Source organism: Prinia subflava, chromosome Z (assembly GCF_021018805.1).
Source record: "Prinia subflava isolate CZ2003 ecotype Zambia chromosome Z, Cam_Psub_1.2, whole genome shotgun sequence".
NCBI classification, from domain to species: Eukaryota; Metazoa; Chordata; class Aves; order Passeriformes; family Cisticolidae; genus Prinia; species Prinia subflava.
The window spans coordinates 50226149-50491148 of NC_086283.1; the positions used below are offsets into that span (position 1 = coordinate 50226149).

The 265000-nt window shown below is 39.0% G+C and overlaps 6 protein-coding genes across 21 annotated transcripts; 2 read left to right on the plus strand and 4 right to left on the minus strand.

Annotated features, from left to right (window-relative positions):
• Positions 1–14077: 14077 nt before the first annotated feature.
• On the minus strand, positions 14078–80743 carry AGTPBP1 (ATP/GTP binding carboxypeptidase 1). 9 transcript variants are annotated; one of them, XM_063422215.1, is made up of 28 exons: positions 80603–80713; positions 77963–78292; positions 71753–71870; positions 70666–70736; positions 62905–63035; positions 62327–62394; positions 61854–61917; positions 61351–61497; positions 60972–61103; positions 59037–59130; positions 57366–57403; positions 55670–55878; positions 55086–55263; positions 53580–53677; positions 52462–52578; positions 51155–51864; positions 47654–47737; positions 47320–47406; positions 47090–47238; positions 45564–45651; positions 44720–44864; positions 41884–42037; positions 40969–41149; positions 39518–39647; positions 39039–39170; positions 37120–37296; positions 31739–31899; positions 14078–17624 (listed from the first exon to the last, which is right to left on the minus strand). In XM_063422215.1, the coding sequence occupies exons 4-28, from the start codon at positions 70695–70697 to the stop codon at positions 17447–17449; spliced, it is 3684 nt and encodes a 1227-aa protein (XP_063278285.1). In that variant the 5' UTR covers positions 70698–70736; positions 71753–71870; positions 77963–78292; positions 80603–80713; the 3' UTR covers positions 14078–17446. The 9 variants fall into 9 exon arrangements, 8 of the variants coding, with proteins under 8 accessions (XP_063278285.1, XP_063278287.1, XP_063278286.1 ...); XM_063422217.1 differs by having other exon boundaries at positions 80633–80703; XM_063422216.1 differs by lacking the exon at positions 80603–80713 and adding an exon at positions 80354–80499.
• Positions 80744–89162: 8419 nt separating this feature from the next.
• Positions 89163–114119, plus strand: NAA35 (N-alpha-acetyltransferase 35, NatC auxiliary subunit). Of its 3 annotated transcripts, none has more exons than XM_063423688.1 (23): positions 89163–89291; positions 90602–90745; positions 93590–93623; positions 95059–95173; positions 96265–96339; positions 97424–97591; positions 98392–98458; positions 99149–99192; positions 99773–99823; positions 100576–100659; positions 101474–101588; positions 101973–102151; positions 103218–103277; positions 104579–104685; positions 104914–104980; positions 105569–105667; positions 106851–107029; positions 108665–108801; positions 109744–109811; positions 110043–110183; positions 111794–111916; positions 113027–113107; positions 113583–114119. In XM_063423688.1, exons 2-23 carry the CDS (start codon positions 90622–90624, stop codon positions 113640–113642), a joined length of 2178 nt encoding a protein of 725 aa, XP_063279758.1. In that variant the 5' UTR covers positions 89163–89291; positions 90602–90621; the 3' UTR covers positions 113643–114119. The 3 variants fall into 3 exon arrangements, with proteins under 3 accessions (XP_063279758.1, XP_063279759.1, XP_063279760.1); XM_063423689.1 differs by having other exon boundaries at positions 89239–89322; XM_063423690.1 differs by having other exon boundaries at positions 89290–89377.
• Positions 114120–115489: 1370 nt separating this feature from the next.
• On the minus strand, positions 115490–152642 carry GOLM1 (golgi membrane protein 1). 4 transcript variants are annotated; one of them, XM_063423691.1, is made up of 11 exons: positions 152486–152621; positions 150501–150604; positions 146167–146340; positions 143985–144164; positions 134023–134077; positions 132902–133004; positions 126803–126929; positions 121682–121811; positions 120196–120462; positions 118097–118210; positions 115490–117775 (listed from the first exon to the last, which is right to left on the minus strand). In XM_063423691.1, the coding sequence occupies exons 3-11, from the start codon at positions 146263–146265 to the stop codon at positions 117711–117713; spliced, it is 1140 nt and encodes a 379-aa protein (XP_063279761.1). In that variant the 5' UTR covers positions 146266–146340; positions 150501–150604; positions 152486–152621; the 3' UTR covers positions 115490–117710. The 4 variants fall into 4 exon arrangements, with proteins under 4 accessions (XP_063279761.1, XP_063279763.1, XP_063279764.1 ...); XM_063423693.1 differs by lacking the exon at positions 150501–150604 and having other exon boundaries at positions 152486–152642; XM_063423694.1 differs by lacking the exons at positions 150501–150604; positions 152486–152621 and adding an exon at positions 152216–152349.
• Positions 152643–178646: 26004 nt separating this feature from the next.
• On the minus strand, positions 178647–185679 carry ISCA1 (iron-sulfur cluster assembly 1). Its single transcript, XM_063422855.1, has 4 exons — positions 185522–185679; positions 183379–183432; positions 181562–181667; positions 178647–181093 (listed from the first exon to the last, which is right to left on the minus strand). The coding sequence occupies exons 1-4, from the start codon at positions 185600–185602 to the stop codon at positions 180945–180947; spliced, it is 390 nt and encodes a 129-aa protein (XP_063278925.1). The 5' UTR covers positions 185603–185679; the 3' UTR covers positions 178647–180944.
• Positions 185680–189300: 3621 nt separating this feature from the next.
• Positions 189301–221616, minus strand: TUT7 (terminal uridylyl transferase 7). Of its 3 annotated transcripts, XM_063422358.1 has the most exons (30): positions 221515–221604; positions 220252–220346; positions 219093–219619; positions 214831–215006; positions 214188–214304; positions 213293–213470; positions 212707–212795; positions 211711–211762; positions 209935–210004; positions 208954–209080; positions 208089–208208; positions 206127–206258; positions 205230–205410; positions 203735–204879; positions 203459–203609; positions 202678–202764; positions 201785–201885; positions 201244–201301; positions 200435–200538; positions 199356–199445; positions 199154–199267; positions 198968–199045; positions 198323–198500; positions 197750–197797; positions 197540–197631; positions 196941–197056; positions 193995–194314; positions 192174–192250; positions 191942–192005; positions 189301–190323 (listed from the first exon to the last, which is right to left on the minus strand). In XM_063422358.1, exons 3-30 carry the CDS (start codon positions 219586–219588, stop codon positions 190256–190258), a joined length of 4629 nt encoding a protein of 1542 aa, XP_063278428.1. In that variant the 5' UTR covers positions 219589–219619; positions 220252–220346; positions 221515–221604; the 3' UTR covers positions 189301–190255. The 3 variants fall into 3 exon arrangements, with proteins under 3 accessions (XP_063278428.1, XP_063278429.1, XP_063278430.1); XM_063422359.1 differs by lacking the exon at positions 220252–220346 and having other exon boundaries at positions 221515–221616; XM_063422360.1 differs by lacking the exons at positions 220252–220346; positions 221515–221604 and having other exon boundaries at positions 214831–215042; positions 219093–219225.
• Positions 219996–227148, plus strand: LOC134564521 (uncharacterized). The gene is made up of 5 exons (XM_063423416.1): positions 219996–220076; positions 220849–221155; positions 221271–221750; positions 222659–222771; positions 225893–227148. The coding sequence occupies exons 1-5, from the start codon at positions 219996–219998 to the stop codon at positions 225971–225973; spliced, it is 1062 nt and encodes a 353-aa protein (XP_063279486.1). The 3' UTR covers positions 225974–227148.
• Positions 227149–265000: the final 37852 nt, after the last annotated feature.

Below are 265000 nucleotides of genomic sequence, written 5' to 3' on the forward strand. Positions count from 1 at the left end.
GGGAAGGGAAGGGAAGGGAAGGGGAAGGGAAGGGAAGGGAAGGGAAGGGAAGGGAAGGGAAGGGAAGGGAAGGGAAGGGAAGGGAAGGGAAGGGAAGGGAAGGGAAGGGAAGGGAAGGGAAGGGAAGGGGAAGGGAAGGGAAGGGAAGGGAAGGGAAGGGAAGGGAAGGGAAGGGAAGGGAAGGGAAGGGAAGGGAAGGGAAGGGGAAGGGAAGGGGAAGGGAAGGGGAAGGGAAGGGGAAGGGAGGGGAAGGGGAGGGGAAGGGGAGGGGAAGGGGAGGGGAAGGGGAGGGGAAGGGGAGGGGGAAGGGGAAGGGAAGGGGAGGGGAAGGGGAGGGGAAGGGGAGGGGAAGGGGAGGGGAAGGGGAGGGGAAGGGGAGGCGAAGGGGAGGGGAAGGGGAAGAGGAAAGGAAGAGGAAAAAGGAAAAGGAAAAGGAAAAGGAAAAGGAAAAGGAAAAGGAAAAGGAAAAGGAAAAGGAAAGGAAAAGGAAAAGGAAAAGAAAAGGAAAAGGAAAAGGAAAAGGAAAGAAGAAAAATAGTTTGAAAGGGCAAAAGTCAACATTTAGCAGGGAGAAGTTAAATAAATGATGCCATGTCTGGGTGAACTTTAGTTTGGTTTTATGGAAAAAACAAACCCTCAAACTTGCCCTGGAGCCCCATATTTCAAGCATGGGGTGTTTCTCTGCTTCTCCTATCAATTTTTGTGAGACCAAGGCAGAGCAGGTCGCTACCCTTTCAGCTTCCTAGACCACCCCAGCTGACCCCAAGGGTACTTCACCTGGCTCTCCCTCAGTCTCCCAGGGAACAGCTGCCACAGCACCTTCCTGGAGGACTCTTGGGCTTTGCTTTCCTTTCCTGCAGACAGCCCTGTTATGGCAGTGTCATGCAGCAAGTGCACCTCCCAAAACAGATTCATTAACAGCAGCTCATTCAAGAGGTGGGTCCTCTGGCCTGCTTGCAACTCTCCTAGCTGCAGGTGCCAGGGTATTGCTGTTTGTCTGGTGGATTTTGTTACTGCAGCCCTTCAAACTGACCTTTGACTTGAGACCACTGATTGCTTCCCACAAAGGGATTACAAACAAGCCAAGTGTCATACCAAATTATTATGTATAATTCCAGAAAAGAGCCAGCTGTCCAAACCAATGAACTACATGAGAAGAGGTTTAGTCCATTAACAAATCCTTGAACTACCAGTACAGGTTTTTTTTGGTTTGTTGGATCTTGTGGAAAGGTGACAAGTGTGACATTGTTGATTTGGGATGAAGGATGTTGTAATGCTTCCTAGCACAGACATAATTCACTTGTATAGGAAAAACAGGAGCTGGTTTACTGGCAAACAAAACTTCCCTTGGCCTAAAAAGCTACTAAGTATTAGTCGAAGAGAAGACTGAGTAGAAAATCAATGTGAATTAACTAGCAATTCAGTAAAATAATTTGTAAAATAAAAGCTGGATCACATCCTCTCTTCAAAGCACACCTGAACCAGAATTCTTCTTTTAGCTGATATAGACTTATGTGGCATCCCACAAGCTGTTACTTCTCATATGTAGATCCAACTGTTCAGAAATTTACCAACTGTGTTTCCCCTCCCTGAAGCTATCAATTGTTTAAAACAACATGTTACAGAAATATTCAGCACTAATACCAGTTCTCATGAAGAAAAGAAAGTGGAAGAAATTCCATTCACTTCTTGAACAAGTCAAGGATGGGGTCATTTAGTTTTAGTCTTACTTTAAAACTTTTTTCCAGATTGCTGGCATTTCATTTCGATTACCAAAAAAATTTTTTCATGAGAGCTATTTTCAACATTTGCTGTTAAATTTGTAACATTTCCTGCCAAATAGAAAGTCTGGCTCCTGAACACTGTCACCAAGTCCTTTTTCTGCTGTTCAAGGTATCTGTCCTATGAAGGAGTGAACTGGGTTCAGTCCATGGCTGGAAACACATAGATAAAGGAACATAAATATTCTACAAACATTGTGTTAATGTGATAACACAATTACTTTTATGTTAGATGCAAACACCTGTGATTTTAATTTTTTCTGCTTTATTTATAAAATTCTGCAAAGATGTTATTTGTGGCTGAATCTCATCAAATCAAATTAGTATGTCAGTCTATGCCTGTGAGCCATCCCAGTGAGTTTAAATGCTGCTTCTGTGAATGTTCTTGAAGAGCAGAGCAATAGAAGCCTGCAGAGAAACTTGATATCCATAAAAATTGTGAAGTCAAAGAAATGTACTGCTTGGCATATCTTCAGATACTTCTCAGCAACATTTTCAAACAGAAGGATGCACAGAAGGAGGTTTTTTATTCATTGATTTGGTAAAAAAGACTAAATAATCTCTGAAGAACATGGTGAAGAAAGTCACACAGCTGCAGTGTGGGGTGTCAGCTTCTCTTTGCAGTTACGACTTAATTTTCTTTCTACTTTCTCTTGTATATACAGTTGTAAGTCTTAAAACTAGATGTATTTGCTTTCCTAAGTAAATGCATGCTCCTCTACTTGCTTTTATTTATTTAAAATAGGCAATGATTAATGCATGGTATTAACTAAAAAGAGAGAAAAATGGAGGGACATCTGACAGAAAAGGTTATATGACAAGACCTCGTGGGTTTGTGCTGGTGAATGTGTCAGGTAGATTTACAGCCAGATGCACCTGGGACCTCAAACCTCCAAATCTGTTTTATTGGCCAGACACTCTTCTTACTGTCTCTCCTCACACCTGTGCATGTCCAAATTCACTCACACAAAAAAAGAGGCTGCAGACATTTTTTAAGTTTTCCTCGTTGCCAAGATCAACAGTCTTGAGGCAGAGTAAGGTTAATACTGGCATTTGAACTCAACAATAACCAACACTAATGATACTTTGGTTTGGGGAACAGTGTCAGAATCATAACCACAGCAAAAGATCAAGGAGCATTTGACTACTGCTGTTCATTCCATGGTTTTCATAAAAGTTGAAGAGAAAGAAAGCCACTCAGATATTGTTTGGTCTCAGGTGGACAAGCATATGCCATAGACAGACCAAGGCACCGCTTTTAGGAAAATTTAAAGGCTGCAGACTCGTGACTTGCCTTAGTGAACACGGGGAAAGGGAACAGCTCCTGTTGGTCTCTGAAGAGGTAGTTAATCATCACACATATGCAAACCATAAGCATTTTTCCCAAGCATTTGAGAGAATGATTTGCTTTCATTTGCTGTAAAATAAACAAAATAGTTCAAGGGATAAATTTTAACTTACCGGCTATAGCTATCATCACACAAATTTCAACCTGCCCCTCAGCCTTGCAGTTTCTCAATTGGATTTGCATAGCTAAGAAGAGTGAATCATCGGGTTCAGTTAGTGAACTGACAGGGAAACATTGAAAAGAGATAGTGATTTGCCTAAATGTCAGATGGTAATCAACACTGCAGTTGCACAGCCAGGAATGATCACTTTATTGATATGTAGTGCACCTAAGTATATATCCTGCAAGTGGTTTGGTGCAAAAGCCAGTCTCTGCTTCAAAACTACTTTATGAGCCTCTCCTTTCTGGCATCAGATGTAGTTTGTTCTGGAACCCCCATCCCAAGGCCATATTTAAATATTTGCTAAATGAGGGCCAGAGCCTTTTCATCCACTCACATTATACCACAGACAATTACAATGTTGTCTGTAAATGAGTAAGATTTTTCTCTTTTTTGTTTTTCATCTAAATGCATTACAGCTGCAATGTCTCAACCTGCATCTGTGACTTTCCTATATTTAGGCATCAGTCAGTCAGAAGGAGAAACATTATTAAAGAGGCTATTAAACAAACACATCCAGAATTTTAAGAAAACAAAGATAGAGAAGTTAATGGAAAGATGCATGTCTTCAATGTTTCAAACTATATATGTACTGTTTATGAAAGTGAGTGAAGTAGAGGAAATAAGATTCCATGGACCTACAAAAGCTGTGGGAACCTTGATAATCTTTTTCAAAATAAAAATACTTCCATCTAGTTGTGAAAAAAAAAAATTCTTAGTGACTGGAGCAAAATGAAGCAATTCTCTATTTGCAGTACATTGCAAATAACTGATGCTGTTTTCCTTGCTGTGTGGAGTTGTTTCATGAATTGTTACTGAGGTGGTACAATGCCTGTTAACGTTTATTAAAATAAGTTTTTTTCCCCATGAAAAAGCTTAATGGAACAGAGCATGGTTACAGGATATTGCTAAGGCCAAGGGCATCTTCCTTATGCAATAATCACCTTGGAACCCCTGAATTTTCTTCATATGCTCTATTATCAAGCATTTGAAATAGGGCTTATTTCTCAGTTAGTAGATCTGTCAGTTTACTACATTAACCAAAATCTTTCAGCAGTGTCCTTTCTGGTCAATTAGAGGCACTGAAATTTTTATCCTCTGCTTTTGTTGCTGGTCATGGTATTGTTCAGCATTCTCTATGCACAGGTTTCACTGTGCTTTTCTTCCCATTACAATGCTAAGTCCAGCAGCGCTGTTGTCCTGAATCAAGTACTCAAGGAACCTACCTGAAAAAAGCACTTAAGTAATATTTAACACACAGGGTTTTAGCTGCTACATATCCTTGTACTTCATCTCTAGTGTAGTATGACAGAATTTATCATTGCTTCCCTTCTGCAACTGTAATAGAACCTGCAGTTAAAAATTTGGAAGAAATTGTATAAACTCAGATTATAACATTTCAAAATTAAAGACTTCAGCAATGATAAAAAACAGAATCAATAACTGATAAAAATTGCTTCTTTAAGTGTTTATGCCATAATTTATAAATTTCAAAGAAAGAGGCATATCTCATGTCACAGGACAGAATGGATTACACAGCCTAATTTTCAGCAAAGTCTAGGCTGAATTGTTAACTCTCACAAAACAGAATCACATAGTGATACTGTTTCTTACAAAGTTGTTATAATAGAAATAATTTGTAAGAACCGTTCAAAGCAAAGAGAAAATATTTTTCACATTCTTTAACTAATTTCAAGATAAAACTGTTTCAGCTCTGTAAACTATACTCTCCCCAACAGATTAAAATTTAGGGTCTTAGCAAAGAGATCACATCTATTTTCCTGCCAGTTCCTCAGCACCAAGAGCTAAGCACAACAGACCCTGAAGCAAGTAGACATGCAGTCTCTTAGCTCAGCTCATGGTTTTGAAATATAAACACAAAACTGATTTAGAGGATTGTTCTGTTTTGAGAACAGCAATGTCTGCTAGACTACTACAGAAACAAATTTAGAAGTTCAGATCTTGTCCCTTCTAGGAGAAGCTTCTTGTGGCAAATCAGAATCATCACTGGGGTTATGCTCCCAAACCACGGCATTGTTCTGGACTTCTCTCAGATGAAAATTAGTTAATTTGTGTAATGAGAATCCTCCAATCTCAAAGAAACAGAAAAAGAAACATAGATCTAAACATCATGTGAACTTTAAATCTTACCCGTCCTCCCCCATGGTAGTAAGCCAAATGAGAGCGCAAACAAAGAGAGAACAAATATTAAAAATAGTTGTTCCAGGCCTAGAATATGTCTCAATCTGCTTCTCTCTTCTCCCCATACTTCTCTATCCAGCCTGGCCTTGAACAATTCAAAGGATGGGGAATCCACAACCTCTCGGAGCATCCTGTTCCAGTGCCTCACCACCCTCACAATAAAGAACTTCCTCCTAACATCTATTCTAAGTCTTCCTCTCTTTTAGTTTAAACCCCATATTAAGATCCATTAGGTCTTGGAAGACAGCGTAAGTAAAGCAAGAGCTATTTTCTAAAACAGAACTTTTAATGTTCTGGACAGTACCTAAACTTAGGGCAAAGAGTTTATTCTGTTTCCCCTCAGAACACGTTTAACAGGATGCTGCACCCCTGGCAAAACTGAGGAAAGTTGAAGACAGCAATTATTGTGGCTTTTTGTTATAAAGCTACTAATAATCCCAGTCTTTGTTTTTAGCCATGCTGAAACACCAAAATGCTGTGTTTCATATTCTTATATCTTCTGTATTTCTCTGGTATTTTTAGCAATGGCTGTAGGAAAAAAATAAATGGCAGACAGGAATTTTGTTTTGCATGTTTACATTACAAACATCTCAAAATTAATTATTTCTGTGGTCCATTTCTAGGCTAATGGGGACATGACATCTTTTTTAAATCTCTTTGTGACATTAAAGAGAGTTACTTTCATCGTTTCAATTATGATCCCAAACATCAAACACAGACTTCAAATTTGCAATCCTCCTTCTGCTTTTAGAAACTTTGTTTCTCCCAAGGTCTGTGGAATGGAACAATTATCTCTTTTTGCCTTGACATAAAGAGCAAGCAAAAGCATGAATAACAACTCTTTTAAAAAACTTTAAAATAAAAGCAACTTATACCCCAAAGAAGTGGGGGATCTAACACTGGAGATGGGGATTTTTTTAAGCATGAGTATTTTGCACTCTCTCCTTTCAAAATAAGCACAAGATAAAAAAAGGATTTTGAATCCTCCTATGGGGATATTTTAGGGAATGCTGAGCTTTCTTATTGTGTAAATAAATTAACAGTATTTTACAGTTACCCTGTCAAAATGTCTGTGTGCTCTACATATGTTAGTGTTATAAACACCAGGACAATTTATTTCCAAATTCAATAATTTGGTTTATTAAAAATTCAAATCACAAAATTTGGATCGGAATCAAATCACAGTCTCAGGGTTGTTGTTTCCCTGAGATTCTCCTTGGGGTTGCTGGCCTCCAAGGTAATAAGGGTTCCCCCAAGGTTGCTGTCCCCTGGGAGTTTCCCCTGGATTGCTGTTCCCAGGGGTAATAAGGTTTTCAGTCTTCTCTTTGCCCTGGGTGTTTCACACCGAAGCCAGAGACGACAAGTTGAGTCCAGCAGTTTGTGTTATCAAGCTGTTTATTCTTAATTATCTATCAGTTCTTGTCCAGCTTTGCAAGGCGTCCCCAGCAGAGCAGGACATGCAGCAGGACTGGGTGGATCAGAGAGCCCCGCACCTTATGTACAGTACCCCTGACCCAACCACTGTCCGAGACGTATTTTTTATTTACAAAATTTTACCAATACTTATTACCTATACTAACATGTCAGTTCTACTCTAAGCCAATCTCTAAAACCCAACTCAGCACAAGATGGGGGACGAGAGCAAGAACAAGGAGGACAAGGGCCACTCCCCAATTCCTCCATCTTGCCTCTTCAGCCCCATATACTAAGAATCCTAATTTCTATATTTATATTCTATTATAAACCATCCACTACTTATTCTAAATTCTTAGGATTTGTGATTCTTCCTGCATGTGAGTGTTCACTCCCATGGACAGGAATCAGAGTCAGTGTCCTCCTGGGATCTGTGTGGGTCTAACTGACCCCCCTGTTCAGATCCCAGACCCTCCTGTACAATCTCCAAACCCTCCAGGGCGGCCAGAGGAATATCCTGGACTCCAACACACAGAATTTTAGGCAACAAAAGCCCCACAAACAGTGATACCTACTTGACAGAGTTTTTGCCGGGAAAATAGCCAAGGGTGACCTCTGAGAAACACAGAGCCTGGCAGTCTGCTGTCTCTAGCTGGGTACACGAATTTGCCCGCTTAGGGACTCAGTTTAAATACTTTATTTCCCCTTTGGCAGCACTCTCCCCATAGTTTCTGTTAAGCACCGGCAATTAAAAGTGTTTACATTAGGCCCTGAAAGAGTCTCAAGTGCTAATGTCCAGAGTCAGTCCTTGCTTTGAGGTGATTGAACGGCCGTAGCAGCGTGGATGGCTTGCTGCATGTAGTCAGGGTGTAGGTTGGTCAATGTTCATTGTCTTCTTCTGACAGCATTTGCGCCTTGTCTTTTTCACCTGCTATTTCTGGACCAGGAAAATCAGGAGAGGTGCTCAGCGGGAATCTGTGAGGCACGCGGGTGGAGCACGTACACATCTATCATACATTTATACAGTATATTACAGTTTCCAGTTTATAATTATCCATAAAACATGAATTAAATAACCCTATTTTTCACATTAGCGGAGAGATGAAAAAGTTCTTGTCAGATTTTTTCTTCTTTTTTCAACACTATAACTTGATGAAATCATTTGAAGCTAGTGATATTGAAACAGCTTTTACTGGTTCCTGGAATGCAACGGTGTGCTCCATAAAAAGTTGCATTAGTGTAGTAATAAAGCTGCATCCAACAACTTGAAAGACTTGCCTGTGCAGACTCTCTTCAGGCCTCATACACTTATGAAGTATGATGCAATCTTCAGCTATAAACTCCTTTTCCCTTACATATGTGCCTTGTTCAAGGCATGAAAGACACTCTTTTTACTTAATAAGTGTATTCAGTATGCTGGTTTATACCTAGGGTTCAGTGCAGGAACTCCTGCCTTATTAACTTCACACTATTCAAGTTATTCTGAAACCAAAATCTGACAGCTCCTTGCAGGATTCTTAGAAACTTTTTTTTTTAATACAATGATGCTCACCGCTGTGTTTTTATTTAACAAAGTCAAAGTAATAGAGGGCTTCAGTCCTGCCCTTCCTTTGTTTAGATTGCTGCCTGTTAATGTTAAACTCACAATAATAGTTTAATGCATCATTAGCACATCGATAAACGTCTTAACAGGCATCGTGGTTTTCACTGGCTCGTGTGTGTAACCCTTTCCACTTAAAAATACAGGAGGATTGTGGTCATCTATAATGTCAGACACAGCAAACAGAATATTTAACAAGACAGAAAACCTGTAGCACGAGACTTTCACAGGGATAAAACCGCCACAGCACATCATTTAAGTGAAGATATTAAACAGTACTGAAAACAGCAACATCTGCATACACTGAGTAAATATGGTCAGTTAACGAAGGGAAACAAAACAAGCTTCTTCTGGTGCAGGTTTTTAAATAAGCTGTTTCTGCTACGGGCAACTATGTCATGGCTAGGTTAAATAGCTCCTCATATCTCTCTCTCCTAGATCTGTCAACACTTGCTAATGGCAGAGCAAGATTACAAACCCTTTCCCTGGTTCAGTAGCACAGGTCCCACACCTTTTCCAGGTTATGAGAAACAAGATGTATTAATATGAAAATTGTGTCAGTATAAAGAAACACAGTGGATATTTTTGCTATCATAGAGATGCCTCTGGTATTGCCTCATTTATGGGCTAATTGCTGACTATTCAATACAACAGAGTAAACTAAAACAAACCAGAGGAAGAAGTTAAGTATTATTTAATGATTCCTGCTAGCATTTCACAGTCAATCTTTGTTGAAAGACACCTCCTTCACCACTCCATTAGGCCAAGGCCTGCCTCATCATTAAAGACACCCATTCAAAAGAAAAGTTGCCAAGGAAATACAATATAACTATGACCTTTAGTTGATACTCATGTCTGCTTGGAAAGTGTCCTGTTCACAAAAATGGCTTTCTCCTCCAGCACTTCCACTGGTGTGCAACTGTCTGCTGTTTATTTTGTTATAACATATGTACTGGCAGCCAGGTATATGGTGAAAATAATGAAATTTCAGCTGCATAAACAGGAGCCCTGTATAAAAATAAGACACAGATTCTCCTCAGAACAGTCTTGCAGCTTTGAAACATGCTACACTCCACAGAATGCCACGTGGGCTGCTTTTTCACAGTTTTATAATTCCTCAGGAGATTAATAATTGGCATCATGTGGTCATGTGAATATTTTACATATGTAATACTATAAGGCAATGCATTCTAAGTGTACTACCAGTCATCATAGCTTTTATTATAACAATCAGTATTTTCTATCCTTAAATGATAAATGCCCATCCCATCTTACAAACCTTGATCTGGGAAGTGCATTGACCTACATTATGAAAGAAGCTTTCAAGGCTGCCACTAAAAAGAAGAAGAGAAAACAGGCTAGGGTTCATGCTGTACATGGCTGTAGCCTTGAAGTGGTGAGTGGTCTTTTGCAGGAAACAGTACAGTACTGCTTCTTCTCCCTGTATACCAGGAAATTTATTTTTTCCAATCATGACAATACCAAAATTTAATTAGCCTCTGATTCACCGAGTAACTAAATTTTAGAAACTCAGAGTTTTAGTGATCGTAGAAATTATACTGAATTTGTTTTACCTGAACTGTGACGTGTCTCTCTATCCTTCTTGTTTTTATGCATTAAAAATAAGTACATTTAAGCTTCCAAAATCCCTTTTCCATATCCTTACTTTGACATATCATGACCTCTTCTCTTCCTCTTTTGGAATAATTTAAATCCTTAGTGCTTAGAAACATATCAAACCTTTCAGCTGGGAATGAGAAAATGTCTTTTCAAATTTTCTGAGAGTTAATCAGACTCCAGCAGACACATTTGGCTTAAATGTCTCTTCCTGCAAACCCCAGAGTTCAATCAACACAGAAGTCATCCCACACATAAAGCTGGGATCTCAGACACATCCTTTCCACCCTCAAATTGGAAAATACGTCTAATGTTTTGTTGTTGGACTCCAATTAAGTTATTCCATTTGCATGAGCACCTGCTAAGGGTGAACATAAATTCTTGTGATGTAAATCACTAAATTTAACAGGGATGATGTTGTAGTTAGATCCTGGTTTCAAATACCTGGAAGGAGGTTGCAGCCAAGTGGGAGTCAGTCTCCTTTCATAAGTAACAAGTGACAGGACAAGATGAAATGACCTCAAGTTGAACCAGGGGAGTTTTTAGACAAGGATACTAGGAAAGATTTCTTCACTGAGAGGATTATCAAGTATCGGAACAGTCTGCCCAGGAACTAGGAACAAGTCTTGAGTTACTATCCTTGGAGCTATTTAAAAGGTGTTCGGATGTGGTGCTTAGAGACAAGGTCTAGTGGTGGACTTGGCACTGTTTGGTTAATGGCTGGACTCAAAGGTCATAAATGTCTTTTACCAGTGAAACAATCCTACAATTCTGTGCTTTCACTCACTGCTTATCAAAGAAAAAGGCAGCTGGGATTTAGTGATCTGCTATTCAAAGTCCAAGTCTGACGAACGCTCCAAGAAAGCTCTGGAGTTCAGGTAGGTGTTGGTCCTACATGCAGGGTGGGTTTCCATGCAGTGTTCAGCCCCACAGAGTTACCTGCCACCCACTGCCGCCCATTGGCACCAATGGCTCAGCCAGTGCCTCCCCACTAGCTGCTCCCTGGTCTCTGCTAAGATTTCTGTGCTAGGGTTTTCTTTCTTGAATCCTTGACTGGTCAATGATCCCATCTCAACAACCCTGCTCACACCTCCAGCATTACCTGTCAATAACACTGTGGAGATGTTCCCACAGCTGTGCCAGTAGCCAGGCCCCAGGTCAGCAAGCAGTGTCCCTTCAGGGCCTTCAGCTATGGCATGGTGGGAAGCTCATGGAAGGATTGTGGAAAGGGAGTTTTCAGAGGGAGATTGTGGAAAGTCATTGATCAGGATCCATTTGCCTCCACTGTTCACATCTACAAACCAAATGGTATTGTGTTTATCTTAAATTTTCTTTCATTGACAGGGGGACTTTGCCCTTAGCCACCTTCCCCTGGTGGAGAAGTCATGGAGGAGCATGGATCTTCTTAAGCACTAGTCTATGGGACCCTTAATAATCACAAGTTGTAATTTATTTTTCTGTCCCTCTAACTGCACCATAGAGCACAGCTGAGAAGCAAAGGAAAACATGCCCTCCAATGTCTAGTTTTTGAGGCAGACACAGCAAGATGAACAATGTCAAGATGAACACTTCATCCTCTGCTGTGACTGACAGCATTTTCTCCTCAACACAGGAAGCTGTGTGAGAAGGAACACCAAATGACTTGGCTTCCTTATAGAATTAGCTGTCCAGGAGGCTCCCTGCATCAGTTTTAATCCATCTCCCTATTAGATTTTGGGGTCAGGTGCTTAGCATAAAGGGATTTTTAGACTAAATATGTCTCTGAATTCACTCATAGATCTGAAAAATTATTCTTCTAAAATATTGCCTATTGATGTTCCAAACATTTTGTCTTTGGACAAAAGGAACAAGCACCTGACACTAATGACAAATGACCTACTGTACTTAGATGATTTGGGGAGTCTCCTTTCATTCTGGAACACAGTCAGGTGTACATTTGATAACAGCAGCATTTTCAAGCAATACTGACTGATGAGATTCACAAGAGAAAGCTTTTGTCAACACACCCAAGAGGACAACGTGGCTGGCTCATCACTTAAGCTAAAGGACTGACTTGTCTAGACTGGATGCTTTAGAAGAGCAAAGTAATCTAGAACAGACATGGATTAAACTGAACGGGTGTAAAAATGTACACAAGCACAATGTCCTTTTAAATTGGACTTGTGTCTTTTGTGATTACACAAAAGCCAGAACTGAAGGATGATCTGAAAATTTTGCAACAATCTTCATGGGACAAAAACCTAAGGCATTTATTATTTTTTGGAATACGGTCTGACGCAGTTTAGGACTTTTCATTTGGCAGTATAAAGTACTAAATTGTGTGAGACGATGATCAAGGCCAAGTATTAAGACAGCCTGTTGGCTGAAGGTTTGTGCAGGACATCTAATTTCAGTTTGAATTCATAAAATGTCCAGCTGAACCATTTTAGTCTGAGGGACCAGCTGGACTATCGTTAAGGTTTATGTAAATACAGTACCATTAAGCAAATACTATCAAAGTATTAAAGATCATCAGCCTCACTCTGTGTTTCATGTCTTGTTCATACTGAAATTTTTTCAAGCCTATTTTCTTTCTGGGAACAAAATGAGCATGAATGCAATGCTATCAGCTAAGAGCATTTTAAACTACTATAGTAATTTATTATCTTTATATGTCCAGAGGGACAGTTAAAGAAAAGTTCTGTTTCAGGTAATTTAAAGTCAACATCCCCTCTCTGTGTTAACAGCAGCATTTCATGTATGGAAATATGGAATTCCACTATTGTAGAATTTTGTTAGTCAGATTATTTTATTAGTTAACATTCAGCCCATTGAAAATTGACAGTAGTTATGTAATAACGAGGTGCTGGTAGTATATATTCTTCTGATCTAACATGAAAAAAGCTGCATGACAAATAACCCATGCCAGAAAGAAGGGCACATGCTAAGCACAAACATCTTGTGGTAAGAAATTTGCAAGGGCAATGAGAGGCAGCATCTGGTTGACATTTCATAACCACATAATTTGTATCAGCAAATCCTATGGTCCCTCATTTCCTTTGATGATAAACCTATATTTTGCACCAATTACTCTTTCCAACCTGTGCAAGAGCTCTAATAAGAGCTATACTGAGTGTACTAACACTACTGTATTTTGGTGAGGGTTTTTTGTTGTTGTTGTTTCTTTCTTTGGGTGGGGTTTCTTTGGGGTTTCTTGTTTGTTTGTTTGTTTGTCTGTTTTTAAAAATGAAAAAAAAAAAACCCAGCACCTAACTTTTTCTAGTGACAAGAAATAAGGGGGTGTCTTTCATAGTTATGAAATATTGTTTAGGGACTAAATTCATTCTTTATATAATACTATTAAAAGTAGCCAAGACAATGTATTCTTTACTAGGTGTTACTGCTGTTTGACATTTTGTATTTAAAGCCCATCTCTCAAAGCAACTTAGAGTTAGTTTACTTAAGCAAACAGGACATGAGCTCACATCTCAAATGACTTGCATCCTGATGACCTTAGAAACACTGATAAAAGAAAGATATCTTAAGATTAATTTGACACTGTGACTACTGTAGATCCTTAAAATAATTTCAACAAAGTTTGTGGAGTTGAAGCAACATGAGAGGTGTAGTTAAATAAACTGCAAATGTATTTACAAAAGTTATATTGATGTTTCCTAGTAATCACTTGCTCTTTTCAGACAGCTGCATGAAACTAGATCATCTCTTTTTATCTTGAACTTTCCCTCAAAAAATTCCTATTAACTGTGTGGCAAGGGAAGACTCTTCTGTGTGCTCTGCAGACCTTCACTGTGGTTCCCCCAGTCTTCGTAAGTTTTACAAATATTACTGAATCTCAAAAATTTTTTGATAGTTATAATTCAGTCAATTAATATGAAAATGCTACTCTCGGCCTGTAGCACACTGAGTTTAATTTCACAGAAAATAAGTGTTTTTTTAAATGCTATGCACACTGCTGTCCTTACAGTAAGAACATTGCTGCAAATGCCAGGATGAGGAATCCTTAATCATCACTAACCAATAATAGGGAAGCAAAAGATTGTAATTAATTCTTTATTATGCATTCTTATTAATAAGTACTGGTATTTGGGACATGCATAATAACACTGCAACAATTATATCTATCACAGCATTACAACAGAAATTATCTGAAACCTTGTATTTTTGCATTTTGTGAACAGTGTTTAGTGCTTCTGCAGTCTTGAGATTCAAACCAAACTTCCTGGTAAGCCAGGCTGATAAAGATATCCACCTTGAAAAATGACCAGGCAAGATTTTGGCACAAACTGCTTTAAGTTACATTACACCAGGGGATGTCATCAGTGAAGACACAGTACTAAAATTTTGATGGAAATTGAATTATTTCTGGAAAGTGAATAGAGTAATTCATTGTCCAGCAATTACTTAGAAGCAAGACAGTAAATAACACAGATGAAATTATTATTTATAGTCTTATTTGTTGTTATTTCTGGAGGAAGATCTTGGGATCTTCCTTCTTTGCCTATACAGAACCAGTCATGCTTACAACAAACACCATCATTTAAAACCAAAGCCACACTGAAATGCCAATGCACAGAATAAAGACAGTCAATTGTCTGGGACAGACCATGCTCGATGACTGATTTGTGACAGTCCAAGACACTGCTGTTCTTTGCTATCATTCTGCCCATTTCTTCAAGATGAATGCCACAGAACAAAATGGAATGTGTGCTCAAGTGTTAGCTGTTCCTTTTCCAGCTAAACACCAGATTTCTCACCAAAACACATAAATGGGGGCACTGGCATCTGTCCATCAACACCACTGCAACAATGGCAACAGGTACTGGAGAAGGGATAAGCAGTATGAAACAGTTCTCCCTGTGAGCACAAGTGGAGACTTCACCTTTCAGAAGGCAAGTACTGCAAAATGTTTGAAGTAACAACTTTTGCATTTTCAACAATGTGTAAGATAGGGACAAAGTTTCACCTCTTGCATTAGAATTACACTGGTAGAAGCTCAGACCAACAGCTGCCAGAATGACATCTAACACCTAAGTGATATCTAATGCATAACTGCATTACAATGTAATGTAAAAACATGTTATCCTGAGACATTATATAGCTGATAACTGTTTTTGCACAGATTAAAAGCTGTAGGAGTCATGAGAAGGACAAATATACATACATACTAAGGAGGAAAAGACAGTTTTGTACTACAAAGCCACAATTCTTTCTAAATGGATGAAGTGTATTTCTAGTCTCGCCAGTAGTATAAAAACAGCGTTCCAAGATTAATACAAATTCAAATGAAACCTAAGAAGACATGCACAATTACAAACATGTGGCATCCTGCATTCTCTGGAATTTAAATGAAATTGTTTATGAATACTACTCCCACTGAAGTAGGAGGCATTAAGGATGAAAATCTATTTATGCAGAGAAGTAGTATAAGACTGACAGGGCAATAAGAGCATTCTGAACTGCAGCCATTGGACTAAAAAGTAATTCAAAGCCTGTGGCAAGGTTAATTCTTCCATTTCACAGATTCCCAAATTCCTCTACTTTCAAGGCAGAGGGCTCCTCTTCAACTGGGTAATAAATAAATTTTCTTATTTACAGCATGTAGTTCACAGAACACAACAAAAAATAATTTTCACTACAGAGAAAAACTTACAAAGGAACCAGACTATACATGTTTCCAGGTTTTCCAACCCTGCATCTCTTTGCATGTTTATTAATGTATATTTAAGCCTTTAAACAAAAATACAGTTGCATATAACAAGGGATCAAAACTACATCCCCAGTTTCAGAATAAAGGTCATATGGACAGGCATTACCAAACAATGCTGAATTTGAAAGAACAGATCCTGGTACAAATCCATCTCCTGGCTGAAAAATATGGATACATGAGAAAATGAGAAACAGAAATATGAGAACTCAATTCTCATCATTTTTATTCCTTTTTAATCCCTCTACTGAAGACACCCTTCCCCTCCAAAATACAGTTTTATTTTGAACAACAAACATACAGAAAACGCATCAGTTAAAAACTTGCTATAACTTAGAAATGTTATTCTTCACGTTCTTAAAGCCCTTGCACATGCAAACGGAAATGAATGCCACAACTGGGTCACATAAAATAAAAATAGTTTTTGAAAAGTATTTTTCATTGCAAAACATGTCAATTCTGTAAACCACAGAGTACAACTCCCCTCATTTCTTTATTAGATCTTATTTTAAGAGGCAATAAGAATTAGAAGGTGATAGGAGAAGACAAAGAATACTAAATCCAATACCTGACAGCTTGACTTTAAACATGAAGAATACAGAACCACAGAATAGTTATTCAGCCTGAAAGAGACTTCAGCAAGTTACAGTCCAATCTCCTTATCAGAGCAGAGTTAGCACTAGGTCGCAATCAGACAAAAAAGGTTTAAACCGAAAAGCACTATCCCCCTTGAAGCAGTTGAATTGGGTTTATAGTTAATGTGCCTCCGGTAAAGTGAACATTTTTTAACTACGTGCATATTCAAGAAGAAAAACGGAGCAGCTGTGTAGCTGAATATACATAGAGTGCATATATGCCTGACCTCTTCCTGTAGACATGTACATTTAACAAGAAAACTTCTTCAAATTAAATCATGCCTATTTTATGGGTGAATTTTATACAAGAGTGTAGTTCTTCTAAGCACAGGCTGCATTGGTCACTGTGCAAAATTCCTGAACTCTGAAAAGACATTAGTAAGAATTTTCACTTAATACTGTGGCAAAACCACATACTCATAAGACGCAAGAAACAAGTGCAAAAATTCATACATCATGTTTTCATTTTTAATTTAGTAATTACTGAATGGTTTCAAAGCAGGCACTACATTGCTTCAAACACAATCAAGTATCATTGAAATAATGTCGAAAAATAACCTCTTCACCTCAGTATACACACGCGCATACAGACATACACAAATTAATTTAGAAAATCTGTACATATGTATTTTTCAGGAAGCAACTCAAAGAACCGTACCACAAAAAATTAGTTTCTGTACTCTGACACACTAAAAATTATAATCCATTTTTCTGAAGATAGGGTTTAAGGACACAAAATGCCATGCAGTACTATTTAGTAGAAAATGAACTGGTAAATAAATGTATCTATTTAGGGCTTAAAGAATACACAGAACTCCTTAAATAAAACAAATGCAAATTTATCAGAAATATTTACTTTCCTTGAGCTATGCAGGCTCCAGTTATTTGTATTAACTGAAGCTTATCCCCTTTGTAGAAAACAGCAAGAAAGTATATTACTGGAAATCCAGGATATTTCATTTTCTGTTACTGGCAGCAACGCTGGTTCAAGAAAGGAGTATCCTTGTTGAATCTGAGTCTGAAAGTCCATCATCTTGATTAGTTGCCTCATAATCAGCCACATTATCAGCTAATTCAACATCTTGATCATCATTACTCTCTGCGCTGTAATCAACTTCTTCAAGGAAGCGAGGCTCATCTTCATCCAAAACGTATGTAGTGGGGCTATAACAAACGAGAAGCTCCATGAATCATGTTAAAAGTATTATTTCGATAAACACATTCAGACCATGTGCCCTGTCCCTTTCCTGGACATACAGTAGCCCAAAAATTTCCTCATGAAAGGAGCAGATTACCAGAAATGGGACTGGCTTTTTAGTTGCATGTAAAACAACAAGAGACAAAACCTGTGTTCGTAATGCCTCAAACTAATTAGTTAGTCACATACAACTCACTATCCAAATGTGCCACGACAAATCCACTGCACTGATGGCCCATAAGTACTTAATGCAAATACAGCAGTATCAGAAGTTGCTGAAGAAGAATCCAAGTACCTAAGGACACAGCCATTGCTGTAGGGTATAAACAAACCGCTGTATTTTATTGAAACACATACTTTACTGAAAAGCACTGTAAGCAATTACTTCATACGTATCAGAGATGACAGAGCAAGAGGTCATGGTTACACCCACAATTAAGTTCCCACACGAAATCACTTAACTCCTATCAGATTCTCACACATTTGCATCCTGGTAAAATTTAAAATCTGTCAAGAACTGCAGCTCTGAGGCAATGCATTTAGTGAACTGCCCGCAGAATGGTCTACACCCTTAACAAACGGCCTCGAAGAACAAGAGGATTAACACCTTTAGTGTTAACAGGAAAAAGGTTAAAATGCAACTTTCTGATCCTCCCACCTCCCTAGAACAGAGGAAGGGGTGAGGGAGGAGGCAGAAAAGTGTCTTCCAGACCCGGATTTACTCACTCAGGACATAAAAAGCTATCTGTTTAAAAGCACTCCTAAATAAATAAGTATTTTTACATTCATTTTAAGCCCTAAGAAGTTTTTGTAATGCATTTTACCTAATAATCAAACCATACAGAACTCATACAAAACAGTGAGAATCTTCTTTTTGAGAAACCTCATACAGAACTTGTAGAAATATTTGCACATTAATTTTAGTTAATTTTCTCTCAAGATACACAAAACCTATCTTGCCTGTGGCTTTATAATTAAAAGGACTAATCACTGCTTCTTTCTTAAGACCTTTTAGGAGCTCAGCTGCAGCACTTGAAATCTGAAAGGCTATCTCTATCCAACATAAATAAATTTCACAATATTCCTCTTCTACCTGTAGCATCAATGATATGCAGCGCTGTAACATTTTGTACTGTTGATAGTTAATTCAAATACTGGGAGAAAAATTGTTTCCTAGCTTAGGAGGAAAAAAATATTTGCATTCAAAACTATCTGTATCATGGTTCACTAAACAAGCCCATACTCAATCAGCTATGTGAAATAGAAAGCTCCACAAAACAAAATACTTTATCGGTTATTTAAGTTGTGATTAGGGAAATAACCCACTGTTGGTTAATTAACTGGGTGTTTAAAACAAAATGGTTTCCATTTAGAAGAGACAAAGAGTGAAGAAAATAACCAGAATCTTTGCTAAAAGTCTCTTTCATTTCACATATTAGGAATCCAACATACAATAAGGATACATGCTCTGCATGAAGCACCTGTAGGTGTACTAGCAAAGGAATTCTTTGTGCTTTCATTCTGTGATGCTTTCTGCCCTTGGAAGTCACCACCTACCAACAATTCCTCTAAGCAAAAAAAAAGTCAGGGAAATAAAAAGTTTAAAAGTTTCAGTTATTTAAAGAAACAAATGTAAGGGACTTCACCAGGTGTATCACATTCTGACAAGTCCACAGATTTTTTTCAATTTGTGCTTCTAACCACTTAACACAGGTACTGATTAATTAATTTTCGTATGCAAGGAATCCACACTTCAGCTGAAGAACAGACTGTGCAATTCACAGGAAATGGAGCCATTAAACCTGAATGTTGACCCAATACTATGTAATAATTCTGAACATTGACAGAAAACTATAATGAGCTATGGCATGAGAAATATTCAGCCAATGACGATGGAATATTTAAGTAATCACTTATAAAAATCCATCTTAGTGAGGTATAATATAGAATAGCAAAGCTCTCAAAAATTTTATCCACTTTTTTTAGTAAATGTCATTATTTGGGTACTAAACTAACATTGTTGATCTTGTTAAGAGAAAGCAACCTACGAAGCCTACTTTACAGAAAAAAACCCCACAGAACTGGACACACATGGAAACCATAGTTATAGTTCACCTCTTTAAAGTGTCTTGTGACTTAATATAATATGCCCTATGTTATATTGTCTTGAAAAACACACAAGTATGTTGTATGTATATTCAGTATACATTTTTTTAATAAAAAAAATACAACTATAAAAAAGTTGTATAAATTTATTTTACCTACTGATGTATGTGTAAATATGTAGGCATGCCCCTAACTTCTGAAAATTCAGGTACTATGAACACTCACAAAAAGCCAATCTGTTTTTAGACATTTGCTCTGGCACATGTACATCCAGAATACAGGGATACATTTCTCATTTAATAACATTATATGTTATCTTCTCTATTCAAGAGAAGTACCATTACAATAGATCAAAGATCAGAACATATCTTAGAAAGCTACATAAGCCTTTAAAATAAAAACTGTCTCTGAAATCTGCTTCATAATAGTCTTAGCTTTCTACTACCATCCAGAGCGACACACCACAACTTCTCAAGTTTATTGCTCAAAATAAATATTACTATAATACTTCCTAAGGCTATTTTTTCTACTTTCCCTTAAGTTTTCGTTCAACTCATAAAATTGTATCCAAACTGTGTCACATACCACTATTTGCTTTCCCATGACATGTTGTCTTTTGATGTAGCAAATTTTAGCCTTGAACTTTTCAGTAATCTCTGTTTTGAAGGTTTGTATGAATCTGAGAAATGTAATTATTACTCTGCTGTTTTACTGAGGCTGGATCACAAGAAACATAGAAACCAAATACCTGAAAAAATGTCTTATTGTTTAATCAAATTCTTTATTTGCTTCCCTGCTGCTCCCCACCCTCAGTGTATCTTGTAACGATATATTTTTAGCTGCTGTCATGCTGATTCTACGGATTTTAATTTCCTAACTTTTCCCTTGGGCTCTTTCTAATTAACCTGCTCAATAATCCTTCTTCCTCTACTGCTATACCTCCTGGTTTTTCTTTCAAAAGTAAACTATTATTTTCTCAGGTTAGCAGAGGCTGTTTATCCCACACCTACAGTCTTGTAATGCAAGGGATGCTATGATCTGTGCATTTTCTTTGAAGTCATAGCTGTTAAATGAGAATACTGTATGAAATTCTGAAGTTCTGTGTATCTTACCTAAAAAATATTTTATGGGTAAAAGGATTAATTCCTAAATGCTTGATTGATACACCTGAATAATACTATGGTCTTCAAGTTTACGAAGAACTTTAAGACCATCTCTTTCATTCAAAAGAATATTTTCTTTATCATCTGCCACTGAATACACTGAATTTAGGAATTAATACAATAATTTTCTAACATATATTTTAATTATTAATTAAAACATACTTTAATTTTTAAGGTCAGCCAGGCAAACACAGCAGTGATATCAGCAACACCTGCAGCAGCCACAGCAAGTTCTGGGGGCTGAGCCCTAGAAAAAGCTGGGCAGGGCCTCCACAGTCAGAGACACATGAGCAAGAGCTGAGAGACCCACCAGGAACCATCAGCTCTCATGAGTGAGGCTGACACGGTGTGAGTGTTGCTGGCAGATTTAAATGCTCCCGGAGAGTGCGAGTGGTCAGGACACCAAGCAACAGTTCCCTAGGAAGGGCACACAGAAAAGGCCACTTAATTCCACTTGGGGAGGACGAGTAATCAGTCCTCTTCTATAACAAAAATGGCATCTACACATTACAGCTGTCAGGCTAAAACCACGAAAAACCACAGCCACCTTACATACACATCTAGACCCAAACAGACTGGCTGAGGACTGAGAGAACTACCTGGACCCTCAGCTGCAAGAAACTCCATAATCTGAAAGTCCCCCTGGCCCTGAAGGCAGAGGTAGGTGTCATGAGTGGATGTGTGCCCAGACAGAAAACCTGCCTTTTGTGCAGATTGTCATGTTGTGTGGGGAGCTCATCAGGCAGCATACTATCTGGGAATCCAAGCAGGAGACTGATGCAGGGGATAATGCACTGACGCAGGCAGACAGACACGCTGCTTTAAGTCCTTGGAAACAGAAGGCACATAAGCATCCAACCCTGAGATAGGCTCGGTTGATTTGTAAGGCAAGGGAGACTGGACTCTCGTCTCTGCTTGGAGCAAAAGGAAGAGTCTCCCCTTGCTACTGAAAAATATGACACTATGAGGCTGGGAGGAGAAAACTCCACAATAAGTAGTAAAGAACAAGAAAGGGACAGTGCTATAAAACTGGTACAATCATTTGAGAGTGACTGCCACCAAAAGTGCATGAAGCATGGTAATTACTGGAGAATCCTCACTGAGACACAAGGAAGCAGCCATTTACCATTCTTCTCTAGCAAGATTTGCTGCCTATCAGGGCCACATCCATCACATTATAAAGAGTTTACCAAGAATGGTAAAACCAGAGGATTATCAACCAGTTCTACTCTTTCATGTAGAGCTGAATGAGGCTGCAGCAATGAGACTGTGAAATATCAAAAGGGATTTCATGTCTCTTGGAAAGACATTGAAAGGATCGGGAACACAGACAATGTTCTCTCCACACCTGGAGGCCAAGAGCAAACCATGCCTTACCCATCTGATGGCCTTCTATGATGGAATGACTACAACCATCAACATGGGATGATGAGCCTGTCATCAACCTAGACTTCAAGGTGGTCCCACATGACATGCTTATCTCCATATTGGAGAGGCGTGGATTTGACAGGTGGACTCTTTGATAGGCACCTGGATGCAGCAGGTGCCTATCAAACCATTTCCTGGATGGATGCAGCCATAGAGTTTTGGTCAAAGGCTCCATGTCCACATGGAGGTCTCTGACTAGGGGGGGCTCCTCAGGGCTCTGTCTTGGGACCAGTGCCCTTTAAGATCTTCCTCAATGACATGGACAGTGAGGTGAAGTGCTCCTGCAGCAAGTTTGCAGATGTCACAAAGGTGAGCAGTGCAGTTGACACAATAGAAGGATGAGATGCCATCCAAAGGGACAAGCTTAAGAACTGGGCCCAAGAGAACCTCATGAAGTTCAAATGCAAGGTCAATCCCAAACATAAGCACAGACTGGGAGAAGAAGTCATTGAGAGCAACCCTGCAAAGCCCTGTGGATGAAAAGTGGGACATGAATCAATAATGTGAGCTTGCAGCCCAGAAAGCCAACAGTCTCCTGAGTTGCATCCAAAGCAGCATGGCCAGCAAAGTGAGCGAGGGGATTCTGCCCCTCTCCTCTGCTCTTGTGAATCCCAACTGGAGTGCTGCAGCCAGCTCTGGGTCCCCAGCACAAGAAAGACACGGCTCCGTTGCGGTGAGTTTTGAGGAGGCCACTAAGCTGCTCAGAAGGCTGCAGCATCTTTCCTAAGAAGACAGGCTCAAAGAGCTAGTATTCTTCGGACTGAAGAACAGAAGGCTCCAGAGATACCTCACTGTGGTTTTCCAGTACCTAAACAGGACTTACAAGAGAGAGGGAAGATGACATTTTACACAGTCAGAAACAAATATGACAAGAAGGAATATTATTAAACTAAAATAGATTTAGATTAGATACTAGGAAGAAACTGTTTACAGTGAGAGTGGTGAGGCACTGAAACAGATTGACCAAAGAACTTGTGGATGCCCCATCCCTGGAAGCGTTCAATTATTGGATGGGGTTGTGAGAAACCTCATCACATGGGCTGCATCCTTGTCCATGCCAGGGAGTTGGAACTAGATGATTTTTAATGTCCCTTCCCATCCAAGCCAGGCTATGACTCTATAATTTTTTTAAATGATAATACCTTACTATGTGTTTTTCATTTACATTAATGCTCCAAACATATTAAAATTTAATAAACATTTCCACTAACACAGTATATTTTTTCAAAATAACATTTTAATTGTCCCATAAAATACATACTAGGATTTTTCATTATCCACAAGACTCAGTTACAGAAAAATTAATCCACAAGGCAGACATAACCATTACTAATTTCAAACCCATGGAGACCGGAAGTTTTTTGATGCTACAGGGGATATGTATACCTTTTACAACTTTGGAACAAAAATTAAGAAATATTCCCTGTCAAAGTATGGACAGTTGCAACTACCTGGTGAGTTGGGAAAGGAAGGAGAGAGAATTCTAAAGTACTAATGATTTCTTTTAAAACTGAATTGTCATGGGAGGAAAAAAAATCTTAGATGAGATAGACAAAGTATCACAAAGGAATTGTGTCTCCATATTTTCCCTTCTAATTTTTCTTCAGTGTCTTTACTCTATTCCGGAGATTAGCAGTCCTGCTGCAGGAGGAAACATCACACATGCAACTAAAGTGCTGTCCAGTTCAGCTGCTTTTAACCTAAGTATTTTTTGTAAGTAATAAGGATATTTTCACAAGGGAATTTCTAAGGCTAAAGGGGAGAATGTATCCAACTCTTTTTTAGGCCATAAGAACCTGGACATCCAAATCCTCTTTAATAATTATTTTTTAATATCTTCACATTTAGAGTTACGAAATTTTACTCCACAGCTTAATCACAAGCAACATCAACACTTTCTATGTCTTCCCACCCTGAAATGCATTTTATAGAATTCAAAACTGAATCAAATCAGTTGGGATTCATATCATCAACTGTAGCCCATAGTAGTATTTGGATCATACCAATAGGAGTAGAAGAAAAATTAAAGAATGTTATGAAGAATATGTAAGCTGTTCATCATGCTTTTTTTGGTTTGTTTGGGGCTTTTTTTCTTGGTTACTAGTTTCCTTATTTTGCCCTAGAGAAGACAAACAGTAGTCTGATGCTACAGTCTATGCAGAATTAAAAGCAATCACTTTCACTGAGGCCAGGGCAGGGGCCTGGTGCATGGGCTCTGCTACCAGGCCCACAAGTGGAAATCTGAACCTGATGTTTAATAGTTTTTTTCTTCCAACATTCAGAATGGGACAGACTGGACAAAAGCTGCAGTATAAGATGCCTTCTTTTTAACAAAGCTGCACTCCTAAGGTACTGGAAGAAAGGCCAAGAAAAGCTCCAACCCTGCAGTAGAGTAAGAAGGAAAACACCTTTATTCCCAGGTGAAGAAGATTAGGATTATACAAATGTCTGGGCAAAGTTAAGGAGTTATTGAGAGGGAGGGAAATAAAATAGGACAAAATCAGTTTCTATCTGACAGCCTAGACAGAAATCCCTTGCAAGATGTCGTACACACTCCCACTGCATATACCCCTCACTCCTTGCCTCACCAGTCTGATGTTTTTTCTCAAGTGTAAGACTTAAGTGCAGGAAATGGATTTTTCATCAAATATTTCTCTTCCCACAGCTCCTTTTGGCTGTCTGCTTTTTCTACCATTTTCTAGACATGTTGTGTCCCAAAGCTCAGTCTGCTTCTCTGCTATAATTAAATCAAATTAACAAACACAACCACACCATGTTCTAGAACACAACAGTGAGCCTCAAAAGAATCACTGAAATGAACAAGAATTTCCAAAAAGTGGTCAGGTTTTTGAGCAGAGCATAAGTCTAGTAAATTGTAACAGTTATGACTTTGGTCATGTTTTTCTTTCATTGCACATAGACCCTATCAAACCTGTCAGCGCAATAACTATAATTCTCAATACAAGACCAGTATTACATTTAGTCTAATCTTTTCCATTTGGAACAGAGATGAAAACACTATCAAATGGGTTGGAAATAATTAAAGAAAAGTTAATTGTTTAATACATCACATAAAATGTTAAAAGTTCACTGCCAGGAGGAAATAAATTTACTTATTGCTTTATTTTTCTTGTTTTGGACATGGTTCAAAATGAACTCATGCAAATTCAGCCTATGCATAATAAAATACTGGCAATACATTCTGAAATATTGACAAGTACTTGGTCATTATAATTACAACCTGGAAATCCAAAAAGAATTTGAGAAACCCTCAAAATCATTTGCAAAAACTAAAACCAGTGCTTCTGTGTTTAAACTTGCCCACTGAGTCTCTAAAGCATTAAAACTGTGCTTTGGTAAAAAGTAATACCAGTAATATCCAAAAATAAAGCAAATAACCACAATCTTAGTAATTGCTCTATTCTGACCTTACAGGAATGCTACAGCTGTGAAAAAAATATTCTGTTTTATACTTCCTACACTTCCTATTGATGAATTTTTTACCTGCTTTTTCTGTAGGCAGCTTCTCATTTGTCTCTAATGGCAAGTAAAAAGCAGCAAATCACGTGAGTATAAAGAAAGTATAAGCAGTTCTTTCATTGTAATGGAACAGTGAGAACTGAAGTTTGGGCATATGAAACAAGAAATTGTGTGACTACATTCTGACCCATGACTGTCTCTGAAGAGGAATAGAAATCAGCTTTATAAACTTCGCTCAACAGAGGCTCTTTGTATATTTCCACCAGTCAAGTGAATAATAAATGCACACTTCGGCTGAGAAGATATTTTTAATATGGCCTAAGATATACAGCAAAATTCTGCTTCTGAGCCTCTGGCAAGAAAAGAATAAGACCACCTCTCAGTTCCAGTTATGGTCGTATTGAACCCTTTGGCAAAGAAGATAATGTGGAAATTTAAATATTATATGACACTTCTATTGCTAATAGTGAAGGTTCTATAAAGAAAATTGTAGTTTCTTTTTTATTACAGAATCATAGAATTGCTTGGGTTGGAAGAGACCTTAATCATCTAGTTCCAACCCCCTGCTGTGGGCAGGGGCACCAGATTGCGTAGAAACCCAGGTACAAATACACAACACATTTTAATCTTAATGCCATATTTTAAATTAAGTCGCTGGAATTCACACATTCAGTTTTTCCATCACAGATTCTCACATAATTATGCAGTATTGCTAGGTGAATACTGAGAGCAATGTACCTATTTTCTCACTTTATGCTGCATATTTTTCTGGTTTATGTTTTAGTGTTTTTAGATTTATATTTAATGACTTTAAGAAATAAAGCCATCAGGACTTAAAAGAACTTTAAAAGATGTTAATAGACTTCTCCAATAAATTTCAACATTTCTTATGTCAATTCTCCATACTGATTAAAAATATTAACTCTTACATCAACAGAATCTGATTTTTTTTCCCCACTCTCCTAATTTCTTTAGTGCAGAAGCATTTGGTTATCACCTTTTACCATCTGTAGCTGTGTAACACCCAAATGTCATGTTAGGGGAAACCATTAAAAAAAATCTAGGTATAAATTCACTTTTAATACACTGAATTAAGTTATTTAATAATCCAATTTAAAATTTTATCTTCCAGTGTAATTATTTTTGTGATTTTCATGGCCTACTGTTTTGGATGGAACTGAACCTGCTGGGGTTTTTTAAGTTCTAGAGTACTTAAAAAACCAGTTACTTTCTTCACAAATCAGTATTATAATTATTCTCACATAGACTCTAATAATTTCCACACAGAGTCTAATAGTAGTAAGCTTATTATGAGCCTAATGTTGTGTTTTACCTGGGCTCATATGTAGCCAACAACCCTATGCTTATACAGGCCTAAATCTTTTATCAGTGCTTTCTGAAAATCCAGACTAAAACAGTCCCTGTGCCACTCACTCCCAACAATGAAATATAAATCAAGTCAGAGGCAGTTTTCCCCTGCCCCCAGCATGGTTGTACTTCACATGCAATTAATTTTAATACATAATAATTTTCTAGAGATAGCTGGATCAATGAAGTATTTTAGCTGGTAAAGGAAGTTCAAACTATATTAATACATTCATATACCAGGATTTGCTTTATTTCATAACATTAAAACAACCTATGTGTTTCCATTTGTTCCTTTTCTCATCTAGCATTACTCAAATTTGCTATCAAACAGAAAGCAAACATGAAGTCTCACCTTTTTTATCCTATTCTGATACTAAAGTGGTTTTGATATGACTTTAGCTTTCTAGCAGATACTAAGGGGAGTAACTTGTGTATGTGTATATGTAGGATGTTAACTTTCTCCCAAGACACAATGCAAGATTGAGATCAAATGCCTGAGGCAGCCAGAAATACAAAGTTACATGGAAATCTGGGGCTGTTTTTCAGTGCCACCCTCATGGATTAATTGGTCACAGCCACATTTTGATTCAAAATGCTGTAACTGAAGTTTAAAATTTCAGAGAGACATATTTACACCAAAGCTTTAGTTCTAATAAAATTGACAGTGATACTAGCACTCAAGAATGGGAAAAATATTATAGTCTTATTTACATATAATTGTAGCTGCAAATGAAAAAAAAAAGAAACACGATAAATAAGTGTAACATGTAGACACAATTTCCAAGTTAAACGCTCTGCACATGAGGAACTCAAGAAACACATGCTGGCTGAAAGGCTCTCATTTAGAGGCCACCCACAATAGCTCTCTAGTGAAACTGCTTAACAGCCAGCCTATATTTATGGAAGAATTATTACTATTTACAAAATTATTAAAGCGTCTGTCACGGTCTAGGAACAGTATTCTCCAACTCAGTACTCCCGCAAAACCATGTGCCACTTCTCCTCCCTGCCAGCTGGAGGGACAAAAGGTAGAGATCACAAAGGGTTGAGATCAGAACAATTTGCTTGAAACAGCAATAGGATAAGAAAGTGAAGAGTAACAGCAACAATATTAATAACAAAAGGTATAAGAAAAGAAATTATCCAGAGAGAAAGCCCCCCCCCCCCCCAAATAAACAACAGCAGATTGCACTGTCTGCCATGTTTTCTCAACTATGAGGATCCCCTTAATCCCTGAATAGAGTCCCTTCCCCCTGCACCTGACAATGATGTAAGTGGTATAGAATAACATCCCTCCCAGCTACTGCAAAAATTAATCTTGTCCTGGATGGAACCAGGATGGTATATATGACAGAACTGCCAAAGAAACAGGATCTTGGCTGCTTAAGTTCTGAGAGAGACAAATGAAATTAATCTGTGATTTTTAGAACCCTGTATTTAATTACCTACACGAATAGCCAAATTTGAAGTGCCCAAACACCAGCATTCAGTACCTTTTGAGAAAAGACTTGAAGACTTTTCCCCCGTTTCACAGAATAGCTGAGCATGGAAGAAACCTCATTTTGTCCAACACCCCCGCTCTAGTGGGCCACCTACAACAGTTTGCTGAGAACTGCATCGAGACAGCTTTCAAATATCCCCTGGGGCAAGAATTTATATCCTCCACGGGAAGCTTGTTCCACTGTTTGATCATCCTCACAACAAATATATATATACATATATATATATATATATATATATATATATATATGTATATATATATATATATAACAATTTGTTGTGGCTCAGTGCCCCCACCAAGACTCTCCTGAACCAGATGCTGCTCACTTACTCCACCCACTTCCCTTTCTCCTTCCCCCTCTGAGAATGGAGTCGAGAATTGGAGGAACAAAGGTAAAAATTACAAGTTGAGATAACAACAATTTACTTGCAGCAATGAGAGAAGAAGGGAAGCATAACAGCAACAACAACAACATTAATAACAAAACGTAAAGCACAACGGAATGATTTACATAGGAAGTCGAACAATACCAGACTCTTCATCTGCCACAGATTTTCTCCCCACAGCCTGACAAGAAATGAGGTAGTCTCTTACTCTGGTCCCTGACAAGTGACGTGAGATGGTATCAAACAATAGTAAGTTCTGGCCAGGGCCCTTTCTGTTTACAGTAAAAAATGAACCCTGTCCTGGCCAAAACCAGGGCACCCTTCTATCTATATAATGGTTAATGCCCTTCCTCTACAGTTTGTGCTCTCACCTGTCAGCCGACTCCACTGAAAAGTGCCTGGCTCCACCTTCTTTACAACCTTCCTTCAGGTATTTGTATACATTGATAATATGCCTCTCGAGCCTTCTCTACTCCAGACTAACAGTCCCTGCTCTTCCTGCGGGAGGTACCTCAGTCCCTTCACCATCCTCGGAGCTCCTCCCTGGAGTAGGTCCATGACACTCTTGTACTGAACAACACAATCCTCCAGTCATGCAAGCCTCCCCAGTGCTGAAGAGAGCGGAAGGATCACAGGCTGACTACTCGTGAATACCTCCTCTTCAAGCAGCTGGAAATACTTTCCAGGATTAGTTTTTTGATCACTTTATCAGGGATCACAGTGAGACTGACCAGCCTGTAATTCCCTGGATCCTCCTCCCTGTTCTTCCTGAAGAGAGGCAGGACATCTGATTTCCTTCAGTCTTCAAAAGCACCTGTCCCAATCACTATGATCCTTCAAAAATTATTGAGTGGCCTCACAGTGACATCAGTAAGCTCCCTTAGTACTCACGGGTGCATCTTATCAGGACCTTAGGTAAGACTAGCTTGTTTAAGTGTTCTCCAACGTGTTCCTCTCCCACCATGGGTAAGCCTTCCTTGCTCCAATCCTCCCCCAGTGTCTGGGTCCTTAGCACACCAAGAGCCGATCTTTTAGTAAACACTAAGATGAAGGAGGCAGTCAGTACCTCAGCCTTTTGCTTGTTCTGAGTCATCTGGGCTCCTGCCCCACTCACCTGTGGGCCCATATTTCCCCTAAAATTTCTTTTACTATTATACACTTACAGAATTTCTTCTTTGGTTACCCTAAACCCACTTTCTGACACTATGTTTTCCAGGAACCACTAACTCAACTTTAACCAAGCATGAAACTTGTTCTGACAGTAAAAATTCAGTCATCACAAATATCCTGACATTCAACTAGAGCACAAATGATACTGGGCGGATCCAACTATCACTGGAGCCTAATCACAGCTACTATTCATACACTTTTAAACACTTTCCTAAGACATCCTGTTGTTACTTCTGTTCTTTTTATCCCCTTTTAGCTTGGGCTTTGCTTTTCATTATTATCTGTATATGGTAAGCATGAACAAGCTCCAGTTTCTCTCAGTACATTCAACTGAATGTATTGAGAGAACAGTAACACTGTAACAGTGTTACACTACAGTAACACCAGCGGGTCTGAATAGGGGAAATAAACACTATTTCTCCATCACAGGGTGTCACAGCTGCCCTCCCATAGTTCTTCTAGGTTTTCATGGCCTACAGACAAATTGCTTATTAATCTTTCATCCAATTAATTCTTACTGTCAAATACTTCCTTGTTTCAGCTGTCCAAAAGCAGCAACAATTTCATTTTTTCCCCAAATTTCCACTCTACTGCTTTAGCTAAATTGGAGCTACAGCCAACATTAGAAGAAATATTACACAATGTAAATCTTACTCCTTTCCAATGAATTTTTTTTTCAAATCTGGAACTCAGCTTTAGTAGTGTGTCAGCCACATTTTCAGAAAAATATGCTTGTATGTTTGAAATCACTTATTTGCTGTCAATCCTTAGCTACCATGTACATGTGGATACTTCAGTGATGGATTACATGAATGGAAAGATGCAATGTATGCATACATTTGCAAGCCTATCTACATCTTTAAGAACTGGCAACTTAGTCACCCGGCTACTGAGCATACAAATTTCTTTTGTGACCCAAACTATTTCATATGTTTTAAATTCTTCAAGTCTTGTTACATATCTCCACCAGACGAGAAACAAGGAGAAGAAAGTTTGGAAGAAATACTTACATTTCTTAGACTTTAACTCACATACTTTAAGTCTGTTTAAACACATTTTTAATATTACAGCAAGTAAAAAAACCGAAAAAACCAAAAACCAAAAAAACCGAAAAAACCAGGAAATAAAAAGCACTTTGAAAGAGACAATTGAGACCTAAGACCTACTACTACCAACTATGAATTTTATGGCCTGTAACATAATTCCCAAATGACATTAAAATTGCTAGTGTTTATCCTAGCAACAAATGTGACATATAGACTAAACTCTGTCTGTATTGTTTTCTTTCAAAGTTCAAAGCAACTGAATTAACACATTAGGTCTCCAACATATTCAGATTATTGTTACAGTAACAGATCACAACACATCACTGTTATTTTTGATGAGCAGAAAAATATTTTAAAAATAATCTTTACACCACCTGAGAAACTGCATTTTTCTTCCTGAAAGAAAAAGTGAATATAATAAAAGTGTACTACCTTGTCACCTTACAGCTTGACTCAATCAGCTCATTTTCAATATCCAACAGACTAGAAGGCAGATTGTATTCCAAAGGTGAGGACATTCTTTTTAAACGCAGCAAGCCAACACAGAACTTTGCTCCCATCTCCTCCAGTTCTCTTGTACCTATCTGCAATCCCTAATTTGAAAATAAGATTTAAAAATACAAAATAGGTACATGCAGATGGACTCACACATACTGCAGAATAACTCTTTAGGTTAATATTTGCTTACTTTATTTAATACGTATCTTACTTTAAAGACAGAAAAAGTCAGAACTATAGCATAAACACTTCGAGTATCAGAGACAACTCAGGAATACCTACATGTTTCCTCCAAGGCTAAACAGACACATCCACATTTTTTGGAACTTTCTAGTCTACACTTCTAGCACCCCAATATTAACAAATCTTTTCCCAGCAGCATTGGAAGTGAGATAATGTCTACATTCATAAGTATAAATGATTTTTAAAAACTTCAGACAAGATTTATAAAAATAATTTAAAATACAAGATTTCTCAACATAAATTCCACCAAAGGAGAGAACTTATAGCTGTGATCAAGTTCATTGCTGTTTTGACACATATCTAAGGCAGCAGTTTCTGCATGAGATAGATGTCTCTTCCCTGCCAATAAGTTACAGGCTATATGTGTTAATTCTGAAAGCATTTATTCACATATTTAGTAATTAAAATTAACAAACAAGTTCTCAAAGGCCATAGCTCTTTTCTAACTTGAATTATGTAGCCAGGCATTTTCCTCTGCAAAGACTGTTTAGAAGGTAGACCTTATGTAATGCTCTCCAAGTTTATGTATCTGAAAAACCCTCCCACCAGGTAATTCTAGACTTTTAATTTAGCCAGGAATGCAGTATAGAGGGACATAACCTCTGACCTCAAGTACTTTCTGAAAAGAGAGTAATCTAGACTGAGCCTCTGCAGTTATGTAATTGGCTAGTACGAACTGTATGTACACTAGCAAATTCAGTGGCACAACTCAACTCAATTTCTCCCTTCGCAATTTCTTTATCTCTGTAGAATTTACAAGGATTTTAGCTTGGATATTCTAAACCATTAGCACACAGATTAGTTAAAAAGAAGCTTTGACAAAACAAACAGGGAAAGAGAAGAGCCAAGAATTGGAGACAAGCTAAGTTCTCAAGTATGAAAGAAGCAAAAAAGAATGAAGCAGGAATTTTTTTACAAAAGGTAGGGAAAAACCACACAAGCTTTTTATGTGTTGCCAACACTGACACTGTGTTTTAAAATGCAAGGTTTAAAAGAAATTATGTTGCTCCAGAAATGGTACAGCCCACACATTCTCCATGTGCTGTTTTGAACATATTTAATAGAAGAAAAGTTTAATTTTCTTGTGAGTCTTTTGCCTTGGTAGTACTCATAAACAAGGTGCTTTTTAGTAACAATAAAGTTATATCCATGATTCTGAACAGTGCCATCCACCAGCCAAATGGTACTGAAACTTGTTAGTAGTGAACAAGAGTTGAATATTTGAGTATTATTCTTAATAGTAATACTACTTACCTCTTTTATAATGCTTTTGTGCTGTAGGTTTCAAAGCACTTATTAATAAAGGAAGAATTATCCTCACTGTACTGATGGAGAAATGGAGGCAGAGAGGGTTGAAGCGATTTGCACAGTGTCTCACAGCATGTCACTGACCCCGCTGGGAACAGAAATCAGTTCTCCTCACTCAGTGCAGTACCTTATCCACAGAGGCCAATTTTTTTGCTTTGTTTTGTATTTGCTTGCACATCATTAACTTTCGAAGACCCCAGTCATAGCTGGGGCTCCACTATGCTAATGACAGGAAGACACAGTCTTCCTGTCCCAAAGAGATTAAAACAACATTAAGGTCAAGAGGCAACAGGTATGTGGAAGAGGAAGGAGAAAGGCAACAGTAACCTCACTGTTACACATATTACTAATGTGTACAACCTGATGGTTGAGAAACTTTTCCAGTTATCGTCTGCATTTGCTGCTGAAGAATTCATCGTTAGTTGCTAGGTTCCTTATAGACCGGCTATATCTAACAGGAGTGTCTCTAACTTGAAGAAGGACAAGAGTACAGCATAAAGGAAAGTGCAGAGACAGTTGTTATAAAGATAAATAGCGTGCGCATGTTCCGTGGCTGCTACTTTTAGCACAGCAGAAAGAGGATGTCACTAAAGAGAAACCTAAATGGATCAGACTGGAAGTGTCCAGCTGGGAAACTCCTGATAAATTTTGAACTTACTGCACTGAAGGGTCTACACAACTGCGGTAAAAGCCTCATGCCAAATCTTTATTTGCTTCTTTCATTTCTTTTAATCCTAAGGGACAATGTAATAATATCACACAAAAGTGCCAAATACCAAATTTCTTCACTGATTCTTCCATCAGCCAAACCTCTTTACTTCCATGAAAAAAGATCCAAAGTCTGGTTCAGGAAATCATCACCATCATCAGTTGCCCTTACTAAGAGACCTGAGGTCAAGTTCATTTTCACTGAAGCCTTGATTTCTTTATCTTCTTTTCTTTATCTTCTAATGATCTTCAACTGTTGTTCTAGTACCTTTAACTGAGGCCTATTAAAGCTACTTACAAGCTACAGGCATGGCTTTTAAGCTCAAGCCATCTCAATGTAGCTTCTTTTTTTAAAACTAAATTTAATTTCTTTTTCTCTACATCTTCTAGAACTTTCTTCTAGACAGTAAAATTTTAGATGGAGGGTTGAAGTCTTCCTTACTAAGAATGTTGTGAAGGTACCCTCACATCAATAGAATATCTCAGTGATTAAATTTGCTACTTGAAAGCAAAGATACAAAACAAAGGCACAGCAGACTGTGACCTCAAGTTGCGAAGAATATTTCTGTAATATACTTAATATGTACTCAGTAAAAGGAAAACAGCCATATAAAGATTTGGGGAAGTCATTTGGACAGTAAAATATCATGTAGATATTTTGATTTCTTATTCAGCAGAAGTTGTAAAGGCATTTTTGAGAACTCAAATTCTAGAGACTGAAAAATCATGATTACTGAGAAATTTGTTAACTAAATCTTTATTTCCTGAAGTCTTCTCTTTATGTATGTCTTAAGACTGCCAGATAACAAAATCTTTGTGATTAACTTAAAAGTCAAGCAATACTTCCAAATGTATTAATCTCCATTCAGGAAAGACATTGATTTCTGTTTTCAGATGGCATGAATCATTGAGGACATTGCTATTTTGTCTGGCATCTTAATTATGCTCCACAGTAGATCCTGGAAAATCCTTTCACCTGCAAATTTTTTTTTTTTTCCACATCTTGAATCACAGATGACTGACCTATATTTGCAGCACTTATTGTCAACAGACTATAAAGACTCCATGGGACCAGCTCAAAAAAAATTGCTTCCAGAGACATCTCTGTCACCAGAGATCCTAAACTGAGGTAAGAATAGCTAACTTCAGCTCAACAGCTTCCTGGCTAGAAATAGTCTAGATTCATCATTGTGCAAGTAAAATCAATTAGAATAAAAGGAGAAAATGCTGTTCAGCTTTGGCAAAGGCTCAGTACTCTTTCCAGAAAGAACCACATTGTTGAGTAATCCTCTTCATGCTTTGAACAAAATCCAGCAAAGATGCCAAACCACAATAAGGCTAGCGAAGTGTTTCAGACCTTTTTCTTTCCATTCCTCGGATCTGAACTCTCATGTCCTTTAGGATGGGAAGTAGGAAGTAAGGGAATTTCTATAGTTCAACTTCTCTCTGTTTTGAAATAATTTACGACATATGTAATCTAATTTATACAACAAGTTTATTGACAGAGTTACTATTTTACTAAGTTACTAAGGCCCTATTTTGTGTCCTTCTACAAAATAAAACCCATAAATAAACAAAACAACACAAAAAAGGCCCCCAAAACCCCTGAGCTTAAGCTTTTTCATCCCTCTCATCTTCTCACTGGAGACATGAAGCTCTTGGCTTAAGTCCAGTAACCTGTACTTTTTAGATGTATATTCTTAATAAATCTGAGCATTAGCCTAGTGAAGAAAAAATTAAGAATCTTCCTGTATGTTCAGAGGATGACTAAGAGCTCACAAACTGCTTTACTCCATAAAATGAATGGCCGAACAATAATTTAGTCTCATCAGCTAGTTTATATGACATAAAAGAATGCTCTTCCCTTGAGTAAATGATTCTTCACAAAATTCAGTCACTTTTTTCTTTCATTACTGCAGAATACTTTGGAGGTTTAAGCATCTTCAAAGTTTGTCCACAAAGCATCTTCCATTCACTTTTCTTAAGTACTTCCTGTAGCAACACTGCTAAAGTCATGAGAGTCCATGTTTAAGAATACTTTCATAATTTCAAAATAAGCAAATTGAATGAGGGTTTTCTTTTAAAGCTCTATAATGATGTCTTCTGAGAATATTCTGACAACAGCAAGAATGCATCTGTTGTTAACTGACAAAATGTAGTACTTACAGGCCTACTGAAATTCTGGACAAAATACCTGTCTTCCTACTGTCTAGGGATATAAGCACAGATGCTGGAGCACACCTTAATATATTAAATACATCTTGTTTCAACTCTTTCTTCTGTTTCTGTCCCAACCAGCCTTCTGATTCTCTTTCTGTCAAGCACCTTATTTGAGGCTTGTGATAATTTTCTTTATTAACATTCCTAAACTCAACTTTCAAGCAGAGGAAATCCACTTCTTCCATGCATACTATCTAGTAGTGAGACACTACCAACAGGCTCATCTTTTGTTTTCAGATATGCAGCCTTGTTAACACTTTTCAAGAAGAGAAAATGAAAACAAATTTTAAGTCAAGAAGCTGCACAACTATGTGAGTTCAGAGATGATGGGTAATTTGTATTGCTGGTAACCTGATATGAAAGTGTTTTGATTTGTAAGGCTGTTTCCCCAGCCATATGGGAAAATTCTCTAAGGGACACTGCTAGATATCTGCTGAAGAACTGTGATATGCCATGGTGAAGTCTGAAACTGCCATGTGTAAAGGAAATTTTTATTATAGTATTGGCATTTACTATTACCAATTCTGATAATCTGTTGGGAAGAACTGTTCTGCCCTACTACTGTGCATACGTTCTTTTTAACTATATGCATACATATGTGTTACAAGCAATGATTGATATTAATCTTGTTAAAACAGCCCATAAGCATAACTGCTATGCAACCATCAAAATTGAAAACTGTATTATTTCATCCTAACATTAGCATATCCAGACCTTAAAATGTTTCAGAAGCTTAAAGCAAGCAAGAATTGAGCAAGCAGGGTTACAGAATAAGACACCAGTGCAAAGAGAAGAAATTGAAAAGTAAGAAATATTTAACTGATGTATACTCTTACTTTATACTTCCCCTGGTCACATCCACATAATGTGCTTTCCATTGTGTAGCTCCTTTGTACTCCTATCTCTCTCCAGACAACAACTCGTGCTGTAGATTCCTTGGACTTTTCCACTACAAAGCTGCAGCTGCCCATGCAGAATGCGGGGGCAGTCTGACTCAGGATCTTGGGGAGTGCCTGCAGGACAGCAATTTGAAAAATATAGCTATTCTTTTACTTCCCATATGGAAGGAGGTGAAAAAGGACCAAGTAATCACAAACTGTTACCAGAAAATGTGGTGCATTTTGAATTAAAAAAACAAGAAAGAAGCAAGTCTCTGTCTTGTGTTTTCAAAACTCAGTGAGTTCAAGTGAGTGTCTTCAGGCATTTTCCTAGTTTTTAAAATCCTTTTATTCAGGTTCAGTCATTAAAATTGTTAGTCATATGAATCAGGATCAGGATACAAGAGAATTCTTCAGCTGATCACTATCTCTCCTAACTCATCAAGCTAATTTTGCTGAAATTAAGTGTACTACATATTCCACGTAAGTATTTAATTCAACTGCAGACTGTTTCAGAAATCCCATCTACCAGACCTAACAAAGGCAGTATGTTATTAACACACAAAATTAACTTGTATTCAGCAAGCACTAGGTGTATATTTCATTTCAAGCATACGAATCAAAGTTCAGTATAATTGTTTACATAACAGCTTCAGTGAAAAGGTCATACAAATATACATTTGACTAATGCTAAATGACTGTTCTTTCCAGTTTTTGTGTCAGTTAAGACGAAACATATGACTGCTGTCATATGACAGCATATGACATATATGACATATATGTCAACATATGTATTATTTCAGTAGTAATACATAACCCATTAGTGTAAGCTTGCCCAAACATTTCAGTCCAACTTTTTGAAAATGGAAGGCTTTTTCCAACAGCCTTTACTGACTATTTTATTGTAGTATATTACTATACTACTTTATTGTCTTTTGTACACTACAGCAGTGCAGCTTGAAGTGGCAAAACTACACATAAACGTGTTAGAGCAGCAGATGTGCTTGGCATCAGGCTCAACATCCAGGAACTCACACAAGAAAATCAAGAAGGCAACGATTTTTTCTGTTGTTGTTTTTTGTGAGGGAGGTTTAAAAAGGAAAAGCAATCAGAAAGCATCTGTACTCATTTACACTCAAGGATGGATAGCAAGTGTTTTAACACTCATTCACGTGCTTTTGAAGTTTAACTCCAAATCTTTTCAAAAAAGGAAAGATTGGGGGCCTATGGGGCTTGGATGCCTAGAGGTCAGATAGGTTTGCAGTTCCCATGAGGCAGCAGTGGAGGGAGACACAGAAGAAATAGATAACATTTGATGAAGCAAGTAATTCTCTAAATTTTTAACATATTTGAAAGCTTATACAATGCAGAGAATGTGTTTGTGCAGATTTATTATATATATACCTGATTAGGGGTACATGTCTTAACTACACATCTTTATATAAAGGAAGAAATAAAAAGGAATTGTGCCTATTTCCATATACAAAAGTAAGTATTTCTCAGAACAATTCAGTTTCTTTTTTGCCTTGTCACTAGAATATTATTTGCTATGTTTCGAAGATTTGTTTTTTAATCTGGTAATTATAAATGCACAGAAGCATATTTTCCATCTACTTTCTAGAAAAGTAATATTAAATACAAAAAAGTGAATACTGGTGTAAACAAACAAAAAAAATGAAGCATTCTATGTACAATGTTTAAAGCTCAAAATACACTTCATGAAGTGTACTTAGAAGTATACTCACAAACTAATGAGATAATTTTCAGTTAGTCTGCTTATGCTATAGAGTCATTATTTGCATAGGATAGGATCAGGATACTGTTTGAAATCATATTCCAAACCCATGCCAAATAGAAGGTACAAATGTCAAACTTACCCTGTAACCAGGGTCTTCCATCAGATCACAAGAGGCAGCATTAACACTTGTGTGCCACATTGTCTCTTTGACGCTGCAGCCATACATAAATACATTCTTTTTACGAGAATGACCATGATAATCACAGTAGACCTATAATAAATTATTTGTCAAAATAAACCCAAGGCATATGTACAAAAGTAATAGAGAGACAATCTTTTTTATTTGTACTGTTGAATGTTCCAAAGGATTAGGCAGCATCGTCCCTTATATAATTAACTCATGCGTTAAGACAAAAAGTGTGTGGTTCATCTAAGGAAGGTTTAACCTTCTAGCCTAGCCAGTGTAACAGATTTACATCTACAGATTTGCAGACCAGTTCTCCAAGTCAAATTTAAGCGTGACATGGTTTACAAGACCATATCAAAATGTTTAATTTATAGACTAGCTACATAGACAAAGTTAAAAAGATTCAGAATTGTTTACACACATATACTTACCAAAGGCAAACGTTTTATAGCAGCCAGATATTGCAGTAACCCTTTAGCATGGTAAATAGTGGGATGCAGATCTGGATTTGGATTTTGCCACTGTCTGTTTAAATCTTCTCCACTTAAAGAGCAACGGTGGCTATTGTGGGGGGGTGGAAAAACGCATGATGTAGTCTGTATTATCATACTTTTAAATAAGCCTCCCCCCCACCTCAAGTTTTCCTCATCACCACTGCTTCTTTGGAAGGAGTATGGCAAGAAACAAACGTCAATTTTCTAACATGCCAAATAATAGAAATGTTTGGGGTGTTTTAAGCTATGTTACAGAAAATCTAAAAGTAAATTAGAAGTAGCTTCTTATGTGAAGTCAACTGTAATAGTATTTATTGTTGAAACTGAGGGCTTGCAATTCTATCCAAATTCTAGTTCAAAATCAGTAATTTCATATATACTGTATTTTTACAATTTTTGTGTCTTCTGTAATTTAAAGACTAACGTCAACTAGAAATCTAATACTTGAAATGTCAAATTGTTAGGAGACATGGAGCTGTGAGAAAAACAAGGACAAAAAAACCCCCAAACCACCCAGCAAACAAAAAGATCATCTCTGTGTTCAGTCAGCTATCAGCAAGAAATTTTAAACTTGCAGGATTTCCTGATCATGTAGTCATCTTTACTATATTTGCCTTTAGACTGTGTCTGCTGGGACAGCTTTCTTAATTGTCCCTGTATCCTGAATTATTTAATTACACGTGTTCTAGTATAACATTATTTTACATATATAAAGACAAGGTTCTACTGAAATCTGTAGTTAATTTTATCTTTAAAAATAGTACCTATAATAGATTAATTGAAACTGTGGATTTACCATCACAAAATTTCCATTTCATATGAATTCTCTGCAACCAAGTAAATGTAGACTGCTCAGTGTTTACTCATCACACTTTCAAAAGGTTTTGAAATATCCTTTGAATTTATTAAGAAAAGTGTAGCAATTGAAATAGCTATTAATAACTTCAATCAAACCAGGATACTCTCTTGCACACCTTTTAATTTCCCACCTTTAAAAAAATATGTAAAAGGCTTCCTCAAATATATGGCACTTTCTTTTTTCCATGTAGACAATAAATTTGTTTAGCTATTCCTAAATTCAGGTGTGGTCTCATATAACATTCTTACACAAATTCAAGATAGAGAGACAATTAAAATGTCATGTCAAATCACATAGGAATGATAATCATCCACGAAAAACTGAAAATATTCTTGTACAACTGAATTTTGTGAAGGAATGTAATGCCCTGCCTTTTAAGAAGCCAAAAACACTGCAAGTGTCTGTTGCTTTTTATAATATTAAGTATTGCAATTTTTCTTTGCAGGATTAGTTTAGATTATTCATTTTTAAATATTGATGAAAAGAATTCAAGTACAGGTTAAATGTTTATGTGCAAATATATGCTTACTTTCCATTGATGACACCATCTGGATTGAGCATGGGAATAATTTTGAAAATGTAAGATTCCCGTAAACACTGCGCATTTGGATTATTGCTCATAAGGTATTCCAGTGTTCCCTTCATAACCCAGCTTGCATTTGTCTCTCCAGGATGTACACGAGCAGACAGAAATATATAGGGACGATTCCCTAAAAGAGATATCCATAGAAATTGCAAAATACAGGTTTAAGCTAAGTAAACAGTTTGTTGATTGGAAAAAGAGCAAATAGCCCGCTGCATTTATTACAATGCAAAAAACATTCACAAATTGAGTATTACTGACTATGAGTATTATTGACAGAGCTTGCCACAATATTTTTGAAAGGACTGCTAATTACAGAAATATCACAATGGAGCTTTAAATTTGATCAGACAATTACACAAATAATTTGAGTATGAAGTTATGGTATGACTTTCATGATTTTTTCTCCCAATAGCCAAGAAAAATACTGAGGTGGACAAACAAATCAGGAAATGGAAAAGCTCACTTCAAGTCACAGGAGCTAGATGTTAGCTTTATGTAAGATTTTTTTGACAAGCACATAACCCCAGCGTTTTAAGAAAAAAGTTACTTGTCCAATATTCTTTTCCAAGAAGTGTTGTCTGCAAAATGTAACATAGAAACCTAGCAGCAAAAATCTAAAATACATGAATATATACTTGTACATTTTAAGATACAAGTATCTTTGTTTGACTACCACAAGTGAGTATTATTAAATACAAAGCAAATCCTGAATACTGATGCATCTCAGTTTCACAAAATTCATTAACCTTATTTTACATTGCTATTTTTGCCCTGCATAGTGGTTTAAGACTATTTTTTTTCTACAAATACCTAGTTTTACATTATTTTCAGTTGATGAGAAAGAAGAGTTATACTTACTGAACTGACAGATATGTTCATAGTAATTGGACTCTGGCATGGCTGTAATCGTGAGTAATGGACAGCTGTTGCCAGCCAGGGTCTCACAGAGAACATCTTGCCGAAAATATATTTGTTGAGGGTTGTGCATAGACTCCAGCTTCCTAAGATGCATCTTCATCCCAAAAATAATGAAAAAAATATTTCAAATCCTTTGCAGTCACATATGACAGCATATTTCAAAGGTAGTACTTAACAGATTTTTTTTCAGATGTTCTAAACAATGTTCATATTTCCAGGATACTTTTGACCTTGAAATACTGTTTTTTACATCTCTGACTGATTGAACGCTTCTCTTTACAGAGTCTGGTTTTCCAACTGCTTTCAGAAAGAGGAAGGAAAAGAGGGTAAATAATTGTACATGGATGGTACTTGAAGGGCATATGGAAGGTAAGAACCTCTGCTTCATTAAGGTTATCTGATCAGGGACTTTTTCACTGCAAAAAGTAGTAATAAGCAAAAGAAGAATCACTACACAAGAACAGAGAGCTGAGATGTAACAGAACCCATAGGTAAGACCAAAGCCACCAGTCTCTCACTAAACATTAAGAGTCTACAGACAAAGATTTGGAGAGAGTCACCTTAATAAACAAGAGGAACCGGATTAATTCAGAACATTCAACAGGGGGGTGTGGTACCATACAAAACTCAAGCATCTGATTCCTACAGTATGCCCTTAGCCATCTCTCTGAGAAGCTTTACTCTCTACCCTGTGCATCCAAGTGCAACTAAAAGGACAGGTGTAAGCCAATTTGGGGTCAACAACTGGAATGCACAAGGGTCTCAGCATCAGTAGTTGGAGAAGCCAGCCTCTTGCAAGTATCTCTGTGGGTACCACAGGCTATGTCCCAGCTACTGGTAGAATCAAAGCAGACTCCAGCAGTTGGAGCTGTAGGCATTGTAGGCACTCTTCAATCAGTGGTGTCAGCAAAGAAGCAAGGGGATGTCTCACTGCCAGTGACTGCAATGGGCAAAGGTGTTGGTGTCCAGCCACTGAGGCAAGGACAGTGTGTCCATCAAAACACATCTGGTGGGACAGTAAGAGTTGAGTTTCTCAGTGAAAACACCTGAAGCAGGAACATGGGTTACCACGTGCCTGGTAACAGTGGCTAGGGATGAGGGGGCAAGCATATGCATCTTCCCTGCAGCTGGAGCATGTGGGGGCATACGTGGAACTTGCTAGTAAACAGCAAGGTGAACTACACAAGAGAGTATGGGCCCTAGGTCAAGAGAGGGGTATCTAGCAGGCAGACAGTCCACGCTGGTATCTGGGCAGAGCCGCAGGTGCAGAGTGCCTTTGAGATGAGTGTACAAGTGCACACATCTGTTTGCATCAGGCTGTGAGCATCTGTGCATGTGTTTGCATCTGTGAGCATCAGGCTGGACTAGACTGCAGACTGGAGGCCTGCACAGCAGGTAGGAGAGACCTGAGATCCAGGCAGGGCTATGGGATGGATGAGCCATGCCAGTGTTCCACAAACATGCTTGTGACTCTAGAGAGTAGGGTGGCTTGTACTTTCACAAGGGAAGAGCAATCCACACCAGCTGCAGAGGAGGATGGGGGGCCTGTTACGCAAGTCACGGTAGTGTCACACAGGGGTGCGCCATGTCTGTGGCAGTCCACGTGGCCAGCTCTGCCCGGGGGGAGCGGGTATGCACAAGTGTGTGTCCCTGCAACACATACTGAGACTTGCTAGTGAATATATAAGCAAACAGGAAAGCAGCAGCCATGTCCATCAGCCTGGGACAGAGACCCCCAGATCCCTTGGCTGGCCTCCAGCAGCTGGGCAGCTGGAACTTCTAGGACCAGGAGCTGCTGGAAGCAGCAGCTGCTTATAACATCTCTTAACAGGTACATTGAAAAGCTGGCATAGTTTAACGAAAAGCTGCATTTAAAACTGCTATACTCTGGCCACTGAATCCTTTACTTTGCATTTATTGCTGTGACAGAGGCAAACAAGAGACATTCTAGCAAAATGAATCTTGCATAGATTAAAAGCTTCAAAAGAATTCTCTAGACAATTCATAAACCTAAAAAGATCTCTAATTATCTTAGTTACAGCAGCTTTAATTATCAAAAAGTATAACAGCAGGATACAAGTGATTTAACTCAAACATAAGCTCCATTAAATTAGCTCTGCTTCCAGTCAATTGTCACAGAATTACAGAATGCATAAAGTTGAAAGAGACGAGAGTGGGCCATCTGGTCCAACCTCACTGTTTCAACCAAGGCCATCTTATAGCACATTGCACGGGATTGTGTCCAGACAATGCTTGAACTCCCCCAGAGATAGAGATTCCCCAGCCTCTCCATGTAATCTGTTCCAGGGCTTGATCACCTGCACAGTAAAGAAGTTCCTCCTCATGTTCAGGTGGAACTTCCTGTGCATCCATTTGTGCCAGTTCCCTCTTGTCCCAGTTCCTGGCACCACCAAGGAGAGCCTGGATCCATCCTCTCAACAACCCCCCTTCAGATACTTCCAGACATTGATGAAGTACCCTCTCAGCCATCTCTTCTTGAGGTCTTTCCCCATAAGAGACATGCTCCAGCCACATAATCCTTTTTTTGATACCCAGGAAACCCATTTAGCCTGTAAGCATCAATTTTATTTTTCCCAGGACTGTTCATTAGAACAATCTACACATTTTGTCAATCTAAACACTATTATTATGAAAATTGTTCCTTGTAAAGAGCATTTTGAACTTCATAAAAAGAAAAATTAATTCAGTCATGAATGCTATATATTATACTAATATTGTAAATATTCATTTATGTAACAGATTATAAGCTTCTCACCTTTAAAGTTGAATACGTATATGGATAATGGTAAGCAAAGTAGCACACATCATCTTTATGTTGGAAAGTCACTGTGAATGTAATTGTGTAATAGGATTTTCCTTTCTGGCCCCCAGCAGCAATTGAACTTCTTGAAAAGTGATTCCTAAATGAAAAAATTAATGTAATACACACGCTGCAGTAATTTTTTTCATACTATTGATTATTTCTGAACACATATTCTAAGAGTCAGAAGGATTTTTAGTGACTGTACTTCTCTTCTATGTACATAACAGGTTCCCACCAGCTTTAAAGATACTTTATTATAACAGATGAACACATTCATTCACACTGATAAAAGGTGAGCAAATAAAAACAAGCAGCAAAATCAAACAAACAAAAACAAACAAAAACAAGTAAGCAAACAGCTATCAACCAAGGATTACATATCAATATGCTGCACATTCTCATCCTTTGTTTCAGAACTCCTCTACAATAATTCCACCACAGATTACAGAAGGCTCTTCACAAGGACCATGAGATCAGTATTACTGGAAGTCACTACTAAGATTTCAAGTAAGCATGCATATGTAAGTTCCCTTAAAAGCTTCCCAGAAACAGTGTCCAATTTCTAAGAAAAGCATAAAATATGTACAGCCTAAATATTAGTAGTGTGCTTACAAATTGAGACCCTGTATATTTCTATCACACATGTTACTCTCTGTAGTAACCCAGGAAAAAACCCTCTTCACAACAGATTAACGTAGAACCATCAAATGCAGAAACAAGTACTTCTCAGAAATTGTACTTCATGTTAATCTTCAGTGTAAGATCAGCTGTATGTTTGGTTTGTGTGTGTACTTACTTGTAGTAACAAATATCTGTCCCAACACGAGTCCAATATGGTCGAGAGCGCAGTGCTTCCTGAACAGAATACATGAGGGGCTGCATACCTGAAAGAAGAAATGCATCTCATTTTAATGCTTACCTTTAAACAGAAACATATTAGCAGTAATGGACCATATCAACACTTACACACAAGTCTACAAATTACCTCTATTATTTACTTACTATCAGAGTGCATTTGTATGTTCATGAATGTCTGAGTATTGTACTGTGTGCTTTTTAAATCAGGTGACAAAAGATGACTAACTTTCAGAAAATAACAACTAAAGAAAAAAGTAAGACCTATGGAAGACCAAAATGGAATGTTTAAATGAAAGCTGAGGTTTGCATGAATGGTAGACTACAGTCTTCAGCTCCATCCCATCCAACCCACACTACAAAAAGGCTTCACAGAGAACACAAAAAATTGATACTATCATCCATTCATGTAGGTAACTGAAAAATAACTGATGTTTCTGGACAATTTTTTTAACAAGTAACTCTTTAAAGTCTATTTGTTTGATAGTACACTTAAGTTGAATACTTAATATGAAGTTAGTTATACTAATTAAGTATAATTTATTAATTAGATAATTAGCCAACCACACTGACTAATTCAGTCAGCATATTAAAAAAATCAAAAGACACTATTAATTAAATATGCACCACATTAAAAAAAAAATCTAAGCTGACTGATGAAGATTAGTAAGTAACCTAAAAACATCTTATTACTGGTCTAAAACTGCTCTAAATTACCTGGTATTCTGTGACTTTATCAATGTGGATGAAAGTGTATGACAAAGAAGAATACAATATTACTCGGTAACAAGAGTTTGAAGCTGGAGGTGGGAGGAGAGATTTCTTCCTTCTTAAATGACAAATTTCAGAATATACAGCAGGAAAAAAATGAACAGTTTTAAGCTGAGTGATACACATGCACACTCCCAGACAAGAGGAAGAAAGGTATTTTCAGTCAGCCATTTGTAAACCTTTGAATGAGGAACACATTGCAAACATTACTTACTAGAGACAGCAAGTCACTTATGAACCCCAGCATTTCAAAGTAGACTTATTTTTCCTTACCATCAATAAGACAAAACTGTTTTGTAATGCCTCCACTTACATGCACATCTAGCCCTACGCAGAAATGGATTAATGATGACAACTGTGATTCTTCTTGATCTGTGGGAATCAACAGGTTTTGTTGTTGTCCTCCCTTGCCCAATGGTCCTAAGACAACTGTAGTTGCAGTTACCAGTAAATATCTTTTGCTTTGGCCTCACAACAAAACTTCATTTTAAAAACTGACAGTCCTTGGTTTAAGATGCATTTCTTCTTTTTAGCTATAGCTGTCAAAACATTTTCTAGCGGTACTATTAAAATAAAGAATTTAAACTGATAACCTGAATACTGCTAACCCTGTGGAGGAGGGAAGGAAACAGCTAAATTGACTAGTACAGGTATTTTTTACATATTTCTTCTCAAAGTATGAGAAGCATATCTTACCATAGTTGAACTGACTGTTTGACTTTTCACAGTTGATAATGTTAAACCGGTAACCAATGCCAGTCTTCATTCCACTGACTTCAAAGTAAAACCACTGATGATAATGATTGCTATTTATATCTGAGTTCAGAATTAGATCATACTCATTTCTGAAAATTAACAAAAGCATATCAGTGATAGTAAGAAGCAGAACTAAAAGGCCCAAACCATGAAAAGCAGAAATATCTTACTTTCTGATCTGAATAACTTTGCGCAGGTTTCCAGATTCAAATTTGGAATTGAACTTCAGAACATCTGCCTCCTCTGGTACAGAACAACTATGAGTAGAAAAAGGGACCAAAATGAATTTAAAAAAAACCAAATCACTTTCTTTTACTCCTCACTGGGCAATTCAGAATCTATTTTGATCCTTCCTCCAAATACAGTCAGGATAGCAAAAACACTGTTATTTCAGATGAAACTTTGTATGAAATTTGCTGTAAATATTGTGCATCACATCACAGATAAAGTAGAACTGGCTTAGAGTATTACCTGAATATTGTTTACAGAAAGGTAAAAACTTACCTCACATCATCAAGGTCATATACAACTCTATCTATAATGTCATTTTGATAAATCAGCCTTTCAATATCTTGAGAGATTTTTGTCCTAAAAAGGAAAAGCAGAGTTCTCATTTAAATTGTCACTTACTGTTTCCAATCCCAAAAGAGGAATTCCCTCATACAGGAAAACTAACAAAGTTGACATGAAGACAGTGTTACAGTTCAGACAACCTCAGCTTCACCCCCACCGATGTGTGCAAACTTAAGGTGTACTCAAGTTTAAACACCTGCATTCACAGCTGACTGAATACAGTATCTCTGTGTGAGGGAACTGAGTTTTCATGCACACAACTCACTGGGTTTTATCTGAAGGGAAAAAACACAGTTTCATACTTTATAACAGAAGCAGAAATTACTCAAACATTAATTATGTTAATACTTTAATCCATGACAAGACTTGGTAACATTAGTAACTTACACAAATCCTACCATAATCAAAATTAAAGAGTTTTAGGGAGTAGGTTGTACAGTGAGTGTGTTAGTGAACTAGCTTTTCACCTCTGGAGATCTAGGTTCATTTATCGACTATGTAACAAATAAGAAAGAATTTGGTGATGTCAGCCAAATGTCAGGTGTGTGCTTATCCAGATCATAAAACCATTGCACAACTGGAAGTATCTAGGTCCTGTCTTGGAAAAGTAAGAATGTGTTGTGGTTCAAGAATGAAATATAGTGGCAGAGCTGTGTGGAAAAGCTTGCACAGCACCTGCAATAAGAAGAAAAGGAGGCAGATTAACAATGAAGAATACAGAAACAGAATGCTAAAGTACATTCAGGCTGGAAATTCTCAATTTAACTAAAATAAATACTGTTAATAAATGACAAACAGAAGGTAAATGCACAACTCAAGCAATTTTATTATATTGAAATTAGCGGAACAACAAATGAAGTCACAAGTTCAAGGTACTGACAACATTGTGACAAGGCTGACTCACCACAATCCATCTGAATAGGTTCACCTCAGGACAGAATTACAGATTTTTGACCTTACACTTGATCTTAGAAAACTCATTTGATTTTGGTATGCCTCAGCTCTAAAATGCCACACTTCCTAATATCACAGAAGTTTTGCCAAGACAAAATCCACCAATGAAAATCCATAATCAGTATTTTATAAATAATAATGGCATTTAAATACCATTATAACAACCACTGTAGATGAAAGACTAAATAGTATTCAAGATGTTCATGAGAAGGAAAATAGTAGCAGACATTTTCACATTCCAAAAAATGAAGATAAGCTATTTAAAGAAAATTAAAGGGAAAAAAAATCTAGAACCAACACTGTTGATGTGAGCCCTGTGTTTAGGATTAGTCCTTCATGGATCCTGATGATTAGAAAACACTGAAGTGTACAGAAAAACACCTCAACCCAACTAAATTTTTAATGAATAGAAAAAAGTAGAAATTGAATTCCAAATTTATCGGGTATTTTACTATATAATAATTTTCTTCCTAAAAATATAGAATAATATAAAACACTTCAGATATTATCAACTTCATTTATCCAAACAATAATACATCGGTGATAATATGGTGATGATTACATGCTACTAAATTTAAAAGAGAAAGAAAAAGCACTCCAAAGCAGAAATTCAAAACCATTTAATCTCCTGGCACATTGGGAGACTGAAACCACCCCCTAAACTCTACATTGTTCTAATAAAAGTATGAAGAAAATCCATGAAGTCACACCTTAGACCCCACACAATATTTTCTCAAATTACATGGATGGATTAAAGCAACCACTTATTTTCTAAATAAGACTTACCCAATGAGCAGTAGCTAAGTGGTTACTTATAGAGAACATAAATCACACTGAATGCCAAGAATTTGGACACAGCTTTGTAAAAAACTTTAAAGCTTTTCCATATCCCCTACCAAACTAATTTTCACAACCTGCTATAAACTATGAAACCATAAAACGATTACGCCCTTTTAAAACACGCTCCCTTCTCAGAAGCTAGTTATGTTGCAGTAACAAGACTAGTTGTTTGTAGAAAACTGAATTCTTAAGACTGTGTTTCTTAAAAATGTGATGCTGGATTTTTGATTGAGTTTAGCCATATTTCATTCTTGTTCACACAAGACCACAAAAAGTTACTTTCCACATAAAAAAACAGAACAAAAATAAAATATTTTAAAGTTGAAATATACCCTAAAATTATCATCATGGCTTAGAAATCAGCCTTACATATAATCGTACAAGGTTTATTTTTCCAGTGCTTTATATCTCACAACAAACACTGGATACATATTGTGTCTGACTTCACTTACTTTTATTCAGGAAAATTCAGAATTATTAATTACTATAAAAACATACATAAGGATTTGCAAGATTTGCTTAAATGCAGTTCTTAGGTGATTTCTGACTCAAGACTATCTCCCTTCTAAATCAGCTGAATCTATCTGATAAATAACCTGATAGGGAAGATTCTCCTCCTTCAACACTTAACAATATATTGATTATGTCGTTAGTGTCTTGACATTTCAATACAAAGATCACTTTTTCATTACTTGTGCAAAACAGATGAAGGATTTTCATTCAACCACCAAAAGACACTTAGTCTCTTAATCATTTTACTGTCTAAATATAAATACAAACTCAAGTTGGTTATAGTTATGGGTATAAAGGCAAAGGCATTCAATATAAAAATTAGGCAAGTGACAAGGTCTCATAGCTACTACTGTATGTTCTTCTAGTGTACTCACTTGTCTTTACAGTAGTTCACTATGTATATCAGCCAGCCCTTGATACCACTTCTGCAGATTATTAAGAATTTGCTCATTCTTTATCATCTTATGTCTCAGTGAAGAAATAAAAGGGTGTGTTGATGTGCTTTTGTTGTATTTTATTCTGCAGGACCTAACACAACCTGCACCCTCTGCAGTTGTTGCCTCTAAATTCCCTTATACTGTGCATACTAAAGCCAAACACTTCAGTGTTTTTAACTTTTACCACTATGTTTCCCTGAAAGACAGATTTTTAGTTCAGTGGAGAAAAGAGGTGAAGAATCTTTTGTTTATTAACTGTCCTATCTTGGCTAAGACCTGAAAGGAGCATCCAGGTGAGGATTTTTTTGTTTGGTTGGTGGTGGGGTCTTGTAGGTAGGTTTGTTATTTTGCAAACTACAGAATTCACATGGGAAATGGTGGGAAGGCAGAAAGGGAGAATATAAATTGAATTTCATATTTAGAAAATGAATTCCAGAATTAGCAATTACAGAATCAGATTGTGCTCTTCTTTAAGGCTCTACGCTGATCAATGCCTACTCACTTACCTTCAAACTGCTTTTCACTGGAAACAGTTTTAGATGTCAGAGTAAACAGTGTAACAATGCTTGTTAATCACAGCATGGTTAGGGTTAGGTGGGACCTCTAGAGATCATCAGGTTAATCTGATATTAAATGTCGTTTCTCAAAGGAATGAAAACAACAGCAAAAACAGAGTACAGTAACTCACCTCTGCACCCCATATGGCCTTTCCAGTATTGGTTCCTTAAATGGGGGTGGAATATGACCAAAATAATCTGGATAAGCCACTTCTGAGTATTCTGGAATAGACTTTGTGTTCTTCACCATTTCAAGATAAAGATCACAGTCATGAACTGGTGATACATCAGAAACTTGAAGCATGACATGTTCTCCTGATGAATTAGACCCAGAATCCTCCTCCTCTGAATCCACTCCAGTGCAGCAGAGTTTTCCCAGCTGGACAGTTGATCCTTCCAAGAGACTACCTCCACAGGGTGAAACATGCTCACAGGATTTACTACAAGCAAGAGTGGTAAGGCTGGCTTGGCCTTCCTTCTTTACTGCACACCCTGTATCACAATGTTCTTCATTTTTTGCACTGTTCTGGAGACTGATTCTGTCCAAGCCTTTCACAATTTCTTGGGTTAGACACTGGCATGATGGAAGCACGTTTCTTTGATCATTTTGCTGATGTAAACTACTGTCTTTCATATTATCTTTCTTTGGTAGTTCCAGAAACACTGGCCTTCTATTGTATTCCTCTGTCAATAAAGGGTTGCACTCCTTTAAAGAAACTCCTTTTGTTGATGGGTTTGCTTCAGCAGAGTGCTCCACATTGGCTGTAGGAACAACAATAGGTCCACTCAAATTTGCATCAGGTGCAAAAGGCTTTGGTTCCTTGGAAACTAAGTTCCATTCCTTAAAAAACAAAGGCAAAAATAAAATTAAAAATTATTAACAAAAAAAAAGGTAAACATTTCCCAAGTTTCATATATATTAGAAACATTTCTTTTTCCTTGTTTTATATGTAATTTGAAAGGTGACAGCTGTTATAAAGCATCAGAGCAATGAAGTTTTATCTTTTACAAGGAGGTCTTAAAGCAGTAACAAGCAGTTCATTAATAACAAAGTATAAAGTCAATGCAATTGCCTAGATATTTTAACTACCTGTTTTAGGTAGGTGCACAGCACTTAAGGAGATGCCTAATAGAATGAAGCACTCTCAGAAATCTCACATCCTTCTTCACTATTTTGCTTTCTGCTGTATGCAAAAATCAGACATCAAAAAACGGTTTTCCTTCACACCTACCCACAGTACCCACTTCTCAATAAGACTGAAGCAACTGTAACATCTAACTAAATAACGTAGGATAAAGTACTCCCATAGGTAGGCCCAGAACTGCAGATCCATGATTCTTGGCTAGAGGAAATATCCACCAAAAAAAGAACATCAAAGTATATCCCAGAGTCAACCTGACATGGCCAGAAAAGTCATGGGAATCATATATACTTTACCTGAAAGTTTTCTGAAAGTTCTGGGAAAAATTGCTCATACATTTTCAGTTCCTCTATGGGTCTTCCCAATTCCTGTCTAGGTTTCAGTTTATTAATATCAGTCTCAATATCGTCATTCTGAAAGATCACCAGAATAAATCAATCTTGCATCCAAAATTAATGAACTTCTATAACATTAATCTGAAACATTCACCTTTGTTCCTGACACAGCCATGCTTTAAAAGGTAAAATACCAATATTTCAAAATTAACTGAACTGCAGCTTTCACCATGAAGATTTAGACTGCTCAGTATTATTAGTATGCCTAAGCCTCCATTTCAACAGCAATATTACACACATCTCAATTTTCTTGCTTTCATCCAAACTTATTATACAAAGATCAGATTTTACATGAAACCCGTGCATATTCCCACTACTGGAACTTGGAATGTGAAAACTTCACCTGACAGCAGTGACAACACAATGCTGCTTCTATGGAAGATACTCCCTCTAGCAGGGCTCATTAGATCCTTGAATAAAATATGTCTTTCAAGTTCATGGACAGACAATTCCATTAACTCCTAAATACACGTAACATAAAAATACAGAATAAGGCAGTTCTGACCAAATATCTGTGTCCTGACTGGCAGCTGAAGAATAGAATATCTTTCCTAAGTGGTACAACAGTGAGAGTTATTATGTCTACCTCTATACCCGGCTGAACTTCAGCCACCTTGCTGAAACACTGATCTAGTCATCCCCAGTCCAGGATGCGAGAAAAGGTTAGAGCACTCCTGCATATGGACAAGCTTATGGGACAAAAGCAGGCTTAGAGAAGTTGGGAAAAGAACACTGCTAAAGGAGTCTGTGGTTGTGCTCCACTGCACTCCAGATACATCAAGTGTGAAGCAAACAAATTTGGATAAAAATCCTGAAGCAATCTGAACAAGAATGGTTGACATTTTCAAGCAGCACCCACCTTCTTTAGGTTTCTGAAGCTTTTTCAATTTTAGAAATTGCCCTGAAAACCTCCTCAAACTGCTTTGAACACTTAAAATGCATTTATATACCAGATTCAAGCAACTTAAATAAAAAATTGCTATACCTGACTTTCACCTATTAATTTTGTTTCTACCAACCTTAAAATGTTGGTCCTTGTCATCATCAATTTCAGTTTCAATTTCTGATTCTGTTTCAGCATCATCGTTATCATCACTTTCATCTACTACATCATCCACTAAAATACAAAAAGGTTTTGTAAGGCAGATTGTACATTTAACCCAATTACACAGGCTCAAAGAAGATTTTCTATGTTCTAGGTTTATTTTCTTTTTCACTTACTCCTTGAAAAAAAAATGAAAACCAACTAGTGAACTAGTGCTGGGGGTGTTTTGTTAAGTTTTCTCATAGTGTTTTTCATGCAGGAAATTCGCTGATTGTCATTAAAAGGCTCATTCAGAGGTTTACAAATTATGCTGATTTTCTAGTGTACTCAGAATGACTACATGTACTGCTTTTACAATACTGACTATACAAGATTATACTTTTAATAAAGCCAGACCTCCACCCACCCCTCAACATTCCATGTCTTTTAATACAGAACTTTTTCCTGTTAAAGCACTATGTATCCTATTTCCTTAGTTTTTTCACTTCTTTTTATAACCTGTTAAAAGAACATATCATTAGTGCACTTTAGTAAACTAGGATGTTTCTAAACAGCTATTATACAGTACCAATCTACTGTATTAAGCAGAGATTTATTTTCTGTGGGTTTTGAAACACAGTTCTAAAGCTATTTTCTACTTTGAGGACAAAACATAAACATCTTTGAACTACTGGAGTCTGACCCACATGAACCCCAACAGGACAGCTTACTTCTTTTAGACTGTGATCACATTTTGTTTCAGAAGATATCATGAATAAAAGGTATTAATAAGCTGACTTTGACCCTTCATTTTAGAGTAACTTTCTGACAGCAACTTCATTAGTTGCTTACCAGGTCGGAAGCTGTTTCACCTTATTGGAACATGTATTAATTATCTGAAAATAATGAAAGGTGTTCACAACGGGATGAATTGATCTCCTACAAAGAACCATATAAATGGTCTGCAGTACAGTGTTTTCTAAGAGACTGCAACAGTCCAAGAATGCAACTCTACTTTCTCATCATGCAAATGAAGGAATAACCACGACAACATAAAAAAGCCAGTGCTTCAAATGGCACACGTTAATCTAAACTCATCACATTCTAACTTATTAGAGTAACAGAAAAAAAGGATGGGATACATGCTCCTGTAAGACAGGATGTACAATACAACACGTTTCACATACAATGTGTATGCTCCATGAGTTGAGAGACCATTTAAGTTTGAACACAGCCTATTCTTTACATTTCAGAGTTTCGTGAACATCACCTTTTAGTCCTTGTTTCTTCTTTCATTTGTGTCAACATTTCTACCACTTCAAACTTAGCATTAGAAGTTGGTGCTCCACACCAACAGTCACAGACCCTTTGTTTGTTGAGAAGTATCTCAGAGTCCTTTTAGCACAGAACAATCAATTGCACAAAAAAGTGCAATTGATTCCACCTTCCACAAAGCAACATTAGACATGCTCAAAGACAAAGTATTACAAAATCACCATACCATCAGGAGGCAAATTGTACAGCTGAGCCACAGGACCACTGGCAGGAATAACTGGGAGTTGGAAATGGAAAGCACTTTTAATAGTTGGTAAAGGAAGACGATTTTTGGGAAAACATTTTCTCATTATTAGGCTGGATGTATTGACAAGAGGATCAAGAGTTCTTACTGCAAGGCACTCCTGTTAACAGGAAAATAAAGAAAAGTATTTCTCAAATTGAAAGTCAAACTATATCTATGTACTATTTACAAAAAATTGTTTTGTGTATTCTTTGTAGGACAGAAAAACTTCCACCAATTCAAATTCACCTTTTTTAAAAATCCAAACTTCAAAACAGAAAGGCATTTTCACCCCCTCTTTCTCAAACTAAGTCCAACCACCCCTCCCAGAGATAGCCACAGCAAAATAACAGCAAACACAAATTTAATTCTGTACTCTTTCATTGTTTCAGTGTGGTACAGAATATAATCCTTACTCCCATAACCAGTAATGACCATAAAGCTCTTAAAAGAAATATGACAAATCTGAGGTCCTGGTCAAAAAGGCAAAACCAACAACATAAAAAATCCTATCGGGATAAACTTACCTGTGAAGTATTGTAAAGAATTTTCATCCCATTGGCATCAGTAAACGCTTTTCTTCCCAGTTTGATGTTTGTGACACTTTTAATGCACTGTAACACTCCTTTTCGAATCAGCATGTATCTGTGTCGACTATCATGACGGTGCCAATCAACATAAATCGTTAAAAGCACCTGCACATATCCTCTGTCTACTGCTTTCCTGGCATTTGTTTCTTTGCAAAAAAAAAAAGTTAGGAAAGAAAATTAAAATTGCCCAGTGACTTCAATATTACTTTTAAATTTTACTTTCAATGTTTAAATTCTTTTTATCCAAGTAACTGAATTGTTTCAGTTTGAGTAGTATTTTAGCCACCCTTAGCAGAGTTTTACATCAACCTAAACAGAAATGACTGGATAACTGACACCAGTAGCCTAAACTTCATTCTTAGAACACTTCACATAATTCTCATGGCTTACTACAAGAACAGCATGCATTATACTTAAAAGGCAATTGTAAGATGTTGTCACCCAGTAAATTAAAAACAAAAATGTTTCTAAAAGGTGTATGTATCACTATCCACACACACTGTCTGGATACAAGATTTGAAACAGACTTCACTTACAATCCATGCAGTTTTATAATTATCATTCAAATTTCATAAACTGAAAATACTCCCACCCCAGCTGGAATACACAATAGACTCATGTCATCATGAAAAGACTTACTTATATAAAGTTTATGAAGTTACAAATTAAAATAATTAATGAGAAGACATCTCTAAATGAACAAGATCTCCTGTTTTAAAGGCACACTTTTTGAACACTTCATTTTCCTCTCCAATATTAATGTTTACCTGCCAATTTACAGAATAGAATACTGTCAACAATTTGGAAATATTTCTTTCCCTAAACTTCCCAAAGAGAAATTGCAAAATCCATAAATACACAAACCTGTAAACCCTGTAAAACACTGAATAAATTCAGCACCCTGGGATAGTTGGTAGAGAAATTTCCCACCACTTGTGTGAAATGGTTTTCTGCAAATCTTATCACATCTCAATTCTTATTCAACTCCACTAAAACTACTATGAATGCTGTTGCTTTAACAAAATCTCTGGAGAAAATGAGTTTTTAATTCCTTGCTAGTTACAATGCTGGTTCAAAATCTGCAGAGATTATATTTGTGAAGATCAATTGCAGCTGGCTGAGATAGTCCATGTCTGGAAACACCCCACTGGTTTTCGTACCTTTAATTTCACTTCATGAGCATCACTGACGGATTTGTTATTGGGACCCAAGTCCTAATTACCCAGGAAGGAATTGAAGAATACCTGTGTTTTCCCTAGCCATCCAACAGATATTTTCAGATATATGTGTAAAAAAAAAGGCACAGGAGTTAAGCTATAGACATCTATTACTGAATGGTTCAGGTGAGTGAATGTAGAAAGGTATTTGTCCACCTTGAATCCAAGATCAGTTCTGCAGAAGCAGTGCAGCCTTTCTGCTGCTGTGTAACTGACGAAACAGTAACCAAGTATTAAACATACACGTATATACAATATAAATAAAGCACCAGAAACTGCAGATGAAACTTATTTCTAGGTTTCCTAGCCTTATTTTTGTTGTTGCCACTGACTTAATGTTTAGTTTTGCTGTGTTGATATACACACACACCCCCATTATAGCTCAAGTAAACATTTTCTTGTAGTCAAACACTTACTTGATTTTAGCAATGCAGCAAGTGTGTCTAAAGCAACCCTGTCAACATAACAAGAAAAGTCAAAACAGCAACCAACCAGTAAGCTTAATCTACAACACTGTAAAACTATACCAAATATTTACTGCTTACAGGCTTACAAAGAGTCTAACTTCATGTTTTCCTGGTTGCACTGTAGCAAAAACTTCACTTATTTTACTTTACTAGAAGATCATATATCTCTGCTGTATCTGAAGTCTGATGACAAAATTTAAAAATATCAATGCAATATCTATACAAACTTCCAGCTTTTGCAAAAACACCATGACAATGTAATGTTTATGACTGACACTCACTGGTTGTGGTGTTCTGATATTTGTGTCTTTGTCAGCAGGAGAACAAGTACTTCGACAAAGTAAAGGACATTATTTTAGAAAACTGTAGGTCAGTACCAGCAGCATATGTGAATATACTGAGAAGCAATGTCCATCAATCTGTACTACAAGACAAGATGGTCAGCATAACATTTTTCTTGTACCCAAACATCTTCTCTCAATTCAACTGTGTAACTACAAAACTTATATACTAATTTTTTCCCTCTCTGTGAAGATTTTTTCTCCTCTTTGATGCATCTGATCTTAGACCATGAACAAGTATATCATGATTAGTCACATCATAGAATAGTATGTTCATATGTGGAATTTTAGCTGAGCCTTAAAGGAATAGGACATGTTTTTTAACACTACTCCTGTGACCACAAATACCAGATTTTGATCACATAATACTATTTCTTTTGTAACAAAGTTAGAATATGCAGAGTATAAGATTAATACTTTGCTAATCAGATGAAAAATCTAGTTTTCCACTGCCATGTACTTCAAAAATGTGTGGGTTTTAAAAGAAAGGATTATCTTCAGTTACATCCACTTGTTAAGGTGTTTTTAAGCAACTATTTAACCTTACATTAACCCAAAATCCAACACCAAATGAAAAAACCCAGCCAAACAAAAACCACCCAAATCTACAACCACCAACAGAGTGGGAATCTACTTTCACCTACACAGTGAATTTAATTTTTTTAACCAATGGCCCACTAGACAGATATTGCTGGGTCTTCCTATTCTATGTTTTATGCTCTTGCTCCAGACATCTATTTACTTTTCAGAAAAACAGAAAGAAAATTCTATTACCAAATAAAAAGGGACAATGTCACACTAAAAGCACAAAGCAGGTCATGGAATAAGCTGAATTGGAAGAGGCACACAAGAATCATCAAGTCCAACTCCTGGCCCTGCACAGCACCACTCCCAAGGCACTCTCCCTGTGCCTGAGAGCCTTGTCCAAATGCTCTTGAACTCTGACAGGTGCTGTAGAAACAAACAAACTGAAAAATGATGGGATTGTCTTGATCTGCTTGTTATGATTTGGGGTTAACCACTATATAGGAATATTAGAGAAAAAAATAATGTATATTATTTTACTAATACTGCAATTAGACACTCAAGTATTTTGTGTTACTCTACTAGGGAAAATTAAAATGTCTCATATTTGTGGTACTCCTTCCCATCTCCCTTCACTTTAATCTTCAAATATTAATTGCATTTGATTTCACCAATATTGCTTCTCATTTACAAGTAAGTTTTGAAAAAACATACAAGTTTTTACCATATAGTATATTAAAGAAATCTTACTTACTTCATAAGGCTAGTGTTCCTTTTACTAAAAGGACCAATGATCCTAAACATCAGTTCTACTACTCCATTCTTTCCCAGAGATACTGCATTTACAGCTGGAAGTTAAAAGCAATCCATTTTAATATAATGTAGAGAGAAAAGCAAAAGAAAATGATCGATATACTCAAAACTAAAACTCACACAAGTTAATTTTGAAGTACAAAAAATGCTAATATTTTTGTCCTTTAAGACATACAGTGACAAGCAGACACTAGTCTGCTTATAATTAGCATGACGATCCAATCCTGATAAAACTTGGAAAAGAAAAAAACTTAATTATTACTTCGCAAATAAAATCACATACTACTTCCAATGCAGGCTTCTGCTTTCTTTATTACTAAGATACAACACAAAAAGAATTTTCTTTATTGAAATTCACAGTTTATTGAAACAGTAGGTTTTCTAAAATTTCAGCTACTATGATTTGTTACTACACTTCAGTATTTGGACAAACAGGTATATTCACCACAATTTGAAATCCAAGAGTCTGCTATAAAATTTAAAAATGCCAATTGATAAGCTCTCCTGAAAGACATGTCAAGCATACATGTTCTCAGAAAAAATAATTATAGAAGTAATCTATTTTAAAGGGAGCGAATTAAAAGAAATTATGCTAAGACCTAAGCTGGAGAAATATGTGCTTAAAGTATATGTTTGAAGTCCAACAATCAAATGCAAATACAAACTGCTGACACGGGCGCAGAAATTCCATTCCTGAGTGAGTACAGCAAAATGTTCTCCTAATAAACTAGGAAGAGAGCAGCTAAGGATTGACTTCAATATAATAAATGCTGTTATCGCTGCAGAATTTAGCACATGAACCCAACTAGAAATTTCATCATCACTAGAAGCAACATCATACCAGAATCTAAGTAAAGTTAGGACTTACTCTAATAGTAACTGTACACAAACCTGAGGAAGAACTACTCATCAGAATATTACAAACTACTAATTTTTGTTTTCATGAAGGGTGAGGAATACAGAAAAATAGAACTGATTTAAGATGTCAAATTAGAGACTAGTTTCAATTTCAGAATGAAGCAAGTTTTCAGATAAGCAATGTAACAAATGTAACTATTTGTATTAGACTTTTCATTTTAGGAGTATTTTACCTCATTGTCAGAGAGCTCAACAGAAATAAAGCTTTCACTTTTGAAAATATCAGAGGTTTTATGAATTATAGCTCCTCATGTGAATGACCTGAAAACATCATCTTACAGATTATCAAATGAGTTCTCTGGGGGGGAACATGGCCATGTTTTCAATTTCTTGCACTTAAATAAGAAGATTAATAAGCATTACAAGCTCAAATGAAAAACATTAAGAGCATCTAACTGCCAGTAGAGACACAGAAAGAACCACACTATTTTCATCAACTTCCTACTGCCTGCTCAAACAACTAGGCTCTCGTGGAAGAATATTAGTACAATAGTGGAGAGTGGAGCTCTTGAACAAAAGCAGTAAGGAAAGGCTAAATTAAGAAATAATTAGGTTAAATTGAAATATTTTCTGTGTTAACCAAGTTTTAAATTGATAATAAAGAAACAAATAAAACATCAAAAAAAAAAAAAAGAGAATGAATAATAAAGAGAATAATTATTTAACTCAGTGCTTCCGCAAGCAATATGTTTGCTTAGAGCTTTAAACATCTTTCTTGTTTAGAGCTTTAAACATCAGCATATATGCAAATCAGATGGCTCAAAATTCCATACATCCATTAGCACTGATCAAAAAAAATTTTTCTAGAATTTAAGCATTTTGACGACTAAAGAAAAAATTCTCTGAAAAAAAATAGTTTAAATAACTAACATCAAACAAGCACTCAGAGTTGATATTTTAACCTTATCTAGATAAAAAGCTTTATTCACACAGGAAAGAAAATATCTGCAATACTTACAATTGGTTGAATAAACTCTTAATACCTGAAGACATGGCAATAGTAGCTTGTGGTTCTGCAAATTATGCTTCACCAAATTCAATGATATGTTTAGGGCACCATTTATTCTTGCTTTCACACCAATCTTCTTGTCTGACATCAAAGAAATACAAGACCAATCACATTCGTTTTGAAATTGTTAAAAAATAGAAGTTAAATGACTGAATTCTTTCTACTGATTAACTCTGCTTATCTACTTTCCACCATTCTTTCCTCCCCTCTAATCTACTCCTCTTTTTTCCTTTTCTATCAATTCTAAGTTTGTGGATGCTTACACAGGAACAGAAAAAAATTATTATGTTTCAATTATAAAACTATAATTACTAAGCCATAATATCACCTTTTGGACCAATTTTTGCAAGAAGAGTATGAAGAAGCACCATTAGTTCTTCATTTGGTGGAGAATCCTTGCTGACAGTCAAAAGCAGCTGTAACAAGATATGTGTCCCTCCTTTGGTGACTAACACACTTGCTCTCCGACCACCACCTAGAAATTAAAATTGAACTGATACATCTAAAGCCAAAGAACAATTAAATATCTAAGATACAGTTATCATGAAGTTGTCTTTAGAACAGCAAGATTTTCTTTATATGCGACTGCACTATGCAAGAACATGCTAGACTTACAGCAACATAAACTATTGTGTAGGATTATTAGAAAGGTAACTTGAGTCTTCATATTCTTTTAATTCTGCATATGCTTCAGCAAACAAAAACAAATGAAAACCAAAGTGATGATAATTTACAGAACACCCAACAATAAAAAGTACCTAGCAAAACCAAAAATATCTGAAAAAAGAAAGCACAAATATAATCATATATTACTCCTTAATAAAAACTTACCAACTGAGACTACCTCAATGAGAATATTCAATATATTTAGGATGGTTTGAGGATCTCTTGTATTCTGCAATAAAAAAGAGAAATTTGTGTTTAATATAGCAGCCTAATACAATGGCTTGGCTACTTAAAGCTAGGAGAAACTGCCACCACAAAATCAAGTAGAAGTTCGGATGTACCCAAGCAGCAACCGTCCCACTATGCAGCCCAAATTAACCACAAAGCCAATTAAAACACATTCTGTAGTATGGCACATTGATTAGAACTGCTAGGTGACAAGCAGTTTCTTAGAATATCTAAATATAAAGGAGAGAAATTCAAAAGTAGGACACTTAAAGACAGTATCTATTCATTACAGACCAACACAAGTTTTGAAGACCCCATAGGATAACAACATATTTCATAATATAAATATATATATTTCATAATGATAAAATGCAAAACTGCTATGAACCCATAAAATTTAAAAAGTTTACCTCTAGGGTTGACAGGATAACTTCTATTCCAGTGGAGCCCTTAGATGTCATCTCCTTCCTGGTTTTTTCTGTGAGAGAAAAAGACCAACACTGGCTTGCAGAAAAAAGCATGTTATCATCTACAAATTGACAAGAAAATTTACACTGCAAATAATAAAACTTACTAAAAATGCATATATGTATATAGAACTAAGCAAAAGACTTCAGCAATTTTAAAATTAATTCTTGTTTTCAATTGTTCAATAATCTTGTGATGGCCTAAAAAAAGTAAAGAACAATATCAGTAAGAAAGCTGCCTTCCAGATACTTCTGCTTTTCATATATATATACACACAGACATATATACATATGAAGTGAATTATTACTTAAATTACAGCTATTTGACAACACAAAACAGACTCAGCACCACCAACTCTATACTAGATACATTAAACATGGTCTTAAACAGATGCTTTCAATGAGTGACAAAAACCAAAGAATAACCAAGTTCACTAAACAAAACCTTAAGTCTTGCAAGGGAGACACAAGAAGCAAGGTCAAAAGGGAAACAACTAAAACCACAAAGCTTAGATAATTACCTTGACTCTGGACCAGATGAAGGATCTTTGAGGTAACATATCTGGCATTGTCTGACTCTGCTGCTACAGAGTCCAAATTGATCTTCTCCAGCTGTGAGAGCAGGGATATAGTCCGAGAATTGGAAGAAACACTACAAGAAAGATAGGATTTTTCTATATAAATCAGAGGGAAAAAAAAAGCTCCTAACAACAAAAACTCAATGCTACAGTAATGGGTGTGGCTAATTCCACATTTTATCTGGATTGGAAAACAGTCTTAATTCTCAGTTCTGCCAATTTTACAGATTTTGCAAAGCCTGCACTGCAGCAGACTAATTGTGTCTAATAGCATCTCCAAGAGGAACTGTGAACAGGGAAATCAGTTGCAGCAATTAAAATGCAGCTATAGGTACAAATGTTGTTCATCTATGTCATCTGGAGTGACTTACATTTAATAATTTCTGTTAAGTGACAGGATACCCTATGAAATCTGCCATTCAAGAAAAAACTGGCTACAGACAGTCTGAAAGACTGCTTGTCTCACAGAATGGCCTTTCAGAGAAGGAAGAAAATAATGTCACTCATGAAGTCAGCAAACTAATACACACCAGGTGAAGAAAGAAACTTGGGAAAGTTTCCAAAATTGTCATCCAAGTTTAGATTAATTTTGAATACAATGGCCTGCTGTTGTGGGTTTATGCTGGCCGCAGGCCAGGCACTCAGAAAAGTCACTCACTCACTCACTCACTTACTCACTCCTCCCTCCCCTCTGCAGTTGGACAGAAGAAAGAAATTTTAACAAAAGGTTCCTGGATTGAGATAAGGAGTGGGAGACATCACTCACCAAATACTGTTATGGGAAATCAGGCTCAGCTTAGAGATATGAAGTGAATTACTGACAAAATCAGAGCAGGATAGCGAGAAATAAAACAACCCCTTAAAAACAGCTTCCTGCCACCTCCTTCCAGCTCTGCTTCCTACCCCAGCAGCACAGGGAGACAGGGAATGGGGGTTTTGGTCAGTTCATCACCCAAGGCTTCTCCCACTGCTCAGGGAGGGGAGGTGTTTCCCTCCTGCACCGTGGGGTCCCTCCCATGGGAGAAAGTTCCCCATGAATTTCTCCAATGTGAGCCCATCTCAAAAGCAACAGCTCTCAGTGACCTGCTGCAGTGTGAGTCCATCCCACTGGCAACAGTCCTCCCAAAACTGCTGCAGCCTGGGTCACTCTTCCATGGGGTGCAGTCCTCCAAGGGCAGGCTGCTGCAGCATGGGGCCTCCCTTGGGTTCACAGAGTCCTTTGTGCCTCCACCTGCTCCAGTGGGGGTCTCCCCCACAGGCTGCAGGTGGATCTCTGTATCCCCATGGGCCTCCATGGGCTGCAGGGGCACAGCTGCCTCACCATGGGCTGTCTGCCCCATGGGCTGCAGGGGAATCCCAGCTCTGGTGCCTGGAGCTCCTCCTGCCCCCTCTTTCTGCACTGCCCTTGGTGCCTGCAGAGTTGGTCCTCTCGATGTTCTCACCCTGTTGCTCTCTGGCCACGATTACATCAGTGCAACAACCTTTTTATTCTTTCTTCTTAAATCTGTTATCACAGGAGCATTACCACCATTATGCCAGTACTACCATCCCAATTTTGGCCAGCCGCATGTTCATCTTGGAACCACCAGGGACTGGCTGTGCTGGACACGGAGGAAGCTCCCAGCAGCCTCTTACAGAAACCACTCCTGCAGCCACCCCTCTGCTACCAAAACCAGCAAACCCAAAACTCTTGCCTTGAACAAAAAATTGCCTTGAAATAGTATTTAAGTGTAAGATACCACTTCAGTCCAGGCATTTACACAGATATGTAGATTACCAAGAAAGAATTGCTATAAGTTTATTCTCAACAGAGTCAGTATAGAAACCGTTTTATTTGTTCCATACTTTCAGATCATAACAATTATTCAGAATAGTTTTGAGATTCGCATTCCTACGTGACAGTATTTTTTAACCAGATGTTTAACATTTTAATTTTAGTCATGCAGTTAACTACAAGAAACTATGACTTCCATGCATTAACTACCTTGGCTTTTCATTCATAACATTAGAGTCCTACCATAATCAGCAATAATTAATTTTACACACACATTGCTCTATCTACAATAGAACTATATTCTACAATACTAGCTTTATTAATAAAGTCAGTTTTGTTTACAATGATGAGGAATTATTACTCCTTGATTTATATCTTACATCTGTTTAGAGGCTTCACACTTAGATTAACTCTACTAAAATGTTAAAATCAAGGGGAAAAGTTAGCTGAGGGCAAAATTTATACAGCCAAGAAAGCAAACTGACTTAAGAGCTGCACAGGAAACTGCTTCCACCACTCTCACTTTTCCACACTGACATCTAAATGAGAAACACAGCCAAAAATCAATTTCAGATTACAGATGATACTTACATGCTGATAACAGGAATAAGAAATGGTTATATTAATTATAGCTCTTAAATAAAATTAATCTTATATTGTGAAGTAAGCCTATCACCTTCTCAGGTATTTGCTAGACTTTGATTAATTTTTAAAAAATTTTAATTATTAATTGTTATTAAAATTTTAATTATTAAAATTTAATTTTTAAAATTATTATTTTTTAAAATCTAAAATCTGTCTTGGGTGCTGAAACATTAATTTCCTCCTGTAAGTAAAGCATAATCACTCCAATCCTTTCTCATCCTCTAACACCATGTTGAATAGCATAAAGCCATTACTATTTGCATAAGCTTTGTTTTGCTTATTTCTGTTTCTCTGTTTATCCACTGAAATGGAAATGCTCCAAAATTGACCCAAGAATGTAATGAACTCCACAAGCTCTGTTCATCTGATACACAACCTGACCAACTTATGTAGGACGTTATCATCAGCTTCACAACCAAAACAAATAAGAGTCCAGCCAGCCCACATATATGCCAATGTGTAAGGGAACTGCTGCTTCAACTCGTGTGTGTGTGTATCACTTCCATTGTGGAATATCCCACATTGATCCCACAATGAAATTAATCTCCTTTGAAAGCTGAAAACAATCCAGGAAAGCAAAGCTCATGCTCAGGAGGAATAACAATAGTAGTAGTAGTAATAATAATAATATCAATAACAATAATAACACTAACAACAACAACATTTTTTAAACAAGTTTTTTCCAAGATAAAATTCAGTTATAGGTGTTGTTATGATTTTCGGATGGCAGGAAGTAACAACATGACTCTCGATATGATGGTGAAGATGAAAGCACCTTTATTCTTCTAAATTCTACTTTTATAGAGTAATTCAGTACAAAGAACGCAATTCATCATTCAGAAACTACACTCTTTTTGTAAACACCTTTTGCCAGTAAACATGGAAAAACACCACCTGCGGATGGTTTCTCACTTCCCAAGGTTTGTTTGAATTCCTCCTTAAGATTTTCCCAGGCCAGAATGAGAAAGTTGCTCGCATGCCATTCACACAGACACTGTCAGAGCCTGAAGCCTAAATTCAGACCAATTGTCAGCATCCCTGTATAGGCACTACAATGTCAGAGCAAACCTGATTTTTGACTGCTTAAGCTTGGAAAATTCAAGCAACACTGACACATAGAAGCAGTTTACCATGTACAGGAAGCTGGCATCTAACATAATTCCTCCATAGTTAATAAAAGCTTTAAAATGTTTAGGTAGGGTAAGTAATTCTCAGTACCAAGTTATATAACAACTTAAGTTCTAAGATTTAGAGTAATAATCTCCTCCAGGGCACAGAGTTTCTATCAACATCTGTAAGTGCATATTACAGCAGAGATAGCTTTAAAATTATTTTAGGCTATTCATCTTGTATAAAGTCTTCCTATATAAATACAGCTAACTATGTTTCATGTCTTCAGCATACTCAATAGAGCACCCTTAAAAATTAATACCAGCTAATGCTGAAATACAAATAAAGTCCTGATTTCCTCTTAGTTATGCCTGAGTTTTCTTCTTAAAACAAGAATTATACTCTTATTTACCAATATTCTACACTAATCTACCTAGTGGTTATAAAACTATTTGACAGTTTTCAATGCCTGCACAGTATGTCAAAAAGACCATAGGAAAAGAACTACAGCAGCCAGACAGATATACAGCAGCAGAGTTGGTAATATTACTGTGACCACTCATTTGACCTCAGAACAAAATGAAAATACAATACTTGCAATCAGACTCTCTCATATTTGTAATATAAGCACATATGTTTTGACCAATGAACTATTCAGCATCCAAATCTAAAAGACAGTTCTCCAAAATGGAGAGGCACCATGAAATTTAGTATTTTCAAGAAACAGTCAGAATGAACTCTGTCCTGCCAGAGGTATGTTTTCTCTCAAGCTGCCAACATTGCAGAACCTCAAATGAATACCCTGGAAAGCTGTGGACAGACTTTCATGGTGACCAGACACAGACACAGCAGGAGCCAGAGACTCAGGAGGAAGAACTGAGACTTTGTCATGCTTGGACTGTGAAGGCATAAAAGCCCAGGGGCTCCTTTGTTGGCGCTCGCTCCCAGCAGGCACCAGGTCAAGATGTTTCTGTGTTACTGCACTGTGAATAAGTTGGTTTGTAAAATGAGACATCACTAAGGGAAACCTGAGCTCAAACTCGTACAAACACAATGCAAACCAGTCTCAAGAATTCTGACTGGAGTATCCAACACAGATTTGAGTCATCACCCTTCAAACTAGAAGAAGACTATGGTTTCTACTCAGTCAAAAGCCATTGTCAGAAGGGATGGGATCACTCAGACTGACCTCACACACCAATATGTCCAGGTCTCCAGCTACAGTGAGCTTGTCACTGATGCTGGAGGGCAGCAGAAACAATATGAGACTAGTTTTCCCACAAGGTAAAGAACCTTCTTGTTCTTAGGAGTGACATTTTTCACCCCATCCATTCTAAGGCCTTCTCATAAGAGCAGTCTGTCACTGAGGGTTACATAATGTCTACTATCTGTAGTTACTAAAAAACATGATTGAAGAGCACCCAAAGAAACATTGTAACACCATAAAAACTATTCTCTTCAGATCTGGATTAACACCAGAGCTGCTCTTCATGACATATATATGCCAAACCAGTCCCTGATGTTCTGCAAAAATAATTCAGTAACCAAAGGCAATCTCATTCTTTGTATCCCATCACTTGAAAGATATTCTCCGTGAAGTTTAATACTGTCATTTCAGGCAATTCTTACGATAAATGTGACTGTCCTTTATCTGTTTCAGTGACATACCTCTCTAAGCACAGTATCTTGCACATATTTCCATCAAATATTCTAAACCATTTTCTGCATTTCACAAGAATATTTTGAAATAATTTGTGCTCCAGTAGTTTTGCAGATCTTTCGAGCTTCAAGTTGTCTGTAATTTCAACAACTTTCTTCTCTTACAGATCATTAGCAAAAAACCAGAATATTTCCCACCATTAGCTGTAATCAGAAAGAGAGAGAGCACATCCAGCAGTAAATTGTGCACCATTTCCTTCTGACAGCCATCAATTACCACTGATCTTGTATCCAGTCAGTGCTCCACTCTGTCCAGAGATAACCAATAATTATTATTCTCTGATAGATTTACACTTTCTTTAATCATCCTGAGGTCAAGTTTACCAGGCTTAGTTGATCTGGTACAGTTCATGTCTCCACAGGCAGGAAACTCTTCAGCCCACATTCAAATGCAATAGTTCAAAATGCTCCTCACACCACCACTTTGCCTGTATAAAGGAAACACCTCTGTCCTTAAGTCAACTGTTACCAAAACTTAGAACATGACTCTAGCTAACCAGGGGGCTTTGTGGATCTCCTCCTTCTCTGGTCAGGAAAGCCACAAGTAGATAATCAGGCAGCATGCCCAGACAGTGAGGAACAGAGGACTTCAGGGCTTCACACTTGAAAGAGAACTACCTCAACAAGGGGTTCACATTTGAAAGGGAACTTCCTCAACAAGAAAACTTTCTCTCTTCTCAAAGAGAGCTTTCTCACTACAGGGACACTTTCAATCCCAAAAGATTTAAGCACTTGAACTCTGATCATGAAGAAGTGCTAGATTCACAATCCCTCCATTAATCACTGTATGCCCCTTTCAACTAAGCAAATGCTAAAACACATCATTATAGCTTTCTGTGTGTCTACCCACAATGAGAAAGGTAACTCTAAGCCACGGCTGCTCATAAAAACTCAATTATCTTAGAATGGTTTTTGCCTATTCACCTTGCAAGAAGCCTTACAAAATAGTCAAATGAAGGATATCATCAGTTTCTCAATTGTACCTATTTCCTCTGAAACTGCCATTTGCAGTCAGCCAGTACACAGAAGTATAAGGGAGTTCCTTCTTCTCCCACAGTAAACAGATCTGTATTTTGGCACATTACCATGAGCCTTTAAACCCTATTTTAAATCAGGCAGGCTTCTCATGAGTTTGTTCAGATTTTATTCCAACACAAATAATTTCAGACTATGTTTTTTTCTCAACCACAGTTACCAAGTAGTTGATAGAGAACTGATCAGTTCGTAGCTATCCCTGTACACAGAGTCACCACAACTTATTCACGACTCAGGGAACAACTGTTTTGAATTACAGAGATGAAAACTTTGATTTTGACACTAAGAAGAACAATGGCTCTTAAGCAGCAACTCTGCAAACACCTGATATTCTTTGTGATATTATATTTTAAGCATTATAATTTGTAGTATTTTCAAGAATACTCATTGCTGACAGAGAGCTTTGCTTTTCATAATGCCTAAGGGGCTAGTCTACCATAAGAACAAAACATAAAAGTTTTTTTACCATTTCTTTGATCTACCCCTCACAAAAACAGGAAAAACCAGTCTGGTATCAACTCTAACTCTCTTCCACCCAAAGCCAGTAAAAGTATGGATGATTCTACATGCAAGAATTTAAAGTCAAATTTTAAATAGATCCCAACATACAAACGTAATTCACAGTAGAGCATGTTCTCCATGAAAATTCATCTCCTCACACAGAAAATAACTGGTACTTTAGAAAACTAAGACTGAAGCCAAAATGCCCAGTTCTGCTGAGTTTAACTTTTTTTTATCTGATGAGATGGTTTGATTTAATGTCTTAATCTAAATGTGGTTTAATCTGTGCTACCTTAAGAAAAAAGTAAGATTGAAAGCCTCTGAATAGTTTCCTGATGCTTAATAGCCTTCCAGAGATAATTTCACAAATTTACGAAATTCTAGCTAAGACAAGTTCACATGGAAATAACAAACACAGCTTTTCAACATGATATCTTCTGCATCCCACTCTGGTTTGTCCTAGCTATGTGTTGGATTGCAAGATTGTTGCAGGATGATACCCATGACAAATTCATGGCTTCTTACACAGTATTATAAACTTCTTTAATTCCTTCAGTAGAAATAACTCTGTGTTTTGCCAACATGTGCATAAAAATATGAAATTAATTAACTTTTCAATGAAAATGAATATGTATTTTATATTCAAACATGTCTAACACTAACTGAAAATTTAGACTTAAGAATATATTTATTATATGTGGAGATAATTTGTGTTAATCAATATTGACTCCCTCAGTGTTCCAGGACACCAACTTGTGCATCCCTACTAGAGACCCACAATGTGTATTTTATTTATCTTCTTACTGAGGTAAAGATGTTCCTACTAAAAAGATAAAGATAGTCTTACTAATATAAAGACTGTTTTTTTCACAAATCTCAAATAATCTGATGTCAAGAGGTGGCTATAGTTTTAAATTTACCCTTTTTCAGATGATGTTTTTGCTTTGTTCATATCGGAAATATGATTCTTCAAATCACCATCTCTGAAAACCTGTAAGATATTAAACAAGTAAATATTATTGCTAACTTTTGTTCTTTAGAGAAGAAATGCTGCCACCTTCACTAGAAATGCTAATTTAAGTTAATTCACACTGATTGCATTTTTTCCACACTATCACAAGCTCTTCTCTCTTCACATTATTTGATCCAGCTTTTAAAATAAACTATTGCATTTTAAGTATGGAGTATGATTCTGCACTATAATTTAGGCCTACCAAAGTTCAGAAAGTCTAATTACAATAAACAGAAACTTGTACCAGTCATTTACTAGACATTATTTTCCTGTCAATGACAGAATTTTATCAATTAAAGTTTTGATGAAACCAGTAAATACACTTTTTAAACTTACTTGACAATACTATGAGATGCCACAACATACTGGTTTCTGACTTCCCTTTTATGTATCTATAGAATAACTAAGGCTAGAGGCACAGTGAGAAACATGGAGTATTTGGTGTTCTTATTTAAGCAAGACTTCAATACATTCCTTGGACAGAAACCATATCATGCCGAGGACTCAATTTTCCTATCCATCTAAGGACATAGTGTCCTCAGGGCACACTGCTTCCTCAAATGGTGCCTCCAAGCAATTAAGGTTGCCGTCTACAGGACCATTAACTGAGCACCAGTACTTCCATCTGAGATCTACTATTAATGAGAGACTAATACTCTCATTATGAAAAAAACCCTGTTCTCCAAGAGCACAGTGGTTAATTTAAAGGCAGAAGACAGAGAAAAGGGGAAAATGGATGTTCAAAGGTATGGGTACTGAGAATGAATAAGATAAAGCACTCTTTTCTTGGGGAATACAAGCTAGAAATTCAGCCAACTACACATACATACAGCTGCCCCCCATCCCCATCTTCCCAAAGAAATGTGTAAAACCTCTCAAAAATCCTTATTGTTCAGCCTGTAAAAATAATCAGGCTTCAATTACAAGTAAATTCCACTCCACTGCTAAAAGCCTAAAGCAGACGAAGTATGAGACAGGCTTATTTCCAGACTTACCTGACAGCAGAATCTTTTCCCAGCAGCCAGACTCTTCACAAGAATTCCAGCTTGACTCAAGTTAACAGGTATTGTAGCTTTGTCCAAGTACCCTTCAGGTGTAAACTATCTTGAAATCCTTCAAACAAAAAAAAGTAGTTACAAGAGAAGAGCTGTGTCTACCACATTACTGACAATTTCATGAATTATAAAGTCTGGATTGTTCCAACCAGGTTGCAGGTCTTACTGGGTGGAAATCAGACCCTTGGATTCAAGTAACCAAGAGCTGTTTTGCTTGCAGCAAAAGTAGGACCTGCTGTCATGCAGATGATGAACAGTCTGCCAGTGCCAATAGTGTCTATATATTATTGTGGACTGAACTGCTGTACAAGTGGAGCCAGCTAGTGAGGTGAACCATCTTGAACTGCAAGGTCTTAGTCTGTTTGCCTAAATTAATCACAAAGTATTTCAGCAAGCACTGAAGTGCCTACTGATGCCCCAGGTCAAGGGCAAAAGTCAAGTAAAAAAGAAAAAGCACAAGAACAAAACCAAAAAAAACCTCAACAAAACTAACAACAGATGAGAAGGAGCACAGAAAAAATGAAAAGAGAAATGCACACAGAGCAATCTAGAAAGTTGTGGTGTGTCATTTATAGACACTAAAGTAAAAAAAAAATTCTTTAACATCTGACAAGGTCATGCAAAAAAAACCTTCCAAATTAATTTAAAACTTTTAATAGTATCCTTATTTTGAATAAACACTTGACAGAAAGCTAAAGGCAGAAGGTGAATGAGTTTACACATATTTTACGCAATGCCACTTGCCTTTCAGTGGTAGCAGAGCAAATGAAAAATGAGCATCAGTTCTGCTTGTAAAGGACCAACAACAGCTGAATGAAAGCACTTCAAGTTGGAGGGAAGCAGAGGAGAGCAAGGAATTGCTGACTAAGTAAGACTCCAAGTCAAAAAATGCTGGATTCTCTGCAATCTCCCTTTGCCTTTTCACCTTGCCTGTGAAATGTTATCTCATTCATCCTCCCATCCAGACAGGGGAAATAGGCAGTCTTCACAAGATCAGAAAGCTGCACTGTAATAAATGCTGTAATAATGCTGTCAACAGTACAATAAAATAAATGGCCTGCATGAAGTTACATATAATTTTCACATTTTCCTTTCTCCTCAGAAAAGCACATATTTACCTCACTCCTAGGTGAATTCTTTATCACTGAACCACTGAGTCACCCTCTCTGCTGATCCACCTTTTCAATACCCTGAAAATTTGACACTCATGCAAAAGTGAAGAGCATACCCCCTCCAAGTATTTACCTTTCATATGAAATTTTGGCATTTGCCAAAATCTAAGAATAACATGGAATCCATGGAACTTCTAGCTCTTGGATAAATACTCTAACCACAAAAATACTCTACCAAATGGCAAGGACAATCACGAGCCAATTTTCTTTTGCTCAAAACAATGGCTAAAGAAATAAACTTGCACTGTTTCGTTCAGATCTCATATTCAGATGTGTCTATTAGGCCTTACTGGGAGTGCCTACAGAGGACTTGTACAGACTCCATCCTCCTGAATACTAAGTTGATATATATATATGTACTATTGCTCAGCCTCTCCAAGACAGCAATAGTTCTGGTCAGATGTCGTAACAGGATTCAGAGGAGATTTTACTGACACAAGAGGCAACACAATTGCTTTAAACTGAAAGGAGGAAGGTTTAGGTTAGACACTAGGAAGAAAAAACACATAGCCACCATTAAAACAGCTTAGTGCTGAGCATTTCTGCTGTCATTTTAATAACATCATAGTTGAAAAAAATTCTCATAAATTAAACACAAAATAATGTCACATCTGAGGCTCAAAACTTTTATTTTAACCAACAGCACCTCTACTTTTGTGTTAGGTTTTTCTTCCTCACAGAAACTGGCAGAAATTCCACCTCTGAAAACCACTGAGAGTTTTCATGCTAAAATCCTGCTATAAAATTTTTCTCTTGTGAAATCAAGGATAATCTCTCTGTTACTGAAGCTGAAGGACATTCTCAATTTACATAAACAGAATTCATATGTTCAATAGACCAAGATACTTTAACACAGAACATGCCTGCCTTGGAAGAATAAATGTAATTAAAAAAAAAAAATACTGAAGTACTTTTGCATTTTCTTTACTTAAAAACCTCTCGCCCCTCAAGAAACTAGCAAGATCAAACAACCACACACAAGAAAACCAACCAAATAATTTTTTAAAACCCCACAAAATCCCAACAACAACAACAGCAAAAAACACAACCAGAGAATAGATTACTCCAAAGAGCCAGAGATGTCTGAAATTTTCCATGGCTAATACTAGGATTTTCCTGTAAAGTACTTTGTAATTACATTCCAAAAAACCCCACAGTTCTTATCAAGTAAAACCAGAAAAATCAAAATCAAGTATGGATACAGAAAGCTTACCAATACTACTGAATCTGTTCTACTTGCACCATATTCTCTTAAGTTTTTATTTTCCAGAAACTTATTTTCTTAATAAATATTATATAGAAAGGCATATTTTTGCATCAGTTCAGTATACAGTAAAACATGGTATCTTATTATCACAAACAGAGGAGTTGCTAGAACCACATATCACATTATACTTACCAAGAGAAAAAACAAAATTTAAGTTTTTTATGTCTATCTACCACAATAGCTCTGCAAAATCTGTAAGATTGTTCATCTATACATACATATCTCTGTGTTTTGCTTTGTATCCAAAGCTTGGTGCAACCCAAAACATTTTCAAAGCAAAAGCTCAGACTTCACTTTTGATTATCACAAAGCTACTGATTTGAAAGGTGAAAAAAAGTAACCACGAACAAGTCTGCAGCAACTAAGTCATTATTTTGATGTGTACTTACTTATCAGATAGAGCAAGCAAGTAGCTGAATAAAATCTTTGGTAAATGCTACAGTACAAAAAAAGGGCAAATTAGTATGCAAAAAATGGAAGAAGTACAAAATCTCAGGTGACAGAATAGTGTCAAAATGCAACACATTAAAAATTAAACAGAAAACCCATAAATATGAACTGAGAAAACATGTAATTATTTAGATGTTCACAAATGATAGGTAGAAGAAAACCTATATTGAAACCCCGAAGGTGTTTGCTTTCTGAGGTATGCTTCCAAAAGCACTTCTACCTCTCATAGAAGTACATGTGAGTTCCCCCAGTTCGGTGCAGATTAAATCACAAACAAATGCACCTTTCATACTACCTCATTTCATGCATCCCGAAGTCTCAGCAGCTATTCATGGGTCAAAATATTCTTTTTCGATGTACTTATAAATCTGTTTAAACAAAACCATATAAAAAGACTTCTGCATTCTTTGTGCTCTAGGCAATCTGAATTCCAAAATACCACTTGTGGTTTACATTTTTAAACCTTGAAGTAAATTGTTTGCAAGAACAGACTGTTTACCTAAGTGAATTTACACTTGTAGGAATATACTCTGTGTAAAAAATTCAGGACAACCAGCAAGAGTCATGGTCTCTGTCCCAACAGCAACCTACCCAAAAAGCTTGTAGAGAGCAGGTAAACACCATGATAACTAGCATTCTATATATGGCAAAACCACACTAACAACATACTACACAGAAATGAGCAGTATGTTACCTACATTACACAAAATAATTATTCACCAGGACAGCAGAATATTCTTTCTTTGAAAGCAGTAAGAAATGGCCACTGCTATTAATACAGTGGTGCAGTCTCTCCCATTTCATCCTCTTGCACCATAAGGAGGACTGCCCATTTGCAGAAGTTTCAGCAATTACACCTTAAATAGCTCCTTTGTCTATTTAATCCTTTAGTCTTTCATACGTAACATATTGTTTTCCAGTTCAGTGTCTCAAATGACAACTTATACAACTATCTTTTTGAAAAAATGGTTGGTTGTGGGTTGTTTTTTCAAGAATGCAGTTCTATTTTAAAACCATGTAAACTAGCAAAGTTATTGCATGTGAACAATTTCCTTAATAAAAACACGACGCCTGATGTTAGGTAAAAAAATCTCACAAGTTATTTGGGGATGCCAGAGTAACTAGCAGTTACAAACTGCTTTATATCCTAAAAGCTCAATCCACAGAACAATCCATAAAAGCTTTGGTTACCTGTAAACAATCCTAAAAATCTGGAGAAATCCTTCAAGCTCCACAGTTAAGTTTCAAGTTGGCAGACACTACATTTTACTCAATCACAATTCAGTACAGAACCATATACATAAAGGACGATAAGTAACGTGGTAGTGAGAATCTGTTTCCTGAAGTCGACTATTCCTAGCCCAGTTCCTGACTCTTTACAAGCACTGGAAAACAAAAACAGAGACGTCCCCCTCCATGTCGAATCTTACGCTGTGTTTCACAGCAATTAAAGCCCTAGTCAATAGCCCAGAAAGAGTCAATTATCAGGACCAGCTGTTTGTTTTTTTAAATAGGATGGAATGGCCTTGAGCACACACTGAACAGCTACCTCTTCCAAAGACTTTAATATATAACAGTACAAAACATTTTAGCGCCATCAATGTATTATAACATACCTAAACTACCTTAAAAGTATTTCTTCCATGAGAAAAGGTTTGTTCAATATAGTAGAAAAACTACAGATATTTTTCTTCCAGATGTAATTTTAAGACTTTATGTGGAAATGCAGAAAATAATCCCTTATATAATGACTATCCAGCTCCTCTAAGCAGAAAAAAATAAGTTTTTGGTGGAAAAGAGTCTAATTTGTAAATCTAAAACAAAATGAAAAGGCTAACAACCTTCACTAGTCAAAGAAAAAATACTTTTGAAAATCAGTTAATGCCTTTCCCTTATGACATTTGCTATAAATATTCATAGTAGGGAACAAAAAAGTCAGCTGATTAGCTTACCCATTGCTGCATTATAGCAAAATGACGACTTTTTGACGTGACTAGATAAACTGCAGCATAAATTCAGACGTTCAAAATGATATACATAAAACTTCACAGATGACTAAAGCACCAAAGTCCTTTACAGCAGGCTGCCAACTATGCCATGCAGCCATTACTACCAGTCCACTTGACTGTAAAAACAAAGTCTGACAAAAGTAGCCAAAAAAGCTAAGCAAGCAAACAAGAAAAGCATTTGTTGGGAAAGGAGCAGAATAAATCACCAGTACTTTCTTTCTTGCCTGGAAAGAAGCTCCTAGAAAGTTACTGGCATTGCAAGCATAGGGTTACTTCAAGATATGACAAGCTCGCTGTCATCAGGGTCACATAGTATCACGTTCAAAGCTTATGTGATTTAAGCTGACAGGAATACTGCAAAAGTCAGCTACTTCTTGCCCAGCCGGCATAACCTTTTTATCAGGTAGAAGGTGAATGGCACAGAGAGGGAGAAGGAAGCAATAAAAATAGCCAGAAGGAAAAGGATGGCCACAGCAGAATATAAGTATTTCCCTGCACCAAGGGCTGAACAAGAACTGGAAACCTAGCAACTTTTGCCAGCTCTTGGAAAAGCCTAATAGAGTGGCAAATGTCAATGTTAGCTTCGTGATAATCAAAGTGAAGTCTGAGCTTTAGCTTTGAAAATATTTTGGATTGCACCAAGCTTTGGATACAAAGCAAAACACAGAGTTACATGTATGTATAGATTAACAATGTCAGAGGTGCTTTCTAGCACCTAACCCAGTGATTGCTGCTTTGGGTTACACTGTCTTGATAGGTAAGGTCAGTCTGTAAAAACATCAGCTCAAAGATCTACTTCCTAGTTCACAAACTGAGTAAAGCAATCTCTCAATCCTGGTTTTAATCCAGATGAAAAAAAAAGAAAAAAGAAAAAAGAAAAAAGAAAAAAGAAAAAAGAAAAAAGAAAAAAGAAAAAAGAAAAAAGAAAAAAGAAAAAAGAAAAAAGAAAAAAGAAAAAAGAAAAAAGAAAAAAGAAAAAAGAAAAAAGAAAAAAGAAAAAAGAAAAAAGAAAAAAGAAAAAAAACCCAAACAAAACCAACCCAAAACAAAACAAAAAATCCAGGGCTCCATGTTGCAGATTTATCTATTCAAATATACTTGAAACCCTTCAAACCCTTCAACCTCACTGGTGTGCAGAAACACAAACAACAACCCATAATACTCCCAGTAACCATTCTCACTTTCAAAATCTTGATTTGTACCATTTAGCTTATGAACTACATTTGGAACAATTAAAAACAGTATTACCTACCTCTAGTATGCAAAGCCCTGGATACCTTGTTTCTCAGAAATTTTTAATTTTATAAAGGATGTAGTAGAAGTTTTTATGTGCCTTCTAATATACTAGATATTTTAGAGTGACATTTTCAGGACTGTTGCCTCTGCAGTTGTTGCAAAAGAAAGGAAGGATGTTTGGGTGCTCCCTCCTCTTTGCTACTTCCAGTCTTTCTATGGTTACTGCATTTCCAAATGGAAACCATGCTGAGTCATCCGTGTGTCCAGTACACACACTGGATAGTTCATAATCTTCTTGATGCTTAGCACAGGATATTGGACAGTTAAGCTGTGGATAGTGCAGGGCCTGAAAACATACCCAGAGATACACTGCTGTTACAAATCTCTCCTAAGCACTCACACAAGCAGCTGCCTTGTTCAGCACTCTCACGCTCACTCCCAGAAACCTGACTTCCCCTCTAAGTTCTTCAGGAGGAGTTTCAACACCTCAATTACTACAGTTATACTCCAGAGCCAGGCCAGCTTGATTAGCACTCAGTGCTTTGGGACATTAGCAATTTGTATCCCGGGAGCAATCTCCTAAGAGCAAGAGGCTCACAGATACTGGAATTCAAGGAGACGTTTCAAATAACACATCAAGAGCCAAAAAACAGGTGATCCCCAACTATGTCTAGCAGAGTATCACCATGAATTTTAAAGACTGCAAAGCTTCTAATCATGAGACACACTGCTGACAAGCTGCTGAGTGAAAAGCTGAATGTCTTTCCTAAACTAAAACCTAAACACAAGATGAAATAGCAGACTCCTTCTGTAAGCTAAAAGGACTTCAGCAAGCCCTTCTCCTTTTTCTCTTTACATGTAGCTTCTCACTACATGTAATTTCAGGGAAGTTGCTCCCAGCAGCAGTAAGATAACTAATATAAATCTTCTGCCAATACAACTGTATATTTTTTAAGCTCAAAAATTTCAGTTTGGAAAATAATCTGTGAACTCCTTGAACATGTAAACTAAAATATGAGCACACCAATACCTCCAACACCTGAACTGAAAATTAAGCCTGAGTATCAGGTATTGCTTCACACAAACATGTATCAGGTGTCACTTAACACACCAGGACTATTCTTCATTTGAGGTCATTTCCACTCTTTTTGAAAAAAGTAGAAGTTTTTTTTTTTTTTAATGAAACTTTTTTAAAAAAGGGGGTTTTTTTAAAAAAGTATTTTGCTTAATTTATACTAGCATAAAACACCCAATCACAGTAGTGAATTGAAACATCAGAAACCACGAGTTAAAATTATCTTGATGTTCAGTAGGAAAGAAGATCCTCTTGTTTGATACTCCTGAGCCCAAGACATAAAGATATTCCAAAACAGACTTGCACTGACAACACACAGTATGAGGTATAATTTTCAGAAAAACTCTTTGGTCATAAGTATAATTTCAGTGAAGGATTAACCATAAGGTGGGGCTATCCCACCAGCAATATCCAGCCACTCAGTGTTACACAAAATAAACACTGAAAGCTACCTGCAAAACAGAGAAGCCTTTTCATGACGTATAACCTATAAAAGTAGTGCAGACATGCATTTTTTAAAGGAACATCATTCACAAGAATACACTCATTGGAGAGCTAAGTTTCTAATGCTGGAAAAACTAATACACAAAAATCAACATTAACACCACAAGGCTATACTAAAGTTTCCTGGTGTTTTTACACCATATAGGTACAAATGAATTCACTTTTTGCCTATACATCCTATAGAAAGCTTACTGCTCTAAGTAACCATAACGGTTCGTCCAGCTGAGGATTTCTAAACATCTCACACAAAGCTCGGTACATTAAAGCAGTTTACACTGAAGAGAAACACTACCCTACCCTGATATGCGACCTACTTCTCAAACCTTCTTCGTCGAGCATTTTGAACCAGTACCTACAAAGAAATACTTGCTGTGCTAGATTTCCACCACTGCAAGAAAAGGCATGAAAAGGAAAAAAAGAAAAAGAAAGAGAAAGAAAAACCAAACCCCAAATGTTAACAAACTCCTACCCACAGAGCGTTAAGGGCAACAGACGCCGGGCAGGCCAAGTCGCACGGCACAAAAGGCAAATGTCACCCCAGCCGCCGCATTTTCCGCCCCATGCCCACGCTGGGTCGCCCCTCCGGCGGGGCAGCGGGGGCAGAGCCGCGGCGCTCGGGGCCGGCAGGGCCAGGGCTCCCCGCAGCCCCGGCTGCTGCAGGGCCGCCGGCAGAGCGGGAAGCGCGCACGGGCCGGCTGCGCGCCGCACCCAGCGCAGGGACAAGACCGTCCCGCGCCGGCCGCGGGGCTCCGTGCCACCGGCGGCTCCAGCCCGCGCCGCGGGCAGACCCGACCGCCGCCAGGCCCGGAAACCAGGCACCGCTCCTACCGTACGGCCTGCCACCATCTCCGCGGCGAGAGAGCGCAGGGCGCGGCTCCCGAGAGACCCGCCGTGCCCGAGCGGCCCCGCACACATCCACCGGTGCCCGCAGGGACGCGCCCGGCAGCCCCGGAGAGCCCGGCACAGAGGAACCCCGCCCCGCCCCAGTCCCAGTCCCAGTCCCGATCCCGGCCGCGGCCCTGCCCCGCTGCGGCCCGCTCCGCCCTGCCCAAGGCGATGCCCGCCCGCGGGGTTCACCTTGGCGGCAGGCGGGGAGCCCCCACTCACCCCGCGGCGCTCAGGCGGGGGCGGCGGCTCCGCGCTGCGCCCCCGCCGTGCCCGTGCGGCGGCGGCAGGACCTGCCCGCACCGCAGCGCGTCACCGGCCCCGCCGCGCCCCGCCCGCGCGCAAGCGCCGCCGCCGCCGCCGCCGTGCCCGGCCCGTCCGGCCGTGAGAAGCGCACGGATGCAGCGGCAGCCGCACCAGTATCTCCCCGGCTGGCCGCGCCCCGCGCCCGCCGCTCACGCCTGAGCAGTCCATGCTTCTGTGAGATGCACAAGTATCTAGTGGGGAGGCGGGGGAGAGGAAGAGGATGGAAGCTGGCTTTTCTCGGTAGTTCGGGAGCAGTAGGACAAGAGGCAATGGGCACAAACGGATGCACAGGAAGTTCCTCGTGAACACGAGGAATAACTTATTTGCTGTGCAGGTGACCAAGCACCGGCACAGACTGTCTAGAGAGGTTGTGGAGTCTCCCTCACTGGAGATACTCAAGAATCCTCTGGATACAATCCTGTGCCCTGTGCTCTAGGATAACCTTGCCCAAGCAGGGAGGTTGGTCCAGATAACCCACTGTCGTCCCTTTCAACCTGACGGATTCCATGATTCTGCAATACCTTCGTGGGGTGCTTCCCCCCAGTCCAACATTTACACACCGTTTCTTGTGGCAGGTAAGCACCTGAACCCAAAGAATTCTACTGCCCAGGGCACTGAGGTGCCACAGAAGCAAGTAAGAAAATTCATAGTGATTCATTAGTCAAAGGCTTTTTATGCCTCCTCACATGCCGGCCACCCATTTCCCCTGAGGATCTTTGCAAAAGAAAAGTAGTACTTCATATGCTTAACAAAACATTTTATGGCAAATTAACCTCCATGTGCCTAGCACCTGGTTTTGAACCATGCATCAGTATCGCTGATGACTTGTAGAAGTGTAGAAGTATTTAATCTCCCTCTCTGACACTTGTTAAACTGGAACAACCAGGTATTTCCTTTTTCATGAAGTTCCTCAAATGAAGAAAATAGCAAGAATCTGTGGCCAAATCTTTATACCAAGTTTACAAATCCGACATGGGAAAAGCAGCCCTTTAGTAAAAAGCCGTCAAACTGAAATCAAGTTTAAATCCCACTTACACCAGTAATAAAGGCACACTCGCTACTAGAACTATGCAAAGCTGATTTCCCAATAACATTGTATCCATGGACTTACCCATTCTAATTCTTGTTCAGCACAAAGGAGATTTCAGATCCTTCAAATTTACACTTTTATTTATGTTATCCTTCAAAGTACAGATACCTGGCTACTTGCAGACCCTGCCCTACACACATCATTCAATCTGCTCACAAAGGCAAGAACAAAGATAGTCAACACTTTTCTATTGTCTAAGCGATAGCTGTGCATTTTGTGTGACAGTTTGCAACTCTTCCACAGGGCTGATTCACCTGAAGGATGATTTACAGTTATTGTTTGTTAGTCCTTTAGCTGGGGTTACAGCGTTAGAAAGTTCTGCTTATCATCCACGCAATGGTACACAGATGATCTGCACAGTGAGCATACACATCCATACCTTATGGACACAGAACAAAGCTGCTGTACTGGCAAGTCAGCAGAAACCATTAAAGTGAGGAGCAGTGAACTAATTTTGTTGAGGTATGACAGATGGGAGATCCTCATCCTCCTATCTCCTATTTATGCATAACTGCTTATACACATTTTAAGTCTTCACCCACCATATTAACAAAAATGGATAGTCAGTTGTCCATTTATTCAGTTACTCACATGGTCTTTCTCCAGAAAATAATTCAACATTAATTACAGTTCCTAGAACTTGTAAACCCATGGGCTATGATCACAACACACACATGTATTGGGAAGGAACTTCCTCCCTCTCTTACAAGTTTCTCCAGGTATCTAGCATGAATGAGAAGAGCATGTTAAGAGAATGCAGAACTTTGCCAGTGCATTGGCAACAGGTAGGAACAGTCTCACTTGTTCCGTAACACTGGTCACACTGGGAAATGGGTACAAGAATACTTAAAACAGAATTCAGTACAGCTACAAGTTGTCTGTGAATTCTATTAGTGGAATTATTTTAAATGCATAGCTCTGTCTAAAGCAAAGGAGAAGATATTGAATAAACTGAAGTATGACGCAGGCAAAGACAAAAATAGTATCAGGCAGGCTCTGGCAAGTAAAGGACAAATAAAGGGGGTGTAGATAAAAATCTCTCAAGTATTTTGAAGTCAGAGTCAGTTTATTTAAGTTAGTTATGAAAATAGTGTTTTAAAACAGCTCTGTATGTGTCCTGGCACATGACAAAAATAAATCAATTAAAAATACGAGAATTTTCTATGGAAAAAAGAGGACCTAACAGTAGCTCAAATTAATTTGAGACTGGCAAAAAGTGTGATTTCATTAAAAAAAAAAAAGAATGATTGAAATGGGCCTAATTAAAATACTCATATCAGTTACTGAAATCTATTAATATTTTTCACTCAGTGTAAACAAAAAATTCAGAACATAACTGAATATTCATCTTGATTATTTAACCCAAAAGACTGTTCTATGCAGAACTCATATTTTTACTAGCTAAACGTTTGTTTAGGGAAAGTTAAAAGGTTACTGAACAATTGAACCTAGAATTGGTTGTTTTGGCAGGTTCCAAGTTTAGGATTTGCTTCTATGAAGAACAAATTTGCCTTTAAAAAACCTAACTCTGGTGTACAAATGGAGTAGCAGGCCATTGGTGATCACATTTATATAACAATTCTCACCAATTCAGATGCATTTTACTTATATGAGACAGCAAGAATATGCCCTAGCTTTGTTTTCAAACACAATGCTGTGTGCAAAAGTGAATTGTTTATCCATTGAATTTGTTATGAAGAGTTAATATAATGATTCATTATTCTTTTGATTTCACAAAATTTTGAACACTCCATGCAAAATCTTTTAGCAAGCATACAAAATTATTCCAAACAATTTACATTTAATTTAACCAGAGCAAATAATAAATTGGAAAATAAGATGATGGCGTATTATAGATCCATCAAGTAAAAGCTTGATGGGGAGCCAGGCATGCATCAAGTGACCCACATAGCAAAAAGGCTATGGATGTTGTCTACCTGGACTTTAGTAAAGCCTTTGATACCCTCCCCCCCACAGCTTCTTCCTGGAGAAACTGGCTGCTCATGACTTAGACAGGTTCAGTTTGCTGGGTTAAAAACTAGATGGATGGCTGGGCTGGGGGTGTTGGTGGAGTTATCTGGCTGACAATCACTACTGCAGTTTGCTAGGGGTCACTGCTGGGGCTGGCCCCCAGTGTTTAATGTGTTTAATGTCTTTATCACTTATTTGGATGAGGGGATCGAATAGCACCTCGATTTGCAGATGACACCAAGTCGTGTGGGAGAGTTGGTCTGCTGGAGGATAGGAAGGCTCTGCATAGGGATCTGGACAGGCTGGATCAATGAGCTCAGGCTGGATCAATGATACTCAGCTGAGTATGAGGTTCAATAAGGTGCTGAGACCAACCCTTGGGTCACAACAACCTCGCTGACCTACAAGCTTGGGGGAAAAGAGACTGGAAAGCTGCCCAGCTGAAAAAGACCTAGAGGTCAACAGCAGATCCTGACCTGGGACCTTGACATATGTGGACTGTGTCCAGAGAAGGGCAATGGAGCTGATGAAAGGGCTGGAACACAAGTCTTATGAGAAGCAGTGGAGAGAGCTGGAGGTGTTTAGCCTGGAGAAAAAGGAGAAAAGGACATTCAGAAGCGACCTTATCCCTCTCTTACAACTACCTGAGAGTGTAGCAGGCAAGCGTCGGCCTCTTTTCCCAGGCAATTAGCAACTGGAGAAGAACAGATAGCCTCAAGATATGCTAGAGCAGGTGCACGTTGGACATGAGAAAGAATTTTGTCACTGGAAGAGCTGCTAAGCATTGGAACAAGCTAACCAGAGAGGTGGTGGCATCACCATCCCAGGAAGTGCTCAATAAATGACTAGACATGCAACTTAGGGCTACGGTTTAGTTGACATGGTGGTGTTTAGTCAAAGGTTGGACTTAGAGGTCTTTTCCCATTTTAATAACTTTATGATTTGTAGGAAATTCAGTCTTAGGAATATACCTTTTAATGGTACAATCCATGGATTTAGAGAACGTAACAAATATTTACCAATCTACACATTGTGTGGAAAGGTAAGGACATCAGAGATGTAATAAGTTAAATAAAGAAGCTTACAAGTTTACATAAATCATATTGTGTTCATTTAGTATTGTTGACAAGGCAATACAAGCAATGAATTGAGTCACAAATTACTGACATTTATGCAGAGACACAAGTCTTCAGACAAAGATAGGCTCTTCAGTTCCTGCATTTTTGCAGGCTACTAAAGAAGTATTTACTGCTAAGTAAGCTGTACAGCATGATTTCCAGGATCAGACAATACAGCTAAAATAAACAGAAAATTTTATAAGATAATGGTTAGCCCCCCTAGAGGCAGGTAAGAGTTGTAAAACATTAAAACAAACTGCCCAAGAAAGTTGTGGAGTCACCCTCTCTGGAAGTGTTCATAAAAGTGTGTGTTATGGCACTTGAGGAGGTGGTGTAATGGTGAACGTGATGGTGTTGCTGAGTTGATGGCTGGACTTGAAGGATTTTTCCAACCTTAAAAATTCACTGATTCGATGATAAAAGCAAGGAGAATAAGAAAAAGCTCTTCAAAATAACTTAGTAGGTGGCAATGTGTAAGAATCTCTAGATCCTATCCTGTTCCCTGTAATCAACTAGATGATCATTGTTTCCTATTAAAACTTAACCTCTACTAGTTGAATCTGCCTTGCTATATTCTATTACTGAACAGATCCAGTCAGTTCCAGATAATGAACAGGTCCAGATAACAAAGCTTACAGCTCTCCATCACTCTTAAAAACAATCACTCCCTTCATTTGGAAGCCAACGCTTGCCTACATGCACATTGGAGAATTTGTTTTTGACTCTTTATCTCTAATTTATCTTATCAGTTAGAGCACTTGGTACTTCACCAATGTTGCCTCACCTCTTTTTCACCTTTGAGATGATCTTTTGTGCTCTGTGTTATGCATGTATTTCAGTACATTAAAAAGCACTTTAGTTCAACTTCACATCTGTGCTTCATTAAGCTACTTTAGCCTTTGTAATACTACAAATGCAGTAACACATCAATATTCTTCAGAGAATTCAGAATTCAGAATGCATAGATTTGGTGGATATTTTCATCTAAGTTTCTGGTGACTGGGGGTGGGAAGGAGTGGGCACTGTTTTTCAAAGCAGGAAGAGGACAAGTTTCTAAAGTGATGCACTGTTTCACAGGTTCATACCAAGTCAGCCACTTTTTTCCATATGCCTACTGACAATCACATTTAATTTATATATACAGAATATTAACAAAATCCCACCTCCATGCCCCAATCAAAACCAATAATGAATCTAATCTGTTTCACTCTAACAAGAACCTCCATACCCAGAGTGTAAAAAAAAAAAAATTAAAAATCTACCTGAAGGTCACCTTCTTTCTATTTATGAAGGTATTTGCATACTTTGAGATCTCTCACTTTCCCTTTTCTCCCTGCACCAATTACTTCCCTTAGGACATCCAAAGCAATGGTTAAGTTCCTGAAAAATCAGCAGTACTTTAAGCAAGGCAAAGGTAAAAAATAATCTTCAGAAACAAATATGACATACCTCCTTCTTGGGGCTATGAAGCTATCCTGCAACAGATGACCATTTCCACAATGGACTTAGGATACCTTTTGAGCGAGAGGACAGATCTCTGTTCTTTAGAAAATGATAAACAATTGTAATTTTGTACAAACAGGTCAATAACTAATTCTACACATTTCAAAATCTTTAGAGCAAACATAACAGACATCTTTTAAACCTGAGTTTTGTTTCACACAGTACTTGAAAGACTAGAGATGCATTTTTGCTTATGCCGGTCAAAATTTTCAAAATTTCTTTTACAGGATACCTTTTCAAGCCAAATAGTAGATGACAAGTTTGCTTACTTCTCCTCTAAAGTATCCCTAAAAAATTCATAATGGTTTAGTATGAGTTTCTGCAGTGTAAAAATAGACATCCTGTATTACAAACTCATACAAAATACATCAGTACTTTCAAAATTAATGTAACATCATTTTGGAAAGACAAAAATAACAGTCAGTCAAATGACTAAACCCTAAACTGTCACATGGTTAGCTGAAGTTTTCTTAAACAAAGCAGCCTATTTAAGTCAAGTATATGATGATATGTTCTAACTGTATTACAGGAACAAAGGTACTCCATAATGAATACTGAAGCAAGTTCCTCAGAAGCCCTCCCACTACTTAGTGGGACCTACTCGCACTTCACCAAGACAGAAGCACAAAACGTGCATTGGACATAATCAGCAAGTGTTATATGAATGTTGCTTTTTTCTTCTGTCTTGCTTAACATTGAGAACTACTTTGTGGTGTACTAGACCAAGGAAACAAGGTATACTTGTTTAAAATTCCAAGGCATTTTAAATACTAGTGATTTTTGTAAACTATCCCCACAAAAAATAATAATTGTATGCACAACCTAAAAATAAATAAAAGCCAATTTTATTTCTCTGGATTTTTCCATGTGCATGTCACATGTACCAGAAGTTAGACCAGTCCTTCACAGAATTTTGTCAAGGCACTCCATTTTATCATTTCAGGCTGAAGTGCTTTGATGCTCAAAGCAAAGCATCTCACCTTAGAGGTTATTGCAGTGAACATGTATTACCTTTTTTAAATACTATGGTCATTTCACACACACATAACTTTCATTTTTGATGCTTGGTATTTTTGTCAAGGGAAGTGATAATTACTTATATTTATTTCGGATGAATCCATTGCCATGATTACTTCACAAAAGTCAGCTTATCATTGCAACCATAAAGTCTGCATAGAACCACAAACAGGTATTTGCTAATGGAATACTCTGAAAAACTTCAAACCTTTCAGAAAGTAATTTTTGTTAAATATTGTGGCTTTAAAAAAATAATTTTTAGTGAAATTATTATTATATGGTCTACAGCCCTTCTGTCCTGAAACTAAAAACAGAATTCCCCCTTCTGAAAACAGAAAATCAACAACAGAAGAGAATGCTAGTCAAGCTATCGCTGTCTTCTGTACTAAAGACGGCTAGGTTTCACATACAGATGCTTTAACCACCATCAGGTTCAATAATAAGTATCTGCTCGTTCTACCATGACACCGGGATCATTAGAAGAGGTCTGCTGTATTGTTGTATGTCACTCTTGGAATCCCGTGTAAGTACAGTGCAGCTGTGAGCCATCAGACGCTCCAACAGCCATTAAACTAAAGATAACTTATTCTTTCCGATAAAGTTGGTTGCTGTCGTGGTTCTAACTGGAGCTCTCACTGAAATTTCTTCTCCTGCTTACCACCAAGCACAAATGCTCTGTACTTTGCATGTTGAATAGAAAGGATAAAGTTAGTGCTTTTATTTTAATCTCTAACCTGTTTCCCAAAATCTTGGAGACGAAATCTATTTAAGATAGCCTCTACCAGGTCAGTAAAGCACATTAGCCTCTGTCTTTTACCTTGGTGATCTTGGCCTGAAACTGAAAGTATTCAGTCCGTGCTCTAAAACCGTAGCTCCCTAAGATATCATCTCACGTCACCTGGCTTCCCCCTCATCAGACATAATCAACACATCTCCGTAGACGCTGTACAGAACACCGAGTTACGTAACCTCAAGCTCATGACGTTCATTAAAACGGAGTGGAAAAGGAAGGGGAGGAAACGTCTAACAGAGAAAAAAAAAAAAAAAAAAAAAAAAAAAAAAAAGCCTGATTCGAGTTGCTTTCAGTTCAGCCGCCACCCGCTCAGCCCACGGCGCCAGCGCCGCACGTGCACCGCGCCGCGGGCGGGCAGCGGCAGTACCGGCCTGCGGGCCGGGCCGGACCGGGCCAGGCACCGGGACCCTGCTGGCAGCGATTCGGAGCCACAGAACGGGTCAGGCTAGAAGACACGAGGTCATTTGGTCCAAACTGTCTGCTCAAGCAGAATCATCCAGGAGCACGTGGCACAGGCTTGTGGCTAGACAGTTCTTCAGTATCCCCCGTGAGGGAGACTCTCTGGGCAATCTGTTCCAGTGCTCGGCCACCTGCACGGTAAAGCAGCTCTTCCTCGTGTCCAGGTGGAACTTCCTGTGCGTCAGTTTGTGCCGCTGCCTTTTGTGCTATTGCTCGGCACCACTGAGAACAACCTGGCTCCGTCCTGTTGACAGACGCCTTTTAGATATTTACACAGCCGTCGCGACAGCCCTGGAGCCAGACTCTGTGCCCGCTGTGGGGCAGCACCTCGCGGCACCGGCATTGTCCCCCTACCCCCACCACGCCCGGGGCCCTCATGGCGGCCGAACCTGCACCGCGCTGGGCAGAGCCGCCGCAGCCCCGTCCCCGCCCCGCTTTCCTCGCGGGCGCAGCGGGTGCCGAGTGCCGCTGCCCCGGCCGCTCTCGCCCCGCCTCGCCGCTCACGGTAAGCGGCGGCCGCGCAGGGGCGGCCGGGGACGGGGAGGGGCGACGGAGCGTCCCGTGTGCGGCTGCGCCGGGGCGCTGGGCCGGGTCCGTGGGCTGGTGGCGGCGGCGGCAGCAGCGGTGGGTCTGCGCGTGTGCGGCGGCGGCCCAGGCAGGAGCGGCGGGCAGGCGGCGGCGTGGGGCGTAGCGGATGAGGGCCGCGGAGGGTGCGGGGCGAGGGGCGCAGGCAGAGCCCGCAGGGGCGCCGAGGGAGGGATGGAGGAAGGGGGGCCCGCGGCGGTGCCGCTGCCCCGCAGCGAGGCGGGCGGCGCGCTGGCCCCTCCTCTGCGGTGGGGAGGAGGAGCCGTGCGGGCGGGCGGCGGCGCCCGGGGGCTGCGGGAGGCCCGCTGAGCTGCGCGGCGGCCGCAGCTCCCGCAGCCGGAGTTGTGGTGACCTGTGGGAAGAGGAGAGCCCGAGGGGCCTGATTGTCCCGAAGTGCAAGGGGGAAATTAATTTATTTTAATGGTTTTCCCACATATTTCCTCATCCCAGCCCGCTGAGCCTGGCGATCCCTGCGGTCTCTTGAGAGCTAGTGACACCCTGAGGGCCCCGACGGGGACAGAGCCGGGCTGGGACGAGGGGACCCCGGGGCTGCTGTTCAAAAGCCTTTTGATCCTCCCCTTTGTTTCTGATAATTCCCGATGCCCGGGAGGTCTTCTGCCACCGGGGCCTTTGACGCGTCCGTGGCGGCGGTGGTCAAGCTGCTCAGAGCTTGCCGAGCTCGCAGCTCTCTCTTGCTGAGCTCCGTCAGCACAAGGGGAGTTCAGCATTGCTCATGCCTCACAGGCAGGCTGACCGGGAAAGCGTGGAAGTCCTCAGGGCTGCCCGCTTGTCGGGAGGTTGCTAAAGAACAAAACCAGTTCGAAATAACTGGTCGGTGGAGTTTAAAACTTACATTCCAGTCTGAACTTGCTCAGCTTTGGTGCCACAATCTTGATACTGCTTTCTGCTAAAGAAATCGGAGGAAACAAGCCTTTTTTCAGTTTTGCAGTGCCCTCTTTTTATGTTGGAGAGCAATAGGAGGATGTATAGTCTAATAGTATTAAAGAACAAAAAGAAAATTTTAATGTCTACATCTGTTGTTATGCTTCTGATTTTATTTCTAATTTGACAGTAGACACTTTAGTATGGGTCTGTACAGCTGATGTTTTGCTGTCCTTAGTTTTTGATGTTTCACAACCTACAAGCTACTTGTAAAAAATTATGTGTAAGACATGCTTTGTCTTAGAGTTTTTTTATTAATAAAGGTTTTTCTGTTGGCCCTATATAACAGCAGATGTTTAAATAAAATGTCAGTTCATTTCCCACTCTCACCTAGTTCTTGAAAAGAAAAAAAAATATTCCCACGAACCACTTTCTCTAATTTGTGCAAATATATGGTGTCTCTGCAGGAATTTAAAGGTGCAGCATCATGGTTATGAAAGCTACAGTAGAAGATGATGATTCAGGATGGGAACTTGGTATGCCTGACAAGATGGAAAAGAGTAATACCAGCTGGATAGATATAACCCAGGATTTTGAAGAAGCTTGTAGAGGTGAGTTGTGGTCTTTTCATTCTAGGAGAACTTGGAATCCTTTGAAAGGTCTAAGCATAGATCTTTGAGCTCTTTTGAGCAATAGTTTGACCGAGGTTCAAGCTTCAGATGAATGAGCTACATTGATTTTGTGTTAGCTCTGAGGTTGGAATAATCATGAACTACCTCACTTTGCTTTCTCTTCCAGATTACATTAATACCTCTTTAGTTAAAGTTTTTTCATCTTATGCATTTTTGCATCTGTGTTTTTTCCTTTGCAAAGATTTCTTCCTGTCTCTTCTGCCAAGTGGAAATGTCATTCTTGCATGCAGAGTCAACACTCTGTTTCTTTCTTGTATATTTTTGGATCTCCACGATCCAGCAATTAATTTAATTCATCAGTGCATCATTTTTTGTCTTTGAAACAAGTCTGTGTTTTTGAACTGTTTCAACGTGTCTCAGTAACAGGGAAGCAGTTGCTTCTATTTAAAAACAGCGCCTTTATTACTGTTAGGTACTACTGCTAGTTTACAGTTTTTTCAATTGATTTTGTGATGGCTCTAGGAAAAAATAAATATAAAAACTGCATCTTACCACACAGAATATTACATAATGATAAACACAATTTCTGTATATTATTTCTTTATGTTTTTCTAAATTACTTATACATAATTATTTTTCTGTATTACTTATATCTGTGTACCCATCAAATATATCTAAAGACTTCTTTAAAAGTTACTAGGAAAAGCAATCCTTTCAGTAGTCTCCTGGAAAAAACTAAGGACCCTCAATAAGGGAGCAGAAGGAACAGCTGTATTCCAGGCTATTCAGATGCTACTGTTTCACAGAATAATCATCACAAAATGATTTGGTTGGAAGGGACACTAAAGACCATCTCATTCCAACTCCCCTGCTGTGGACAGGGACCCCTTTCATCCAGCTGTGTTGCTCAAAGCCCTATCCAGCCTGGCCTTGAACAGTGCCAGGAATGGAGCATCCAAAACTTTTCTGGACAGCCTGTTTCAGTGACTCACCACCTTCACAGTAATATCTAATTATATCTAATATCTATATCAAATCAATATTATATATATATTATATATATCAATATTATATTATTATTGATATATTATATATATATCAATATCAATATATATCTAATCTATATCAATATCTAGTCTAAATCTCTTTTAGTTTAACAGCATTTCCCCTTGTACTGAGCTTGTCCGTGTAAGAAGTCCGTCTCCAGCTCTTTTCTAGCCTTCTTTTATGAACTGGAAGGATGCTAGATGGTCTCCATAGACCCTTTTCTTCTCCAGGCTGAACAGCCCCCACTCTTTCAGCCTGTCTTCATAGGAAAGGCGCTTTAGAATTTTTCCATTCATTTTTGTTAGCCTCTTTTGAACTTGCACCACCAGATCCATGTCCTTCATGTGCTGGGACCCAGAGCTGTATGCAGGGTTCCAGGTGGGGTCTCACCAGATCAGAGAGACAGAATTCCCTCCCTCCCCTGCTGCCCACAATGTTTCAGGTGCAGCCCAGGGTATCACCTTTTTGGGCTGTGAGTGCACTGTGTGCTTAGTAATTCTAAAAATTCTTTAACTGCTAGAATATCAGAGAGAAGAGGCCACACTGCACTGGGTTTTTTTAGTCTTTAAGTCTTGAAAGTGCTTTGTAAGTAAAAGCAGGAGTGTCATGGGTTGACCTGGGCCAGATTCCAGGCACCCACCAAAGCTACTCACTCCCCTCCTGGAGGTGGACAGAGGAAAGAAAGTTTAATGAAGTTTCATGGATTGCAAAAAGGAGTGGGAGACATCACTCACCAAATACTGTTATGGGAAATCAGGCTCAGCTTAGAGATATGAAGTGAATTACTGACAAAATCAGAGCAGGATAGCGAGAAATAAAACAACCCCTTAAAAACAGCTTCCTGCCACCTCCTTCCAGCTCTGCTTCCTACCCCAGCAGCACAGGGAGACAGGGAATGGGGGTTTTGGTCAGTTCATCACCCAAGGCTTCTCCCACTGCTCAGGGAGGGGAGGTGTTTCCCTCCTGCACCGTGGGGTCCCTCCCATGGGAGAAAGTTCTCCATGAATTTCTCCAATGTGAGCCCATCTCACAAGCAACAGCTCTCAGTGACCTGCTGCAGTGTGAGTCCATCCCACTGGCAACAGTCCTCCCAAAACTGCTGCAGCCTGGGTCACTCTTCCATGGGGTGCAGTCCTCCAAGGGCAGGCTGCTGCAGCATGGGAGCAGGGCTCCTCTCTCCCCAGGTCTCCCATAGGTTCCCAATCCTTCCACAGGCATCCAGCTGCTCCAGTGTGGGTCTCCTCCATGGGCTGCAGGTGGATCTCTGCATCCTTGTGGTCTTCCAGGGTCTGCAGGGGCACAACTGCCTCACCATGGTTTGCACCTGGGGCTGCAGGGAAATCTCAGCTCTGGCACCTGGAGCATCTCCTTTTGCCTCGTTCTGCACTGACCTTGATATACACTGGGCTCTTCTTCATCTGCAATTAACATTGTGCAACTTTTTGTTTTTCTTTCTTCTTAAATCTGTTACCACAGAGGTATTACTGTTTCTAATTGCCCAGCAGCATGTCCATCTTTGGAGCCACCAGGGATTGGCTCAGTTGGACATGGAAGAAGCTTCTGGCAGCTTCTCACAAAAGCCATCCCTGGTAGCCACCCCCCAATAAGCTACCAAACCCCGGACATACAAACACAGTGAGAGTAGAAATGCCTGATTTAATTCCCACAGCTTGTTCTCTCTTGGCATAAGGCAGTTCGGTGTGTGACAAGACTGCTCTGGAAAAGTTGTGTTAGTAGGATGATTGTAATTGTTTGTTTTGTCATGTTCCTTTGTAGAACTGAAGTTAGGAGAACTGCTTCATGACAAGCTGTAAGTATGTGTGGGATGATTCTGGTTTTTAGATAAGATTACTGCAGACATGTTAATGTTGCCTAATAACTAAGCTTTTTTAGACTTTTACTTTAAAGTATTTGAAGTACATAGAATAGCATACATTCTTAGCACTGTGTATATGCTACATCTGTATGAATGCTGAATGTGTCTGATGCTTTAAGTGTAATACATTTTTCAATATGATTGAAATTGTGTTTCAGAAGTTCATGACGCATTTTATGATCTGTGGTGATATGTGTGCACTATTTTATGGGACATATTTTATGAAAAAAGAGTAGAAAGAGTAGAAAGATTTTAAGCTTGGTTGCCTCAAATGTCGTTTTCAAGTATTTGATAAACAATCAGTATGATTTAATGCAACTTAAATAACATGTTAAAGTAGAAAGTGAGAAGTCTACACATTGAAAGAATATTTCAAAGAGAAGGATGTGGTAAAGACTTGCTGAATTTATTAAAGAATGATGAATTTAAGAATTTAAATATTTTAATGATCAAATTCTTCTTCTTAGTGAAGGTGTTCACTTGAGTAAAGAAGAAAGTTATATTTGAAACTAATAGCTGAGAAAGCAGGAGCACACTATGAAATGAAAACCTGCTTAAAAGTGTATGCAAGGATGTCACCAGCTAGTTACTTAGTTGATTCAAAGCACACTTTCAGGTGTAGTTTTATACATAAGAGTATTTCAGAGCATATACAGCAAATACACTTTTCAGACTTTAAATGTGCCACGTGCAATAAACTTTTTATATTATAAAGATTGTTGCAGGAATTCTGATGAATGTTATGGTAAAGTGAAGCACTGTATCTCTTCATATGTAGGCTTTTGGTGTGGCACTTCTGCAAGCTTTTATGCGTTGACTACAAGTGATATGTTGTCATGTGCTGAGGGTTTGGTGGTTTTTTTAATCAGTTTTCTTAACATGCCCATTTTAAACAAAGCTGGTATATTCAATATGTATTAGTCTATGTCATGTATATTGTCATTAGTGTAGGGGGGACATCTTGGGTGTGGTGTGGTAAAGAACAGCTTGTTCAGTTAATATCAATTTATGATTTTACATGATGTTTAAGAGGATGCTATGAAGCTTATAAAAACAAGTGTGCAAAGAGATAGTAGTGGAATATTTTACTCAGGAGTGTTCTTCATCCTTAGAGAAACGCTAATAATTTTCTTTTACTTTTCTTTTCTTTTACTTCATCTCTTTTCCTATGAACTTAAGAGATGAGAGATCCTTAACTTCCTGAAAACCATGCTCTCTGAAGATCAGTACTAATGTTTATATACCTTATTGTCCATGGTCAGAATACAGTGTACTTGGTTTGTCTTCCTATGTTCTTTTTCATTAGTTTGTGAAGACTATTTTGAATAAAATAATTACATTCAGCACATTTTTTAATTTGTGTTCTTAGTTTTGGTCTTTTTGAAGCCATGTCTGCCATTGAAATGATGGATCCCAAGATGGATGCTGGTATGATTGGAAATCAAGTTAACAGAAAGGTTCTTAACTTCGAGCAAGCTATTAAGGTTTGTGTGAATTTCCTGGGTTTGCCTGCACTGTAGAAATACAACATTTTGTCAAATTACAGTTAAGCACAATACAGCATAGTTAATGTTTTCAATCTTCTCTTGAAATTTATGTTTTTCTTTTGGATAATTAAGTAAAAAATAGCTTGTGATGTTTACCTTTCTTGTTACCTGCCTTATCACAATGATGCCAACTCTTCCAGTGAAAAGTACTGTGAAATTATTGGGTATTGATACCTCAAGTAAATATATTTCCAACATTGTTTTGCAAGTCACTCTGTGCTTCCCCAAAATGTGTCTTTTATATGAAGATGTATTGGTTAGCTTCTATTTAACCTGAGTGGAAACTAACTTCCTTACAAAAGCTGGAAATTAACAGTTTATCATTCTTTGAGTTTATCAGCATTGAACAGAAGCTGAATAATTTACCAGCACTGACAGTAATTATTAACTTCTGATTAATGATCAAGGTGAATTGGAGGACACAGGTTGAAAGACTTGCTGTTATTTTGCAAAAAAGTAATGCACTCAGAGTGAAAGTATTTTTTTATGGTGAACATTTGGAATAGAGTCAGAGAACTCCATAAAGCACTGGCTAAGTTATGTAAAATGTATGCAGGATTGCATACATTGGGCAGATTAAATGATCAAAGTTGCAGCCTTTTGGGTGTTGACCTTTAAGGCAGTAAAACACTACAAGTATTTCCAGTTTAAAAAGCAGTCTACAAAGAATTGGTCCTGCATATTATTCCTTGTTCAATCTTTATTATGATTATACTGTTTTGTGATTTTACTGTTAGCAGTTAACTGGTTTTAAGTTTTTCTTGGTTAGTAATAAATAAGAGTTGTTACTTTAACATCTCTTTAGGTAGTTTTATGTTTGGTCAGTGTTAACTGATGGGAATACAGAGTTTTTAATAATTGAGTCATGTGAAGCTGATCGGTAAAGCTAGTGGTGTACAATTACTCTGAAGTCTTAAACAAATTTTAACTTCCTTTTGGGCTTTGGTACAAATAAGTTGCATTTTGCCTGTGTGCTTCCATAGTACTTAGTATTTTGTTTGGGGTTTTTTGTTTGTTTCTTTTCTAAGGATGGCACCATTAAAATAAAGGATCTCACGTCACCTGAGCTGGTAGGAATAATGGACACGTGTTTTTGTTGTTTGGTAAGCATTTTTCTGTTCTTTAGATTAGATGTTTTTTCTTTCAAAATAAAATCCTTTAATCCATCTTCAAAAAAAAAAAGGGAGAAAATACGTACATATATTTTAATCTCCATTTATTTATTTGCTTTCTATTATGAAAGGCTTAATTTTGATTTTTAATTTTTTTTACAATAAGAAATATGGAAGATTGCTGGTAGCGCCTTAAAACCTTTAGAAAGGCTTTATATCTTCTAATTTTATAAATGTATGTTACCTGATTACCTGCTGTGTATTGATGTTTGACTCTGTTGGTTGCTGAGCGTGCTGTAACTGGTAGCACTCTGTTGCTCCTTTCTGAGTGTACAGAAGCATTCAGAAGAAAGAAAATGAATACATTTAGAAAAAAATAGTTGAATATCAGTTACTTATTAATTGCTTTTTTTGTGTATATGCTTTAATTTCCTCAGTAAATTATTTTCAGTTTCTTCATCAATTATTTTCTGTTACTCTTTAAAATTACATCAATAATATTATTTTTAAAACATTTCCAATCAGTTTAGTCAGAAAGACGTAAAGATAATAGGATATCTGATACAGTATAACATCATTTGTTTTCTACTGGTCCCCAAAAGGGACAGTGCTGATATTAAAAATATGGTTCTACTTTATTCTTTGCTATTTCAAGATAGAAATTTAAGTTACTGAATCTTTCCCTGTAGCTTAAAGAAACATGAAAGTGGTAGAGAGAGGGGATTGTGACAAGAAACTCCAGGTTGTAAAAGAGAGAACATCAGTGACTTGTCTCAAGTCATTTGCATTTTCCATTCACTGTTTATGCAGAAAAAGTTTATAAATGTGAAGGTCTCCTAACATAATGTCATATCCAAATCATGGGATTGGACCTGAACTTTATAGCAGAGGCTTATCCATCACCAGAATTCTAGGCTTGAAACACCTTCGCTTGCCCTTTTTTGGTACTTGGAAGGTTGCATTGATAAGGAGTTTCTTAATGAGTGTTTGAAGTACAGTAAAATGGAAAAAGAATGGATCTGTAAAATGAGGACTTGGCTGTCATGAGTAAAACATTTAATTTCCTTTTCTCTAGATAACATGGTTAGAAGGACATTCCTTGGCACAGACAGTATTCACTTGCCTTTACATTCATAATCCAGACTTCATAGAAGATCCTGCTATGAAGGCTTTTGCTCTTGGAATCCTAAAAATCTGTGATATTGCCAGAGAAAAGGTGAACAAAGCAGCTGTTTTTGAGGAGGTATGTGTTTCCCATCTCCTGGTGGGGTTAAATATACATTATACCACAATGCAAAGTAAAACAGTGTATTAGTGACATTTGTTAGTGTTTTATTTGAGAATACAGTAGAAATAGCAGTTTATCATCCTAAAAGTATTAGACTGAATACCTTTAACATGCAGTTTTCCCTAATGAAGATGTTGCATTCTCTCTTCTGTATTTTCCTTGAATACTGGAGCCACATAAGTATTTTACTCAAGAAGAAGTGCAAGTCTTGTGCTTAACCATTTGAAATCTGTCTCAGTTGTGATTTTCTTCCAGTTTATTTTTTTTTTATTTTTCTGTGTTAAGATAGTCATGATTGTCTTTTGTCTAAAATGTCCATCTGGCAATGAGCTCAGATTCCTGTTTTCTGTGCTCAGAGAAATCTCTGTTTCCTCTGAGCTTGGAGAAGTCACTCTCGCTGACCATGTCTAAAATGCATCAAATACTACTTTGCAGCTATAGTTCTTGTAACATTTTGGTTGGGTGTCACTTGATGAAAATATGAAGGGCATATTAGTATTAAGGATTTATGCAGAAAATAATTACCTCAAGCTGGATTTGGGTGGAAAAGTCATTCAGTGTATTCATTCTGAGTATATTCAGTTGTGTAGAATAAATCTGGACTTTTATACTTGATGGAATTAAACAAAAGCACATCCCGTGTACACCCCCAACCACTCCTCCAAAAGAGAAAAAAAGGCAAAAATACCCCAATCTGAAAATGCAACTACAATGTAACTGCAGCTTGTTACATCCTTGGTTTTGGTTTTTTTTAGGAAGATTTTCAGTCAATGACTTACGGATTTAAAATGGCCAACAGTGTGACAGATCTTCGAGTTACAGGTACAGTGTGCTTTTTCTTTGTATCTGTCCAGCAGCCTCTTTTTCATTCTAACATGTGGTTACCTTCAGACACATCTGATTAACTGCTAGGAGTGTCAGCTGTTAAGTTTGTTTGTCTTGTGGAAATTGCTGACTTGATAAAAAAGAGAAAAGGTTCAGTTTGTCTTGTTAAGTGCCTGAGAAACAGAAGTGCTTTGAGATGTGCCAATGAAATGGCTAGGCATGAGGTCATCATGGTATAGATACAGACCAGTGGAAAATGCATTGCCTGAATTCTGCTTTCTTGCCTCACAATCCAGTGTCCTCCAAACAGGCTGCTTTAGGGAAAAAAGCAATCTAGTAGTTCTGCAGCTGTGAATACATATGTTATTTGGTACGTACAAAAGTATGTATGTTAATCTTTTGATGCATTTTTTTAATGTGTATTTGAGCTTCTCGTAGATTTATTTTTGAAAAGTTTGTGCACACTTTAGCTTTGCATCAGTTGCTCCGTATTCTGATTTTTGATTGCTCCAAGACATCCCCACCACTCCTCACAAAATTATTTTTTGTCTAGTCTTTGGCTAATGTATGTAAAAATGTAAAGCATTTTTAAGTTTGATTTTCCCCTCAAAACATCTTTTCTCCTGAGTGGTGTAGGTGTGCCTAGGAATGCTTCTCAGCTTTTAATCATGCTGTGATTTTTTCCAGGTATGCTGAAAGATGTAGAAGATGACCTGCAAAGAAGAGTGAAGGTATTGTTTTCATGTTTGTCTTGTCAATTATATTTCAGGTGTACTTAACATAGGTTTGGGGAAGGGAGTTGGGTTATGAGGAGTGAAGGAGGTTTGTGTCATTATGGTGGGGTTTTTGAAGAACTGCCATAGTGGTTTCTGTAACATGCTTTTAGTTTGTCTAGCTAAATCTTTAGACTTTATTTGTAAACTCTTCAGTACTTGCTTCACTGGTAGTAGTAGCTGGAATCGTGATGTAGAAAGTAACACTGGGCTGGGACACGGAAAGTAGGTATATAACTTTTATAAGGTTTTAGGCAGAGATACTATCTAATCTTAAAGAAGTTACTTAATTTTCCTTTACCACAGCTTACAATGTAAACTGTTCATGCTTTGCTTATTTGTGGAATTTACTGAGATAGATCTTATTACTATAGGAGAGTCATTCAAGTACCTGGATTATATATTAAGAAATTTTGAATTTGAAAACTGACTTTTTGAGTTATTTAAAGGGTGATGTTTTAGAGAAGGCAAAGGGATTTTATCAGTAGCTTCCCTTTGCAGTTTTTAGTAAATTATCTGACATTTCTTCACTATGCAGAGCACTCGAAGTCGTCAAGGAGAAGAGAGAGATCCGGAAGTTGAACTTGAAGTAATGATTTGTTTGCTTTTTTCCTGGATTTCATGGGTGCAAATGGGATATTTAAATATGGGATAACCACACCCGTGCATATAAGAAGCAGCCAGGAAGTGACACCCAGGAGCATGGGGAAGAGCTGGCAATCAGCAGGACATGCCAGTTAGGGCATGCCGAGGCATTTTGTGTGACAGTTTGTGCTGGGAGGGCAGGAGTCCTGTGGGAGTTCCACGTACCACAATATAAGAAAGCCATTAAGGTTTCAGAGAGCATCCAAAGGAGGGCCATGAGGATGTTTGAGGGCCTTGAGGGGAAGCTGTATGAGGAGCAGCTGAGGGCACTTGGTCTGTTCAGCCTGGAGTTGAGGAGACTGAGGGGAGATCTCATTGCAGTTACAACTTCTCGTGAGAGGAAGAAGAGGGGCAGGCACTGATCTCTTCTTTGGTCGTGACCAATGACAAGACCTGAGGGAAGGACCTGAAGTTGTGTCAGGGAGGTTTAGGTTGGATGTTAAAAAACGTTTTACCCAGAGAGTGGTTGGGAGGTGGAACAGGCTCCCCAGGGAGATGGTCACGGCACCAAAACTCTTTTGAGTCCAGGAAGATGTGGACAACAGTCAAGCACATGGTGTGACACTTGGGATGGCCTTGTGCAAGGCCAGGAGTTGGCCTGGATGTTCGTTCTGGGTCCCTTCCAACACAGGATGTTCTATGATTCTATGATCTAATACCTACTGCTTAGTAATTACCAGTATAATTTTATTACAGCATCAACAATGTTTAGCTGTCTTCAGCAGAGTCAAGTTTACCCGTGTCTTACTGACTGTCCTAATAGCATTTACAAAAAAAGAGGTACGTTCATTTGGCATCTGTGTGTTTGCATTGGGATCCTGGGAAATGCTATTTTTCATTCTTTAAGATCAGGCAATTACTGTGTAGATTCAGGAGATTTGAATTGATGTGGATGCAGGTAAAGTTTTGAATAAAGCCTTACGGTGGCAAATACTCAATTTTTGTTCAAAGTGGGAAACACAGGGAAGGCTAGTAGCTGTCATTATTATGGTCAATATATATAATATATAAAATATTCATTACAAAACATTTAAAAATATTTATGGATTTCTAATTACTCTTTTTACACTCTTGGGTGAAACGTCTTGCTTGAGTTCAGTCCCTTCCTGTGGAGTTACCTGACACTGGGCAGCATTTTGTCTATATCAAAAGAACTGTTAGCTTTTCCTTCCATGTGATACTGAATTTATATCTAGACATCTTTGGTCTGAGAAGAGGAATTTAATAGCATTTCATACAATTTTCCTGTTTTTTGAATATAAGGTTTCCTAATTGCTGAGAGGGGAAGGAACTTCATGTTTAAAGGCAAAGGGATAGAACTGCCCCTCCAGGCAGACTCTCGTGTATACCAGACTTTCAGTTGTAATTATCATAAAGTCTTACATAGCAAAACGTACAGCACTGAATTTATGTACAGATACATAAAATACAAAGAATGCTACAACACAAAAATGTTGGGTTCTTTGGTTTTTCTTCCAGAACTGATCTTGTAAGAATATCACAATCTTAATCCCTTCTTTTTTTAATACTAACGTACATTAGATGGTCAAAATGTATTGGTTTGTAATGTTAATAATTGTTTCCTGCTTTTCAGACAAGTGCAGTTGCAGAGGCTCAGAAACTAATGACTCAAGCAGCTGACTTGCTCTCTGCTATACACAATTCACTGCATCATGGTATGCAGGCACAGAATGATACCACTAAAGGAGGTATGTATCAAATGACACTGCTTTTTTCCTTTTTTAATTTTATTTGACCAGGTGGTGGTTCTTCTGAAAGCAATAGTGTCATTTTAAAGCCAGAGATAATGTGAACTTTTGATCAGGTGCATGGCACTTAGAATCAGTGTATATGCCATTTTAAAGTAGGGAACAGTACCTCACTGTTTGTAGAGGTGTATGTTGAGGTGTTGAGGACTGAGTTTTTTTAAAGAGTAATCTTGGTCTTAGTTATGTTATTGGAGTCTCAGGAAGTTAACTGTCACTTCAAGAATTCATTTTACTTAATAGAATGATTTGTATTATTGAAGAGGGTTCTGAAAACACAACTTATATGCAGCTGTTCTCTGTCTCTCTCAACTCCTCCTTCTTTAGACCATCCTATTATGATGGGGTTTGAGCCACTTGTTAATCAGAGGTTGCTGCCACCAACTTTCCCTCGATATGCAAAAATTATTAAAAGAGAAGAAATGGTCAATTATTTTTCCAAACTAATAGACCGAATAAAAACTGTGTGTGAAGTAGTCAACTTAACTAACTTGCACTGTATACTGGTAAGTATGAATATTTCTTATTTATTGCCAAAAATAAGATCTGAAAACGTGACTTGCAAAAAAAATTCGGTATGTACATGCTGTTCCTCACTGGAGAGAAGACTGAGCACTACATATGTACTTGGTATTTTTCACTGTTAGGTACGCTTTCAAATTACTATCCTTCCTGATAATTACTACTTTTCTTCTTTTGACAAAAGACCTTTCCTCCTCTCAAACCTCACACTTTTCCTGTATTTTGTTAAATAATTATGCATCTTAGTGGCAAAGGCCATACAAGTTACTTTGGTTGAAGAGCTGTGTCTACAGCATCAGAACATAATTCTTTGCTATATGCCTGATATTTTTCCAAATTCATTAAGCAGTATTCTGCACATGTGCCTATAACACAAGAGAGCACTAAATAGGTGTTTAAGCATGCAGTTCCCTAAATAGGCATCAAGTTAAGCACCTGCTTATATTCTTTCCTGAATAACTGATGTTACTCTTAGTTATGGCTTACATTTATTAGAAGGCATCTAAATGCTTGAACTATTTTTTGGTATCCGTGCAGTCACTGACTGATAAAAAGAGATACAGTTACATCAAACCTCTTGTCTTGCTATTTCCTGTTGTTTGCTTGAAGCATCTGGCACCAGTTAAACCTTACCTGGATTTCAGTCAATTTCTTTAAATCAATTCTCAGTTTTGTTCAATACCTGGTGCATTACATCATGATCCTAACAATCTCATAGTATTTCTTTCTGTACTATCATCTTTCTGTGTGCTGCATTTGAAAATCCAGAAATCTTTTTGTTAAGTAACAAGTAATTGCAGAAAATCTTCATAATATATTCTGTTCTGTTCAAGGTATTCATGGTCTGTTTCGTACAAGTTGTATAAGCTATGCTATATTTGTGTATGCTTTTAAACAAAATATAGGTGTATTTACACAGTTGTATGTGTAAGAAAATGTAAGGAAAGATGCAAGAGTGTGTGTGTAAAAATGATTTGGTGTATATTTATACATATCTAAAATGGCATATTAAACTGATTTGGTTTTTTTCTTCTCCTACATATACATTAGGACTTCTTCTGTGAGTTTAGTGAGCAATCACCATGTGTTCTTTCAAGATCCCTGTTACAGGCAAGTCCGGATTATGTCTATTAATAAAATACTCCTGTATTCATTATAAATTTCTGTTACTAAGTATATCAATAATTTGCATGTAAGTTAATAATATTTTGGAGGTGAAAAATATTCTGGTGATATTTAAGTATTAGGTATTGTGGAAGAAATGCTTTGCTATAAGGATGGTGAGGCATTGGAACAGGTTGCCTAGAGAACTTGTGGATGCTCCACCAAGTGTTCAAGGCCAGGAAGGTGTCCCTGCCCATAGCAGGGGGTTTGGAACTAGAAAATTTTAAGGTCTATTCAAGTACAAACCTTTCTGTGATTCTGTATATGGAGGATTATGTTCTGATCTATTTTTTAAATAATTTTTGAATACTGTTGATCATTTTTAGTATGTGCTAATTAAAACATGAAACATTTTTTTCCTCCACCATACAGCTATGCCTGTACACACATTTTTATGCTGCTCTCCATGTGCTGTGCCATTTTGGGGCTGCTATGTGTATTCATCTCCCTATTTGGACAGAACTTAATGTATATACTGCTTCCATTGCTACAACAGTAAAACTGATGGTTGGTGCAGAACAGGCTATTTCTTCTCACTGCTTCTCTTACCTTGAAAGTGCATTATACATTCCTTAATTCTGAATGAGTAATTCTTCTAGGAGTTTTTGATGCTAATAGTGTGCCCCTAGAGGCCAGAACTTCTTTACGTTTGATCCCTATTAAACCAGGTGTAGAGCCAATGGACTGTAACTATGGGCAAGTAAAATGTGTTCATAGTGTGTGTGTTCTCACCTTCCCCTACATGTGTTTGTGTAATCCCTGGGTGCCTGACAGCAGAGGTTTTTCTTCAACTGCTGAAGAACCATATAAGAAAGAGACACAGCACTCATGGAGGGAAGTTAAATGAGCATCAGACGTGACTGATATAAGCAGTAGCATCCAGAGGGATTGAAAAACGTTGGCAGTAGTCTGGAGACTATCTTACCTGCCTCCAGAGAAGGCACATGTTGTACTCTAATCTTCAGAAATGTCTGATTTATCATCTTCAAAGTCCAAGAAATAAAACCATTCTCCATGCACTCTATTACACCATAGAACTGTATTTGGTATCCTGGGAATACCACAAAAATGTCAAATCTCAATATTTCTGAGTCTTTAACTTTGCACCTAGTTGAACCATTTTAATCCTTAAAGTAATCTTATAAGTTTCTTATATATAAAAGGTATTGCCAGAGCTTTCTATTAGTAATTCTAGAGCATTACTTTTAACTTAAAACATGTTTCTAAAAACACATCTTTACTTTCAGACGACTTTCCTAGTAGATAACAAGAAGGTGTTTGGCACTCACCTCATGCAAGACATGGTAAAAGACGCCTTAAGATCTTTCGTCAGTCCTCCAGTACTTTCTCCTAAGTAAGTGGATCTTGAGTGTACTTGTATGTGTTTACATGTCTGATGAAAAAATATTTCTGCTTACAAATGCAATGACAAATGTACAAAAACCATACATTTCGTACTTGGATCTCATGTATGAAGGAGTCAGTTGCTGTTGCTGCACTCATGTTCCTTCTTTTGTTTTGTGATGCATAGACAGGTGGCTTTTATAAAAAATATGTATGTACATGGATATTTCCTTTTTAGGTGTTGTCTTTATAATAACCACCAGGCAAAAGACTACATTGATTCCTTTGTCACACATTGTGTTCGGGTAAGTGTTCATTCCAATTACAACATATGTGTGTGTGAGCACTTGGCAGATTTGCATACATTTGAAAATGAGACCAGTTGTTTTATACACCTGACATGAAGGCAAAATTGAAGAACACGCTCCAGCCCCTCAGTGTCTGTCTTGTTGTAAGAGATGAAATGAACACAAGATTTGAGGTGAGGCCTCACCAGTACTGAGTACAGAGGGACAACCACTGCCCTGGTCCTGCTGGACACAGTGTTTCTGATATAGGCCAGGATGCCATTGGCCACCTTAACCACCTGGGCACATGGATTTAGGCATAAGAAAATGCCCCAAGTATTTTCCCTCTTTTGTCCCAAGCATTTTGCTCTGGTGACCTTCCTAAAGGATGTTGACTCAGTCTCACATTGACTTGTGTATGGAGAAATTACCTCTTGCATCACTCCAGAGTTTGTTTTCCTGCTGATTTGCACTTTGTAGAGAGTATTAAGGAACCCACCTCCTAATATAGATGTATAAACCAGGTGCCTAAATAGACATCATAGTACTTCTCCTGTAGTTTCCAAGTTGCATTGATTATTTAAAATTACACTTTGCTTCTTTCAGCCATTCTGTAGTCTCATTCAAATCCATGGACACAACAGAGCTCGTCAGAGAGATAAACTGGGTCACATTCTTGAGGAATTTGCCACACTACAGGATGAGGTAAGCAGCAGGCCAGCAAATTTTCTTTCCAGGTATATTGCTACCAGAATGAAGCATGGTACTAAATTCTAAATGAATGATGCAAAATCCTTAAGATAAGGATTCCTAAAATTTAGGACAAGAAGTTGTGAGGATGCGTCCAAAAACTTTGTGCTAGATGTGTTGAACAAAATCATACTACATTTTTAAGATTAACTTTGTCCAGTAAGTAGACTTCTGGAAAACTTGTTGTGATGCAATTTAATGGTAACTGCACAGCTTTTAGTCTCTATCATGCTTATGACTGTCAGTCTGCAAGAGGTAAGCAGGGGGAGATAGACAAGGCGTGCTTACAAGACTCCTTTGAAAATTCAGCCTTATACCTACATAAGATGTAAACTGAAAAATTTTATAATAATTAAAGGAAAGTAAAGAAATAACTCTTCAAAATACATTCTTCAACTGATTTTGGACATCTCTCAAGAATAGGGAGAGATGAGAAGAAAAAAACTATTTTCTCCTGCTGGAAATATGTTTCTTCAGCAGTGAGAGTCATATAATAATAAAATATTTTTCAAGGTAGTTTGAGTTTGTTGCAGTATTGGAGCTGAAGCACTGTTTTTTTCATTTTGTAGCAGATGATATGGATTGTTCTGTTTAGGATTACTGAGGATATTCCAACTGTGAGAGACTTCGTCTTCCATACAACTTGCTTCTTAAGAAAAAAGTGGTCTTAGCAGTATTTTAGTTAGTCTTGTGGAACACAGTGTGTTTCTTGCGTATAAAGGTTATGAATTTATTTTTTCAATGCAGCTAAGTTTTTTTAAAAAGGAGAAGTAATTATTGCCAATATAGAACAACGAACAACAGCGTGTAAGCAGTTCTGAGTTTGTGCTCAGGTGACTGCTTATGATCTATATACAAATGCATTTAAAAATTACAGGTTTTACTCATCTAGTGTTCTTGCTATATTCTATATCTGTATAGAATATTTTTATTCTGTGCAGCAGATTTTACTTAGTTGAGTATCTTTCAAGTATTCTGACAGTTCTAGACTTACTTCCATCTTGTAATCTGGAGCATAAATTTACCGGCCCAATTTGTTAAGATGTGATTAAGATTTTTTTTCTGGCTTGGGATGCTGTTTCGGTCATATTTTTCCTGCTCTGTCTTGGAGTTATTTTTAATTTTTTTTTCTCTGCAGGCAGAGAAAGTAGATGCAGCGCTTCATAGCATGTTACTGAAGCAGGAACCACAAAGGCAACATTTGGCTTGCTTGGGCACCTGGGTCCTGTATCATAACCTCCGTATTATGATACAGTATCTTCTCAGTGGCTTCGAGTTAGAACTTTACAGTATGCATGAATATTACTACATCTATTGGTAAGAAGATGCCTTACTGACACCTCCCTGCGTGGAGGGATGCTCCAAGAGAGCTGTAATTAAACATATTTGAAGGAGGGACTTCAAATACAATTTTATAATGTCAAGCTTGATCAACACTTGGTTTGGTTTACCTATTTATAGTATTAAGTATATATAGTATATAGAGACCATTGGTCTCCAGTTTTTTAGACTTTAACAGTGTACTTTTTTTTCCTGAAATAGTAGTTCTCAATCTGTTTAGTCTTTTGGCATAAAGTCTTCTATTGACAATGAATGAAGAGTGTGCCGATTTTGGTGGACAAGAGCATGGAGGAGAAAAGCAAATTCCTTTATTCTTTTCTTTGTATCCTTCATAGTATTAGAATCAATAATCTTATTGGTCTCTACTATTCTGGAAAAGTTCTGTGAAGTTCTAAGTTCCTTAATAACTGTAATCTGAAAGTTGACTAGCTAATATTAACTTCTTATCTGGGATATATTTGAAGAGACACCTTCCACCTTTAGTGAAAATTATCACATTATTTGGAGAGAGAAAACTTCTATTTTTCCACTTTCATTCACATTATTTTTCATGGTTAATGGCTTGCGCCATAAGAGAGTTTTTTTTAAAAATTATCAAGAGATTTCTGTGTAAGCCATAAACCTTCTTACGGAAAGATTTAAACAGTTCAAATGACAAAAACTTCAATACATTGCATTTCTATGTTGTTTCAACAGTGGATTAAGTATTAAGTGAGGAAATTAACATTCCAGAAGTTACCAGAAGATTGCGATATTCTTGAAGTAGAAATTCAATAAGCAATACCAACTTCTGTAGGAGACAGTATTTTTTTTAACTGCCCATATTTCCCTCCACCATTTTAATAAAACCACTCGTAGTTGGAATTGTCATGTCAACTGCTTTCTTACTTAAGTGAAGAAAAAAAAAGAGAAGCAGTTTCTAAGAGGTAATGTGCAAATGAAACTAAAATTTCTCTGCAATTTTTCATCTGATTACAACTTTTTATAACTATTACTACATTTTTAGTGTGCTCCAAATCTGTATTTTTTTCTATTTTTCCCTTATTCCTTTTGATTTGAAGTCAGTTAAGGTATTTACTGGACTCACTTCCACTTTCTAACAAATGCTCCTAAAGCTGTCTCTTTACCTCTGAAAGAACTGCATATGGATGTTATGTGTCTGTGGGCTTGGCTCCTTCATCTAATAATTCAGTTTTTAATGCTTGAAAAAGCCAGTAGTTACCTTGTTTCTCAGCATAACAAGTAATAACAAAAGTAGAAAAGGTATTAACATAGTATCCTTAAAAAAAACACTTCCTTTGCTGGGGGAAGAGTTCTAGAAAAATTTGTTCTTATAGGAGTTTTGAAATACGAAGCTTAGACTTCACTTAGTAAATGTGTAAGAAGCTTGTGTATCTTGAGTTGTTTGTGGTTGAATCCACACCAGAACACAAACACAGACTGATTCCAGTGTTGGTTCCAGCCATGCAAAACAGAGTTTTCATGGCCCATGCATTGTCCTTTGCTAGGACATGTCCTTTACCTCTCGGAGCAAGTGCCTTGATGCTTGGCAGGGTGTGTGCAGCACGAGTGCACTGTCGCCTGTAACAGCTTCATGCCACCTCTGTGCAGGTATCTCTCCGAGTTTCTCTATGCCTGGCTGATGTCAACGCTGAGCCGCGCCGACAGCTCTCAAATGGCAGAGGAGAGGATAATGGAGGAGCAGCAGAAAGGCCGTAGTAGTAAGAAAACAAAGAAAAAGAAGAAAGGTACCTAGGTGTAGTGTTAAGACTTCTTTTTTTTTCTCTTTCGTGCAGCCATGTAGAATTAAAATTAAACAACCAACACAAATATGGGTAGGAAAAATATCCCAATGTTTATGAAAGCTGAATGTAAAACCTTTAAAGAATTTTCTATTTATTTAGTTACCTTTTTACTTTAAAAGAGATCTTTCGGAAAAACACCAACTCATTTATATTCAGTTTGATCAGTTGTGTTATGTGTTGGACCTTCTCAAGAGTTTATAATTCCTGCAGAATTATGCTTTTAGTGACTCTAACTAGATTCAAACACTAGACTTTCAGCATATTTCTGTAATTTCTATTTGGCTTTAGGAGTTCTTAAAGCATGTTTCTTAATTTTACAATAGTGAGCTTGCCTTTCTTTTCCTTGTCACCTTTTCAGGGGTAACAAACAATTGGATATGAACAGCTGAGGATCATATCAACTAAATTCCCTTGTCTCTAGAAGCTCAGAAAATCACTAATGTACTTAAGGTGCCGAGTGTTTTGCAGTTTGGCACTAATTAAACACCAGAAACTAAAGGAAATCTTACAAGAATGCTGTCAGGATTATTAGAATGAAAAGTGCTTTAACTTTTAGCCCTAGAAGTCAAAAAGATCCATGAACTAGGCCTCTTGTGTACAGACTGTAAGTGTGAGGCTGTTCAGTGTTTTATAATGTTATGGGAATACCACTGACCAGTTTATTCCATTACGAGCAGAATTATGTTCATGTAACTGGTGTGTCCTGAGGTATCTGATGTAACCAAGTGAGCAAAAATGCATGTCTAGGCTTTGTATACTTCAGTTATTTGAAGTGTAATTGAGAGTTATGTGACTGTGGAAATTTAGAAGAACTCAGTTGTTCTGAAATTAATACATGTACTGATGCTGATTTTAAAAAAACGTGTTTTTATGTAAAATTTGCAGTTCGCCCTCTCAGCAGAGAGATCACCATGAGTCAAGCATACCAAAATATGTGTGCTGGGATGTACAAGGTAACTCACTTGTGTTCTGTTTGTTTCAAATTTTTTATAATAAGATCTTGAATACATTGGACACCTTCTTTCTTTGTAGTGCCACTAGAAATTAAGTTCAAATTTACAGTTTTCTGTGGTAAATTCTCTACAGTTTTTCTATCCTTCCAGTAATAGCTAAATCACAATTCTGATCTTCTCACAGCAAAATATGACATAAAGTAATACTCTTCACTGTATTTATCCTTTTAGACAATGATCGCATTTGACATGGATGGCAAAGTAAGGAAACCTAAGTTTGAACTGGACAGTGAGCAAGTTCGATATGAGCACAGGTTTGCTCCATTCAACAGTGTTATAACACCACCTCCAGTTCACTACTTGCAATTTAAAGTGAGTAATCTTCAAATGTGGTGCTGCCCTTGCTTTTATAGAAGTCATTTACTTACCTGCTTTAAATATCATTGTCATAGTAAAAAGAGCCTCAAAGTTCAAATTGAAGCTGTGTCACAATGGCAAGGACTTCTAGCTTTACTTTTGTGCAAGAAAGAGACATTGCATTGAAGTCTTCATAAACTTGGATACTCAGATGTTTAGAAATTGGTCTGAAATGGCAATTTAAGATGCTTCTGTTGATTTGCATGAAAATAAAAGCTCTTGGAAGTCTGTTAACAGACTTCTTGGCTGTGGTTAATTATAGCAGCATGTTTTTATTAGTGCAGCAAGCAAAGGGAAAAATAAAGTTAGGGTGGTGTTTAGAAGGGACCAGTGGAGGCTTGTCCTGTCCAGTCTCCTCCTTGAAGTATCATTATAAATCACATTACCTGTATCTTTGTCTAGCCAATTCTGAAAAAAATCAAGGTTTGAGATTTTCCAGCCTCTTTGGTTAAACCTGATCCAGTTACTTTTTTCTGGTCCCTTAAGTCATAGGATAACTGATTGAGGGCTACACTACTTTTTTCCTAATGCCCAGTCTGAATTACAGAGCCACAACCTGTGGCCTCTCATGTTACATTGTTTGCCGTTATGAACAAGGAGTCTTCATCTTCTGACTGCTTTGTAACTGTCTTTCAAGTAGGTGTAGGCTGCTATTAAAATTACCTATTAGCATCCTTCCTATCTAACTGAAAATGTCCAGGTCCACTGACCTCTCCTTGTGGCTTATATGCTCTACTCCCCCAGCCATTTCCACATCTCACCATCTTTCTTGAACTGAGTGGTTCCAGCCCTGGATGCAGTATTTCAGATAACAGAACACAAATACTGAGTTCAGGACGATAACCTTCCTTGATACCCTGACCATACTCCTGCTTGTATACTCCCGTAGGAGGCTTGTCTGATTCATAGTAGGAGCACCTTGTTGGCTCATATTCAGCTAGGTGTTTGCAGTACCCCTGGGTGCTCACCCATCTGGTTATTGGTCTCACTTGTGGGGTTAGTCTGAACTGAAAGAGTGCTATTTTCTATTCCAGTTACTCTCCCCAGTTTAATGTTATGAGCTGTTGTACTGGAAACTAAGAAATTATTACGTTTCCTCCTTGTCATTAAAAGGTTTTTAATCCCTAATCAAGAACAGAAAGAGTTGGAAGAATCAAAATTATATAAAATTAAGTTTTATACAGTTTCAGCATCTGGCTTCCTGTAGCTTTGAGTAAACAATATACTTACTTTTTTCTCCTATTTTTTTCCTGTAATTTCATTCCTTGTTGTGTGCCACTACTAAAGCAAATGAAGGCCAATGTTCAAGAGAGAGACGGTTTTATAAAGGTTATGAGAATTTCATTATGTTTTGTGGCGCTGTAATAGTTGAGCACTATGTTGTTGCTTGAATTTTGCCATTCTAAATAAAAGTTTTCAACTTCAATTTTGATTTTTGAAATAGTATTTAGTTGACATAATTCTTCTCTTGAATATAGTGCTGTGATAAAAACAATCTCCTGGCAATTTTTAATTTCAATTTTATATATTTTAACATGTATTTATGTTCTCCTGTATCACATTAGGAAATGTCTGATTTAAATAAGTATAGCCCACCTCCTCAGTCATCGGATCTCTACATGGCAGCTAGCAAGCACTATCAGCAAGCTAAAATGATTCTTGAGAATATTCCAAATCCAGACAATGAGGTAAGACTGAAATACTAGGAAAAGGACTATTTGCTCAAAATAGAGTAAGTGTTTGTTTTCAGCTGGATCTCCCTGAGATCCAAGTGTACTTCATCAGAATGCTGAGCAAAGCTGAGTGCTTTGATGAAGGAGTAGACAGTGCAGAGTGGTGGCATCTTGCACAGCGGTCTGTTTCAGCATGAAGTTATGCTCACTGTTAAAAAAAAATTCTCTCTGCTGAGGACCTGAGATTCTGGATAGCAGCTTATGTCCTTACAGGTTGCCTTCTAGCTCCTTTCTAAAAGCATAGCACTTTAAAAGAGACAGTGTTCACAGGCCTGCTGCTAACATGCTAGTTGGCATCTCATAATTCAGATGGACTCCTGAGAGGTGGGGAGGATAGGTTTGAATATTGTTAGGATGAAACAAGGATTGAGTGGCTTGAGTGTGGCACTTTTTCCCTGCAGCAGTTTTCTCAGCACTGACCTGTAAACATGGGTAGGAATCTCTCCCTCTTTGTCCACAGCCTAATGCCTTAGGTGTCTGTGACTGTATTTTGGAGCAAGGAGGATGCTTTTTCTGCCACATCTAAGCAGGTTAAGGATAGTTACGTGATTAGGTCCTCCTGAGAATTTGGGAATCACTTTCTCCTCTCTGGATCCTGGTATTCACACATGAGCTGTCTATTTGAGGCCAAGATAGTTAAGAGGTACTTTTGTGCACATCCAGAGCACTCCCATGCAAAAAGCCACCAGTTTCATACACGAGTTCCTTTTACCATTATGTTGCAATGTTGAAGATTAGACACCTAGAGTGTATCTATACCTTTATTTGCATGAGTGCCACAGAACTTGCTGTAGTTCCCATGTTTTTGTTCAAGAATTGTTATAGATGTGGCTTCTATGGTCTGTTGAATTTTTTTAAAAAGTGACTATTAAAATAAATGTACCTTTCATTAAATTTAATTAATTCAGCTGTTGTACTTAAAAGCAAATACAAAACAGTCTGATCTCTGTTAAACTGATCCTGTAAGAGAACTGCTGTATTGCTAATATGTCAGCTGTACAATATTTGAAATAATTGTGAAGCTAATTGCTTTGACTTGAAGACTTTTTTCTGTTTTGCGTTTAGGTCAGTCGAATTCTGAAAGTTGCAAAACCCAATATTGTGGTCATGAAGCTGCTGGCAGGAGGCCACAAGAAAGACTCTAAGGTAAAGGAAATGCCAGCTCAATTGAACATAAAATGCAATAATGCATACATCAAGGTTGGGTTCAATGATCTGGAGATTTCCCAACATAAAGCCACCACAGATCTCTTAAGAGACAAATGAGCACATTCAAGCCATAGGTACTCTTAAGAACAGGGAGAGTAACTTAATTTATTTTTCCCCTGGAAACAGTTTGCTGTAATTACCTAAATATGGAAAATTCTAACCTTTTCTCAAATATTTTGAGAAAAGAACTGGGAAACGCATGTGGGACAACGACTGATAAGAGCTTCAACAGCAGGCACAAGCAAGCGTAACAGCAGCTTGTGTGAACGAAGTCATGAGTGCTGGCTGCCACAAGGACTATTTTTTTTCAACCTGCTGCTGTTTAATTTTTTTTCTGTCTGCAGACTGTTCTCACTATGAATATTAAATGTAGCAGTACTGCTGTCTAATGTTGTAAATCTTTTCTTTATAGGTTCCTCCAGAATTTGACTTCTCTCCTCATAAATACTTCCCAGTTGTGAAGCTTGTTTGAAGGACAAGAGACTCTTGTTAGGATACCTGAAGAATATCTGTGTAGCAGATACCAGCTCTAGGAGAGGGAATAACTAGTGTTGCACTTGGACTACGAGGGATTTCCAGGATAAAAGTACTGTTATGTGAAATATCTGTAGTCTGCTGCCTTTATGTGATTTGAATGGCAACTGCTGTTTTAAAGTGGTTTGTATAAAGTTTATTGGATTATATGTGTGAAGCTGATTTTAATTTTAATTTTGTTTTATTAAAGAACGTATCTTAGTGGATATTATTACAGATTTTGATCATAAATAACTTTTATTACTGCATTCTGACAAAGTGGTGGGTTAGGATCTGAATAAAAATCATGCAATAGATCCTCATGTCTGATGTGCACAGCTGAGCTACTGCAATTCTGCATTTAACGAAGTCACTCAGATTTTGAGTTTCTGTATTTTTGCTTAACTGTATCAGAATTGTACACTTTACAAGTAGAGACATGTTGGGGTTTTTTTCTCACCACATCATCCAAGCTGAAACAATCGTTATAGCGATCGAGAGCAGATGAAATTTAGTCATTTAGCTATTGAGTGAGTGATTCCCAGTTGGAATTTGTTCCTTTGTCTTTGTTCTCAAAGTTCTGGAGAATCTGCACAGCAGACACTGCAGCAGTCACTAGTAATAGCACCAGCCATTCAGATTTTATTTTACTAACCCTGCAACTTTGTTAAAGTCCTAGTATTTGCTCGTACAAACAAGGGACTGCTCCACTAGCATGATCTTTATTCTCCATTTTTGACTGCAATGGGGCTACTGGATCCTACTGTGTTCTGCAGTAATTTACTGATAGATATCCAAAACAGGAGAAGCCACAAACCTACCCTTGCCTTCCTGGAATTGGTCTGCCTCCCAGGCTTTCAGATGTGAAATAATAGAGATAAGCTGTTGTGCTGTAGCAGAAGAGCAACCTTTTGCTACAAGCAAGGAAAAAATTCAAAAAACTGACATGGCCCTGGCAAAGTCATACCTGGGCCACACAAGCAAATCCTTTGTTGGACAGGACAATTCTTCATTTTGGTGTACAATGACTCTTGCTGTAGGGATGGGGTTGTAACTCCATATTGACCATATGAGACATTTTTTGGTGTTAATCCTATCGGCTAATTTTACTGTGGATTAGTATCACTTCAGCTTCATCCCCTGAGCAGCAGCACTGCTGAGCTAGAGCTTGAAAATGAGTAAGTGGAACACCCCCTTGTCTTATAGCAATTTGCAGCTTCCTGAAATAAGCAGAAGTACTGTCCTGATGACATGTTTTTCCAAATTCTCTGCTAAGACAGCATATCACATTACATGTTTGCTTATCATCATGATTAATATACTTGAATGCTTTCATATAGCTGCCAAAGGAATAAAAAGCCTGGAATATGTAGATGTAAAATGGCACAGAGCATTCCTCTGGCTTCTTGTAAATAGTCACAAAATCGTTTCCATCTTTAAAATCCTGAACTACATGGCAGTAGCTCAAGGACAGCCTTTGTTATTTTTCCAAATAACAGTGTTTTAAAAAGCAGCAAGTAAAAGAGAAAACAAATTATATGTGATATGTGTAACCAAGAAAATCACAATAATATTTCCTCTATACATTGCAATTAGAACTGGATTAATTGTACAGAATAACATTATTATATTAGAGAAAGATTACTTTTAAATACTTACCTAAAATGCATCAGGTTTAGTTGTAAAGAAAACCAAACCAAAGGGCTAATATAACACCAAAATGATTAGAGAAAAGTAGTAATGCCTCATACAGCTAAAAACTTCAGTGAGAAACAACACTATGTACACCACAGTTCCAAGTTAATGTCTTGTTCAACTAAAGGTCCTTTAATTCTAAAATTCTATACAGTACACATACAGGCCTCTTGCCTACTAGAAATCTACCACACAACTTAGACTGAAGCACTTGAAGTCATTGTGAATAAAACTGTAGTCCTTCATGCTTTTAAACATTGCCCTCGTGCAGACGTTCAGAGCCTTTGCCCTCAGAGGTTTACAAGTGTGCTTTGTATTTATGGAGGACAACATCCAGTGGGCTAGGAGAAGCCCAAAAATACACAGAAGCATAGCCAAAACAAGTAGTTTTAAAATACTCTGGCAATATATAATTACCTTCAAGTGTTTGATTCTTTGGAATTTTTAACTTGATACTGGTAAAGCTATTCGTTCAACTTGAATACAGTGTTTCCTTGTCTATTTTTTACTGTTAGAATATATGCTTTTTAACAATCAATATTAAATTCCTGATCAACTTAAATCTCAGCTGCATAATTGTTTACATAATAAGTCCTAGGAAATGCTCAGATGATGGATAAATATTTTTATCCAAATTATGGTAAACACTTTGATATTAAAACATGTCATTATTTGCAAAAAAATTCCCAGTAACCCAAGTTTCCCAATACTTGTCAGAACAGATGCTTGTAAGTATTCGTTTTCCCTGCTGTACTGACTGTAGTAGCCCAGACCAGTTAGGTCTTACTTAAAGGGTGGAAAACTGTTAGTGACCTGTGTTTAGCCTTAATAGGTGTCATTTGATTTAAATTCTGACCTTCACCTGATGACAACTAATACTTTCATCATACACAGAAGAGCCAGCCTTCCACTTGCATATTTAGATATCTTAAGGTACAGCAGCTATAAACTAGTACACTGAAGAATACACACCAGAAAAAGAGTTACAAAGTGCTTTAACAGAAAGCAAAGACAAATTTGTGTTTTCTTAAATGGAATGCCAGTTGGCAAGTTAGTCACAGCTGTCTGCTGCTGTGCTGTCCCGACAGAGGTTCGTTCATACTCAGAGAATGCTCCAAAACTCAGGTATACGCAGATACAAAAATTTCTTCAAACCAGCTGGCTATACATGGTGACTGGACTGCAGCTAAGGGTGCCTTAGAGTTAAGTAGAGGGTATGTCTAGCTTAACACAAGTAAACGAGGTTTTAGTTTACATTTAACAAGTTAGAGAAAAGAAGAAGACTGTAGAACATTAACAAAACGATACATTGTGATTAATATCAGACTTCACAACAACTAAAGCTTCACCTGTGGGAGACACTGCTATGTCCTCTAAATGCATAGTCTGGTAACCCATCAGAAGTCCAGCAGAGATTAGTCACATTGAATTGCTGTTGTACAAGGCAAGCATTTGCATTTCTCTGTTTTTGCAGAATATAGTGGCTGAGTGGAGTAAAGGGTAGTTGTAGTACACTATTTCAGAGGGCTTCTGTCATGAAAAGTTTATGTGTTTGAATTTTTACACTAAATTTGTGCAAGGTAGTGGTAACCAAACCAAACTGTAGTACTGACCTGGTGGAATCGAACAAAGCTTTCAGAAAAATCTTCCTGCCTAGTTTCTTAATAAGAATTTGCTATTGTCAGAATCCTTTTTGGTTTTAACTTTGAAGCTACGAACACATCTCAACAGTGTAATCTAGGTATTTAATTTAGAAGTCTGGGTACATATATCATTCTGCATAGTATCTGAGGACTACAGTTGTATTTTCTCAGTCTGTGTGGCAGTAAAAAGGTGCCAGAACAGGCGTAAGGGTAGATTGCAGCATAGACTGGTTTTGATCCTTGCTGTGTTCTGTTACAGTAACACAGCTCCTTCTTAAATTCTTACAACTAAGTTGGGGATTTCTCTACTTGTTGCACTGCTCAGGGGGACAGATCCATCCTTGGCAGAGGGCTGCTCATCTACCACCAATCAACACACAGCTTACTGCAGTATGGCTATACAAGCTAGCCAGCTTCAAAGTTACTACCTTTTTGCTACCTGATTGCAATTTAGTAATTGAAAGGAAGGAGAAAGTTATTGCAGAGGCCAAACTGCTTTGAAACAAGCATCCAGACATTTAGCTTTTCCCCACTTCAACAGTACTAAAACCTCACAAGAAAATTCTACTTTTTTGGGGCCCTTACTTAGGCCTTTAGAAGATAACCAAAACCTTCTAAGATCAGTTTGCTTGGATCATAGCTGCATTTGGATGAAGCTGTGACTCAGTTGCAACATGAACTTCCTTTGTTCACAACTTCTGCCGTCCTTCACCACGGTCAGGTAAGTGGTTCTTCATATCTTCAGGGTTTTGGACTAATGAAGGAAAAAGAAAAAGGTACAGAAATCTCTTTAAGAGGCAGAAGTTCTTCATATAGAAACTTTTATCTAGAAAACAACAGAAGAAATTTTCTAAGGACTGTTAAATACTGTGTAGTACAATAAAGTTATGGATACCACACCCCCCACTAAAGAGTAGGTTCAGTGACAGAAGACACGTCACACTGTAAACATGAGGTAACTTCAAAAAACCAAGAGAATTTAGCTAGGTATAGCTTGCTACAGGATACCACACAAAATATGATCTTAACATTTTCAGTATGTGATAGAGTAAAACTAGGGGGTTTTCTTCTTTACCATTTTCAATCCCTGCAAGTGCTGCTTGCTTGTCTGTTTCTGATTCAGCTTCATTCACATCTAAATTGTAATCAACATCCTTGTCTGGGTTCACTGCTTCATGATCCTGTTTGTCTGGAAGAAGATGAACTAGTTTTATGCTATACCATAAGGTCATGTGCACACAAAAAGAGTGACTGTAAACATCTTCTACAAAATTACTTTGCTGGTGAATGAATTGCTGTTCTGAGTAGATTCTTGTATTATTTTTCCTTTTATGTGTTAATTTTCAAATTTAATTTTACACTTTGGCTGTAAATCCTGTCCAAAGAACTAGAGAGAAAACAATCTTTTGGGATTTGGAAAGCATAGGAAAATCAGGTAGCACTCTGATGAACATAAAGAAAGCATTATACAAATTCAGAATACATTACAGAACAGCCTGTGGAAGGGCAGAACCTGAAGCCATTGCTGGAAATTGTTTTAGCTTGTCCAGCAAGTAGAATGCTATAACTGTACCATAAAGTGTATTATGATGTGCTAAGTTGTCACAAAAGTACTCTTCTAGAAGAGATTCTCTTCACCTAGTCATTCACTCCTCTCAAGCAACACTTACTGACTATTGTATGATTTCTTTAAATAGAGGACTCAGACATAAATGGAAACATTTCTGATAGCCAAACTACTATCCTTATTTTTCAAATAATCAACCAGAAAAAAAAGATAACAGCAGAGAGGTGTAAGCAAACCTTACTTAAGATGGATCAAGCCTCTGTTCTAAATTGTTCTTAAGACAAGCCTTCCAGCTAGTAAGCGGCTAAGAAAAAGGCTTGAAAACTGTAAGCCTTATGTCATTCATGTTCAGACCACCACATCAAATAGATTTTCAGAGTTATAGTCCTAAAGGTCTGAAAATTTCAGAAGCAGGTCTTCTTGAAGGAGGATGCCCATAGACTACTGAAGAATTCTTTCAACCTTAAGCTCCTTTGGCTACAAGGAAACTGTGCAGTAAGGTTGAACAATAAAGCTTGAAAAACATCCTCCTACTCTTTTAGCTCACAGAAATGCAGATCTTTGAAACTGAGGTTTCATGGGCTGCATGGCAGAGATTATTCCTTGCACTAATTGTTGGATGATTTTTTAAAATCCAATCTTTCTGCTATTTATTTCCATTAAAATGAAAGCAGTTTAGCTAACTTGTAATTACATCTCTCTTGGGTATAGCCTGCTCTGGCCAGCATCTTTTTGGATCAGTTAGAAAAATACTGCTTTAGCAATGCAAATGAGATTATTTATCCCTGCCAAGTTAGCAAGAATGTTAACACTGAAACTTAAAATTCCAAGGAGGTGTTTAGTAGAAAAGCATGAACAGCTTTTTTAGTGGGCATCAATTCCTGGTCTGACTGCCATAGGGCTTCCTTTTGATTACTCTGGGCTACTGAGACCAAATCCTTCAAGAGAGAGGAACGTTTACACATTGATTGGGTTTAGACACAGCATCAATACTCTGCTGTTCAGTGCTGTTGAAATGTGTAGTTCAGGGTCATTTGATACATGCCAGAAACTGGCACCTTTACAATAACTGATCCAAGTGTTTGAAGACTCACAATAAACTTCAGATACCTGAAGTCTAAGTTACCAGTTTTACTCATGGTAGTTTATTTTGAAAAAGGAATAGCTAGTATTCACACACTGACATTGTAAAAAGACTAACTGCAAAACATCCATGCATAAATAACCCTCTACTCATCAGTGCTACTCATCCTTTTCAGATGCATCATATTCTTTTAAAGCTCCAATACCAAAAGTTTTGGAGCAAATTTCCATAAACACTTCATAGAGCCAAGGGAGAGACAGTAGGGCTGTTATGGTGTTGCAGAGGAACTCAGCCTGGCAGCTTCATGTTGCACCATCAGAAACCTCTATCTTAACTCATGGACTGCAGGTGATTGTTCAGGACTGGCACCTTCTACATCACACTGACCTTTATGAAAATATGTACCAAGTCTGGCTCTGGCCAGCTTCCATCACTGTTGTAGAAATCATGCCCTATCTCACACTTTCATCTCTTTACTTTTCATTTTGTTATTGTTTTTAAGAATACATAACATGGTACAAACCAGCCTTTCCAGGGAGCAAGTCGTCCTGCTTATCATCATAATTTAGGAACTGTTCCCTCTCAAATTCCTCACTGGCAGCCGGCTCTGCTGCTGGCTCTAACGCATCTTGCCCATCTACATGTTTCTCATCCTCAGGTACATTTGGCTCTTTCTCTGACTCAGGCAGCCTCTCCTTGGGACCTGCAGCACCTTTGAGTGCCTCTTGAGGTTTTTTCAACTGCTCCTCTTCTGCTCTATGCTCCTGTTTTCTGATGTCAGTTAGGCTTCCTGAAAACAACAAAAATTATTCTGAGTGAAAAAAATAATGCCTTCCAGAGTGGCACTAGTTAAAAACGGTTAATAAATAATGCTTTATATTTCTCACTAAATTATTGGTTTTCCTCTGAAAGAATATCTTCCAATCAGTTCCAGAGATAAGAGGAAGACAACTCATGTTTTTCCTACTGGGAATAGCTAAAGACAGAAACTTTATTTACTGTCAACAGATTCGTGCTTCTACATCCTTAAAATTTTGGTATGTGTGGTTAATAAATCGGGCAAGTGAAACAGAGCAGTTTAAATAAAAATTATGATGTCCTATAGAAGCATCAGGTTTCTGTGTGTTACATCATATTACCAACAATAAAATTGATTTGGTGTTCAAAAGTAGCTCAGGACAAAGCATCACACAGGCAAATTTGCAAGTATTCAAGTCTGTTCTTATTTTTAAACATGCAGAGGGAAGTGCAGGAGTGCTGTAATTTTTAGTTCACATTAGCATATATCTTTTTTCTCATGTATCTGCATTTTTAATTTTAAAAAACCCATAAAATTTTCTCAACTATATGTAGACATTGTCTTCAATTGCTAGATCTCTAAAATGAGAGCTGCACACTCACAACATTGTAATTTAAGATAGTATGTAAGAATAATTAGATTTAAGAATTGAATTTATATCACACACACTACTATGCAAACACACAAGGATACATCCATTCAAATTAATAGTTTCTGAAGTTCAGTGCCAAAAGGAACCATTAGGCTAACTAACCTAACCCCATGTATATAATTTCTCTTGCATTTTGCTCAATGACAACACACGAGAAGTATAGATGTGTGTTTGTTGTAAGCCTAACCTTCAGCGATTCCATAGGGAGGAGGGGTACCAGGCTGAATATGTCAAACTTACTAAGACAGCAAATTTTAAGTATGCTCGAAAATTACTCCTTCCAAAAGCTGGGTATTTTCTCCACATTAAATGAGGAACACGACTCAAGAATTGTAAATATTTCTATATTCCTTTATGTACAACATACCTATTGCAACAAAACTGAGCCAACAGAAATCCTAGTAAGTTTTCCTTCTGCTGAAAACCTGATTGATGTTCAGATTGTTGGTGGCACCTTTTCGTCTTAATTTGGCGTACAAAAATGTTTCTAAATGTTCATTGGAATCACAACCATTCTTAACAGTTGTTGAGTTGGTGAGACAAGGATTTCCATCTCACCTTTAGCCTGCTCCAGGTCTGCCTTTCTTACTGTAGGTACTGCCTTAGGAACATCTTCACTGTTTTTCTGCGGTTCCAAGTCAGCCTGCTTGAGCCCTGTTTGTTTCAAGGCTGGCAGTGGAGTATTGACCTGTAAAGTGAACGTATGCAGATAAGCACTGGTCTATATAACTGCACCTGGATTTGGAAAGGGAAGCAGAATTCAGGTAAGAATTCTGCATGGGAAAAAATCCCAACACACTCTGAAATATTTGGACTGAAATTTTTCTTGGTGATAGAAGTACTGTGCAATTCTGTATATGCAGTAATGTTTCTATGTAACAGCATAGCACATCAGAATTTTAACATACCTTATTTAACCGCAGGTAATGATGAGATTACTGTCCTTGGTTATTCTTGGAGTGTTACAGAACAGTAACACCACGCATTTATCCACTGTTGTTCTGCTACTGTGTAAGCGTCAACAGAGCAAATAAAGAGATGCCATTTACTATTAATAGTCTACAGGGCAGGAAAACCAACTTTGGTCATCATTAGGCTTCAGCTGAGTAAGGCTTGTACAGAACCAGTCTGTAACTATGTTCAAAGCAAGATTAAGAAAATAAATGTGTAAATTAACCAATGAGAAAATAACACCTGTTTAACATGATGGATTTAATACATTCTTGCTTAAGAATGTATTAAATTCTGGCGCTAGACTGCTATAAGCATCTGACCCACTTAGATATTAGGCCTAAGATGTACATCAACTTGAAGATCTTCCAACTGGGAAATTAAAATTCTATGTATGGTCTTCTGATATGTCAGTGTTGGTATGTTTGCCTACCTGAGGCCCCCTTCATCTCCTCCCCATCTCTGGATGTAGTGGCTGGCGGTCTTGTGCTTGGTGCTGTCCCTGTCAGCAAATCCCCTCATCTATAGCACGGGGAACAGGGAGCTCAGGAATGCCATGTCACCACCTCTCCGTAAGTGACTCCTAGACTACATGAATTAAGTATTTGGGGATTAGGTTTGTCCTAGACCTCTTGAGAGACATGGATTCAACTTACCATTAGTTTCAGGTGAAAATGAAAGACAATCAGTGAACTGAGGGATGTACCCAGGGGCTTTCACACAGGTGAAATTAAGAACACCCGTCCTCTAGGAGGAGAATCTGGAACTGCCTGTGGAGAATGGTGATTGTCCAGCTACAGCATGTTTATGGAGGTGAGTGGAGGTACAATAGGTTTGAAAAGATGGGGTGGCCATGCTTCCCCTAATGTAGCCCTACAGCTCATATGGTAGCCCTTGTAGCACCCAGGCTCTTCTCTTCATGGTCATCGCTCAAGCAGTCAAGACCCTGCTCACCCTGATATACAGAGTTATACTTTCCCCACTGTCATCCTAGAAAGACTAAATGAGGGCACAAAGCCAGGGCCAGTGGGGAAAGAGCAGAGCTGAGCTGTTTGCAGATGAATTTATGAGAACGACTGAAGAGAAAGGCTTGAGAAGAAAAGAAAACAAAAAGATAAGCTGAGTATGGGATTACCTGCCTGGCAGCCCTGCATCAGTAACTTCAGTCGGACAAAGAAGCTACAGTTGATGGCTCCAAACAAATGTCTGCTTACTTCCATGGTCATTGGAAACCAGAATGTTCTCCCAGTCATCATCAACTCACTGCATTATCATCACTGCTCTCCAGACCAACCCAAAGGAGGTAGTTGTATCAAGGTGGGGGTGTGGGGGTCAGTTTCTCTCAGGTAACAAGAGACAGGACAATGGCAAATGGCTCCAAGTTGCATCAGGAGAGGTTTAAATTGGATATTAGGAAAATTTTCTTTGCTAAAAGGGTGTTAAAAGGCATTGGAACAGGTTGTCTAAGCAGAGGAATCACCATTCCTGGAGGTTTTCAAAAGGTGTGCCACACAAATTTGGCACCAAGCGATGCCGGGTTAATGGTTGGACTTAGAGGAGGATCTTAGAGGTCTTTTCTGACCTTAATGATGTTATGGTTCTGTAATTGGCAAAGAGATATGTCAATTCAATTCACACAAACACTGAATATTGAACGTGAACACAAAGCCCATTTTGCTCTGTACTAGTTTGGTGAAAAAAACCTAGAGTGTTACAAAACCATTTGTTCTATGGGGATTTTTTTTGTTGTTGCATTTTTATTTTTGTTTCATTTACAAAAAAAAATACAGCCAAATATGTAGAGAAAGCACAAGCACATGCACATTTAGAGACATAAATCTCTTTGAGTCTGGTATCATATAAATGAATGGGCAATCTTATGGTATAGGAAGTCTCACAGTTAACAGAATTTTTTCTGTTACCAGTTGTCATGGGTACTGTCAAGACTGCAACTTCCCATTTATCTAAGGAGGGCAGTAAAACAGTGTGTTGTCAAATGTTCATTCAGTCACTTGGAAAAATGACCACAGAAAGAAATAGTTAAGTCATTAAGAAGCCAGAGTTGTAAGATGACTACTTGGCTGTTTTGAAAAGTATTCCATTTTCATCAAAGCCAGGCAGAACAAGATCTTTTTGTGTCAACACCATGAAGTCCAGTATCAGCAACTATATGCCAATATAGTTATTTGCTTATCAATGCTTGATAAGCAAATGTAACTGCAGAATATTTGGTTATTGCAGTAAAGATATTCAGAAGAACTCCATCTTCCTTCAATCAGTAAAACAAAAATGCTGTATTTAAACATAGCTCTGTTTTATAAATAATTCAGCTCTTTGAGATCACTCCTTACAGTAGAAATCATCAGAAACTGAACATAAGACCACTTTTCACTTTTTGTTGGGCATGAATACTGAGCCTGGACTTAACAGCAAGAAGTTACCTCTTAATTACATATGCAAAATCCCTTTATTTATCCTAAATTTCTATCCAAGTAATTCCTAATGTCAAATAGATTCAAAGGGAATATGCTGATTTTTTTTAAAGTTGAAGTAGTTGGATAAAACGATTGTAATTGAACATGTTGTGTTTCCTTCAGTCAAGAAGTATACATCATTCTTCAAATGACAGAGCTCTAAGTAAAGCTGTTTAGTTATTAGCCAACCAACACTCCATTTTCTTTCTGTTTTGAGACAGACTTTTATATTACACAAGCACATACATCTTAAAAATAGGACTTATTCCAGCTTAAAACACTCAACAAAAACATACGTAGTCCCTGACATACTGTCAGGGTCATCTTGCGCTTACTATAACTAAATATCCTTTTATAAAAGCAAAAGGCTGAAATTCTTGGGCAAACAAACAACTAAGAAAGTGACAGCTTGGCCAAAGAAACACTGCCACAGTTACTAGTGAACACAAGCAGACAGAAATTATTTAGGCAGTACCTGTATTATCAGCTAGCTCATCTGAGGCCATTCCATTTACATATAAAAAGGGTAACAGATAACCTGCCCTGCCTTACAGATACTCTGCTTTGAGTAAAAATTGCCTCCAACTTTGCACCTTCCTGATGGAGACTGACATTGTCCTGCAGAGGGGCTTCAGTCAAACTGCTCAGGTTCCTCCTAAGCTGATTTATCTTCCAAACTGGAAATCGAAGTAAAAAAAAACCCCAAAATTCAATAAACAAACATACACAAACAAATAAACAGAGAAAAGGAATCTAGTGGAAGTAACTGTAATTAAAATCTGTTGCAAAGCCACAGTAAAAATTATGTTGACCATCTCTATATTAGGGTCTTCCCTAGATCAACTTTCTTAAACAAGATACGTTTGACAAACTAACATATCATCTCCAAATGATGCAGGTTCTATTTACCTACAATGATGTATTTGTTATTTACTTTTTATCTACTTATTTGATACTGTTGATAAAAACTATTGACAAGAGCTGTAACTTTTGTTTTAAGGCATGACTGGATAGCACTTGCTGTTCCTAATGTTTCATTCACATTGCAGCTCTCACATAGTGCAGGTTCCCAGGATAAATGGTCATACACCTCAGTAGTTCTGTCTCCCCCATTTCACACAAAGGACTGGACACAAACTGAAACCATTACGTATGGGAATTTCTGGGCAGATGTTTTAGCTATTTTTCCACATGCTTTTTTTTCTCACCTCTTTGTAAAACCAAGGTTTATTCCTCACTGCCTTGCCCCTTCCACCTCTGAAGTTATCAAATTTAGCCTTTTCCTAGCCAAAGAGAAAAGGGTATATTCCACCAAGCCCCCACTCCCTTTGTAATGAGAGTAGGCCACCAGGTGAAGGGAAAAGCCCCTCTGCAGTCACATGTAAAAAGTCTAACTTCTGAAACCACTGTTTTTTCAGTAATCCTGAAGAAAGGGCTATTTTGGTACAGAAATAAACTGGGTGCCTTCTCACACAAGAGCTTGATCGCCTCTTTCCAGGGCCATCCCTATCAAAGTCAACCAATCAAATCCTATCCCTGACCAAATCGCACATCAATGAAGAAGCATCAATAAGTCACATGCCAAGACATGGATGCCAACAGGATGAACTGAAATTTCCTTTTCTCAGGATTTTTCTGCCACCCTCTGCACCCCAGGAGAAAAAGCCAGCTGACACACAGCCAACCTATTTGCCTAGCCTGCCCTACCCTAGTGAGCCTCCAATAGGTTCAGCGATGAAATTGTGGTACTTTGCCTCAGATTATCCAACAGCAAAACAGCTAAGACATTCGATTATCCCTTAATTCCTACAGTAAAATGCTGACATAAAGGACTTCTGTGAAAAATCATAGCTGATGAACCTTGGACTACAATATTCAGGGTTTGCTGCTTCTCTGAAGTGATTAACAGTTTATCTTCATCCTTAACACACAAAGCAACTAAGAACTTTAACAAAGTCAAAAGGTATTGTTAACTTCAGTCGTGTAAATATTTCTTAATGGACCCTACACCACTTCCAGCATCACCTCTCAAATTCTGCCCATCTCAGAGACACAGTGATTTGGGGTGTCCTACAGGACATCTCCTTGTTCTGTCCTTGAAAGCACCCATTTCCCATAGATCAGAAACATTCAACAAATGCTGAAGTAGCCAAAAATTTAATGAGATGGGGTAATGCTAATAGGAGATAGCAGAAAGGTGAAGAAACACTTAAGAATTACAAAGAAAGTATTTTCAAGAAATTATCCAATTTACCTGTCTATTTTCTGTGAAGTCTTTGTTTTCTTTGATTTGTGGTGTACCAGTATTCTTTTTTGTAAGCTCATCTATCCTTTCTTCACATTGTTCTTTTAATTCTTTCATCTGGTTGATACACTGTGACCTGAAAAAAAACAGGAACAAAACAATTAACTCTCATCTAGACTCTTTTATAATGTATTTTTGTAAAATTATCTGATTTTTTAATTCCATATATCTATTTTTTTCTTTATGTTTTATTATTTCTTTAATTCTACTTTCTGGCCTTACATTTGAGAAGTCACTAGGAAAAAATCAGGCATTGCTCTAAGTCCTAAGGACAAATTCATAGTGCAGGCAAGTTCTAATGGAAGATATTAATTTAAACTATTTTTGTTTGACCAGCTCAACAAGCTACACTATTTTTTATTTGTGTCTTTGCTAACCAGTCAAGTTAAAATCAATTTTGATCCTTGAAGGATTTCTAGTATGGATTACAGAAATTCGTATTTTGATTTTAGCCAGAAAGAGGAAACAGAAAAGTACCAGTGGAAACAGAAAACAGATGTAATCTACTGTTAACAAACTGAACACACTTCCTCACTATTTCAGCAAAGTGCAGTGCTGCAAGATGTAACAAAATATATGTTACAGAAATGGAGTTCATTAGTAGCTACTGGAAGTTCCAGAAGGAATATATCCTAAAGATGCAAGCACTGTGTATCTTTTACATACTTTTAATAGTTACACCTCACAATTAGCATCTTAACCTTTGTGACAGCAATCTGCTATCTGCATCTGTGCAGCCTGCCTTTCCCTCGCAGCTCCCTAACTCCTAGGTAAGGTCTGCTGCTGGCAGCAGTGTTTTTCTTAAAGTCGCCAGGGCAGTGTTCTCCCCTTCTGAGGGTGTTCTGGGGATCCTGTGCAAAGCCCAGGAGTTTTGTCAGTCTCAGTCTCTCAGGGCAAGTGGCTGCTGTCAGGGCAAGATCATCCTTTCTCTCCCACTCCCTTCTTAAGTCATTTTATATCTTTCAGTTTGCATCAGAGGAAGAACAAGACCTAGTGAATAACAAACCAAAATAAGCATTACCTCATAATACACACACTGAAGTCTTAGAAACTAGTCACCATATGACCTCAAGTATGTTCTGACCCCCCTATGAACAGGAACAATAGTTTGTTTGAGTGGCTCCCAATGGCAAGTTGCACTAGAGGAAAATGTAGATAAAAATCACCATCACTGTCAGAACCCACTGCCCTGGAGAGCCTGCCCAAGGAAGAAAAGGCTGGGGATCACATTTTCTTCTCCATGCTGGTTTAGCAATAAAGAAGTCTGATGGAATTTTTAAACCTTTTCTTCTTTCTCTCTCTCCCTTGTTTTTCCACTCAAAGGTAACTTCCAGTTTTTACAGATACAATCAGCTACAGACCTTGCAAACATCTTTTGCATTCAAAATCTTTTCAGCAACCTTTGTACAACAGCATGGTCAACACACTGCAAGTTTCTCCTCCCCATCACTAAGACTAAGAATGGAGGTGAATTTCTTCTGATCCTGGCTCTGACCAGTGTTATTCTGAGTGTCAATACCCTCCATGCAACAGCAGCTCTTTCACACAGGCATGTTGCAGTTTCTCAAGCTGCAAATAAATTACTACATAATCCAAAGGAGTTTTTGGGGTATCTGCACTGTACCACAGCAACTGACTCATTTTCATTACACTTTTATTGCACTTATACCCTTTTCCATGCCTGTTTTCAAAAGCAAAACATTCCTTCTGTAGTTCACACCTAGAAAAGAAGAAGAGTAGCAGACTAATGTGCTAACTGACTAAGTACCTTTATTATAACTTCTTGTAGACCAGTCTAAAGTCAGGTTTGACAATGCTAACACACAGAAGAGTCACCAAAATAAGCCATGCTTCAAACTGTTGAACAGCAGAGACAGTAAAACAGGATATGCTTGAGATAAGCTCACACTCACTATTTTCTAAGAAATGAAGTGACATATTAATTGTGTGACAGTAACAGTTTCTAAGTTTGAAAAAGATGCAGTACACAGGCAACCTGAAGTCAGAGAGAGAGCATTTGTGAAAGGCTGCACTTTGATCCTTCATTGCACATTAAAATGAAGTTCATTAACATCCGTGACAAACCCTCACTATTTTAAGCTTATCTGTAACAGAAATCCCTTCTTTTAAAGTAATTTTAAAACTCTACTCATGCTTACAACTTATAGAGTACAAGGACAGCCTTAGTTTCTCCACCTCATCCCATCACCATGCCATTTCAAATGTGCAAAACTAATGTTCTTAAATTCAGTATCTGTGGCATGTTTTCTCCTTCACTACACAGTTACTTCTGTGACACAGAGCTCACCTGCACACACAAAAAGGATCTCAAATAATACCCTCCCCTGCTGCTCCCAGGCCCATCAAAGGAGACACCAGCCCATCCAAGGATCATGTCCATGAGCCTAAAGGAGTGCAGAGGCACAAAGTTGGAGAAGAGCCCAAACTACAAACTCAGAAGGAGGAAGAGTCCATCTAGGACATCTCCAAGCATGTTTTGCACTAGCAGACACTCACTCTCAGGAGAGAGGGATGAGGCTACCAGTGTTATGTGCACTCATGCTTCATGTGTTTTGCATACTTGGCCATGTACAGATGCTCTGCATGCACAGGAACTGCCTCTCCCTCCTGAGTTGCTTGATTTGCCTATCTCCAGCATGAGAAACAGTACCTTTGTTCTCCAGGAGCATCTACCATCTTCTCCTTTCAAGCCCAACAAAAAAGATTACTCCTGCACTCACATTCTTGCACTTGTCAAGTCTGCAAATATCACACTAATTATCAGACTTTTAACACATAGTCAGATTTCTAAAGACACAGTTATGTAACAAACAAAGCTCTTGGGAACAAAAAATGTGTTGGAATATTGGAATGTATTCAACAGTGATTTCAAAAGATGAGTCCAAAGGCTTCTGTTTCCCTCTGGCTGCTGCAGGAGAGAAGGGTCAGTGTTCCAGTTAGCCCTTGCTGAAGAAGCTCTAACCATGACCAGTCAGCACTGGGCACAGTGCAAGGGTATGTTGTGAGGTCAACTGCTGAGGAATGCACACTCCTTTTGCACACAGCACTGGTAAGGCCAGAAAGCTCCTGCTGACTTCCGCATGGAAAACACTAAACTTGCTCCAAAAAATGCTAAGAGGAAACTTCAAGACTTGGGTACAAGAAAAAACAATGATTTTTTTCTTCTAAGTTCACAGATTTTGTTCTTATGCATTCCATATGCACAACTGCTTTTACGACTGTCTTCTACAGAATAGTAACTGAATATTTAAAAAGAGTGATTTCCAACATGTGCTGTTTAGAAAAGACATTTTACTTCTGTCATCTTTTTATAACATTTTCAATTATACAAATAATATGGTATCTCTATTTTTGCACTGATTGTACTTGCTACATAAGGTGCAAGACCTTCATCCATGCAAATCCAGGTAAAAGGAAGTAACACATTATCAGGTCTAATGCTCCTTTCTGTCAATACAGAAGAACAGAGAGGCAACACAGTGGTTTATTCCTAATGTGGAGGGGAGGAAGGAAGACAGATTAACATCTGGAGTCTTTCTAATAATTCTCATTGTCCTAAGCCCACAATCAGGAGAAGGTTGTTTGTAAGCATTTAAAGTGACAGTATTAAGTGAGCATATAGCAAAAAGGAGCATATGTAGCCAAGCACCATCAAATATCCATTTCTGCAATTACCTAAACACAATGTAAAGTTAGTTGAGTAAATTACTACAACAGAGAAATATTAACATTCCAACATCCTCCCTAAAGGTAGACAACAAGCAATGTTTTAAAAATACATGTTCCTGCTAGAACTGTGTGAATGTTGCACAGTAGCGAAGCTACTACATAAATTATTTTTTGAAAATTCAAGTCCAAAGTTTGTTTTCCTCACTTGTACTCTTAGGAAAGAAGCCTAGAAATAGAAAATGAATATTTAAGTATTATGCAGCAAAGACAGTGAAGACAGCACAGCTTATTGGCTGAAATAATTGCCTTTACAGACTAAACGGTGCACCTGCCTCAAGACCAACCAGAAGCAGATCAGCCAGCCGAGTTCCTGTTCAGCTACCACATGACTGATTTATCATGCCTGTCTCTACACTTACCCTCATAAAAGTAAACCCATCTTTACCACTGTATCATGCTTCACTCTTCCCCTTGAGCTAGCCCAAACCTTGGAGCTGTGCAGTTTGAATACAACCTTCCTCTGTTAAACAAAAAGGGATTCTTTATGGTACACTACCCCAAGCAGGTGTGATCTGTCAGTGATTTCCTCAACAGAGTCATGCTTGCAAACACTTCATCAGACATGTGTGGTACACCTCCAAGTTCTCTAAGCCAGACTAACTACATTTGCCTTGTATCACTTCCCTGCATGTTTTTATCAATCCAGTGCTTCACAGGTGTACCTCTCATGTGGAGTATGACTGTCCAGCAAATAGATATATTTGTGCTATATAGAGATCTATTGGTTCCTGCTGATCTCAGACTTGAAAGGAAGACACTGGCAAACAGATTCACAGAACTATCAACAGAGGTCCATGAGTCTCAGGTCTGCCATTTAACTAAACAGCAAACAGACAGTGCTTAACAACCATGGTACACAACAAACACAGAGGTGGAAAAGGCTCCTTAACAGACACATATGCAACACAGCTTATTGAAAGGCAGGTACAAACTGAAGCTTCCAACTTCATTCTACTGTAGCAGGAGCATGATGTGTTAGGAATGAAGGTTGAGCTATCCCAAACTGGGCCTCAGATTTGGGCCCGCTAGGCCTCAGATTTGGGCCCATGTAGTAGTAGATAAACCTGTGGCGCAGTTAGAAATTAAGTTAAGGTGTGTGCATGCTTTAGCTAGGACAGTTAGAGTAGCTGCCTTAAGCTAAGATTGTTTGCATTCTTTCTCATGCTGAATGCCAATAGAAATGCACCTGCAACTGTAAACTATCTGACACTGTATAAAACCAGCCATTTTGGGAATAAAGGGGAGAACGTATGTTTTAACCATATTGGTCGTATCGTGCATTGCTGTGTTCCAGCTTCCATATAGGGACCCTGGTTTCATTCTACTTTTGTCTTAGAAGTCTTAAATTACAGCTCCACTGACATAATCCATCTAGGTTATCTATATTACATGAGTCATAATCCAAAAAAAAGGTCACAACCTACTGGTAATCAGTAAGTATCACAAAAGCACTAATATTAATCCTTCATTCTAAAATGAGGGGAAAATAAAAAGAAGAAGATACTTACTTCAGGTGTAGCCTGCAAAATTCAAGTTCTTTGAGTGCTGTGTTCCACTTTTAGTCATAATTCCTACAAAATCTGGCTAAACAATCTGGCTGCTGAAAAAATACCTGTCACTACAACAATTACGCTCCTGATAGAACATCATTATAAGAACATGCAAACAGCAAATTCTGTTGCTTTTTTATGTCTATGCACAAGGGGGAAGATACTGCAGGTTGTGAAGACAGGTAGAGGAAACAAGAAAAGAACTGAGGAGAAATTCCTAGAAATACCATAAATGTGTATTTAGTAAGGCTACTGATAAGCAATTTTGTTCAGTTATCCATGCTTGACAATTCAGTGGGAAATCTCAAGAAAAAGGCATGACTAAGTGTGCCATGTAAAGCAGAGCACACGAGTCTGATGGTATCAGAAATTCCCAAGACCTCTGTCAGTTCAATAAGGTACAGATTCTCATCAGATAATCCTCTGTCTTAATTCAAATTTCTTCACAGTTTAGCCTCTTCATGTTTCAATTTTCCCCCACAATTCTTAAGTGATAATATGGCTACCCTTATCCTCCTGCAATAGAAGGAACATCAAGAAGTGTCTGGGCACAGAGATGAAAGACAATGGAGAGTTTACCGTCTTCTCCAAGATCAACTGTGAGAAATTTTACAAGATGTGTCAGATGTGTACCTTCTCCTTAAAATGTGTATTTACTAACAGAGCTATAGACAACACAAGAGTAATCCTGGTTATAACCAAGTCACCTATAATTTAGGAAGCCACCTTTCCTAAAGAACATACTTACAGGTCATATGAGAACTTCTTCTGAAGGTTAGTCTGGTTCTTTTGAAACCAGTAAACATCCAGCTGTAGCTTTCCATATTCTGTTTGTAAGTCTTTCAAGTGTTCTGGTCAAAGCAGGATTAAAATGCACATTAAAATACACACATACGTACATATTCTACAACAGAAACATCAAGAAACAGATCTATAATAAGAATGCTAAATTAATTAATTTGTCATGCAAACTACATTTCACACACAAATGCGCAGATAATTGTTGAATTTATTCAACAAGGGTGCACAGGATCTGGTAAGAAAGACCTTTCAACCTAATATATTAGCAAAAACAGTATAATGCATATTTTTACCTACCTTTCCTCTTAAGGAATATTTAGAACTATTTATATAAGTATTTAGAATAACAGAACTGATTTGCAAATCCTGCTAAGTTGCAGTCTTGAAAGTCTTTAAGTCTATGAAATCACAATCAGAACACAATATGAAATAGCATTCACATTTACCAGTCATATACAGACAAGCTTGCAATATTTCCCTGAATAATACCCAATTTATAGCCATGTTCCTAGGCAACAGAGATATCTATGATTTAGAGTTTTCTTCCTGATAGAAACCTTTGTGAGAGGGCACTAGAAGACAATACCACAACATAGTTACTTCTTTATAGGACTCATTCCCAAGAACCTCCAGAGGAATACATTGCTAACAACAATTTTGAAGCACTGCCATGAGTAGAAATAGACTGATTTTTCTTATTTAATATAGGATTTGTAAATTCCTCTGGTGCTAAAATGCAGGACCTCACACCTCAGGGGAAAATGCAAGAATATGTTGCCAGGTAAAATGAAGAAAAAAAAATGTATTAACTTAGTTCTATTCTATTTTATATCATAATAGTCAGGAGTACTGTGTCAAGCACTACATGGACAAACCCTCCTATTGAGGCAGATTAGTCTAACATTTAACTGGAGCTATGCAGATGAAGTATCTAAGTCATGGCAGCTCCTGCACCACCCCCATGACTTGAAGAAAGGCACCTTTCTCAAAAGACCACTGAAAAATGTAAGTCTTAAAAACAGGGGGCCTAAAAATCAGTATGAAACTCACAGGGGTACTACATCATACCTCGTAGACTCTGAATCAATCGATCATTTACTGTGATGTTGCTCATCAGCACTGCCTGAAAGAAGCAGAACAAAATAGTGTATTAATTAACGAAGGACCTGTACTACCACTACAAACAACACCTATCAAAGCACTTGTAACAAGATATACTTTTTGTGTGTCACAATTGTGACAGTGTCAGAATTTTGTGGGTCACAGTTTTGACAAATCACTTATTAGTAAAACCTTTTAGATGCTTTAGAGATCTCCTATCACAAACAACAAACATTCATTTTAACCCAAATTTTCCAGTAAAGGGGATTGGAGGAAGATCTCACTGCACAAATTAAAAGAAGAAGAATTTAAAGGAATTCAAAGATACAAAATTGCTTGTCACTTTATTCTAATTTAATCTCACAAGTGGAATCAAGACTTACTGTATTTATCTCTTGAAGGAAGAATACAACATCACAGCCCACTATCAATTACCCTCTCACTCAGGAATCAATACCCCTTCATTCAGACACACAAAGATGAACTATGAAAGCATTAATCATTCTGCATAAAGCAACTCCATGAAAGCAATGTGAAGCCCTTGCATTGTATCCCTTTTCTACCTACCTTCTCGATTGCTTCTATGTTGGAGCAGCCTTCTTCTACTCCCTTCACTTTGTTCTCCCTCTCATTCTGAAGAGGTAGTCAACATAGGAACATGTTTTGTCTATTCTTTCATCAATCTCCATCTACCATTTTATATACACACATACCCCAAAACACCTGAAAACTGAATCAAGTCACGGCTCAGGGAAATTATTCCTGTGAGCCAGACGTCAGGATAACTCACATTCATATTCAACATTTAGTAACTCTGATGCAGAAGAGTTCTTAAGAATTCAAAAAAAGAGATCCACTGACTCTTCAGAAACAATCCAGTCCAGCCTTAGGAAGGTATTTCTCACACTTCATTGCCAATTGCCCTATTAGCCTTGTCCTGGGAAACTTTAGAGTTCTTCAAGTCCCAGAAAATCAACTCCCCTGTTTCCCAAAGTTTCTATTATTGACGTGTGTCCACACCCGAAAAGAAGTAACAACATTAACTCTGTCTGCCCAAGTCATTCTGAAACACTGACAGCATTGGCGGTGCCCTTCTTCCCAAAGGCTACAGTAGTAAGAGCCAATTGATTAGGTGAAATGCAGCATCTAATAAATCTGAGTTGGCTAGCACCCAGCAGAGTAGTAATTTGTCTTTGGATGACCCTTTAAAGAGTCTCACTTCACAGAGGTGGTAATTCAGCTGTTGCTAAGTATTTCTACACCATTCTACATGTACAGCTGTTCTGTGAACACCACTGTGAAACCTCAAGAAAAAATGTCATGCTCCTTTATTAAAAAGCATAAAGAAAATCAAAAACTAGTAACACTTATATGTAGGATTGTTTAATATCTCTCCCTTCTCATAGGACAGGTAAATAAAAAAATATTTTTTTTCACTGGTTTATTGGGAAAAGGAAGTTAATGTTTCAGTGGAAATTCCAAATTTTGCTAACGTGTGGACAATGGAATCAGGTTGTTCCAGATTATTGCCTTCAGGATAATACAGCATTGGACTTTACCAGGAACTGTCAGTGGACTAGAAAGATCAGTATGACAGAGAAATGTTATCATTTTATGTTCTTATAGTTTTTTGTGGGGCTTTGTTGGCTTTGGTTCTTTTTATTGGGGGGGGGAGGAGGGGAAGACTGGGAAGGAATGGGGATTGGGGTAGGGGAGGTCCTTAAACTAAAACTTCTAAATGCCAAGAGGACTTATGTGATCACTTACTAGTAAAACATACAAGTGTTACATGTTTTGTACATTAGGACAATAATAACTGTGATTAGCTGAAGTGAAAAAAATTACCTTCATGCTAAAAAAAGTCTCTTTGAATCACAATAGGGAAAAAAAGAAGTCTGCCTTGGTCTTTCTGGATTGCATACAAAACTTCCTTTTGGCAATGCCACACCTATCTCCTTGAATGTGTGGGCAAAAGTCCAGGCAAAAACCTATTAAATTCTAGTTAGCTGTTTAACTTGAGCAGGAAATACTGTTTAATAATTTACAGCACAGTACTGCAACTGCTAGTTTTCAATCTGACTAAGTCAGTAACATCAGGCCTTCCATTCTTCCTCCTATCATTCAAGTGTTAGCTGATTTGCACCTTGTTAGCTGTAAAGTAAGCAAACATTACTTACTTTGGGGGTTTTATGCAGACCAAGAATGAAAACTGCTGGGAAGCACTCAGCAGATAAATGTCAGTACTCAGTTCTAGAAAGAAACTCACATTTTAAACTTTATCCAGCCCATAAAACAATAGTCATAATCCCCAGCAGCAAAAAATCCAGCTTTTGGAAAATCACCCTTTCTACTATATAGCAATCAAAAATATGTATGTATTTCAGCAAGCAAAAACAATTATAAGTGCCTGTCCTAGGAGCTTGTACAGCCTCCTATCTCAACAAAAGCAGTCAATGCACGAAGATTGCAGAGACTACAATTATAACAAACAAATATTACCAATATCCAGCTTTTTAAAAACTTAAGAATATCCATGTGTCAGTACATACACTTTTTCAAGTGCAGTTTATGCTTCCCCACACACTGGGGAAGCAGTCAATCACGTGTATCAGCATTTTCTACAAGCATTTGCTTCGTTAAAAGTCCCTCAAGAGATAAAAACAGATAATAGTCCTGCGTATACAGCCAAAAAATTAACTGAATTTTTAATAAATTAAGGTGTTCAACACACTTTTAGGCTTCCTCACTCTCCTACAAGTCAAGCAATTGTTTAGAAGACACATGATACTTTGAAACGAATTCTAAATCAACAAAAAATAAGCTTAACACAAACAACACCAAAAATAAAGCTAAGTAAAGCACTGTATGTTTATAATTTTTAAACAGTTTTTCTGTAGAACCCAATCCACCAATTTTTAAACATTTTTCCAACAGTACACAAGAGAAATTTTAAAAAAATCCTCCAGTTTTAATTAAAAATCTAGAAACAAAAAAAATTGAAGGTCCATTTCCCCTAATAACTACATCAAAGTGTGAAATTCTGAGACACAGTAACTCCATAATACAGAACCAGCTTATTCTATTTGTAAACATGTTTGCACAGAAGCCTTTACAACTGTCAAGGAGGAAAAAAGCCAGCCTTTTGATTGAAAACAATGCTGTGGACAGCAGGGCGTCAGACACCAAAACTCAAAAGTCCCACTTCCACCAGCAGTGTGGGAAACAAATTGCTCCAGCTGCACAGCAAATTTTTTAATGACAGCTGCCAAAGACTTATTTACTATTCACCACAGAACAAGTGTACATCAGTCGTATTCCACTTAAGAAACACAACGTAAAAGTTTCTTTTAAAAGTTATAAAACATAACCCAGAAATACACATGAGGAAGCTTTGAGAGAAATTATTTGAAGTCTTTGTTTTGAGCACATACTTTGAACTATGTAAATGCATGTGATCTGAATAATGCCGAACAGTATTCTCCATACACATATTCCTTGGAGGAATTACTACAATAATTCCTCCAGCATTTGCTACGATCAAGAATCAAGCTAACCCAAGCACACTGAACTGACATAGATGCTTTCTAACACTGACTGTATGTGGTGTATGTAAAAGCATAATGATATATTGCAACAGAAAGAAGAAAGGAAATAGTCTGATAAGCACAAACACTAAAGCTTTAGAAAAAATGGGCTTTGCATTCACAAATGTAGCACAAAGGACACAAAGACAAGCCACAGGATCAGTAACTCAGCTGGTAAGAACAAAACCAACTGCGAATAAAGCAGGATAGGAAGGTAAGACTTAGAAATGCAGAAATAGCCATTTATAATTAAACAGGAAAAAGCAGGGCACTTATTTCATGATTAATTCAAACTGATTTATGTCCTTCCAGAAAAGAAAAGAGCAGTTCTGTCTTGCACGCTCCCACGACTCCCCGCCACTACGCCGGCATTAACATGAGAATAATGCTGGCAACACACTGATGTTTTAGTTACTGCTCAGTAGTGTTTACACTAAGGCAACGATTCTCCTATTTCCCATGCTCTGCCAGCCAGCAGGTGCACAAGAAACCAGGAAGAATCTCTTGTCAGGTGTCCCAAATTGGCCAAAGGGACATTCCACACTACAGAACATTGGGACATAAAAGTAGGGGAGGTGGCTGGGAATCAGCAATAGCTGCTGGGAGACAAGTCAGGTGTTCAGCAGGTGCTGAGCAACTGGATTGTTTATGTCCTGTTTCTCTAGGGTTTTACTCCTCTCAGTTATCAAACTCTTCTTATCTCAACAGTTTTCTTCAACAATCTAGAGGAAAATGTGGGGAGTAAGTGACAGCATGGTGTTTAGTTGCCAGCTGGTGTTAAAACATGGCAAGTAGCCATAAAAAGGCTTTTTGGTTCCAGGGCTAAGAGACTAACAGCTAAACTACAAATTAGTGTGTGAGAGAAAAGTTCATAAATAAGATTTTCAAGGAAGTATTTCTTTTTAAGGTTAATCACTGTGCTGCATACTTCAGCGGAGGCACATCAATTGAAGTAAGTCTTACAACAAATTTCAAGCTCAAAATGGAGGCAATATTATTCCTTTAAATCTATTTCTCAATAAACTGAATTCCCATTCAGAAATTGCGCTTTTCCTCAATAAATATAAAAAACCCTACCCAATCAACAAAAGAACCCCAAACAAAAACCAGCCAAACAAACAAATGAACAACCCACGCACTCAACAAAACCCAAACCCAAAGAAACACCTCTGTTTCTACAGAGTGGTTCTTCCAAAGATCTGAGACTCAAACTTGTTTCACAGCCTGTGCTAAAAGCAATCTAGATTCTGTTTTGTCTTAGAGGACACAAGGGCATGCACACCGTGACATGGTGCAGTTCTGCCTCCAAAACCACCAAAACTGCAAAGTTAGTTTCTTAAAATTTCAGCACAAGAGAGTGGTATTTGACACACATGAATACAAAACTATCTTTACAGGTACTGGCAACAACGAGTAGATTGGAGAAAAAGCGCACTGTGAAACTATAGGATTTTTACTTTACTGGTATGTTTAACTAAAAGCCCAGTAGTAGGCAATGTAAGCAAAACTAAATCACATGATTTGAGAATATTAATATAAAACTTCCACAGTTATGTCTAACCTTCTGACTTTTTGTCCATTCATTTAGCTGTGAAGAGGTAGCAACATGCCAATAATTCATTTTAAACTACATATACTCTAAATTCCTTCTGTCTAGTTCAGCTAGCCTCAGACCATCCTTTTTTTTCCTTCCCACCATGTGAAGATATATTTTGAACAGAAGTGATCTTCTAGACTTCTGCTGTATCAGTTATGAGGAAGCATATGATTTCTCTTGCTAATTTAGTAATATTGTGTTATGGCAAATATGGGACATGAGGCAGTGCTTCCTTATCTCAAAGCTTTTCCAAAACTAGATGATTCAACATTGTTTGGGTTGGAAAAAAAAAAAACAACAAACCAAAAAACAAAACACATATGGCCTTCAGTGAAAGGGAAAATGTACCTTTCTACTCTCTCCTACAGACTACTGTGATTCCTTCTGAGTGGAGTCGACTCCCTGCATACCAATAGGTACTTTGTGTCAGAAGAATGTGCTGGGAATTTAAATTTTCCCAGAGGGAGGGGACCAGAGAGCAGCTGTGGCCAGTGTTAAAAGATACTGAGCAACAGGACAGTGATACCCTTCACACAGAATGTACAAATCTTGGCCCTTCTCGGTAAAACAAGATTTGGGTTGGAGATGATTTATGTAAATCCAAAGAAAATTATCAACTTCAAAATCATACTCATGCAGTTAAGAGATAATAAACATATTGTTGTCCTGTTATGCTCTTGAAAGAGAATCATATGGCCCTGTACATCCCAGAAGCTACAAGTCCTGAATAACAAGCACAGAGAATATTGTTCTTTACAAAATTGCTTACAGATTAGAAACAGCCTTTTTGCACTTCTGAACTGTTGTGATCAAGTGTTCATGTAAGATTTCTTGATCTTGTCATTCTATTTCTGTATGAACTTCCAAAACCCATTTCCTAAATCTATACTAATCCTTAAAAATTCAAGCAGGTTTTTTAAAAGTAGACTGGTGACAGTAGTGTTTTATACATACTCAGACCTAAGAAAAGAAGTACAAGAGTAATTTTCGAGAACTACACTGCCCCAGTGAATGGTAAGCCCACATAATATAACAGGCTCAAACTACTTACCTTCTATGCCCTCATCCTTCAAGTAGTACAGAGACAGTTCTATTATAAAAGAAGGCAGATTTAACTCAAAGTGATTACTGCACTGCTAGTGACAATGACTTTAACTGGTGTTTTGGTTTGGTATGAAAGTAAATCAGTACTATAATTATTCTGTATTTTATCAGCACAGTAATAAGATACAGTGAACAGAGATGAACTGCAATTATGATGGGTCTCAAATGTTACTTGAGAGTTGCTTTTGTTTAGAAGTCCATATTGTGTAAGTACATCTCATATGCAAGTTTCTTCTACAGCCAGAAGAACCGTAATTTCTTCCTGAAAAAGTGTGAGGTCTGACATGGACCAATCATTCCCACACAACTGCTGAAAGCATTTTAATTGTTCTTTAACAACAGCAAGAAGAACTAAGCAAAAGCTCACTGTGAGTTGAGAGTCTCAGGATTTGAATTCGTTCATTCTTCCTGACTAGGTAAATACCAGCTACTAATCCTCACAGAATAAATAAAGTTCAGTTCAAGGAGCAAGCTTCCCATAACCAGAAAGGGTAAATTCATTACTTGCTTCCCAGGAATCCTAGATTCACCTGCAATCCATGGAGCCAAAATACAAGGATATGTGTGTGTACACAAGATATGAACGTACAAAACATATTTATACCTGGATATAGATACACACAAACAGAAAAGCACTCAGAAACTGGTTTTTTCTTATATTCCACATACTTCTGTAGAATAACTTCTGATGCTAGACAGCTTCTTCCAATAAAGGTCATTAAGTGAGGAGAATTAAGCTTTCCCTCTCTTTCCTGCCACTGCATCAGAGGCATTCCTGAATTATAGTGGATGAATCCATGCCAACTTGCCTGATGTCTTCTTTTGACAAATGCACAGCCTTCCAGCAAAACAGTTCTCCTTACTCTCTGCAAGATATTTGTTTGTGTGTCACAAGAAAAGCAAATCTTGTGTTATATGCAAAATGGTGCACAGGCACACACACGTTCACCACTTCAGGCTCCTGAGTGAGACACATGCTCTTCTCCAGTCACAAAATACAGGAAATTAGTCTAATGCACCACTTTCCTAGGGTATCACCTCCTGGGGCTTCAAAGCAAGCTTCATAGACTATTCCATTACTGAACAACTGTATTTTAGGGTGATAGAGAGAAAAGCACTTAGGAGGAAGGAATTGGTACTAGATCGGCTGCCAAATCCACCTTTCCCAGCATCCCACCTCTAACACTGAAAAGCCAAATGAATTCCAAAGCAGCCATAAAGCACAGTGTTTTCCAAGCAGCAGCTTCTTCTGTCTGAGGAACACCTGGAGACAGAACAAACACCTTGGTACTCATGGGCTAGGTGTTTGTCCAAGGTCATCCAGTTGCTTTTTAACCTGAACAGACCCACTGTAACTGGGTATTGTGGATGCCATGAACTTGTGGCTTCACCACCTGTTACATGAAGAGCACTACCTTCTGCTCAGTCTGAACTACGATTTGATGATGGCATTTGAAGCACATCAATGTAGGACAACCCTGCCTTGACTCTCCCAGCCACAAACATTTTCTCTACCATTTGGAATCCTGGAGATGAATGTGATGGCTCTCCTCTGCTGTCTCTTGTCTAGCCTGTGAACCACACTCTGGATTCCTGTGGAAAAACTACTGCACAGCTTTGGTGACCTTTGCTCTCCTCTCTGTGCCTTTCACAGCACTCCAAAACTCCACTGGTGACCTCCCCACAGCACAATTAACCCAGTGTATTTCTAATCTGCTTTGTAACTTTTGCCTTGTCATTCACCCTTGCAATACCACTGTCTTACCACACAGCTGCATAGTATCTCTAAAAGCCATTGCAACTCCAGGTGTGAATGTGTTCACTTGTTTCCCTCACCTTTATCACCAACTCTTTCAGAAGAAAACTCCAAGATACTTCAGAAGAAAGAATTCCTTTTCCAGAAGCCACTTTGACTCTTCTCCAGACACCACATTCTACCCCATGTCCAACAGCAGGTCTCGTTCTGTAAAATACTATTCACTACTTCTCCTGGTATGGATGCCACATTTTATGAACAGTTCCTATATATCCTCTAGACTCAAAAACATCACAAGGAAAGTGGATTGTGTAGTGCCACCTACCATTCATGTGATGCCAGAAATCCGAAGCAAAAAAGGTGATACATCATGCCTGGCAGAAGCAACATTTCATTCACTAAACTTCCCTAAAACTCCTGGATGAGGTCCTGTCACCATCTCTCAACATCAGCCCATCTTCCTAGCCTGTGCTGTAAACTCTCTGGCCAGCCCTTACAGTTTCAGTGCCTTTTAGTAACTCTGGTGATATCTACTTCTGGAAATGAAGCATAATACTCCATCACCTTCGCCCTTTTCTTACTTTTGAATTTTTTTTCATTCATGCATGTGTTTTCACTCTCTGTAGGACTGAAGCAGAATGCAAGAAAATGCCACAGCATTCAGCAGCAACACCCAATAATTAGGAGGCAGAAGTGACAAGATTCATTAATCACTTGAATACTGTCTGAATATTCTGGGATATCTTTTGTAAAAATGCACACATTAAAAAAAATAGACGGACAAACTATACCTCACATTTTTAAAGTATATGCAAAGACTGAACACAAAGAGAAGAGAGAAATTATCCAGGAAACTATTTCTCTCAAAAGAGGTAAAAGGAATTCACTTATTATTTCCTTGAAGACTTGGAGTAGACTATTTCAAAATAAATTAATGATATATGACATTGATGTGCACATTCTACCTTCCATTTTTACTCATTGTTGTTCCTCTAAGTTCTTCAAACATTAATCTGGTGATATTTGGCTCAGGCAGCACGTTTTGAGGAACAAACCATTCCCTCACAGTGAACCTGCTACCTGAAGAGCACCTATTACCATCATGAGATATGTCTGTTCAGCCTGCTGAACTTAATAGTCCTGGAAAGCTGATCTATAAATTTCAGTCAAGAGACTCTATGAGAGAAGCAATTGAATACTCTCAGCTAAATACTTCTGCTAATAGGGAGAAAAGTGATATTACTGACTAACAACTGCAATCAAAATGGTATCCACAACACAAGGAAAATAGACAGCAAACCAGTTTGCAAGATACTACACAGCAGGAATCATACACATTGCTATTTAAGTAGCTTTGTTCACAATCTTCACAAAGGAATACCATCCCTCTGGCAAAGTTGAACTGTCAGGAGCACTGCTGTAGAAGTCTTACCTTCTCACCTCTTCCAAACACTATTGAGTTTTGGAGGCAGAAAGCCAAGAAGCAGCAAAAATTTGTAACGCATTTAGAAATAAACGTCAACCAATTATACTTACAAATATATCTGGGACTGTATCTCTTGATGCGTCTTCCTCTTGTTCTTAATTTTTAAAACATTAGTATACAGGAAAGAAAGCAAAGTGACAATCCAAGTAATAGTAATGATTTATGGAGAGGATAAAAGAGTTTTATTCAGAACTACTGTTACTTGCAGCTTCTAGTATTTCAAAGTTATACAACAAATGCTAAAATGTCCGTTCAAGGTCCACTTTCTCATTATCATATAATCATAAACCATTTTGCCACACCAACACTGACTGTGAGCTGCAACACATGAGCATCACTTTCTGTTGCAGTGTCTTGGTAAACCACCATCTCACAGAAAACTGTGGCTAGAAAACGCCCTACCTTCTCTTCCTGATGTACTCTGTTGGCATTTTCCATCTGCAAGCTGTGCAAGGACTGGATTTTGTCAATCTGCTGTCGCTGCTTCTCTAGCTCCCCTTGGAATTCATTCTTTTTTTGCTCCACAGCACCCCTCTCCGCTGCTGCCCTGCGGACTTTGCCTTCCAGATCCATGACTCGACCCTGAGGAAGAGCAGATTAGACAAAGCAAACACAAATGTTTCCCCCTTGCCAGAATATTCAATATATTCAAGGAATAGGAAATTTCACTACTCTAACAATGCTGAGATCACAAAAGTCCTGTGTCAGCCAGGGTTTCTAGTCACACACACAGACACACACCTCCCTAGTTCTACATATACTAACAGGAGTGCATATTTTGTAGACTGTCAAAATTTCAGTTAAAGGTAAGAAAAATTAAAAGCTCAGTACTTGAGCTTAAAAAAACCTCAAAACATAAACATAAAAAATATTAGAGTCTACAATCTTTCTGAAGTACAAGGTCAAGCAATTTTTCAAATTTAGACCATACAATTCTGACAGCTCTACACTTCTGAGTGTTGACCCTAAACTAACTCAGTGTGAAAACTCAGCTCCCAAATCAATCTGATTTCCTGGAAGAGCTAGAAGAAAGTGAAGAAAAAAAAGAAGAAAAAAAAGAAGAAAAAAAAGAAGAAAAAAAAGAAGAAAAAAAAGAAGAAAAAAAAGAAGAAAAAAAAGAAGAAAAAAAAGAAGAAAAAAAAGAAGAAAAAAAAGAAGAAAAAAAAAAGAAGAAAAAAAAGAAGAAAAAAAAGAAGAAAAAAAAGAAGAAAAAAAAGAAGAAAAAAAAGAAGAAAAAAAAGAAGAAAAAAAAGAAGAAAAAAAAGAAGAAAAAAAAGAAGAAAAAAAAGAAGAAAAAAAAGAAGAAAAAAAAGAAGAAAAAAAAGAAGAAAAAAAAGAAGAAAAAAAAGAAGAAAAAAAAGAAGAAAAAAAAGAAGAAAAAAAGAAGAAAAAAAAGAAGAAAAAAAGAAGAAAAAAAAGAAGAAAAAAAAGAAGAAAAAAAAGAAGAAAAAAAAGAAGAAAAAAAAGAAGAAAAAAAAGAAGAAAAAAAAGAAGAAAAAAAAGAAGAAAAAAAAGAAGAAAAAAAAGAAGAAAAAAAAGAAGAAAAAAAAAGAAGAAAAAAAAAGAAGAAAAAAAAAGAAGAAAAAAAAAGAAGAAAAAAAGAAGAAAAAAAAGAAGAAAAAAAAAGAAGAAAAAAAAAGAAGAAAAAAAAGAAGAAAAAAAAGAAGAAAAAAAAGAAGAAAAAAAAGGAGAAAAAAAAGGAGAAAAAAAAGAAGAAAAAAAAGAAGAAAAAAAGAAGAAAAAAAAGAAGAAAAAAAAAGAAGAAAAAAAAGAAGAAAAAAAAGAAATGCCCTGCAGAGACTTTCACAAACCAGAAACTTGACTCACATACCTTAAATCAGAACAAATGTTTCAGAAAGGATTAAAACCCAAGCTCAACAGCCACAAAAAATATAGCTATCATCAGACCAGGTAATTATTACATGTGACTTGCATGTCTTTCTTCAGAAAGATCACTATGAAACACAAATTCGGATTTTGTTTCTGAACAACCCAGATTTCCTTGTACTAAGTATGCATACAATGTTATGAGTCATGTACAAAGGCAAATCTAGGTAAATATGAATGTGCTAGTTTTGACTGGGATAGAGTTCGTTTTCTTAAGAGTGACTGGTATGGGGATCTGTTTAGGATTTGTGAAGAACACAAGGGTGATAATATAAAGATGTTTTTGTGATTGCTGAGAAGGGCTGGCAAAAGCCAAGGCCTTTTTTGCTTTGCCTGCTGCCATGATGGCAAGGAAGTTGGTGGTGCTTGGGAGGGGACAGGATGGCAGAGGATGGCATTTGTCACATCTTTAATATGAAACAGCACAAGACAGCTGAATGTTTTGTGATAGAAGTAGTAACAAGTGTCCCACATGCAAGCATGTTCAAGTTTTGGGTTCCTCTCATGTACAAATAGGCATTCCTCCCATTCCCCCAGCCTCCCACTACTGATAAGCAACAATCGCAAAATTTGAGAAAGTTCCTACAAGCTGAAGTTCCTGACTTGCCACTCTCCACATGGAGAATCATCCTTCCTGTGAACCACGTTTATTACTTGCACAAGTACAAAGTGACATGCAGAGCAAAAGGAACCTTACCTGCAGATCCACGCTGCGAGAACTTGCAATCCAGTAATTGAAACCCAAAACAATTATGCATGCCACGAGTGCAGCTATGAGGAGCGGTGGAGACTTCATCCCGCGACAGCTGTTTCCTAGTCCTACCACTTCAAGAAAAGAACAAATCTGAAGAACCACAGCAAGTATGGAAACCTGCAAATTAGAAAGGGCACATTATACTGCATCTCCAGCTACAGCATTTTGTACACACAATAAAACTTCCTTTGCAATAATGCAACAGCTGACAGCAAGGAAGGTAAATGTGTTAGTGTTGACCTGTCTAGATATTTCCATCTGAAAGACAAGAAAGGTCATCACAGACTATTAGTTTGTACATAAACCTTCACATGGTCTTGAGGGGGATATCTTGAATACTCCTAACAACATAATGAAAATCTGCAATAAACAGAACCAGCCATCCTTTTATCATACATCTACCCAAAAATCTATGTAGACAACACTGGGCTAGAGGACAGATTGCTTTTTACCTAATTTACTCAGAAAATTAATCTAGTCTTGCTGTTTGAGGAGTAATTCACACTTTGCTTTCTAAAACTGGACAGTTTCAACTTATTCCATCTGATACTACTATTCTAACTTCTTGTCCCCAAGCTTGTAAATAAATACATAAATCAGATTGAATCAAATTATGTGAAGGAGAATCTAAAAATAACAATTAACATAAATATGAACAGACACTCCATTGATTTCAATGCTACATTGCATCAAATGTTCTCCATTTTGATCCTCAGCTGCTTTCTCTGCTCCTACAGAACATAAATAATGAATTAGCAGTACCAAGGATACTACTGTTTGTTACTGAGACTTGTGTTATTTCTGTGAAACAGGCCATCGTAAAGGATAGGCAGAGGCAAAGGGTAGTTACAATTATCTTTGAAACAGGCTACATTGATTTTATGATGTGGTAAAATCTAATCTTAATAAGCCTAATGGCACCTAGCTTTATGAATTCTTAAACTCCACCGGGAATCTTGGCTGCAGTTTTTAGAAGATTGCTCCCTTGTAAACTGAGATTAACCTCTTTTCTCTCTGCACTCCTGCAGACAAAAGACAGCAAAAATGAACACAGAAGACCAGGCAGACAGCAAATATATATGCATCACAAGACACTAGTTAAATCTAAAATGGGTACATTTACAAGTAATATATTGCACAAGCTCTCAAGGTACATGTTCTTAAGCAAAGCAACCTCTTCCCTATTGTTGCAATGCACAGGTGGCAATGTTTTAAAAGTTAATAAATGGTAGCAACTCTCAAAGGATTTACACATGAACATATACTGTAAACACATGGGGAGAATGTGATGCCAGCCCTTCACACATACCAGAAATGCAAATTTTACTGTACGGCCAGCACTTAAGTCCTTCAATGGCTCACCCATACCCCAGTGTCTACATGCACTCTCTGCAAAATTCCCTCTTTGCAGTCAAGATACAATTTATTTTCTCCTATCTCAACAGGCAGTGCACATTACTGCCAGATTCACAAAGGTTTCAAAACTGTGCATTCATTTGAAAAGCTTCCTAATTTGTATTTGAGGGTGGAACATACACAAGATGTAAGAGTAAAATGTAGCTTCCTGAAAATGTTGCCTCCTCATAAACGCACACACACACACCACAAAACAACCCGAGAAAGTACACAAAAAAGTCTAACACCTGAGACTTGAGTTTCTTGCCTAAAGGAAACCTCAGCTAAGGAGCAAAGGGACAGCAAACGCAGCACAGCTCCAGTGGACATCCACAGGGTCACATACAGATGAGGTAAGGTCAACGCTAAGAAGCAAAGGCATGGAAAGGAACCATGCTTTTTTTTTCTTTTCTTGTAAAGCAAAAAATTAGGATGTAGGAGATTAAAACACACACAGAGACATGCATAAATTTCCAGTAGAAAGCTGTGAACTACAGAAATATGTACACCTTGCACAGATGATTTTCCTACTGTGTCATCCTAAAAAGAGCACCTGAGAAGTACAGAGCCACCACATCTTGCACATGATCCCTGAAAACCAAGAACCCCAGAGTAGCAAAAATGAGTGCAGAAATGGCATGATTAGCCCTGCCATTTCAGCAAAGAACAAAAGAATTTATTTAATTTGTGTACCAGAATAAAATACTGTATTTCAAAAAAGGTCTGTCAGAATCCATCATGAAATCATCTGCATCCTGTTCTTTGCTGTGAGAGTATTACTAAGTACACGTGACACATGAAAAAACTACAAACAGCACTGCAAGATGCAGTGGTTAATTCCAAGCATGACTTGAATAAAATAATTGGTATTTTTCTCATAGCTGTCAGAAATAGAGAAAATGGTTCACATTATCAGCAATAACAGCTTGCACTGTAATTTATCTACTAGATAAATATATAGGACTAGCTGTTTAGCTCAAAAATTTTCAGACATAAAGCAACTATATTGTTCAAAGAACAAATTATTAGTTCATCACGCAGCTTAAAGCACAGGCACAAAACCATGTTGAAAAATGCCAATACATCTAGACAGTAAACAAATCTGGCAGCATCAGGACCTTTTCTGCTATTTTCAGCTGTTAAGAACAAATAGGAAAATAAGCACTGATTTCACGAAAGCATGTTTGACTTCCATACACTGCTCTTTCTAGAAAACCCAGTGCTGTTTGCCCTTAAATAATTTATATTAATTAGGAATATATTTTTATACTGAACAGAATGAAAAGCAAAAGGAAGAGGAAAGGCATGAAAGACACAGAAGGATCTTCCATTCGCATACTGCAGACCCAAAACATTACCTCAGTTGAAATACTGATATTCCTACTTTCATCAGTTTAAAAAATAAAAACTGTTTAACTTTCTGCCATGGATATACACACTCACATATTTTGGAGGAGAGATAAGCAGATCAGCTCAATAAGCACATTTACATGAAAATCTGTTTGCACATGCTGTTTTCCAGGAAACATCTGGTCTGGCACAGTTATCTGAGTCGAATTTAAAACAGGTTTCTGATTTTATGGGTAAGAAAGTAATTTTACTGAAGATGAAATTCAACAATGTCCATGGCAGATGTAAAAGTAAGCATATTCATAAAATTCCTGACTTCTGAACTGCAGATTTCATCCTTCTGTTTTGCCAGTCTAGTGGTGCTTCATTGAAAGGGAGATGCTTTAGACTCTGAGAGAGCCAAGCAAATTAACACACAGCATACTTTTATTTCCAACAGTGAGCAATTCTTTCTTTTACTGTACTCGGCTGAAGAAGGGTATCTGGTACCCAGCAATCTTCCATTACAGATGAGCAATAACGTTGCCAACCAAGCCTCAAGACCAACATTTTACTAGGGGCAAAGACAAATCAAAATGGTGCACTTCACACTCCCAAAAGGAAAGCCAAGTCTCTCTGCTCACAAGGTTCAACTCTGTGTACTTCCATACAACCTGCTGAACAGAAACAACCAGAAAAAATAAAAAATTCAACAGACACACAGCAGACAGAGTAGCAAAAATGTTCCCTTATCCCTCACCAGCATATCTGTCTACCAATCATCTCCTCCACCACCCAGCCGCTGCATGGTACAAAGCCAGTATAAGCCAGAGCAGCGCCTAAAGACCAACCACAGCTGAAAGAGAAGGCACAGCTTCCTGGAAGTCTGAGTACTTGCAACTCTGAGTAAGGACAACGCTTTACTAAAACCCCTGTAAAAAGCAGAGCCACGGGAGTTAACGAAAAAAAAGCCCCAACAAGGACCTAAGGGCTAGTGCACAACACAGAAGACACACAATCCCATCCCTGGACCAGAATGGGGAAACCTCCTCCCATCAAGGGAGCCCCTCAGACAGATAGTGCTGCTATCCCCACCTATTGCAGATTCTTTTCCAACGTCTCTGTGAACTTCTGGAAGAAACTACTGGTTTTTTTCAGATACTGTCACAAAATTCCCATGTGTGACTGTTTGAATTAAAGCATACTGGATTAACCAAGCAAGCAGATCAAAACGTCTTCCACTGACAAGTTAGTTACACCCAGATACAACTACATCAGACTAAAAGGTACTAGAACTTGGGTTTTATTTAAAAAAGCAATTAAATGAAATCGGAAAAATAAGTAACTCTTTAAAAAGTGAATCAGAGAGCAAACATTTGTGTGCCCAGTATTCCAGGAAAAAAATCATTTTTTGGGTAGGTGGAAAGGAAGTGCAGAAAAAAAAATGAGTCAAAACCTTTCGATTTTCATTTTCTAAATGGTTAATACAGAGTAGTGATTATCTTTGGAAGATGAATCCAGTTGGTTCCTACTCACAGCAGGATCTTACTTACAAGTACCACTATTCACGGCCCCATGGTGAGAACCAGCTACAGCCAGCAGCAACCTTCCTGCTTTCAAAGTCGCACAGACTGGACACAGGGGTCAAGGATGTGCACTGCCACAAAACAGAGCATTCAGATTTCTTATCATCCTCTGCAGCAAATGTCTGAGGGTGGCTTTTCTTTTCAAATTTACAAGTCAAAAGAGGTCAAATAAACATTTTTCCAATGGAGATTTAAAATTTGTGCACTGAAGGCAAGCCTGCTGATGCCAAAATTCTATATGCCTTTCACAGGGATTTACAAACTGCAGGTAAAAAAGAAAACGAAATACAGCCTGAAACATTCAGCAAGAGCCACCACTCAAACTTCTGTATCTTGGATGAATGTCACAGAGTCACTATTTACCCAAATTATCAAGTTACACTTTTTACAGGAAGGGAAGGGCTTTTTCACCACAACACATTCACCAATTTCACTCTCATCCTGCTCAGGAATAACCATTTGGCAGTCAATTCAGGACTCAGTTCTTCCTTTTCTAATGCCTTTTAAAATAGAAGTAACAGATCGGAAGACTATGAAAACCCTAAAAATGAACTATCTGTCCAAGGATAGGGTGGGTGACTGTTACCGTTTGTTCACTAATCATATTTCAGCTTAAGAAGTCTATCTTCTTTCAAATGACTACTTTACAAGAAGCTAATAACCAAACACCATTAATGCTCTTTATCTGATTAAAGAGAATTCCCAAACAGGTATGTGGCAAAACAGAAGCTAGAGGTTTAAGGTAGGTCTCTATTCCAACAACAGAAGTTGGCTAACCAAAAATAATGTGATAAAATGTTCCATTCAGAATACCTGAAGACTTAGCAGTTAGTCAGGCTCCTCACTTATTTTTATAACTGTATTTTGTTGCTGACATTTTTCCCATACAACATGAACTAGCTTGTTAAAAATCACAGTTAATAGGACACCCACTTATCTTAAATTACGATTATGAAACAGAGTACAGTAAGTTTAGATATGTGATGAGAAACTCAGTAAATTGCTACCGTTTCCCCACCACTGCAAAACTACAGATATGACTGTAAAACATGTAGACTCCCATTCGGAGAAAAAAAAAAAATCAACGTTCATTATAAATAGTTCTCTAAGAGCAAAGTGCTTTAAAGATGTAAGATGAAAGGCCATTCAAAAAAGGGTCAATTCATGATTTTCTAAAAACCTGATCAACTCCCTCTATCTTCCTGCTGACAAGGGAATCCAATGAAGTAAAACAAGGCAAAACTCCTGCGTGCAGGCGATAAACACAGTGCCCACCGCGTACCGAACAGCCGAACCAAAATTTCTAAAGAGGTGGGGGTAACACTTTTCCAAGCAGAGGCGGGAAGGCCTCTGGAGGCACAAACTTCTGAAAAGTCATCAGTCCCCCGAGCAGCGGTAAGGCCTCCGCAGCTCTGCCCACGGGGAGGGAAAGCCGGGAGCAGGCTCCCGCAGGGCTGGCTCGGCAGGAGGAAGAGGACGGTGAACAGCCTCAGGTCACCGCCCGGGCTGCGACAGACCACGGAAGGCCACTTAGTCCTGGGAAGGGTAGCCGCGAGGAGGTGTCTCACACCTGCATTGATTTCTAACATTACTATTTCTACCTCCGCTGTGAATATTCAAAGATGTTTCCGGCTCAAGACCCTTAAGAGGGAAGGATAGCTAAAGAAACAAGAAAATGCTACCAGTGTCCGGCAAGCACGCCAGTTCAGCCCTGGCAAGCCGGCCCGGCACCTCCGGGAGCACTGCCGGCGGCGAGCGGGAAGTGCCCGCGGGACGGAGCCCGCGCGGGGCCGCCCCTCACCGCCCTCACCGCCCTCACGGCCGGGGCCGCCGCACGCCCCGCGCCGGGGCCGCCGCTCGTCCCCCACCGCCGCCGACCGAGCCCAGCCCGGCGGGGCACAGCCGGCAGAGCCCGCGCCCCGCCACCCACGCGGCCCGCCCGGCGGCCTCACCTCGCCGTGCTGGCGGCTGCGGCCCCGCCGAGAAGAAGGGCGAGGGCCGGTGCGTCGCCTCCCACTGCCCCCGTCGCCCGCGGCAGAGAGCGGCGGCAGGAGGCGTGAGGGGCGGGGGGAAGCTCCCGCCTCTCCCAGCCCCTCCACACCCAGCCCCTCCCCGTCCCGCTGGCGCCTCCGGCCGAGAAGCGCCCTGGGCTGAGGAGAGCCGTGCGTGTGCGCCCGCCCGACAGAAAACCGCGGGACAGCGGCTGCGGCGGCACCTACCGCCCTGCCCGGCGCCGCCCCGCGCCCTCCGCCCGAGCGGCTCCGGCAGAGCCCTTCCTTCACCAGCGCTTCTCTGACTTAGAGATTTCCTGTCTTGACCTCAGGCGCAGCAGTTTCTGGAAAGCGGCACGTAGGCGAAGCTGAGTGTCCGAAATCAGAGACGGAGCGGCAGAAAACTCAGGAAGGCTGTTTCAGTACCTATTTTTGACAGCCGAATGGATGATGCTGGTATTTCTTCATTTCAAAAGAAGAGAAATTAGTCAGCTGTTTATTCCATGGTTGTCACTAACTCAGCTGGACACTTTCCACCATCTAGACAGAATCATAGATTTGTTTTGTTTAGAAGTGTTATAAATGCCAATCCAAAATTCCAATTGAAAAATATGTTTTGGTGTATTGAAAAATCAAATTACAGAATTTCGGTAAAACCCCCCAGCGGAGTTACGTTGACAATGTCCTGGGATCGTCAAAGGGTGAACAGGCTGCGGTCTCTAGCGCACTGCAGCCCCCCCAAAAGTTCACAAATTTGCCTTGTTTGGGTTGGGGCTCAGGTTTTATACACTTTATTTTGCCCCTGGCACATGATTTCCCCATAGTCTCTTTGTTCCCGGGAACGGTTATTCGAATTCATCGTCGTGAATGGAAACCGAGGTTTGTGAATGGAAAGGCGTTCTTTTCCAGAGATCCAGGCGATGATGGTGCTCTGATGACTCTGCTGCCCACAAGAGGAGAACTGATTTCTGATCTTAATGTGTCTTTCTTTCTGATGCCAATCTCATCATCTCCAGTTCCCGGCATCTTATTGTGTCCCCCTGAATGGTGGTTACTGAGTGGTGCTGGCCTAGGAATTTCTTAATTCCATGGCTGGCTGGAATTTAGGTTACAACTTATTTTACATTTTACCAAACCATGAGTTCCACATGTTACAGTCCCTAAAAACATGAATTAACCCACTACATTTATTACACAAGGAACCTTAAAGACGATCTAGTTCTAGGCCATGGGGAGGGATATCTTCCACTGGGCCAGGATGCATGAAGCCATGTTCCAAACCAGCCTTGAATGCTGGCAGGGATGGGATATCCACAGCTTCTTTGGGCAGCCTCTTCCAGTGCCTCACCACTCTCACAGTAAATAATTTCTTTCATAATTTTATAATTTAGAAGGACTTCCTTTCCAAATTTCCCCTCTTTCAGTTTGAAGCCATTCTTTGTCACATCAGTAGAGCTTCTGATGAAGAATCCCTCTCCAGCTGCCCTGTAAGGCCTCCTTCAGATACTGGAAGGCTGCTATGATGTCCACACAATCTTATCTTTTCCAGGCTGAACCGCCCCAACTTTCTCAACCCAATCTGCATGTCGTTCCTGCACTTTAGCTTTTGCAAGTGGAAGTTTAAAAAACCAAATTAAAGCAGAATAGAAAAACTAGTGAAGCATCAATTGTAGGCTCTGAAAAAACCAAAATAATTTATTTACATATATACATATGTAAATTTCTAACTGAACAAGGACTACAGACTTAACAAAAATGACCTTCTACATGTGTCGTGGTTGCGGAGGGAGGTGAATTTTTCCAGGGGGATGTGGGCAGGCCAATCAGTGATCAGCTTTTCTGCTGGCACCTGGACTGGTCACTCTGAGGTTTGGACACGCCTCTGAGGACACAAAGAGTTAAAAGCAGGACTCCAGGGGCATTCGGTCTCTTTTGGGTTCCGGTTTCAGCAGTGGAAGCATCTCCTCTCCCCTGCTCAGCTCTGGGCTGAGTGGGGGAGGGGGAAGCCACGTGGCCAGGCTCAGGACAACCACGCGGTGAAACTAAAGTAAGCTGGGCCCCGGGGGGAGAAGAGAGTGGACAGGACTGGAACTGAGCTGCCCCGTCCAGGATGGAGGGGTGGAAAACTGTGGAAGTGCCTTCTGTGTGTGCTCACCCCCCTTCCCCCCCCAAACTCCAGGAGAAGGTGCCCAGCCACGTGGGGGTTGCCCAGCCTGGGAGTGCCTGAGCCTGCAGCCCTGCCGAGAGCTAGAAACTGTTAACTCTTGCTTGGCAGAAAGAAACTTTTCTTAGACATTGATTCTCATGACTGGTGGTTTTGGAGGAGAGAGGGAAGCGGCCTGGGACCGAAATGATAAAGCACGATTGGAAGGAACCCGATGGAAGAATGAGAGGAGTAGCTTTCTGAGCTGGACTTTTCTTGCATAATGTTAGCCATGGACTGAACTTAAGTCTCTTTTGAACATAAACTGCATTTTGGGTAGATACAGCTGTCCCTGCTTTTGCTACAGTGACTGGCACTTGAAGAGTGGAGTGAGCAGAGAAGAGAGGGGGAGGGTGAGGTGGTGCCCTCTGCCCTCAGGGGAGACCTGCTCCTGGAACCCCGGCCCCTGGGGAAAAAGGGGAGAGCTCGGCATGCAAGTATCCTTAAAAGAGCCCTGTATGCAGCTTCAGCCTATGGACAGTGGTGAGAGCACTGGACATAGGAAAAAGAGAGTGTCACCCTGGCAGACTTCTCCGGGCAGTGCCAGGGGTGACATGGGAACACAAAAGGGGTGGACCCGTGTTTTCTGAGGAACAGTCTGTGGTGCGAGAGAGACTCTTCTCTCCCTTGCTGAATTGAAGATTGGGGTTTTTTTGAGTGGTGATTGTTTGATTTAAAACCCAAAGGTGTAGTCTATGGAGAGTAATGTGGGGGAGTGGAAACTGGGAGAAGAGAAGAAATGTTCTGAGAAGTTTTTATTTCTGTCTCTGTGTGTGTTTAAGACTTTTCTGTCTCTGTTCTGATGTAATGTAATAAAGTTTTGGGGGTTTTTTTTGTTTTCAAGATTTAAGCCTGCTCTGCTCTGTTCCTGATCACATCCTACAGTAGTTGTTAGGGAAAAACATATATTCATGGGTGCATTAACATCTGGCCAGTGCTAACCCATGACAACATGTCAGAACATAATGCCAAATATGAGGCTTTCTTCCCATCTTTGAAGACTGTTTAAAGGTTGATCAGTGTAACACCTGCACTTTTACCTTGTCATGGGCGAGAACATATATTTGTTATTTATATATTTATTTTTAAAACAACTCGTGCAATAGCTTTGTCTAGACCAGAACCAGAAAATTTTCTTACAAGTACACTTTGGATACATCCTACTAGTCAGGGAATTAATTGAGTTCCAGGTGGGATCTGCAATGTTAATAAAAAAGGTATCATTTTTTTAAAAAGTAAATAGCCTGTATTTAAGCAAAGAACTAACAAAAACACAAGGGCACATCTACATATGTTACACTGCAGAAAAAATAAGGATCTTAGCATGATCTCTTGGCACCAATTCTAGAAACAATGTACTACTGTGCCTGAAAAGTCTAGAAGTAAAGCAATTTGCAGAAGTTTTCTGGAGATGTATTGCCTGAATAACTTGTATCTGAAAGAGAAGGGGCAACTCTCAAAATTTTATGGAAAAAAAATAGATACCTTGAACTATTTTTTATTTAATAACATGCTTGCCTGGTTTTTTTTTTCTTGCTAAATGGTAAGCTAAACAAATCAAATACTTGTCACTCTTTCATTGAAAAGCATATCTAACTAGAAAATCCAGTACATGTCACCATGAGATCTTCCTAGTTTGCTGAGCGTTCATACTAAAGTAAAGTGTGCAGCTTCTCACGCTGGTTAATGTAAACAGAAGATCATGTTTTGTAAATATTGCCATTGCTATGAAGTCCTTCTCCAAGAGAAGGGGAGGTTGAATGACAGCCTCCTTGACCAATGTGGGTGAGAGGTGGGAATGTCCACTCTCCAATCCATGATCACCTTGTTAGAAGTATAAAATAGGAAGGAATAAACAAGGCAGAGATTTTCTGCCCTGCTGCTCTGATCACCCAAACTCCAGCTCCGAGTGTGTCTTTCTGGCTACGCTCCCAGCGACAACTACATGTTCTTTTTTCCCTCAGAACTACTGACATCTTTCTGGTAGAATATGATTGTCAAACCAGTTCACAGAACCACAGAATCATGGGAGCTTTGGAGATCATCCAGTTCAGCCCAAACTCTGCACACAGCAGGGTCAGCTAGAGCAGGTTACAAAGGAACTCATCCAGGAGGGTTTTGAATGTCTCCAGAGAGGGAGAATCCATAACATCCCTGGGCAGGCTGTTCCTGTGCTCCGCCACACTCAATGTAGAAGAAGTTGTTCCTCATGTTGAGGTGGAACTTCCTGTGTTTTAGTTTATGGTCATTGCTTCTCCTTCTGTCTCTGGGCACCACTGAAAAGAATCTCGCACCATCCTCTTGGGCACCCACTTTAAGATATTCATAGGCATTAATGAGATCCCCTCTCTGTTTTCTCCAATCTAAACAGGCCCAGCTCCTTTAGTGTTTCTTCAGCAGAGAAATGATCCAGACCCCTGATCATCTTTGTGGCCTTCCACTGGATCCTATTTGTTTAACTGAGGAGTCCAAAACTGGACACAGCACTCCAGATGTGGCCTCACTAGGGATGCATAGAGGGATAGGATCACACATCTTAACATGCTGGCCATACCCTTCCCAATGCACCCAAGGCCCTTCTGGCCACGGGGGCACTGCCAGCTCATGGACAGCTTTTCATCCACCAAGAGTCCCAGGTCCTTCTCCACAAAGCTCTCAGGGGTTGTAGGAGCAACCCCTGACCTGTACTGGCTCTTGGGGCTGTTCCTGCCCAGGTGCAGGACCCGACACCTGCCCCTGTTGAACTCTTTAAGTTTCTCTCTGCCCAACTCTCCAGCATATCAAGGTCCATGGAATGGCAGCAGAGCCTTCGGGTGGGTCAGCCACTCCCCCAGTTTAGCACCATCAGCAAACTTGCTGAGGGTACATTCTGTCCCTTCATCTGGGTCATTGATAAACAGATTGAACAAGAACTGTCCCAGTAGTGATCCCTGGAGGATGCCACTGGCTGTTGGTCTCCAGCTGGATTCTGCTCTGCTGATCATGACCCTCTGAGCTCTGCCATTCAGCCAGTTCCTGATCCACCTCACTGTCCAGTCCTCTAATCCACATTTCCTGAGCTTACCTGAGAGGATGTTATGGGAGACAGTGTCAAAAGCCTTGCTGAAGTCACGGCAGACAGCATCCACTGCTCTCCCCTCACTGACCCATCCTGCCATGCCACCACAGAAGTTTATCGACTTGGTCATGAGTCCTTGGTAAATCCATGGTGACTTCCAATGACCTTGTTGTCCCCTGCATGCCTGGGCATGACCTCCAGAATGAGCTGTTCCATTCCCTTTTCAGGTATGGGGGTGAGGCTGCCAGGACATACCTTCCCAGGTCCTCCTTCTTGTCCTTTTTGGAGATGGCAGTAATGTTGACTTTCCTCCAGACATCAGGCACCTCTCCATGTTCTCCATGATTTTGCACAGATAATGGAGGTTGGCTTAGCAACATTTGCCAGCTCGCTGGGCACCCATGGGTGCCTCCCATCAGAGCCCATAGATTTAGGGGTGTTAAGTCTCCCTAGCTGATTTTTAACCCAACCATCTATGACCAGGGTGAAGTTTTCCCTTTCTCCAGCCTTCACCTCTTGCCTCTGAGGTCTGGGACTCCTGAGGGGTGGCCACACCAGTAAAGACTGAGACAAAGAAGGCATTCAGTAATTCTGCCCTCTCTGTGTTTCCATCACCAGGACACCCATCTGATTCAGCAGTGTCCCTGCATTTTCCCTAATCTTCCTTTTGCTGCTGATGTACTTGTAGAAGCCCTTTCAGTTGCCCTCTCCAGATTCAATGCCGAATGGGCCTTAGTCTTCCTCATCTCATCCCTGCACACTCTGATGATGTTCCTACAGTCATCCCACAGGGCCTGGATTTCAGATCCCAGAAATGTCTTTCTGGAAACCCTCTGCTCATCCATGAAGATCCACTGTTCCCTTTGCCTGGTTTCCTGCTCATAGGACTACACTGGTCTTGAGCTTGGAGGAAGTGATGTTTGAATATTGACCAGCTCTCTTGGAGCTCCTTATCTTCTCAAGCCTTATCGTGGGATTCTTATAAGTAGGTCTTTGAAGAGGCCAAAGTTAGCTCTCAAGAAATTCCAGATTCTTGTCCTGCTTGTTACTTTCCTTCCTTCACATGGGATCCTGAATTGCTCCATCTCATGGTCACTGCAGCCAAGGCTGCCTCCAACCTTCCTGTGTTCAACCACTTCCTCCTGCTTTGTTAGTAGAAGACACAGCAACGTACTTTCCTCATTGGCTTCTCCACCTCTTTCATAAAAATGTTATCATCAGTGATCTGCAGGAGCTTCCTGAACTGTGTGTGCTGGGCTGTGTTGTCTATCCAACAGATAGCAAGGTGATTGAAGTGCCCAGAGAACCAAGGTCTGTGATCATGAGGATACTTCCAGCTGTCCATAGAAAGCCTCCTAAATATCCTCCTGCTGATCAGGTGGTCTGTAATAAACACCCATATCACTGTCATCCATTTTAGCCTGTTCCTTAAATCTTACCCTTAAGCTCTCAAATAGTTTGTCTGTCCCTGAGTGGAGCTCAATACATTCCAGTTTCTCTCTCACACAAAGAACAACTCCACCACCTCATCTCATTGACCTCTCCTTTCCAAAAGTACACAGGCATCCAAGACAACATTCCAGTCACATGAGCTATCCCACCATATCTCTAAATGCAACGAGATAATGGCCCGATATTGGCACATGCCCACAGATTTCTAGTTCTTACTCCATACTCTCTGCATTTGTGTACAGGCATATCAGGGAGGTAATCAAGCATCCAGGTTCCCTAGAAGAGGTGTAACAGGATTCCCCACAGCAATACACACCCTTGATGTGGTTAGCCCTATGATTCTCATCTTGAGAGAAGGCCAAGGTAGCACTGGTTAGCACGGCCCACTCTTCAGGAAGAAACAAAATCATGAGCATTGCCACTTCGGACCCCACAAGCACTTCAGCGGAAAGCTCATTGCACCAAATTGGCCAGTCTGCTGCTGAAGATTTTCTCTCCCTTTTTAGACAAATGGATCCCATCTCTCCCTAACAGGCTACAGTCATTGAAATGCAATGTTGTAGTTTGGATTTAGGGGGGTCCCTGGAGAGGGTTCCCCGGGAGCCCCCTGGGCTCTAGTTTGTTGGTATTTGCATGCAGGCAGGCAAGGAGACTCTAGACCGCTGGTGAGGTGCTGATGGGATGAGGATTTATTTGGAGTTTGACCCCAGGAAGGCAGCATGGTCACTGAGAGAGAGGGGGGAAGGAGGGGGAGAGAGGGAAGGGGAGAGGGAAGGGGAGAATAGCAGAGACTCCGGAGGCCTCCAGGGCAAAAAGAGGAAGAGCTCGCTTCTCCCTGCACTCTTAACAGGGAAATTCAAAGTGGGCACAGATAGATTCTCCGGCCAATGGGGTTAGAGACACCATACTGCAGGGGAGGTTACAGACTTGGGATAAACCATACATTTTCCAGGGGTGAGCCAGAGTATACTATTTCAATAAAATGCAATTCCACAGTGCAATCCACTGATAAAAAAGCCAAAGCCTTCTTGATGGCACCAGCCATGAAGCCAGACATTGATCTGCACTATGCCTCTGCTTCTGCCTTCTTCATTTGCGAGATTACCCTCTGGACACCCACGTAAAAATTAATTTCAGAAAATCATTTTCAGATAGCAGAGGAAAAAAATCAAATTATTCAAGAAAAGCATTAGTCGTGGGTTGGTGAGAGTAAGGTCAACTGCTTTACTATACTATTACTTCTAAAGATCCCATGAAACAGGAGTCTAACTTCCCACAGTACAAAATGAAGCTCAATGTTTAATACATTCTCTTTTTCTACATACCATTAACTTAAATTTACAGACATCTGTGTCTAGTGTTGATGTGCTTTATCCGTGCAATGTCATGCATTGTGAAGTTTCAGGATCCTACCTTTGAATTATCGTGAAAGAATAACAGTGGAGATGTTGTTGTTGTTGTTGTTTTCAAATTTCAGTAAGTCAGAGCTAAACGCCAAAACCAAAGAGGGCTGAGATGCTGAAGACAACAGTCGAAAGATGGATGATGTCCTCTGCCTCCTGTCTTCTGCTTTCAAGGGTGGACATCTTAAATCCATGTTACATGCTTCAGAGGTACTGAGCCTATAACAGGATCTGAAAGATCACATTTGCAGCAACTTTCTCAATAACAGTCAAAAAGTAACGTGTGGTTTTTCTTCTTCTGCACAACATGTGTGCGTACATCTTTTTAGTAAGAGTGTGGTGACTTGGCTGCACCTTCAGGGTCTGACCTATCATCAAAAAAACCTTTACAGCCCGCACACCTACTGGATGTCAAACATGTTTCAGGATGTACACCTTAGTAATGTCATTTGCCTTGAAAATATATATCCAAAAATCTTGAAGTAAAATGAGTGCAGGCTGAAACACTGACTAAAAACAGACTCTTTCACAAACTAATGAATCTACACTGATGCTGTGCTGGAGTTAAAAGGCTAGCTCCACCACCCCAGCACTGGCATCAGGGGGGACACTACTCCCAAGCAAGGTGATGGGAACAGCGGCTTCAAGCCGTCACTCTACGGCACAAGGCTGTTAGCAAGCACAGGCCGGAGACAAGAATGAGGAGGAGGTCCTTCTGCTTGTTTAATCCAAGAGGTTTATTGGAGGAACCAACCCTTGAATGGACAAGACAGACAGAACCCAGAGTAGCACGACTTATAGACTGTGGAGGTCCAAGGAGTGGGAACTTGATTTCAGCCAACCAGGGAAGAGAGTAGGAGGATCTCAATGTGGGTGACACAGTCCAGGAGCCAAGGGAAGACAGGGGGAGGAGAGGGGGTTACATGGCCCAAGGGGGCCTCATGTTTTAGGGGAATTCCAAGGAGGAATTAGGTAGGGGTTGGCCCATAGGGAAGACTGACAAGGAACAGTCTGGAAAATGGGGCAGGATTAGGGTAGATGGACAACTCAGGAAAAGGTACAACCTTAGGGACAAACCATTAACTTAAAAGGAACAGGGGAATACAGAACTTTTGATCATTAATTATCATAACAACTTAAACACACCACCACACTACAAAAACTTTGAAATGCACTTATGAAGTAAGAAAATTCAAGTAAATGTATTGCAAAAATTGACATCACTACTCACTAGATCAAGCAGCATGCCTAGTATTGTACCAGTTTTAATGTTCTTACTCTTTAGAACTTGGTTTATGTACTGTGCTTTGTCTTGAGATGCAATTTCATTGCTAATTGGAAACTGGAGTAAGTATTTGCTTATATATGAAACAATATTAGGTGGTATTTTCTACTTCCATTTTAAAAGAAGACCTGAGAGTTTTATCTGGATTCCAACTGATCTGTGCATTTGCAGACATAGAAAGTTGTTACTTAGGTAATCACTTCGTCATGTTACATCAAAATAAGCCATTTTAAAAACAAAAACAAACAAACAAACAAAAAGTTGGAAACAAAGAACAATTTGTTTGCATCTACAAAGATACTCAGAAGAACTGTCAAATGGAATCTTACTGCAGTCTTGTGTTACTGAGGCACAGACAATGATAAGGGGTTTCCTTTTCTTTTCACAGATTCTGTGTGCTCTCTCTGAGCAATTCTGAAGGTTGCCCCTGGGCTTAACTTCTGCAAATGGCAACATTTTTCTGGCATTTTCAGGTCTGCAGAAGTTGCCTCAAAGTATCAGTCCTCTTGTTCAATTACACTGCAGCATTCAGAGAAAATGCCCAATGTGCTCTGATATGCGAACAAAGAGCTTCACAGCAAATCCAGACCAGCTGTAGGAATTTCAGTTAGGCAGGCTGGTCTTGCTAAGACAAAATCAACATCTACTGTAAGGGCAGTAAAACGCCACCTCAGAAAAGAAGGTTTTGACTTGGAGAGCTGGATCTTTACCAGATGAACTGTCAGCTTCACTGATTTACTTCTTTTTCTTCATGTTACCTCTGTGTCATAGGTATTTTGGCAGCTAGTGTTTTTCATTCATGACATTCCTCTAAATGTTGCTTTAGAAAGTTTATCGATTGATGTTTATCTTCCATATTGGTTGATGCCATTTTCTTAGGAAAAGTATTACCTGCAGGCAATGGCTGTATTGACTCTTGATGGTTCACCTTGGATGCCTATGGAGTCAGAATTAAATCATTATTTTCTCTCCAAAATTATAAATAAAGACTAAGACTCTTATCTTCAACCTCTTTTGGCTTCCATATGTGTAAGCCAGTAAGAGGAATGGAAAACGTTATTTTCTCCATATTGATGGACAGCTTTCTGTGATATAAATTGTGTATGCAATGAAGGATGCCAGATTTGCAAGCATCAGTTGTACAGTCCCATGCACATGTACTTGTGCATGTTTGTACAGTCCCATGCACAAGTTACAGGCTAAACCTGGTTTTCCTAGAACATGGACTGATATTTGTAAAACTTAGGACTATTTGACTGGAATTCATAAGGTGAAGGATATAGCCTGACCTCTGCTGTGCAATTACAGAGCAAATCAATCTTTTCTGTTCCTCAGTGAGTCAGAATAATAATGCTGTTTTCAGTTAATGAGGGCACTGAGAGGCATAACTTATTAGGGATAGCACATGGCTAGTCCAATACATAAAACAGGGTTTAAAACGTTGGAAAAATTCCCTCTGGGTCTTGAATGTCTATCCAGGAAACAGTGGTATTTTCTAGAAAAACTGTCAGTGATACAAAACTGCAATTCTGCAGCAAAGGGCAGTGTTAACTGACATTGTAACCGAATGCAGTTTTGGCTGACTTGCCTCACTTAGCTCATAGGAAGATAAAACAAATAAGGATCATTTTTCACTTCTTAGTGCCAGAGTTCACATTACCTAAGAGGATATGGTAATGTAATGATCCAGTGGTGCACCTTGGTACAGGGCTCCAGTGTTGTTACAAATGATTGTCTGAGATCACTTGAAAAATTATTGGTGAGGGTTTCAGCAAAAGCCAGATTTAATATTAAATTGCATCACAACAAAGTTCATTGGCAAGATTCACTCTACTACTTATACAACAGTTAAGGCACAGCGAGGAAAAACAAACAACAACAAAACTCTACAAAATCCCAAATCAACAGAGAAATTAATGGAGAACTATCTAAGGGTGTGTATGTGGGCGGGCGTGTGTGTGTGGGGGTGGGTGTGTGTGTGTGTTTAAGTCTACGTGACAAAGGACAGTGAGAACAAGGATAGAAAGGAACACAGCCTAAAACCTTAACAGCACTCAAACTTAACAGTACTTTAACTTAACTTATACCTTAAACCTAATAATTAACAAAGAAACAACACTTAGCTTATACCAAAATTAAATGATACCTTAAACTTAATTTATAACGTAGCCTTAACAATTTAACAGAGGAATAGCTCTTCGCAGCATTTAAACTAATTTATAACTTTGAAGTTACACTTAGTGACTTACCAAAAGAACAACACTTAGCAGCATATATGTACGGTTATGTCACAAGTCACAAGCTTACCTACAGGCCTAACTTCCAAGGTACTTAAATATCTAAGAAAGCAAATTTCTCTCAGATTTGCTATAGCATATGCACACATGCGTGCAACACAGACACAAAGAGTCAGTGCAAGCAAGGCACCATGAAAAATTCCCCTTTGGAAGCCAGTGAAAAACTCACTTCGGCTGCTTTTGCATTTCCTGACAGGTGAAGGGTCAGGCCTCGAGGAGTGGGGGTATCAGCCCAAGACTTGACGCTTGGTGATCCTCCAAGTATAGCAAACTTGAGAGTTCACTGGCGCAGAGAGGCGTCCCTCTCAGAGGGAGACTGCTGGTCACCGCCCACTGAGGTCCAGGAGAGCTCAAAGGGTCTCATTTGGACCGCTGTTTGCAGGGTCTCAAGACAGTGGGCTTTAGCCATAATGTTTCATCCTGGACACCGTTTGGATTGGCTCTTTCTTTGAATGTGTGAGAACAGGAATGTTGTGCCATTGAGGCAAGAAAAATGTTTTCCAAGGTTGTTCATAAGGAAAACGGGAATTCCTTAGACAACTCTTCCTGGGAGCAGACCATGTTTCTGGTAAGTTTAGGAAGAGCTGGGCCCAAGTGCTACTTCCAAGACTGAGGCCTAGCAAACATTTCTTAGCTCACAGTGCAGCCTGGAAGAGGGGAGAGGGGGAATGCACCACCACAGGTGTTTATAAAGCACAGGCTGATTTACACCTCTTTACATGAATTCTGAACTATCTTGGACACAATACATTTGCTACATGTGCAGGTAGAGGGCCAAAAGTAATACAATTATAAAGATTATTTGGGAATTGCCAGAAGTACTTTGGAAATGCAGGTGGGAAACTAGAAGTATCCAGCAAGGCAGTCTACCTATAAATTCAGTAGTAAGACAAAGCAAAAAGTATATTCTGTTGAATTTACAGAGGCTCAAAGCATAAGTATCATACAGTGGTATTTGTTTATGAGAAGGTAATGCTGTGTTTTCTGTGACTGGTGCCCCAGAGGCACAAGTATCTGTGTGTGAAACAGATTTGTCACCTTATGGGTCACAACAGGGAGCTAGTGCAGAGTGACAGACTTACCAGTGATTTAGCACCTAGCATCTAGGGCTGCTAGGTAATTGTCCACTCTTGGGCTGAGAATGCTGCCAGCATTAACTCCCTGGCTGCCTGTGTCAAATCGCCTTTTGTCAGCAGTTCAAAGATGGTACGTACAGGATGCCACTGAAATGGAAAAAATGGTGTTTCTACACTTCCAACATAGCAGCAGGAATAAGAATGCATCACTGACACCATGCCAGAGTCCATGGGCTAGCTCTGCCTCCCTAACACCAGTGTCAGGGTGGAACACTACTTCCAAGTGGATGATGGAAGCAGCGGCTTGTGGATGAGCTGTGGCACAAGGGTGCAGGTCGAGGGCAAGAATGAGGAGTAGGCTCTCTGTCTTCTATAACCCAAGATTTATTCTCTCAAAGGGACAAGACAGAAGAGACCAACAGAACCCATTACACCAGTTTATATACAGGGGATGATCAGGGGATGGAAACTTGGATACAACCAATCAGGACGAGGGTTGGGAGGAGATCAACATGAACTGATGGGTTTCAGGGACCACTGGGGAGGATGAGGGGAGGAGGGTAGGTCAGGTGGACTAATGGCACAATGAGATTTAGGGGAATTCCCAGGTGGGTTTAGGCAAGGGCTGGCTCCTGAGGAGGATTGACAGAGAACAATCTGAAAAAAGGGGCAGGATAGGACTTGAAAGACAACTTGAGGGAGGGCACTAACTGAGGAATATGCCATTTATATAACTAGAATGGGGGAGGGGGGGTTACTGAAGCTCTGATTGATAACCATAAAACAAACCCATTAACATCAAAACACACTGCTACACATCACCTTTGAAATACACCACATCAACAGCATTTGCACCCTTTGCACCCCAAAAATATGGGTACCACGGCAAATCCTGAAGTTTCCGATTAGACACAGCCTCTGTAACGGCCTTTTGCTTCTGCAAACCTGCAAGTATTACTGTACAAAAGACACATTAAAAATAAATTTTGCACCACTGTTACCTGGAGAGACAGAAATAATTAGCAAATAAAATACAGTGTGTGAAGATAGCCAGCAGATGGTAGCAAATACGTAGTATATAGATGTCTGTCAGATTCTTTTCAGTTATACTGGATTTCTTGAGAGAACACTCATGCACATGCTTAAATGTGTGAGCTCAAGAAGCTGATCTATAAAAATACTAACAAAATTTTGAGCAGCCACTCAAAATTTTCTACATCAAAACCCACCATTGAGTCATATCCTTCGTGATTACTTTGCTACTGTTAGCAAAACACATCGTGCATGTTCCTTCTGACAAACAAGTGGGACAAAATTTAGATGATTGCAAAATTCTTGACAGTATTATTGACAGTAGTTTTCAGATAACTGGTTGTTGAATTGTCAAATTTTATCCTCAGTGTAAAGTCAAGAAGACTCCCATGCCTACTAAACTGCCTGACAGCTTCCGCATAAAGATTGTAGAAGTGAATAATTTGCAGTGAAAAAAACCTTTTCAGGATCTCCAAATATGACTCCATGCTAGTACCATCTGTTCACCAAAGCAGCAGTGACACCCTGGGCTCTGGACTGTTCTGGACAAATATAAAAATTTACCCTTTCTCATAGGAAAATAAATACTGGCCTCCTTATTAAAAACAGTAGTTCATTACATTTCTGCTGACTCTGATTCACACAGCTACAGGGACTGCATGATATATCTGTGATCACAATCTCCCTAGACATTAAAACAACATAACATTTTGGAAACAAGGCTTTCCAAAGCTGAGTGTATATATAAGGGAGAGTGCATCAAGCCTTTTGGGAGCTTCCTTTGCCCTTTGTTTCTGGGTGAAATGCCGGAGCTTACATCTGCAAGGGTTATCATCACCAGCTGGGAACAAACAAACACACAAGCAAACCAAAGCGAAAAAACCAAACCAACAAACAAAACCCAAACAAACAAGAAAACCCCAACTCAACCCAAAAGCCAGCACTCCAATCTATGCCAGCACCACCACAAAAATACTGCTATTTTGTTTGTAAAACTCTGATTCAACAATTAAGATATTGACAAGAAAGAGGATGATAGCTTTTGGAGACATCACGATGTCATTCCCATCTCTGCACAAAGGATGTTAATGCTATTTTGTTTTCCAGGTGTCTCAGGCGTCTAAAAGACTTTGTATCAGAACCATGAGATATAATTTGGGATCTTTTGCTTTTAAAACTTGTGAAAACAATAGTTTGAGCTTATATGTATATGGATAAATTACTGCAAATTTCTTTTCAGTCTTCATGATTTTTTGGACCTCTTTTTTATACCTCCTCCCTTGATACTCTAGAGGCAGCCAGCAGAGGTGCTGGGCAAGTATGCATCCACCATGACAAGATCCCATCAAAGCCTCTACATTAAATAATGCTCTGTCTGGTTTTGTTGTTTTCTAACAGCTGGAAAGATGTAGACTTCATTATAGATAATCCCTTGCTCCTGCTTCTGCCACCTTCCTTGTGATGACAGAAATTAACACATATCTGCACCTGTCCTCTTCACCAGTGGCTGCAGTTTTCCTTGAGAAGAGGTACTGTTTAGTATTACGTAACATCGTGTCTTTAGAAGATTAAATTATTTCATGGGGACTAATGACACAGACAGTATCAGTAGTGCAAAGTGGAATGCTAGCAGTACTAATCCCGTTATTGAATTTGTATAGGAACCAGACAGCAAAAGACTATTTGGAGAAGCAGTGATAAATTCATCACCCATGGCACAGTGATGTAATCCTGCTGATGTATCTTGGAAGAGGAATCTGTGCAACCTTTGAAACATGACTATGCCTATAGGATCTGTTACCTTTTGCCTATTTATGGCATGCCAAGGCTATTTCTTGAAGTAAATTCACGGTCCTCTGCACAGCCATGGACTGCCTTAGGTCCAGCAATAAACAAGCACCTTTCACAATCTAGCAGCTCTGCAGCACAGAAACGCACAGCTGGCCCAAAATAGACTAGAGCTGCATCAGATCTGAATGTCACCCACTGTGCCTGAATAGCTCTTTGTGGATACCACTTTTAGAAATGCAGTCAGACTTGGCTCTGAGACAACATCTGTAGGCCTTTATAGACTTGAAGGGTCTAAAAATAATGTGTTTGAAATAATATACTTCAACTAAGACTGTGATAACCCACTGGAGCATAGCCCAGTACAGACTGTTTCTTTTGCTGCTTGAGGAGCAGTAAGCAGGAACTAATTGACTTTATTGTTTCTATTCCTTAATTGTGTGAATTTGATTTTTAAGACCCTGGTATCAGCTGCATGTACAAGCAATTACAGACTTGAGAAACATTTCCTAAGCTGTTGTTACCAACTGAATTTTGCCTGTTCCAGTATACTCCGAGACAAAGGGAGAGCACAAACAGGGTCTCATTTCTTTTCCCCCACAAGGGCTGCTCAGCAGTACTTCAAGCCTGCAGTCTTACTGCTGAGCATGATCTGTGTGCTAGTCATGCTGCTAATATTACACTGCCATCACAGAAAGAAGGAAATTTTCACAATCTCCCCTTATAACAAAACCTTGTCAGGAAAAAAAAATCTCCCAAACTTTAAAGAAAATAGGGATTTCCTAGGCAGACGTGTAACACTATGTTCTATGTCTGCTTTCTGAGAGATTGCCATTTGATGTGGGAAGGAAAATCTGGAATGTCTTGAGGTGTCTTGATTCAAATTTAGTCATTTCCCCTGTAGATAAACCCCATGAAGCAATTTGAAGCATGGCCTAGCAATTGTACTTTCTCACATCTCAGTGTATCTGCTGTGGTTTATGCCACATCTCCAACTCTTGACTTTTGCTTCATGCATTTTTCAGCTAGCTGCACCCTCTGAGTCTATTCTCTGCAGTGCCTTGGGAAACTACAGTCAAGGTCTTGCACCTGCATTACATAGGATTTACAACTGTGAATTCTGACAGTCATTTAGCTGTAGTTCTGCTCATGCTACTTTGGCAGTGCACAGGGACTTCACAATCAAGAATGAAAGAGATGGAAAATTCGTATTTGCTCTCGAACTATGTATGATTTACAAGGCACAAATAAAGAGACTAAAGCCAATAGCTCTTGAATGATATTTCCAGCTGAGTTACTTCATCTGTGTGACCTCAGGAGAGCAGTATCTATATTTGAGCTTCCATGCATTTATTTGTTCCTTACAATGGCTGTAATGCTTATAAGCTGGTAAATGTCCAGTGTGTGTATGTGCACCAAACATATAACACAGCAGAAACATCAAGCTACATCACAGAAGAACCCCCAAATTTACAAGTTTAAACTAACAGGACAGGAATATTGGCTTGCACAGTGGGAAAATAACAAAAAACCCAACAACAAAACAATGTTACCTTATAAAAGCTTTTGAAACTTTCTCTTAGTCTACCCTTTTCATGATCACAGCTTGAGTCATTAAGTGTCTGTTTTCAAGAGCTTGGGGACAGCCAGTGAACCCCCCCTTCAGATTTCCAAATCCATGCATGAATGTATGGGAACACTGTCAGGCACTGCCAAAGCCAAGCCTTACCTTAGAACCAGACACACAAACTAACAAAGAGTGGAAATTAGTTATTTGTTAGGATAAATTGTGGGATACTGTAACTTGATAGACATAGTAGCAAATCTATACTAGGCAAATAATTACCGCATAAAAATCACAGAATCTTGTAAGTTGGAAAAGATATCTGAGATCATCACACCCAACCTTTGACTGATCAGCACCTTGTCAACTAGACCATGGGCCATGCACACTAAGTGCCATGTCCTGTAATTTCTTGTGCATCTCCAGGGATGGTGACTCCACCACCTCCCTGAGCAGTCCATTCCAATGTTTAACAATCCCATTTATGAAGAAATTCCTCCTGATGTCCAGTCTGAACCTCTCCTGGTGCAGCTTGAGGCTATTTCCTTAAGTCCTGTCACTTGCTGCTTGGGAGAAGAGGCCAATCCCCACTTGGCTACACCCTCCTTACAGGTGGTTATAAAAAGTCACAAAGTCACCCCTGAGACTTCTTTTTTCCAAGCTAAACAACCACAGCTCACTCACCTGCTCCTCATCAGACTAGTGCTCCCTTCACCAGCTTCATTGTGCTGCTCTGTGCAGGGTGAAACTCCAGATACATCACACCACTGCTGCACCTTACTCTTAAATTATAATAAATTATATATAAATTATAATTATAAAGAAAGACATCAGTGAGGATTATAAAGCCCTGGTGGGGGTGAACCACTTCTTTCCAATGTAAGAAATGCCCCTGGTTCTGTGTGTTTTATAAATAATTCACAGAAGAGCGTGGTCTTCTGTTCATTCCATGGTAATTTTTGCACAGTGAAGCTGTGCTTCAGATGAGAGAAAAAACAACCTACTGAAACCCAGCAATTTCTAGTAAGTCAAGCTGTTACAGTACTGATCACAGAGCAAATAAAACTGGTGCGTTTGTATTGTTGGGTCAAAGACAGTGGCAGCCATAAAAGGACAGAACACCCCCCTACACACTTTTTTATGGATTTTATTTGTTTCACGAGGATCCCCACTTGTAAGTCTGAAATGTCAGAGAGCTAAAGAAAACCTGAACAGAGCTATTTAGGGGAGGAGAGAGGAGAGAGGGGAGAGCTTTAAGATATAACTTTTAACCATCTTGCGGTGAAGCAGAATTCAGACTTACGTTAGACAGCAAGGTTTCCCCTGCAGTGAACAGGCAGAGTGCACAGTCAGCTCCAGCACACTGTGCAGAATAAAGCACTTCAGAATTAAACGTTGAACATTCACAACCATCACTGAAAGTTAAAAGTCTCACATATGTTAACAAAGGTAGCTACAGGTAAGGAGTAATAGTTCCAATTGTTCCTCAGTAAGTGTAGTAGATACTGAAAATTTGAGAAAGTAGACTATATTTGTCTCACAAAGCTTTTAGTTACTCAGTTTCAGCAAAGATGTAAGAATAATTTATATTAAATTCTTTACTGTAAGAAGTAGTACATGAATGAAGACATTTATACGAAACACAGGTTAGAGTGCATTCCTAATTCTCATCTGTTTTCCCTCCAGGAACTTCTCCAAAGGCTCTTGAACAACTTTATTTGGTTGAGCTTGTCTGTGCATTTTAAACATAATTAATAAAGACAGCTTAATCTGATCTCCTGGAACTTACACAATCTGTGTTTTATACTAGGAAGTCCTTCCTACAAATTACAGACTGTGGTCAAGTATGAGAGCGCTACCACTGAAACACAAGCACAGTTTTTCTTTTGTTTTATAAGCACTTGCTCTAAGATCTACAGAAGATTTGTGTTACATATTTCACTTCAGCAGTATGAACCCATCTAAAGAGATGTAAGACTCATGTTTTGAGTGTGGCTTTATGTACAGAAGGAATATGAGGTGTTCTGCTTTAAGATTCACTAGATCACTTTGCAAGGGAAGGACTTTACAGTGTTGCAGCAATATCAAGGAGAGACATGAATGCAGGAGATAAGTCACAGCCTTGCCTTAAAACACTTCCTTCTTTAAAATAAGTAATTTCTACAGCAAATGTATATAATTGTCTTGCAGCTAGAACTATTTTGTACTTTTTTTTCCTTTTTTTCTTTTTTTTCTTTTTTTTTTTTTTCAGGAAGCTTCTTCTTATGTCTGGGGAGCACACTTGTCTGGGAAATCAAGATATGTGTCCTTTCAAACTGTAATTCTAAAGCAGGAACAGCTATTACCAGAAAATGGCCAGAATACTCACTGAATAGTCATCTTTCCTAGGTCAGGAGGAATCCACTTCACACTTCATGATCCTAACAGAAAAGTTCACTGAAGCCTGGGGGCTTTCATTAACTTTGAGGGGTTTTGGATCTGATCATTAAAAAGGAAAAAAATCCCAAACCAAAAGAATCACTAAGCAACAGTTCACCACCTAGCTGCCAGCCTCTGTATGGGGATACAATTAACGCTGAGCAACGTAGAAACCAGCTGGGGTTTTCACTTTGCTTTATACCACACCACTTATCCACTTATGCATCTGAGAAGAATGCTTTATAGCTTTAGAGTAATTTTCTGAAGAAATTCCTACACAGCTCTCACCCAGTGGGATTTCTGAAGAACAGCTAGTGACAGCAGCTAAGGCAGCTCATCATTCTTTTCTCAGGTATCTCCATAAACACCATCCTGTACAGCAGGGCCATGACTGCTGAAATAACTTGCTGGACAGTCATATATGTCTCTAAGGAATGTTTTTGGGTTTTTTTCTTTTCTTTTTTTTTTTTTTTTTTTTTTTTTAATGAGAGGTAGAGATATAAAGAGCACAGTTGCCAGGAAGCTCCCAGCAATGGATCAACCTCCCAGTAGCCTGAAGTTGTTTCTGGGTACTTAGCAAGAAGAAAGTCTCTGCTGAGGCAACACCAACTGTACAAATTGGTTTGCCAGGAAAACCAAAGGTGTTCCTAACACTTGGAGACATTTTGTGGATCAGGCAGAGAGATCTCCTTTTTAATCAGGACTGAATTCTGTCATAAAACAGGAGAGCCTAATGAGTTAATGGAGAATTGAAGAGAAAGGAGGAATACAAGTGAGATATGTATTCCTGAAAAAAAGAAAAGGACTCTTCCCTGGGCATTGAATGCAAGGACTTTTTCATGACCAGTAAGAGTAGACTGAGAGGAAAAGTGATCAAAGAAAGACTAAGACATTGTCTGTTAAGAGGGTAGAAGAGAATGGATAAATACATGGACAGAGCTGAATATACAAAAACAAGAAGACAGAGAAATGAAAGGATGAGAGAAGAGGAAGGGCAGACTTGAGTTCCTTAATCTGGGCAGGGCATAACCTGGTTAGTTAAATGGGATGATTATTGTGGAACATGCCTACTCTTAGGACCAGAGCTGACCCAGGGATATCCCAGAGAGCAGTTAACTGAGCTAGTCTCTCTTGACTAGGAATTACATTGAACAGAAAAATACACACTATGTTTTATTTATACTATATTCCAGCAGAGACAAAGAAATATAAGCATGTTGGTTTTCTGAAGGCTTATGTTTCCCTCCAGCTGCTCTACATCAGAGGAACACTAAAACACTTGGGAGAGACCTATTGTTCTGCTGTGTTCCTACACCATAAGGTCATGCTTCCCACTCAATTTCCAGCTACTACTACAGCCTAAAGAATAGTTAAAAATAATGGTAACTTTTTAAATTGCCTTCAGCACTTCAACTTTATTTGCTTTCTCTGCTGAACTGCAGTATTTTTCATTTAAATTTGTGATGCAGAACAGGATATGAAGGATAAACATAAAAAAATGTTGAATACTCAAAATCAAAGGGACAACATAGCATGCCTTCTGAGTTGTTCCCTCTAGTATCTTGATAAGTCTGTAAATTGCTTCTCTCAAATTTTTTTTCTGAAGGTCTCTTTTATCTTTACCCTGCTGTCAAATTTTCCATTGCAATTATCTTAGACTGTGGAAGATTATCAGAAGGTATTTCTGATACTGGGAAAAAAGAAAAAAAAAGGAGTATTTTTACACATACATATAATACAACATTTTCCCTAGAATAAGTAGGAGTACATTGTAACAAGGCAGAACACTAACCTCTGTATGTTGTAATTTAAACTGGTGCTCAGGACCCAACACTTTCAGTAAGATAAATGAGATAAAACACTTGATAAATGGCTACATTGTTTGTTGTTATGATTTCTCAGAAGGAAGAAAACAAAGGAAAAAAAAAACAAAGCAGAAAAAAAGAATAAGTAGTCCTACTTCTGCTTTCACAGGGTGAATAGAGTGATTTTCGCTGATTATAAAGTCATGAGGTGTAACTGAGGTATAATTCATTCATAATCACTGTTTGGCACTCATCTTGCCAGTCTTGAAGCCAATGGCTAGCTATCAGCACTAGAGAACTGCACAGTCTTGTACGAGTGGGTTGCTGGCAAGTCCGAAAAGATAGGTTTGAACTGATGCTGCCTATGTTGCATCTGCTATTGGAAGCAAAAACCAGATCCTATTTCAGCTTGTTTCAGTCTGTCCCCATGTTAAACCCTTCCTTGGCATCTAGGTATTGATTTTGTTGCTGTTGGCCTCTGAGGAATGTCTAGGCAGAGACAGTATGAGAACCAACTGAAACCAGCTGCCTGAACAATTGTCAGGTCCTTGGGGGAAGTAAGGAAGTGCATGCTATGGCAGTCTTCAGGTGATGACTCACCTACCCAAACGTATTGCAACAGTGGAAAATATACAGCCTCCACCAAATCTATCCTTGAAGACTTGATGATCTGAGAAGCCAAGAGCTAAAACAATTGGTTTAGTTTTTCCCAAGCTTTGCAGGAAGGCCACTCAGAGCCATAGTGTTTTGCTTAGAAGTGCATGCACACATGCATACACACACAGAGAGTGTAACAGATGAAAAATTCATGTGTAACCCTGAAGTACTTTGTAGTAATAAAGGAGGGGAGGAGGGAGGAAATATGGAAAGTATTGCTTTGGCACAGGTTCTCCCTTTGTCATTCAAGTTGAACTAAAGATGCACTGGTATGGTAACCTGTCTGAACAAAATGGTCACAGTACATGCAAGCCATTAGCTATAGCAGATACATAAAAACAGCCTGTTTATACATTTCGGAGGAGGTGAACTGTGTCATGATTTCAAAAGGAGAAAATTGCATATGTTAATCCAGATCCCACCAAAATCCAAGACAGGTTTCCCACTGAATTCAACATCAGGAGCAACTAACAAGCTTGTAGGAATCAACCATCTCTATGCACATGGATCTGAAAGAGCTCCCAAATGCCTGTAGGACTTGTATATGTTTTTAATATTTGTCATGATTTTGTGGAAAGAATCTTGTTTTTTGTAAATAAATGTAGCAGATTGTTTGCCTACTTCTGCTTTGACAAATATCTTTTTTCATGTCCTGGATATTCATGCTTTTATTACTTAAAAAGTGTTTCAGAAACTAATGTCTGAATTCCTATATCCACAAGCTGGCTCTGGAATTCAGCCTTTCCTTCTTTTAATTTTTATTCTGTAGTTCCTGAATAATTCCATTTGTAGTACTCTGAAAGATCCATAAGTAATTATTATTACAGATTGCTCACATTCAGAATTGTGTCATGTAGAGAGAGATGAAGTCTTTAATGTTGACTGGAGTCTTTTCTCTTTCCTAAAGTGTTTTATTTTGCACAACAATTCTTTCCCCTCTCTCCCCCTGAAATACTTGTCTTGGACCAAAGAAACTGGCCATAACACATGAGGAAGTATAAATTTTTGCAATGGCTTGCAGACCAACTTCTTTGTGTCCTCCAGCAACAGGTACTTTTCCCTTTGATTTAGAGAGCTGTTTGACATCTTCAGGTATGGAACTGTGTGAGATTCTGATTCCTGTTCTTATTGACACAGCATTTTGCTTTTCAGCAAACAATTGCTAATGATTGCTATTATTGTGAACAATTGCTAATAATAGGCTCATTAGAAAGCAAGCTGTTTTTGTTACTTGCTGTAGCATTCCAATTGTTACATCTGACTGCTAACTGCATAGTATGGAAGAGAGATTTGCGCTTGATCCAGAAAGCATGGGTACCTTGCTCCTGATTTTTAGTATTTGTGAGGGATGACAACAATTCTTGAAAAGCATAATGGAAAATCTTCACATTGATGGTGCAGGACTGTAAAAATATATTACTTGGGTGACACTGAATTTTTCTGTTGCTTAAATTTTTTGAAGACTAGAAGTTCTGATGAAAGTTGCAGTTCGGTAGTAACTGATCATTATACAATGCAAACAAATCATCTTGGGGAAAAAAAACCTTAAAATCTAAACAGAGCATAAAAGAAAATCACAGACTGAGTATGAAAATAAAAGCATGACCACAAAGAAGAGACAAAGAACTATGTTCCAAATCAGTCCACAATAATGATGAGCACATTTCCTTTGAAGTAATACGTAATATGCATATCTTAAAATGTTTGTAATAGACTGCAGATGTCAACTGCTCTGTGAAAAAAAATCTCTAATTTTATCATTATGCCTTGATTAACAGAATTGTCCAAAGGTAGTTTAAAAATGTAGCTTGTCTGGAGCACTGTGTTGTGGTACATGTATAAAACAGATCACTAAAGAGAAGAAAGTGAACTTAAGGAAGCTGTAACAGTGTGTGTATCTTGTTGAGTTTATGTCCAGAACCCAATGTCAGCCAAATGCCAGCCTACCTCTTAGTAGCAAGTTGTGAAAATGAGGAGGAATGGTGAAAACCCCCAATTTTTCAAAAGCTAAAGCTGGTCAGAAAACTCCTCTGCTTTCTTTCCATCTTGGAAAAGGTTTGGCAATTTGGCACCTGTGATCATTTGCCAGGTGTCAGGAACAGATACAAAGCACAGAACAGAAAGCAAGAAAGACAAACAGCAGAGCTGAGCAATGCTTTTCACCTATCTAGGCAAAAGTACTCTGGTATTTGGGAAATCCAGTAGGAAACTTGGAACACGAACATGAGGAAAGAGGCGATTTGCCTTTTGAAACATGTAGACTGGAAACTTGCTGCCACCCAGTGTCAGTATCTGTTCCCATCTGTTCCTAGGCCTTGGAACTCAGCCTGTGTGGGCCTGCCACCCTGTCCCTAGACAGAGAGGGTCTGGGACCCCCGGGTTCTCATGTGAGGAGCTTGGAGTGCACAGCAGCCAGCCAAGGCACAGCCCACTGAAAGGGAGCATAAAAGCTGAGGGTGAAGACCCTCCTAAAAATGGGTGGTTAATCTTCCCTTGCTGTTCCTCTCTTTAAGAAAAATGCCAGACACTGCATACAAACTTTTCTGTTCAAATGCTGTTCAAGACCAAATGCATAAGAATTGCACTAAGTATGTACATTTTCCTCACCATGAAGCAGGACATCTCTTAGGTGTGAAACATGGCAGTAATGTGCACAACGGCCTAAGCTGCTCACTGTCTGGCAGGTCACAGACCAAAAGCTGAATTGGTCATGAGAAAAAGTAATTTCAAAGTATTCTTTTATTTTAAAATATAAGTACTCTTTTGATGTATATTTTGGGATGAAGACAGAGGTGCTCATTCTACCACATCAGACAACTATGGAATTCTTCAGTAAGAAGAAGCTGCAACATTTTAGCACCATAAAAAATTTGTGTCATGAACAGCCAGGCAGTCAGTGTTAAGCACAACAGTGGTATAGGTGGAAATTTTTTCCACTGGTGAAGGTGCTTATTTAAAGAAACAGAGGTAATAATAATTACAATTACAACCCCCCCACCCCCCCAAAAAAAACCTCAAAACAAAACCAAAACAAAAACCCCACAAAAACAAACAAATCCCACAAAAAAACCCCACAACAAACCAAAAACCAAGCCAAAACAAAAAACCACCTCAACAAAACCAATGGAAGAAAAATACAGCATAAAGGAATTAAGTTTAAAAAAAAAAAGTAAGTTACTTTTGCATGAAAAAGTCAGTCTCTGAATCTTTTTTATTTTGTAGCTCCTATTCATTTTGTTTCATCACCTGATGTCCAGCTGACTTGCATATTGAGCTATTCATTTTTTCCTAAACCAATTTTCCTTCCTGAGCCATTCAAATAGAATTACAAAACTTGGTTGAGCAGGAATACCAACCTGGTTGAGCAAGCAAGTTGTTTTTTACAAGGTCTGTAAGAAGTCCCAACAGGGAACCTTTCCAGGGCCCTGATTGTATGGATTTCTCTCTGTCTAGCATCATAAATATGCAATTGTACCAACAACCTCTTACATTTTTTTCCAGAATTCATTACTGCACCTTCTATTGTTCAGAATCTTCGCCTAACAGCAAAAAGTATATCTAAGAGAAAACTCCAAATGTGTCACAGACACAGTACACTGTAGAACAGGAGTGCTGAGACAGCACTGAAGTGGAATGGTGAAGAATGCCCTTTGACTCTCATCCTGGAAATGCCCAGCCAGTTTCAAAAACCTTTTACATCAGTAGTTACTATAATCAAGATCATTATCCTGCATTGAAACATACCATAATGGTTTTAGGTGTGTGAAAACCTTCAAAATATATTCCTCTTGTCTGCCAGAATTTTTACCGAGAATAGTGTCATGAATTTTATTGGAAGGCTATGCATTAACAGCACATTCCCCCAGTATGCATAAATATCTTATGTACACAGTTAACTAATTTCTACTGTCGCATGATTCTATGCCATTTCAATGCTGTTAATATCTGGAAATGTTTAAAATTTTGGGGAAATATTACGTCAGGTAACAATAGCATTGTGTTTAATTTGTAATCCCAGCATATAAACCTGTTCTTTCCCCCAGTGCTTTTTTATTACTTTGAAAAATCATTCAAGAGAGGAATATTTCATGGTTACCAACAGGCTATATTTATTATTATAATTGAGGACTCTACATACATTGTTGCACAAAATTATAATGGACCAATCAACAAAACTATACAGTTTGTATGCAACTGTAAATAGCACTTTAGCAGAAGTTTAACACATTGTGCATGAGTTGTCTTAGTAAAGTGACAAGATGATTACTTCATGGGAGTACAAAAGTGCAAACTTTCATTCAAGGCATACACAAACACACAAAAAGGATTGCTATACATGCCACAGGTCTAAAATAAACCTCAAACCAATCCTCTCCACCCCAAAACAAGTTAAATGAGTAAGTACCAGCACTCTTAGCAACCACCAGTGCTACCACATTCAAAGTCTTCTCTCTAGCAAGAAGCAGAGAAATGTAATCTGAAGAAATGCCCTTAGCTCGGAGTTTTAGATGTAATGCAACTATGTCACATGAACTCCATGTTTTTGTTTGGCAAGAGTGAAAGAGTTACATCACTATAGAAGCACTTCACCAGTGTACTATCACTAATTCCTGAATCACTATATAAAGTAACTGTGTGCAACAGTTGACTCTTGAAGGAAATAGTGTCTTTACATCAAAAGGTGATATACAACCAAAATTCAAGTATCTACTACAAGTAATTCTGACCTTCTGTTCCTGTGTACTACATAAAGCAGATGATTTTTTAAATTATTCTTCCCTTTGCGCTGGAAAAGGTGCAGAGGGAAGAACCAAAACGTAGGTGCAATCCTACATCTACAGTAGTTGGGGACGGGCATGCAGGTACAACTGTCCACATCAAGGTGACCTCTGGATTTTCAAACACAGCCTTAATGCTCTCAGATCACTCCCATCTCAACACCTGCAAGACTCCTGCTGTCCCCCTACTTTTTATTTGCACTGTTTTCAACAGCTATTCAAATCTGTTTCTCAAGCAGACGTGTTACCTTCTTTTCTGCACAAGTGAGCACCTGAGCTGCACAAGGTAATCTCTGCAAGACAATCAGGAGATAAAAGGGTGGAACAGTTCCTCTCCCATACCAGGTTTTGGAAGGTCTGGAGAGACATTGACTTCTTTCTCAGCACCAGTGAAAAACTGCTGAAGAATGTATAAGCTTGAAAGACACTTGTTTACGAAACCAAAATTCTGATCAAGTAAATCCTAAAGAAAAAATAGCCTCTTACAGTATTTTCATTACTGCCTAGATTAATTTAAAAGTAATTTGAAATACTAAGGGTTTTTTCTAATTAAAAATGCTTTTTCTTATGTTATCAAGTTAACCTCAAGACAAGGGTTAAACAGAAGGACCATAAACTTTGCTGAAAAAATTATGAAAATTCTGCCACTTAAGGAGTTACGAAAAAGAGTTTGAACTCTAGCAGAATTAGTAGCATGCATGATTACAAAAAAACAAACATAATGAGAAATCTGAGATTTGTCTCTTGATAAAAGTTTTCATAGATTTTGGTACAAACAAAGCACATTCTGTGAACATGGGGAATGAGAATGTGGAAGCAGTTTTACCACCTTTGCAAATTAATTGGGGCAAGATAAAAAACTGAAATGTGAAAAACAAGGCCTCTGTATCACTTTTTAGCCCTCCAGTGCCCAGATACTTCATGTTTTGAAAATGATCAAGTACAGCAGAGACTGTGCCCTCAACAAAGAAAGGTAAAGAATTAAAATTAGCCTAGCCCTCTTTGAAGCGTTTCAAACAACAGGTGCTACCATAGCCTACCACTATATTAATACAGGAACAACATTTTTATTTCCTTGAATTTAAGGGAAAATAAACCACCAGAAAATGCAGTTGTAAAAAGATGAAAGCACTGGAAAACTACAAAGCAAGCAAGAATTGTGTGCTTGTATATGTAAATTTTTATAAATACTCACATAGAAATGGTTGCGATTTTATGTTCATTGGTTTGTTTTCCCCAAATCAAAGCAGAACACAAAGCATTCTTTCAAATAGGTTTTGAATGGGGAAGTATGAGCAGGATTGACAGAGAAAATAACAGAGGAAAAGAATAGTGAGATTTTATTTCCTTGGCGAGTGGAAGTACAGAGATGTTACTGCAGCACTTATTGTTCTTACCTTTTAGATCCCAACTCATCACAAATTACAGCATAACTACATCAGTGGTGGAATTTAACAAACAGCTTATATTTTCAAATATTTAAGTTTATTTTTCTTAATAGTATCCCCACTTTACGCAGCCTACAAACCTGAAGAAAATGCATTTACTTCTGCAAGTCATAATAATAAGTGGTTTGGGCTGCTCAAAGAAATAGTCCTGAGATTTCAGATGTTAAAGCTTTCTCCACAGCCGCATGTTCCTTTGATGTTTGGATTATTGAAGACAAATTCGCTGGACAGTTTGTCTTCTACATAGTCCATTTCAGTTCCTAGAAGTGTCAGCTGTGCCTTCTTTTCAATAAACACTCTAACCCCTTGAAAAGAACAGAAAACCAGAAATTACATAAAACAAAACCGTAATTTACTTTGAAATTCTCTTTGACCAGTAATAAAAAAGAGGAAACTAAGTATAAAGACTACCAAGACTACATCTTGGTTTACTGGGCCTAATGTGGGGTACTTTCATCACTATTTTCATTCTACTTACAGAAGTCTGGCAGAAGTCTGGAACTGCCACTTACGTGTGCACATGAATGTCTTTTTTTTTACAGAGAACAAAATAAATGGCACTGAGAGAAATAAACTGTGGAAGAGGGCAATGAATCTCACCTTGACTACACAATTCTCACGCATTACAGACAGTAACCCGCTTCATACCCTTCCTAAAGTCTGTGAATCCAACAAGATGCACAAAACTTTGATAATATGGATTTCTTCTCTCAAAATGACCAGGTTTTATCCTCTCCACCACAGAAGCTTCTGCTGCTGTACCAGAAACTCACCATCTTGAACCACTTCTTCATCAGAGTCTCCTTTAGATTTTGTATATTCTAATGTGTAAGAAAGTCCATTGCATCCCCTTGTACGAACACCTACTTTCACACCTACCTAAAGAAAAAGACACAACAAAAAACATAACCACATGCACGACTTCCTTTTGAAAACCTATTCAGAACATCAAGTTAAAATGTACACAAAACAATGAAATGCTGATACATATCTTTCTCCAATGCCTAAATGCAAAAGTGAGTTACTTTAACAGAGAAGAGGTAACTATTTTTTCTTTTACAACTTTGACTGCTAAGGTAAAAAAAAATAATGATGCTTGCTGGAGTGAATCATGCCCTACAGCAGGTTTAATTTTTGAAGTAATGAACCACTGGCACTACTGTAGGAACCTGGTCTCAAAAAGACAGTCAAATTTCAAAGACAAGTATTTTGGTGACTTCATATTACTTTTGTAATCTGAGTTTACTCAGATGCTAATTCAGGTACTGTGACAAGATTATAGACTAACATAATTATGAAGCTGTGAGGCCAAAACAAGAGCAGTTACTAGATTATCACAGAACTCATGTAATGACACCAGCAGGAAACTTACTTTAAACCCAAGTTCTGAAAAACATAGTTTGATTTTTCATTACCTCTATTGCCAGTCTCACTTAAGAAGCAAACTCCTCCCTAAATCAAGTATATGTACATGTGTACTGTTTTAACTGGCCTTAAAAGCCAACTTAGTCAACGTTTGTAACATTTGCAGCATTCAACAAGTCTGACAAAAAGAGCATCCATGTAAGGAAAAATCTGAAAAGAAGTTTTAACAAAGTAGAAAACTATTTGTGTGTAAGAATCTTTAAGAAGTAATTATCTAACCTTCAATACACCAGTGCTTCATAACTGAGCAGGCAAATTTTATTATCTATGTCCATATGTTGTGATAAAAATGCACCTAAATGTAACACTTCTCCTCAAATGGGCTCTCAAGACAAACTGCATCTGATCCTGTCACACTAAATACCTTTCTCTATAGGAACTGCTACAAAAAGTAGGAAAATGCAAACACCATTTACAGCAAGGAAATGACTGACCATATAAATTGTAGGCCCAGGGCGTCCTTAGGATGGTTTGAAACATTAGAACAAATAAGTCTAGTTAATTGCAGACATGCAGGAAGCAAAATAAACACTGGCCTTGGTTAATAAAAGAAATAGTCTTCTTGAAACAATACTTACTGTAAAAAAAAGCTAATGTTTGTTTTTGCAGTGGTTATAAAAGAAGCCTCTGTGTGTCTTTCCCTCCAGAAGAAAAGATGACAAACTCAGTATTTGGTGAAACACTGGTTACTTAAAAAATATATATTGTCTGGCAAGTTTCCTGAGAATTAGATTTTCTCCTATGCATATGAATATAGCTTTACTATTGCATATTTCACAATGAGAATTCCTACAAGAACTTAAATAATAGCAGCTGAAGAGCTCTATCCCTATAAAAAATCACTACTATGCCATACTAAAGTGTTTCATGAAAATGTAGCGCAAAAATATCTGAAGCTTAAAGTTTTTCCAGCTTTATTAATCTCAACAGTAACTGTACAGTGAAATATCATTACAGTCAGTTGTTTCCTTAATTTCATTTTACAACAAAACAAAGCTGGGTATATAAATAAGCTTATGCATTCCCCACCAAAAAAAGATGTCAACATCTCTAACAAACACCTCAGTGTTCAGTTCAAAGTTTTAAGTTAGCCAGAAATGCTTTGCAACCATGAGCTGTGCTAATACCTTAGCACATCCAACAGACTGACCCGGTCTACACTTACATGGTCAGGTTTATCTTTCAGGAGCTCTTTTATCTTCTGGACAGCAGAAGGAGTCTGAAAGACAAAAGCAGACATATACATTTGATGTTTGTTTGTTTGTTTGTTTATCTGCACTGAGTGCTTGCATGTATTGAAACAGATGCCTGCCTGTAAGATACATGCTGCTGTAAAACAGATGTCTGCTCAGCCTAATTGACACAGAGCACACCACCTCTTCACTGCTCTCGTCACACGCACTGCCAGCAAACAGATACCTCAAAAACTCAATCCTTAATCCTTAACAGTGGGGCTTTTGGCTGTTAGAATATCTGAATGGCTTGGGATGGAAGAGAACCTGAAAGATAATCTAGTTCCAACACCCCTGTCAAGGGTAGGCACAGCAGGGGCTGTTGGTCAAGGCCTTATCCAAACTGGCCTTAAACACATCCAGAACTTCCCTGGGCAACCAGTTCCAGTGCCTCACCTCCCTCATAGTAACGAATTCCTTCCTAATATCTCATCTAAATCTCCCCCTTGTCCTATCACTACAGTTCCTGACCATGAGTCGCTCTCCAGCTTCCCTGTAGGTCCCCTGCAGATACTGGGGAAGGGTGCCATGAAGTCTCCAGACAGCCTTCTCTTCTCCAAGCTGGACAGCCCCAACCTTCTCAATCTATCTTCATACAGGAGGTGGCTGCAGTCCTCCTACCAAATTTGTGGTTTCCTGTGGACTTACTCCATGTCCTTCTTATGTTGGAGGCCTCTGAGCTGGATGCAGTGTTCCAGGGGGAACACCAGAGCAGAGGGGCAGAATCCCCTCCCTCCCCTGCTGCCCACGCTGCTCTGGATGCAGCCAGGACACGTTTGGCTTTCTGGGCTGGGAGTGCCCATGGCTGGGTCATGTCCAGCCTCTCATCAACCATCAGACCCAAGTCCTTCTTGAATCTATTCTCCACCTGTTGGTGTGACTGGGATTGCCCTGACCCAGGTGCAGGACCTTGTATTTCACTTTGCTGAACTTCATGAAGTTTATACCAGTCCACCTCTCAAGCCTGTCAAGATCCATGTTGTTTCTTTGCGATTTTCCCCCCAAAATCACTACCATAATTCAGTCAAGTACTTCTGTTCTTGTAAAAAATTTGTCACATACCCATTACCCAAAATCAGTTAGATATAGAGGGCTTATTGTCTACTTCTCTCTCCCCATTAATCTTAAGGGAACCTGTGACTTAACAGCAGATAAAATTCACCATTAATGCAAATCTAGTTGATGCAGAAATGCAAGAACACAACGCAAATGTCAAAAATTCCATTACATCCCCACAAGTTTCTAAGACACCGAGAACAGCACCAGTAATGTTAAGTTCTTACTATGAGCCGAATTAAACACACAAGGCAAATGGCAAGTAGACTGGCAGTAGAAAATCCTTTCTAACTACCGCTACCACTCTCGTTGTTAGAGACCCACTACTGAGCAGGGATTACTTGCTCTGACACACGACTGAACTGTGTGCACTCGATCTGCCCCCGTTTCTGCGGGGAACTGACTGTCCCTTTCTCTGCAGGGATCTCTCTCAGAATCAGAGGTTGGAAAAGACCTCTGAGATCATCGACCTATGACCAAACACCATGTTTTCAAGTCTGGCCTCTCCAGCACGGCCGCTAGTACAGAATACACACACTCTTACTATTAACAACAGGATGTAAAGCCTGCTTGGAAAGAACCTACGCGTCAGCCTCGGCAGTTAATGCATCAACCTTTTCCCAAACATTTTCATCAAGTACTCTTTTTGGGGGTGTCCATGCGAGCAGGCCCAGCGCTCGCAGGCCCGCAGCGGTGTGCCCAGGAGCCCTGCGGTTCAGCAGACGCAGCGGCGGAGCGCGGCTGCCGAGGAGCAGGAGCTACCGCCTCCCAACTCGGCAGGGGGAGGAAGAGCCCCTGCAGCCCGCCCGCCGCAGCCGCCCCGCTGCGGTTACCGACGGCAGCCGACCCCGGGCCGAGCGGGCACAGCCCGGCGGGCCGGCCCGTCCCCGTCCCTGCGCCCGCCCCGCCGTCGCCAGGGGCCGCCTCCCTGCCCGGGCCGGAGGGCCCATGGCGCAGCTCCCGCAGCCGCGAGGTGCCGCGGCCCCCGGGTCCCGCCCGCTGCCCGCCCGCGGCACTGACCAGCGTGAGGGCGGCGCGGGTCGCCTGGATCCTGCGCTTGCTGACGGCGCGCACGGTGGCGCGCACCACGGACGAGGCCATGGCCCGGCGCCCTCGGCCAGGGCAGCGCCGCCCGCACGCCGTGACGCCACCGCGCAGGGGCCGCGGGCGGGGCGGGCGGCGGCTCCACCCCCGGGACCGGGCGGGCTCCGCGGGCAGCGGGGCTGCGCGCAGAGATAAGCAGCAAGGACGGGCGGGACGCTCTGCCCTTCAGCTGCCCCAGGGGAAGCCGCGGCGGAACAGCCGCCCAGGTGTCATGTGGGCATGGGCGGCGTTTCTACGCTTTAATGATTGATTAGTCTGTCAGCGCCCTTGCAGGTTCAAGTTAACAGGTTACAGAATAACAGTCGTTATTAATGAACGTTAGGGGGTTGGAACGCAGCTTAAAGATCGTCTTTTGCCGTGGGCAGGGACACCTCCCATTAGACTAGGCTGGTCAAGGCCTTATCCAGAACTTCCCTGGGCAACCCATTCCAGTGCCTCATCTCCGACACAGTAACGAATTTCTTCCTAGTACCTCATCTAAATCTCCCCCTTGTCATACCACTACAGTTCCTGATAAAGGCTCCAGCTTCTCTTTGGGCCCTGCAGATACTGGAAGGATGCCATGTGGTCTCCAGACAACCTTCTCTTCTCCAAGCTGAACAGCCCCAGCCTTCGCAACCTATCTTCACAAGGGAGGTGGCTGCAGTCCTTTTATCAGCTTAGTGCAGAGGAGGGCACACACTTGAACACTTGCAAATCCTTCTTAAGTTGGGGGCCCCAGAGCTAGATGCAGTGATCCAAGTGGTGTTTCACAACAGGCAAGGAGAGGGGCAGAATCCCTTCCCTGGTCCTGCTGCTTTGGATGCAGCCTAGAATTTTTGACATGTTAAGGTTCAAGGATTGCTGGTGATAGTAGCTGACTGCAAAAACATATTCAAAGCAATGCACTAAAAAGCCCTAATCCCTAACAAAAGTGAGCTCGAGGCAATCATTTACCACACAGAACACTGTTCTTACCCCACAGTTGTCGCCATAGGGGCAAAGAGAGGTTGAGCCTGTTAACTGATTCCAGAAGTTACAATGGAGTCTTTCCTAACTTCTCACCTTTCTGAATTCAATTTTGTACTATTTTCTTATGTTTAGATGGAGTTTAAGTGGCTATAGTCACATAGCTTACCCAGTGGGGGTGGGTATCTCAGAATACATGTGTCAGCCTAAGAAGAGTGATTTCACCACAGCTGCTGATTCAACAACAGGTGCTACCATAGCCTACCACTATATTAATACATGAACGACATTTTTATTTCCTTGAATTTAAGGGAAAATAAACCACCAGAAAATGCAGTTGTAAAAAGATGAAAGCACTGGAAAACTACAAAGCAAGCAAGAATTGTGTGCCTGTATATGTAAATATTTATAAATACTCACATAGAAATGGTTGCGATTTTATGTTCATTGGTTTGTTTTCCCCAAATCCTTTATCTCCCTTGGTTTTCAGCTGCTGTGCAGCTTATCAGCCAGAAAAGACCACAAAGTTCAGTCGTCTCCAATAGCCTGGCTACAATGTACTGCATTATAGCTACAATGTACTGCATCATTATTAGCATGGCTAGTGACTGGGAAGTCAGGTATACTAGCCACATTCTGCCCAGAGAGTAGCAATCCTATTTTCCTCTATAATTTCCATACCGTTGTCTTTTTACTCCCAAGCATTTTCCCACACCAGGGAACAATGGAGGCCCATGAGTCCATACTCTGCCACCCACAAAATACAGACACAGGATTTGAATATTTACTGACCATCATACTGGCAAGCATTTTAAAACAACAATGCATATGCCTATTTGATAGGAAGCTCTGGCTCAGCAGGCAAAACCCACCTGTAGAGTGATGCAGTTTTGACAAATCCCCGAGTGAAGTTCACAGAACCTGGAACCAGTGACTGCTATGATCCATCACAGACAATGCACTGTGTCTGCCCTCCTTACTGAGCAGGATCCTGCCCTTTCCTCCAGGTTCATGCTGGTCTGGGGCCAAGTGAGAGGATGGCCATGCAGTGGTCAGGGCCCAGCTGCTCTTCTTGGTCCCTGCCCGGTGCAGAGGCAGTGTGGGAGGAGACCTTGAAAGCTGCTGGATGAACTGAGCTAACATTCCTCAACTCCTGGTGGCTGCAGCAACTCGACTTGCAAAAAACCCCAATAGCCTTGGTACAGGGACACTCATGCCATTACTTTAAGTTGAATGATGGCTATGCCAGAAGGTAAGTACCCATTTTTCATTTCCACATTCCTTAAATATGCTACACGATACTTCAAATCCCTGTTTATGAAGTCCAAGCATAAGAAACACATTTAGGTCTCATCACTTCACTTCCCTGATTCTGGGCTTAGTAGTTCTGAAGGGCTTGGCAGTAAGAAAGATGTGTTATGTGTTTTTTACATACATAATTACGCCAGTGCTCTTTACTGAGGCACAGTACTACTACCTCAAATATAAAGACAGCAGGTGTATAAAGGAAGTTGCGTTTTCTTTAGCTACAAAAAGTGTGTCTTTTCACATGTAATTCATGCATCTTTAGCATGCGTCTCAACTAAACTACTTCTGCTTAGGGGTGGGGGGTTTAATGCACTACTGGACTGAAGGCTGAAGTCGGTACACTTACAGGGGGTAGCTCGTGTATGAATGCAGCGAACACCCTCCATCATTCACACTCCAGCATGTAGGCACAAAGAGCTTTTCTTTCCTCAGGATACTGCCAATCATCACTTCTTAGTCCTCTGTCTGCTGAATCAATCTCTGCATGGAAGGCTGAGCATGGGCTAGAAAAATAACCTTCTCTCAGAGAATATAAATGCAAAAATCAGTTTTAAAATCTAACAACTTCAAGTGAGTAACAAGGAATATTGATAAGTTATCAGTATGGAAGAAAAAGCCAACAACTTTCCATGCTAGAAAACTCCCATTCCAAGCAGCTATTTCAAACCCCAGAAACTTTACTAATGAATGTAATTTTTCAAGTGGTTTCTGTAGGTCTTACAAAAATGTGATGATGTTTATGTGATGTGTAATAAATAAATACATTTAAGTAAAACTTTAACAGCTAAATGGCATTGACTTACCTAAGACAGTTAACCGTGTTGCAAACTTGAAAAAAACCTCATCTTTCTCAATTTCTCAGTACTGATAACCTACTACTCACAGCATAAAACATATTCCAACTTTGGGAACTCAGACATCTAAAGCATATGAAATTTCTGTGAAATGCAATGACAGCACTTTTTTCTAATAAAAAAGGCAGCATAAATAAATAAATAACGGTGTGTCCCTCCATATCATTCAAGAAGGACAGAATATGCATCTGGTTCAGATGAGGTTTATACACTTCACTCCCACCAGAGAAATTGGAAGTAACTCTGAACAGAAAGCTAAATAAAGCACAAAGAGCATATAATTGAAAATGTGTTTAGGAAAGAACACAGAAGAAATTATTTGTGAAGGCACCACATCTAAAAGTTCATAAATAGCTGGCTTCAGATGGGTGAAAACCAAAATAAGACTTGGATGCTAGTTCCCTAAGACCTCTGCAGCAATTCCAGCTTTCAACTTCCATAAAAATAGATTAATAGGGAAAAACAAATTAAACATGATGGTTCTAAATCCAGATAATTATAGTATGTTATCATTAATTATACATTTATGTCAGGAATATTGAAAACTACAACATCAGAAAAAAATAAAGAAACTAAAGTCTGATTTTCACTTTTTAAAAATTTATTTCAGATTCATAAATTAACAGTGGTTTCAATTTTAACACATAACTAATTCTTTTCTGAACAAGATAAGATGGTACATTACCATCTCTGGAAGTACTTCAAGTAAAGCTCAAGTTCCTGCTACTTAACAAATTTAAATTCTTGACTAGTACAAGGATACTCTTCACATTCCATGAAAACGGACATGTATTTTTACCCAGCTGCCAAATATAATACCTCTATTTCTTAAAGCATTTTTGTCTGTATCCCCAAGGCCTTGAAAAAGATTCTTAGCAGCAACAAAACAGGACTGACCTGTTACCTAGTCTTTCTTTCCTCTTGAACACGAGCACAGCAGCAAATGAACTCGCATAAAATCACAGAACAGAAAACAACCCCATAAAATCTCAGTGGCACTGCTTGTCCAGAGATTGTTTTACATATAATGACTAATGTCTATGTTTTTAGTTCTCTGGAGAAATAAAAAATAATGTAGCAGTCTACAAACATCTCAAACACTTACACAAGGATTCAGTAAACAATCAACATTAATAAAGATCATTTGCTCCTTCAAAAGGTTCATTTTTGAAGAAAATATAATTTATTTGGCTAGCACATAGTTTTAGTGCAGTTTAAAATGGTCAAGTGAAACAATAAAATCCTAAAAACAGTTCATTTTTAGTACCTGCCCTTTTCTAAATGCATTACCTAGTAAACAAATACAAATCATCATGGCTTTCTATTAAAATGCTCAAACAATCTATTAAAGGATAGGGGTCTGTATTAAAATCCACAGTTGCTTGTACTAGCAATCTAAAAAAAAAACACTCATATTTTTATTGAACTTAAGCTGCAGGTTGTCTACGCTGCTGTCCTGTGAATTCTATGCTTTAGCCAAAGACATTTCTTTTAAGTGAATGATGGGTCTATGTTGCAATTTACCAGTGCTTAATATCCCTCATGATTCTTGCTGGGTCCTCTTCTGTGAGGCTTTTCCCTGAGTCATGTACTTATTGGAAAGGCTGCCTAAATCAGGAGGAAGAAAATATCATGCTTTAAAGATATTATTTACCTTAAAAAAACCCACAAACAAAACAACAAAAAACTACATAAACCAACTGAAACAAAACGATGGGAGAAAATTACTGTCAAGTCAAACTATAATGAAAGGACATACAAATCAGCTTAAGATCATTACCCACTGAAGGACATTAGGAAATAAAAAAATACAGAACTGAAAACCAGCATTTCCTTGAACTAAACACCTAAAGACAAACCACTTTGTGTTACTAAACCCCCAAAATTAGATTTGAAAAAGCCTTCAGTGAAGATGAAAAAATCCAACGTGTCTTCCCAACAAAACTGGTAATTTAATTTGGGATACTTAATTGCAGTTAAGTCATTACAAACTTCAGAAAACTTATTAGGTTCCCCTCCAACTGCAGAGAGATTAGTGCATTACATACTCATGCTGCTGAAAGGTTGGCAGAGTTATACTAGAAATTCTAATTAAAAGCAGCAGCTCTTGAAAGTTTCATTGTACTTGCTGATAAGTGTGTGAAATTACTGTAAGGAAGCTACATTGTTAATCACACATTTAGAGCAAAACTGATTCAGAAAGGGTACATAAAGGCCGTTATAATACAATCTCACTGCTACTTCTAAATGTAATTTTAACTTGTTTGCATTTTTGCAGCTCAGACCAAGAATGTGGTTCGATAATCTCTCCTAAGTTAATCATGTATAATTCTAGACAATTACTACAAGAAACTCTCACAAGAAAGCATTCCATGTTTTGTGCCTGAATAATCAGAGAACCCCATGTAAGCTGAAACAGGAGAGATTGATACAACTCCACTATACCCTGCTGCAAAATAAATCTACCAGAGTCAATGATATAAAGGCACAGAATTGTTATGCCCAAGTTTTGCTTCCAAAACAAAACTCAAGATTTGTACACTTCTCCAGATTAAAAAAAAAAAAGGTGGCTTCAGCCTGTTCAAGCTGCCACTGTGTTCAGCATATTAGCTAGAGTTCCTATGAGGACTGATGAAGAATACAATTACAGAACAATTTGGGTTAAAGGTCATTTAGTCCAACCCTCCTGCTGTGGGCAGGGACATCTTCAACTAGATCAGGTTGCTCAGAGCCACATCCAACCTGACCTTGGATGTTTTCAGGGATGAGGCACCCACCACCTCTCTGGACAACCTGTGCCTGTGTTTCATCATCCTCATTGTAAAAAACTTTCTTTAATCTAATGTAAATTGCCTCTCTTTCTGTTTTAAACCATTACCCCTTACTATTGCAGCAGTCCTTGCTAAATGTTTGTTCCCACCCTTCTCATAGGCCCCTTTTTAGAACTGAAACACCACAACAGTCTTCTCCGAAGCCTTCTTTTCTCTAGGCTGAACAACCCCAACCCTCTCCATAGAGAGGTACTCCATCCCTCTAATTATCATGATGACCCTCCTCTGGACTGGCTCCAACTGTTCCATGTCCTTCCTGTGCTGGGACCCCAGAGCTGGATGCAGAGTTCCAGGTTGGTTTCACCAGAGCAGAGCAGAGGGGCAGAATTCCCTCCCTCACCCTGCTGGCCAGGGTTTTACACAAAGTTTCTGAATTGAACTGATGATATACAAACCTGACTGGGGACTCAAAAATACTCTTCCTTTTTGTTTCTTTTTTTCTTCATGCATAAGCACTCCCTATAAAAACATACACACATCAATGAACCAGCAAAACTTAAGTATTTAATTTCACAACATAAAAGGTTTTCCTTGAAATCTTAGATAAAGCTTTTATTAATTAATTTATATGGACTTTAAAACATCTAAAAAGTAAAAGATGAAACAAAAGAGACACTTAGTGTTTACCTGATTTAATCTACCAGCATGTTTGACAGCAGTTGGTAAAGAAGAAGATCCACACAATACTTCTGGTTTTGAGCCATCTGAAAAAATCATAAAAAGGAGTTGCTAATTGGAAAGTAGCTTCAATTATCATAAGACAGAAAAATACCAAAATATTTTCTATCTAGAATCAGAAAATCTAGAATGTAGGACACTGTTATTTTCCTCAATTTTATAACATGGAAAAATCGCATAATGTGGTGACATACACTTAAGCTAGGAACATACAATAAATTAAACTTTGTATCCTCCTCCAGAATCAGCAGGAGACAAGGAGCTTAGAACGAATGAAGACACAGTGGTAAGTGAAGTGGCCATAGCTTCACAAAATGCAGCAATACAAAGAGTGATCCATTTGTTCATAGTACTTTATTCAACTAAAGAGAACTCTTCAGGCACTAAGCAAGCAATAAAAGACAAAGCCCAACCTACAGCAATTCTTTCAAATTCAAAAATAGTAACTCCCAAAATACAGATAATAGATAAAAACACCTATTGCAGAACTTATTTTAGACGTATATACTGTACAGCCTAAGTATAGTTCTCATATGACGAACACTAAACATGATTGACTATGAAACAATCAGGCATATTCCCCTCCACCTTAGTAGACTCAGTATCACGGCAAACAGAATGGCTGGAAGAGAAGTTCTGTGACAAAAGGTCAAAGATAAACTCAAAAGTTAAATTTAGACTTGACATACACTTTTGAAAGGTCAGAAGCTGAATGAAGCATGGCTTCAATTTTTAATCAACTTTTTTGTCCACCCAGTACTTCTAGTGGTTTATCAAAGTAAGAATACTTCTAAACACATTCACAATTCTTGAATGTACTTGAACCATTTTTCTCCCTCTTCCACTATTTTAACACAGTCTTACACCCTTTTCCACTAAATGCATCTGATCATGAAGAGTTTCCTGATCTAAGGCAGACAGGTTATTTTTGAAAGTAGAGAAAAGCTGGTTTGGAAAGTATGTTTATATAAAAGACTCTAATCTGTTCCTTTAAGAGATAAGTCATGAATAATTTGTAAAACAAATCTTTTCCAGCCTGAATTTCAATGCACCCAGGTTTACCTACAGGGAAACAGTGATACTTTGTTCCTTTGGAAGCTAATTACAAGTACCACATTCTGTCTTAAGTCTCAGTTTTAGAAAGATATTCCTTTATAACACAAATGATGAGCGATCCATCTCATTGGAATGATGACTTAGATAATTAAATACTTCTGCTTAGCAGTATTTCATTCAGGTCTGTCAGTCAGGATAAGATGAACTTCTGTATCCCTTCAACTGCTCAGCTGGCAAAAACATTTTATTCACGAAATTCAGTCTGAGCAAATCAGTACACTTTTCATATTGACTTCAGGGTTGTATAGAATTATTGTGGTTTAGGTGATGTGAAGCACTGTAACAATAGCTTCTGTTGCCATTATGATCAACTGGAAGAGAAGCTGTAATCTGAAATGTTGGCAAGCTAATGTATTGTGACGACAATGGAAATGGAAACAATTTCAACATATTTGGTACTCATACCCTTTTTATTACAAATATATTATCTGCTAAGAGAAACCATGTCATATCTCCCAGGAGATTTCTGAATTCTGATCTCCCAGCACATTTCTGAAAGGAAGGTGAGGATGAAGGGAAAATAGTTAAATGTGACATTTAAAAAAACCCTACAATTACATAATACAAACCCCTTATTTGTTAGTCATTCATGTTAAAAATATTAAAAAACCCCAGAAGTGCTATTTAAACTACTGAGCTTGATGAGTTTCATACCTGCAACTCCTTTGTATTGTGGGCATTCCTTTTTAATATGACCTTCTCTTCCACAGATAAAACAACGTTTTTCTCTTACATCTCTGTCTTCCAGGCGCTTCCATTTCTCTGCTGATTGCCTGGGAGTTTTCTCTCTTCCAGTTTCCACTACTACCCTTGTTAGTTTCCTCTTCTGAGGTGTACATAGGTGCGACTTTCCCTCCCTGATTAAGTTCTCCTTTTCTGTTGGTTTATTCTGCATTTCCTTGTCCTCTTTGCTTCTTTTCTTCTTGGTTTCTCCATACCTTTGTGTACCTTCATAATCATGCTGCCTTCTTAGTCTGCAGGAGCAGAAAAGTGCTGTAGAATTCAGAGGCCTTACATTCACACACAGAGTCAATAAAAATAACAACCAAAAAACACGTGTCCTTAGACAAAATAATTCTTTGGTGAGATAAATAAAGTGAATTTGCCATTCAGTGGTCCACTGACATAACACGTATTTAATAACTTAACTTTACAATTAGATGATAATACAGTCCTAGATCCTAATAATTGTAATTCAAAAAATGTAAGAACTGAAAATCGGGCTGCTCAAGTTGCAGATGATGGAAGAGAAGAAACACCAGGCAAAATGCTAATGAAGTACAAAAAGACAGGGCAATAGTTCTTGTTTTTTTTCTATTTGTACAAATCAACTAGAACTCAGTTCTTTCCTTCTGAAACTGTGCATATCCACTCTAAAAGCCTCTTCTGTTGAGAGAAGCTTCTAACATTCCATGTGACTTAAAGGTCCAATAGTGAGGAAATGCTACCACTGTCTGACTTGTTTCATCTAACAGGTTTATACATGACTAGAGAAGGAGACACGAGTGGAATGTCCAAGTCTGAAGATGATACCGGGCTCCTTTAGCAAGCTGATGCACTGCTACTAGCAAGAAAATACTTCACAACACTGAATAAATGGCAAAAGAATGGCATGAGCTTCAAGGTGAGCTTCTTTTTTTAAAAAAAACAGACATAAAAGAAAGACCTGGGGAACTATAGACAGGTCAGTCTCACCTCTGCCTGGTAAGATAATGGAGCAGATCCTCCTGAAAACTTATGCACATGGAAAACAGAGCAGCAACTGGTGACAGCCAACGTGCCTTCACTAAGAGCAAAACACGCCTGACAAATCTGGTAGCTTTCTACAAAAATGAGTTACAGAAATGGTGGGTAAAGAAAGAGTGACTGATATCATGTACCTGGACTTCTGCAAAACATTTGACACTGTCTTACACAACATCCTTGTCACTAAAATGGAAAGACATGGATTTGATAGGTGGACCACTCAGTGGATAAGAATGAATAGCTGCACTTCAAGCATTGTGGTCAATGTCTTGATGTCTGTGTGAACACCAGTGAACACCAGTGGTGCTCTTCAGGAGTCTGTATTGGGACCAGTATTATTTAACATCTTTGTTAGGGACAAAGGCAAATGGATTAAGCGCACACTAAGAAAGTTACTAGATGAGTAAGATTAGCTTTACACTTTAACTCAAAGATATAGGAATTTTACATATCAGTAAGAACACCTATGGATCTGGTTGCCACAGAAGATTGCTAAGGAAACCAGAAGAATCAGGTTCAGGAAAAGAAGAAACCAACAAAAACTACAAAATCACAAAACAAGTCCAGTCCACAAATGAGCATTACCAGAGCAGGGCAGGTATGTACTCTAACATTTCTTATACAGCAATGCTAAGGGAATGCAGGAGAAGACACTACAGAAAAAAACTAGTTTACCCTTCATAGACAGCACCCCCTTTTGCAATAAATGACTGAAAAGAGGACTCAAATGTATCAGTGGTTTTACCCCACACGGCATTTGTGTTCTTAGATGCACAATCCCATTTACTTTTCCTCTAGTACTGTATAAAACATAGGTGAGTATGTGCAGTGAACTGGTATTTCACTTCAGAATGCAAGATTAAAAATCCACAGATGTAAGACAGCAGTTTGGACGTTGAGGAGACTTTCACACCACCTTCAGCCTTCTTTATTTTCAAACTATCATCAGGTAGTGTGCTCGCAATTGCTAAAGCTGAGTCAACTTCTAAATTAACAGAATCAACAGTTTAAGTTTACAAATCTATAATATTTAGTAGAACAGCCACTTTATCCAACATGTTAGTAGCTTTTTTTTTTTTTTTACTTAGTTACAGGAAAGTGCAAAGCATTTTTAATGACAGCTTTTAACATAAATAGATTCTAAATGATGGGTAAATTTTTCCATCCACCTTCCATGTGAGCGTAAATATTTTCAAGATTTCACTATTTTTTAGACATGAAGTCTTTAAAGAGCTTCGTCTTAACTAAAATCAAAATTAAAGGATGAGTTTTAAGTTTAGACATTTTGTAAGAGAAAGAGTGGCAAAAGTCATTTAGCCATTCATTTGTTGCCAGAAGAGAGTCGATGAATATTGGACATGGCTACTCAGGGACAGGAAGCGTTCTCTTGGATGTAAAACAGGACACTGGTCTCACACGTGTGCTTATGAAAAATAATGCTGTGACATTCTTGCCTTGCTTTTGACAGGAACTGCACGATTCTGTGAACTTGACAAAATCATGTCTTGCTAGGAACAGCAAAATTCTGGTAGTAGAAGCTATTAAATAAATAAAAATATAAAAGGTATCCATAGTGCTTTTCACAGCACAGTTATTCAGCTCTGCTGAATATTTAGATTCTCTTTGACTTCTCCTTTCCTGTATAAGGAAGTGGAGAGTCAGCATTGACACTTTAACAGTTCTGCAGCAACACTATCTATCACTGCCAAAACAAGTACTGATACATTTTAAATTTAATTCTGGTTCACGAAATAATCTGCAGCATGTACAAGTTTTGCTTTACCATTCCTAGACTAATCTTTCCTAAACAAACCTAAGGAAAAAGTTACATGCAGATGCCAATACTATACTCACTTTCGTCTCATGGGGCAATCTTTCATGAAATGGCCAATTTTACCACAAGTTCTGCAGCATCTATCATTTGGTGCCAATTCTCCTTCTGTTAGTACCTCAGGATCAAAAAAGTACTCCTGTAGAAGAAATCATATATCTAAAATGAAAATCCAAACACTTGATCAAGGCAGATACAGAAGTGTTAAAACAGCAGTAGAGTTACACAAAATAATAAACTTGGAGTCTGTAGCCAAACCCTGAAAGACTCAATGACTTTACTAGCTACCAACCTCTTCTTTGACAGGCAGCCTACTCACCACCAGGTCTGCACACTGTTATAAAAGTGAAGTTTTAAGAAATGCTAAGCTGGTTTTGATTTGGATTAAAATACATAAATCTGTACAATGAAACTCTTGAATTGACTAGTATTTTGCAAAATATTTACATGCAAGTAACATTAAAACAGTACTCAGCAGTAACTCCCATGAAGATTTTTAGAGTAGTGTGGAAATTTAAGAGAAAGAGCTTACAGTGAGCATAACCATAGTTACACTCAATGTAAGCAAAGGCTAAATTAAATGCCAAAGAGCACACACAGAGTCCTCTTAGAAGGAACTTACCATTTCTGATGGGTACTCTTTAGGAAATATTTTTATAGGGGTACCAAATACCCTTCTGCCATTGATAAAAGCCTTCATTATAAAATTTGTCACTGTGGAAGAAAAAAAAACCCAAACTGAAATTATCACTTATATATCAAACTAGAATGTAAAATAATATCCAGGACAAGATCTTCACTTCGTAACTGAAATTGCTAATGGAAGACTTACTTTTTCTTGACAATCCAGCTCCAAGATTGTGGTTCAAATCAAAGGGATCTGTAGAAAAAAAAATGACGGGCATTCCTCAATGTGCAAACAAAGAATAGAAATTCTTTCCATGAAAATGAAATGGGCTAGAAAACAATTTACAGATTATTTCTAAAATATGTCACTGCATTTTCTCTATCAGACATCACAGCGATAATAAACAGCCTATACCACGCAGAGAGTGGAAGCATTTAAGTAAATATGGGCCCAGCTAAACCTAGTATTTTTGAGGACACCTCATTTGCATTGTAGATGATTTCTTTGCCAAAGGATTTTGTTAAATCTATTTTTCTGCCACTTACTTCACAATGAAAAGTGTCAAGTCTGCTTTGCAACTCCTTTTCAGCAGCCAAAACACCCCTTAAAAATTATGTTTAGCACTACAAAAACTCAATGGCAATTTTGTGACAGTTTCAGAACATAAGCATATAACAATTTATAATCTAGTAATAGAAAAATAATTAAGCCTGGTGAAAAAGAAAAATTTTCATGTTAAAGGAGTTCTGTATATTCCTGTACTTCCTATTCTTTTACCTTCAATTACAATATATTTGGAGGTCCACTGCTTCTTGAAAGTCGTAAGTAGATTTTTCCTCCTGATGCAGATGACATGCTCTTTAAAATCAAATTCTTCTGTGTAGAAACGGAGAAGTCCCAGCCACAGCTGCCCAGCAGATTCAGTGTTTTTCCCATAGTCTGGCCAAACAACTGACTAAAATGACAAAAATATTGTTACATGCAGTACTGACATTAAGCATTTTCATGATTTCCATAATATATTTTCATCATTTATTTTGTACAGAAAAGCAGTGGAATACACTCACACTAGAATACTTCCTTTCATAATTTATATTGATAATCCAATATTGGTTTTAAATGTCATATTTTTTAATCTATTAACAACAAAGTGGGCAATTAATAGAGATTTTGGCACTAGGTTTTCTTCTTAAGAAAATAATTTATTAATTCAGCACGAATCTGTAAAAAACAAAATTATTCAATGGAATGGGCACCAGGGAGACCCGGGGGAAATGAGACAGTGCCTGTGTGGTGTTTAGTTGCCAGCTGGGGTTAAATCACAATATTCAACTTCTATATTTGAGAATAATGTCTTTAAAAGGAATTTCTATTCATTTGCCAAGCTACAGATACCATTTCCAATTAGCCTGATTTACTCACCAACTCCTCTATCTTATCAAAGAAATATACATTCCAGCCATCAACCAAAATTTCAGGCTTTTTTGGTTCTTTGTAGATCTGAAAGAATAATATTAAAAATCATTAGAAGAGGTTTTCATATTCAGCACTGCCATTCTTCTGATCAATACTGTGTACAGTTACTCATTTCTTTCCAATATGCCATACCTCTTGAAGAACAGGGATGACTGGTGGATTTCTCTGTTGAAGAAAATAAAGCACCATAAGAGTATATGCATAAGATGACAGGCTACCTCGAGATGCATCTCCAATGTCACATATCTAGAAAAAGAAACATGATTTTTATCTGTCATGGTGTCAGCCCTTGCTGCAGGAACTACTGCTTCTAGAATGTCTGAAATACACGTACCTTTGTAAAGACTTTCATTGTGTAACACAGATATTTTACTCTAGGATCAATAGCTGCATAAGATGACAGAAGTCTGGTGTTATGCAAGGCCTAGAAAAATAAGGAAGTCATATAGAAAATAAAGAAGCTCTGAAGTCATGAAGGAAATAAACTGAAAACATGAAAAACAAAAACTCTAGGTTATGTCCTCAAGAAATGCATATATGAAGCCCTGCACAGTAGGAATACACATTGAGAAAGGAAGCACTCAACAATGAGGTTATCACCTGCTCTTTTAAAACCCAACCAACTTCTTTAACCTGTGTGGAAGCGGTATAAAGCAGCATTCACAGAACAATACTTCAAAGCACTGATCTCCTACTACAGCTTCAAAATATTTGGTAGACGGTAACTACTTGAACCCAGATCTGTAAGAGCCACCAACGGACACATATGGATGCATAACTTCAAAGAGAAAACCTTCCCACCTAGTGGTTGAGGTATCTTCCTCAAGACTCCCCTTGAGCTCATAAAAAACCTTCAGAAAGTTTAAGAATAGTCACTAAAACTTAACTTTCCTTTGCTGTTTCAAAGAAATTTTGAAATTTAGAGACATTGAAATAAACTAAACCTGTTTTTAAATTGTTTGGCCAAGAACACATGGATTGTTTTTGTGTTGTTTGGGGGTTTTTTTCCATTCTAGTATGTTACAGTTCAGGCAAGCTGGGTTCAAAATCACTATTTCAGGTCTCAAAGCTAGGCAAGAGGCATGATGCTAAGTGGAGTCTATAAAAGCTGATTACTTCACTTTGTCTCTCATTTAAGAAAGACTTACAGTACTGAAACAACTGTTTCTTACTATTACTGAAGAACTAATAGATTTTCTTGGGAAAGTGACAACTCTAAAGCCTCAACTGTGCAGCTGACTCCACTCATAGTCAAACGAACAAAACCAAGAAGTTTCTTTGAAATATAAATCTACAAAAGGTAATTGGAAACAATTGATTATTGAACCTCATCCAAACAATCACTTCAGTCTCAAGAAACAGATCCTCAGTTTTTTGTTACACAACTTAAAATATAAAAGGAGATAACCTTACCAGAGTATTATATAAACTGATGTCTACTTCAAGACCACTTCTGACATGGAAAAATTTGACAATTGGGACTTTAGCAGTCGTTATAGGCAAGACATTTCTTAAACCTAGGATGAAAAGTCATATTACTGAATAGCTACATTACAGTCCTACACAGTATCAAATAACTTCCAACTGTAGCCAAAAGAGTACAAAATAAAATCTTAGTTGACACCAAATTTGTATTTCAGCTACGTTTTAACACTGATTTTAGAAATTTGTCAAACATGATCAATCTGCTAAATATAATTTATATAAATGTATGTTTAGCCCCCTAAAAAATAAAGAGCAGCCTAAATAAAATTTCTTCTTAGAGAAATAAGCTGAAGAGATAAATGATAGTTCATTACAATTCACTGGAGATACACCAAAACAAGCACTATAAAATTCATGATTTCTTGCAGAAAAAACAGGATCCCCATTGGCAGACTTGTATCAGAATACTATCAACTTCCCATGCAGTGAACATACAAGTACATAATAATTAAACTGAAGCCTCAAGTCCTAAATCCTTGTTCTTATACGTAAGTTATAAATATACTATCTGTCCAGATCAGACGTGGTCCAATAACATTATTAACTCAGGTACCTACATATACAAACAAAAATAAATCCAAACACTCATAATATTCAACCTTACTCTTACTAACATAAGCTCTTTTATTTTAGTTGTATCCTAAATGATTTTCATCTACAGTGCCCCAGAACACTGTCACTACAGCAAATGAAATAACAAAACCAGAATCACTTATTTTAATTTTCCAGAGATTTACCTGACTGTTTCTTGAGAACTTTTGCTAAATCTTCAATGATTCTGATGCAATCAAGTACCTAAGACATTAAGAAAAAAAGCTAAAAGATGTATCTGCTACAAGAGCCATTAAGCTTAAAGCTGTATAATCAAATGTTTCATGTTATACAGAATTATGTGAATAGAAGAAATTGTTTCCAAATAGCATACGTAAAATCAACAGTTGATAATATAATAACGAAAACATTTTACAAGCTAATATTAGGCATGAAAGGATACCGATGGGCTCTTCCAATGTTTCCCATTTCCAGTTGTTTATGCAATAAAGAATGTCACAAATAAAGCTAGAAATCCAAAATTCAGGAGAAAACTGGCTATTTTATTCTTAGACTCATGCCTAGGGCAACAGCAAACACCTCCAAAATAATCTGCCTTAGTGGTACATTAATATTTTCTTCTAGTATTAAACTATTTTATAAAATAATGAGTTTGTTACACTAGATACACAATATAAGAAAATTTTGCATTTATTTCACCATAAAACCAAAATCTTCTCAACCTACCTCAGCAGTTTCCACACCATTTATTGTCATACAGATATCAAGATCACTTTGTTTGAAGCCAAAGCCATTCTTTGAGGAGCCAAACAAATCCAGCTTAGTTCCTGTAAGGCATATATCAAGAAAAATATCAAATTATATGTAACACAGAATCTCAAATTGTATGCAGCTGCAAACCACTGCATGACTTCCAACACAGGCATGAAAACATTATTGTATTTATTTGGTACATGAACAGTTTCTGATCAACTTTGCTTATGAGAACAGAATCTCTATTGCTGATTCAAATAAGCAGTCTGAGAAATCCAGAAACAAGTTGGGTTTTCTATTAATTAAATCATCAGCATGTAGGTTCAAGCTGGTATGTGATTGAAAACGGTTTTGTATAGAGATTTTTAGGAAAAGGGATATACCTGGCTCCAGACAAAAAAAAAAAATCTTTTTTTGATTTTAAAAGACAATGAACTGAAGTCCAGGTGTTACAGGTAAGATTTCCAGAAACAAACAAAGGGAAAAAAAAAATCAAACGCCTAGGTTCTGTGAATAGGCCAGATGTTGTGTCTACTATTTTAAAATATTCCAAGCCCAGTGATTAATACATAAAATTAAAATAACAAACGTAAAACTTCTGTTTTGATTTGTTTCTTCCTTAACTTGCCATTGTTCCTTCCTACTAATGTGTGCTATATATGAATAAAAAAAAATTCCCAAATTTAAGGAAGCCTTAAAACACTTAGAGCAAAAATTAATGTAATGAAGTATTGCAACGCTGAGCAACAACACGGGTTAAATATTCAAAGTTAAAGTGTTAATTACACTAAAATGATGCTTTCTTGGAAAACATTCAAGTGTCAACAATCAGAAGTATAAATATGAAGTCAGAATGGCCTAATTACCGGGGAAATCCTGTCTAATGAAACTTTCCAAGCTTTGTCTTATATGTTCCCGAGCCTGATCCTCCACTATATTTGGAGCAAAATCATCTTTAAAAAAAGAAAAAAAAAAGACAACAATTTAGGCAACTGTACTTTAAAAAGAGCAAAGATTCAAGTGAAAATAGAGAGCAGTTTACAGTGGGGCAGGGAAAGGGAAAGAGAAAAAGAAAGAAAATTCACATGTGAAGAAAAGAAAGCAAGGGTGAAGTAGAAGAGAAATACCTGTTCAAAGAAAAACATTAATTAGACAAATAATGCATTTTGTCTGGTCAGAAATGGCGAGAGAGAAAGGAGGAAAGTTGGGTCATTCTGAAAAGAACAAAAGTGGAGAAATATTACAAAATTATATTTTGACACTATTTCTTCTAGAATACTGAAGTATTTTTTAATGAAAACTACAAGTTAAGGAACAGTTAACATAATTCAAATCAGACAAATATAAAAGCATCAGTCAAAAACTCTACCCAATATTAGACTCTCAGGAAATGTATTTTTATGTACGAGTGATCAACCAGCCAGTTGTAAGACTAATCTAAACACTTTTTTGTTCTCTAGATATAATCTACTCAGTAGCTCTATTAGAGCTGTTACCATTAAGCCAAAGCATAGAATTGTATCTAACATTGAAAGGCAGCATAGCAAATAAACTGTCACTTTATAACACCATTAGTCTGTGGATAGTACATTTTTTCCCCCCGATTCTTTTTCTATGGCACAACAGTATTCAAAAGTAAAAACTTACGGTAACACTGGACACAAACTTGATCTAGAGTAACTGAAAACTTGGGTGTCAGCGGTGGCAGTGGGTCAAGCTCAATTTTCTTGAAATCTTCGGGACAATCATTCTTTAAGTGACCCTCCTGTTTGCACAAACTACATACTACTGTTGGAGACTGCATGAACAAAAAGCAAGATTGGTTTTTAAAACTATAGTACTTTACTGAATTTGAGCAACACTTTCGTATAACTTCTAACAGAACATAAGCAATATGTTTATGTTCTGATACAGCTTGCTTACCTTGCCTTTTGTAAATGCTTGTTTACTGAATTGATAAAAAAGTTCAGATTCTAAGCACTGTTCTACTGCTGTGGTCTCTTCAGAATGGCTTCCCTTTTCAATAAGATATTCCTGACTCAAATTGATCCTCAGAGGTCTATCTACATTTTCTTTGAAATGTTCGTTTTCATATTTACTGGGGATGGAAAGATCATCATCTTCCTCTGACTGTGCATCATCATCTCCAGATCCAGTATATGTGTTATCTAGTTCACCTCCAGCTCTAATAGTAACACTGCATTCTCTCTGATTGAGAAGACTTGGAGCTTCCTCTTCTTCCTCTTCATCATCTGAGTTAAACATTTGGGACATCTGACTCTGTGCTGAACATAGGAATTTTTGTGGGGATTCATCCAGTTCATCAGTACCTTCAGTGCTACTATCCTCATAAATGTCAATCTTGTCATCTATTATACCACTGCACTCCAAGCCAAAATCATCACTCTCTGTAAGTGCAGTGTTTTGAAAACCTTCTAAGTCTGAAGTATCACATGTCTCTCCATCATGCTCATTCACCATAATAGGGAGTTCTCCACTGTCACTGTCTTCATCAACTGTCTGCTCAACAGCCAAAATATTATTCCATTGTCTTTTTTGTTGTTCATGTTCTTCCTCTTCCTCCTCTTCTTCATCTTCATTTTCACTCTCTGTCTCTTCACAACTCGGTTTAAAATCCTCATTATCTCCAGAAATAATTTCCTCAATTACACAGTCTGAGTCTTCATGGGTAATTCCCAGATGACTTATATCATCAGCCAGTTCTTCTGTGAAACTTTCTGAGCCATCACACAGTTTTGAAGGACCAATCTTAAGCTCCTTAGGCATACACGTATTCTCTGTTGTGCAGTTTTCCACTATGACTGTGTTTGTTCTACCATCCAAGTTTTGCAAGTCAGAAACTTCATGCTTTTTAGCATCTTTTCCATGGTCCAGCATTTGGGATTTCTCCTCACTTGCATTTGAAGGGGGTATTTTGCTCAATTTTTCTTTTTTTTTTTGAGGCAAGGCAAAATACTTATAAGTTGCTCTCAGACAGTGAAGAATATACTCGTACACTAGCTGGCTGTTCAGAGTTCTTGCCACATTCCTTTTAACTGAATACGGGTCTAGTAAAAAGAAGTGAGCCAGTAGTGAAAGAGTTAGCTTCTTAAAAAAAGAATACACGTACATATTTACAGAGTTTGAATTGCTAATAATTCTTAAACATTGTGTAAGGACACAAGATCTACAAACTGTGCTGAAGACAATTTTAAGTTCATTTAATTATTTCTCATAATGTTTAAAATAATATCCAATAGAAATATTAAGCTGATTTTTTTGGAAAAAAATATTCTACAATAACCAATCCAACATCAAAAATTTCTAAGTTGTAATATACAATATCAACAGGCACGTTAGCACCATATAAAAATTAAAGTTACAGTTATTTGAAGTTTATTGAGAGATATTTATATACCTTCCACAGCAATGCGCTTTTTAGGCCAGTCCTTTAATTCACGAGACACTGGTTCCTTGAGTCGTATGCTAATAACCAAATCAGCCATATTGAACTCCAAGGCATAGAAACGAAGCAGTTCAAGCCACAGCTGACCAATGGGTGCTGAACACTGCTGACCTAAATCAAATACTAAGGGAACCTGTCAATTACAGAAGAAAACCTTAAATGATATTTACTGCACGGGCGTTTAACAGCTACACTTCCTTTATTTCATCTGTAATATAGTAAGGCAGAATTTATCATTGGTTCTTGACTCCTGCAATTGCAATGAAAACTGCAATTAAAAAGTTGGAAGATAGAGTATAAAACTCCAAAATGAAAGAATACAGCAACAGTAAAGAGTAGCATCAATCATTATTAACAATTGTTTCTTTAGGTGTTTATGCCATAATTTATAAACTTCCAAGAAAGAAGCGTATCTCACAGGGCAGAATGGATTATACAGCATAATTTTCAGCAAAGTCTAGACTGAATTTTTAATTCTCACAAAATGCAATCACCTCCCTTACTGTTCCTTACAAAGTTGATATAGTAGAAATAATTTCTAAGAACAATTCAAAGCAAAGATGAAATATTTTTCATATGCTTAATCTAATTTTAAGATAAAACTGCTTCAGCTCTGTAAACTGTATTCTCTCCAACAGATTAAAATTCAGGGTCTTAGCAAAGAGATCACATCTATTTTCCTACCAGCTCCTCAGCACCAAGAGCTAAGCACAACAGACCCTGAAGCAAGTAGACATGCAGTCTCTTAGCTCAGCTCATGATTTTGAAATATAAACACAAAACTGAATTAGAAAATTGTTCTGAGAACAGCAATGGCTGCTATATTATGACAGAAACAAAAGTTCAGACCTTGCCCCTTCTAGGGGAAGCTTCTTGTGGCAAATCAGAATCATCACTGGGGTTATGCTCCCAAACCACAGCATCGTTCTGGACTTCTCTCAGATGAAAATTAGCTAATTTGTTTAGCGAGAATCCTCCAATCTAGAGGAAATGAAAAAAGAAATATAAAGCTAAACATCACATGAACTTCAAATTTTAGTTCCCACATCATAGTAGAACAACGTTTAACAACAGCTGTTCCAGGTCTAGAATATGCCCCAATCTTTTTCTCACCTCTCTATACTTCTTTACAAAAACTCTTAAGAACTCAGTGCTCTTGGAAGGGTGTGCTGGTGTCCACACTCAGGAAATATGGACAGTGAGGTGGACTGAAAACTGGATGAATAGCAGATCCCAGAGGGTTGTAATCAGTGGCACAGAGTCTAAACATGGACCCATCACAAGTGGTGTCCCCCAAGGGTCAATACTGGGCCCAGTGTTGTTTAATCTGTTCAGCAGTGGTTTGGACAAAGGGACAGATGCCTCCTAAACAGGTCACTGATAACACAAGGCTGGAGCATTGGCCAATACCCCAGAGTGCAGCCTTGACAGGATGGAGAGATGGGCAGAGAAAAACTGCCTGAAATTCAACAAAGGCAAAAGCAGGGTCTGGCATTCCACTGTGGAGGAATAACCCCAGGCACCAGCACAGGCTGGAAAAGCAGCCCTGTGTCCTGGTGGCCAAGAATGTTGTTCTGGGGTGCATTAGGAAAGGACTGCCAGCAGGACAAGGGGGATGATCCTGTCCTTCTACTCAGCCCTGGTGAGGCACCTCTGGAGTGCTGTGTCCAGTTCTGGGCTCCTCAGGACAAGAGAGAGATGGAGCTCCTGAAGTGGGTCCAGCAAAGGGCTACAAAGATAAATAAAGGACTGGAGCACATCACTTATGAGGAAAGGCTGAGGGAGCTGGGCTTGTTCAGCCTTGAGAAGAGGCAACTGAGATAAGACCTCATCAAGGTCTGAGCATCTGAAGGGAGGATGTCAAGAGGATGGATCCAGCTGGTGCCACGCCATAGGACAATACGCAGTGGGCAGAAAATGATGCAGGAAGTTCCACCTGAATATGAGTAAGAACTCGTATGGGTGTACTGTGTGGGTGACCAAACATTGGAACTGATTGCCCCAAAAATTCTGTAATTCTGTGTCATGCAACCTTTTCTTTGCACATTAGACAAGGATAAATACATATCTTTTAATTATATGGCCATATACAACAGCACATTTTTCTCATCCAGTTCAGAAAGTGCACATGCTTTCAAATGAGTCAGGAGCGTAGCAGAGAAAAATTGTTAACTGCAAGGTTTGTATATTAGTTACAGGAACCGGAAGACATGTGCTAAACATAACAAGAGACTGTAAGTACAAAAGTGGGTGCCATGAATAGAGTACATAAATGCTGTCCTGGAGAACTGGATTTTGGATTGGCATCCATAATAGAACTCCTGACATTAAGATGCGTTTCAGTTTCTAAACCAAAGAAATACATGCTCTGAACTCCTCATGTGATCCCTTCAGATGGTATCACACCAGTGTTTTCTCCAACCATGGTCCATGGTTTGGAGAATTAGATGGCAAATTCCAAGACATTGTTTTGGAATGTAGTTATGTGGATTGAGTTCTCAACAGTCTGGAAGAAAGGCTAAAAAAAAGAGGAAGAAAATTGTAGCAGAATGCATTATTCACTGCCCAGCTCTCCTTATTCACAGAAGGGGCAACAGAGTACGTCAATGACTAGGATTGTAAACTGCAATCTTACAGGTAGGCATACGAAAGTTAAGTGTAGTCATTGAATGATGATGAATTCACATTCTTAACTCCTGCAGAAATGGCTCACTTATTGCTTGCTCAGAGTAGCATAAAGCTGACAGATTATATACCACCAGAAACAACTGGTCCTTTCACTTATACTATTCACTGTACTAATATACATACCCATGATCCCAAATAGACAGGCAGAGAGGGCTCCCTCCTCTGTTGCAGGAAGAAAATAACCATTAAAGCGAACACATAAGGTGACAAGCCTCCTTCTTCAGGACGATCAACACAGCATAACTGTAAAAACAAATTGTGCAGTCATTAAAGCTTCAAGTGATACTATGAAAAATATTCTTTTAGTTACTGTTCAGAAGTCAGTCACATTGAATACTGAAGAAACTCAGATATCTTTGAGCTCTTTCTTATCAGATGCAACTTGTTCTCAAGGCCTGCATATTTACTGCAGTTACTATCATACTACCAATAATGTTTTCAGTGTAAGAACCATAGACACAGACTGGCAAAACAGACAGGATACAGCATGTTTGCAAAAAATGATAGCTCCTTTTACATAGATACAGTACAAGTCAAAAGTTCTTCAAATTTTTAATTAATATTTTAATTGCAGACACACATATTTCACAAGTTACATTAATTCATGAGATTGTTTTCCTCTACAATAGAGACAAATAGTTCTTTTTTTTTTTTCATGATTGATTAAGTTTATTGAGAAACTAGCAATTCCATTTCATATACATTCCTCTGATTAGTTTGGTAACAGAGCAGGATACTTAGTCTGCATGTCACTGAATGAAACTTAAAATTCCACTTTTGAAAATTAGTGTAACATTATCACTCACAAATAATAATTATATAACTTACAAAATTTACAATTGACAAAAATTTATTAAAACGTATGGCCTTACTTCAACTCTTTTTCAAGGACTGTTTCAACAACCATTTTCTAAACCATAACTACAGGCATAATATCAAAGTTCTTTCAATATTTATTCACAGATAAGGGAATACAAATGACTCTCACCTTTGCCCAATACCTAAAGGCAATCACCAAAGGTACGATAGTAGGTTCCAGCTTTCCAAGTGCAGTCAAATGGTTTGTTGTCAGACAAGCATTCTCATTCCCTGCACTCACTTTACAAATAAGGCCACTAAAATCCAAAAAGAAACGAAAGGTCTTGAAGGTTTTTTAAGAACACCAATAGGTCAGACAACACCTCACAGAACTGTGTTGCAGAAGGCTGTAAGGAGAGACTTGACAGCCTATCAAAGACAGCGTCTCTGCATGAAAAGCAGCATGCAATACTAATTTGATTTATGGTTAGATTGAGAATATATGCATTACAATTTTCTGTACAAGTGTTTTAAGATACAATTCAAATTTAAGTATGCTTTCTAATATTAATTTACTGAATTACAAAGTTATAGTATTAATTTCCTTCATGAAAGAAAAATGTCCCACACCACACCCGCCATCAAACATTTTCTATGCTGCTTTCACACAACATAAAATATTTTTAAACACTGAAAAATCAAGGTAGCGGAAAATAATCAGTAATATTTTTATCAGTAGTCATTCACAGAATGTTTCATGAATCTTAATTGACATTCATCAAATGGGCAAAATAAAGTATTTTTCACTTGTTCTCAAAATACTAGCAAAACTAAGCAAACTGTTCTTATCCTTACAAAAATCTGTAATTTAATATGGTATGTACACTACCTATAAGAAAGGAAAGTTTCTGCTTAAGCAATAATCCCAAATGGAAGGGTAAGGGTACATGCTGGAAGCCATAATGGTTGAAGGGGTTGGGAAATACACAGCTGAGGACAGAACAACCCTTACCCTCTTATTCTAGGCTAGGAATGACTTGCCCATGAGTGTTAGTTTGTGTTTCAAGATCCATGGAACTGTAATAATTTAGTACAGAAACGTCATTTATCAGGTGGTTATATACTTTACATTGCTATATACTATTAGAACACACAAAGTGACAACCGAGACCTTTGCTTTTCTCTGCACACCACCACTGGTACTCTAGCATGGAAATCTGCATCAACTTCCGTAAAAGATTCTAAGTGGGAAAAAGAAAGAGAAGAAGCCACATTAAGGATGGTGTTGACAAAAAAATACATTAAACTGGATGCAACTAGAGGAGTACAGGCAGAATTTCAGCTTCTAATACAATGACGGATACTGAGAAAAATAAAGTACAGGTGATTTAAATGTTTCACATGTGATGGGAGGGATATGGTCTATACAATATGCACTGTTAGGAAAATACTGAGAAAAAACAAAACTTTTGAAAATTCATATATACATAGTAAGTATAATTAAGGAGATATATTTTGTAAGAGCTGGCTTCAGTAATTCATGCATACAGAAAGACCTACAATACCTATGGAGCAATATTAGTGTGAAAAATAAAAAAACAGACTGTTACATCACTACTATACAGAAAGAAATTTTTTTCTCTGGTTATCTGACAGTTTTATGTAAATGTAAAACAGGCTTGCCTACATGATGCAATGTCCTTTTGCTATGCTTTTTCTATCTTTTTCTTCTTATTCTTTACATAATTTTCCAAATATGATTCAGCTGTTAGCCACCCTAGTCCTTTCTCTTAGTGGTATTGATTGATCCAAAACTGGACTAATTTTTTGATACCTCACAGTTTCACTGGGCCAGATGGGAAGGAAACTTTCAAACAACTTTAGATACTTAACTCAAAAGTTCTGAAATGAAAAGATTTTTGTGATGTTATTTAGCCAACTGGACACCTAATTTCACTTGAATTATCTTGCTTTTGCCACTAGGGTACCTCTAATACCTAATGCTCTATCCCTGTATCTTCTCACTCACAGAAAAGACTCGGCACAACACACTAATGCAAATATTACTTGCTTTTGTGATACAATAGTGATCCTAACCTCTTATGAGATTTGGATCTTCTTCCTCTTATCAGACTTAAAAATAATCCCATTGTCAAAGACCATAATGGTCCAGACAATAAAATGCACATACAATGATAGTGAGGGTACCACTGAGAAAATCTAGGTCAGTAAATATGCATGTTTTGAACCATATGGTCTGGTTCCCAAACTGTGGGCATAAAGCAAGGCAAGAAAGCAGCAAAGCTATTTTTTACAATGTGCATTTTAGAATACAATTTTCCCCGTCCAATATTTTCATTTTTTTTCTTGCCGGCATATGCTTGAATTGGTTTGAGTAAGTGCATTTTTTAAAAGATTCTTAACTTTACTTCCTTGTATTAATGCTCAGTTACATTCATTACCTGAAAAAATCCCCCATGTGTCCACATGCAGTCATCTGTACACAGCCATCACCTACACTGACAGACATGTGCAGGTGACTTCAGGGAAAGAGACCAACATTTGAAAGTACATTACTGAGTTTCTGTTGCATATTATAGAACTTAGGCTGCTTTCTGTGGATAATGGCTAATAGCTAATAAAGCAGGCTGGGGAGGGCAGCAGAGTCTACCCCACATGTAGTGACATCTTCACTTACAATCCTGAAGAAAGCCTCCCACTAGGAATTTCTCACATCACCAAAAATAGGAGAACTTCAGCCCTCATAACACTGAATACCAAACCAAAACTAATTCTGCTAATGTATGCTTTTCTGCAGTATTATTCAGACTCATATCTTTCTAAAAAATAGAATAGCACATGGTGTACCTATTCAGCAGAGATGAAATTCAACAATACTAAGCAGTAATAGTTTAGTGAAATTGAGAAGGAAGCAATTGTTTCTTACCACTGTTCTGAAGACTTTCTTGCACAAGTAAGAGAACATCTGGTTGAGTCATCTGTCAATAAAAGGAATAAAACTGTTTTTGTATCAGCCACCTGTCAAGAAGGTGATTTTCTGCAACTCAAATTTAAAACCAGCTCTATGTGTACTTCACTATCATTAAGTTGTATGAAAAGGAACAGGAGGTCTGCTTGCTTTGAAGGAAAAGAAAATAATCCTAGAGTAATTGTTACTAAAGTTATTTTTATCTCTATCTCAAAGACTTGGTTGTGGTAAGAAAACTCCCACCAACAGCATTACTGTTCCAGTGTGCTTAAATATTATTGCATTCCAACACAGTGGACTTACATCATGTAAAAGACTGACTTACAGGTTTTTAAAATTATATGCACGTTATGAACTTAGACTATTCTTTGTTTCCTAAAGGAATTGTTAAATTCTTACAATGGGACTGCCAAATCAATTACAACAGGAGTAAGTTTAAATATGGAATCAAGTCCCTAATTCCTTTTCAGTGTTCATGCACAAAGATGCATAAAAACAATTAACATGACAAATAAAAACTTTAAATTACTCCACATATAAATAACATAATATGGTTTCACAGCTCAAATACAACCTAGTAGTCAAAATGAGCACAAGTGAATGCATCAATACAAAACCAGGATCAGTACCAAAACAAGATCACAGAAGTGTCATTTATTCCAGCTGTTAGAGAATATAAATAATCATCTGTCTCACAGGACTGCTACAGTACAGATGTTTTACGTGTTTTCAGAAGAAGTTTCAATAAAACACAAAGGTGTATTACACTGACTGATGACTACAGTTCTGTGAAGAAAGGAATGTTATTTTAAGACCAGACCAGCTCTGTTTTACCAATGGGCTTTAAGAAAAAAATTTATTACCACACTATAAAATATATTTAAAATATACTCTACGTGAAGATGTGAACATTCAAACCCACTAACATATACTTAATAAAATGGCCTTACTTACATTGGCAGGAAACTGGGTATCTATGTTTATGTCTGAAGTTTTGAAACCAAATCTGCTATAGGAGGAGCCATACAATCTTAATGAACACTCTGCAACAAAAAAAAATTATACTTCATTTACACTGTGCCTAACTCTAAGTCTGTAGCTACTTACAGTATTGTTAACAGATCTTAAACCTACACATGGTTTTGACAAGCACAGGTAAAGAAGGATGGTCTTCAATGGCCCAGAACTGTTACTAAATCCTGCCTTCCATGCTGTCATTGGGTAAAGGCTTATCATGAAGGTCAAATCCTTCCCACATCCTTTTCATATCCACTTTTTACTACAGGCCTGTTTGGGTCATGAACACCATTGTAATTTAATTCTGAAACAGGTTCATATTGGTACATCAAGTTGTTCAACAGACTAGTAACTAAACATGCTGTTTTACAATTTGGACAGCCAAGGTTTTTAATTTGGTTTTCATTTCATAAGCTGTCTGGGATTTTTTTTTTGCTTAGGTTATTTTTTTGTTTGTTCAATTTTTGTTGTTATTTTGTTTTTAATAAGTTGGCATATCTAACACTTAAATTGCAAATTATACCTGGCAATTTTTGACGCAGCAAGTTTTCCATCATTGTTTTAATGTTAAGCCTTTCTTCTAGATCTTCATTATTTAAGCCAAACTCTTGCACGACATTTTCAATAGCAACACCAATAGCTTGTATCTGGGAAGGTGTTGGAGGAGGAAGAGCAGCCAGTTGTTTTTCTTCTTGCTTTTCCTTTGAAGGTAACAAGACCAATGTTTTAATGAGTTTCCTGAGTTGCTTAACATGCTAAAATGAATGCCAACAACTCATCCCAAGTAATACCACTACTACAAATTTTCCAGGTAATGTAGATAATTGGAAGCAATAAAGAATCTGATACTCCAGGAGGCTTCAGTAATATTCAGAGATATATATACACATGTATTTGGCATGTCTAAAAAAAATCACCGATTCTTTCATCACCTATGAAGTGTGAAAAGGTAGGAGCTATAGAGGAAGAACCAGATAATCTGTGTAAGACGTATTTTTGTCTACTTCAAGCAGAGAAAGTAGAAGACATTTTTTAAAAAGGCAAAATTGATGTTATGCTGGAAGTTATTTTGATGCTGATGCTCAAAACAAACCTATTTCCTTTGCATATAAACAAGTCTCTAAGACTCCACAAGTGCTTAATTTTTACAGTATTTCTGAACTGAAGCATTCATTTTGACGTACAGATTATAATTTCTAATTCTCCCATACCAACTATATTTGCCAATTCCTACTCATTGTAAAGTCCACGTGCCAAGCTTACTGTTTTCACCAGCATCACTACGTAACAGTTTTTAAAAGGATTGAAACGTGGTAAAAACGAAATGTGGAACAGCTTTAAAAGCAGTGCAGTTTTATTGTCATTAATGGGTTAAAAAGGTCTCATTAAACTGCAGATGATACTTGGGCTTAACTCACCTTTAGGCTTTTCTTGTGTCTTTTTTCTTTAATATGCTTATGAGCAAAAGCCACCGACTCTATCAAAACATCACACAGTTTGCAGGTGTATTTTGCTGATGGGTAGTTTCGAGGTTGCTAAAATAAAGACAGTAAAAAACCTCCATAAATATATGAAGGTATTACTTTCACTTCACTCAATACCCTTGCTAAATTCAATGGACTAACTCTGAAATCTACACCCACTCACTTTAGCTTCCTTCACTCCATATTTGCCATCAAAAAGTCTGAACATCAAATATAATGCCAGAAGAATTATACCATGTCAATCACACTCCCCCACCTTATCTTTTACAGAAGAAAATACCCAATGCTCATGGAAGATTTTAATTGAACAAACAACTACTCCAGCATTTTAATTAAGATCTGATGTCATTCCATGAACTAAAGGAGAAACCATTTTTTGAGCTTGAAGAGTTATCAATTATTGTAGCAAAAAGCCCTCTTGTTTTTACAATTAATTAACAGCAATATCATTACTTAAATTCTGTAACTAATCTTTCTAGCTACAATCAGAGATATTGCTCAAAGAGTATCCTCTGCAATGTATTTATATTCATGAAAAGTAGGAGAGGTCTATCTATACAAGTAAAGATAGCAGCACCTTCTTCAGTCTATCAATGTAGTCTCGCTTCAATCGCTCTTCAGCTTGCTGCAGCCCCAGAAGTTCTTTTGCTGACAGCACGGATTCATCTATGACTGGACCTTCCACTTCATCATGATCATACTCATCTTTTCTAGTTCTTCTTGATCTTCTTGGTTTTCTAAGCTTCTTCATTTCTTATAAAGAGTTATGAGAGCAAACGCATCAAATAACTGCAGAGTGCCACACAGCATTAAAAAAAAAAACATTTCCTTAATTAACATGTTACTTATATGAGAATCAAAGAAGGCACAATTCACCTACCTGGTATGGTTTCACAATTTGTTCTGTGCAAGTATGATAATAATAAGTGTATATTGGTATCACAGCCTATAGCGTCTTTGTCCCAAACTATAAATAAATCAATTGATTTGTTCCACTGAAGAAAATAACCTTACTTAGATACCTTTGTTAAAACTGGCAAAAAAATAGAACTAAATACAAGAGATATTCCTGTACGCTATTATACTGAAAAGACAGAATATATCCAAAGATTTCAGGACACCTGGTTAGGCTTTGGTAGACAAATAAGCTAGACTACAAGTATGACAGAATTAAAAAGTGTAAGCCAATCTGAATGACTTGTAAGACCTAGCAGCACCCTGATATGGCACTGTTGTGGTTTAGCTCACATATGACAACTTATTAACAAGGGATTACTACCGTAATAATGTCATTTCAGTTTTCTGTCTTTCAGTCCAGTAATAATGTCTTTCAGTTAAAGCAGTATATGGACCAATACTACTTTCACAATATTAAATAAACAAGTGAAAAACAGTAAGCACCACTGCTGGCTACAGAGACTAAAGAATGGACCTGCTACATATGCGCACATTGCTTAATAAAGCTGTAAAACTGTCATAATAATAATAATGCTTTAAAAGCTTGTTGTGTTTACAGCAAAAGCTCTGGAAAAAAATAATGTAAGTATCACTTCTACTTTTAAGCAAATTTTATCATAGTTTTGAAGCAGAAGCTGCTATTGGTCCAAAGCCAATACCTATGAAAATCCTCTCAGGAATAAATATACACATCAGATTTTCACACCTTGCCTTTCATTTGTACAGCTATACAGGATGTCCTGATGCCTGGAATTTCTTTTTTTCTAAGAAAGTTTGCGCAACTTCCTCAGACTCCCAAACTTTTATCATAGCATGAGGCTTTAATTTATAATAATTCTAAAAGGCCAAAAAAACCCCCAGATAAACTGCAATTCCAAATACATTTACATAATTTCTTTCCTGCGACCATAATTTTTGTCTCTAATAATTGACAAAGGGAAGCAACAGAGTTGTGTATTTGTGACCAGTTATTTGCTTCAGTTCACTGAGCAGCATGCACATGTAAGTGGTGTATACAGTACCAGGACAAAAATGGTAATATAATTTCTTTCTTTCAGCAGCAGCACAAGTTTAAGCTGCAATAAAGACAATTTAGGCCTAATAGGCTGTAGGAGCAGTACTCCAAAGGAATCTCCAGGGAGCAGAAACAGAAGTCTGAGCTTCTGAGCGTTCCCTATATCCTCCATTTTTGCGCCATCACTTCTGCTCAAATTAGTAAGATGTGACACATCTTATGTTTGACCACATTTTAACTAATCAGTGTAGATAGAACCGGGAGGTGTAATAATGTTTTCACAGAACAGCCTATGACAACTGCCTACTTATCAATTATTTCTGTAGCCAACAAGTAACTTAAAAATATTTACAAATTAAATAAATACTTCTAATATTTGGTAGGTACTGTAGTAACAATCTAATTATAGGTTAATGGTTAAATAAAGTACTAAAGAACAGTGTCTCAGAGGCTGGGTAAACTTCTTCATGAGCGACAATAAAAAAGACATGAAGTCTTAATGAAAAGGACAACTGCTCAAAATAATGCAAGAAGAAACATTTTTAGTAATTTTGCTACTTGACACAGAACTTCTGAAGGGACCTCAAGAAGTAAGCTATTCCACTCCTGTGCTTCATAGCAGGATGAAACAAACTCTGTCAAATCTGAGCGGTGCTCAGCTAAACTGTTCTTAAAGGCCTTCAAGTATCTTTTCCATGAGCTGCCCAGACAAGCTCTCCAAAATTTCCCTAGTTTTGCCTTTAAGAACCTTGCCCTTTAGTCCTTATCTGAACCTTTCCTGCTCAATTTTACACCCATTGCTTTGTGTCCCATCTACTGGAAAGAAATAATACAGTTTACTACATCAGCTTTTTACTGCCTTCCTAGACAGAGGAAGATTGTTACTGTGCCTCCCTATCCTTTTTCATTTTGCAGAAAGATTGGGCATTGTTCACAGCTTGAATAATTTCCGTTTCCTAAATGTCTTCACAACCTTCTTGGTTTTCTTTGCACAGCTTCCATTTTATTCATACAAGTGGGGTGCCAAAACTGGATGAAGTACTGCAACTGAGTTTACAGAAGACTCAGAAAAAGTGGTACTTTGGACTGTGAGTCTTTTATTCATGCCTCAAAATTCCATGATAATGACACATTATCATCTTCTGATTCACTATCATTTCAGCTCCTCCCCTGAAAAAATTACTTTATAGTAACTTTTCCTCCTTTATTTGCACAGTTGATATTCCTACTTAAACAATTGCATTTACACATCCTTTGTATTTCATCCTATATGTAGGTCATTCCTCTGATTGTGCAAAGTTATTTTAATTGACCTTCCTGCTTTTCTGCATTCCATTCCTACTGGCTCCACAGCATATTCAATTTTCAGAGCATACAATTAATAGGTCTGCTGTCTTCATTCATCATTAGACTAGTATAACAAACATTGAATGGAATAAAATCCTCACTCACTAGACACTCGTTCACTACTTTCTTTAACTGACAAAATCCTTAGAGTTTCTGAGTATAGTTACCTATTTAGCTCTGCAAGTCTCTCACATTAATTTAATCCACACACTTTTCCACTAGCTTACTAACAGAACTGTCACATAAGAGTATCTAAAGTAGTACAGTACTAGTACAAGCAATATCTACCAACTGCCTTTCCCATGTCCACGGGGGACTGATGGCTATTTTAAATAAATAAATTAGGGCTTAGCATACCTTTTCCTTAACAAATGCCTACGTACTGCTTCTTACCTTTATTACCTTTCAAATACTTATAGCATATTATTTGCTCCAAAACTGATTCCCAAGATTTAAGCTGCATGCCAATTATTTTAAGAGACACTTGTCCTTTCCTGCAATCAGTAGCTCACTTCCCTTAACTTCTCAGTATGATTGCCAGTGGTTCCAAAAATCTATTTCAGTGAGTTCCTCAAATTTCATAGAAATTACATCCAGTAAACTGAAGAAAAAACTTGTGAAAATACTCTGCTCTCTCCTCATGTGAAACTGAGTTGTGTGCAGCTTAATTCTAACAATGAGAGACACTGGGCACCTGTTCGTAGTTTATCTTTTTAGTGACAGCTAGTATCAAGGGAAAGGATATTTAATTCCTGGACTTCCTGGTATCAACCAGTAACAGCTCTTCTTCTCAGCAGAGGATCTGATCACTACTGTCTTTGGCTCCCACTCTTATATGAAATAAGACAGGTTTCTTGTCAACTGGCACTCCACGTTAGCAGCACCACACACAAGTTATATTCTCTATACTCTCTATATCCTTCTTCTGCTTTACTTGCATTCAATTAAAACATTACAGTATCGATCACTTCACCCTCCCTTAGGCTGTTCTTCCTGACATTTCAATGCTTTGTGTTTGTACTCTGATTATTAGTACCAACTGCTCACAGGGAACTTAAATATGTATGAAGAACAAGACTTGTGTTACTGCTGTACTCAGCTCCCACAATACTGACACTGTGTTGCTTTCAATCTTCATTAAGACACATCATTAAAGACCTCATTGGTAGCTCCAAAAATCTTACCCTATTATCAGCATAACTGAAAGACCTCTTACCAGCCTTGACAGATTCCATCAAACTGTAAAGATAAAACAACAAACAGGGATACTACAGAGATGATGCAATCTATTTACTCCTACCACTCACAGGCTGAACAAAGTTTTATAAAACAAATTCTGTATTATTTTCTGTAACAATTCATCTGAAGTGCTACAACTACAGTTTACAACACCTGAGAGCACATAACCACTTTCTTGATTTAATAGTGAATCTTGAAATTTTACTTTTCATTGACACACGTAGGAAGCTACTTTACTATGTAAAAACATAGAAACATGGAAAACATGGAAACGTGATTACCAGAACTTCCTTTCTGCATGTCTGGCACATCCTTGCTCATTAAATCTTCCTGAAGCTGTCGTCTTACATTTCTGTTTCCAGCACTTTCCACCTCGTGGAAAGAGTCCTTTCTTGTCCTGCCATGCCCAGGAACCCAGGCAGCAGAACCGTACTCTCTCCAGGTGTCAGAAGTACCATGGTGGTCATCAGATACCCACTTCTTTATTTGGTCTCTTTGGATATCATTTAACTTTGACCCTTGACTGTAAGTTGTGTTTTTAAGTGAATTTGGGCTACTCAAAACACTCCGTGGCCCTCTCCTGGGACTGCTTCCATAACGACCTGGAGTTCCCTTTTTCTTTTGCAGGCTGGTATCTATTTTATTGCTATATCCACTTCCATATTCATCCATGACTTGGTAGTCTTTCTGTAAGGAACTTTCTTTCAATTCTTCTTGATGCAAAATTTCCTGTTCCTTATTTTGTTTGGCAAAGCAAGGTTTTGCAGCATCTCCCATGGTTATTGCTGTTCAACTTAGTGATCTTCACCTAGAAATCAAAAAGTTAAAAGCTGTATTTTAAAATCAATCAAGAAATAAACACTGGGTATTAATTGCTATGGAAATCTCAACAATCAAAGCCTTGGCTTGAACCAAGGCAAGAAAAGGCAGTCCAAAACTCAGCTAGGTCTCTTCTCGCTGTATTTCTTAACACTTACAGGTGGTTCATAAAATGCAGAGATAGCCCATGGCTTTTCCAGGCACTAAAGTCTAGATGCCTTTAGGATAGATACAAATTTTTAAGAGTCTACATCAGTCTCAGCTCAGTACAGTAAAGCTTTGAAAGAATGGTTAAGGAGGCAAAAACAAGGATAGCCACAAGGCCATTTCATATATCAGAGTAATCCTCTTTGACCACAGTAGACATGTTCACCGTGTTAAGAACGAAATTCGTGATCATACGAGGACACAGAGATGCAGAAGCCAAGTTGCAATCTAGCTATCAGGCAAGTATGATATAATGACTTAGAAACAATGTGCACTCTGCATTTTAGTCCGACCACCTGTGTGAGGTCTCACATTACTCAGTATTAAGCACTCCTATTTCATATTATTTTAGCATTGTCTGAAACATCTGGACCACTGAGTTGATTGCATACCCACCCCCCTTTCCTTGGTTACCTCCATGCTCTTACTGCAAAACACTTCCACAGAGTTCTGTCTTCAGTGTTGCCAGTAAGCCATGTGGATTGTGAAAGGGGAACTACAGGAAAAGACTGTATAAAACATGTTAAGTGCAGTGGTCTCCTCAACACTGAATATTTTTTGATTTAAATACAGACACATACAACCAAACAGAAAACACTTTCTCTTTCAAAATATATGAAGGTGCTTAAGGATGCAGATAAAGCTGTAAGGAGATATAAAGAGTGTTTTCAAGCACCTAAACATCACAAAATGCCCTTCTGTTGCCATTAATATGGGAGTAGGGTACCTGATTTTTTATTTTTTTCTTTTTTTAAAGTTCTGCAGGCCACAAAGGCACTCTTAAGCACCTCAGTGTCTGCATTTTATAGGCCTGAGGCTTTTAGTGTTTATGCCTCTCTTGAGATGAAGATAGTTTTTTGGTCCCACACAAGCAACAAAACAAATAGGATTCTTGTCCTAAAGACCATAATTCTCACCCAGCTATGTGTATCTCTGAAAATGCAGCTGCTCCAGCTAAGAGTGCAAAGAAAAAGTTTCAAACGCACAAAGTGCACTTGCTTCCTATTTTAGACAAGAAATGCTGTCAAACCCGAGTTTCAGAGTGACCTAAACCCAGCCTGTCTCAGTTATCCCAAGAAGCAACGCCCACACCCTGCCGCCAGGCTGGATGACGACACCTCTCTGCATTGGAAGGAAGCAGAAAAGCCAAAGTTTACATTCGCCCCCGGCTCCCAGCCGCGACTGGAGGTGCGAGCCTGGCGTGGTCAGGGGGCTGCCCTGCGGGTCAGCGGCACCGCAGATCGCCCGGACACGGCCGCTTGCGGGGCCAGCCCCATCAGGCAGGGCCGGCCAAGCTGCCAGCGGGATGCAGGCGCAGGTGTGAGGATATCGGCGCAGGAAACACACTGCGTGGGCCAGAGCTCCCTTGCCCCCGCGCCGCAGCTCCCGGCTCGCTCCTCCTCGCCTTCGCACAGGCTAACGAAGGGCCCCAGCCCCCTCCTGCCGACCCCCGACCGCGGTGGAGGGACTGTGGCGCAGCATAACCCAAACCTGCCGCCTCAGCCGGACACAGCCCCCGAGCAGAGGGGCGCGGCAGGGCCAGGCAGGGAGTGAGAGGTGTAGAGAGCGGGAGAGGGAGGCAAAGGGGCGGGCGAGGGGAACAGGACGGCGGTGGACACCGCCCGCCGCCGGGAAAGGCCTCGCCCTGCCGCCCGCCGCCGAGAGAAGGGCACTCACCGCCCGCTACCGCCGGCCCGCCCGCCGCCCAGGGCTCGCCATTGTGGCGCGACGGAAGCGGCGCTGCTCCCTCGGCGCGCCCGAGTCGCGCGCGTCTTCCGGCAGCGCGGGCCCGCCCTCCCTCCGCGCCCGGCGGGGCGGGACGGGACGGGGCGGCGGGGACGGGGACACGGCCCGGCTCTGCGTGGGCTCCAACAGCGTGCCTGGCCGGAAACCGAGGTGTCAAGTAGACCATGGTGCGTATGGTCTTTGCTTAAACCTCCTGTCGTGGTGGCTCGACCACCTCCCTGGGGAGGCCGTTGCCACGTCTGATCACCTTTTCTGTGAAGAAACTACTCGTGATGTACGACCTGAGCATCCCTTGTTGCAGCAGGAGGCTCTGCCCTATTGTCCTGTCACCTGGTGCCTGTGAAAAGAGGCCGGCCCCCACCTGCTGCACCCTCCTTTCGGGCAGATGTGGCAAACAAAAAGGGCTCAGCTGACTCTGCTCTGGGCTGGACCCCCAGCTCCCTCAGCCGCTCCTCACAGGACTTGTGCTCCGGACCCTAGCCCAGCTCTGTTGCTCTTCTCTGGACATGCTCCAGGACCTCAGTGCCCTTGCAGTGAGGACGCCAAATACGAACACAAGATTTGAGGGGCACCCTCACCAGTGCTCAGTCCAGGGGGACAATCACTGCCCTGGTCCTGCTGGCCATGCTGTTGCTGATACAGGCCAGGAAGGCATTGATATTGTTGGTCATTGAAGAGGTGAATCATACATGTTGCAGTCGTCTCCCTAATTTACTGGCTTGTTGAGCAGGGTCTCTTTCTACCGTGCTTTTGCATTCATACTTATGGAAGAGAGGGACTCTTAATAAACCTTATGAGGTAGTCCTCATAAGAATTCACATTCCCATTCCAGTTCAGATTTCCTGAGCAAAATGTGTACAAGCATATAGGTTTTGAAGATAGGTAGATAGCAGACACTTCCCAGAATGGTTCATGGTACCTTTCCAAGACAGCAACTTACAGCCTAGTACTTCTCATTAACAGTGGAAAGATACTTTTGATTTCCCCTCTATTACCCTTTCCTGATAAGGCGCTTTCTGGAAAGGGCCTGGCATGGAAGTATATCGTATCTTACCAAAACAATTCCTGTAAGCAGGTGCGGCTGCGGTACCAAACATGAAAATGTTTCTGAACCCTGCCTTGCCTCCTTCTTCCATAAAACTGTTGAGTGGCTGCAGGCTCAAGATGTTTCGTATCATATTAACTGTGGTGAGTCAAACAATCTTGGGTGTGATGAAAGCTTCTTACTAGTGCAGCCATGCAAGACTGTCTAAAGTTGGTGTCAACTTTATGAAACTAAAATTCCTGTAGTTTTTATAAAATTTAGTGATTTGCATTTAAATTTCAATTAGATGGATAACTGTATGCTCAAATACTAGCATTTTCTATGATCAGACAAAAATAAGAGAAAATTAGCTAAAAGTGTCTAAACACACATGCTGCTTGCTTGGAAAGCCTAAATTTTGATCAGCTGAGATTTTTTTCTAAATAGGTAGCATGAAGATGTAATTAGTCAATGTGTGTGAGAAAAAGTTAATTTAGCATGGGAAATGCAAATATACTGAAATGGGATAGATAACTAGCAGATCTGGCTAAATTTATCAGTAATAAAATAAGAGAGAGAGATTGAGAAATGGTAAAAGAGTTCAAATCACTAAATCAAGTAAGATCAGCCAGATGCATATAAATGATAAGAATGATGTTAAAGAACAAACTGAAGCCAGGGTCTCTATATGGGGCTGGAACAGAGCAACGCAGATACAACCGATGTGGTTAAAACAGACGTTCTCCTCTTTATTTGCAAAATGGCTGGTTTTATACAGTGCAGAATAATTTACAGTTGCAGGTGCATTCTTATTGGCATTCAGTGTGAATAAGTATGTAAACTATCTCAGTTTAAGGCAGCTACTGTATCTTCACTCTAATTGTCCTATGCAGTCTATGCCCACACCTTAACCTAATTTCTACCTGCGCCACAAGTTTATTTACTTCTACGCAGGCCAAAATCTGAGGCCCAGTTTGGGATAGCTCAAATCTCATTCCACAGCACATCGTGCCCACGATCTCTAAGAAATTCAGTTACAACAAACACAGTATTGGGCATCACAAAATCATATTTTATTTTTGAAGAAAGGTAGTCTGGAATTTTTTGAGTGCTGATCTTGACTCTGCTGCAGACATTTTGTTCTACAGTTTGAGCAAACAAGTATTTTATATATCTTTTAAATAACTTCTGTTTTGTGTTGCTGTTGTAGAAAAGATACGGTTTTCCTTTATGAAAACTTGTTCACCAAAGAATAAACAATTGTATTTTTCTGTGGTTTTGTGAGACAAACTGAGACAGTTTGGGATTATGCCTGTGCCGTGTTTGTGCTAATGGGGATGGGATTGCCCAGGCACAGAAGTGGTAGGGAGCAGAGGCAGGTAGACTCCTGTTTTGACTGTGACTCAGACAGCTCTCACCCCATACCTGCTTTGTCACCTCAGCATTTTACTGTTGGGACACTCTCCATCTTGGGAAGCTAATAAGCTACTAGAAGCACTGACAATGTTGCTGTTTGTCTTCATCAGTGAAAGACTGCATCACTTGCTGATAAATCAGTAAGCCTGTCTGCTAGATAATTTATGGTGAGATTTTCTGGAAGACAGTGGATCTGGCCATTTACACTCAAAAAGGACTTGGCCAAATGTGGTGTCGTTTTCCAACTTCTTATGCATCTCCAGACTACTTGCTGGCAGGGTAGTAGAGGAGCAGAAAAGGCCTTGATGTTAAGTGCTACTCAGCAGAAACTAAAAGATCTCTGTATTACCAAAACTTTTTTTGAGCATACATCCAAAACATTGTCCCCATACCAGCTACCATGAAGAAATCTAGCTCCACCCCAGCCCAAATTAGAACATTCTCCACCAATTTTATTCTATATAATTTATGTCGTGTTAAGATCCCACCTTATCAAATATCTGCTCCCCTTTCAAATGTTTGTGAAATGTCCATAATTATCACAAAATGCTCACTGTGTTTATTTGGTGTGACTTTGTGCTCCATCTGTCATGGTGGTCACTCAGGATGGGAGAAGTAGTGTGTTTCATGAAGTCATTTGGCACCGAAGGCAGCGCTGGTCAGGTCACTGCTGCACTCACAGTGCGTATGGAAAATCACACTGTGGAAAGCCAGTGTCCACAAAGCAGACAGAGGAGTCCTGCAGCTTTATTTGAATAAAGGGAAAGAGTCCACTGGGGCGTACCCCCATCGGGTTTCTCTCTGGAGGCTTTACAGGATGCAGCCTCCTTTTGTCCTAAATTCCCAGCCACATGTTGCCCTCTCTCTATCCCCATTGACTGAGGAACGAGAAAGGTACAGGATTCCTGAACTGCTTACTACATATTCTCCCCCTGAACCTGTCATTTTCCTCCAGAAGTCAGAAGTTCAGGCTATCTGGGTTCTGCAATACACTTGGTCCAGACCCATTTGTCTGTAACCCTGAAATTCAAGAATCAATCTATCTGGGTTGTGTAACAAACCTGCTGCTTGAAGTTAGCAGACACATTAAGACCCATTTCAAAGACATGAGCACTCATATCCTCAGCCATCAAATTGTTTGCAAAGACATTAGCACACATCTTTTCCTGTCAACTGCTTCTTATGATGTTCATCATTGATTCAGGTAGTTTCTGCTGTAGGGCTTTCTGTAACACCCAGCTCAAATCACGTTTTACAACAATTTAAAAGTACATGCATTACATTCTCCACCCCTGGTCCTTTTGGACTAGGCTGTAAATTTTAACATGACAATGAATTCTGCTCTTGTCTCTAGCTCTACTAGCAGCAACAAATTTTTGCTATAATAGCTTTAATAGGTGGCAGCCATAGGAGTGGTGATATACAGTGTTGAGTAACACTGCTATCGTACAACTCAAATAGTGAATTATTTTCACTCAGGATTAAATCACCTTGAGGTACACATTGCACTTGCCCATCTTTCTGTGTTTACCAAGTACAACCAGGTCCTTGAGGAAAAACCATCCCATGAATAGGTTTACCCTTTCCTGAAGAAGGAATAATGCTTTCTTTAAGTCAGTTTCTCCTAGGTACTGTTTGGCTCTTTTCTTCCACAGTACACAGAGACCTTGATTTGCAGGGCTGGGTGCAGTGGCAGATACTCTAATGTTTAACAAGCCAAGTGGCTTCTGCTAAATGTATTTCACAGTGGCTGAATGTATGTCCTGATTACAGGAGAATGCCAGTTCACCACTATGTGGGTGTTACCAAACTGAGTGCTCTACTGCCCTCTTTGCACCATTTCTGACAACTGATAATGGTGTTTTGCAGGAGATTCCCGGTGCACACCTGGCACCTCAGGCTACAAGTTGTGTGTTAAATGAGGTAAGGGAGAAGAGCCAAACCCTGTGAGAAGGGGAGTATTTCTTTTTCTTCACAAGTGACTCTGCAGTGCTAACTCCTCCTGGGGAAGCACCAGCACAGTCCCAGCAATCCTGAGGGGGTCATCTCTGCCAATGGCCATAATGGATTCAATGGCACTAGCAGAATAGGCATCTACAATGACTCAAAGTATTTCATCATTCCATTGTGAAACTGCCTGCCCTGGGGGAGGTACTTAGCATTCCCACCTGAATCTGACTGTATAATCTTGGTGATTGGAGACTTGAGACCCCTACTACACCTGGATGGATCCAGAGGAGGACCAGCACTTTTGACTGCAACCATCACTTCAACACGACTGCAATCACCACTCGACCACCACTTGGCCAACAAGTCAGCTGTAGTCTGACTTTATGGGTCTAAGCCAGTTTCAGTGTGTATTATTGCATTATTGTAATCTTTCTATTAAATTCTAACTTGGACCTGAAATCTCTCTCAAGGTAATTGTGCGGACTTCATTTCTCCCACCAGTTTACTTTCAAACCAGACAAATGTCCCAATACCTTTTGCTTAGTTTTTAACAGCCATTCAGCTTTCCTGGAGGCTGGTGCATAACAGGGAATGTGATCACCTGGTTGATGATGTGCCCCTTGGCCAGGCTACAAGTTTGCTTCAGGAATGAGTCGTTTCAGTCACCAACACACTTGCTCTTTAAGGCCCAAAACAATAATCCAAGCAGTGGCATGGGTCACAGGGTATGTTTCTAACCATTCAGTAGTCACTTCCATCACTGTAAGCAGATGGTGATTGCCATGGCAAGTTCATGGTATCCTGATAAAATCAGTCTGCCAAGCTTCCCTGTGTTGATATTTCAGCCATCATCTTCAATATCAAAAAGGCTTTAGCTCTTGGCCTATTTAATTATGGTGTTATGGGTGCAGACAATTGGTCTGAACTTAGGCTTCAGGCTTTGCCAGTGTCTGTGTAAAAGGCAGGCGAGCAACTTTCTCATTCTGACCTGAGAAAATCTTAAGGAGGAATTCAAACCAATTTTAGGAAGTGAGAAACCATCCACAAGTGGTGTTTTTCTAACATGTTTACTGGCAAAAGGTGTTTACAAAAAGGTGTACACTCTGATGACCAATCATGTTCTTTGTACCGAACTACTCTGTAAAAAGAGAATTTAGAAGAATAAAGTTTGCTCTCATTTTACCATCATCTAGAGACTCATGTTGTTATTTTTGTGCCGTCAAAAAATCATAACAATGATGCACTCTTTGCACTGATGGATAACCTGTGCACTGACATCAGCGATCAAGTTAGCATGCCTATTTGCATGTTTCTTCTCTTTCTACATGTTCTAATATATATATCATATCAATCATATCATATCATATCATATCATATCATATCATATCATATATATCATATCATATCATATCATATCATATCATATCATATCATATCATATCATATCATATCATATCATATCATATCATATCATATGTGATAGTTCACCCCTATATTCCCAGTCCAGATCCATCTGAGTTACTTCCATTTTAGTAGCCTGGTCCACCCACTTGTTGTTTTGAGGTTCTTCAACGGCAGACTCTTTGCTACGTGAACATTTACGTGATGTACTTTTACAGCTGGGTTCACAACATTGCTGAGCAGCAATATCTCACTGCAATTCAGCAGCTCAGATGGGTTTACTTCTGCTCTGCCACCTGCTCTGCTTTCACTGTTGTAGCCACTGCTGGAGCATTTGCCACAATCCATGAGTCAGTGCAGAGATAAAGTACTGGTCAGTTTTCTCTTTCAGTAGTGTCTAAAGCCAGCTGGAGTGCTTTCTCTTCTGCAGGCTGACTCAGTTTACCTTGTCTATCAGCAGTTTCTGCAACTTAATGTATAGCACAATAGCTTTCTACCTTTAATATTTTCCCATAACATGACAGGATCTCTCAGTAAACAAGGCTTATTGGTTCATTTCCTGGTAACTTATTATACAGTGGGGTCTCTTAGGTATGACTCACTTTCTCTAGTGACCCTCCAAAATTTCTGCCCTCTGTCCACTCCAAGATCACTTCCAGGATTCCTGGGTAGTTAAGGCTTCCCATGAGAACCCATTGGGTTATCAGTGTGACTCAGTCATGTCACATCAATTGCATGATGTGTAGAGGGGATTTTCCTTTTGAGCATTCAGAACAGCATGGATGATCAAAATTATGCCAGAAGTTGCTATGCTTCATTACCAATTAGTGGCTAGAATTGAATTATAGACTGCTAGTATTTATTTTTCAGCTGGAGTGCAATGCTCTTCAGATCCTCGATATGCCTGGCTTCAAAACTGTAGGGGTCAACTGTGAGTCTCTTTGAGAGCTTTCTGCCAGAGACTCCACATAGGGCCATTAACCATGGCTGAGGTATAAAATACATTTTTAACATCTTGTCCTCTTCAGACTGGCCCAAGTGGTAATGCTTGAACTGCCTCCTACTGGAGCTGTGTAAAGGCTTACTGCTGCTCAGAGCTCCATTCAAAGTTGTTTTTTGTATGTGTCACATGATAGAGAGGGCTTGTAATCAGACTGTAACCCAGAATATGCATTTTCCAGAAACCCGCAAAATCCAAGAGTTTGTGTTCCTTTTTTGTTAGTTGGTGAAATCATAGCCAATATGGGATGGATATATGATCACATCCATTGAGACATGATGATGCCTATCTTGCTTTTTTATTCCTGCAAACTGGATTTCCTATGCAAGTACTTTGACCTTACTTTGTTTCACAGCAAAACTTGCTTTCAAGAGAATTGGCATTAATGTTGTCCCCTTGTCATAGGTTTCCTTGTCTGTGTTGCCCCACAAAATGATGCCATTAATACACTCCCAGTCTTCAGAAGCCTCATTTTCTGTGAGCTCAGTCTGGATCTATCCGCAACAACTGGTAGGCTTATGTTTCTACCCTTGGAGCAGTCGATTCCAAATGTACTGGATACCCCTCCTTGTGAAAACAAATTGTGGCCTGGATTCTGCTGTCAAAGGGATCAATAAAAATGGATTAGTGATATCAGTGATTGTATACCCTTTGGCTGCCTTTTGACCCCAGTTCCCACTGGAGTTCTAGTATGTCTGATAGGGCACCATGCAGTGGCAGTGTGGCATCATTCAAGACATGGCTGTCCACTGTTAGACTGCACTTTCTGTTACATTTTTGCTCTGACCTAGAGAGGGACTTAATGAAAGGTGAATTAGTCTTATTGATGACTCCTTGACCCTCCAGTCACTGCACCAGGTTATGTATGGGAACCACAGGGTCTTCATCGGTTTGGTACTGTAGCTGATGCATTGTCTTAAGACCTGCTCTTATCTAACACGAAGCAACCCCACAATGGAAGGATCCTCTGAATGACCAGGCAAGCTAGACAGCTGTTAATCTTCTCTGTACTCAAGGCAGCTATACCAAAAGCTCACCAGTACCCTTTGGGGTCCTTGAAATACTCGCTGCTTTAGACTCCTGTGGGGCTGATGTTACAGGCCATCGAATGCATACAGTCCATTAAGACCAGTTGTCCTCTCTCTGGCTGAAGGCAAGGCCTCTCTATTCCCACCTGATTTTTGTAACTGCAAAACAGAAGTCCTTTAATCAAGGTCAAAAGTACAACCAACCCTTCTACTCCCTGGCTCAACAGACACAGGGACAGTAATTGTCCTGGGTGAATGCCTTCTGGTTGTTGCTTTTCCTTCCAATACCCCTAATCTCCAAGTAGGTTTAGTGTCCCACTTACACATATCCCCCTCTTATCATGCAGGAGGAACTACAGGGTTGCATGCTTTGTGTGATAGTGTGGGTATACTGGTACCCTCTCCCTTGAACAATAAAAGAATCTCAGAATCCACAGAATCTTTGTACTTGGAAAAGACCTTTCAGAAAGTTAAGTCTAATTGTCAATCCCGTACCGCTGTGTTCACCACTAAATCATGTCACATCTACATATATTTTAGATACTTCTGGGGGTGGTGACTCCACCACTTCTTTGGGCAGCCCATTCCAGTGCTTGACCACCCTTTTAGTGAAGCAGTTTTTCCCACTATCCAGTAAAAACCTCTCCCAGTACAACTTGAGGCCATTTCCTCTTGTCCTATCCTGCTGTTACCTGAGAAAAGAGACCAACCTTCATCTGGCTACACCCTCCTTCAGGCAGTTGTAGAGAGTCATAAGGTCCACCCTGACCCTCTCTTTTTCCAGACTAAGGACCCTCAGGTCCCTCAGCTGCTCCTTATAGGACTTGTGCTCTGGACCTTTCACCAGCTCCTTTGCTCTTCTCTGGACAAGCTCCAGCATCTCAATGCCTTTCTTGCAGTGAGGGGCCCAAAACTGGGCACAGTACTCTAGATGCAGCATCACCAGTGTCAGTATAGAGGGAGAATCACTGCCTTGGTCTTGCTGGCCACACCATTCCTGATACAAACCATGAACCATTGGCTTTCTTGGCCACTTGGGCATGGTCTACCTCATGTTTAGCCAGCTGTTGACGGGGAGCCCCAGATTCTTTTCCACCAGGGAGCTTTCCAGCCTTTCTGCCCCAAGCCTGTAGCAGTGAATATGATTGTTGTGACCCAAGGGCAGGACCCAGCACTTCGTGTTACTGAACCTCATACAGCTGACCTCAAGGCATGACCCAGCCAGTCCAGATCCTTCTGTAGAGCTGTCTAGTCTTTCACCAAATCAACTGTCCCACCCAGCTTGGTGTCATCTGGGGACTGACTGAGGGTGCACTTAATCTCCTCATCCAAATAATTGATGCAGACATTAAATAGAACTGGCCCTGACACTGAGCCTTGGGGAGCCCAATGTAACAGGATGCAAGCTGGATATGACTCTACTCACAAACACTTGGTGGGCCCAGCCAGTTCTTAATGCAGTGAACAGTGCACCTATCTAAGACATCAGCCAGACTGCTTTGGGAAATGGTTAAAGTCTTTACTGAAGTCCATAGACAGCCACAGCTCTTCTCTCATCCTAAGTGCATCACCTCTTCATAGAAGGAGATAAGGTTGGTCAAGCTACACCTTAATACAGAAGGAGAGCAGAACAAAATCCTGCATGTCTTAGAAGTTAAAACCACTGCTGTCTGCAAACCCCACACATTTCAGATTGATATCTGCTCACTAGATGGCAGCAGATTCAAAAATTTGCTGAAAAATTACAGCTTAAGTCACCCATGAACACATAATATAAAGACATGCTTTTGCAATGAAATAAAAGTGCAATAATAAAACATGATAAAAAACGTAGCTGGTCTGGATAAGGACAATGCATGGTCGGGGAGAAATGGGAGCACAGACTTCAGACTGGTCCATTAAGTAGAGTATTTTGCTACAATTTCTGTACAATATCTGCTTTACCTGCCCTCCCAGGCTGAGATTTCTGCCATTCCTCTGGATCACTAGATTACAGCTAGCATGTGTATGCTTTCCTGTGCCTCATCCGAGAGCTTTGTGTCAGCAGAATCTAAGAGAATATATTTGAATAATTCCCCATTCTGTGAAAGACTTTCTTATTATTCTAATGGTGTTTCAGTGAATAATTTCTTTACTCTGAAGTACAGAGACTGTATAAAACAGGCAGGTGAAACATATTTAGCTAACTATCATGATCTTAAAAAGCCGTAGTAGACCTCTATATCTGATCTTTTCCTCAGAACTGAGTCAGTTCCCTCATATAGAAAACATGCCTGTATCTGTTATAAAATTAAGAATTTGAGAAATAAAAGTCCTGGTGAAAAATCTCATAGCTTGAGAGGCTAACACCTTCTGTTGGTGTAGATAGAGTTGGAAGATGTCTGTCCAGGGACATGGATCTGTAAACTTCAGTGTAGTTCCAAAGGTTTGCCAATACTACTGTCACAGAACTGCAGAAAGGCTGAGTTTGGAGGGTTTGTCTTGAGATTCCCTGGTCTATAAATCTCTGACAAGCAGAGCAACCTGGAGCAAGTTACATAGGAACACATCCAGTTGGATTTTGAGTATCTCAAGGGATTGAGATGCTGTGGCCTCTCTGGGAAACCTGTGTCAGACTTCAACTGTCTTCACAGTAAAAAATATTTTCAGATGAGATTTAGTATTTTAATTTGTGCTCATGATCACTTGTCCTGTTGGTGGGCATCATGGAAGAGAGTTCTGTCATCTCTGCACTAAAACATTTTGTACTTATGAGATACCTTTGAGTAGCTCATAAGTACACAATGGTATCTCTGATGAGATACCTTTGAGTCTTCTACAGAGGAAGAAGCCAGCATTCTCACGCTCTTCCTGTATGAAAAATGCTGCAGTCCTTTCATCATCTTTGTGTCCCTCTGTAGGACTGGCTTCAGTCTGCTCATGCTTCTTTTTGTTCTGAGGAGCCCAGAACTGGGCTGAGCCTTGATATATCTCACCAAGGCTTTGTGGAGTGAAAGGATCATGTCCCTCAAACTGCATGCAATGTTCTTCCCAGAGGCTGCTGACACTTTTTGCTTCAAATTGTTGGTTTATAGTCAATTTAGTGTGCATAAGAACACCAGTCCCTTCTCTGCAGAGCTGGTTTTCCGCCAGTTCAGAACCCAGTGTGTACCTGCCCCTGATGTTGTTTCTCCCCAAGGTTAAGGCTTTGCACTTTGTTGAACTTCATGAGGGTCCTATGACCCAATTTCTCCAGGCTGTCCTGGACATTCTGGCATATGAGCCTCTCCTCATGGTTGTACTGTCTGCAGACTTGGTGAGGGCAGACTGTGTATCAATGTCCCAGTCATTCATGACAATGTCAAACAGTAGTGGATCCAGTATGAACATAGGCATAGGGCTCACCACTAGGAAATTACTTCCAACTGGACTGCACCACCGATCCCAACCCTCAAGCTGGAACAGGAGAGGCAAATTCTCCTGATGGAAGTTACATGTCAAACCTGTGGTGCAGTGGAAAAGGCAAAATTATTCATGTGCTAGTACAGCCTGCAATTTTTCACTATATGAGTTAAAGGATGCTGGCAAGGGGACTTTGTAATCTGTTAGACTTTGTCTACAACAAAGCTTCTGCTGGCATAAGCAGACTATGTGCTTTTTCCATGCCTCTGTGAAGTGTAAACCAGGCTCAGCATGTGAAGGGGTAGTGAAGCCTGTTTGTGACAATGATGTCAGACATTCCAGGATATGTGCTCACTCCATAAAACAGATGTCTCCTACTGTCACAGCAACCAGGAGATTTTGACAAGATTTCTGGCATTATGGAAAATATTAAGCAATAATCCTTTCCATCAACCTAAATCCAAGTTCTTCAGTTAGCTAAAAACATTGTAAGTCTTTTATTAAGTGGATGGTTTTACAACCCTCACGTGTTTTTAGTTCTCAGGTTAATAGATTTTTTGAATATTATATTAAATTAGGGGTAGAGAATGTGACAAGTTGCTCATTTTGCAAATTTCTTGTTGTAAAAAAGAATAGAGATAGTATTGACTTCTCTAATTTACTGTTTATAAGAAGCATTACTTTGCAAAAAGAATTAAATTCTTTCAGTCTACGTACATATACTTACATGTATGTGTATATATCAATATGTAAACATGAGGAGTCAGATACTCAGTTCTTTTGAACTGATGTGTTTCTGTTGACTTTAAAAATCTAAAACAACCATAATTCGATAAATGGCATGGGCCAAAATCCCTTTTACACCAAGATTTTCTCAAGTTGCTTGCCTGTAACAATTGGGCTGTAAAACTCAAAGTTGTGCACTCTGTGGACTCAGAAATATTGATCTTCCTTCAATTCAGTATTTTTGAGATTCAGTGATGGTTCTTAGTTTCTCTAAGATCAGACTGCCTATGTGTTATCTTTAGACCTATGTGTTATCTTTAGGTATTAAAGTGAAAATATTTGCTTAAGTTTTAAGATAAACTTGTTATAGTTGTGTTTTTGTAATATGAGTTAAAAGTGAAAGCTTCAGGCAGATGAGAGAGAATATGAGTTTATAATATTGTTCTTTCTGGGGGGAAGTTTCCCGTCTTTTACCTCCAAAAGTCACTTTTGAAGCACTGACAATAACAGTTACACGGTATGACAAGACCCAGAAAACTACTCAGTTCTGGACAGTATCTTTGTATCTTGTGTAGCAGCACAGTGCAGGTGTGCATGAACGGAGCTGTGTTGGAAGTTGTGCCCGTGGGATCACAGAAGGACCTGTGCTTTGTCCTGTTGCACTCAGCCCCTGTGGTGGGACATCACACTTCCTGTTCCCCTACAGCTGTAGCTTCTGTCTCTGGCCATTCTGGATAAACAGGGAAAGATGGGATTCATGCTGCAGACATCTTAGAGGCTGGATGCCCTCCTTGTGCCAGAGTGGAATGTGGAGGGTTTTCAGTAGTGTCCAGTGTGAACAAGCACTGCTCTCTCCTGAGGCTGTTGGATGCCTGAAAATCTAATGTAAATAATCCAAAGTCCCCCAACTCTTCCCAGAAAAGATTTCAGATTGGACAAGAGGGCATAGATAAGAAAATCAAAGAAAGATTGTTTTGGAGGTCACAAGTCCACAGAATCACAGAATAGGCTGAACTGGAAGAGAGCCACAAGAATCATCGAGTCCAGCTCCTGGCCCTGCACAGCACCAGCCCCAAGATGTCTCCATGTGCCTGAGAGCATTGTGTGAACGCTTGTGGAAATCTGTCAGGCTTGGTGCTGTGACCACTTCCCTGGGAAGCTTGTCCCAGTGCCCCAAAACCCTCTGGGTGAAGAACCTTTCTAATAGCCAACCTAAACTTCCCCAGATACAGTTTTGGGACACTTTCTTGGATCCTGTCACTGGTCACCAGAGAGGAGAGATCAGTGCCTGCCCCTCCTCTTTCCTTCCTGGGAAAGTTGTAACTGCAGTGAGGTCTGTCCTCAGTCTCCTCTGGTCTGAACAGATCAAGAGACCTTGCTTCCCTTCAAGGCCCTTCATCATCTTTGTTGCCCTCCATTGGACACTCTCTAATAGTTGAATATCCTATTTACATTGTGGCATGCAAACCAGCCCCCAGCACTGGAGGTGAGGCTGCCCCAGCTCAGAGCAGAGCAGGACAATCCCCTCCCTTGCCCAGCTGTGCCTGATGCCCCCCAGGACAGGGTTATCCCTCCTGGCTGCCAGGGCACTGCTGGCTCAAGTTCAGTTTGCCAGGACCCTCAGGTTCCTTTCCATGGCCCTGCTTTCCATGTCTCATTCCCATGTCTGTCCATACACACAGGGTGCCCTATCCCAGATGCAGAATCCAGCAATCCAGCACTTTCCCCTGTTGAAGTTCATAGGGCTGGGGATTGTCCAGAGCCCTGATTTGTCAAGGTCTCTCTGCAGGGCCTCCCTCCCCTTGGAGGAGTCAACAGCTCCTCCCAGTTTTGTATCATCTGCAAACCTGCTCAGTGTCCCCTCCAGTCCTGTGTCCAGGTCATTTATGAGGATGTTGAAGAGCAGAAGGCCGAGGATGGGGCCCTGTGGAGCCCCTCCAGGGACAGATTCCCATTCTGATGTCACCCCATTCTCTGTAACCCTTTGTGCCCAACCTGTGACCCAGGTGCTCACCCATTCCATGATGTGTTTGTCCAGCTGTGGGCTGCACATTAGGCCCAGAAGGATCCTGTGAGAGACAGTGTCAAAAACTTTACTGGCTTCCCTTGGTCAGCTGTGTGGGTTACCTTGTCATGAAAGAAAACCAGGTTGATAAGCAGGAATTTCTTCTCATGAAGCTGTGCTGGCTGTGACCAATGGCTGCATTGTCTTCCAGGTGTTTTTCAGTACCCCCAGAATAAACTTCTCCATAACTTTATTGAACTGAGACTGACAGGCCGGTAGGTTCCTGGATCCTCCTTCTTGCCCTTCTTGAATATCAGGGCAATGTTCACTGTCTTCCAGTGAGCTGGGACCTCTCTGGATTCCCAAGATCACTTAAAAATCATCTAGAGAAGTTTTGCAATTGCATCAGCCAGCTAATTGAGGACTCTTGGGTGAATTTCATCAGGCTCCATAGATTTGTAGGGATCCAACTGGAGCAGGATGTCCTGCACAGTTTTGGGGTTGACTGGGAGTTCATAATTCTTGCAGTTATGATCCTCCATCTCAGGGCACTGATACCCACCCTTGGTCTGTGTCTTGGTTTAGAAGACAGGTGTCTGCCAAGAAGGAACCTTCTTGGAATGGAAAGATGATCCTCTCCCTCTAAATTATTATTGTAATTTTCAAAATTATGGGGCTTCAAGGGAAAAATATGAGAAAAGGGATAACAGTTCTCTACTAGAAAATATATATGTATGTAAGAAGGCAGAGCAAGCAACAACAACAAAGCAAGAATAGAAATTCCCATGTGTACAGTGCAGTTATCCTGACAGAGGCAGCTGCCGATATTCCAGTCAGCCAGCAGCAGGAACCTTCTCTCTGGACAGAGGGAGGAGGTGGGGGGCCCAGTCTTCCCCTGAAATGCTCATGCAGATGGTGAGGGTGTCCCAGTAGTGTCAGGTGCTGGAAAGTCCCAGTCAACAGGCAGCCCCTGCAAGCAGCGGGCTCACCAACAGGCAGCAAGGAGAATTCCACAGCCCCTGAGTAGGAGCAGCTGAGCACCCAGAGCCACAACCATCTCCCTCCAGTCCAGGCAAAGACTGCCTACCCCCAGCAAAGAACTGCCAAACCCTCATTCTCTTCGTCCCCCAGAACCATTTCAACAGCATGTCAAGGCCCTTGGCTACTCGTTTTGTCTATTAAACACTGTCGATTCACCATTTCCCTGACAACAAGTGGGAAGAACTTCCCTGAGAAACCTAACCTAGAACAGTCCATCTGTGTTGAAACTGGAGGCAAAGAATGCATGACATACACCTGCATTGTCCATGTCCCTGTTTGTGAGGTGACCATACTCATCCTGTAATGGGCTGATGTTATTTTACACTGCCTATTTCCAGTAACATATTTGGAAAAACTCTTTTTACTGTTCCCCACAGTTCTGGCAGCATCAACTCCAGCTGATTTTTGGCTGCATGAATTTTTTCCCTGCAGTGGCAAGCAGCATCTCTCTGTTCTTCCTGTGTCGCTTAACCTTGCTTCCACTGGGCATACATCTTCCTTTTTTGCCTTATTTCCAAGAGAACATTCTTGAACATTCAAGCTGATTTTCCAGCTTGACTGGTTTCAGTTGGGAATGGGTCTTACAAGGAGTGACCAGCACTGATGGATGCCAACACTTGCAAAACATTTTCCCCTGGGACATGATTACTAATTGCCTGAGCAGCCTGAAGTCTGAAGCCTCTGCTCATGTCCAGAGTTGAGAGTTTGCTGGCAATTTTTGTCCTGTCAGCAGAGATTTTAAACTCAATCACTTTTTGGTGTCTGTGGCCAAGGTGTCTGCCAGTCTTCACTTATGAGATACACTGCCTTGACAAGCAGTAGGTCAAGGAATAGAGAACTACTGAATAAGGTAACATTTTTGGACTAGTTTCCCCTTTCAAGCATATGTATTCTTAAAAGGGCAGCTGATGTAAGGAAATGCAGGTTTAGTTCCAGTCAGCCTTAACTATATAATTCTGGTGTTTAAGGAATTAACATTGTTATGGGGTGGTTTTCCAAGCAGTGGAGGCACATTATCTTTATGTGGGAAAGGTCTGACTTTCCTCTAAAAGGAAGCAGGACAACAATAATGCATGAAAGACTAATTCTACTATTTTTTTATTCCTTTCAAAATATGCATTGTCCAGTGTTACAGATTTTCCACTGGTAGAAATAGATTGTATTATCTTTTCACATGCATCAAGTTATTTGTATTTAGGCAAGTTTTAAAAGCTCCTTGAATATATGAGGAATGTAGGAAGATGTAAATATTTCTGAAATGGGAAGCTAGGAAAGTGGACAGTCTTAAGGCAAAAGCTTTAAGATTGTCTTTCTAATGTTGAGTCACTAGATATGTGGATTACAGGATTATGTGGAAACAATGAGGTTTTGTCTGAACACACTGATGTATATTGGTGTTTATAGGACCCAAGAAAGTGTGTAGGGAGTTTGGTTGCCAAAATTGTAGATACAAGTTGTTCCACACTACACCGATGGATGTTTGATATATATACTAGTACATTTGCCCTTAGTCTGGAGAAAATCAGTTCTTCCTTTAACAGTTCCTTTGTGGCAAGTAGCAGGGAGCCAACATTACAAATAAACTCCAAGTAGTTTAAGGCTTCTCTGTAGCACAGGCAAAGTTGAATTTTACTTCCCTGTGGGTGAAACCAAGGTAATTCTTTGTGGGCAGAAAAGTGTGTTTTTGTAGCAGTGTTAGACCTGATGCTGGGGATGATGGTGCAGGCAGGTGAAGAAATTTGAGAGGGGTCAGTGGGAGTTAGTAGAAGGGGGCTCAGTGGAATCTCTGGCAGCTCTGGGGAGTTGTTCAGAGGCAAGGGGGGATGAGTGGCATATCAGGATTTTTTTAGGAACATGGACAAAGCTGAACACTTATATCTGGGAGGGATGGGAGACCTCTGAGGGCCTGAGGTGAAGGATGTGAAGGAAAAGCATGTGAAGTTGTCACATTTCCCATTAGTTAGCAAAGTTGAACATGGATATGGCCAGTGTAGGCAGCTGGATGATGGAGAAAGCAGGGGTGCAACAAGCAGCCTTTTTTCTGGATGAACCTCCTTCATTAGCACACGTTTCTCTAACCTCACATGCTGCTGTTCTTTATGACTTCAGATGTTGCACTGGTTGCTTCATATCTCTTTAACCATTTTATGCCTTCTGAGGATCTGCAATAGTAGCAAGAGGAGGTGAAGGGAGAAGGCAACACTACTGAGGCTCCTCCAGAACACCTTGTCTGCAGGACCTGATGGCATAAGCCTTTCGTGGTGCTACATTGCCCCTTGGTGCTTGGATGAAGACAGGTATCAAAAAGAGCATGCTGCTTTGGCCAGGGCCACCCATTTTAAAGAAAATTTTCTCACTCCATCTTTCTCTTGTCTTTCCCAAGTTTGTGATTTTAAGCTATAGCCTAGATGTCTGAAGTTGTTTCTGAGGCTGTTATCCTATCAAGAGGCTGGAGCTCAGAAAGAGTGGATAAGGTTATTTTTCATATTTTAATATTTTAAAAGGTGCCCCCAAAATGAAATTTATATTGCCCCAAAGAAACTTTTGTTTGTAGTAATCCCAAAGCCTATGCTTCAGAAAAAGAATGCCTTCAAAATCTTAGGTATAGAAATACACCATGTACAAATCTCGAATGCACAAATCTAGAGTATACATTTATTCAAAATCTCAAATATACTATCTTGGATGTATATCTGGAAATTATCGGAAACACAGTAATTTCCTGATACCCTTTATGTATGTTGTGTTGTAATCTACAATAATTTTATAAATAATAAATATTATTTATGAATAAAGAAGGTTTCAACAGGAAAATGGAGTAGCACATGGAGTAGTACACAGTATTACATGAATTTCCCTGGAAACTGAAATTCCCTGGAATTTCAATAGTTTTTGGTAATGATAGGAAATGGACACGGACCATGGATTACTGGCACCTTTTCCCTTCCTTTGTGCTGGATCTGGGAGCATGTGTGTGTTTGGGATCATGCAAGGGTATGTTGATGGTGGCAGCTGGCTGCTGCTGGACCACAAGAGGGACCCAAAGACATGCATTCCTGCCTCGTATCCCTTGAAAACTGGAAGGTTCGTTAGCTTCCTGCTTGGGTTTTCAGAGAGGTAGCTTATTTCCTTTTAATTTTAGCTTTCAGGAATTTTGCTATGGATTTTATTCACCTATAAGCTTTCTGAAGGAAAGTCTGAGAAAGGCTCTAAGAAAAATGCAGAGATAGATGATTTTAATTTTGTCATGGCTGCCAAGTGCACTTGGGAAGGCAGTGTGGCACCTAGACGGATAGTGTTAAACTGTCTGAAGACATTAAAAAGAAGGCATGTGCACTCATGTATTATACTGCGGGTATAATATTAAGAAAATTCTCATCTGAAATTTTCCCTTTATTGATATTTTCAACATTCAGCGAAGCAGACAACCGCAAGTGATGAGAGCTTTCCATAAATTAGAGGAAAAATTTACCAAAAGTGAAGTTGCTCCAAAAACATAATAAATTGGCAACATTCTGTATTATGCAGCTTTGCTAACCTGCTGTTCCTCCAAAAGATGACTGTAAATTGCACACTGGATTACTGCAGGTGTAAACAGGGCATGTCTTCTGTAGCAGGGGAAAACATCTTTAATATAGGCTAGTTTGGTTGGGAAAGAGCAGCACTACCTGGATTAGGTGCCCCAGTGGAATCATTAAGTAGTCTTGAGAAATGTCTTCCTCTGTGGAGAGCTCCCAGATGCCTTCTTCACTGGGACTGCTACCCTTTTCTTTCTCCCTGTGGGCAGGAGACTTGAAGCAGGACTTCCTCCTGGTACTCATATACCCTATTTTATTAAATGTAAATAGTAACCATGTTTTTTCTGTGTACAAGAATAATTTCCAACAGAAGGGTAGGGGGATAACTAGTGACTGGTTTTTTTTGCAGTGACAGCTCCTTATTCTTCAACTAAAAAGTTAGTGCTCTTGAGTGGTGATGTGGCAATCTAGCATCATTGACAATGACAGGTTATTGTTATACTGTACTGCATCTGGGTAGCACCCTCAGTCTGAGATCAAGTTAAATCAGTGTCATTAACAAGCTCTGCTGATGTGTTCTTGGAGAAGGTAGTACAAAGTTATCCATGATTTACCGTTGGGGCAGTTGGGCCCAGGGAGTGCTTTCCTTGGCGTCAGGGAGTGAGTCAAGAGTATGACTTGTAGCAGTGTCCTTCTTGGCCAAGGAGATGATGAAGTGGTCTTCTCCACAGCCTCTCTCTTGTTCTGCTGTCAGCCTCCAGATCACCTCGCCAGGCTGAGAGGCACTGCAGAACAACACACAGGCTTATGCACCCACCCACTGTGGAAGCACTGCAAGGGCTTTTCTCTGTCTTCTACTCAGGACAGGCCATGCCAAATCCTGACCAGCAAGAAAGGACTGCAAGAAGTCAATTTATATTTTCACCTCTGTGCTGCATGAAGGGAACATACAGTATGAAGTGTAATGATAGACTGACATGAAAGGCTGTTCCCTTCCCTCTCTGCTTTTTCTGGCAGCAGCTGAACATGCAGTGACAACACACCTTCCATTACTAATATTTTGAAACCTTGAGCAGGAGAGTGCCTCAAACCGCAGCCTTATAATGTAATGAAGAATATACACAGCTGCAGTAACAACCACATAATTATTTAATTAGTTTTTGACAGCTTCAAATTGCACAGGAGAAGGAATGCACGAACCGCACATGGAAACCTGCCAGCAAAGGTTTTACACGTACGCAGATGGTTTTAGCTATTGTAAGTGCAAAGCCAGGTTGCTGCACTTTTATTGCAAACCCTAATAGCACATCGTGCACTGCAAAAGCTATATCAGGGGAATAAGAACAGCATATGTAATTATTTCTTCTCCTTTATGTCATAGTATTATTTTTCTTATATTTAACTTCCCATAAGTGAATTCTGTGACACCAAAGATAGGAATATTTTAGCACTAGTTTAAGTAATCTGTAAGGTAACAGCTTCTTTGGGTTTTTGGAATAAGTAATTATGATACCACTAATTAACATTACATATAAATTTATATTTTGAGATCTTATTATGGAGATGAATAATTAATATCTCTGTTGGGAAGTTAAGTATTTGTATTTTTATTTTGAAAAAAGAAAGACAAGCTCACAGAAGTGGAAGAGTTTGTCAGAAGCTATGGTGTGATTCAGGGACAAAAGAGATGACAAATTAAGAATTCCTCAGTTTTCATTTCATTCTGCAGAGAACAAGGGCAAGAAATTTCAATATATAAATGTGGGAAAAATAATTGTCTGCAACAAAATGGATGAAGAGGGCACTAACTTTAATAGAAATCTGTCTTTGGCAAACTGATTATTCCAAAGGGGAAGATAATAATTTAGAAGTGAAGCGAAGCATAATGTACTGTAAATATTTGCTCTTCGGCTGCTGCAAAACCAACACCCATCTCAAAGTGTTTATAATTTCCATGTGTCGCAAGCTCCGTGATTTTATATTAGAGGGGAAGTGATTTCTCCTGAATGCACCTAATTAAGGCTAACAGCTAAAATAAAACATGAATTAATTGAAAACTTCACTCTGCACTCTAAATGAACACAAACGTTGTCTGAGGTTTAAAAAGTTAAGTCACCCTTTTTTCCACATAATTGAAGTTTTCATATTTTCCAGCCTTTGTTTTTTATGGTTCTGGCTGGGATAGGAAATGCTAAAAGCCCACAAGAAAAGGCTATTCCCATAGAGCTGTGTAAGATATTCACAACAAAACCCTAAACCATGCAGAACACATGTGGTTTCAAGTTTCACAAGAGAGTCAAAACCCAGACTCTGTTTGTTGAAGTCTGTAACACATTTTGAATGAAACTGGGCGCGTTTTCAAGAAAATCTGGTCAGATTCCTGGTTTTGACTTGAAACCATCTGAAATTTGGCATTTGGCAAGTTCTCAGAAGAAATCTTGAGGCCTGATCTCACTGATACTTCAAGGGGGATTTGCTGTAGGTGGGAGGTGAGTGGAGAGGATGTCAGATCTCAGCTGGAGGAGTGGGGCAAGGGTACTGTCGGGGGATTTCGGGCTGAGGAAACCAACACAGCATTGGTGGGTCTCCTGAGGCAGTGAACCATAGCCAAGAATGGCTACAGTGAGAAAGTCATACGGCTCACATCCAGGGCAGGAGATCCTGGACATCTCATGCACTCCCTTCAAAGGAGAAGGAAGGCACCCTTGCTGTGCCTTCTCATATTCTCACTCCCAGAATTAAGATTAGGAGACCCCAAATACTTTGGGACTGTGTTCATCACTACACTGCATTTTTTAGGATTTATGTGCTGCATCCACATCAAAAACACACATTTATTTTATTTACAGAAATCTCTCTGACTAAGCAGATGAAAGACTGTGAAGAAATACTTGGTACCTGTGATTAAACCATGCAATTTTTAAAAACCTCTGTATAGGAATGAGTCATTAGTTGATGCTGCAGCCTCAGATTCTAAGATGTTATCAATGTAAAAGTTATGAGCTAAATTCTGGTATTGCAAGGATAGGTATCAGGGCAGAATTTTTTCTTGTGCATTCCTAGAAATATCTTCATCTAATACTAATATTAATGTAAATTATTGAAACTGTAAGGTTTCTAAATCAACCTTACCTTTACCTTTCTCTCCTGCTATCACTTTTAAAATATTTGTCCCTGCAAGAAGTGAAAATAGGCTAGGAAATTTATAGTCAAGGTTTTAATAATATGATTAAAATGCAATATTATGTATACAGACAAGTTATTTCTTGATCTCATAAACAGATACCATACACAGCTACCAATACATTCTCCCACTTATATTGCTGTGTATGGGAATATTTAACTGTGAAAATAAAAGCTGTTTTGTGCTGAGCCAAAATGTAAGCAAAGACCAGAGCAGATGGTTTATGAGTACGTGGAAAAACAGCACATGTCTGCATATAAGGAAAGAGCACTATATCAGACTAATGAGTATAGAGTATAATTTTCCTGTTTTCTCTAATGGTATTTTATATGTGCAGTTCTGTGAATCCAGCACTGTGACGACAATAGTCACAGTGCTCACAAATGAAATATAGCTCGTTAAAGCTCCAGTTCTTCCATCCACACTCACTTTGATTAAGCATAGGTCAATCCTGTGTGAGATAATTATTTACTACCCTGTCACTACTTCTTTTTTTTTTTTTTCCAGATGTCTGTGTTTTGGCTTTATATAACACGATAAAGTCCCATTTGCTAACCAGTCTTTTAATGCAGAACTATAGTTCTGCTATGAATCTTAACAAATGTCCACAATATGCAACTTTTCATAATTCATGCCTGCTGATGCTCCTCTTAAGAATACTAAAGGAAGCAGACATTGTCATCCACCAACCTGCTTCTCCAAGGCTCAGTTGGCCTTACTTTCATCTTGCCCAGAACTAGCTGAAAATCCCCCAGATGACTGGGTTTTCATCACTTCCCTAAGGGGCAAACAAGTGCCTTTGTGGTTTCTGTCATGATGCTCTTCTCTTGTTCAAAAAGAACTCATGGGAAACACCCCCCAGACAGACTTGTTTTCTTTAAAACTATCGTTTTCTGTAGTTCCTCCAAGGAGCAGACAGCAGTTGAGCTTTTGGGATGTTGAGACCACTAGTGAGTTTTTGCTGCACTGCACTCACAGACTTGTCTGCATCTGCTTCTAACCTCTCTCCTTGGCTGCAGACTCAGAGGCTGCTATTCCCACTGCAGTGCGAAGTGAAGGAGATCATGGATGGCTCATGGATGTCTCCTCCACTGTCTTGCTTGTCTTCACACTGCCCCTGCCCCTAGAGCTGGTTCTATACTTGGCACCCACCCGGTGCACATCCTGTTACGCCATCCTTTATCAGGGTCTCAGATACAATGTGGGCAAAGATGCCAAGTGCTGCATGAGTGTCCTGGGGCTTTAACAGGGTGCAGGTGACTGGCGGGAATGAGAACTGCAAGTTATATTCCGCTACCAGGGACAATAGCCTGAGAAAAGTTGTGGAGTGTGTGGAGAAAAGTGTGTCCTCCTTCTGTTTAAAGGACAATAATAATCTTAAATGTCTTTAGGATCAGAAACAGAAAATGTAAGAGTCCAATTTAGTTCACTATGGCATAATGAAAGTTGAAAATTCCATCTGTTTCATAATCAAAATATATTTAATACTTATGCTGCAATATTTGTCAACATTACTACAACAAATAGAGGGGAGTAATTCAACAAATGATTACAAACACGGAAGAGGCATACCGACTTTAAAAATCATGTTAATTTGTAATGATTGCATTGCAGAATGACAGTTTTTCTCATTGGAAACTTTCATACTCAGTTCTAAGGCTCTGTTATGCCAAATTGCTAGTATTGTTAAATAGCAGTAGACCTTAAAAACAGAGAGAAAAAGAAAGAAAGCAGAAGCTCCTATGGATACTGCCAGACCACTTCTCAGTTTTGTAAAATCAAGCACATAGGCAAGTTTCCCACCACAAAATCAGCATAAATTGATTTCCAAATTGCTTAATTTTCTTTTTGCAGTTTCCACCCTAATTTCTGATGGAAATTTTATAAGCCATTGGAAAATCTTATACTAATTTCCCTTTTAAAGGAGATTTATAATTATTTTGCTGCTTATTTGTGAAACACATTTTTTGTATTTCTTGATGCTGTAGTTCCTCCTCAAAGGTCTGGCACAGCACTGGCATTCTTTCTTTTAGGAATTCTGTTTCTGTCTCTTTTCCTCAGGTTGACTGGCTTCTTACTTGACAAACATCTTTACTTGCTTCAGCAGCTTATTGGAATTAAACACAGTACATTCTTACCATTAACAATTAGTGCTTATTATCTTGCTTGTTTTTTCCCAACACAAATGAAATATTACTATTTCAGAGACATTTCTAGTGGCATTTATTGTGTGGAGTTCCACATTTAATGTCACTCCATGCTTGAAAGCTATATGCAGTTCTTACTTCACAGCTAAAGAACAAGTTTTGATTGAAAGAATGGCTGTGACCCAATCGTTAACTACCATACATGTCAATTTGAAATGATGGAAATAATTGCCACTGACAGTTTTACTTTGTAGAAACCTATTTTCTTCCCTTCAGAATCTTTTTTATCTTGGTTTACTGGAAAAAGTGAACAAGCACAAGGAAATGCTTTCAAAATTATCAGCTTCTAAAGAACACCAGTAATCACTTTGCATAATCCACATCTGGGCTCAATCCAGTTTTCCTTAATTAGCTACAAATGCCGTGTCTGCTGCTATGTCTGAAGTTTTCTCTGCACCTACCTATTAAAGTGTAAAATGAATTGGATTTTCAAGTTCAAGAATATTACTTAGGTAGTTAAGTGGATTTAGACACAATGGAATTTCTTGTACTAAAAATAGTATAAATGTGACTACTTTTCAGATTTTTAGAACCAGGGCACTTCTGTTTTTTGAGGATCATACTGGCTACTTACCCTAGCAAACAGGTATTTAACAGGTGTTTTTTAACCTGTAAATCACTCAAAGACATTCAGGCCATTTGTTCATCATGTAAATAGAAATAGTTTTGTAAACTGTGAATTACTATGGCTTCTCTGAGTCTGGTGTCCATATGACTGCCTGTCGTGTTTCCTTTGTCAAGGCTGGATGTGGTACTCACATCCATCTAAAGGCCATTGTTGCCTTTACATTACTGTCCCAAAAATGGGGAACTCAAGCAGCTGCTTGCTCCAGAGTATCCCATTGCTTTTAGGTCTAGGATAAAGGATAGACAAAGTTATATATTTTGCCTATACTGGGAAAAGAAAACAGGTCCTCCTCAAACTTCTGTTGAATTTGTTATCAATGGAGAATATGCCCTACTAAACATGAGTGGTATAGGAATAGTGTAAACAGGTGAACACCATCTTCCAGCCCTTTACCATTACCAGTTTTCAGTTGTCACTGAGAATTAAAATTGTATGCACATATGTGTATGTGCAGCTTCAAGTTGCACCAGGGGAGGTTTAGATCAGATAGTAGGGAAAATTTCTTCACTGAAAGGGTTCTTGAGCATTGGAACAGACTGTCCAGGGAAGTGGTTGATTCACTGCAGATATTTAAAACGTGTAGATATGGCACTTGGGGACCAAGCGTGCACTTGGCAGTATTAAGTTTACAGTTGGACTCCATGATCTTAAGAGTATTTTCCAGTCTAGATGGTTCTGTGATTCCATAACTTTGTGAATGACTGTCCAGTCGCAATACCCTGTTTTTACCAACAGCTGCTCAAACAAGAAGGACAAGAGTGTTCCTTGGTGTCCTGTCATCTGGACAAGGATTTTGAAATGCAGCACCACCTGTGTAGGGCCTTTGGCATCAATATTGTGATTGCCATCCCCCAGTGCTCCCTTCTCTAAGCCTGTGCCAAGCCCTCTTGTGAGAGAATATGCTGGAATATGCTGGAAAGTTATCTGCTCTTGAAGATCATTTTTTTCTTAAATTCGGAACTCAACAAAATTTGAAATTACTTCCTGTCTGTCTCTGCTTTCTTTTCTCCTGAATTTTTTCTCACTGATGCATTTTTAAAGGCGTGATCTAACCCTTAGTCAAGCCAAGAGAAATATTTGCAAGGTCTTGAGAATACTATAGATCAGTATCTAAATGAAACTGTAAAAATGGCTTAAGAACTGATTTTGCTAAAGGAAGACAGTGAAAAAGCTTTTGGCACTTACAACAAGAAATAAAATTGCTAGGTTTCACCTTGATTTTTAAATTGCTGGGAGCAAATCTGGAAGGCCACTGTGCTCCTTCCAGCTTCTGGCTGCAATGTGCAGGAGAGAAATGCACTCCACAGGTTTAGATCTGTGCGCACGTGTCTGAGGATATTTCCCTTTGGAGGGTGTTTCTTTTGTTCCCCCCCTGCTTCCAACCTGCATCATCATCTATTACATCATCATATGCATCTCTTCATGAAGAAAGACTTGATGATGTTTGAAGATGCTTTATCCTGGAGCACTGTCTCAGCAGAGAAAATGGTGAATTTAAATAAAAGAAACCACTCATTCAATCTTTCCCTCCCTGCCACCATAGGGCTGTGTAAACCTGATGTAGCTCTTTGAAAGTCAGAAGATTTATGTTGCTGTTACTACAAGACAGCTAGTCTATATCTGTAATTCATCATGCAGAGGCAGTCGAGTGGCCCCAGAAGGTTTCTAAGGAAGGAGCACCGATAGTTAACCTTCACTGCGGTTGTGTGAGACAGACTCGAGAAGTGGAAGTCTAACCTCAATGAAGGACTGTTGAATCTGAGAATTTGGAAGATGTTGCTATTCTATTTTAGAATCACTTCTTCCTTCTGTCATCCCCCCTCCTCCCTGCCCTTCAGAACTCAGAACACACAATAATTTCACACTTGAAATACATGCTTATGAGATACTGACATTCCAGACCTCTCCCTGTATGTCATGGGACAGTTCTTGGTGATTTGCCTGGAACTAGGCTGATTTATAGGAATGCAGACTCTGGTTGACTGTGTCTGCTCAGAGCTTGGCCCATGGCTGCAAAAGTGTGCAGAAAATTCTGTCTCAAAGTATGTTGTTCAGCTGTTTCTTACCCCTTTCAGAAGTGACAGCAGTTTGGGGCTTATGATTTTTTGCGTTCCAAAATGTGCTATTAAGGAACTAAAGACTGAAATGATTTCTCCTTCTGTTCACATTTTTGGTTGGTTTTCTTAAGTAAGATGTTCTCTTGGAAATGTTTTTTGGTACTACCCACAACTATTTCCAAAATGACTAAGTTTGTTTTTTAAAGAAGGATAAAAAAAATAGTGACAAATTGGAACCTTATGGACTATTAAAACTCTCTGGTAGAAAGAACTGTCAGCATGATTGATATCTAGAAATTCTCTTTTCAAAGTCATTAAAAAGCTGTGTTCCAGTCTTTGAGCTCTTGGGAGAAACCTTGCTAGATTGCTTCCTGTTGTCTAATTTCTGAAAATATCCTGCCCAGAAGAGACACAATAATAGAATCATGACAGAAATGCAAATACCAGGTGAGCCATATGGATCAGCAATAGTGGGGAAATGGCTTACTTTCTTTGTTATTCAAACATTTTTTAGGTAAGAATAAAAAAAAGTTGGAATCTCTAGATGCTCCAGCTGCTCATTTTGGAAACATGGCTATCTCAAGGGCACTAAATCCCATGTAATCTTGACAACCCAAAACATACCTGGCTAGACTAAAAGCAGGAAAGAAAAATACATAAGAAATTTATTTGGTAAGGAGGGAGGTCATCCCACTTAGTGATATTTCTGTTTCAATGAGAGTCTTTTGTCATGAAATACATACATATTTCATCCAAAATTGATGCTCTTTCTACAAGTGTATTTCTAATTCAGCAAATAAACAAAAGCTGTATGGGAATTTTGCTGAAAGCCTCACAACTGCTGAGCTCAATTTGTTCTCGAGACATAAATGTGAATTATGTGTGCCTGTTGCTACCTGTGAACTGGTTGGAGCTGATGGCAGGCTGCAAGGGTTCCAGTGCCAGCCTGGCAAATTTACAGCAGAAGCAGGCAGCTGCCTCATTTTCTGGCTTCCAGCAGTACGTGGGCGAAGCAGAATAGTGTTAGCATTTGGCTAACATCACATGATGGCTTCCAAAATATCAGTTCAGAAGGCTTCTCTCATCCAAAAAAATGGGCTCTCACTGGGTATTTGCAGTAACACACACACACACCTACACCCATAATCCGTGGGTATAAAATGTGAAAAGGATGCTTGCCAGGGAGCTTTCAGATCCAAAGCTGTGAATGGGAACTGCATGCTTGGAAGGGAGGCATGAGAATGCTCTTGCTGTTTGTGTCCTTTTGTTCTTCTGACATTTTGGGATTTTATGTGGATGTGATGACATATTCCCCTAAAGCCTGCAGAACCAAGTCATGGGTTTCAATGCCTGCTACCAGAGCAGGCTAACTCCTCAGAAACAGAACAGCAGGGAAACAGAGAGCAAGCCCTCATATGTACTGGAGGGATTACATCGTGCCTAGGCTCCCCTAGCTGCTTGCACTGCAAGTGAAGGTAGCGGGAGAAGCACATCAGCCCCCTCCCACTGCTGTGTCCCTGCCTGCCCCTGGTTGCTGCTGCCACTGCTGGCTGCTGCCCAGCTGAGTGTCCCATGGGATGTGCTGGGCCACGCAGATAAGCACATTAGCACAGCTTATATCTGCATAACTGCATTACTGTTTGCACAAAAGCATGTTGCTTCTGGCTTACACTGAGCTGTAACATAAACAAAAATTGGCTCCAAACCACTTAGGAGTGCTGGTCCAAGAGGGTTTTTTTTGAACGAGCCCTATTGACAGCAGAATTAGGCTACACATGTGGCCTCATGGAAGACTTGAGAGATGGAGACAGTAGGGAGATTGCAATGCTAGATGGACATGTGATAGTTTAGCTGAGAGGAAAACAAGCCAGGAATCTGGGTGAGATTTGGGGAATGCAAGTCTGAGAACTCAGCTTGGAATGTTGTCCTGGGAAGCAGAGAGCAAGGGAGGGTGGAGCATGATGCTACAGGCCACTACCCAAGTGATGTTCATGCTGAAGCACTTCAGGAGTGCAGGGAAAGACAGCAAGAGTGGAATGTTTTACCAATTATCTATTATTCATTACTGTACCAGAAATGTAAGAAAGACATTTTGTAAAGAAAGACATTTTCTTTAATGTCTTTCTTTAAAAACAAAAGACATTTTCTTAGTTATGGAAAGAGGGTGGCAGGGGAGAGAAAGAAAGGCAAAAAGAGGGAAGTGAAGACAATATGATCAAAAATTTAAAATAAACCACCAAGTAAGTAATAAAGGACTAAGACTTAAAGAAAAAGTGAATGGTGAGAGAGACAAAAACTCAATACAAAAGTAATGGAATCCAAAGGTATAGAAGACACTCTTTTACAGGTTTTCTCTCTGGCAATTTTAAGGTAGAATGCCTTTTCTTTCACTAGGAAGAAAAGGGAACTCAGAAGGTGGGTCTCCATCAGTGTCCCAAAGAGGATGACGGGCTCTAGGAACATTCAGCCTGAGGAAGGTTCTTCTGACCTCTGTAAAGTCATCACATGGTGCTCACAAATCAAGATCATTCTTGCATTGAGAAGGAATCTAGACTCCAAATTCTAAATGCATACAAAAAGAAGCAAGCTGTTTCTAGCTGTGCTAGCAGGGATATAATGCAAGTGTCTGTGGCTAAGATAAGCATATTTTATTATTTATGGCCTAAATATAGATACATTATATGCTCTTCAACCTAATGAACTGTAACTGCTATTTTTTGTTAACTCTGTGACCTTTTTTGTTACCTTTATTCCTGATCATCCTCACAAACCTCTGATGTATGCCATCTGTAACTGTTCATGTAACAATTTTAATTCCACTTTTTATTCTGACACCTCTATCTTAGCAGATGTTTCGTTGATACTAGTGAAGCAGTAAAGACTATTGCAAAGAAGTTGCATATCTCCTCATCTGTAGGCATCAGACATTGCCCACTTCTTCCATGGGTTTGCTGAGTCAGGTATACCTAAATGATCTGCTAGTGCTTCTTTTAAAGCTTTATGCTATTTGCCATGGAAAATCCAGTTTAACCATTTTCTTTCATAGTTCCTCCTCTAATTTATATTCTTGTTTGTTGTCTTCATCTGTGTCAAATTTCTAATTCATGAAGACTTTCCCTCTCTTCAAAGAACCCTACTGCTTTCGTTATGCTGGAAGAATTTTTCCTGTCTGGTTTCCTTTCTTACTTGGTTGTACATACATTTTCTGAGTGTCAATAGTCATTTTTTCATATCTAAATTACTTTTGGGGGATTCAACCCCTTTAAGGGGGTAACTACCCTTGAGTTTTAGTGAAGTCTCCCCGTTACAAAATATTCCTTCTTTCCAATTCCTTTCCTGGGTGTCAAACCTAAATGTAACAGCAGCCTCTAGCTGTGGCCTGAGTCCTCATCTTAGATGAAATAGCTCCTCTGTGTTACTTAAGACTAATTCAAAATTAGCTTCACCTTCTGCTTCAAAACTTGAAATGCACTTTGGGTGTTGGGAAATCAAATGCTTACCTTTGCAGACATTTGGGGCAATTATAATAGCAGACCCTGGCACTCTAATGAAGCTGAAAAGCTCCTTCTAGTTAAAAAGCTTATGTCCCTAAGTGCTTGAAAACCACTGCCAATTTTTCTAATGATGTGACTGATGGCAGTTGCAGATTTTTCCCCCTGCGCAGAGCCCACACTGAAGTAAGATGAATCTAGCAGAAAGGAGAGGAATGATGGGACAAGAAGGTGTGGGGAATTTGGTGTTTGAAGCAAACATGTCCCCCCTCTCGCCTCCTCCCAGCTGTGAGTTTCCCCCTGGCTTCACACTGTGGACCCTCTCCCCAGCAGGTCTGCCGGCAGCAGAAGCTGTAATTCCCCAGTCTTCTGGAGTTGGAGTGGCCAGCTGTTGTGGGAAGGGAGGCTCCCTGAGAAGGGCTTTCCCCCCTGTCCATGAGCTAATTTTTTGCTCTGTTTTCCTTAGCCTTCTTCCATTGCCCACTGTTACATCTCAACCCTGCCCCCACCACAGCAGATCTCTGGCTAAATCCTCATGCCCAGTGTCCATGCCTGCATAGTTCTAGCTCCAGATCCCCATTGCCTTTCTGAGTTCCCTCACTGTTTCAGGCCTGTGGTTGTGTCCTGCCACAGCCCACAGAGCCAAACACCACTCACTTCCCACTTTGGCCAGCAGATCATTGACAGGTGTCACCTGGTTGTCCCATTTGAAACAGCCCTGAACCTGACATGCCAGCAATTAATTACAGCTGGCCATTGTAATTGCAGATGAGCACACAGTTTCTGTAGAGGTTCTGCTTTCTGCAAGCAGTGATAGATGGTTTTAAATCCTTCTTGTCACCACCTTCTAACTAGGAGGGAGGAGGCCCTGGTATGTCTTTCACCACAGCAGATTTACATGCAGATCTGGATACAAGTCAGAAAAATACTACAGAGTCCCTCAAGCTAATGGCCCCTAATAATGAGTTGATTTCTCATTAACTAATGAGAAATCTACACCCCAGCTCATCTATCCAGCTTTTTGTATCGCTCCTGCCAAACATGAACCATGAGCTGCGGTTCCTTCCCAGACACCTGTCTGGGTACCTTGTGAGAACAATTCTGTGTTTCTTATATTTTGTGAACAGCCAATTTAGTCTGCTGGGGCACAGAAAAATGGCAGGTACATTCAACCTGCTCTCCAGATTTAAAAGGTATATAGCTCTTTTTGCACTGTGAATCTCTGAGGGACTGGGGCAGGGAGGAGCATTAACCAATCTCCACACAAAACTTGCTGGGCACACTTAAAAATCCCCCCACGGGCTGTGTATTTCTTGTAAACTTAATTGCCTGGGATTAGAGTCTATTTCCTGGCACTGCTGTTGAGGTCACAGAAATTCTTTTGTGCCTGGAAAGCTTCTGCTCAGCAGTTCACAGTCCCCTGGGAGTCTGAGGCTGGCAGTGGCAGCAGCGGCCGCTCTTTTTACCAGCCGCTGAGGTGCCCTTTGGGGGGAAGAAATTCCAGCACCATGATTTTCCAGCCATCGGGAACCTTCTGGGATTCCTCTAGGTGGCAGGAAGTACACGCCCACCCACTCCTGGGGCACTGCTCACTGCAGCTCTGCTGCAGGAGTTTATGAGCTTTTAAGGGTATAGGTGAGGGTTATTCTGAGGTCGGGATTATGTCTTAAGGGTTGCTTGTCCACCAGCTATCTGACTGACAGGCCCTAAATTTGGAGATTGTTTGCTCTGTACCACAAGCTTTTGGTTTTGTGGTAAGGTTAGCCACTAAGTCATTCCTTTCCCATCACGCTGGGTGATGCCATCCAGGGTTTGCTTACCAATGTAGCAAGAAGAGGTTTACATGCCTTTGAAGTAAAAAAATGAGGCTGTAGCAGGCAGGTATAATGAGTACCACATTGAAAGCATTGAAATCTGTGTGCCTACTCCACTGACATCCTAAAAGAACGTTGGTATGAGCTTGAGTGGATTTAATTTTAAGGCATAAGTTATTATTGGATCTTTTCCCTGGCTATGAATTCTTTATTTTTCCTTATCTCAGTTCATGTTACTGACAAACACCAGAACATGTCCTTCAAACAGCCTGAGCATTAGTTTGGAGAGTGTTGAAGTCCATAAGAAACTGTACTGAGTATATGCCAGTGTGATCTGGTTGAGCCACTAAGGCCAGAGGGGAAGACAAAGCTGCGCTTATACCCCCACTAACCCGTCACCTGGGCAAGAGTTTACACAAATCCTTGGTCCTTACAGGGTCTTTTTCTGCCCTCTCTGTTCTACATCCACTAGAAAAGAAGTGTCTTTCCCAGGATATCTCTGTTCCCTGGCTGCTCTGCATCTGAGATACCCAGTCTGAGATACCCCAACTACTCCCTGCCCTTTAGTACAAGAAGATGATGGAAAAGTATGCACTGCTGAGGAACTCCACCTTAACTGCTGTATTTTTCTGCAGGAAAGGTCCCCTTGGACATCAGCTTAAATCTCTGTTTTCTCTCTGGAGCATGAGGAAGAGGACCTCAGAAGGGCTGTGGCTCTGGATATTTGGTGTAGACCAAGTTATGCAATGTACTGGTATGACATCTGGAGATTAATTTTTGGCTCATTCTTGGGACATCTACGTGGGGAATTTTTGTTTTTAAGAACAAGAAGTACTATTCTAAATTGAAGTTCTGTGATCTCATTCAATTTGAATTCTGGCCAGTATACCTCTAGCTGCATCATTTATAGGGAGGAAGGAATTATTTTTTTTTATTGGTGACACAGGTTGCTTTGGTGAGTTATATATTGATAACAAAATATCTTCCTGATGAATTAAACATCACAGAAACTTAAGGACAATAAATACTATTTGTTCTGCTTAGCTAGAAAATGACTGTTCTCCAAGGACTTTCAATTTAAATCCTATGATTATTCTTCAAAATGATATCATAGAGATTTGTAGTTATTAAAATAATTTCAGATGATTAGTGGTAATATTATGCGCCAGCAGTGATCATCAATAGAAGCAGCTCAAAGAGCTTTGCCAGCATTATTTTGGCACCACTGTACCAAGCAATGTCTAGATGAGCTAATCCCAGTTTTTAAGTTGTTCTCAAGTCTGCAAAGAACTGAATGCTAATGATCCTGCTCAGTTTACCTGCACTCTTGACCCGTGAGGCAATCACCTATTCATCTCAAAAAGCCTGAAATAAAAGGTGCTGGTCTTGGATCAGAGGGGAAAGTAATGCTTGTGTTTACACAACACACATCAGTGTGTAAATCGTAAATTCAGACCTAATGCAGTTTCAGGTTTGATATATAACTCCATAGCAATCAGACATTCGTGCTACAAGAATCAAGGCCCCAAATCACATGCAGCCCTGTCCTGTCACCTTTATTCTTTGTCCATCTCTGTCATTGATCAAGACGTCCCTCTGCTAGGTCATGGGTTTGTAAATAACAAAAATATGTTGCAAGATATTTTTTAATGACATTGTTAATACTCTCAGGGATAAGTCTCTACATTTTGAAGGAAAACCCCAAGAGCTTGAATAACAATATTAATGCACAGATAACATGGTCTGTAACTTTGTTTTCACTAACAAGCACAGCGTGCAATACTAGTCAGCTGCACAGCAAGCTCTTTACCATCACTTCTCTCACATTTCGTTGGAGCACTGACTTTACAGTAGATTAATGTCCTAACCTCTTAGCTTATTAGTGTGAAACACAATCAGCCCTATGTAATAAGATTAGACAGTAGGAGCTTAAGCCAGTGCTAATTTTTAATAAATTTCCCCCCATTTAGAAAATGGAATAAGAGCTAGGAGACTGAAAACTGATTAGAGTTTGTGCACAGTAGAAAACTCACTATTATTTTTCACAAAAGTGACCAGTTGCAAATATTTCTTGTGCTTTACATTTTTGTGTTACTCCACCCAGATCTAGGCTCTTTATTTTGAGAGGATAAATGGGTGTCAAATGGTTGGACAACATTAGCAAACAAGACTTAGTAAGGTCCTGAGATCTGAGAGGTTTGATCTGATTACTCTGCATACAGGATTAAGAAGTGATGGGCAGGTAACTTCAGTTTCTGTTGGAGACAGTATTCCATGTTGCCAATTGTTCTTATCTGTATCCCTTTGTAACAAACAAAGAAAAACAAAAACAAAAACAAACCCAGCCCCCTCCAAACCAAACAAAAACTCACCAACCAAAAAACCCCACAATGAACAACAACAAACAAACAAAAGTAAAACCCAACCACCCTAAAACAAACAAACAAACAAAAACCAAACACAAAAACCCCAAGAAAACCCCAAGAACTGCACCCCCCCCCCCAACCCCAGCCAAAAAAACCCCTATCCAAAACCAATCCAAAAAACCCTCAATTAACTATTCCTGAAGCCCTGGAGCATGATTTCGGCAAATTGAATGAAATGGTGTCTCCCATGTCCTTCCCAGAAATCTATCCTCAGAGGGACCTATTCCTCTTTTGTGAATGCCCTTATAACTTTACTATCATGATAAAAGACACAATTTTCAAAGAGGTGGACTAAGGACAAAAGGCTAAATTCTTTCAATTTAGTTAAAAATTCCCCATTTCATTGGTTGAAAATCGCCAACTCTAACAGCAGACTTTATGGTTCTGGGAAGGGAGGAAGTTAGCTATACATAGTGGGAAACCACTGTGGCTACATAATAATTCCCTTAAAATATTGCACGTTTCTTTGAATTTTTATATAAAAATCATGTCAATGGCAAATCTGTATTTTTTCCTACTGCCGTGTTTTATCAAAAGCCTTCAGTATAACAGAGAGCTTTTCAACAATAGGAAAGTAATTTTGTCAGTTGAACATCCTATATAATTAAAGGATTAACATTTTCTCTGAAATGGAATTAAGAAACAGAAATGGGTCTAGAGTTAACTCCTTCTTGTTTAGATGACTGGCCAAGGAACTAAAAGGTGTAGAATTTCCTTGGGAAATGTGCGTTTTGGCTACAGCTGTGCAAAATACTGCTGTGAAGACATTTTGGACTGAAATATTTGTAAAATTTTCTGCCAGAATATTGGTGGAAGGAGACTATTAGATGAAGAATGATGTGAAAAGCTGGAAGACAAAGAAACATGTATTTTCCAACCTAGCAAACGTTCAGTCTTACTGCAGACGATGATGTCAAGCCCATACACATACTTGTTGGAACACTTTTACCTAAGCTTGAAAATATGCAAATACAAACTTTGAGAAAATATGCCTTTTCAGTTTTTGCATATTCAACATGGCAAATCTCCAGGATTTAATAATAATTCTGTGTAACTTGTTGCTGGGGTAACACACATGTTTGAGCCTTACCCCCTTGCACATGGATTTCTGGGCAGAATAGCCAGATACCCAACACTTCTGGCAAGGTTGTGTATCTATTTTCTTACTGCCTTAGTGATGGGCTGCAAATACTAACACGAATTTTATCTTTCTTTTACAGGAAGTTGAATCTCTTGAAAACTTCACTATTGTTTTAGATAAAAAATATGGCATGGAAATTGATGCATTTTTAAGGTGAGGGTTTTCTCACATAGATTTAAAGAGCTTTTTTTATACCTGGATAACTAGTATCTTCCCAATTTTTTGGGCCCCATACTAAGTTGCAGGATTAACTGATAGGCAGCTATTAGGAGAAGATAGTTTATGTTTCCTCTGGCCTCTCACTGTTAGGGTGGAGCAGTTTCCCTGTCACTGGACATAGTACAGTGATGGGTCATACCATCTGCACAGAGTTCTCATGCTATTGCTTTTCCTGTCTGCTCTGCCATTAGTGATGTCACCACAATTTCTTTGCCACAGCCGTTGGTGACTTGAGTAATATCTTGGTTCCATCTTCTGTTCTGCTTTTAGTCTTACTTTTGTCTTGACTTGTAATCCCTGGAACTCTACCTCAGCCCCTGAAATCTTCCTTTACACTGGAAGAGGCACCTTTCTCTTTATTCTCTTCTCAGGCAAAGAAGTTCTCGGGGTGTTTCCTGGCTCCTGCTGTGCTGCCTGCTGCCTCCATATGTCCCTCACATGCAGAGATCCCTAGGCACAGGCTTCTGGGGATGCTATGTCTCTCCTTTCCTGCCACTCTCATCACACAAATCTGTCTTTAAGTGTCTTTGCTGACATCCCTTAAATCACCATGGATCCTCTCATGTCACCATGGGTCTAACATGGGTTTTTGTACATCTCAGTGTCCCAGCTGGCTCTTAATGGACTGATTTGGGGATTGGGAGCAGTATAGTCATAACTGCTCAGGGACATCTCTTGTAATCCATCCCTCCTCCGCTTACCCCAGCCCTCCTTCACTTACCCTTTGTGCTTCCTTCTTTGCAACCCTGAATGTCTTTGCATGGTACCTTATTATGCCATACTGACACCCCTTTCACTCAAAATATGCAGTCTACTCAAATTCAAGCCCTAGAAAATTGTTCTTGCTGCTTGTCTAGTGATGTCTTTTACTGATGCATATCTTGCACTAAGGTTGCTGCAGGATTTGTGAAGCTGGAACATGTCTGAATATGAGAAGAACCTCTTTACTCTGAATGTGAGTTTCCCAGAGAAGCTGTGGAGGCTTCTTCACGGCAGATATTCAAAAGTCATCTGAGCACAAGCATGAGTGACAATCTCTGGAATGACCCTGACTGCACAGAGAGGTTGTACTGTGTGACCTCCTGTGGGCCCTCCCAACCTTACCCATTCTATGATTGTGACTAACATGCAGCAGTAGAAACAGGAAAAATATTCTCTGCCAACTCCAAAAATTGTCATGAGGCTGGGCAGGTGAAAAAATAAAAATTATTTGTTCGTGGAATGAGATGTGTTATTCGACCCCTTTTAAAAATTTTGGTGTCATTAAATAAAGCTAAAACTGAAGTAAAATTTAAAGCCTTAATTTTTGGAATCATCAAAATGCTGTAACTCCACCTGCTGTTCTTGCACTAAAAATGGCTCGTAAAACTCCTATCAGCTCTGCCCAGTAGAAGAGCTTCTGAGCTTCTTCAAAGAATTGATATTTTGCCTTTTTGGCAAAGCAGCTTCAAGATCTGCTTGTGGCAGGCTGGCTCTGTGCATAAATCATTCTTGTGACAAATCATAATAATTCTTGTTACATTTCGTGCCAGCAAACACCACTTGTTACATTTCCAGCCAGTTCAGGCTTAGCAAAGTGAAATGCAGCTGTATCAACCACCTCAGCCCACCATATATTCCCTGTAGGAATTTACACATTGCTTACTATAGTGAGACGTGAAATAAAGTACCCAGAATTCAAGTTGTTCTCTCCACATTTCAGCTATGCACAGTGTAACCATACTGCCAAAAACTGGAGGCCTCTCTTGACCAGTGAAGGTGCCTTGTGAGTGGAGGGCATTCAGGGCCTGAATGTGTCCCATCTCTAGACTGAGGCTCTTTGGCTGGGGAGAGACATTTTGGGAGTCTGCTCCTCCATCCCTGGGGAGATTCATATCATCGGGAATGATATGGCTATGGACCAGTACCCTTTGATAGTGACCCTGGTCCAGACCTGGTCTGGAGGTCCTGTGACAGAAGAAGACGGCTCTTTCTCCCTTCCCAGCAGATCTAAAAAAACTTCACGTGGCTACCTTGCAACAAAATCTTCTAGTGTGGCTAGGTGGTGGTTGTAAACAGTTTCAGTGATTCTCACATCTTCATGAGGATTGGAAAATGAAGGCTTTTTCATAGTTTTTTGACATTAAAGGGAGAGATTATGCATTTTCAATGTCTGCATTCCACTGGTATATGTACTGAGCATAGCTTTGGGCTTTTACATCAGCACAATACTGTTAACTTATATCCTTACTGGGCCAAAGCCTATATTACTGAAGTTGTTCAAATTTAGCACTGTAATTTAGCACTAATTCAGAATAAAACTGTTTCAAAGTGGCTGAACTGGACAGCATTAATGGGGCAAAAACATTAGTTCACACTGACCAGTAAACTATATTGATGAATTTCAACCTTTTTTTTTTTTTTTAATGTAGATTGAGTCTTGGAAGGTGAGTTCTAACCTAGAACTAGGGTTTTCAGCCTTTGAACCATTTTTAATAAAGAAGCTGTTATTTGATGAAGTTATTTTAAATATGTCAAGAGTTAACTTTCAGCAAACATTTTGTCCCAAAAGTGATAATTTGAGCCTGGGAGGTTGGGATGAGGTCTGGCTCAGTTCTTTCCATTTGGAAGTATCAAAACACTTTTAATCAAAAGGAATTTTTGCTACATTCCCAGTGGGAAACATAACCTTTTTGCTCCATCCAACATTAAAAACTTTCTGCATTGCTGTGATGCTTCCTGGAAACTGTGGTTCAGCTGCCACACATCCTCTCCCATGTACCAGGACATTTTGGTGGCATACATAATGGATACAATGCCTCTGTGATACACCATGAAGGACCAATCAGATTACATTGTGTGATAGGTAATGTAGCACAACCATGTAGTTGTTGTGTGGGAGCTGATGGGTCATATAACTAAAACACAGTTTTCTGAAAGCCAGAGAGTTTGGCCACAGTGTGATGTCAAAGTGCTTCCAAATGAAATGTTTCTCCCTGGTTCAACACAGAAAAATTTGTCATGTAAGTTTTCCCAAGAGAAACTTTAGCTTTTTAGTTCTGTTCAAAGTTTGCAAAATCCTGTAATCAGGTGTTTGGAAAAAAAAGAGAAGTTATTGCCTTAAAAAAAAAAAAAAAAGGCAGCCTGGTTTGTTAAAAAGATGGCAACCAAAGATTTTTCTTTATTCTCCTGGCTTCTTACAAGAAACCTTTCTTTAATCTGGCTAGTTAAACTCATTGTTCAACTCCTTCCAAAATGCATCAAATATGAAAACACGATACTTTGCTCATGACTCAGGGTAATGTGCAGTGACAGTTACCATGAATTCACACTCTATACATGAACTATCCCAAGGTATTAGCTTGAGATGGAAAAGAGGTATTCACTAGCCTCAAGAAATTGCATCCTCTACAAAATTTAAAATTTAATGTATTCTTATAAATAACTGTCATTTTTTCAGTGTAGAAGAGGTACAGCTAGATTACATATGTGTGATTTTAATCAAATGTACCATATAGTTGAAACAGTGAACTCTGTCTTTGTTATTTCACATCTTAAAATTAATCTGGTACCTCTAGTTGAAGAAAGTATTCTTAAACATTGCTCCGAATTATTAATATAATATACGTAACCTAATGACACAGAACTATTTTATAACTTCTTATATATTTATACTATCCTCACAATAATTTATCTTTGTGTTTTAAATTGAGTTTATGTAAAATAATCTCCTCTAGAAAATCCAAACAAACCAATTAATGCATTATCAAAGCATTTTAGAGGTGTGGTTAACCTTCACTTTGGTGAACCCTCCATCCCCAGTGTCTCTGGCTAAAGGATCAGCATATTGACTCGTAAAATTGTGCACTTTTCCAACATGGTTCGCTAGAACTGCACATCAGGCATGTTACCTGGCCCTTACTTTTCCATTCAAAAGTTATTCAGGAGAATGACTCATAGGAGTCAGATGAAGCTATTGTTTAAATGCATAGCTTGTCCTTAATTCTCAATGGGATTAAGTAAAACACAAAAGGAATATAAACAGGTAGAATAATAATAGGCCAAGTGACTTGTACAGAATTAATTTATGCCACATAGGACCTGTACTTCTGCCTTCCCTTGTTTTATGGGTTCTGTTGCTATTGACATTTTCTGCCCAATCACAGGAGCAGCAGATGTGGCATTGCTGTTTGATGGCCATCCTTACGTGGCTAGAGAATGTATGGACCTGTGGTCTGTTGTGCCCTCAGTGCAGTGCAGGGGTACAATTTCATGTGAACTGGGTTAGGCAAGCACCTGGATCACAGGGTGTTTACCCAAATCAAGTGATGCCCTGAAGCTTAGATTGTGACATGTAAGAGATCAGATCAGCTGATACCAGTGGAGCTTGCAGGAAGAGACGTGAGTGAGTGAGTGAGTGAGTGAGTGAGTGAGTGAGTGAGTGAGTGAGTGAGTGAGTGAGTGAGTGAGTGAGTGAGTGAGGAGTGACAAGATGCACCCACAGCTCTGTGCTGGGGCCCCCACTCTCTCTGATGCAGTAGCTCTGTGACACACAGGAGGTGACATACCAAGCCTTTCTAAAATTATTGGTTTAAAAAATTCTTGGTGAACATGGTTGGGGTAAAGGAAGGAATTCTAAAAAATTGTCACAGTGAAATGATTACATAGGACATACAAAATGGAAGAAATTAATACAATGCTCTCTAGCTGGAAGAAGCTTTTCTACCCTGCTAATGCTGATTTTCTTATAAACCAACCCTGAGAGAGTAGCAGAGGACTGAAAATTTTGATTTGATGCTAATATTTGTAAATTTAAATAAGATAATCACAGTGTGTATATATATATATATATATATATATATATATATATAAAACTGGGTACCTGGGCGTAGGTGTTGAATGAAGCTGCAGAAAGGTTGTTACAACAAATCATTTATGATGGTTTTGATAACAGGCCTTATAACCTAACCTTGGTGTTCTGATGAAATTTGATCCTTGAGAGAGATAAGAGTGGTGCCAGCTTATCATCATCATCATAGTGGTAGTTTTTCACCGGCATTGCCCAAAACAGCCCTAGGGTTTGCTCTGTTCTACCACGACATCTGCAAGTAAAATGTGTGGGAACTGGCAATAGCCAGTTTGGTAGCACATCAGCCAGTTTAAGAGCTACCATTTTTTAGTGCAGATAACAGGAGCTCCCAGCAGACTGGCCAAAGTCCTGTGAAGCTGGCGCATTTGTGTCCTGTAGTCAATAAGCACACTTAGGATACTGCAGAATCTACATGAGCTTTTTTTTTTTTATGGTTGCATGGGTAGTAAAGAGGAACAGCAGAGTATTGAGTGGGTCAGATTTGGTGTGCAGATAAAAGTAACACATTACAGACATAGGACTATATTAAAAACAGAGATTATGATAGGTATTTCTTGAAAGTTGTTTGAAAATAATTGAAAATGTGAATCCAGGATGCTAGAAGATTATTCCCAGTATGCTACTCAGAGATCTATTTTTGACAAAACAATGCTCAATGACTTTTGAAGTGTATGGGAAGGATTTACAAAACCAGTGCTAGTGAAAGTAGGAAAAAATACTAGAAGAGGAATTTGTAAATAATTGTGTTGGTTACATCATCCATATGTACTGACAGGAGTCAGCTAGTAAATAGAGCAATACATCAGTACTGGTTCATAATACTGGCAAAACAAAGGATAGAATCTACTCATCAAATATGGAAATTTATCCTGTGGATCAATCTGAAAAACACATAAAAATCATATTAGGCAGCCCATGAAGCATGTGGTCTTATGACATCATAGCAATTAAGTTTGTGAATGCCATCCTCTATTGCAGGAGTGAGAGGCAATCAAAATAGGAAAAGGGCTATTATCTGTCTCCAATACAAATTTGAGAATAATCAGAGGAGAAACCTTTTGTCCTCACTTCAAAAAAGACACTGAGAAACTGGAGTGTGTTCAGAAAAAGTTTATAAGCACAACTCAGAGTCTACAAAACACACCTGACTCATTAAGACTTAAGCAAATGAGTCTATTTTATTTATCCAAGAGAAAATGTAGAAGTGAATTAATTCCAGACTAGAAATGCTTACATGGAAAAATACTTCAGATGGTGACAAATCTGATTTAACAGAAAAGACTCATATTGAAATCTGGAATGAGACAAGCAGATGAAAAAAGAAACAGAAATCTTTAAAAGAGAAAACTACCTAAGCTTTGGAACGATTTGGGCTTGTGGTATGTTTTCATGCACCTGAAGTTTTAAGAATTGTAACTGGAGAGTCATTCTAAAAGATATGCAAAAAGCTTAAACAGAGACTATAATCTTGGTGTAGAAGTTATAGAGCAAGGTTTTCCTAGCTGGTAAAAGGTAAGACTGTATGACTCTAATACTCCGTTTGGATGCCTGGTCCTTTCTACTGGTCACATACAGCATTCTGTGAAGGTCAGAAAAGCAGCTGCTCTATATTTACAGAACAGAGCCAGCTGAAACACATCAGAAACAAGATATGACTCTAACATCATGTTAGGTAGGCTACTCTGCCCTTGTGTGATCATGTTTCCAACAGCTCAGCGTGTATGACAAGCCCTTTGTCCTGCTGCTGTCCTCTAACTGGGGAGGATTCACATGCTTCATGCATGAACTGTGAGCTTTAACATCCTTGACTCACAGAAGCCCCCAACCATCTCTAACATCCCTGAATTCAAGACACCTCAATATAACTCTCTGCTAATCCTGAGAAGCTAAATACAAATAGAGTGCTCTGAGCACTTTCAGGGTACAGATGAGAAGTACTCTGCAAATCTGTATACTGATGTATGCATACATTAGGTACAAACACATGGAGCAATAAAGTTGAAGTCATATGTTTGTGGATTCAGAGATCTAATTTCATTGCTAGTTTGCAGGTCTCTGCAATCCCTACTTTTTTTCTGCCATTTTGCTCTATCTGGTGATCTACAGCAATCCTTTATCACTAAAACACTCACAAAGCTACCTGTGAATCATTCAGATCTAATTCTGCATGCAGTTAGTTACTACCTGGAGGTGACTTTGGTGAAGCCTTGTCCTTCTCACCAGACACCATAGATGTCCCCAGCAGCTCCTCACAACCCTGCCTTTTTTTCTGGTGGGAGAGGACTGGCTTTATTCAAGTCAGCCCTGCCTCCTGCCTGGAAGGATGGGGAAATAGGTGATTGGACTAGTCAGAGGTCACACAAAGATTACCTGGAGCAGCTGCTGAAGGTAGATTATCTTAGGGTAAAAAGATAGGAGGGAATTCCTGGGGTCCAAGGTAGTTCAGTACAGCTCTGCCAATCACCATTCTGTTGCCTTCTCTAGAAAGATGGACATTTTTTGCCACCAAAGCTGCAAGCCTGCCCTGCTTTTTGACCCTTCAGGATGCTGTGTATTTTTTTTCCACTTTAGGATGTTGCTGGCCCTCACTGAAGCGTGGCATGTCCCAGTGTCTGACCAGCACACACCAACCTGCACTGCAGTGCCAACCATCTCCAAGGAAAGCTTTCACAGGGAAGACAAAATCCTTCAGTTGTCACCCACCACAATTTCAGATCTCTAAACAGAGCATTCTTCACCATTCTTCAGCATTCCTTAATCAGATGAAGCTGATTATTTGAAGGGAAAAGGGTCAAGGGTGTTTTCTACTGTTGTTCCACCCAAGATTTCTACCAAAGTTTGTGGGCAATGGCTTGTTTACTCTTGACCTGTGCTGGGTTAGGTAATTTGTTCCAAATAAACAGTAAATTAT

Excerpts from the sequence above, each read along its gene's own strand:
- AGTPBP1 (XM_063422213.1), bottom strand. The coding sequence starts at position 70,697 with ATGAACAAAGCAAAAACATCATCTGAAAAAGG. Across the intron at positions 39,171-39,517 it reads CTATAAAACGTTTGCCTTTG|GTCTACTGTGATTATCATGG; the intron begins GTAAGTATATGT and ends AATTTATTATAG. Across the intron at positions 17,625-31,738 it reads TCAAGCTGTAAGGTGACAAG|CCCCACTACATACGTTTTGG; the intron begins GTAGTACACTTT and ends CGTTTGTTATAG.
- NAA35 (XM_063423688.1), top strand. The coding sequence starts at position 90,622 with ATGGTTATGAAAGCTACAGTAGAAGATGATGATTCAGGATGGGAACTT. Across the intron at positions 90,746-93,589 it reads TTTTGAAGAAGCTTGTAGAG|AACTGAAGTTAGGAGAACTG; the intron begins GTGAGTTGTGGT and ends GTTCCTTTGTAG. Across the intron at positions 99,824-100,575 it reads ATCCGGAAGTTGAACTTGAA|CATCAACAATGTTTAGCTGT; the intron begins GTAATGATTTGT and ends ATTTTATTACAG.
- GOLM1 (XM_063423693.1), bottom strand. The coding sequence starts at position 146,265 with ATGAAGTCTCCACCGCTCCTCATAGCTGCACTCGTGGCATGCATAATT. Across the intron at positions 134,078-143,984 it reads GAGTACATCAGGAAGAGAAG|GCAGTGCTGATGAGCAACAT; the intron begins GTAGGGCGTTTT and ends TGCTTCTTTCAG. Across the intron at positions 118,211-120,195 it reads CTTGCTCCCTGGAAAGGCTG|ACAAACAGGATCATGAAGCA; the intron begins GTTTGTACCATG and ends ATCTTCTTCCAG.
- ISCA1 (XM_063422855.1), bottom strand. The coding sequence starts at position 185,602 with ATGGCCTCGTCCGTGGTGCGCGCCACCGTGCGCGCCGTCAGCAAGCGC. Across the intron at positions 181,668-183,378 it reads TGAAAGATAAACCTGACCAT|GTAGGTGTGAAAGTAGGTGT; the intron begins GTAAGTGTAGAC and ends CTTTTTCTTTAG. Across the intron at positions 181,094-181,561 it reads TGAAGAAGTGGTTCAAGATG|GGGTTAGAGTGTTTATTGAA; the intron begins GTGAGTTTCTGG and ends GTTCTTTTCAAG.
- TUT7 (XM_063422359.1), bottom strand. The coding sequence starts at position 219,588 with ATGGGAGATGCTGCAAAACCTTGCTTTGCCAAACAAAATAAGGAACAG. Across the intron at positions 215,007-219,092 it reads CATGCAGAAAGGAAGTTCTG|AAATGAAGAAGCTTAGAAAA; the intron begins GTAATCACGTTT and ends ACTCTTTATAAG. Across the intron at positions 197,057-197,539 it reads AAGAGTACCCATCAGAAATG|GAGTACTTTTTTGATCCTGA; the intron begins GTAAGTTCCTTC and ends TTTCTTCTACAG.
- LOC134564521 (XM_063423416.1), top strand. The coding sequence starts at position 219,996 with ATGTTCACCGTGTTAAGAACGAAATTCGTGATCATACGAGGACACAGA. Across the intron at positions 221,751-222,658 it reads GAGGTGTCAAGTAGACCATG|GTGCGGCTGCGGTACCAAAC; the intron begins GTGCGTATGGTC and ends TCCTGTAAGCAG. Across the intron at positions 222,772-225,892 it reads TTCGTATCATATTAACTGTG|GAGATTCCCGGTGCACACCT; the intron begins GTGAGTCAAACA and ends GGTGTTTTGCAG.